This window comes from Macaca nemestrina, chromosome 14 (genome assembly GCF_043159975.1).
Source record: "Macaca nemestrina isolate mMacNem1 chromosome 14, mMacNem.hap1, whole genome shotgun sequence".
Taxonomy (NCBI): Eukaryota; Metazoa; Chordata; class Mammalia; order Primates; family Cercopithecidae; genus Macaca; species Macaca nemestrina.
Genome location: NC_092138.1, coordinates 112,685,116 through 112,958,456, shown reverse-complemented (window position 1 = coordinate 112,958,456; position 273,341 = coordinate 112,685,116). Strand labels below are relative to the sequence as shown.

Genomic DNA, 273,341 nt, shown 5'->3' with positions numbered 1-273,341 from the left:
TCTTAACCATTGCTGCACTGCCTCTCAGGCTAAATAGTGGAATTTGTGGAATATATTTTTTTTAGAGTTGAGGTGTCACTCTATTGCCCAGGCTGGAGTACAGGGCACAATCTCAGATCACTGCAGCCTCCGTCTCCTGGCCTCAAGCGATCCTCCTACCTCAGCCTCCTGAGTAGCTGGGACCATGGGTGCGTGCCACCACACCCAGCCAAATAATGGGATTTGAAAGATGAAACTGAGGTGCTGTGTGCTCTGTCATCCTAGGGAACAGACCTCGGCCCTGTCCAGTGGCCTGGCTTCCTCCCTTGGGACAGTTTCTGCTTCCTCGTCTGCAGATCAGCCCAGCCAGTGCCACCCCACTTTCCTTCCCGTTTCCCTTCCTCATTGTCCAGTGAAACTGGGAGCAGCTTCCGGGATGGATGTCATCTGGGTTTGTTCTGTCTTTGATGCCAAAGGAGGAAAGGGAAGAGTTGTTCTGCACCATCGTTGGTACCAAGATACTGGTTTGCTGAGTCCCTCTCAGAGAGGCACCGGCAGGGAGGCTGACGCCATAAAAGGGCGAACCCACAAGAGATGAGGCGAACCCACAAAGGGACCCCAAAGGCAATTTCCTGCCTCTCCAGCTAGCCCACTGCTTATTATGGGGTGTGCGCGGTTATGGTGCTGAGAGGAGACACCCTGGGACGAGGCAGTGTCACATAAAACATTGTCCAACTTGGCCTGGTGGCCTGGCCCTCGGTGAGCTCAGTAAACGGGGAGGAAATGGGTGGCTGTGGTGGTTGCCTGGGGCCCCAGCTCACCCTGCTGGAGGCAGTCCCGGACCTTCCTTTCGCCTTCCTCTCCTCCCCTTCCCGCCTCCTCCACCCTTAGCAGCCAGGGCGGGGCCTGTGCCTGGCTCAGCCAATCAAATGCTTCCTTCTGGTTTCGAATTTTGGGCAAATGGAGATCATTGAGAGTGCACCCTTAGCTTGGCTCTGGGCTGTGGTTCCAGCTGCCCCACTGGCCGTGGCTTCCACCATTCCCTGCCTCCCCGTGGATTCCAGTAGCTTCAGCTGTCCCTCCAGTTCCTCTGTTTGCTGCGTAAGACGCCAGAGCCAGTTTAGGCTGTTGCAGCCTGAGGTCCTGGCTGTCTGAAAGCAAAAGAGGCACATCGGGGGCCAGCACCCCCAGCAGGACACTGGACACACGTCTGAGGGACACACAAAGCTGCTCGAGGTAGTGAGGTCCCCATCAGGAGAAGCAAACAAGCACAGGCTGGAAGGCTCCTTGACAAGAACTACACCTTGACTTAGCGCAGATGCAACAAGCCTGTTAGAGCAAAGTGAGCTGCTGCTGCTTCCGTGTTTGTTGTTGTTACAATTGGTTACAACTATGACAATGATTCAGCCTAAATCACAGCACCCACCCAGCCCCACCTTTGGCTTCGAGGCTGAGACTGAGTGTCCCTCAGGTGGAAAAAGAAGGGTGCGTTTGTCCCTGGAAAAATCTGCATCATTTCTGTGGGACAAGCCTCCCCGTTAGTTCAGGGCTGGCTCCATCCTGAACCACCCCAGAAGGGCCCAGCTTTCAAAATGTGTGGCTGATTTTGTTTTCGAAGAGAGAGAAGGCGGGGGGCAGGAAGCACCATCCCAGATCTGCTTTCACCACCAGATAATCCTTTGTCATAAACGCCAGAACTTTCCATGAGGCTGCTGAAATGTGCTCGGCCTTCCCAGGCTGGTGTTACGGCCAGGCCGCCTCCTGCTTGCAGCTGATGAGGACAGACAGGGCACGCTGTGGCCTCTGTAAGGTTGCAGGCCCAGGCGTGTGAAGGAAAGGAAGACACAGGGGCCCCATCACCTCCAGAGAGGCCTCCTCACCCTGTTCTGGCCAGGCCTGCCCCGGATGCACCCCTTGCGGGCAGTTAGAGCAGTGATGTCCCCAAGCCACACCTGGTTTCCTCCCCAAGCTCAGCTGCTGCCAGGGGTGGTGGCAGGACCTCAGCTGGGCCCTCACCAGCCCTGGGCCTCCCTGGCAAAGTGGGCTGTAGACGCTGGGCAGGCCAGACCCTGGGCTCCTCCACCCAGGCCTGGGAGTAGTTCTCAGTTTGCTCAGTGTCCCCCAGCCCCACCTGAGATCAGGTCCTTGTCGCCTGGAGCCAGGGGATCTGTAGCTCCCCTCCCCTCCCCCTGCCCTCCCAAAGCCTACGGCAGAAGCGCCACCTGGGTTGGACCATGCCGGGGTGCCCTCTGGGTCAGACCAGGTTCCAGCTCCTCAGACAGCGGGAGACGCCTGTTCACCTCTCCTCAGTCCCCTCTCCCTCTCCACGCGCTGTCCCCTCCCTGGGAAGGCTGCTCCCCTCTGTTCCCAGCCACTCACTCCCTCGAGGCCCGCTCAGTCCTCCCTGCAGTGGCCTCCCCGCCTGGGGGCTTCACTGACCGCCTGCAGCAAACGTTGCTCAGGCTCTGTGGGTGGCACTGTGTGTTCGGCCCGGGGTCTCTGGCATGCCGGCGTCAGCCAGCGTGGGACCTGCTCAAGGTGGGCCCTCAGGCAGTGGTGCTGAACGACTGAATGAATGAATGAATTCTGGCCTAGAGGATGGGACAGGCATGGAGCTGCACATCTGTGCCCCCAGGAAAAGGCTAAGATGGGAGGGGTTCCGGAAGGCTGGGCAGAGGGATCTGCTGAGAGCAGAACCAGAGGCTGAGGAGTGGGGAAGGGTCAGGCCGGGAGAGAGGGTGAGGTGGGCGGTGCTCAGGCCACCCACGGATCCTTGGGGGAGCTTGGAACAGGGGCCATGGTTGCCCCCTCAGGATGAGCTGGGCGCCTTGGGGATGGGGGTCCACCTGACGCCCCCTGCCCCAGGTCCAGCCCCAGCAGCCTGTCATCCATACAGTGATCTCTAATGACTGAGTCTCACTTTCCGAAGAGGCTTTCTCACTGCAAGGCTCTTCTGTTCTCCCTGAAGGGACCTCTGCAGCCAGGTGTTGGCGGCGTCACCCCACACGTCACTCAGGGCAGCTCGTAGGCCAGCAGTCCACGAATTAGACAGCGACCACCAGGAACCCCATGTATGGTCCTGATGAGTCCAGAGCCAGGCACTGACCCAGGGCTGCCTCGCTCCTCCCATTCCACCTGCACAGCAGCCCTGCACGGGGCGGGACTGCCGTGAGCCCACTTCCCAGAGGAGGAAACGGAGACGCCCAGGGGCAAACTCAGGTCACACTGCTGAGAAGTGCAGGTCCCACGCCCCTCAAAGTAACACGAAGTGTTCAGAGCAGCTCAGGACAGTGATTGATCTAAGGTGAGGGTGGGGGGGTGGCAGGAGCAGAAGGGACACCCAGAGCTGAGAACAGAGCAGAGGGCTGTGTGTTTTGGGGGAGACAGCAGGAGCTGGGAACAGAGCAGAGAGGTGTGTACAGTTTGGGGGTGTCCAGGGCTTGCTTGGGAATCTTGCTCCCAGAAAAAGCTGACAGACACTCAAGATATGCAGGCTGTTGCCGGACTAACAGTCCCCAAGCCCAGGCACAGACTGGCAAGGGCACGGTCAGCCTCAGCCCAACCTCCCCTGGGCAGCCCAGGAAGGCAGGAGGGCGATGGAGACATGGAACCCAGGCCCCCACTCCCGTCCCTTCCCCAGACCCCACATGTCACGAGCATTCTGGCTCCTCATTCTCTCCAGAATCCCTTGCCTCTCTCCAGCCCTCGGTTGTAACTCCAGAGGGCTGCTGCCATGTTTCACCTGAGCACCCCTGCCCTGCCTCCCAGTGGCCCCTGGAGTCCCACTGCCACTTCCTGCCATCAGCCTGCAGCAGCCACAATGCAGACAGGGGCACCGCCCAGCCTGACCTGGTCTCCGTCCTGCCAATCCCTGCCCCTGCCCTGCTCCTGGCTATGCCCTGATGAGTGCTAGGCTGGACCTCAGATGCTCAAAGATGCCAGGCTGCTCCAGCTCCTGCTTCTCCCCAACAGGGCTCAGACCATCCAGGCCATCCCACTTTCCCACTAACTGCACAGGTGTCTGACTCAAATGCACCTTCCTCCGGGAAGCATTCCGTGTTTAGACACCTGCCCCCTATGGCCATCAGAGCCCGTACCCCACCATAGTAGAATTTCTGCCTGCTCGTCTGCACCCCCACCCCAGAACAGTGAGCACCAGGACAGGGCCTATGCCTGCCCAGCTCACTGCAGGCCCAGCTCCTCCCAAGTAAACTAACAAGGGCCTTTTTTTTGGTGGTGGGGACAGGGTCTTGCTCTGTCACCCAGGCTGGAGTGCAGTGCTGCAATCATGGCTCACTGCAGCCTTGACCTCCCGGGCTCTAGTGATCCTCCCACCCCAGCCTCCCGAGTAGCTGGGACTACAGGCATGCACCACCATGCCCGGCTAATTTTTTAAATATTTTTGTAGAGACAGGGTCTCACTATGTTGCCCAGGCTAGAGGGTCCTTCCCCCTGCAGCCCAGGGACGTGAAATGAGAGAAAGGGGGTCTGCGGGTGCCGGAGCTCGCCTGCTGCGTCCCAGGTCCTCCAAAACATCAATCCAGCTCCAGGCAGGTGCGGAGAGCCTCAGGGCATGTGCAGTGGCCCTTTGACACCGGCCGCCACTCTCGCTTCCCCAGAGTTACCTCCAAAGGGAACCTCACGCCTCATCTCAGAGCAGTTGGTGGCGCAGGCTGAGCTGGTGTGGTCACGTTGTTTTTGCAGGCGAGGTCTGAATCCAGAGACTAGGAGTCAGGGTCTTCTGTGGGGGCCAGAGCCGAGCCAGGTGCCCGAGTCTCAGCCACAGGGCCTCGCCGGGCTCCTCTCAGGAGGACGGGCACCTCGCTACCGAGGACGGGGTTAGGGCTTCCCACGTGTCGCTTCACTGAATCCTCACAGGAACCCAGTAGGGAAGACTGTGTTATTTTTTCCTTTTACTGATGGAGAAACTGACGCTTGGAGTAGATAAGAAACTTGCCCCAGATCACAAGCTAAGAAGTAGAGGAGGCGTAGGCCGGGCGCTGTGGCTCACGCCTGTAGTCCCAGCACTTTGGGAGGCCGAGGCAGGCGGGTTGCTTTAGCCCAGAAGGCCAACTGCAGTGAGCCGTGATGGCGCCACTGCACTCCAGCCTGGGCGACGGAGCGACACCCTGTCTCAAAAAAAAAAAAAAAAAAGTAGAGGAGGCGGATTCCACGCCAGGGTTGTGTGCTTCAGAGCTACGTTGCTTCTTCCTTCGGGACACATCCTGTCAGGTGGGGTCAGGAGGATACCAGGAAGGAAGAGACAAAAGGCCATAGGGAATTCAGAAGGGGGAGTGTGTGCCCTTGTCTGGACATCCAAGAGGGCTTCTTGGAGGCGGTGGCATTTGAAATGAGCCTGGAAACATAAGTAGGGTTTGACCAAGAAGAGTCAGGGTTGGGAAAATCCGTGGGAAACTAGCAGGGGGGTCCCAGAAGCCGTGGACACCCGAGGGCCCCACATGCCTGGCACACCCAGCCCCTCCCACCACCTCCCTCAGCAAAGGAGCTGGAATTCCAACACCATGCAGCTGCCGTGTGCCTGCCCAGAGGCTGGGCGTGCAGGGAGGAGAGAGGACAGGGAAGCCCCAAGTCCCTGGGCCGGAGTTAGGGAGATCACGTGAGTCTGAATCTGGGTTGCACAAACCCAAGGCCCTCTCCTGGCTCCCAGCATCACTGGCAAAGTTGTGTGGCTGTGGAGAGAGGGTCTGGAGCCCCCATTAAAGGCCCAGGACCCCGCAGGCTCCACACCCTGCAGAAGGCCTAAGGCTGAGCATCTGGGGGAGGGGGAGAGAGGAGGGCCCCCGGACAGCCTCCGAACTTTGCATCCGCTCCAAGTAAAGGAAAAACACAGCTGTTCAAGGCAGAAAGGCTCCGTTTACACTTGGAAAAGCTGAAGGTGGGGCTGCAGAGCCCTGAGCCGCAATGACTTTCGCACATCCCCCGACAGCCCGGGAGGGGCCCGCCCACATGGGAGGACGGCTTTTCAAGCCTTTCTGGGGTTTCTTCCCCACTTTCCGAGGCCGGCCTGTGACGGATGACGGGTCCGTTCAGGCCTGACGCAGCCTTTCTTCTGCTAAACTTTCCAGCTAAAAATACCTTTACTTTTAAGGACTGCCTCTCCCTCTGGAGCCTGATTTTCTCTCCAAAGCTTCCTCTGACAAGTCTTCCGGCTGCGTGGATAGAAACTTTTTAATTGATCCTGCTTTTGTGCAGGAGGAGCGAGGTGGGCGACACCTTTCATCTTCCCCCAGGCCGCTGGGCCTGCGATGGCTGAGTGGCAGGATTAGAAATCCTTAGGTGATCAAAGGCTGTGAGGAAGGCAGTAGCCAGAACGTGCTCCGGGGGCAGTGGAAGGCCCCCGCTCATGGCCTCAGAGAAAGGCAGCTCCACATCCCACGAGGGGAGCTGAGCTCTGAGCCACGATGCTCAGGGGTCCCAGGGCCTCCTGGGACCAGGCAGAGGGCCACAGGTCACCCGTGGTGTGACGAGAACTCAGCCACGTCAAAGAAGGAGAAGGGACAAAATACCCAGGGTGGGAATTAAAGTATTAGTGACCATCACACAGGAACTAAAATATTAATCAGAGTAGGGCCTCACAGGAGCCCCACGGGATTTCTCCTTTAGCCTGAAGCCGCCTTCCTGGTCATTGTCGACCGAGCCTCCTGAGAGGCACCAAATTATTGGTCCTGATTCCTCCCCATCCAGCAAGGTGGTCAGACTCTTCATATGGCAGCTCAGACCTCCAAGTGTGCTCCAAGAGACAGAAGGCAGAAGTAGGCCCAGAAATGGAGAGTGTCCCTTCCACCATATCCTATTGTTTGAAGCAGTAATAGGCCTACCCAGATTTAAAGGAAGGAGATATAGACCTCCTTGTTTCAATGGGAGAAGCTCACAGAATTGGTAACCATCTTTACCACACTTATGAAAAGTACAATCAGCAGTCAGGAAGGGCTCTGCTCCACACAGTGACTCAGAGACCCAGGCCAGGAGGGGCTCTGCTCCACACAGTGACTCAGAGACCCAGGCCATGAGGGGCTCTGCTCCACACAGTGACCCAGATACCCAGGTCAGGATGAGTTCTGATCCACACAGTGACTCAGACACACATGCCACAAGAGGCTCAACTCCATACAGTGACCCAGAGACCAAGGCCAGGAGGGGCTCAACTCCACACAGTGACTCAGAGACCCAGGCCATGAGGGGCTCTGCTCCACACAGTGACTCAGAGACCCAGGTCAGGATGGGCTGTGCTCCACACAGTGACTCAGACACCCATGCCACAAGAGGCTCAACTCCATACAGTGACCCAGAGACCCAGGCCAGGAGGAGTTCTGCTCCACACAGTGACTCAGAGACCCCGGCCAAGAAGGGCCCTGCTCCATACAGTGATTCAGAGACCTAGGCCAGGAAGGGCTCAGCTCCACATAGTGACTCAGAGACCCAGGCATATTTCACTTCCATGCACACTTCATGGCCAGAATTCAGCACATGGCTCCACTGAACTGCAAAGGAGGCTAGGAAATGCCATCCAGCTGTGTGCCTGGAGGGAAGGGAGACAGGCTTGGACAGTCCATGGGTCTCCCTCCCAAGGTTGAGGTAAGGAGTACATGAAAAGGATGCCTGACACACCACTAGCAGCCCTGAATGGCCATCCTCCCCTCCTCTATGTACCTCTGAGCATGTGGGCAGCAGGCATGGCTGGTCTGCATCACTGTGTGGTTTGCTACTGGTACCTACCAGTCCCGTAGCACCTGCAAAGGGAAACATCCCCCACATATGGGTGGCCCCAGGTGCCCATGCCATGCATCCCATGGCTCCCCTGTTGTCCACAGCTGAGGGAACAAAAAGAGGCTGGTCACTGGCCCACAAAGCTTTGCCTGTGGAGACTGGTCCAACCAGAGTCTATGCCAGCCAGAGCTGAGCTGAAAAGATGCAGAGAGCAGTCACAGTGTGGAGTGTGGGTTGGGTGGGGCTGGGGCAATCGAGAGCTCACTGCCTTCGGGAGCAGAGCTGGGAGCTGACACAGAAAGCTCTAGAGAACAGGGACAGGAAGCGGGTGGATGCAAGGGTTCTGATAAGTTGATGGAGGAGAAGCAGAGATCATAAGACTTAGCTGAGATGTGCTGGTGAAAATCTTTCTCTGGACTCTGAGAAGCCATCTTATACCACACAGGGGAAGACCAAGTCCTTTCCTCCTACCCTTCTAGGCTCTCAGCAGGGGCTCCATCACACACATACACACACACTCACACACACACACACACAGATTAACAAGAGAAAAACATACATATTGCTTTCATGTATGTTTACAGGACCTGGTGCCCTCATAAGGCAATGAACACTTAAAGCAGCAGGCAGAGTGGAATATTTAGGAATTGAACTGGACAAAGTAGTAAATTAGGAAAATGTGATAAGACAAAGGGGCTTGGGCTAAGGTAGTTTATGATGGAAAAGTAGGAAGATAAGGATCAGTTTAACCACGTGTGTTCGCACAGATCTTTCTCTGCCTCAACTCCCCATCTCTGGTGATAAGAATGTTACTTCCTCTCTGGTATAGAGAGGACATCTTCTATGCAAGGGTTTTATCTCCTACTTTTAGGAAGAAAAAGAGGTCAGAGTACTTTAGTCACACCTGCTATTTCTTTTTTTCGGTCTTCCTTCCTCTCTTCCTTCCTTCACTCCCTCCCTCCCTCCCTTCCTCCCTCCCTCCCTCCCTCCCTCCCTCCTTCCTTCCTTCCTTCCTTCCTTCCTTCCTTCCTTCCTTCCTTCCTTGTCTTAGACATCTCGCTCTGTCGCCCAGGCTGGAGTGCAGTGGTGCGATCTCAGCTCACTGCAACCTCTGTCTCCCGCGTTCAAGTGATTCTACTGCCTCAGTCTCCCGAGTAGCTGGGATTACAGGCGCACACCACCACACCCAGCTAATTTTTGTATTTTTAGTAAAGACAGGGTTTCACCATATCGGCCAGGCTAGTCTTGAACTTCTGACCTCAAGCGATCTGCCCATCTCAGCCTCCCACCCCCTGGGATTACAGGTGTGAGCCACTGCGCCTGATACACCTGCTGTTTCTTTAAGTGCCTTTAGTTCAAAATAACCCTTATGTCAAAGAGGCACATTTGAGGGTGGTGTATTCTCCCACCCTTTAGTCTCATCCTGAGCAGGAGACTCACAAGATTTCCTGGGTCCTTGTGAACCAAGAGCAACAAACAGAGTGCAGACACAGCTAGAGAGAATCATCACTCTCAATCATGGGTCGACAGACTTTCTGCAGGGAGCCCGATGGTCAGGATTTGTGGCTCTGTCAACTCTGCCCTCACGGTGCGAAAGCAACCACAGACAACAGATACACAGTGAATGGGGCTATGCGCCAATAAAATGTTACAGACACTGAAATGTTAATTACATAAAACTTTCACATTTCAAGACATAGTCTTCTTTTGATTGTTATTTTAAAATGTAAAACCCATTCTTAGCTCGTGGGCTGTACAGAAAACAGGCAGTGGGCTGGATCAGGCCCATAAGCCATGGTTCGCCAACCCTAGTCTTAGTCCAGAAGGGCCAAGGGTGCCCGGTGGTTTGGTCACTCAGCTCCTGAACCTACTTCTGGGCCTGCGGAGGCCTCTTCGTTCTGAGGCAGAGCCCGCCTTCTGCTGTCACAGCCAAACGTGGCCAGTGTGCACATGAGTCCCAGACAGCCATTGGCAGCTGCTGCCCCCGCCTCTACCAGAGGCACGTGCTGGGAACCAGGGACCGAGGGGAACCGTTCTGGGATGGGCGGTGACCCTAGGCACCAAGGCACATGACGGTGCCCCGAGGGGTGTGGTGCTGCCTGGTGGCAGAGAAGGGAGAGGTCCCCACACAGCTCGGGCCGGGCGGCGATGACATGGTGTCTTCACCGGCCACTTCCGCTGGAGCCCATTTTTCCCTCCCAGCCTCACGGGCTCCAAGCTGGGTCCTCCGGCCTCCAGAGGTTCTGGAAGTCTCAGTGTCCTTTGAATGAATTCATTTTCTGCTTAAATCAGCTGGAAACTATTTCCATGGCCTACAAATAAGAGCCCTGTCAGTTGTTGGAATTTCTCTTCGTGCTTTTCTCTAGTGAATTTCCAGGGCAGAAAAATGGGCTATAACGTTCTTCTTTTAATAAGTTGTTTTTAAAAAATTATTACATAAATAATACATGTTCACTATTTTAAAAAGCAAGAAATAAAGAATAATACAAAGAAGAAATAAAAATCTTTCATAATTACAGCACCCAGAGATAATAAGCACAATTACTATTTTGAGGCAAACCCTTTCAGAGATAGATACAGATTTTTTTATTACCAGAAAATGGGATGATATTATATGCCATCTTCTGACTGGCTCTTTTACTTGCCGGCATATCATGAGCATCTTTTAATGTCAATAAGCATACGTTTACATCTTTTTTAGGGGGTGGGGCGGGGACACAGTCTTACTCTGTCACCCAGGCTAGAGTGCGGTGGCACAATCTTGGTTCACTGCAACCTCCACCTCCTGAGTTCAAGCAATTCTCCTGCCTCAGCCTCCAGAGTAGCTGGGATTACAGGTGTCCTCCACCACGCCTGGCTAATTTTTGCATTTTTAGTAGAGATGGGGTTTCACCATGTTGGCCAGGCTGGTCTTAAACTCCTGACCTCAGGTGATCCGCCCACCTCGGCCTCCCAAAGTGCTGAGATTACAGGCGTGAGCCACCACGCCCAGCCTACATCTTTTTAAATAAATGCCTATGCTGGGCATGGTGGCTCACGCCTGTAATCCCAGCACTTTGGGAGGCCAAGTCGGGAGGATCACGAGGTCAGGAGATCAAGACCAGTCTGACTAACACGGTGAAACCCCATCTCTACTAAAAATACAAAAAAATTGGCCGGGTGTAGTGGCATGCGGCTGTAATCCCAGCTACTCAGGAGGCTGGGGCAGGAGAATCTCTTGAACCCAGGAGGCAGAGGTTGCAGTGAGCCGAGATCTCGCCACTGCACTCCAGCCTGGGAGACAGAGTGAGACTCTGTGTCAAAAAATTAAATTAAATTAAATTAAATTAAAATAAAATAAGCCTAGTACAGATCACAGGACCCCAACCCCCTGGCCACAGACCAGTACCTGTCCATGTCCTGTTAGGAACCAGGCCACACAGCTGGGGTGGGCAGCGGGCATGTGAGCGAAGCTTCGTCTGTCTTTACAGCCATTCCCCATCGCTCGCATTACTGCCTGAGCTCCACCTCCTGTCAGATCAGCGGCAGCGTTAGATTCTCATAGGAGCACAAACCCTGTTGTGAACTGCGCATGTGAGGGATCCAGGTTGCGCGCTCCTTATGAGAATCTCATGCGTGATGATCTGTCACTATCTCCCATCAGCCCCACATGGGACCGTCTAGTTGCAGGAAAACAAGCTTGGGACTCCCACCGATTCTACAGTACAGTGAGTTGTATGTTTCATTATATACTATGATGTCATAATAATAGAAATAAAGTGCACAATAAATGTAATGTACTTGGGCCGGGCACGGTGGCTCACACCTGTAATCCCAGCACTTTGGGAGGCCGGGGCGGACAGATCACAAGGTCAAGAGATCGAGACCATCCTGGCCAACATGGTAAAACCCTGTCTCTACTAAAAATACAAAAATTAGCCAGCCGTGGTGATGCACACCTGTAATCCCAGCTACTGAGGGAGGCTGAAGCAGGAGAACCACTTGAACCCAGGAGGCGGAGGTTGCAGTGAGCCGAGATCTCGCCACTGCACTCCAGCCTGGGTGACAAGAGAGAAAATCCTTCTCAAAAAAAAAAAAAAAAATGTAATGCACTTGAATCATGCTCAAACCATCCCCTGCTGCCTAGTCCATGGAAAAATTGTCTTCCACGAAACCAGTCCCTGCTGCCCAAACAGTTGGGGGCCACTGGTGTAGATGGTCCCCAGATCACTTCACCACTCCCCATTGGTGTACATAGAGGCTGTTTTCAATCTTTCATTATTGGAAATGATACTTGAAGAAATATCTGTGATGGCCCAAATTGTGTCCTCCCCAGAATTCATATGCTGGAGTCCTAACATCCAGCACCTCAGAATGTGACTATATTTGGATCATATGCTGGAGTCCTAACACCCAGCACCTCAGAATGTGACTACATTTGGAGATAGGGAGAAGCATATTCTCGGAGAAGCATATATTCGGAGAAGCATAGCCCAGGCACAGTGGCACACACCTACAGTCCTAGCACTTTGGAAGGCCGAGGTGGGAGGATCACTTGAAGAGTTTGAGGCTGCAGTGATGGCACCACTGCACTCCAGCCTGGGCAACACAGCAAGATCCTGTCTCTTAAAAAAAAAAAAATTTCTTTTGTCCAGTCTCAATGGCTCATGTCATATAATACTAATTATAATATTATATAAATATAAAATAAATATAAATATAATATTATAGGCTCATGCCTATAATCCCAGCACTTTGAGAGGCCAAAGCGGGCAGATCACTTGACACCAGGAGTTTGAGACAAGCCTGGGCAATATAGTGAAACCCCATCTCTTGACCAGCTGAAGTGACTCATGCCTGTAATCCCAGCCCCTTGGGAGGCTGAGGCGGGCAGATCACTTGAGGTCAGGAGTTCAAGATCAGCCTGGCCAACATGGTGAAGCCCCGTCTCTACTAAAAAGACAAAAAATTAGCCGGGCATGGTGGTGTGTGCCTGTAATCCCAGCTACTCTGGAAGTTGAGGCAGGATAATCACTTGAACCCAGGAGGCGGAGGTTGCAGTGAGCCGAGATCGCGCCACTGCACTCCAGCCTGGGCGACAGAGTGAGACTCCGTCTCAAAAACAAAAAAAAAAGAAACCTTGTCTCTACAAAAAAATTAAAACTTATCCAGGTGTGGTGGCATGCACCTGTGGTCCCAGCTACTTAGGAGGCTGAGGTAGGAGGATCACTTAATCCTGGGAGTTTGAGGCTGCAGTGAGCCTTGATTGTACCACTGCGCTCCAGTCTGGGTGACAGAGTGAGACCCTGTCTCAAAAAATTAATTAGATAGTAGCATATCAAGTAAAATAGGGTCATACAGGTGGAACCCAGTCCATCGGCCTGGTGTCCTTATGAGAAGAGATTACGGCTGGGCGCAGTGGGTCAAAGGCCGGGCACAGTGGCTCACGCCTGTAATCCCAGCACTTTGGGAGGCCGAAGCAGGCAGATCACCTGAGGTCAGGATTTTGAGACCAGCCTGGCCAACATGGTGAAACCCCGTCTCTACTAAAAATACAAAAATTAGCCGGTCGTGGTGGCACTTGTCTGTAATCCCAGCTACTCAGGAGGCTGAGGTAGGAGAATCTCTTGAACTTGGGAGGTGGAGGCTGCAGTGAGCTGAGATCGCACCACTGCACTCCAGCCTGGGTGACCTGTCCATGTCCAAAAAAAAAAAAAAAAAGAAAGAAGAAGAAGAAGAGATTAAGACACAGACAGCAGAGACTGAGAGACAACTAGGTAAGGACACAGCAACAAGACGACAGCCACCTGCAACCACGGAGAGTGGCCTCAGCAGAAACCACCCCACCAACACATGATCTTGGGTTTTGAGCCTCCAGAACTGTGAGAAAATAAATTTCTGTTGTTTAAGCCTCCCCGTCTGTGGTATTTTGTTATGGCGGACTAGGCCGACTAATACAAAACCCTTTTAACTTTTAACCTCTGGGGACAATTTAAATTTTTCCTTAGGCTAGAATCACAAAAATGGGATGACTGAATCAAAGGCTAGGCACTTTTTAAAAGTGGTCCCTTAAAATAATTATAGAATCACAGGAAGTTGCAAAAATAGTACAGAGGGTCCTATATACCCTTCCCCCAGTGGTGACATCTCACCTAACAGTGGCCCAGCACCGTTCCATAGGCCACAGTCCTTATTCAGCTTAGAGGTCTTCTGCATCTGGCCATAGAGTGGTTCCTCAGTCTTTGGTTTTTGGATGCTATTGCAAATGTAATTTCCTATTTTATTGCCTTTCTGTTTGTTTCTGAAATAGGAAGACTGGATTCACGGACCTTGTATCCAGCAATCTTGCTAAATTCACTTATTCTGGTAATCTGTGATTCTGTTGGATTTTCTTTTTTTTTTTTTTCCTTTTGAGATGTAGTCTGGCTCTGTCGCCTGGGCTGGAGTGCAGTGGCGAAATCTTGGCTTACTGCAATCTCCGCCTCCTGGGTTCTAGTGATTCTCCTGCCTCAGCCTCCCGAGTAGCTCAGTGGTACAGGCATGCACCACCACACCCAGCTAATTTTTGTATTTTTAGTAGAGATGGGGTTTTACCAGGCTTGTTCTGAACTCCTGACCTTAGGTGATCCACCCGCCTAGGCCTCCCGAAGTGCTGGGATTACCGGTGTGAGCTACTGCGCCCAGCCCTGGATTTTCAATGTATATAATTTTATCATCTGTGAATAATGACAACTTTCTTTCTTTCTCTTTCTTTCTTTCTTTCTTTCTTTCTTTCTTTCTTTCTTTTCTTTCTCTCTTTCTTTCTTTCTCTCTTTCTTTCTTTCTCTCTCTCTCTCTCTCTCTTCCTTCCTTCCTTCCTTTTTTATTTTTTTTCTTGCTCTATTGCCCAGGCTGGAGTGTAGTGGCATCATCTCAGCTCACTATAACCTCCGCCTGCCAGGTTCAAGCAATTCTCATGCTTCAGCCTCCCAGGTAAGTAGTACAGGCACGGACCACCACACACAGCTAATTTTCGTATTTTTAGTAGAGATGGGATTTCGCCATGTTGGCCAGGCTGGTCTCGAACTCCTGGCCTCAAGTAACCCTCCCACTTCCACCTCCTAAAGTGCTGGGATTACAAGTGTGAGCAATTGCACCTGGCCAACAGCTTTATTTTTTCTTTCCATCTTTCTACTTTTTCCCCCTTGCTGCCTTGGCCAGGAAGGACAGTAAAATGTAGAATAAAGGAAGGCAGTAGAGGGGAGTTTTCCATAATTTACCATTAAATATGATGTTTACTGTAGATTTTTAGTTAATATCATTTATCAAATTAAAGAAGTTCCCTTTTATTTCTAGTTTTCTAAGAGCTTTTTTTCATGAATGGTACTGAATTCCATCAAATGATTTTTCTGCATCGATAAAGATGATCATATGATTTTTCTCTTTTTTAATTTTTTATATAGAGACAAGATCCCACTATGTTGCACAAACTGGCCTTAAACTCCTGGCCTCAACCGATCCTCCTGCTTCAGCCTCCCAAAGTTCTGGGCTTACAGGAGTGAACCACCGCACCTAGCCAATTTTTCTTTTTATTATGTTTTTTGGTTTTTGTTTTTTATTTTTTTATTGAGACAAGGTCTCACTGTCACCCAGGCTAGAGTACAGTGGCATGAACACAGCTTACTGCAGCCTCAAACTCCTGGGTTCAAGTGATTCTCCTGCCTCAGCTTCTCAAGTAACTAGGACTATGGGTGTGCACCACCATGTCCAGCCAATTTTTTTTCTTTTTTTTTGTTTTTTAGTAGAGACGGGGTCCCACTATATTTCCCAGGCTGCTCTCAAACTCCTGGGTTCAAGCAATACTCCCACCTCGGCCTCCCAAAGTGCTGGGATTACAGGTGTGAGCCTCTGAGCCTGGCCTGTGATTGATTTTTTTTTTTTTTTTTTTTTTTTGAGATGAAGTCTCATTCTGTCACCCAGGCCAAAGTGCAGTGGTGCGATCTTGGCTCACTGCAACCTCCACCTCGCAGGTTCCAACGATTCTCCTGCCTCAGCCTCCCAAGTAGCTGGGATTACAGGCGTCTACCACCACGCCTGGCTAATTTGTTTTGTATTTTTAGCAGAGACGGGGTTTCACCATGTTGGTCAGGCTGGTCTCGAACTCCTGACCTCTAGTGATCCTCCTGCCTTGGCTCCCAAAGTGCTGGGATTACAGGCATGAGCCACTACACCGGGCCATGTGACTGATTTTTGACTGGTAAGCCAACCTTGCATTTTGAAATAAATCCCACTTGGTTGTGATATTGTTTTATTTGACTTGCTAATATTTTTTAAGGATTTTCACATCCATTTTCACGGGAACAATTGACCCATAATGTTTCTTTGTTATAATGTCTTCATCAGAATTTAGCATTAAAGTTTTGCTAGACTCATAACATGACTTAGATGGTGCTCCTGCCTTCTGTCTTCTCTGGGAGATTTGATGTAAGACTGGAATCCTTTCTTCCTTCAGTGTTTGGTGGAATTCACCAGGGAAGTCATCACCAGGGCCTGGAGTTTTCTTTGCCTGATCATTCCTAATTTGGGGCTCAATTTCTTTAGTGGATATTTTTTTTTTCTTGTGACAGCTTTGGTAAGTTGTGTTTTTAAACTACTTTGCCTATTTCCTTTAATTCTCAAATGTATCCACATAAGCTGCTCTGCTTGCTTCTTCCATTCTGTTTAAACATTAGACCTCTGTATGATTACAAGAGGTTTCTGTATGATTAGAGGTTTACGCACTGTACGCCCATATCATAGCCCTTGTCAAAGTATATCAGCATGTCCTTTGTATGTGTCTGTCTTTGTCATCTCCTCTGTCCCCCACTGAACTGTGAACTACCCACTGCCAGGCGTAGGGACCAGATGGAACTCACTGCCCAGACAGGACACATCTAGGCACTATTGAACTGAGGCCAGAGTGAATGGTTGCACTTCAGAATTTCAGGGGCATTCCCCACTGGCTGCTGACTGCTTTAATGGGCCTCAGATCACTTTGAAATGGAGCTTTCAAATGCCGTTTGCATGGAAACATCTAAGAGCTCCCCAGGTCCACCAAGCCAGAGAAAGTCATTGATAGATTAGATTGAATGAGGATTAATCAATAATTTATGCTGATGTTTTTCCTCATGCAGCAGAGAGGCCTTTTTTGATATGATTTGACAGGGTCAGGCACACATTGGTTTAATTAAACCTCATACAGAAAATTTAAAAAAAAAATGCCCACCAACCCCAGGTGATTGGTTACCGAAGATGGACTCAACCTGCAATCGATGAGGAGGGACGGAGGAGCAGACCGGGCTGTTGAGTGAAAGTCCAGATTCAGCAGATGCCTCTGCAAGGCTGCCCTGATGGGTACAGCGAATGTAAGTACACTTATTGGCATCTTCTCATAACATGGCCTTTAGGAGGCCAGCCATTCACACACAATGATGGATGGTTTTGCTGGCGGGAGCCAACGTCTGGAAGCCAACGTTGCCGAGGCCTCCCTTGGAGGAGCCGGAATGCTGAAACCGACGTCCTCGGAGCAGACATCAAAAGAAATGAAAAAAAATTAATGATCAACCTCTTCCCAGCAAAACGGAGGCAATCTTGGAATCGAGCGGAGCATCACCGTCTAGGCGAGCTTCTCGGAGGACTTTCCAAGTCTTCCACCCTCCAGGCTCTCAGTGGAATCTCCAGCCGGGGCAGCCTGGCCAAGCGCCCCCATCCCCAGATCCACCTCCTTATACCACTAGACTGTCGCAGTGCACAGGTTTCTTCTTCTTGCTCTCTGCCTGAGTGATGGGTGAATCATACGGCCCACATTCAGCCCCTTTACCGGTTCACACGCACTTACCGCCACAGTGATGACTCATCGCCATAGCAACCACATCCCCTAAGCCCCCCGTCAGGCTACGTTGCCCCGACTTGAACAGACGTTGAAACTGGGTCACAGGTGATGCTGAAGCTGGACCCAGAAGCCCTGTCTTGCCTCCCAGTTACTTGGCTTCTCTGCACCGTGCAGTCTTCCTAGGAAGGAAATTCCCCAGGCTCTACCAGTCAGGGCCACGTGTGGGCCCCAGGGCTGGCCCACCATTGTTTCCGGGCTCTTCGCTCTGGTGTAGCACCCCAACTCCATGCAGAGATTTTCCCTGCTCCAGGGACTCCTGAGAGTCGGGAATCCCACCAGGTGCCACATGAGCTTTGTCCTGTTTCTCTGGCTCTGTCCTCCCCAGATATGACAGGTCCTCCAGGACCTGGCACCACTGGCCTCTATCGCTTCTGGTACTGCTGCGTCTGCTCCCAACAGGCACTGCTGTCACTCCCACAGGGCTCGCTCCTGCCCCAGATGGGCCCGTTGAGCCCCTCGAGGGCCAGGCTGCTCTTGGGGCTGTGGCAAGGCAGGGGCACATCCCCAACTCCCATTTTACAGTGGTCTGTTAGAGAGATCTTGAAGGAATATTACCTGGACCTTGGGATCTTTCAGAGCTTCTAATGAAACTGCTCTTTCTGTTTTCACTGATCTCCTCCCTGTCCTCTGCACATGGTTATGAATCTTTGAGAAATTAGGCCTGAGGGTTAAACTCAAGACTGTCCCACCTGGGGCCACTGAGATTTGTTGCTGAGTCAGGCTGGTCACCTGGTATTTTCCTTGAGGAGCTCTGGCTCAGGGTGCCCTCATCCCACTCCACAAGTTTGCCTGACATGGCCAGAATGTCTCAGAGCCGGAAGTGCAGAAGCCCCAGGTGGAAAACAAACCATCTTCCTCCCTGCCTTGCCCATGGCAGACATTACTAATCCATCCCTGCATACTCGCCTGATGACACAGAGGAAGGGGCAAACCTTAAGCCAGCCCTTCCTGCCCATGCACATTAGAGGAAGCTACAGGTAGGCAGGGAGGGGTAAGGGGTGGAAAGGCAGGAGGTGAGCCAAATGTGTCCCTTGTCCCCTCCCAGACTTTGGCCAGAGCGCTGCCACATTGGGTAGGAAAAGAGGAAAACTAGGAGCAAGGAGGTTCTGTCCAGGTTGCATTTAGGACTCTGGTAAGAGATCGCCTCCCAGGCAGGCAGCCCCCGCCTACCTGGTGTGGCCACATGAGAGGGTACTCGGCAGCATAGTGTGGTTGGGAAGGGATGAATTTCCCCTCCGCCTGCAGCTCCTATGTGGCCTGAATGAACTGCGGGGCTCCCATGTGCCCAGGAGGTACTGACGGAGAGTCCATGGGAGCCACACACAGAGGGGAAGAGACCCTGCAGCAGAGGCTGCGGGCGGTTGTTGGAGGCCAGGGACTATGTAGAGGACACGCAAGGGACCCAGAGAGAGCTAGGGAGGGGGCCAGGCCAGCCGAAAGCCCCTGGGGCCCAGCAGGAGGGACCCCTGGGAAGGTTAGCTGCAGTGCATCCAGGAGTGCTCAGTCCCAGAGGTGCCTGGGCAGCCACACCCAGCAGACCCCTCCCCACTCCACTGCCGCCGCGGCCTCCATGTCAGTGGTTCACGCCATCACATGAGATTGAGCCCGTCAGGTTGCAACTCCAGATCCCCATTCACCACCCTGCGGTGTGCAGAGGAGTGGACGCATCTTACTTCCCTTACAGCAGTCAGAGGGGGTCGGGACCACAAAGCCTTGTGAAGGCCCCTGAAGCGCGGTTTGTCCTCCCCCTGCCCAGGCTCAGTTGCTTTTGCTGGCCCAGCATCCACCCCGCCTTCTTCCAGAAGCCGCACCTCATGCTGCCTTGGGAATCCCCTGGCACAGATGCATGTGCACTGCCTTAGAAGGACTGTCATTAGGGACACCCCCTTCCCTCCCCTGGTGGAGGGATGGACATGAGACCCGCGTCATGCTGGCTGGACCCCTGCCCTGGAATGCCGACTCCTGGGCTAGGTGATGCAGACTGAACCAGAGCTGGAGCATTGCTCCAAGCAGAGGGGCCTGGAAGAACCTGGCCCCGCTCCTGCTCCCCAGGCTGCCATGCTGCCCCACCTGCCCTTCCACCCCTGGATTCTTCACTGTGCTTTTTGTTTTTTAATTTAATTTTTGATTGTGGTAAAACAGGCGTAACCTAAAATTTCTCATTTTAGCCATCTCTAAGTGTGCAAGTCAGTGGCATTAAGCGCATTTGCATTGTGCAGCCGTCACCCATCCATCTCCAGAACTCCTTCATCTTCCCGACCGCAGCTCTGTCCCCACGAAACGCTCACTCCCCCTCCACCTCCCCCTGGCAACCTCCATTGGACTTTCTGTCTCTGTGGACCTGACTTTTCCAGGTACTTTGTAGAAATGAATCCCCCAGTATTTGCCCTTTGGTGACTGGCTGATTTCACTATAATGGCCTGTGTCAGAATCCCCTTCCTTTTTAAGGCTGAGTCCTATTCTGTTGTATGGATGGAACCCATCTCATCTACCATTCACCCAGCAATGGGCACTTGGCTGCTTCCACGTCTTAGCTATTGTGAAGAATGCTGCTGTGAACATGGGTATACGAATATCTTTTGGAATTTCTGTTTTCAGTTCTCTTGAGTGTACACCCGGAAATGGAATTGCTGGATCACATGATCATTCCTTGTTTCATTTCTGAGGAACCTCCATGCTCATTTCCACCGTGCCTGCTTCATTTTGCATTCCCGCCAATGGTGCACGAGGCTTCCCATTTCCTCAGATCCCCATCCGCCCCTGCTATTTTCTATTTTGTTTTAATACGAACCATCCTAATGGGTGTGAAGTGTTCACCTTTGCTTTTGATTAAGTGAGCCTCATTCCTTCCATAAATCCTTCTTTATCCTTCCTGAAATTAGCCAGAGTTACTTTCTGCTGCTGGCAGAATAACCCTGACTCATCCTAGAGGGGAGACTTGCTCGTGTCAGAACCACAGAAGCGTAAGGAGTCCGTCAGAGCTGGCACTCTCTTGTGCCCTCTCTTAGCACCCCGCTTGCAGCGGGACCACAGCTGTAGTCCCCTCTTGTGTGCAGGGAGGGATGGGGGAGGTGGGGGTGCTACAAACATGAGCAGAAGAGCCCCTGCTCTAAAGGAACTCAAGGCTGATTGGAAAATCAGCTGTGCCACGGAAGTAATTCAGCCCACATCTGGTGAGCACCAGGTCCTTGCCAGGCACTCGGGTTATGTGGGAGCAAATTTAGACCTAGTTCCTCCCCTCATGAAGTCTACACCATAGTCAGGGAGACTGAGACGTTTTGGGTGACCCACCCATGAGACACGACCCTCCCCGAGTTCCTTGTTATCACAGCGCTGCTCCCACATAGAAGATAAAATTGGGAAATACCTGCCTCCTCAGACTCCTTTGCATGTAGGCGTGGGCAGGTGGCCCAGTTCTATCCACTAGGACCTGAGGTCTGCTGGGGGGGCTCTGGGAAAGCTTTGCATCTCCAACAAGAAGAATTGGGGTAGCATTTTCCCCTCCTTCCTTGTAGACCTTATTATTATGTGATGTGATTCTTGGAGCTGTGGCAGCCATATTGTCACCATGAGGTGAGGCCTTGCCATTATGCTGGGGAAGTCAAAAATAGTAAAATGCTAGCGCGTTGCTATTGTTACTGAGCTGCTGAATCAAGTCTCTTTTCTTTCCTTTTTTTTTTTTTTTTTTTTTTTTAGACAGAGTCTTACTCAGTTGCCCAGGCTGGAGTGCAGTGGCACTACCTGGGATCACTGCAACCTCTGCCTCCCGGGGTTCAAGCTATTCTCCTGCCTCAGCCTCCTGAGTAACTGGGACTACAGGTGCCTACCACCATATCCAGCTGATTTTTAAATATTTTTAGTAGAGATGGGGTTTCACCATGTTGGCCAGGCTGGTCTCGAACTCCTGACCTCGGTGATCCTCCCACCTAGGACTCCCAAAGTGCTGGGATTACAGGGCCACTGTGCCTGGCCCAGATCTCTTATTATGTGAGAAAAATAAGCTCCTATTATTAAAGCCACTTTTCCCTGGATATGCTATTACAGCCTAAGGCATTCTACCTGATACAAAGAGGATGACACGAAATGAAGAATTACATACAGAAATGAATGTTCCAGCTGGGCTGTATCCGGTGAGAGTAAGACGTGCTGCATTAAATAGGGAGTCTAGATAGACCCTGTCAGGGAGACTGGGGCAGCCTCCCTGAGAAGGTGACCACCAAGCAGATGTCAGGACCAAAACCAGTGGATCTCAGACAGAGAGAAGAGCCTGTGCCAGGGGGAGCGTGGAGCCTGTAGGAGTGCACTGGAGTCACTTGGAGAGAGTCTTAACAGTTCACACCTGCTCCCACCTCACTCAAATGAGACCTGAATGTCCAAAGGTGGGGACCCAAATGTGCAGCAGGATTGAGACCTGTGAACTGGCATGCCGGTGAGGCTGACCTGGAGAGTGTGGGTGGGGAGAGATGAGGCTGGGGTGGGAGGGGCCAGCTAGAACAGAGGGGCCCAAGCACAGCTTGACAGCCTGACGCAGGAGAACGCGCACCTACCTGAGTCACGTGGACACTGATCTTGGCCCCGCCAGCCCCTCCCTGGAACCTGGGGGAAATCACTTCCCTGTCTGGGTTTCGCTTTGCCCATCTGCTAAATGGTCACCACAACCTCCTGGCCAACCCAGAGAGCTGGGCGGTGGGGACCCTGGTGCCATCAGAAGCCAGGCTGGAGTAGTTCCAGGGGGTGCTCTTTCGGGGGTCCCTGCCTCTGTCCTGGGCGGGGGTGTGGGCCCCGTCTTGCCTTGAGATGAGAAGGCCACAGCGGCCATCAGGCCTCGGCGGCCCTGTCCCTATCGTGGCTCGTGCTGCTGCGTCTCCCGCCGTAGTGGATTAGATGGTGGCCCCGAAAAGATAGGTCCACCCAGACCCTCAGAATTGTCCTTATTTGAAATAAAGGTCTTCGAGATGTCATCAAGATGAGTATCTTGAGATGCAGCCATCCTGGACTGGGCCGGGATGACAATGACAGGTGTCCTTATAACAAGAGGAGAGGATACAAAGACACAGAAGAGGCGGCCACCTGAGGGCAGAGACAGGGACAGGGTCAAAGAACAGGGAGGACAGCCCACAGGCAGCAGACGCCAGGACAGAGGCCAGCGGAGTCTCCCTCTAAGTTCCAGAAGGAGCCATCGCCCCGGGCGCCTTAACTCCAGCCCTCCAGCCGCAGAGCTGTGGGATCACCGTTCAGCAGCCCAGCTCGCACTCATTTGTCACAGCAGCTCCAGGACGCTGGTGCACAGCCAGCCCATGCATCTCAACCACCTCCAGCTCCTCCCAGAAGCCAGCAGTGCCCAGGGGCGACAGGCCGATCCCTGCGGCTCCCTGCAGCTCCCCTCTCAACCCTCGCTGCTGGGGCTGGAGGCCCGGACAGAGCAGAGCAGGACGGCCCTTCTCAGGAGCAAGGCCGCCATCCCCTCATGGCCAGATTGCCCAGCCCCAGAGTGGTGGCCTGGCCGAGGAGGGGCCGTCTCATCAGTGCTGCGGGATCTTGTGCTGTTGTGGTGGCAGAGACTGTACGGCACCCAGGGTGACCTTCCCATGACAGACGCGGCGCTGGCATCAATTATTCACGCCAAGCACCTTGGAACGCGTTCAACACACACGGGCCAGGGTTTTTTGTTGTTACCCCCATCCCGCCTTTAAAGACATTTGTCAAATCTGCGTCTGGCAGAGAAACAGAGAGACGGGGCATCTGGGAGGGACGGGGAGCAGAGCGCCCACGGGGCTCCACCAACTCGCCCGCGCCGGGCTCTCCGCGGCTGCCCCACGCAGAAAGAGCTGTCTGCCGGCCTCGGGGCCTTTGATTCCTCCCTGACAGGGCGCTGACGGATTGATCTGGAGCCATACATAATTCATGAGCCCCGGAGCAGCTGTGAATTCTGAGCAGGACTTTTTACGACACAGACGGAGCTGGGCGGGAGAGAAGGGCTCGGGGCGCGGGGCGTAATTTTCCAGACCTGGGACGGGGAGATGGGGCCTACCCCTCCTCTCTTCCTCTGCCACGCCCCTGGCTGCCGCCGCCCCCAGGAGATGCTTCTCCAGGGTGCAGAGAAGAGTTCAAGGGAGGCTCCGGGGCTGTGGGGATGGCCACGGGCACAGTCCATCATCTCAGAGACAGGAGGCTGCAGGGGCCCTGCCCCATCGGCCCCCTGGAACCCTGAGCACACCCTTCCAGATGGCCAGCCAAGAGGAGGCTGCAGCCCCTAAAGGATGCCCTCAGGCCACAGTCCTGCACACACGACTAGCTGGGTGACCTTGCGCAGGTCACTCAGTCGGCCTGAGTCACGCTCTCTCCCTGCAAAAGCACAGGGATAGCAGAACAGGTGAAGGCGCTTCCCTTCCACCTGCAACCCAGCTTTCAGGGGCACTGTTGGAGGCAATGGCCTCTTGGAATTCTGCTAGCAAGTCACACCCATCCCCCTCTTTTCCACATGGCTCCCCGGCTCCATCTCCTGGGGTGTGGTCATAGGCAGAGTCTTGGGACCTGGTTCACACTCAGACCTTGAGGCACAGACCATGACCCATACTAGACCAAGGAGCACAGAACAGAGCCACCATCGGGTAGAGAAAGCCCTTGTCAAACTCGTTTCTCAGAACCCTGGGAGGTGGTTCACAAGTCCAGCAAAACAGCAGAACCACCTAGAGTTTGCAAAGGACAGCATCTGGGCCTCCCCAGGAATTCAGATTCAGAGGTCCTGGTGCACCAGGAATCCACACAGTTCTTCTGATGTGACCCAGATGGCCGCTGCCTGGCCAGAAACAGGTACCTGGGAAGAGGCCTGGGCCTAATTCCATGATAGTTTCCAACTGGAGCGTGGCTGGAGGGGTTTCTGATAAACAATTAGGTTGTCCTTTTTTCCCCAGTGTTTCTGGTTGACGACATTGATTTTTTCTTCATAGTATTTATTGTTAATAGATTTTTTCCAAATTGCAAATTTAATACATAAATAAATGTTTTATTATTCGCCATGCTTTTCTGTATTTAAATTTTTTCAGGCCGGGTGCGGTGGCTCACGCCTGTAATCTCAGCACTTTGGGAGGCCAAGGTGGGTAGATCACTTGAGGTCAGGAGTTCAAGACCAGCCTGGCCAACATGGTGAAACCCCATCTCTACTAAAAATACAAAAACTTAGCCGGTCATGGTGGTGTGCATCTGTAATCCCAGCTACTTGGGAGGCTGAGGCAGGAGAATCGCTTCAACCCAGGAGGCAGAGGTTGCAGTAAGATGAGATCATGCCACTGTACTCCAGCCTGAGCAACAGAGCTAGACTCCATCTCAAAAAAAAAATTTTTTTTTCAACATTAAAACATAATATATATTGCATGCAAAAAAACCCATGGAAAATAGAAAAGCAGAAAGAAAACTATCTCCCAGGCTGGGCACGGTGGCTCACACCTATAATCCCAGCACTTTGAGAGGTTGAGGCAGGAGGATCATTTGAGGCCAGAAGTTCAAGACCAGCCTGGCCAACACAGCAAGACCCCCATCTCTAAAACCAAATATATAAACAAAAAGAAAACTCTCCCCTACAATCCCTCCATCCAGAGATGATGACCATGAGCACCTTGGTCTGTGTCTTCCCAGGACCATAGCGATGTGAACAAAGAAACAGCCTATTTCATCTGACTATGTTTTTATTGTGGTAAAATACATATAATATAAAAGTTACCATTTTAACCATTTTTAGGTGTATATTGTTTGCAGCCATCACCACCATCCATCTCCAGAACGCTTTCATCTTCCAAACTGAAGCGCCGTCCTATCAAGCCCTCGCTCCTCATTCCTGTCATCCCCTAGCAACCTCCATTCTGTCTCTATGGATTTGACAACTCCAGGGACCACGTAGAAGTGGAATTCTGCAGCATTTGTCTTGTGACTCTCTTATTTCACTCAGCATCATGTCCTCAAGCTTCATCCAGGTTGTAACATGCATCAGAATTTCCTTCTTTCTAAGGCTGAGATAGAGATCCTATCTATGAAATAAAATCATCTTATGGGTACAGAGTCTCTGTACCAACTGCTTTTTCACACAACATAGATTGAAAACCTTCTCCCATCAGAAACTGAGACGTGATTTCCTTCTTTCCACCACTTCTCCCACCAGGTACATTCTCCTGAAAGCAGCTCTGGCCTAGGAAGCCCAGGCCAGCCCTCTTTCCAGCTTGGGCACCTGGGACGGGGCAAGTCCCACCTTAAGCCTCACTTGACCCCTGTCCAGTGAGGGGCTCAAGCTCACTCTGAAGCCCGGAAGTGCCTGCTCTTGTGCCTGCTCAAGACATAGGCCATGTCTTGCCTACAGATACAATTCATATGAGCTTCAGAAGCTTTCATTTTGAATCAACATAAAACATCTGGAACCTTCACACTGTGTCGAGCGTCCATAACACCACCCCTGCCTCCTGTTTAGTGATTTACTAGGACTCACGGGATTTAGCATACTGTTTGTATCACAATTATGACTTATTACCGCAAAAGGACACAAAATAAAATCAGCAAAGGGAAAGGTGCATTGGGCAAAGTCTCAGGCAAGAAGGTGCCAGTTTCTAAGAGTTCCTTCCCAGGGCAGTCTCATGGGAGCGATTCCATCTGCAACGTGTTGTAGCAGCACATTCGAAGTGTCATCTACCAGGGAACCTCATTAGAGACTCAGTGTCTGGGGTTTTTATGGAGATCTGGTCACACAGCATTCTCTATCTAGCGTGGAACAAAATTCCAGACCTCCAGAGGACAAGCAGGTGTTCGGCATAAATCCCATTTTGTGTGCAAACAGTTCAGGCACAGCAAAGCACTATTAATAGTTAGAGAATAGTGGCAACTCTCTTGAGATCCAAGTTCCCAGATGCCAGTCAGAGGCTACTCTTGCAAGCAGTCCTTTTAAAGGAGAGCAGTCTCAAGCATGCTATCTTAGTTCTCTTCTGCACACACATCAAAATCCAGGATTTTAAAAGTCCAAGGCTTAAGACAAAAATACGAAACATGTTGCCACCTCTCTGGGGGAGAACAGCTGTATCTTTAAGGCAGGTGAGTAGGTCTGGGAGTCTTCATTGTTCCATTCTTGCAAATTAGCTGTAGGTTTGAGAGTAGAAAGAAGTCTAATGAAGATGTACAGCCTACGCTAAAAACTACAAAATGCCATTGAGAGAAATTAACAAAGATCTAAACAAAGAGAGGTATATACCATATTCATGGATTGGAAAACTACAATACTGTAAATGTATCGCTTTCCCCTAAATATCTAGATTCAATGCAATTTCAATCAAAATCCCAAGAGGTTTCTTTCTCATGGAAATTGACAAGCTGAGTCTAAAATTCATATAGAAAAACATTGGGTCAAGAATAGCCAAGAAGATCTTGAGAACAAAGAACACGGCTGAAAGACACTACAAGACATTGGGGAAAAAAAAGCCACAGTAATTAGGACAGTGTGGGATTGGCACAAGAATAGACAAACTGACCAATGGAACAGAGGGAATCCAGAAAGAGACCTGCCCTCCCCACAGTGTACTCAACAGGGCAACCCAGCCATAAATGGGGAAAAGAGGGTCATCTCAAAAACATATCTCACAAGGCCAAGCATAGTGGCTCACACCTGTAATTCCAGCACTTTGGGAGGCTGAGGCAGGAGGATTGCTTGAAGCCAGGGGTTTGAGGCCAGCCTGGGCAACACAGTGAGACCATCTCTAAAAAATTTAAAAATTAGCCAGATGTGGTGGTGGGCGCTTGTAGTCTCAGCTACTCTGGAGTCTGAGGCAGGAGGATTGCTTGAGTGCAGGAGGTCGAGGCTGCAGTGAGCTGTGATCATGCCACTGTACCCTAGCCTGGGCAACAGAGCAAGATCCTGTCTCTATGATAAAACAAAACAAATGTTATCTCACAAATAACAAAATATCCATTCCAGGTGGATTGTAGATCTAAATGTGAAATGCAAACCATAAAGCAGTTAGAAGAAACAGTTTTGTGATCTTGGACTTGGCAAAATGTCTTAAATAGGACACAAAACTAACCATAAAAAATAAATTGGACTATAGTAAGAATGTTTATTCATCAGAAGAACCTACTAAGAGAGTGAAAAGGTCGTCCATACAGTGTAATTAATGCAATATAAGGATTCATACTTACAACATGCCTACAAACCAATAAGAAAAAGACAGACATCCCAGGAGATAAATGGGCCTGGAGAGGCAGAGAAGCCAACAGGGTTCCCAAATGGACCAAAAAATACCCCATATAACAAGAGGCTCAGTTTCATTAGCCAACAGGGAAATGCAAATACAAGCCACAGTGCAATGTCAATACACACCCACCAGAAAAGCTAAAACAAAAAAGATAGAAAATAATAACATGAGTTGGTGAGGATGTGGAGCAGCACACCTCTCTTACACTGCTGGTGGGAGGAAAATGAGAACCACACTTAGGAAAAGAAAAGCCATGCATCAGAATGTTCGTAGCAGCACTATTTATAATTACCCAGAAGCCCAACAATAGTAGAATGGGTTGAGTGTAGTATTCTCACGCATTGGAATACTGTACGGCAAGGAAAATTAATCATCTACCTCAACGCACAGCAACATGGATGAATCTCCCGAATGTATGCTGAGAAATAGAAGCCGGACACCAAAGGGTACATGCTGTGTCCTCTCACTTATATGAAGCATGGACATAGACACGAGGAGCCTTCAGAGGTGCTGGTTCCATGGGACCAGTTTGTGAAAATCCATCCATTCATAGATACTCACTGATTCATATACTCTGGACACTTACGGGCACTTTACTATGTGTGTTATTAAAGGGAAATAGTTGTCTTTCTAAATCCTCGCAACATTTCAGACATCACATGTGTTTTGATGTCTGGTGTGTTTGCCCCACACCAACCAGTTCTTTAGTTCTTGGCAGACGTCGCCCGGGTGTCCTACATTTAACTGGATTCTGACACTAGCTGCCCAGAGTTAGTTCAGACCCCACAATCCCACAGACTGCATCCCACATCAGAGGCCAAGTTGGGGCCTCCTGTACTTTTGAACCACTGACTATAAATTGGGGGTTCCCACAACCCCCTTTCATGTTCAAAAGTTGGGGCCTCCTGTACTTTTGAACCACTGACTATAAATTGGGGGTTCCCACAACCCCCTTTCATGTTCAATAATTTGCTAGAATGGTTCATAAAACTCAGGGAAACATTCATTTACATTTACCAGTTTTTATAAAGGACACGACTCAGGATCAGCCAGTTGGAAAAGCTGCACCTGGCAAGACATGGGCAAGGAGCACAGAACTTCCATGCCCGCTCTGGGCACGGCACCCTCCCAGCATTTCCATGTGTTCACAAACACAGGTCTCCAAACTCTGGCGTCGACTGTTTTTATAGAGGTTCCATTCCATTGGTGTGAATGAGGATTGGAGATTAACTCAATCTCCAGCCCCTCTCCCTTCCTCAGAGATGAGGGTACTGAATGTTCCAGCCCTCCAACTTCAGGGTTGGTTCCTATGGCTACCAGCCCCACCCTGAAGCTACCTAGGGGCGCCCAGCCACCAGTCATCTCATTAGCATATGAAAAGACACTCATCACTCCAGAGATGCCAAGGGTCTTAGAAGCTCTTGGATCAGGAACCAGGAACAAGACCAAATATTATTAAAAATTGTTAACAAAAGATGCCCCCGTCACCTCATCACTCAGGAAATTACAAGGGTTTTAGAAGCTCTGTGCCAGGAGCCAAGAGCCAGGGCAGAGAACAAATACATATTTCCTATTATGTCCGTTATACTTAAATAAAAGTAAACACAAACATTTGGGGACAAAAAGATGGGGCGTGGCTCTGGCTTACCATACGCCACTCAGTTGACATTGTGACCTCTGACTTGGGCTATCTCCAAGACCCCTTCTCCTGGTCCCAAGAGGCCTCCAGTTGGACGTCTTTGTTCCCAGGTGTGATCTGGAATCGTGCCAACAAGCCAGTCGCCACTGTGCTGCCAGCAGATCCAGGTGCCATTGTTGTTTACCACATTATAAAGATTCTGGACCGGGCACAGTGGCTCACGCTTGTAATCCCAGCACATTGGGAGGCAGAGGTGGGTGGATCACCAAGGTCAGGAGTTGGAGACCAGCCTGGCCAAGATGGTGAAATCCTGTCTCTACTAAAAATACAAAAATTAGCCGGGCATGGTGGTGCATGCCCGTAATCCCAGCTACTCGGGAGGCTGAGGCAAGAGAATCGCTGGAATCTGGGAGGCGGAGGTTGCAGTGAGCCGAGATGGCACCCCTGCACTCCAGCCTGGGTGACAGAGCAAGACTCCATCTCAGTAAATCAATAAATAGATAAATAAGGGTTCTGACAATTCAGAAATCCAAAACCTCCTGGGGAAAGCCGGCTGTCACCCTGGCTCAGGGTCCAGTTCCAAGACCAGCAGAGGGAAGCCATTGGGGAGCCCTGCCCAGCCCATGCCCCTCCGGGGAGAGAGGGCCTCTCCAGGCTCTCTGCTGACACAGGCTGGCACTGCAGGCTCTGCACAGCAAAGCCAGGCAGCCCAACCCACCGCTGATGGGACTTTAGAAGCCAGCTGCACAAACCTCAGCTCTGCCTCTTTCTGGCTGTGTGACCCTGGCAAGTTATAGACCGTCTCTGAACCTCCACTCCCTTATCTGCAGCATGGGCCTAAGCCCCCATTGACGGGGTTGTCGTGGACATTAACTGGAATATTCACAAAGCATCACTTAGCACCGAGCCTCACACAGCCCTCGGCACACGGCACCTAGCACGCTGACTCTCATGACCATCACTCTCCTTACTCACTCTTTAGTTCGTTTCTGCTTCTAGATATCACCACTCTAGATGAGGTCTGTGAACTCACCTTTCCTCAAACCTGTGCGATAATATCCCATCTCCAACAGAAGTAGCAAACTGACTTCTGAGATGAAGTCTTGATAACCCACATGGTCAACACAGCTAAATAGTACCCAGGTGCAATGTGTTCACCATTGTTCCCTTCTTTCTGCAACTCACATGCAGTATGCGCTTACTATTGCAACAACCTGGGCTGCAACCGCGGTGAGTAGATGGGAAGCACCTCCGCAGGTTTCACAGGGGAAAATGTATTACTGCAGCTTCAAGCTACAGAATGAATCTGAGCTTGCGGTTTGGGAGCCAAAGGCAGCTGGAGCTTGCGTTTCACTTGGCTCTTAGGATGCAGTAGACTCCAAATGCCCCCCCCAAACCCTTGCCTCTGGATTCAGACCCCAGGGGAATTCTTCCAGGTTAATACAGACCAGCTCCAAAAGACATTCTCCAGAAAGGTTTACTAAAAACCCCAGCTTCCTCCCTCCAGTGGCTCAGTCTAAAACCTAGAGTGCAAAGAGGCTTGAGTACCTGGGGCATCACCAGTAATGCCCAGTGGACAGTGTCGACTCAGGTTTCCAGCGGCTGGCACAGTCACCAGGTCTCTCTGTGAATCCCCTAGATCCACAGCTCTGGGCTAAATGGGTCTGTGAGGCCCTTGGAGGGAAATAAATGGACTTCTCAACTGCTGGGGCAGGAAGGCATCAATCAGCTCAGGGCCAGTAGGGTATCATGCAGGATGGCAACGTGTAGCAGGCAGTCTGCCACTCCCCTGCCCACACCCTTGGCAGGCATTGCTAATCCATCCCTGTGCTCATTCCCACCGATCCCCAGCATGGCTTCTGAATCCTTCTTAGCCCACTGCCCCAGGCAGCAAGAGTGACTGATGGGAGTGGGTCAGGGAAATATTTAGGGTAGAAGGCGGACCAGATTTAGAATCAGGAACCTGGGCTGTAGCTCCAGATCAGCTCCTGGTTCCTCGTGATATCTCCAGCTGATTGTAGAACTCACGGCCCCCGTTTTCTGATCCGTAGAACGGGGATGAATGTAGGAGAGAGACTGGTTATTAAATTGGGCTCAAGTGCTCTCCCCTCTCAGGGGCGCAGGTAGCCTTCGACAAGCACCAGCTCCTGCTACAGCCGCGAGACCCCAGGTCATTTCCGAGCCTCTCAGCCTCCCATTCCATGACCAAACAGTGGGAACAGTAGGTGGTCTCAAAGATGCAGTGAGAACACAGGGAGGGCACGCACAGAATGCACTTAGCCTTGTCCTGGCCTGCAAGAAGTGCTCGAAAAATGCTGGGTAACGTTGCTGTTTTCTTTCTTTCTTTCTTTCTTTCTTTCTTTCTTTCTTTCTTTCTTTCTTTCTTTCCTTCCTTCCTTCCTTCCTTCCTTCCTTCCTTCCTTCCTTCCTTCCTTCCTTCCTTCCTTCCTTCCTTCCTTCCTTCCTTCCTTCTTTCTTTCTTTCTTTCTTTCTTTCTTTCTTTCTTTCTTTCTTTCTTTCAAGATGGAGTCTCACTCTGTCACTCAGGCTGCAACCTCTGCCTCCCGGGTTCAAGCAATTCTCCTGCCTCAGCTTCTTGAGTAGCTGGAAGTACAGGCATGAGCCACCACGCCCAGCTAATTTTTGTATTTTCAGTAGAGATAGGGTTTCACCATGTTGGCCAGGCTGGCCTCGAACTCTTGACCTCAAGTGATTACCCGCCTCAGCCTCCCAAAGTTCTGGGATTACAGGCGTGAGCCACCATGGCTGGCCCGCATTGCTGTTTTCTAACTGTAGCCTACTGAAGAGGCAACTCATGTCATTGATGCTGCTGAACCAGCCAAAGAGAAAGATTCAAAGCCTCTTCCCACCCTCTGCCCGCCCTTCCCTGCCCTCAGTACAGCTGACTCATGCAGAGGAAGGGCTGGTCCCTTGGCGGATGTTGACTGGGAGCTTGGGAAGCTACCCGGATGCTGCTAGGAACTTAGAACTGGACGGTTCTGAGTTCACGGTGCTGAGTGGGTCACCATGAAGGACTTGCTGTTCCATGGATGTGAACTGACCCCTTCCCCTGTGTTTCCACAGGACCCCATGGCAACCGCCTGAGGGGTGACGGGGCCCCAGAGGGCTAAAGGGTGCTCAGTGGGGGTGAAGGTAATCTCCTGGAGGAAGAGGGGTGAGCTCCACCTGGGAGGGGTCAGAGGTGTGTGACAGTGGGTACTTGGTCACCTAATTACTTTTCCCACCAGGGTGGCAGCAAACCCCATGGAAAAATGTTATGCAGGGAGGGGAGAGGAAGCCCAGAGCTTTCACAGGGAGAGCTTTCTCCCGGGCTGTGATGGAGTGTGATGGGGACACAGCCGGTGCTTTCTTGCCCAGTTCTGTCCTCAGAGTCCCACTCCGGGCTGGAGTTCTCAGCTGCCTTGGCCAAGCCCTGCTCCTCTTACTGGGGTCTGGTGGCAGGGGGTCCCTCCTCCCAGATATCAGCCCAGATGGCCCCACTGCCCCCAGTTCAGGAACCTGGGGAACCAGGCGACCCGTTCAGTCTGTGCTTGCAGGGCCTGGACCGGCTTCCCAGCGCCCTCCACCTAAGAGCACTAAGAAGCTACCTCTGGGGAAGTGCCAAGAGCACCCACAGTGAGCGGCAGGGTGGCCAGGGTCACTGCTCCTGCAGGAGGGTCCAGGAAACCCCACCCGCCCATGGCCTAGAGATGCTGCGTGTCCAAAGGCCTCCGACTCGAAGCCCTCTCCATTTCCAGCCCCGTCCCCGATGCTGTGGCCTGGGCTCCCCTGTTCTCACTGGCCAGGCCCTCGAGAGCGCCGGGCAGCCCTGAGAGGAAGCAGCTTCACTTACGAACAAACAGAGGTTCTGGGACACAGTGACCTTGCTGGGGTCCCTCGCCCTCACGGGGCCTCCCTCCCCATGCTGGAAGCCCACCCAGCCACCAACACGGCTAGCCAGTCCAAGGCCAAACATGAGGTGTGCTCTCAAAGAAATCAGGTTGTTAGGGTTCTGGAAACGTCTGCGCCTCCCCAAGCCTTGAGCTGCATTCCCTCAGCTATGCTGCTGGGGAGGAGGGTTTGGGGTTGATGAATTGGCCAAACGCACTGCCAACCCTCAGTGGTGAAAAGAAAAACAAGAGCAGGACTAGGTGTGATGTCTCACACCTGTAATCACAGCACTTTGGGAGGCCAAGGCAGGCAGATAACCTGAGGTCAGGAGTTCCAGACCAGCCTGGCTAACACTGTGAAATCCCGTCTCTACTAAAAATACAAAAACTAGCTGGGTGTGTTGGCACACATCTGTAATCCCAGCTATTCAAGAGGCTGAGGTAGGGCAATCGCTTGGACTTGGGAGGTGGAGGTTGCAGTGAGCTGAGGTCGTGCCACTGCACTCTAGCCTGGGCGACAGAGTGAGACTCCGTCTTGGAAAAAGAAAAAGAAAAAACAGCAGCAGGACCTGTGACGCCCTGAGCTCTTGCCACGGATCAGCCCTGTGCTGCAGGAAGAGCCCAGGTAATCCCCATCACACCCCTGGGAGGTGGGAATTACCATCGATTATTACCCACATGTTACAGACCAGGAAGCTCAGAGAGGTCAGGAGACCCAGCCAAGGTCACACTGCTAGGCAGTGGAGAAGCTGGGACTGAACGCCTCATCGCACGGTCTGGCTACCTCCTCCCGCCACCACATTCTTTGTCAGAGGCCAGTGACTCTTGGGCAGAGCGGCCCCAGCCTCAAAATCTCAGTGCCTGAAATATCACCATCATTGCCCAATTTCTTTGGCCGAAGGCTACTCTTTTATGAATACCGCCTCCCACTGGGGAGAACCCACTGTGTGCCTGAACTCTTCTGTGGGAAGGAGTTTGAGATCCTTTCCCAAAACTAGGGAGACGCTTCCGCTTCTACAAGGGAGGGGCACAGGTACGTCAGGGGAAAAGCAGCTGGTGTGGGGCACAGAGAAGGGAAATGGCGTTATTAAGGATTTATTTTGTGCCAGGCAATTTTATAAACATCTCGTTGCATCCAGCAGGAATTGTTATCCCCACTTTACAGATGAGGGTTGGGGAAACCAAGTCTCCAGTGCTGTGAGCCACTGGACACAGTGTGCTGGTTAACGTGCAGCTGGGTGTCTTATTGGGGGCTGACGAGGGGAAAAGGGCAGCCCTGGGGAAGCTCCAGGTCCCTCGGGAAGAGCTCAGGGTAGGTGCCAGCAGCCAGGGCACTGGGAGGGCTTGATATCCTGTGAGTACTCCGGTCCTCCTTCTTCTTCCTGAAGGCTGTCCTGGCTGTGGACGGAGAGTGGCCAGAGGGGAGCAGAGGCAGCTTCTCACAGAGGTCACCAGGCTGGAGTGGAGCCGCTGCTGCCAACCGTGCCTGCAACCCGTGGCCTGAACACCTTCCAGGTCTCCGCAGGGCCTCACCCACCCTGCCAGCTCCGGGCAGCTGCTGCTTTGGACGACTCTGGGGCAGCCAGGAAAAATTCCTCACCCGACCCCTAGCCAGAGATGAGAGGTGTCCAGGCCTCAGAACCGCTGCCCTGCCTCCCCACCACCGGCCACTAAGCACCCCCTGTGCCAGGATGTGTGCCAAGGGCTCTGTGTGCTGTGTCATCTCAGCGACTCCTCCCTCTGCCCTGTCCAAGGAACAGGTGACAACACCTGTTCGGAGAGTTAATTCAACTTTCTCAAGGTCACCGCTAAGCCAGCCAGTGGCACCAGAGTGAAAATGTGAATTCAGGCTGGGTCTGGAAACCCTCTCTAAACTGCTGAATTCCATGTCAGGGACTCTGGCCTCGTGAGAAGCAGTGACCCTTTCCATGCCAGTGTCCTGAACTTTTCGGGGTCACTCTCAGGTGAGAACAGCTTCATGGGAGCCTCTAGGAGCCAAGCCTTGTGCTGGGCTCAGGGTAAAACAGTGACAAAGGAGGACGACATGCCTGCTTCAGAGGGTCCTACAGTCAGGTGGGGCAGACAAGGCATGAATCAAGCAACCGCAGAGAGACCAGGTGGCATTCAAGGCTCAAGGCTCGCTTTGAGGGAAAGGGATGAGCATTGGTGACAACCCAATGAATGAAGCAGCGTGGACTGGCCCCGGGGTCAGGGAGGGCTAGGGTTGACATCAGATCCCCAGGGTGTCCATAGAGAGAGGCCAGCAGCTGAGGTAAGGGAGGAGAGAGCACTGGGCAGAAAGGACTGTGTGTGCAAAGGCCCTCGGTGATGGGGGCAGGGTGCGGAGGGCTTGGGGAACCAGGTCAGAGTGGCTGGAGACGGAGGCATGAGATGAGGCTATGATGGAACGTGGTGATGATGGCGGGCCTGATTCTAAAAATAGTGGAATTTATTGGCAATTGGCCAGGCGCGGTGGCTCACGCCTGTAATCTCGGCACTTTGGAGGCTGAGGCGGGTGTATCACCTGAGGTCAGGAGTTCGAGACCAGCTTGGCCAACATGGTGAAACCCCATCTCTACTAAAAAATACAAAAACATTAGCCGGGCATGGTGGCAGGAGACTGTAATCCCCGCTACTTTGGGAGGCTGAGGCAGGAGAATCGCTTGAAACAGAGACAGAGGTTGCAGTGAGCTGAGATTGTGCCACTGCACCTCAGCCTGGGCAACAGAGCAGGACTCCATCTCAAAAAAAGAAAAAAAGAAAAAGAAAAACAGAATTTATGGGCTATTGCATGTGGGGAGGGGTTGACATGATAAGCACATTAATTAATAGCTACATGTTCTGCCCGGTGCTTGCCTCGCACTAAATGGCCCCCAAATGCACGGTCCCATACCCATCTCCTTTTTTGTTTTGTTTTGTTTTAGAGATGAATATTCACTGTGTTGCCCGCCTCAGCCTCCCAAAGTGCTGGGATCACCAGTGTGAGCCACTACATCCAGCCCCCATTTGTTTTGTTGACAGCTGTTGTCTCTTTGCTACCAAAGGTCCACCTCTAACAGGAGCAGGTGCCTTCTCAAGAGCTCGTCTGCTCTGCTGCGGGCTGGCTGCAGACACCTTCATTTCTCCTTATAGCTGTAATAGTCCTGTCTGAGCAAAGTGCACACGTTTTGCAGCAACTCTTCCCATCCCCAGGGGATTTTGCTTACTCTTTGCTGAATCTGGCCTCTGGGTGGCACCTGCCCTCCTGAGCCTCACGCTGTCACCCCTCTCCGAGGAGAAGCAGATGATGGCCCAGGAAGCCTAATCCCAGCGACACACAGGCCACCCACCTTCCATCCCGCCCACACCTCCGGCAGCTCAGCTCATTCAGCCTCAGGGAATCCCGGGGACCTTGTCCTATCCATCCGGCCAGCTGTGGTGTGAACAAGGGATTGAAAGCCCGTATGTGACCAGCTCTGGTGATAAGTTCCCCCTGCCCCTGCCTGGGCACGTGTTCGTTCATTTCAGGTACAGCCAGCACTGAGTCCTCGAGGGCCTGGAGCACTGCGGGGAAGACGTCCAGGTCAAGCTGAGCTCCCCTGACGCCTGGCCAAGCACTGCGACCAAAGCAGGCCCGGAGTGCGGTGAGCTCCAGCCACGAACAGCCTGGGGAACAACGTCTTTCCTCTGTGTAGCTGGGCTCCATCTCCTTGCAGCTTCCCACCTCCTGGTCCTAATTCAAGCCATCCCGGCTCCTTGGCTGCAGGATTCCAGACTCCTTCTCAGGCACGACCCAGAAGGGCAGCCAAGAGGCCTCTGTTCCACCGAGGGAAAACAGAGCTCTCACCAAACCAGTCAAGCAGATTCCCACTGAGCTAGTTTGGGTTTTTTAATTGGCTAGAGGCCTAGAATCCAACTGGCAGGGATGGAGCAGACAGATGGGATCCTATATGAAGCTCCTGACTCATTCAACTTAGAAAGGGAAGAAAACCTTATTAGTCAGTTTCAAAGGGCTGCGACTTCGCAGGAAGCCTTCTCTGGCCCAGCCAGCTGGGACTGCCTCGCCCCCCTGGCTCGCACCGCCTGGCTCTGCCAGAGGCTGCTTGCTGTATCCTGGGCATTGCAGCAGGGTACCCTCCAACCCCATTCCTATACCGGAGAACTGCTGCTTCCTGGGTCCTGAGGTTTCCTGTGTGCCCACCAGCAAGGTGGACCAGATCAAAGGGTCTCCCATGGCCATCTTCACGGTGCCACCCTTGGCCTGAGCTCAAAGTGACCTTGCCCAGGAGGCTCCTGGTGTCACTGAACTCCACCTCCCCAGGATTTCAGCATGTGGCTGGGAACATGGACATCTGCTCAGCCCAGTGGATACAGTTTGTCTCTTATTGACCAAAGGATGCTCACCAGACCTCATCTCCTTCCCAACCGCTCTGAGAGTCCCCCACTGCCATCCGCGGGTCCATGGCTCCCCTCACTGTAGCCAGATGGAGAATCTCCCTTCAGAGTTGCTGGAGGGGTTGCCTAGGCTTGACTTCATCCATCATTGTCATCCTCTAAAAGCCCTGGCCAAGGGATCTCAGCCTACAGGGCTGAGCCAGGCACCTTCTCAAGGGGCGCTGCTCAGGGTCCCAGAGCACCTTGAGTCCAAAATCCATCAACTCACCCAACATCTCTTGCACACCTGCCATGTCCCTGACACTGTGCAGGCACCAGCAGTGGTGCTGGGATGAATGAGGCGTATTCCCTGCGATGACAGAGCTTATAATATCCTTTATATTTGTTTTCAAATAACATGCTTTCGGGAGGCCAATAAACAAACCATAATATGGCAGAGTGAAAACATCAAACGTTAGTCTTCCTTTTCCCTTTTCTTTGTGCCTACGATGTGCTGTGCACATAGATTATCTCAATTGAAGCTTTTAGCAATCCTTCTAGGATGGTTACTGTCGTCCTGTTTCAGAAAGGAGGAAAATGAGGCTCCGAGAGGTGGTGAGCTTGCAGAAGGTGACAAAGCTGCTAAGTGACTGAGCCGGATTCAAACTTGGCCCTGAAGCTTGTGTTCAAGGTGTGCCCCCGCTCCAGGCCCCGGCCATGGGCTCTGCACAGGGTGGGGTTCTGAGGACAGGGAGGGAGAATGAATGAACCCTACCCAGGAGCTCCCACATACAGCGAACCCACCCTCCTAGTAGGCGTGGCTGGGAGATTCAGCTGGCCCCGGGGCTCTGGGGTCATCCACCCGACCCCTCCCAAAGCATGTGGCATTGCTGGGTTTTGTTTTAGGAGAAAACTAGATTTTTTTTTTTTTTTTTTTTTGACTGAATCTCGCTCTCTCACCCAGGCTGGAGTGCAGTGGCCGGATCTCAGCTCACTGCAAGCTCCGCCTCCCGGGTTTACCCCATTCTCCTGCCTCAGCCTCCTGAATAGCCAGGACTACAGGCGCCCGCCACCTCGCCCAGCTAGTTTTTTGTATTTTTTAGTAGAGACGGGGTTTCTCCGTGTTAGCCAGGATGGTCTCGATCTCCTGACCTCGTGATCCGCCCGTCTTGGCCTCCCAAAGTGCTGGGATTACAGGTTTGAGCCACCGCGCTCCGCCGACCCTGTCTCTTAAAAAAAAAAAAAAAGTCTCCAAGAAAAAGGGGAAAGCTCGGGTTAAAGGAGCTTCCAGTACAAGGTGTGCGGAGGAGCTGGGAGGGTCGGGAGAAGATGGTGCAGGGTTGGGGAGGTAAGGCTGCACAACTCTCTTCTTAGAAAGCGTTGCATTCAACCTCCCCATTCAGAAGAAAGGAAAATAGTCCACTGATCCCCGCGGAAGGTCCAGGGCCCAGCCAGGCTAGAGCGCTCTAGGTGTCCCCTATTGGCTCAGGGCTGACAGCCAGACCAGGCCAGGCCAGCCCCTCCCCTCCCCGAGTTCCCATTTCCTGTTGAGCTGTTGGAGCCATTCAGGTCAGCGCAGGCTGGAGGCCAAGCAGAGGGGTCACCGCTAACTATATGCTAATGACAGGAGGGACCAATCAATCTCCCCTTAATCAGGCAATCAATGTGCACTGCAGGTGTGTCAGATCCTGGCCTGCAACTGAGGGAGGGGGAGTGGAGGGGGAGCCAGGCGCGTGGAGGGGAAGAAGGCAGGAGAGGAGCAGAGAAAGGGAAGAGAGGGCACCCAGGTCTCCACCCCCGCCCCCACCCCCAGCTAGACGCGGCCAAGCTCCCAGCCCCACCCTCTCCTCTATCCCAGAGGGAGCCGGCTGCAAATTGAAATCACTGCTCCGGGAAAGAACCAAGGGGAAAAGAGAAGGGAAAAAAAAAAAAAACATCTTTTTAATCAACGCTCAGAGCTGCAGCCGCTAATGAATTCAAGGTACTTGGGAACCCCAGGGCAAGGCTGGGTGGAAGGAAGCCAGACGGCCTCCTCCCCCACCGGCACTCTCCTCCAGGCTCCGTCTTAGAGCAGGGAGGTGGGGGAGGCAGGGAGGGGACCTATGGAAACCTTCAGACTGGAGGGACCTCCAGGTGTTCTGGTTCAACCCCTCCCTTTAGAGAAGAGCTCCTGGGCCCTGCAGGGGAAGAGTCGCCCAAGGTCAGAGCCAGGCCAGGGGCTTTTACTCTGGGCACCTCTCCCACTTCAGGCTCCTCTGCTCTCTCTCAGCTTAAGGGCTGCTCTTTAAAAAGTATAAGCTTGGCCGGGCGCGGTGGCTCAAGCCTGTAATCCCAGCACTTTGGGAGGCCGAGGCGGGCGGATCACGAGGTCAGGAGATCGAGACCATCCTGGCTAACACAATGAAACCCCGTCTCCACTAAAAATACAAAAAAATTAGCCGGGCGTGGTGGCGGCGCCTGTAGTCCCAGCTACTCGGGAGGCTGAGGCAGGAGAATGGCGGGAACCCGGGAGGCGGAGCTTGCAGTGAGCCGAGATCGCGCCACTGCACTCCAGCCTGGGCGACAGAGTGAGACTCCGCCTCAAAAAAAAAAAAAAGTATAAGCTTGTGGAATGAATGGTTTGCATAAAGAAAAAAGACCAAAAAATTTTGTTTAAAACAGGTATAAGCAGATCCCATCATCCCAGTCTCCTCTCCGAACAGCCCTCTTCTCTGCACAAGCTGGAGTTATTTTTTGCACACCTACTGTGTGCCAGGCTTCAGCTACAATAGCACACTGAATTGTCCCAGCTGCCTTCACAGGACCCAGTTGCTGTCATCATCCTCGTTTTGCAGATGAGAAAGCCCAGGCTCCAGCAGGGTTACAGAATATGCCAACAGGTTAGCCAAGTTGGGGCGGGAGTAGGGGCACACAGCCTCTGGACCTCCAAATCCTCTTCCCAAGAGCCCCACAATGGTCTGGCCAGAGGCTAGGTCTCCCTCCAGTGCTGGGAGGTGCCCTGGCTCCTCAGCCCCTCCTCACCACCCCACTGCCTTTCCCCCTTCGTGCATTCGCTTTGGCTTCAGATCTTACTTAACCGAGGAGTTCATTCACTCTCCAAGTGACAAGCCACCGGGTTATGGCAGTTGTGACTTAGTCCATGTTTGTTCCCTGGAAGCAAGTTCCTGGTGTCTCTGGGTTGAGCAGGAGATGTGTGCATGACACCCATGACACCAGCCCCTCCCTTCCTCGCAGGCCTGTCCTATCCCTCACTTAACCCTCTCAACAGATGGGGCCACGGAGACCCAGAGGGGTTCGTTGACCTGCCCAAGGTCACCCAGCAAACCAGTGGCACCACTGGTGCTGGAGCTCGCGTGATTCTGCTCCAGTCTGTGGTGGCACAGCCCCTGCGTGCCGCGGTGTCCTGCAAATCTGAGAATCCCCTCCTCTTCCACCTGTTCTTTTTGACACCTCTGGAGCTGCCAGATCGGGAGGCAAAATGAAAAGTGGGTCTGAGAAGGAACAGGATAAATAATGCTACTTCGGGAATGCACGGCCTGGGAAACACATTCCCAGAAGAGCTCATTTCAAACGTTCTGCTGTTGAGAGCTTCATGCAGTGGAAACTGCAGGCAAAAGCTGAGGTTCAAGGCCACGCCTACCAAGGGGAAAGCGTGCGTCTGGCTTGCATCTCCATGGTACCTGCCTGGCTCTTTCTGTCATGATCTGCCCATTCTCTCCCACTGCAGGTATACACGTGTGCACATGCGTGCATGCACACACACACAGCACTGCAGCCTTGGCAAGCCCCAGGAACCCAGGCTGGGGCTGACCTCAGCCGTAAACCTCCAGGTTTCAGAAGCAACCCCACTGAGGGTGGCTCAAGTCAAAGGAGGTGGGCCTTGTAAAGGTGAAACAGCTCCTGGCATAAGGGCAGGAAAGACCCCGAGTGTACCTAGGGCCTTGAGGGGATGACCAGGAAACACTAGCTGTACGTTGATCGAGATGACAGCCACTAGCCACTTTGAATTAAAACTAAGTCCAGCCAGGCGCAGTGGCTCACGCCTGTAATCCTAACACTTTGGGAGGCTGAGGCAGGCAGATCACTTGAGGTCAGAAGTTCAAGGCCAGCCTGGCCAACATGATGAAACTCCGTCTCTACTAAAAATACAAAAAATTGTCAAGCAGGTGCCTATAATCCCAGCTACCGGGGAGACTGAGGCAGGAGAATCGATTGAACCTGGGAGGCAGAGGCTGCAGTGAGCTGAGATGACGCCACTGCACTCCAGCCTAGGCAACAAATGGAGACTCCATCTCAAAAAACAAAACTGCATCCAATTTAAATTTATTTCAAGTAAATAAAGTTTACTGTCCAGTTCCTCTGTGGTACTGGTCACATTTCAAGTATTCAGTAGGCACGTGTCATAAACCAAGACCGAGCCTAAGAGAGCTCACCCCCCCGGCTGCCAGCGCAGACGTAGAACGTTCCACTGGGCAGCCTGTCTCTGGAGCCCAGAGTGTTCCTCTCTGTGGGGTGACTTCCCTCATCTAACAGCTGGATTCTTCTCCTTGCTCCTCTGGCACATGGCTTAGCACGGCCCCCAGCTGCAGGGCTGCCTTGCGCCCTCTGAGCTCACCCCCCCCCATTCCTCTTGGTCAAAATCTCAAGAGAGAAACCAGTGCAGGTGAGCACCAGGTGCAGGTAGCTGTGCCAGGTGTCAGGGCCATGCCTGGGAAGCCAAGACTGCAGGCAGGGGGGTTCCCTGGGGAGGGACATGACTCCAGGACCCAGAACATGGAGAATAAGAGTGAGAGAGAAATGGCACTGTGCATGTAAATGGCACTCTAGGGCGGGGGCCTCCCTGACTGTTGAAGATCTTGCTATTACCAGCAACTCTAGGATATAGGCACTCTTGATCACATTTCACAGATAAGAAAACAGAAGCTTGGGAAGGCAAAGTTAAGTAACTTATCTAGGATTGCACAGTCATTAATCTACAAACTCTCAAGCTCAAGTTTCCTAAAACGGTTGGTCTGAGAGCAAGGCTGCCTTTCTAGGACCACCAGGCTGGCACCAGCATGGGCTTCCCGGGGGCTTCCTGTTCCTGGCTCTGGTCTTCTTATTGCTTTGTCCTTCTATGAGGAGAGAAGGACCCCTACCACTCCATCAAAGCGACCTCACCCAGATGGCAGTTCAGGGCCACCAGGTCTGAGCGACTATGGGATGTCAGACTGGTTCCTGCATGAGCCCTGGCCTGGAGACAAGTCAGCTTCCTAGGTGTGCAAGGCACAGAGAGGGTGAAGATGAATAGGAGGCCATGTTTCTGCTCATCCCAGAGTCAGAGCTCCTTGGGCTGTGTGTATCCAGGGTGACTGCTCAAACAATCAGCTCCCAAATCTCAGTGGCTCAGCACAGTAAAAGCTTCTTTCTTGCTGTGTCCCTGTCCAGCGCACGCTCTTGGGAAGGAGGAGCCGGTACTCCACACAGTCATCCAGGGCCCCAGGCTCCTTGCCATCCTGGGTGGTGGCTCCACCATGCCCCAGGGCAGGAGTCAACAAGCTTTCTCCCTAAAGGACCAGATGGGAAATACCTTAGGCTTCGCAGGCCACTCAGTGACAATTAATGATTTCTGTCATTGTGGTGCAAAAGCAGCCATAAACAACCTAGCAATGAATAGGCAAGACTGTGTTTCAATAGAGCTTTATTTACAAATACAGGCAGAGAGCTGGATTTGGCCTGTGAACCTCAGTTTTCTGACCCCTGTCCTAGAGCCTTGGAGTTCCTCTCTGGACCCTCTGCATCTGATGAGAAGACCAGGAAAGAGAGAGCTATGGGAGATTGTGCAGGAGGTTTTGGGGGGCACAGGTCTGGAAGTGGCATACATCCCTTCCACCCACACCCCACTGTCCAGAACTCAGTGATGTGGCCTCATCTCACTGCCAAGGAAGATGGGAAATGTAGTTCTCCTTTGTGTGCATGAGGATCCGAGTGGTCACCTGCTCCCTCCTCCTACCTCTGGTCCATACAACAATCATTTCCAGATAGGAGGCCTCCCTCCTCATTCTTTGGAAGCTTTGACAGTGAGAATGCTCTCCCAGTACACTCCTGGAGCTATTCCTCTCACCCAAATATCGAGAAGCCCCATAGTGGACAAAGAATGGCTCCATCCAAGGCCTTCTAGGGGAAACCATTAGCCTCCAGCAGGTGTGATGGAACAATTGCTGGAATCAGCTGCCTTGATCTCAAGAACAACTTACCTTGTGGTCAGCTCATTCCTTCAGTGGTTATTATACTGGGGATATAACAATGAAAAAGACCTATCTGAACCTTGCCCTCATTCACCCAAAGACCTCTGTTCTTTTTAAGTTAGCTCCTGATGTTGCCCATGCTATGAACTAAGAGCTGAGCCAAGGACTTTCTGCCATTCTCCTTTATCCCCCAACAGTCCCAGGAAGAAAGTCCATGGTAGACTGTAAAAATGAAACTAACGCTTTATCCCTCCTTGTATTCACATCTTTGCCATGTGAATTTGTAGTTTCCTTCCACTTTCACTCTGGAATCCTCCAAGAGGCTTCCATTATCCAATGGGATGTTAGAAACTAATACAAGCAAAGGCCCAAAAACCATGTATGTAATGGGATTGGCTCTCATTCTTGTACCTCTGTCATTGCCAGGAGAATACACCCAGGCTAACCTGACAGAAAACGAAAGAGACATGGAGCAGAGCCAAGTCACCCAAGTCACCCCAGCCAACAGCCGGCTGACTCTCAAATGTGGGAGTGAGCCCAGCCAATGCCTACAAAGCTGTAAGACCCGTGATCCTTCTCCCCTAGCTGACTGCAGATGCATGAGGAGCAAATGCTTACTGTTGCAGGCCACCAGAATTTGGGGATGTTTGTTATGCAGCATTATCGTAGCAATAGATAACTAATACGCTCTTGTTCTCTCCCTTTTGAATATGGAAAAGCTCAGCCTGAGAGATGTTAATTAATTTGCTCAAGGTCTTAGAGTTGGCAAATGGTAGAGCCTGGATGTGCCCCTGTATCTCTCTAGCCACTGTACTCTACACTAGAGCACAAGTTGCATGAGGGCTGCTGTCCCCCAGGGTTAGTGTGTTGGAAATTTAATCCCCAATGCAACAGTGTTGAGAGGTGTGACCTCTAAGAGGTGATTAGGTCATAGGGGCTCTTCCACTATCTCTCTTGCAGGTGCCCTCCTGCCCTTCCACCTACTGTATGGGATGGCACAGCAAGAAGGCCTTCACCAGATGCAGCCCCTTGACCTTGGATTGCCCAGTCTCCAGACTATAAAAAATAAACCTCTGTTCTTTATGAACTACCCAGTCTCCAGTGTTCTGGTATATCAGCAAAAAATGGACTAAGACAAGGGCCAAAGTTTTTGTCTAAAGACTTGACAAACGCTTAACTCCACTCAACTGTGATGGTGTCTGGCATTCGGTAGGTGTCAGTATTTGCTGAGTGGGTGAAAGGATCTTGCTTTTGAGTTATAGTGACTGAGAGGCCCTTCTTACACCCAGGAAGCACATAGGACATTGACTCTCCCCTCACAACAGGGAGAAGAGGAAGCCACTGCACCAGAGATCAAAATTCTCTCCAGCAACAGGAGCCTGGAATCAAGGCAGACACCAGGGACACATTACCACTCAATCATGCCCTTTGTTCTCTAGCAGACCCAGGGGAAACAGGGGCAGAATCAAAGCACAAGGAGGGAAAGTATCTTTTAAAATCACTGGGCTTTTTGACATAATGACAGCCCCTCTGGGAAAGATGTAGGGAAGAGGGTGCAGGGTGGAGCTCAGGAGGGTTGGAGGGGAGTCTTAGAGCAGAGGGGCTGCTGCTTGGTACAGGCCAAGATGACACCAGATGAAACCAAGAAGCTGCCCAGAGGGACCTCTCTGGGGACTGTGGGGGGAAAGAAGCTTGACCAGGCCTTTCATAAAGCTTTCTTCCCACCCTTGTTCACCCCAATCTTGCAATTCCAAGAGCTCCCCAGAAAGCTCCAGCTCTGCCCAGCATTAGCATTGTGTGCTGTTCAGAGGAGTGAACATTGTCTGACTGGCTGGAGTTTTATGCACACACACACACACGCACACACACACACACATGCACGCACACACACAGATCCAGGGGAAAATTGATTTTCACTTATTTTCCCCACCGTGCACCCATGCTCCAGCAACCTTGCATTATATCATGCTCCTACCCCTGTTCCTTGTCAGCACTGATATATTTCCAATTGAAAAGGAATGCAGAAGTGTATAGGCATGCATATGCACCCCTCAGCCCCCCACACACACTCACATGTGCACGCACACACACACACACACACACACGCATACACAGAAACCCATCCTGATGGGCCAGCTTGGCTTCTTGGGCAGTCTGATGTTATCCAACCACCTGACAAAGCAAAGCAACCAGCAGGTAAGAGGTGTCTAAGATTCACTGTCTCCTGAAAATTCCAGAGCCCCAGCCCCATGTGTCCCTCCTGTCTCTCCAGGAGTCTGAGCGGTGTTCAGGACACTCCAAGGGTCTTTCTAAAAGCATAGAAGCTGGTGTCATCTATTGGCTGGGCCCCCAGGATGGGGCTGAGCCACAGAGCGCTTTCTAATTCTCTCTCTAAAAGCTTCTATCACGGACTGACTGTGCCAGTGTGTGTTTTATTTATGACTGTCTAATCCGGTACTCTTCATAACGCATGGTGCACAGCAGGCAGTGGGTGTCAATAAGTGTTTGTAGAAATTAATGTAATTTGTAAGTAATGAGAATGTTCTTAGAGGCAGAAAAAGAATGCAGTGCTCTCTGCTCTGTACTGATAAAAAAAAAAAAAAAAACAAGAATTGCTATTCCCAATTCTTCTAGCCCTGGTTCTTTGGGGGTCACAGCCCCAACAGAAGTAAACAGCCGAGCGGGGCTGGTTTCAGATGTGTGTTGCCATTATGGATCACTGCTATGAATCAGAGGGATTGCTGGTTAAGAACTAGACCCTGAGCTCAGGCAGACCTTTGCTTGAACCCTGGCTCTAGTGCATGTATGGCTTTGGGCAAGTTACCTCATCCCTCTGAGCTTCCTATTATAATGGTGGTAATCACAGGATCTGCTTTCACAGAGTTACCGTGGGTTTTCAGTGAGATAAAGCACAGGAAGTGCAGCACAGCCCCAGCACGGCCTTAGTGCTCATTCATGGTGGCGGATGCCACTGCTGCTGATGTTGATATTCATGCAGAGTTCAGGCTTGGCTCTGCTGGAAGGAGGTAAGAGAAGCAAGAACTGGATCCCCTGAGAGCTCACCACTGAGTGGGGAGAAAGAGAGCACTTATGGAGAATATCTTGAAAAGCGGCGCTTGCTAAACTTGGCTCCAAGTTCAGTAGGAGGTCAGAGGAGCAAGAAGGCAGAGTGGGCTGAAGTGATCAAGGGAGGCTTCCTGGAAGAGAAGAATCTGGAGACAGGCTCTAAAGGATGGGTCAGATGAGATGATGGAAAGTAGGAAGCACAAAAGGCCTGGAGCTGGAAGAAGCAGTGGGCAGTGGCCTGCAGAGAGCTTCCAGACAAGAGAAAGGAGGGTGGGTGCACATCACAAATTTGGAGACACAAAATTGATTTGACTTTTGCCGTAATGATGGCACTGGGGCCAGGTGCAGTGGCTCATACCTGTAATCTCAGCATCTTGAGAGGCCAAGGCAGGAGGACTGCTTGAGCCCAGGGGTTCAAGACTAGCCTGGAAAACATAAGGAGACCCCATCTCTACAAGAAAAACTTAGCTGGGCATGGTAGCCCATACCTGTGCCCCAGCTATTCAGGAGACTGAGGCAGAGGGATCACGTGAGCCTAGGAAGTTGAGGCTACAGCGAGCCGTGATCGTGCCACTGCACTCCAGCCTGAGTGAGAGCAAGAGTCTGTCAAAACAAAACAAAACAAAAATAGACGAATTAACAAATTGTGATAGTCATATATAGTTCATATAATGGAATACTACACAGCAATGAAAAAAGGACGGCATTCGAAGCGTACTGGTGGGAGAAATGCCAATAATGTGAAAACAAAAGTGCCTCCTCCAGTCTGGCAGTGATTGTCTGACCAATAACCTTTGTGCAGGCCTCACCTCTCACTCTCTGCCCCCCACCCCCCTCCACCGCTTCTTTCCTTCCTGGACTGAGGATTCCTGAAGGAGGTGGACAGGCCTCCGCTGAGCACAGGCACAGAAAGGACAGCTGCCCTCACCAGTGATGGTGCTTCAGCACCACGGACAGCGCCCCCAGGCCCTTGCCGCAACCTTAGGCTGAAAGTGCCAGTGACTACCAGGGCCCCATAAAAGCACCTGCTAACCAACCCCCAGGAGCTGGCTGCTGCTCTCCTGCCATGCCCACTCTCCAACCTCCTATGACTTTTTAAAATATCTTTTACTTCTCAAAGCTGAATTCTGTGTTCTAAGAGATCAGCTGATACACTTCTCTCATTCATGCCCGTTTGTTGAGGATCCCGTCTGTGCCAGGCACCGTGTTTATCCACTCATGGGAGTGGGATACGGAGGATCTCTCTGGTTGCCACTAAAATCCAGTGTCCCCAAAGTCTCCTGGATCCCCGGATGTCTTTGCCAGAGAAGTGACTCCAAAGAAGTGAATGTAGGCACCTGGGGAGCCAGTCAGTGGACAGCTGCACCCTCCCGGTGCCCCCGACTCACTCGTTATTGCTAAAATAACTGCTGTTGAGGGCACAGGGATGTTGCAGCAGTCACAGAAGCAGGCTGTGATGTAATGATTGCACTGAAACTGCACACCCCCCTGCAAGGCGGTGCTGTGACTATCAACACTTGACAAGACGGCCCAGAGGAAAGAGGCCACGATCCTCAAGCCACACAGCTGAGAAGTAGCAGAGCAGGACTCCCTGTGTTTCTGAGTCCAGATCCCTCACTCCTTTCTCCCCTCCCTCTCTCTAGGCTCAACCACAGAGGGTCCTATTAAATTGAATTGCCATTTACGTGGGTCAGCAAATGGCTGAATATCAGAAGTTTCATGTGCCTCCACCTAGTATGTTCTCCTCTGAGAGCATCTCTTCCCCTGCCAGGAATCTGCTTCTTCCCATGGCTTCCAGGCCACTGGGCCTAGGCAGGGGTGACCTTCTCCACCCTGGGCAGGCTGGGAAGAGCTTCTCCTCTAGGGGAACTGCCCACCTAGAGGTGGCCCCACTGACGCAGCCCAGACTGTGACCCTTGCAGAAGCTAATGAACACAGGTCATAAAGAGAAAAGCAGCTTTGTGAAATAATCCTTGCTCTGGGAGGCTGCCTGGCGAGAGCTGGCAGCTTCATCAGAATGTTTATGGAGGGGAATTAATCAGGAAACTCGGTGGAGTTGCCTGTGGTGGGGAGGACTGAGGAAGGTGGCGGAGCTTGGGAGGGAGGGTGTTCCAGCTCAGTAATCAATGGTGGAAATTATTCTGTGAATATCAATGGTCTAAACGTGGCCTTGAGGCTGGAGGGTACCAGGAAGCAAGAAAGGGCAGACTGACTGAGACCTGCACGGCCCAATAACTGCCCAGCCTCTGCAGCTTCAAAGAAGAAAGGCTGTTGCCCTTCATTCACTCACCCACTCACTGATTCTTCCCTTCATTCAGGAGCTAGGGAGGCCCTCCAATAGGCAGGAACCTGTGCTGGTTACTGGGACCAGGGCAGTAGTCACAAGACAGACATGACCCTGCCTTCCTGAACTAGATTGCAAAGACATTTAGAATCAAACTCAGAGATGCTGAGCCTTTTTATAACTTTCCGAGTTCCTCTCCCGTCTCTGACCTCTGTGCATAATCATTATCATTTATTGAGCCTTACTGAGAGCCAGGCATGGTGCCATTCTCTCAGTAAATCCTGACAATCTATGTTTGGAGTAGACATCATTATTCTGAAGTTACAAATGTGGAACAAGGCTCAGAGAAGTCAAGGAACTTGCCCAAGGTCCCTGAGTTAGCCAGTGGCCATATGGATCTCAAAACCAGGTCAGGCTGAGTGCAGAGCCCACTCTCTTAGCCACTCTGACATACAGTTTCTCAAAGGGAGTGCAACTTGTGTATGCTTTGACCCGACCCTCCAATTGCCCTGGCTTCCCCATCCTCCCCACTTCCAGCTCACAGCCCTAATGCCTGTTCCTCTTGGTTCTCCTTAATCCCTCACGCCTCTTATTCGCTTTGCGGCTGGAGGATAATTAGGCAAAATGAAACTACTTAAGGAAAACTGGAGTTCTTTGAAGACATTGAGAGGAAACCTCTGAAGGCTCAGCATGAGGGAGTGACTCCAGCCAACGACACCTTGTCCTTGGCATCTCAGGGCTCCTACCCATGCCTTCCCTATCCTGTCCTGAGAACTGGCCCTCAGTTTCAGATCCATGCTGTGGGCAGGGGACATAGTACAAGGGGACAGGAAGAGTGCTGAGGATGTGATGGTCTCCTCTGAGTCTTTTTCTTTTTTTGAGACAGAGTCTCACCCTTTCATCCAGGCTGGAGTACCCTTTCACCCAGGCTGGTGTGATATTGGCTCACTGCAACCTCCGCCTCCTGGATTCAAGCAATTCTCCTGCCTGAGCCTCCCGAGTAGCTGGGATTACAAACGCACGCCACTACGCCTGGTTAATTTTTGTATTTTAGTAGAGGTGGGGTTTCATCATGTTGACCAGGCTGATCTCAAGCTCCTGACCTCAGGTAATCCGCTCATCTCGGCTTCCCATAGTGCTGGGATTACAGGTGTGAGCCACCCACTGTGCCTGGCCTCCTCTGAGTCTTGTTCTCCCCAGTTGTAAACACAGGTGCTAAGCTGGTTGAACTGTAAGCTCCTTCTAGTTCTGGCCATGTGGGGGGCCTCCTGGCTGCTCCTCACTGTGGGACCAAAAGCTACGGCCTCAGGTGGGGTGGCCCTGGGTGTGTCCTTTCCCCCTTGCTCCCACCGGGCTTCCCAAGGGCCCAACAGTCCCATCACTCACTTGGCAGTAGTTGCAAGGCTGCTGGACACCATGGATGCAGCAGGGCCATGACCCAATCCAGTTGGGTCAGGCCTGTTGGAGGTGGGGTCTGGTGGGAGGCGACTGGATCATGAGAGCGGTTTCTAATGGTTTAGCACTATCCCCTGGCTGCTGTTCTCATGATATGAAGTTCTCAAGACATCTGGGGGTTTTAAATGAAAAAAAAAAAAAGGGTTAATTGGCTTACAGTTCTGCAGGCTATACAGGAAGCATAGCGGCATGTGCTTCTGGGGAGTCCTCAGGGAGCTTCCAATCATAGAGGAAGGTGAAGGCGGAGCAGGTGTCTCACATGGCAGAGTGGGAGTGAGAGAGAAAGGGAGGGTGCCACATTTTTAAACAAGAGATCTGGTTGTTTAAAAGTGTGTTTTGCCAGCTACGGTGACTCACACCTGTAATCCCAGCCCTTTGGGAGGCCGAGGCGGGCAGATCACTTGAGGTCAGGAGTTCGAGACCAGTCTGGCCTTGAACATGGTGAAACAAAAATTAGCCGGGTGTGGTGGCACGTGCCTGTAATCCCAGCTACTGGGGAAGCTGAGGCAGGAAAATCACTTGAACCCAGGAGGTGGAGGTTGCAGTGAGCCAAGAGTACTCTGGGCAACAGAGTAAGACTCCATTTCAAAAAAAAAATAAAAAGTGTGTTGCACCTTCCCCTTCCCCTTCTCTCTCTTCCTCTTGCTCAGGCCACCTAAATTGTGCCTACTTCCCCTTCACCTTCTGCCTTGATTGTAAGTTTCCTGAGGTCTCCCCAGCCATGCCTCCTGTACAGCCTGTGGAACTGTGAGCCAATTAAACCTCTTTTCTTTTTAAATTACAGTCTCAAGTATTTCTTAATGGCAGTGCAAGAATAGCCTAGGACAGTGACTTTATTTGGAATAAGGGTCTTTGCAGATGTCATTAAGGTAAGTCTCTGAAGATGAGATCATCCTGGATTGGAGTGGACCCTAAACCCAATGATAGTGTCCTTTTAAGAGACTAAAAAGAAAACACAGATGCATGAAGAAAAGGGTTGTGTGAAGACAGGTAGAGATTGGAGTCATACGGCCAAAAGCCAAGCAAGACTAGGGATTGCCCAAAGCCAGGAGAGGCACGAAATAGAGTCTCTCTGAGCCTCCAGAGGGACCCAACCCTGCCAACACTTTGATTTTGAACTCCTGGCCTCCAGAACTGTGAGAGAATAAACTTCCATTGTTTTAAGCAACCAGTTTGTGATCATTTGTTACAGCAGCCGCAGGAAACTAACACAATGTCCAAGGCTCTGTCCTGGTCTGGGGCATCAGAGACAGCTCCCTAGAGGAAGTGGCGTTTGATCAGAGGCCTGAAAGCTAAAGGAGGTATAGGAGTTAGCAGCAGAGAGCATTCCAGGCTGAGGAAATAGCAGGTGCAAAGACGCTGAGGCAGGAAAGAGGATCTGAAGGAAGGAAAGACCCAGACGACTGGCACACTGGAGAGGGAGGAGGTAATGCCAGATGCTTCTTGAGAGGTGGGCAGAGGAAGACCCCCTGCCCCAGAGGAGACTGGACTTTCTGCTGAAAGAACAGGATGCTGATTCCAGCTGGGAATCTGAGAGAGGTCAGCCCCATGGGACCCGAGTCTGGCTGGTCTCTGCCCTTCCCACACTTGCAACTCTGGATTAATACTAGCTGATAGACGGATGGGCTTTGTTGTGATGTGTTCGAGGAGTGCCGTTTACCCTGAGTGTGTCTGTCGTGTGCTCACTGCTTCCCAGGACTGTGTCTCACCCCTCCCTCTGTCTGCGTCCATCCTGAGTCCTTTGTCCCTTGTCAGACAACCCCCTGCAGAGTTCCTGTCCCCTCAACCCCCAATTCCTATACCCCAAGCTCGTCGTGTTAGCAGGAGACTTCCCTTCCTTTTGTCATCCTCAGACTGAATTAAAATAGCATTGCCACGGAGCCGTGTCCAAGGTACCCAAGGAATTCTGAGTCTCCGGTGACTTCATTAGCTCCAGCGCCTTGAGTCATTCGAGCCACGGTGCTTTCTTGTCCCGTCCCCTCCTCCCTGCAGAGGGGGTCTTATTAGCTGGGAAATATGAACCACTTAGTAGTTCCATTAACTGAGCGCTTCCAACACGTTTCATCTCTGCCTTTCTTCCCACGCTGCCCTCTCCCGTGTCTCTGCCTCTCTACTCATTAGCTGGAGGTGCCTCCGCTCTGACTTTCTCCCCGGCACTCCATCGCTCTACCCCTTCCCTTCCTTGTCTCTCCCATCTGTTTCAGAATCAAAGGACGTGAATGCCTTCAACCAGGACCTCCTCCTTTAGGGAATGCTTAATGCCCACGGGCTCGGCCTCCCCCACATGGTGTCAGGACCCTGCCCACCTCACCTACCCCAGGTTCCCAGAGGTCTCCAGGAGCTCCTGAAGTGGGCATCATGCATGCCCCTACAGCAGTTTCAGCCGCAGCCACCGCATGGCCCCTCACTCTGCTCCCCTCTGCTGTCCTGGCCTCTGCCCACAGTCCAGACCTGGAGTACTTCCCTCTGACCCTGGAAGAATGGCAGTGTCCCCACCAATGGGGCCACTGCCAGGAGCTGCTAGACTCCACCCTCCATTCCCTGGGGATTCCTCCATGGTCATCTGGGCCCTACAGGAGCATAGTTGGAGTGTGGCCTGCTCCAGAGGCCACCAGCTGACCCCCAGTCACCCCACCTCTTCCTACCCTCCCTCTGGGGGTCAGCAGCCATCCATGGCCACCTCACACACCCTCACGTGTTCTGGTGTCTCCTGCTCTAACCTCGTAAAAACCTCTCTTTCTGGTGGGAGCAATGGCTTACACAGGTAATCCCAGCACTTTGGGAGGCCGAGGCAGGCAGATCACTTGAGGCTGGGAGTTCAAGACCAGCCTGGGCACATGTGAGGCCTCAAATAAAAAATATTTTAAAATAGGCTGACTGTGATGGCTCACACCTGTAATCCCAGCACTTTGTGAGTCCAAAGTGGGCAGATCACCAGATGTCAGGAATTCGTGATCAGCCTGGCCAACATTTACTAAAATACAAAATGTATCTGGGCATGGTGGTGCACACCTGTAATCCCAGTTATTTAAGAGGCTGAGGCAGGAAAATCGCTTTAACACGGGAGGCAGAGGTTGCAGTTAGCCAAAATCACACCACTGCACTCCAGCCTGGGTGACAGAGCGAGACTCCATCTCAAAAAAAAAAATTTTTTTTAATAAAAAATAAAAGAGATTACCCAGGTGTGGTGGTGCGTGCCTATAATCCCAGCTACATGGGAGGCTGAGGCAGGAGGATCACTTGAGCCTGCAAGGTGGAAGCTGTAGTGAGCCATGATCACACAACTGTACTCCAGCCTGCGTAACAGAATAAGACCCTTTATCAAAAGACAAAAACCAAGAAAACTCTCTCTATCCTCCCAGTTCTCATGAGAAGGCTGCAGTGGGCATGGCTGGGATGTCACAGACCCTGCCGTGTGGGGAAGGGGCTACTGTCACAGCAACTAGCGTGGCCTGGAAGGACGCCAGTGCTCATGCAGAGAGACAGAAAACAGACCAAGACCCAGGTGGGGTCCCAGATGAAGGTGAAGGGGATGTCAGGCCGCTGTTGGTCTCAGGGGAGCCTTCCCTGTCACTCCCACTTCTGGGCTCATGACTCAAACTGGGTTGAATGGAACCAACTTTCATTGGGCGATCCTCATGCCAGGTCCTGTGCTAGGCGCTGGGCATTTGGGGGGCAAAACGTCAAGAGAGAGGTCATAAGTAAACAGTTCAAAGGAGGTAGGGGCCGGAGCCTGGGCCTGCAGCTGGACAGCCTCTGTTCTCCAAACACCAAGTGGGCCTCTGTGCTTGGAGCCTGGGGAGAGCATCAGGGCACCCTCTCCTTTCCCTCAAGGGGTTCAAGGGTGGCACAGCAGGCACAGACCCCAGGTGCCTGCCACAGTGGCACTCAGCGTGCTGGAAGGCGGGGCTGGGTTGGAGCTGGGTCGGCCTCTTGCCTCTGCATCTTACAAGTTGCATGACCTGGGTAGACTGTTCCACCTCTCAGGACCTCAGTTTTGGCATCTCTAAAATGGGGTGATAGCATGTGCCCCACCGTGTTGCAGTGAGGATGGAATGCAGCCACTCGCTCAGTGCCATGGCTCAGTGCCTGGCACGCAGTAAGCACGCAGCAAGCTCTTGGTGACAGTTACCATCACAGTGGCATTCATTGGAAGTGGGGGTAGGGGCTTGTATGCAGGCAGGAAGGAGGGGAAACTGGCTCTGACTGGAGCACCGTGAAGGAGCTGGCATTTGGGCTGGGCTCAGGAGGACCTGGAAGCTTCCATTAGGGGAAAAGCGTTTGTGCCCCAGGCCCCTGGACCTGCTGGTCAGTGCTGTGAGTCTGAGCACAGTGGCCTGTGCCCTCCACTGCTGTGCACACTCATTGAGTTCCTGGTGGGTGCTGGGAGCCAGGGCTACCAAGATGCACAAGTCCAAGGGGGACCATTCACACAGAAGCTGAGGTGGAAGGAGCCCCCGGGGCTGTGTGACGCAGCAGCCCTGCCTCGGCCTGTGCTGGCTGGACACTGGGGACACGGCAGCCAGTAGACCAGCCCCTGCAGTCATGGAGATCCAAGGCTGTGTGCTGACAGGATGGGAGACCCGTGGCCAGTGAGCCCTACAGCCACAATGCAGAACCTCCCAGGCCTGGGTCCTTTCCGGGTATCTAGTGCTCTGGGGACCCGCAGGCTCCTGCCTCTCCCTGCAGAGATCGCTGCTCGTCCTGCATTGTGGTTGGAAGGTCCCAGTGGGTCAGGGAAGTAATGAGCAAGCTTGCCCTCCCCACCGCTTAGCCCATGGCTCTGCCAGGCCAATTAAGCTGCCTGCTAATCACCTGCGCAGGGGAGAGCCCAGCCGGGGCTGGCTGCAGTAAAACGATCTCCGTGCTCCATTGCGGAGAGGGGAGCTGTCACCCCACATCCAGCTCACATTGTGCCTTCTGGGTCAGGTTTGCTTTGCAGAAACATGGTTCTGCAGCAGAACCTCTTGAGGGGCTGCAGACTGCTGCAGAGTGCAAGTATCCATTCATTCATTCAGCAAATGCTGGTTGAGAGGCTCAGGGTGTCAAGTTCCGCACATGGACAAGGGGGACACAGGCCTTGCGTGGGTCTCACTTCAGTTGGGGAGCTCTGCTCGGGGGCTGGGATTTGGAGGGGTCAGTGAGTAAATTGGAGAGGATGCTGGAAGGTGATTCTCCAGCGAGAGAAGAATGCCAGTGGACGGATCCAGAGGGAAACATGGGGCAGAAGGCACAGCGACCCTCCTGGCTTCGCATATTCAGGTGCTAGGCCCATTGTAACATGTTAACTCAAACTGGGTGGCTTAACACAACTTCCATTTCTTCACAGTTCAGAAGGCCAAAAGTCCTAGGCCAAGGCAGGGGATCACTTGAGGCCAAGAGTTCAAGACCAGCCTTGCCAACATGGCGAAAACCTGTCTCTACTAAAAATACAAAAATTAGCCGTGCATGGTGGCACGTGCCTGTAATCACAACTACTTGGGAGGCTGACACAGGAGGATTTCTTGAGCCCGAGAGGTGACAGTGAGCCAAGATCGTGCCAGTGCACTCCGGTCTGGGTGACAGCGTGAGATTCTGTCTCAAAAAAACAAAAGGCCACAAGTCTAGAATCAAGGCATTGGCAGGCAGGTTCCTCCTGGAGACACTGAGGGAGGATCTGTTCCAGCCTCTGCCCTCCGGGGGCTGGGGTGTGTCTCACCTCATGATTGCACCCCTCCCATCTCTGCCTCTGTCTCTCCCCTGCCCTCTTCCCTCCGCGTCTCTGTTTCTTCTCCTTTTTTGTCATCATGACACCAGCCGTTGGATTCAGGGACCACTTTAATCCAGTAGGTCTTCATTTTAATTTAACCAATGACTCCTGCAAAGACTGTACTTCCAAATAAGGTCATATCCACATGGGTGAGGACTTCACTGGGGGTGAGCACTTCACTGGGGGTTGGGACTTGAACTTATCTTTGGGGGACCACTGTTCAAGCCACAGCACTTTGGTTTTCTTTTTTTTTTTGAGACAGAGTCTCGCTCTGTCGCCCAGGCTGGAGTGCAGTCGCCGGATCTCAGCTCACTGCAAGCTCCACCTCCCGGGTTTACGCCATTCTCCTGCCTCAGCCTCCCGAGTAGCTGGGACTACAGGTGCCCGCCACCTCGCCCGTCTAGTTTTTTGTATTTTTTAGTAGAGACGGGGTTTCACCGGGTTAGCCAGGATGGTCTCGATCTCCTGACCTCGTGATCTGCCCGTCTTGGCCTCCCAAAGTGCTGGGATTACAGGCTTGAGCCACCGCGCCCAGCCAGCACTTTGGTTTTCTTGAGTGTGGTCTCAGCCTGAGTCTGGCTGAGACTTGGCCCTGATCCTAACTCTCCTGACTCCTCGGGGAGCCTAGAACGGTGCAGAGCTGTGGGGTCCCAGAGCAGGAAGGCGGCATCATGCAGCGGGAGGCACCAGAGAAACTGTTGGGCAGTTTCTTACACAGTTCAACCACAGAGCTCCACATCAGACCCTCCGGTCTAAATAGGGTCAGCAGTCATGGGCCTCCCTGACTCTCCCAGTAGGGACCAAGGGAAATATTGACTGCCAAAGGAGCCCAAACCCCAGGCCACGTTGGGGTCCCCCACAGAGCCTAGCCCCAGAGGAGGCATGTGGGGTGCTCCAGAGAAAACCCCCAGAGGTCAGAGTTGCTGACCTGGCTGGGCACAACAGACCCCACTTCCAGACTGCCCAGCACTCCCACCTTTCCCAAAGGCTCATTTTCCCCCCACAAAGTCTCTTTAGATGCCACACCTGCCCATGGTTTTCTCACCCCTATGCCTGGAGTGCCCTGTCTCTGGCGCCTCTCTGTTTCCTGGATAACCCCAAGTCATGCTCCAGGATTCCATTCAGCACCACCGGAATAGCTATGATCCCAAAGAGCGACATCACCAAATGTTGGCGAGGATGAGGAGCAACTGGAATTTGCATGTATTCTGCAGGAGTGTAAGATTACACGCCTTCAGTGGAGAACCGTTGGGCAGTTTCTTACACAGTTAAGCATCCGTCTACCCTACAGCCCAGCAACTCCACTCCTGGGTATTTAGTCAAGGGAAATGCACACACATGTTCACAAAAAGACTTGCTTGGGAATGATCATAGCAGCTTTGTTTGTATTGACCAGAATCTAAGAATAACTCCAAATGTTCATCTACAGACAAATGGTTAAGTCAATGTGGCATATCCTTATTATGGGATATAGTTCAGCGATAGAAAGGGACAAGCTCCTGGTTCACATCACAACATGGATGGCTCTTGAGATGTGCTCAGTGAGTAGGCATGGTTCTTTCAAATGAAATCCCAGGCCGGGCACAGTGGCTCCCACCTGTAATCCCAGCACTTTCTGAGGCCTATTGAGGATCACTTGAGGCCAGGAGTTCAAGACCAGCCTGGGCAACATAGTGAGGCTCCATCTCCACCCTCAAAAATTTTTAAAAATAGCTGAGTGTGGTAGTGTGTGCCTATTGTCCCAGCTACTCAAGAGGCTGAGGTGGGAGGATAGCTTGAGCTTGGGAGTTCGAGGTTTCAGTGAGCCAAGATTATACACCACTGCACTCCAGCCTGGGTGGCAGAGTAAGACCCTGTCAAGAAGGAAGGAAGGAAGGAAGGAAGGAAGGAAGGAAGGAAGGAAGGAAGGAAGGAAGGAAGGAAGGGAGGGAGGGAGGGAGGGAGGGAGGGAGGGAGGGAGGGAGGGAGGGAGGGAGGGAGGGAGGGAGGAAGGAAGGAGACAGACAAAAGTAATTTACGGTATTAAAAATCAGAACAGCAGAGGAGGGTATTGACTAGAAAGTGACAGAAATGGTCTATGTCTTGTTCCGGGAGGCAGTTACAGGGGTGTATACAACTTGCTGAAAAGAACACCTGTGACCTGGGCATTTTACTGTGCCTTAATCATACCTCCATTGTACATGTGTGTATCTGTATGTATGCACATGTGTGTGTGGTATGTAAAGACCCCCCCAACCCTGGCCTCACTCCTCTAGAGAGTACTTCCCACACCCACCCCCAGCTGAGTCAGGGGCTCCTCCTTCACGCTCCCCTCAGTGAGCATCTCTTCCTGCACCTGCCAGCTCGAACCCACCTGTCCAGCTGCTCGGCATGCCCAGCAGGGAACCCTTTGTGGCCACAGGTGGCTGCTGTGCCTTTTCATCGGCATGTCCCTGAGCCCAGCCTCCCTCCTGAGGCTGAGATGTTTACTGAATGGACAAATGAGGAAATGATTGCCACGTCTTTATATTTACAGCTGTAGCTGCAGCCCAGATACCTGTTTGTATCTATAAACTCCATCTCCACCTCCTATTTATGCCTATCTCTATTAAATCTACAGCGATTCATAGACAAAATGACTAACATGTCTATCACTCTCTCCGTCAGCTGTGCTGAGCTCCCGGAGGCGCTCGTGGAAGGTGTAAGCACTGGTCAGCCCACGGGTCCTTGGGGCCCCCGTGAAGTGACAGGTCAGCAGCCTCCGCCAGGCTTCCCGCCAGGCTTGCCCCCTCCTCTTTCTCACGTTTCTTCTCCCCTCCCAGTGTGTGTCTCCCTCCGACTCAGGCATTACGTAGAGTTCAGGCTCAGAAATGAGACAGTTGGGTTCGATTTCTGACTCTGCTTTGTGACCTTGGGCAAGTCACTAACCCTCTCCAGACCTCAGTTTCTTCATCTGTGAAATGGTTCATACTCATGCCTGCTTTGTTGGGGTATCAGCAGGGCCAGGGGAGGTTTTGTGTGTAAAGCACTGAGCCTGGTGCTTCAGAGGAATGGACCCATCAGACAGACCCTGCGTGGCCCCAGAGGTTTCACAAGTTAGGTGGGTCTCCCAGCACAGAGTTAGTTTATCTATCCCCACCCCACCCCCTGTGCCCGGGCAGCCTCTAGGGTTCTTCTCAGTTGCAAAGAGTATTTTCGGCTCAGACCATACAGCCCTAGGCTAATTTGAAAATGAGGCTCCTAGGGGAATCCCAAATACTAGGGCTGAGCTGTAGGGAGAGGCAGACGTTACCTTCAGAAAGCAGATTAGAGAAGGAAGCCCCCCGACAGCAGGAGAGAGCAGAAATCAGGGCTTTGAAAAGAAAATGGCCAAATGCAGACTGTGAAACCATTCTGGGCCGAGGGGGAGAACACACCGTGAATGTGGTGAGGGTCACCTCTCTTTCCCAATGATGACAACAATGCCAAGGCCTTTATCAGGGCCCTCAGTCCACGGCCTGGCCCCAGAAATACTGGTCATGTCACTTGGCACTGAGGAGGGGCAGAGAGGTGGTGCCGTCAGCCCGCAAAGCCCAGGACCCACAATTGTCTGCAAGGCTCCACCCTTTCCTGGCTGTGTGACCTCGAGTAAGGCACTAAGCATCTCTGAAGTTCATTTCCTCCTCAGGAAATGGTAAGTACAGGGCCTGCCTTGCACCCAGCACCGCGAGGATGCTGTCTCTGCGTGTGCCTAATCCCAGGTCCCTCCCCAAGTTCTGGCACAAGCAGGACCCTTGCTACAGACTGGGTAAAGAGTGAAGGACAGGCCGGGTGCGGTGGCTCAAGCCTGTAATCCCAGCACTTTGGGAGGCCGAGGCGGGCGGATCATAAGGTCAGGAGATCGAGACCACAGTGAAACCCCGTCTCTACTAAAAATACAAAAAATTAGCCGGGCGCGGTGGCGGGCGCCTGTAGTCCCAGCTACTCAGGAGGCTGAGGCAGGAGAATGGCGGGAACCCGGGAGGCGGAGCTTGCAGTGAGCCGAGATCGCGCCACTGCACTCCAGCCTGGGCAACAGCGTGAGACTCCGTCTCAAAAAAAAAAAAAGAGTGAAGGACAGTCCCAACCAGACCATCCTCTTCACTGACAAGGAGGGTGGGGAAACTGAGGCACAGAAGAGTTGCTTAGGGTGACTTTGGTCGTAAGAGAAGCACAGAGATGTAATGTTAGATTTTGGCGAGATGTTTGGGGCAAGATCTCTGCGGGGCCCTTGTTTTCACTCCCTTTTGACCCTCCAAAGCCCCCATATGTGTAGATCTCCTTACCTAAGAATGACACCAGAAATGCTGGTGTCAGAAATGAGAAACTACAGGAAAATACAAAGAAGGAAGAAAAATCACCTGAATCCCACCATCCCAAGGCACCTACTGGTGGTATTCCAGAGCACGCCTTCCCACCGTCCTTCCAGGCAACTTGTTCATGCATGGCTTTGCAGGTACAATTTTACCTACATGAGATCACACTCTGCATTGGGTTTTGGCCCAGTGTTGTTCACATGACAATGTGACTGTGTTGTGGACGTTTTGGTTTTTGTTTTTCACCAATAAAAATGCACCTCCATCTGGGCACAGTGGCTCACACCTGTAATCCCAGCACTTTGGGAGGCTGAGGTGGGTGGATCACTTGAGCCCAGGAGTTTGAGACCAGCCTGAGCAACATGACGAAACCCCATCTCTACAAAAATTTAGCTAAGCATGGTGATGTGTGCCTTTGTCCCAGCTATTCAGGAGGCTGAGGTGGGAGGAACACCTGGGCCAGGATGTTGAGGCTGCAGTGAGCCAAGATTGTGCCATTGCACTCCAGCCTGGGTGACAGAGTGAGACCTTGTCTCTAAATAAATAAATTTTTAAAAATGCACCTCCAACATCGTTTTACTGGCTATGTAAGAATCCATGGTATGGATGGATTCTGATGGAATCAATCAATCCCCAGTTAGGGTAGAGAGCTAACGATTGGTGTTTTTTTCACTGGAAACAAGTGACTGGACAGGCAGACATCCAGCTTCTCTGAACCATCCCTGGTGACAGGGGCTTGCTATTCACAAGAGAGTCACATTCCAACTGCAGGCAGCTCTAGGGTTAGGAAATCCTTCCTGAGGTCAAGGCTGAATCTGCCTCCCAAGCCCTTCCTCACACTGGTGTCAATTCTGTACTTGGTATGGCACACACTGTCTATCCCTCGGCCTCGGCCTCCTGGGCTCCACCCCAAAACCAATCCTCACACCCATCTTATTTTTTTTTGAGAGTCTCACTCTGTCACCCAGGCTGGAGTGCAGTGACACGATCACGGCTCATTGCAGCCTCGACTTCCGGGGCTCAGGCAATTCTCCCACCTTTGTCTCCCGAGCAGCTGGGACTACAGGTGCACATGCCACCACACCTGGCTGATTTTTTGTATTTTTGTTATTGTTGTCGTTGTAAAGAGACAGGATTTCACCATGTTGCCCAGACTGGTCTTGAACTCCTGGGCTCAAGTGATCCTCCCACTTTGGCCTCCCAAAGTGCTGGTATTACAGGCATGAGCCACTGCACCCATCCCGCACACCCATCTTTTTGATCTCTTGGTTGGAGAGAGAGGAGGCTTCCCCACTATCATGGGCAAGCCTCCCAGGGCCACAGTGGGGTATGAGGTTTGCAGATTTAGAAAGAAAGAGCTTTGGCTTTAGACCCAGCCAGTCCTAGGCTCAAAGTCCAGCTTTACCGTTTCCTGGCTGTGTGACCTGGGGAAGGCACTTGACCTCTCTGAGCCTCAGTTTCCTCATCTGTAAAACAGGTTTAATAACATCACCGGCCAGGCGCGGAGGCTCAAGCCTGTAATCCCAGCACTTTGGGAGGCCGAGACGGGCGAATCACGAGGTCAGGAGATCGAGACCATCCTGGTTAATACGGTGAAACCCCGTCTCTACTGAAAAGTACAAAAAACTAGCCGGGCGAGGTGGCGGGCGCCTGTAGTCCCAGCTACTTGGGAGGCTGAGGCAGGAGAATGGCGTGAACCCGGGAGGCGGAGCTTGCAGTGAGCTGAGATCTGGCCACTGCACTCCGGCCTGGGCGACAGAGCGAGACTCCGTCTCAAAAAATAAAAACAATAAAAAAAAAAAAAATAACATCACCAACCTCATGTCACAAAAATGTCAGGGAGGCTTCTTTGTAAATCACTTAGTTTAGGACAAGCTGATAGTAAAGACTTAAATGGTAGAAAATGATACTCCAGACAGCAGGGAGATGCTCTCCATGAGGATCCAGGGGACAGGCCCAGTGGGGATCTGGGGGCCTCATGGAGACAACACGTCCCAGCCCTGCCCCCTCTGCCCCCATCAAAGGCCTGTGACAAGCTCATCCCTCATGGAGGGGAGGGCTCCAGGACCAGGAGGGGCGGCTCGGCGAGGAGGGAGGGCTAAAGACTTAGAGAGAGATCAATACATTATTTAACAGCAAGAATGCAAATGAGGAAAAATTAATGAAGGTGCTGTCTCAGCCCCTGCCTCCCCATCCCCCACTGTTCTTGACTTCGCGATTGCTGACAAATTCTCGAGAAAATATCAAAACAGCCTCCGGCTGGAACCTGCCACAGTGATGCACCATTATCTATTATTGATGTAAACCTTGACAAGTTCTCTTTTTAAGGAAGACAAGCACGAGAGAGAGAGCTGCTAATCTGTGTTTAAAGGGATAGACTCTCATTTCCCCTCCCCAGGGCTGCCGGGCCACTGGAGCGCCGGCAAACTGCAGCTCCTCCGCCTGCCCTGTCATTGCTGGTAGCAGGAGGGACCCGGTCCTAAACAGAACAGGGAGGGAGACCTAGAAAGAGCAATGGGAGGCCAGGGCTGGGGGAGGGGGAGGTATTTTGTGCCTCTTGCCAGCTTTCCCTTGGATATGCCTCAGTTTCCCTCTTTGTGCTCTTTCCAAGGCCAGCTATTTTATGGCATAACCTGGGGGCAAAGTAGGAGTCATGTCCTGAAACCAGAGAGCTCTGACCCCTGCCTCAGTCATCCGAAGGGTTTTTAGGGCAGTGAAACTCTGTGTGATGCTACAGCGGTGGGTCTGTGTCATTAGACATTTGTCCAGATGCGCAGGGTGCCCAACATCCGGAGAGAACTCTGTGTAAACTACAGACACCGGGTGATAATGACGTGTCAACAGAGGCTCATCCATTGTAACTGATGTCCCACTCTGATGGAGGATGTTGATAGAGGAGAGGCTGTGCAGGTGCAGGGGTGTATGAGAAATCTCTGTACCTTTCACTCAGTTTTGTTGTGAACCTAAAACTCCTCTAAAAAATAAAGTCTGTTTTTCTAAAGCTCCTTGAGGCCTGGCACAGCAGCTCACGCCTGTAATCCTAGCACTTTGGGAAACCAAGGCAGGAGCATAACTTGAGCCCAGGAGTTCAAGACCAGCCTGGGCAACGCATGGAGATCCCCTCTCTACAAAAAAAATCCAAAAATTAGCCAGACTTGGTGGCACACACCTGTGCAGATACTCAGCAGGCTGAGGAGGCTGAGGTGGGAGGAGCACTTGAGCCCAGGAGATCAAGGCTGCAGTGCCCTATGATTGCATCACTGCACTCCAACCTGGGCAACAGAGTGAGATCCTGTCTCAAAAAACAAAACCAAACAAAACAAAACAAAAAAAATGCCCAAAAGTTCCTTCAGCTGATACACAACTTCAGCACAGTTTCAGGATACAAAGTTGATGTACAAAAATCACTAGCATTCCTATATACCAGCGACAGCCAAACCGAGAGCCAAATCAGGAAGGCAATCCCATTCACAATCCCCACAAAAAGAATAAAATACTTAGGAATACAGCTAACCCAGGGGGTAAAAGATCTCTACAATGAAATTACAAAACACTGCTCAAAGAAATCAGAGAAGACACAAACAAATGGAAAAACATCCTAGGCTCATGGATAGGAAAAAAAAAATCATTAAAATGGCCATACTGCCCAAAGCAATTTTCAGATTCAACGCTATTCCTATCAAACTACCAATGACAGTATTCACAGAACTAGTAAAAACCTACTTTACAATTCATATGGAACCAAAAAAAGAGCCTGAACAGTCAAGGAAATCCTAAGCAAAAAGAGCAAAGCTGAAGACATCACATTACCCAACTTCAAAGTATACTACAGGGCTACACTAAACAAAACAGCATGGTACCAATACAAAATCAGGCACATAGATCAGTGGAGCAGAATAGAGCCCAGAAATAAGGCTGTACACTTAGGACCATCTGATCTTTGATGAAGCTGACAAAAACAAGCAATGGGGAAAAGACTCCCTATTCAGTAAATGGTGCTTGGATAACTGAGTAGCCATACACAGAAGATTGAAACTGGACCCCTTCCTTATACCATATACAAAAATCAAATCAAGACGGAATGACAACTTAAATGTAAAACCCAAAACTATACAAACCCTGGAAGACAACCTAGGCAATACCATCCTGGACATAGGAATGGGCAAAGATTTCGGGGCAAAGACACCTAAAGCAATTGCCACAAAAGCAAAAATTGGAAAGTAGGATCTAATTAAGTTTAAGAGTTTCTGCACTGCAAAAGAAACTATCAACAGAGTAAACAGGCAAAGAGAATGGGAAAAACTATTTGCAAACTATGCATCTGACCAAGGTCTAATATCCAACATCTATAAGGAACTCAAACAAGTTTATAAGAGAAAAACAACCCCATTAAGAAGTGGGCAAAGTAAGGTCTTTGGGGAACATGGATGCTTATTGCCTCTGCCTTCCTTGGCTGCCTACATGGACACCTAAGTCTCTTCCCTTTGGGATAGATCTCATGCACAAGCTGGAGTTCCAGAGGCATTGATGTGCAGCAGGTTTCTTTAGTCAACTATGACCTTCCCACCCACAGGGAAAACTATATCCAGAATCAGTCAAAGTGGATAGTTTGGCTGTAAGGATGTGGTTATTAACATGGCAACAGAAGAAGACAAGAGGACTCTTCGAGACATCGAGACCTTCTACAACACCTCCATTGAGGAAATTCCCCTCAATGTTCCTGACCTCAACTGAGGGGCTGTCCTGTTCCCTAGCCCCAGCCAGTGTTCAATCTTGGAGGGCTGAGGAGCAGCAGGAGAGGGGAAGGAAGGGAGCCAAGGCATGGACATCTTGTCATTTTTTTTCTTTGAATAAATATCATTTTTTGAGGCAAAAGAAAAAAAAGTAGGCAAAGGACATGAATAGACACTTTCCAAAAGAAGACATACATGCAGCCAACAAGCACATGAAAAAAGGTTCAGTATCACTGATCATTAGAAAAATGCAAATCAAAACCGCTGTGAGATACCATCTCACACCGGTCAGAATGGCTATTATTAAAAAGTCAAAAAAATGACAGATGCTGGCGAGGTTGTGGAGAAAAGGGAATCTTTATACACTGTTGGTGTTAATTAGTTCAACCATTGTAGAAAACAGTGTGTCAATTCCTCAAAGAGCTAAAAACAGAACTCCCATTCAACCCAGTAATCCTACCATTGGATATATACGCAAAGGAATTTAAGTCATTCTACCATAAAGACACATGCATGCAAATGTTCATTTCAGCACTCTTCACAATAACAAAGACATGGTACCAACCTGAATGCTCATCAATGACAAACTGGATCAAGAAAATGTGGTATGTGGTCGGGCATGGTAGCTTACACCTGTAATCCCAGCACTTTGGGAGGCTGAAGCGGGCGGATCACATGAGGCCAGGAGTTTGAAACCAACCTGGCCAACATGGTGAAACCCTGTCTCTACTAAAAAAAAAAACACAAAAACTCAGCCAGACATGGTTAGCAGGCACCTGTAATCCCAGCTGCTTGGGAGACTGAGGCAGGAGAATTCCTTGAATCGGGGAGGCGGAGGCTACAGTGAGCCGAGATTGCGCCATTGCACTTCAGCCTGGGTGACAAGAGTGAAACTCTGCACCCCCTCAAAAAAAAATAAAAGAAAAAGAAAATATGGCACATACACACCATGGAATATGATGCAGTCATTAAAAAAGAACATGTCTTTTGCGGGAACATGGATGGAGCTGGAGGTTATTATCCTTAGCAAACTAAGGATAACCAAATACCACATGTTCTCACTTGTAAGTGGGAGCTAAATGATGAGAACTCATGAACACAAAGAAGGGAACAACAGACGCTGAGGTCTACTTGAGGGTAGAGGGTGGGAGGAGGGAGGGGAACAGAAAAGATAACAATTGGGTACTGGGCTTCATACCTGGTTGATTTAGCAATTTATACAACAAACCCCCGTGACATGAGTTTACCTATGTAACAAACCTTCACATGTACCCCCGAACCTAAAATAAAAGTTAAAAAAAAAAGAAGAAGAAATGCAAATAACGGCCGGGCGCGGTGGCTCACACCTGTAATCCCAGCACTTTGGGAGGCTGAGGTGGGTGGATCATGAGGTCAGGAGATCAAGACCATCCTGGGTAACACGATGAAACCCCGTCTCCACTAAAATTACAAAAAAATTAGTCGGGCATGGTGTCGGGCGCCTGTAGTCCCAGCTACTCAGGAGGCTGAGGCAGGAGAATGGGGTGAACCTGGGAGGCGGAGCTTGCAGTGAGCTGAGATGGCGCCACAGCACTCCAGCCTGAGTGACAGAGCGAGACTCTGTCTCAAAAAAAAAAGAAAAAAGAAAAGAAAAAAAGAAATGCAAATAACTAGAACACATCAGGCAAATCAAAAGAAAAAAAAAAAACCCTTGGAAGGAGGTGTTTCAAGGTTTCGAAACCCTCGCATAAAAGTTCGTGAACTTGATCCATAGGAGATCTCCCTATGAGTCATTCAGACTCATTGGAGACTCATTTCTAAGAAGCATGGGATTTCTTTTTTTTTCTCCCTGGCAGGCTGGAAGCAGTGAAGAAGGACTTTGTGGAGAGGAGACTTTGTAGACAGCACAACTTGACCAGAGCCAGCGAGACCAGAAGCAGGATAGAGGGTGTATAAGACGTGGCTGTGAGAACTGCAGCAGCAGAGCCTGCTTGGGCCATCTAGTGTGGGGCACACACCCTCACGGGACTTCTGGTTTGACGAAGGAGTCAGACGTTAAGTAAATCTAACTTGCTTAAATTTAAAGCCATTATGAAAAGTGCTTCAGAGAAATGGCATCACTGAGAAATGAGAGACCACAGATTCATTGCTGGTTTATAGCTGATGATCACTGTAGGCATAACTGAAATTTTTCAGAGCATATAACCCAGGGGTCACAAGCATGAATGCCTTTGTGGGGGTGGACAGCTCATGTAAAGGAGAGAAATAAGAGGGTGTGGTAATAGGGAGTGGTGGAGACTATGGCAAAATGGAGACCACAGACTCAGTCTAAAAATGCAGCTGTCCCTCAGCTCTAGCCACCTCTGCAATGGAAGAATTGGGCCACTGGGGTCAGATCTCATTTTTCTCAAAAAAGTGTAAATTGAAATTTAATATGAGATTTCCCAATTTTCTTTTTTCTTTTCATTTTATTTTATTTATTTATTTTTTTAGACAGGGTCTTGCTTTGTCACCCAGGCTGGAGCAACACTATCACGGCTCACTGCAGCCTTGACCTCCCAGGCGCTCAAGTGATCCTCTCACTTCAGCCTCCCAAGTAGCTGGGACTACAGGTATGCGCCACCATGCCCAGCTAATGTTTGCATTTCTCATAGAGACAGGGCTTCACCATGCTGCCCAGGCTGCCCAGGTGCTGGGATCACAGGCATGAGCCTCCATGCTCAGCTGGTACTTCCCAATTTTCAAACACTGTTAACTAATTCTTACTTTCTAAAACCATGGCACGGGCCAGACAATACCTGTCTGCAGGCTGACTGCAACCTGAGAACCACAGTTTACAACCTCTCATCTTTGCTGATGAGGAAACTGAGGCCTGGAGAAGTTTACCGATGTCTGTGATCAGCTGCCCAGCTCTGTGGCCTTTAAACAATTTAGTACATTTTCCCAGATCAAGCAAGAGGAGTTTGGGTCTGGGACGCATCATAAGAACATCAGGCCGGGCGCGGTGGCTCAAGCCTGTAATCCCAGCACTTTGGGAGGCCAAGATGGGCGGATCACGAGGTCAGGAGATCGAGACCATCCTGGCTAACACGGTGAAACCCCGTCTCTACTAAAAAATACAAAAAACTAGCCGGGCGAAGTGGCGGGCGCCTGTAGTCCCAGCTACTTGGGAGGCTGAGGCAGGAGAATGGCGTGAACCCAGGAGGCGGAGCTTGCAGTGAGCTGAGATCCGGCCACTGCACTCCAGCCTGGGCGACAGAGCATGACTCCGTCTCAAAAAAAAAAAAAAAAAAAAAAGAACATCAACCTGGGCTGGGCGCAGTGGTATACACCTGTGATCCCAGCACTTTGAGAGGCCAAGAGGGGGCCAATCACTTGAGGTCAGGAGTTCGAGACCAGTCTGGCCAACATGGCCAAACCCATCTCCACCAAAAATACAAACATTAGCCGGGCACAGTGGCAAATGCCTGTAATCCCAGCTACTCGGGAGGCTGAGGCAGGAGAATCGCTTGAACCTGGGATGGGGATGTTGCAGTCAGCTGAGATCATGCCATTGCACTCCAGCCTGGGCACCAGAGTGAGACTCCATCTCAAAAAAAAAATAAAATAAAAAATAACACCAACCAGGTATGGGTCCTCACAACACATCTGATTTATTCTCAGCCCTCTGCACACTCTGTCTCATGAGGCTTTCACAAGAGTGCAGTGGGGTAAGGATTGCTCTTCCCCTTTTATCAGCAAGGAAATGGAGGCTCAGAGGAGTCAAGCAGTTTCTCAGAGTCACACATCTGCAAAAGCAGTAGAGCCAGACTGAGGGCACCTGTGAAGCCACGGGGGTCCCATACCAGGATCCTACACTGTATCACCTCACTATAAAATGGAAACAAAGGCCAGGCACGATGGCTCATGCCTGTAATACCAACACTGTGAGAGGCCAAGATGAGAGGATCACTTGAACCTAGGAGCTCGGGACTAGCCTGGACAATGTAGCAAGACCTCATATCTAGAGAAAATTTAAAAATTAGCCAGGCATGGTGGAGCCTGCCTGTGGTCCCGGCTCCTCAGGAGGTTGAGGTGGGAGGATTGCTTGAGCCCAGGAGGGTGTGGCTGCAGTGGGTCAGGATCATGCCCCTGCACTCCTGCCTGGGCAACAGAGTGAGAAAGTAAAGAGCGAGAGGCAAATCCAAAGTTGCATAGTTGTTTTATTTGTTTCCCATTGCTGCCCTAACAAATTCCCACAAACTCGGTAGCTTAAAACAACACAAATGTGTTACAGTTCTGGAGGTCAAAAGACCTAAAGTCAAGGTATCGGCAAGGCTGCATTCCTTCTGGAACCTCTAGGGAGGAATCTGTTCCGTGCCTTCTGCTGCTTCTACAGGCTGCCTGTGTTCCTTGGCTCCTGGCCCCTTCTTCCATCTCTGAAGCCAGCAGCATAGCCTCTTCCTGTCTCTTTCTGACCTCTGCTTCTGTTATCACACCTCCTTCTCTGGCTCTGACCTTTGTGATTCCACTGGGCTCACTCAGATAATCCAGGATCATCTCCCTACCTCAAGACCCTTGATTTAATCACATCTGCAAAGTCTCTTTTGCCACGTCAGGGAACACATTCAAAGATTCCAGGGATTAGGACAGGAACATCTTGGTGGGGAGCATTGTTTTGTCTCCCACAACTGTCTTCCCTGCAAAGACTATGCTTGTCACCAGTGAGTGGAGAGGGGTGGGGAAAAGACAAATGACAGAAGGTTCCGTAAGAAAGCTCAGACTTCACTGAGAGGCTATGAGAAGCCCATGAAGGAAGGAAATCCCCCTTTCACTCCCTCGGAGCAGCTCAGGGAAATCTGGGGCAGAGGCGCTGACACCCAGTCAGGCTGACCTCATGCCAGTGTCAGGGTGAGGCCCTTGTTTTTTTCTTTTTTTTTTTTTTTTTTCCTGAGACGGAATCTGAGCTGAATGAAACCTCTGCCTCCCCTAGTCAAGCGATCCTCCTGCCTCAGACTCCCAAGTAGCTGGGATTACAGGCGTGCACTACCACACCGGGCTAATTTTTTTTTTTTTTTTTTTTTTTTTTTTTTGAGATGGAGTTTCACTCTTGTTGCCCAGGCTGGAGTGCAACGGCGCAGTCTCGGCTCACTGCAACCTCCGCCTCCCAGGTTCAAGCAGTTCTCCTGTCTCAGCCTCCCAAGTAGCTGGGATTACAGGCATGTACCACCACACCCGGCTAATGTATTTTTAGTAGAGACGGGGTTTCTCAATGTTGGTCAGGCTGGTCTCAAACTCCTGACCTCAGATTATCCGCCTGCTTTGGCCTCCCAAAGTGCTGGGATTACAGGCATGAGCCACTGAGCCCGGCCTAATTTTTGTATTTTTAGCAGAGATGGGGTTTCTCTATGTTAACTAGGCTGGTCTCGAACTCCTGACGTCAAGTGATCTACCTGCCTCAGCCTCCCAAAGTGCTGGGATTACAGGCGTGTGCCACCTTGCCTGGCCCCTTTGTCAACTTTTATCCCCTGCCAACCTAATAGGGTCACTCCCTGGGAAGGGGTGCTGGGATCTAGAACCCAGCATTCCCTGTTCCAGCAGGAATCCCTGCATGAGGTCTAGGGAGCTGACACACTGCATCTATGTCTAGCTTCATGGCACTGGAGAGCAGCAAGAACTCCAGGGGCAGCGGGCACCCAGCTGCCCCTCAAGCTGCTGAGCCTGTCAGAAGGGCACTGCACTGTTTCCTCCATTCACTCCTTCACCCAAGACACGTTGATCAGGCAACTACTCTGGGGCAGGCCCTGTGCCAGGCACTCAGATGCAGCTGGAAAAGAGGCAGATGGGGCCCATGCCCTTGTAGGACTAGTGGTTTGGCAAGAGTTAGGTGTTAAGCACATAATCATTTAATTGCAGATATGAAAAGTGTTTGGAGGACATGGCATCTTTGAGAAAAGAGAGGCCTCATATGGTGCATTCTCTTTCCTTTTTTGAGACAGGGTCTTGTTTTTTTACCCAAGTTGGAATGCAGTGGCACGAACACAGTTCACAGCAGCCTCGACCTCCAGGGTGTAAGTGATCCTCTGGCTTCAGCCCCCACAAGTAGCTGGCACCATCACACTCCACTAATTTTTGTATTTTTTGTAGAGATGAGGTTTCACCACGTTGCCCAGGCTGTTCTCAAACTTCTGGACTTAAGCAATTCTCCTGCCTTAGCCTCCCAAAATGCTAGGATTATAGGCGTGAGCCACTGTGCCCTGTCATATGGTGTATTTTCTAGATAACTGAAGGTCCTCGTTGAAGGAATGAAATATAAGGGGCTGGAAGAGGAAGAAGAGGGCGAACAGTCAAGTCTCTCTGAATTGCACCACTTATGTTCTCAGTTATCAGTTTCACGATGCAGCCTTTGACCTGATGCATTCTTGTTCTGGGCTGCGAGGTGCTTCTACTGTTTTGGGCTCTCTCTGTTTTGTGTGTGTGTTGTTGTTGTTGTTGTTTTCTTTTTTTTTTCTTTTTTTCTCTTTTTTTGAGATGGAGTATCTCTCTGTCACCCAGGCTGGAGTGCAATGGCACAATTGCAGCTCACTGCAACCACCACCTCCCAGGTTCAAGCGATTTCCCTGCCTCAGCCTCCCAAGTAGCTGGGGCTACAGGTGCACATCACCATGCCTGGTTAATTTTTGTATTTTTAGTAGAGACGGGATTTCACCATGTTGGACAGGCTGGTCTCTAACTCCTGACCTCAGTTGACTCACCCGCCTCCGCCTCCCAAAATGCTGTGATTACAGGTGTGAGCCACCGCGCCTGACCTCCCTGTTTTTTTGGTGTCACGTCTCTTTCCTCACAGTCTGACCATTGGTACCACTTCTCCCAGGGGAAGGGATTTGGCTTTTGGAGTGTCACCTGTGCTGTTCCGCTACTGCACATCCTATGACTGGTCACCAGAAGGCCAGGTGGGGAACTTGTGTGCAATCCTTCCCTGCTGGGGTGGATCAGACCTAAGCTTCACCAGGAACCCAGGCCTGGAGTCCCCGCGGGCCTGGGAGCTGTCCAGGGTCCTGCACCGCTTGAGGCCTGAGGTTCACATCCCAGCCTGCCCAATGGTGGATTGTGCGGCCCTGGGCAAGTCCCACTCTATTTCCCAGCCCCAGGTTCCCCATCTGAAAGATGGGCAGGACAGATCAGATGGTCTCCAGGGCTCCTGCTGGCTGCCTCTTAGATCCTTTATATCCCAAATGGATTGTCAAGGGTCTTGGGCTCTTTTGCTGGACTGGAAGGCTGACATTTGAAGGACAGGGGTCTGCACAAAGTACAGATCTGGGCAGAGTGGATGTCCCACAAAACTAGTGGCATAAACAGCCCACAAGCCTGCTGCAGGGAGTGAGGGCCTCGCTGACATTCTCAAATGATGCCCGTGGTAGAGCTGGCACAGACCCAGTGGCTGAGGCCCAAGGCTTCAGGCACCCCACAGGGATGTGCCATCCTGCCACTCCGTGGGGAACTGCAGGCATTCTGTCCTTGTTCAGGGCAGGGAGGGAGTTGGGGCTGGCTTGGGACACCAGGAATTGTACCTTTGCTGAACTCTTATGAGGCCCCCATGGGTGGGTGTTCTCATCTCTCAGGAGGTGGGCTGGGTGGGGCAGCTTTCTTTTTTTTTTTTTTTTTTTTTTTTTTTTTGAGACGGAGTCTCGCTCTGTCGCCCAGGCTGGAGTGCAGTGGCGATCTCAGCTCACTGCAAGCTCCGCCTCCCGGGTTCACGCCATTCTCCTGCCTCAGCCTCCCGAGCAGCTGGGACTACAGGCACCCGCCACTTCGCCCGGCTAGTTTTTTGTATTTTTTAGTAGAGACGGGGTTTCACCATGTTAGCCAGGATGGTCTCGATCTCCTGACCTCGTGATCCGCCCATCTCTGCCTCCCAAAGTGCTGGGATTACAGGCTTGAGCCACCGTGGGGCAGCTTTCAGACTTGCACTTGGGAATCTGTCATCCCTGGGTTCAAGTTCCACTCTCTCTCTTGCTAACCAGAGATTATGCCTTGGGAAAGTGGCATAGCCTCCTGTAGCCTCCACTTTCTCAACTGCACAAAGGGGTACCCACTTCATGGGCTCATTGTGGTGCTCACAGATAATAGGACCCAGTGAAGTGCATACCATGCAGTAAGTATCCAACACATAAGTGGTGGGTGTTAAAATTATTCAACTGATAAGTTAGTCTACTGGTTTCAAGGCTGGTCTTGGGGAAGTCCCTTCTGAGAAGCAGGGAAGGGGCAGTGGTCCTAATGGTCTCTCAAGTCCATTTCAAGCTCTGTGACCTACATGAGCTGTTGCCCTCCTGTCACTCCTCCTTCTAGCCCTAGGCTGTGGCTTTCCAGAAGACCAGGGTCACTTTGCCTCTGGTTGCCCAGCAAACGGTAAGTTCTCTGTCAGGACGGAACAGCCAAGTGAGCAGAGTTTCTCAATGGGGCAGAGCTGCATTGGGCACAGGTGTGCAATCTGAGGCATGTGGGAAGGTGGCAAGGACAGGTGGTGCCACCCACACAGAGGGAGGAGGTGGCAGGGAGGCACTCACAGCCCCAAAAATAGAAGTCATCCTTCCCCCCAGGTCAGAGGTCATCCCTTCCTCAAGGTCAGGCATGGGACCAAACTTTCAGATGAGCCGGGAAAGCTCTCTGGATGGAAGAGCTTATGGAGAGTTTAAATTAAACAGCCTGGTGTTGCTTTTGAAAAAAAAAAAAAAAAAACTCCTCTCTCTGCTTTGATTCCCTTTGAAAGGTGTTTGGTTCAACACAGAGGAGGAGAAGGTTAGAGGAAACAGAAGCGGGGAAGGGGGACTCACAGATGGGCTGTGACGTGACACGCATGGGCAAGAGGCCTGGGCCCCGAAGTCTGCGGTGCCGGTGACCTGGCCTTGCCTCAGGTGGATTTTGCCTCCTAAAAGATAGCCGCGTTCAAACAGGGCTGAGACCTCCCAGCCCATCCCAGGATCTGGCAGGCCAGCCTTCCTTCTCCTGGCTGCCGTTCTGTCTGTCCTCTCTCCCCAGGAGAAGCTGGGGTGGTTGCAGTGACACAGCAAACAGCCTGGGCCCCAGGCAAGGAGCTCGGGGGAGCCAGCTCTCTGCTGCTGGGAGTCTCCTGAGACCTCACAAACTGCCCCAGCTTCCCTCAGGCTCGGCCAGAGTGCTGGCTCAGCAAGGCTGGGCTCGCAGCAAGGCTGGTGAGCCCTGAGCTGTTGGACAGGGTACAGCTGCCAGCTTCCAGCCACTGCCCGACTCCTTTTCCAGTGCCCCTTCCGCATCTGCCACCCCAGCTGCCCTGGGGCCCCCCAAACCCTGGGGGAGGCAGCTTCACCCCTCTGTGTCTCAGGGCATCTGTGAAATGAGGGCTTTCATGAAGCTGCAGGGGAGGGAGTGGGGCCCTGGGGTTCCACAGAGGAGGCTGTGCAGGCAGAGAGCCAGAGCCCTTGAGCAGGGGGACTTTGTAAGTTACCAGAGTGTCCTCCATTACCCAGGAGCAAGAGGCAGCCAGGCCTCTGGACAGAGCAGAATCTGAGGCCTAGACATCAAACCCCTAGCCTCCTGGTTTCTTGCTGAACCCCCCTTGGAGGGGTCGCCCCATTCCTCTCTGTATTCTCCAAACCACGGAAAGAAGAATGACCACTCACCAACCCCCGTTGGACCTACAGACCCTTCCTGGCCCCGCCTGCAAGTACCTGGGAGAGTAAATGGATTGGTCCTCCTTAGTCATGTGCTCACCTCGTCCAATCAGCTATGGGCACAGTCTGAACTCTTAGCTGAGAACCCCCACCCTCCGAGTTAGGGGAGGGGCATTCCCAGTGCCCTTCATCCTGAGCAGGACGTCACTCCCACAGGTGTCCCAATAAGGGCCTATGGCCGTGGTCTGGGAGTCAGGAAGAACTGAGTGGGAGAGGGTGGGTGGACTGGCCCAGTTCAGCACCTTGGACAGGTCACTCCAGTTTCTGATGTAGCGAAGGGACTCATAGCCCCCACCAGGCTGCCCTGCCTCACAGTGAGGCTGCCGAGGGGGCACCAAACAGCCACGCGTGGGACTCAAATCCTCAGACACTTAGCCTTCATCCAGGGCTCCCTCCACTACATCAACGCCCCGGGAGCAGGCTCTTCTCCCAGGCTATCCAAGGAGGAACCGACGCGGGCGTTCACATATGAAGGCGTTCTAAAATGTACGTTTTATTATCATTCAGGTATGATGAGGCTAATAGATCAAGGGACTGCCATTAGAAAGAAGGTTTATTGGCCAGGGGCGGGGGCTCAAGCCTTTAATCCCAGCACTTTGGGAGGCCGAGGTGGGCCAATCACGAGGTCAGGAGATTGAGATCGTCCTGGCTAACACGGTGAAACCCCGTCTCTACTAAAAATACAAAAAAAAAAAAAAAAATTAGTCGGGCGCGGGGGCGGGCGCCTGTAGTCCCAGCTACTCAGGAGGCTGAGGCAGGAGAATTCCTTGAACCCAGGAGGCGGAGCTTGCAGTGAGCCGAGATCGCACCACTGCACTCCAGCCTTGGCAACAGAGCGAGACTCCATCTCAACAACAACAAAAAGAAGGTTTGTTATACCCACAGATCCCGAGAGGAGGGGCTCACCACACCACATAGGGCCACAGAGGGAAACACCAAGGTCGGGCAGGAGGCAGAGGCAGCCAGGGGAAAGTGGCCAAGAGCCTTTATTGTGGTTCCCATGGGAATGAACAGGGGTGAACAGGGTTGGGGTCGGCTCACTTGAATAATTTCAGATTCTCTGGGGCATATGGGCCATCCCTAGTTGTCTGGTACCTGGCCCTGGGGTGACTGGGGCAGGTAGGCAGTGGCCCAGAGTGTCAGAGTGAGGAAAAGGGGACATTTGGGGTGTAATCACCAGACTGCATAGTTTTCATACGAAAGGCGTGCTCCTAGGTGAGCCTTTTACTATCCCTAGGACTTGGCCCTGCTGGGGGGGGCAGTCCCTCCAGAGTCAGCAAGGCCCCAAGATGTCAAAGCAACGAAAATGCAGAACATAAAAGGCAGGATTCATACAGAGGGTGGATGTCTGGGCCCAAACTCCTGGGCAGTGACTGACCCCTCAGAGGAAGGGCAGTCCCCCAAGGAAGGGTACTGGCATGGCGATGAGTCAGCCCCAGGACCCACTCTGTCCCCCCCGATAGGCTCTCCTCCAACTCTCCACCTGCAGAGAGCCTCCAGCCATGCCTCGTCTTCCTCATCAGAGAGACCTGGTCCAGCCAGTGCTGGGCGGGGCTCTGACCCCGGCCCACATGTCGGGGGCAGCTTCTGACTCCATCTAGCCTGACCGTGGACAGCTGGCGTGGGCCCAGAAGTCAGATTTGAATTTGAGAACAGGCTCTGTTTCACATTGGGGGACCTCAGGGGAATTACCTAATCTCTTCAGACCCCAGAAAGAGCATTTTATTCAATCTCTTCATTTTTCTCCTCTTTTGAAGCCCAGAGAGATGGAGACGTGCCCAAGGCTGTAGAGTTAATTTGTACTCAGTGTACAGAGAGCCGGTTTCTGATTCCAGGGCCCCATGTCAGCTCCACCAGCCTAACCATTTTACCATCCGCCTTTGCCACTCCCCTCGCCAGCGCCACTGGGCCCTGGCAACAGAGCAGGAGTGAGCAGAACTTTCCATGTCCCCTCATCCTGGCTTCCCAGCCACGGCTGGCTTCGGAGCCGGTTTTTATGACTTTGGAATATTGATTGTATTCCCTGCTGGCATGGCTGTTTGTTGGTCAGGCTTTTGTTTGGAAGAGTCCTCTTGCAGGCAGCCTGGGGTCACCTTCACATCCCGCCGGCTGTACTGGAGGATCTCCTGGCCACGGAGAAAGGCAGGAAGAAAGGAAGAAAGGCAGGTCCCTGGGGACACCCCAATCGATGGGGGTTATTCTTCCAGTGCAGCAACAGCTCTGCTTCCAGGCAGAGGTGGGGAGGGCCTCCAAGTGCCTTTGTGCTGCTGTGGTTCTGCTGGCCAGAAAAGAAGAGCTGGACCCGACAGAGGGCCAGAAGCCATTGCAGAGTTGAACTGCAACTTAGGCGGAGCTCAAGGATGCCACAGGAGCTTCACCACAAGCCAAGCGGGAGGAACAGAACAGGCGTGGGCCAGGGGTCTGCAGGCTGGGCATGCCGGCCTCGTGGCTGCACATCTGCTGCACAGTGCCTCAGGAGGAAGCCAGGGCCTGCCACAGTGCCAAGTGGAGACTGTAAGCTCTAGAGCCAAGCGCACCTTTGTTAAATCCTCAGGCAGTCTACTCCACCTCATGGTCTCAGTTATCATATCCATAAAATGGGAATAATAAAAGTACTTCCTCACAGGCAGACAGGAAGAAGCAATGAGATGATGAGTGTATCTGACTCACTGGAAGGGCCCACTGATCCATCATCAGTGAGTCCTTTTTTCTTTTCTTTTCTTTTTTCTTTTTTTTTTTTTTTTTTTTTTGAGATAGGGTCTTGCTCTGTCTCGCAAGCTGGAGTGCAGTGGTGCGATCTTGGCTCACTGCAACCTCCGCCTCCCAGGTTCAAGCGATTCTCCTACCTCAGCCTCCCAAGTAGCTGGGACTACAGACAGGCACCACCACATCTGGTTAATTTTTGTATTTTTTGGTAGAGACAGGGTTTCACCATGTTGTCCAGGCTGGTCTCAAACTCCTAACCTCAAGTGATCCACCCGCCTTGGCCTCCCAAAGTGCTGGGATTACAGGCCAGGCGTGAGCCATGCCCAACAAGTGATTACTCTTAAAGTGACACCTCCAGCCTTGTTTCCTGTTACTCTCTCACTTGCACTCTACATTCTAGCCACCCTGAACTTTCCTCTGCTTCTGGAAGCTTCCATGCTGTCTCACTCCTCCAGGCTTGTGCATGTGCTATGGAATACTCGCCCAGCTCCTCTTTCCCCAGCTAAGTCTTACCCAGCTTCTAGGTCTCAATCTCAGTGTCACCTCCTCCAGGAAGCACTCCCGGGTTAAGCACTCTTGCTGCATGCCCTGCAGCACCTGTGCTTTCTGCATCCCAGCAGCCCTCACAGGGCATTCTCCATTTAACTACCTGTCCCTTCCACTGGGATATGGGCTCCCTGGGGGTGGGGCCCACATCTGTCTTGTACACCCCTATACATCTGGCATCCAGTGCCTGAATGAATGAAGTTGCACATCATAAACGAGTTAGCTTACCAAGGGAGGAGGCTCCATTCCAGGCGTTAGGGGTTGTTATTATGAAGTAGGGGCTTGTAGGTGATGAAATAATGAGACTAAAAGTCTCCAGTGCCTGAGAGGGGGCGATGATGACTTGCTTGCTTGGAGTTTTGAGGGGAGGTGAGATATTCCCTGGGAAATATGGTCTTTCCCACGAGGCTCAAGAGGTTGTGTTGAGCATGGAGAAGATCACGCTTTTGAGCCTGGCAAACCAGATTCAAATTCTGACTCACTCACTTCCTCCTCCAAGCCTCATGGGCTCCCCTTTGATTAAAAAAAAAAAAAATGCATACCGCAGATGACTTTTAAGAGAATTAAATGTGATGTTCCGGTACCTAGCACGGGGTCTGGCACAGAGCAGGTGATCAATTTTTTAAAAGCAACAGATGTTAATTTTTTAAAAGACACTACAAATCAAAAACATGCCTTACATCTTCTCCCTGTTTCGGTCAATCTCCCACATGCAGTTCATAATTCCTTCCCCATGACATTATCCTCAAAATAATGTTTTCAATTTACAATTGATTGGATTTTTTTCCCCCTGAGACAGACATCTTCAAGTTTCGGTCTAAAGGATACAATCAACAAAATTAACACTTAAATCTAGAACAATCTAAATCTGGTGAGTGATCACAGGGGTTTAAGGTAATAGGAAGATATTTAGACCTTCCAGGCTTTGCAGAGGGCATTGCATTTTGTAGCATTCTTCTGGGCTAACGGGGACGGGAAAACTGCCTTGCCACCAACCTCGAAGCCAGAGTCTCAACAAGGAAAAGGGTGCTGTTAGTGATCACACCGAGATGACAGCCATAAAGATAGTCCTGGCTAAAGGGGGCCCTCCTGGCAGCCAGTCTCAACCCATCTTCCAGACCAGCTAGCCAAAAAGCTCACACAGTCGGTGACTCTGTCCATTTCGTTCACAGCCTAGAATGGTGCCTGGGTCCACAGTTGGTGCTTCATAAACATTTGTTGAAGAAGTGAATGAGCCAGAGTTGGAATGCAAGATGAAACATTTTGCCAGTCCTGCTACAAGCAGTGGTGAGTTTTTCTTTAAAGTCATCATCACCTCTAATAAGCTCTATATTTCTTCTCTTTGAGTTTGTTTAACGTGTGCCTTTAAACATATTTATGGAAATGGGTGTTTTAAAAAGTTCTTCTTATTCTTGTTCTTCTAGCCAAAATGGTAGTAACAGTAAGAACAGTTAAGGCATTTGTGGTATCTGAACGACTTACCTAATTCCCCTGGCACTTTGGGAAACCTCCACCCCCTGCCCAGGATGCCCTGAGGCTGCTCCCTCTTCCCTATGAAGTGCTTCTCATCATTCAAAATATGAAACAGGCTCACGCCTTTAATCCCAGCAGTTTGGGAGGCCGAGGCAGGCAGATCACTTGAGGTTAGGAGTTCGAGACCAGTCTGGCCAACATGATGAAACCCTGTCCCCACTTAAAAAAAAAAAATACAAAAAATAGCCAGATGTGGTAGTGTGCATCTGTAGTCCCAGCAACTCTGGAGGCTGAAGCACGAGAATCATTTGAACCCGTGAGGCAGAGGTTGCAATGAGCTGTGATCATGCCACTGTACTCCAACCTGGATGACAGCATGAGACTCTGTCAAGAAAAGAAAGAAAGAGAGAGAGAGAGATAGAGAGAGATGGAAAGAAAGAAAGAAAGAAAGAAAGAAAGAAAGAAAGAAAGAAAGAAAGAAAGAAAGAAAGAAAGAAAGAAAGAAAGAAAGAAAGAAAGAAAGAAAGAAAGAAAGAAAAGTAAGAAAGAAGGAAAGAAGGAGAGAGAGAGAGAAAGAAAGAAGCTATGGATAGAAAATGAATCTCCAATCTCTATCTCCAGTTCTGACCTCCCCAGAAGACCCCACTTCTCCTGTCCATGTGGCTTCTCTGGGTTTCCTTCCATTCTTGAATGAGCCCCATGGCTCCCACCTCGAGGCCTTCCCTCCTGCCGTTCCCTTTCAGGCAATGCTCCGCCTCTTCCCCATCTGAGAAAGATGGAGCCTCCCACCAGCCCTCTCCAATGCTGGGAGCCCTCTCCCTTCATAGGGAGCACTGCCCCATGGGTGATACGTTCATTGACTTGTATTCCTAACAGCTTTTTTGAGGCGTGATTGACATCACATGTTTAAAGTGCACTATTTGATACTTTGGGACATATGTATACACCCGTCAAACCATCACTAGGGTTAAGAGAGTGAATATGCCTGTTAGGCAGTGAAATGAGATCTTCTGAACATTTTTTTTGTTGAAGTCCTGACCCCCAGTACCTCAGAATATGAGTGTATTTAGAGACAAGTTCTTTACAGAGGTAATTAATTTAAAATCAGGTAATTGGGTGGGCCCTAGTCCGATGTTAACTGGTATCCTCATAAGAAGAGAAGATTTGTCTGGGCGTGGTGGCTCACGTCTGTGATTCCAGCACTCTGGGAGGCCGAGATGGGTGGATCACCTGAGGTCAGGAGATCGAGACCATCCTGGCCAACATGGTGAAACCCCGCCTCTACTAAAAATACAAAAAAATTAGCCGGGCATGATGGCAGGTGCCTGTAATCCCAGCTACTTGGGCGGATGAGGCAGTAGAATCACGTGAACCCAGAAGGCAGAGGTTGCAGTGAGCCGAGATCGCACCACTGCACTCCCGCCTGGGCAACAAGAGAGAAAATCCATCTCAAAATAAATAAATAAATAAGTAAAAATTAAAAATAAGAAGAGAAGATTTGGATGCAGACATACGGAGGGAAGACCAGGGGAAGACGGTTGTCTACCAGCTGGGACAGGCCTGGACATATCCTTCCCTCACGACCCTCGAAAGGAACCCATCCTGCCGACGTCTCGGACTTCTGGCCTCCAGAACCGTGAGAAGACCAATTTGTGTTGTTTGAGACCCCTAGTCTGTGGTCCATTGTTATGGCAGACCTGGCAAACTAATACAATAGCTATTATTCCCCCCAGATTTCCTCATGCCCTGTGGTACCCTGGAGATACTAACCTCTAGCCCCCAATGTCCCCAAGCAAGCACGGAGCCACTTTTCATCACTGTAGTTTAGTTCGCATTTACCAGAATTTTACGTAATGAAATTCTCCAGGCCGGGTGCGGTGGCTCATGCCTGTAATCCCAGCACTGTGGGAGGCTGAGGCTGGTAGATCACGAGTTCAGAAGATCGAGACCATCCTGGCTAACACGGTGAAACCCCATCTTTACTAAAAATAAAAAAAATAAAAATAAATTAGCCGGACGTGGTGGCAGGTGCCTGTAGTCCCAGCTACTCGGGAGGCTGAGACAGGAGAACCGCTTGAACCCAAGAGGCAGAAGTTGCAGTGGGCTGAGATCACACGACTGCACTCCAGTCTGGGCAACAAAGTGAGACTCCGTCTCAAAAAAAATAAAAATAAAAAAATTCTCCAATATGTACTATTTTTTTTTCTTTGCTCAGCTCACTGCACCCTCTGCCTCCTGGGTTCAAGCAATTCTTCTGCTTCAGCCTCCGGAGTAGCTGGGATTACAGGTGCCCGCCACCACGCCCAGCTAATTTTTATACTTTTAGTGGAGACAGGGTTTCACCATGTTGGCCACGGTTGGGCAGGCTGGTCTCGACCTCCTAACGTCAGGTGATCTGTCCTCGTTCCAAAGTGCTGGGATTGCAGACGTGAGCCACCACACCCTGTCTACTCTTTTTTTTTTTTTTTTTTTTTGGTCTGGCTTCTTTCACTGAACATAACATCATCATTATTCTGAGATTCCTCCATGTTGTGTGTACCTGTAGTTCAGTCCTTTTTTTTTTTTTTTTTTTTTGCTAACCGCTCTGCTAGGAAATGAATAAACCACAGGTTTTTTTAATTGGGCATAGCCAAAAGCTGGGAAAAAAAATCCCCAAATATTCATCAACAGAGATAAATGGATATTTACTTGCATATAATCTTTCTCTCCTGCCTGCAATGGACACTCCATGAAAGAAGGGACTTTGCCTACAGCTGTATCCACGCATTCGGAGCCTGTGCCTGGCATGTAGTAGGCACTCAATAACATTAGCTGGATTATTTGATGCCCCTGCTGTGGAGAAGACCTGCCCTAAGCCTGAAGCTGGACGGATCTCTTTCTCTCTGGCACACAGCCACAGTTGGCACACCTGTGACGGCTCCATCTCCTTCTCAGGCCTTCACCACCTCTGCCATGGTTTGTCTTATTCTCCCCCTGCCCACCATTGTTCCCTCTCCCCCACATCCCTTGGGGGTCAATCCCTGTGCTGGACACAGGATTTATCCCTTGGGGTAATTGCCTGGCAGTTCCTGCCCGAGAGGACTGATCGCTACACCCATGCTCTGCCCCTGTGGCTGCTCAGCGAGCCTCAGCACACACTCTCGTTTATTCAGCAAACTCTCACAGGACATCTGTGCGGACAGAGAGCTGGATGTTGAGGATACCATGACACAGACAGACACGGAACTCACAGTCCAGCCAGGGAGGCCAAAATTAAATGAACCCGATGTAATCACGGCCGGTCGCTGTGGCTCTCGCCTGTAATCCCAGCACTTTGGGAGGCCAAGGTGGGTGGATCACCTGAGGTCAGAAGTTTGAGACCACCCTGGCCAACATGGTGAAACCCCATCTCTACTAAAAATACAAAAATTAGCTGGGCGTGGTGGCAGGTGTCTATAGTCCCAGCTACTCAGGAGGCTGAGGCAGAATCACTTGAACCTGAGAGGGGGAGGTTGCAGTGAGCTGAGATCACACCACTGCACTCCAGCCTGGGTGATAGAGTGAGACTCTGTCTAAAAAAAAAAAAAAAAAAAAAATGTAATCACCCACTTGGATCAAGGGTACTGAAAAAGGGAATTAATGCTGGGACCTGGTTTCCTCTGGGGAATCTCTGAGGGATCCTGATCCTGCCAAGCAGAGACAGGGCTTGAAGAGGAGCTGAAATGTGGGGACTCCACATGTGCAAGGCTGGGGGCAGGAGGTCGGTCCAGCAGGGGCTGAAGGAGGGCTGTGTGGCCAGAGCATGGGAAGCAAAGATGGAGACACCCAGGAGGAGGGGGGCTAGGCACAGCCTTGGGGATCAGGGCAAGGATACAGATTTTATTCTAAACTCCCTTCTCTCATCGTTCATGCTGCATTTCATGGCAGCACCCAAAGCTGAAGCTGATGTTGCTCTGGTGACACAACGTGTTTCTGTGCACTGGGAGCAGGAGTGATAAGTGATGCTTAGTTTTCTTATCCCCTGCCCCTCCCCGATGCTTGTAACACTATGAGGTCCGTGTTAAGCAGATAAGGAACATTCCTGGATTGATTGATTGATTGACTAGCTGATACTGATTGATCATCTTATTCTTATGCAGCAGAAGGGGATACGTCATCCTGAAGGACACTGAGTCCTCTGGAAGATGTGGACATCTCCACCAGTGTTGTGTAGAAAGCGTTAGGCTCTCCTTCAGAGCAGGGCTACAGATTAGGATGGAAGGTAGTTTATTGAAAGGCAAAGTAGTGTTTCTTGCTGTACTACTTGATTCCCCAGCAGAATAGGTGCTATTAAAAATGCTTTCAGATATGCTAGCATCAAAATTCACCCTATTTCCAAAACACCTTGAAAACTGCATAAAACGTGGAGTTTATTAAAATAGAGTGGATTTATCTCTACATTCAAAAGAAAAGGCTGGAAGCAGAGACCAGAAGATGATGATGAAAAAGCATGTTTTTGTACATGATGCTCTTTTTCCTTCTTGTCACGGGAACAGCTCTTTTCTGTCTCACTTGTTAATAACGAATTCACTCCTCCCAGACCCGGGTGACCCACTCCCAGAATACCACATGGTCTCCTAGTTGCCATCTTCTTTGAGAAATGCCACAGATCTTGTCCAGGGAAGGATCAGACAGATAATGGTAAAGAGTAGTCGCATGGAAAACTCCAGAGGGAAAAGCTAGAAAGCTGATCCAGAGAGGAAACGGAGAGGGAAGGACGGGCACGAGTGAGGCCACGGAAACAGAGCTAAGCAGGGTAGAACGGAGACTTAACAGAAAACCTAGGAATGCCAAAACTGGGATCGGAATGGCGAGTGCCTAAAACTTGAGAAAGATAATCTTTTAGATAGAAGAAGAGAAGGAAGAGAAGGAGAGAGGAGGAGAAGGTAGGAGGAGAAGGAGGAAGAGGAGGGGAAAAAGGAGGAGGAGGACAAGGAGTAGGAGGAAGTCTGGACCCAGTAGGGTAAAAGTAAATTGAACTTACCAGCCAAAAATACAAATAGGTTCAAGAAAGTTTTCATAAAATATTTAGAACTAGGAAGGGCCTCAGGAATTATCTAGTATGCTGGTTTTAAACATTTTTTGGTTAATTTTAGCATCAGAGCCAGGCACGGTGGCTCATGCCTGTGGTCCCAGCTACTTGGGAAGCTAAGGTGGGAGGAATGCTTGGGCCCAGGAGCTCGAGACTACAGTGAGGTGTGATCGCACCACTGCACTCCAGCCTGGGCAACAGAGTGAGATCCTGTCTCAAAAAACTAATTAATTAATTAATTAATTAATTAAAAATTAAAAAAAAATGTTACCATCAGGACTGTTTTCTTCAAAGGAAAATTGCAGGCTGGGCACAGTGGCTCACACTTGTGATCCCAACACTTTGGGAGGCCAAGGCGGGCAGATCACTTGAGGTCGGTAGTTCAAGACCAGCCTGGCCAACATGGTGACATTCTGTCTCAATTAAAAATACAAAAGGAATTAGCCGGGCACGGTGGCATGCACCTGTAGTCCCAGCTACTTGGGAGGCTGAGGCAGGAGAATCACTTGAATTGGGGAGGCAGAGGTCGAATGAACCAAGATGGAGCCACTGCCCTCCAGCTTGGGCGACAGAGCAAGACTCCGTCTCAAAATAAAAATAAAATAAAATAAAATAAAATTGTAAAGCCTGTAAGAGCTACTCTAGCAGGCATGCCTGGGTTGGTGGGGTGGAAAGGGCTCAACATTCATGGGACTCCCCCCACCTTCACTGCCCTTCTTACCCCCCAACATCTGAGCACTCCAGGAAGCAATGAGTGCAAAACATTGATTTATTTCCTTTCCCTCCCTCCCTTCCTCCCTCCCTCCTTTCTTTCTTTCTTTCCTTCTTTCTTCCTTCCTTTCCTCCCTCCCTCCTTCCCTCCCTCCCTCCCTCCCTCCCTCCTTCCTTCCTTCCTTCCTTCCTTCCTTCCTTCCTCTCTCTCTCTCTCTCTCTCTCTCTTTCTTCTTTCTTTCTTTTTGAGACAGAGTTTCACTTTTGTTGTCCAGGCTGGAGTGCAATGGCACGATCTCGGCTCACTACAACCTCCGCCTCCCAGGTTCAAGTGACTCTCCTGTCTCAGCCTCCTGAGTAGCTGGAATTACAGATGTGCACACCTGGCTAATTTTTGCATTTTTAGTAGAGATGGGGTTTCGTCATATTGGTCAGGCTGGTCTCGAACTCCTGACCTCAGGTGATCCGCCCAGTTCGGCCCCCCAAAGTGCTGGGATTACAGGCGTGAGCCACAGAGCCTGGCCTCAAAGCACTGACCCTCACACTACAGAGGAAGCAGCAGAGGCTGAGGGAAGGGAAGGGAGCCCTAGGCCGGCCAACTCCATGCTCACTTCTCCGAGGGAGATGACAGCCACATATCTGCATGTGCCTCAGGCCTTACCAATGGCCACTGACTCTTGCCCAGCGACTCTGACCAGGTGCTCTGGCCAGACGGTGTGGGGTGGAGTCAGGGAGCCCCAGCCTGGCTTCTGCAGCTTGGACAGGCTGGCTTGCCCCTCTGCCCTCTGTCTGCCCATCTGTCCAGTGGGGATAATCACAGTGTCCTCTGGGGTGGGCTGTGATCTGAAGATAGGAGAGAAAGACACAGCCAGGAGGGCAGGACAGCTGGGGACATGCTCGGGGTGGAGAGGGCACCGATGCTGAAGCTCACCCATCCCACCTGCTTTCACATCTTCAGAAGGTGGCTGTGAGGATTAAATAAGTGAAGGCTTTGGAAGCACCAGCCCAGCGTCTGGCACGAAGTAAGCGCTCAATAGACCATAGTTGTTGTTGTTATTATTATTATTATTATTATCATCATCATCATTATTATTATTTTATTATTTTGAGAAGGGATCTTGCTCTGTTGCCCAGGCTGGAGTGCAGTGGCATGATCATGGCTCACTGCAGCCTTGACCTCCTGGGCTCAAGGGATCCTCCAACCTCTGTCTGGTTGAGTAGCTGGGATTACAGGCCTGAGCCACCACACCTGGCCGATTTTTGTATTTTTTGAGGAGATGGGGTCTGGTCATGTTGCCCAGGCTGGTCTCAAACTCCTGGCTTCAGGTGACCCTCCCACCTCGGTCTCCCAAAGTGCTGGAATTGCAGGCGTGGGCCAGGATGCCTGGCCACCGTTATTATTTTATTATTTATTTTTATTTTAGCTTTTAGCTCTGCAATGTTTTCAGCAATGACCGTCATCATTATTCTAACACTGTTATCGGTACTGAGCCTCGGGATAGGACACCAGTGGGGTGGGGCATTATCATTAGGTGTTGCCATTTTACAGGTGCAGAAACTGAGGCACTGAGAGGCCGAATCATTTTTCCCAACGTCCCAGAGCTCGTGAGTGAGAGAAGCCAAGCGGCCTTTGGATTTCCTCCTCCGGGCTCAGCAGGGTGTGAGGCGAGGGGAACGTGGGCTCCCCACCATCCAGTTCACAGCGAAGTCCGCCGCTGGTTCTCAGGTCCTCCCGGGTGGCTCCTGGGTGGCGCCGGGCGGGGCTGTCTTCTGTGGGGCTGTGCCGCCCTCTGGTGGCTGCACGGCAGGACTGGTGGCTGCACATGCTGGCCCGCCAGAGGGCCGCGCGCCCTTGGCCGCCACTGTTCCATCCTAGCCCGTCCTCACCCTGGAGCTGCGGACACCCCACGTCGTCCACACGATGGCCCCCGCCCCGCCTGGAACAGATGGCAGCCACTGCCGGGGCAGCCTACAGGCCTCGCCAGGCGCCAGGGCCAGGGCGAAACCAGTGCCACCCTCCCAGTGGCTGGGTCGGGGGGCAACGCTGAATCCCCACTTACGTGTCTTGGACCAAGCGTGCAAGCGTGTGTGTGAGTGCGTGTGTGTGCGTGCGTGTCAAGATCATGTGAAGGCATCATAAATAGGTGAGAAAGAAAACAGCAAGGCAGGATTCCAGTGCAAACTGCGTACCCTGCCACCTGCAAATTCAATGCCATACATACTGAGGGGGGATTTAGGGAAGTGTTGGGACTCTTTCCTGGTGTATGTTTTGCAGCTACCAACATCATCACGGCACATTTTTAAAGCCAAGGAAACACACAGGAGTGTAAATTGGTAAGACGACGACTCGGGAAATGTTTGGCTGCTGAAGTGAAATATACATATGCCCTGAGAGCCAGCAGCTCCATGCCTGGGTGTGCACACGGAAATCTGGACACACACACGCACGCACGCACGCACTTAAAAAAGACAGGCACAGGTTGTTGTATTAGTAATGACCCTAACCTGGAAACAACCCAAATGCTCATCAATAGTAGAATGGGGCCGGGCGCGGTGGCTCACGCCTGTAATCCCAACACTTTGGGAGGCCGAGTCGGGCGGATCACGAGGTCAGGAGATCGAGACCATCCTGGCTAACACGGTGAAACCCCGTCTCTACTAAAATACAAATAAAAATTAGCCGGGCGTGGTGGCGGGCGCCTGTAGCCCCAGCTACTGGGGAGGCGGAGGCAGGAGAATGGCGTGAACCCGAGAGGTGGAGCTTGCAGTGAGCCGAGATTGTGCCACTGCACTCCAGCCTGGGCAACACAGCCAGACTCCGTCTCAAAAAAAAAAAAAAAATAGTAGAATGGGACAGACATAGTGGCTCATGCATGTAATCCCAGCCCTTCGGAAGGCCTAGGCAGGAGGATCACTTGAGCCCAGGAGATGGATGCTGTACTGAACCAAGATCACACCACTGCTCTCCCGTCTGGATGACAGAGAAAGACCCTGTCTCCAAAAAAAAAAAAAAAAAGACAAAAAAAAAAAGAACAACAGCAATAGCATAAGCAGATGTCAGACATAATGTGGAGCAAAAAGATGCTAGATGCAAACTTCCCACTTACATGAAGTTCAAAGCCAGGTCTAAGGGCCAGATGTGGTGGCTTGCATCTGTCATCCCAGAATTTTGGGAGGCCGAAGCGGGCAGATCACTTGAGGTTGGGAGTTCAAGACCATCCTGGCTAACACTGTGAAACTGTGTCTCTACTAAAAATACAAAAAAATTAGCCGGCCATGGTGGTGTGTGCCTGTAGTCCCCACTACTCAGGAGGCTGAGGCAGGAGAATGGTGTGAACTGGGAGGCGGAGCTTGCAGTGAGCCAAGATTGCACTACTGCACTCCAGCCTGGGTGACAGAGCAAGACTCTGTCTCAAAAAAAAAAAATTAGCTGGGTGTGGTGCTGGGCACCTGTAACCCTAGTTACTCAGGAGACTGCAGCAGGAGAATCACTTGAACCTGGGAGGCGGAGGTTGCAGTGAACTGGGATCACACCACTGCACTCCAGCCTGGGCAACAGAGTGAGACTCCGTCTCAAAAAAAAAAAAAAAAAAAAAAAAAAAGGCCTAAGGTGTCTATGGTGATACACATCAGAATAAAGATTACCTCCAGCAGGGTGAGGCCTTCTGACTGGAAGCAGTATAAGGGTGCCTTGGTGGGTGGGGGAGGGGGATACTGGGAAGGTTCTAGATTTTGTTCTGGATGGTGTTTTATCTAGGGGTAAAATCTCACCAAGCTATACATGTAAGACTATCCTGCTTTATTTTATGTCTGCTAATCTTAAAAATGGCCAGGCATGGTAGCTCATGCCTGTAATGCCAGCACTTTGGGAGGCCAAGGTGGGAGGATCATTTTAGACCAGGAGTTTGAGACCAGTCTGGACAACATAGTGAGACTCCGTTTCTACAACATTAAAACAAACAAACAAAAAATTAGCCGGGCATGGTGGCAGGCGCCTGTAGTCCCAGGTATTTGAGAGGTTGAAGCAGGAGGATCACTTGAGTCCAGGACCTTGAGGCTGCCGTGAGCTATAATTGTGCCACTTCACTCAAGCCTGGGTGAAAGAACAAGACCTCATATCTCAAAAAAAAAAAAAAATCAGGCCAGGCACAGTGGCTCATGCCTGTAATCCCAGCACTTTGGGAGGCTGAGGCAGGTGGATCACAAGGTCAGGAGCTCAAGACCAGCCTGGCCAACATGGTGAAATACCGTCTCTACTAAAAATACAAAAATTAGCCGGGCACAGTGGCGTGAGCCTGTAATCCCAGCTACTCGGGAGGCTGAGGCCAGAGAATCGCCTGAACCCAGGAGGCAGAGGTTGCAGTGAGTTGAGCTCACACCATTGCACTCCAGCCTGGGCAGCAGAGCAAGACTCTGTCTCAAAAAAAAAAAAAAAATCAAAGAAAAACTTTAAAAACAATCTAGAAATAAAAGAAAAACCCAGAGACAATGAAGGAAGGGGAGGGGTGCCGGGCTGATTGCTGGCGGCAGCTCTGAGCAGAGGGGACTTAGGGCTGTGATCAGGTGGATTTAGGATTGCTGTAGGGTCTCACTGAGATAATGCTGGTGAAGTACAGGCACAGAGAAGTCCCAGGCATACTGGCTTCTGATCATTATTTTCAAAACCCCAGAGGGTCCTCCTAGACATCTTCCTTTTATGAAATATACTTAATTTCCTAGTTCAAAGCTACAGAATAGGATGGTCGCTTCCCCCTCCTCCCTTCTTTTTCCTTGTCTGTATTTTTGCATTTTTCTACAATAAATGTGTTATAACTTTTGTGATATGAAAAAAAGCAATAAGAGCTATTTTAATTAAAGGGAAAAAGCTGTGTGTGCAGAGTCTGATTTGTGGAGTTTGCAGAAAGGCAGTCTCTAAGAGCATTAAGGTTATTTGAGTCGGGGAAAGAGTTGGGGGTTTGGAGCCTTTTGGCCAAAACTGCCTCTGCCTGCTTCTCCTGTCTAGGATGTAGCAGCCTTTTTATTGATACAAATGCAAGAGCAGCTGTCTCCACGAATCATCAGATTGTGCCCTCCCTTAATTGCTTACTCAACTAAGTGCTTTGCAGACTTTCCCTTCTCAGCTTTGTAGCAAGTTAGAAGACAGGTACAACTATCAATTTCATTTAGAAGAGGAAGTAACTGAAGCATGACGTGGTGCACGCCACACAGCTAGTAAATGTCTGGCTTATAGTGGCTTTGGTGACAGTGGCTTAGATGGCTGACCGTGGGTGGCAGTCAGAAGTTCCACTGTCCAGTCCTGACCCTTCTCTTGCCTGGATGTTCTGCAGACCCCCACCTCTACCTGGCTCATCCTTCCTAGAAGCTATAGTAGAAGCATATATCCCTGTCTTACAAGGTCAATAACCATTATTATCCCCATGTTACACTCAAAAGCGTGTTTAAATAACTTGCCCCAAACCCCCTAACCCGTGACAGTGCAGCAAGTTACAACCAGAGCTTTCTGGCCCAGAACATAGCTCCCACCATGGAGCTCATGCTCCGTCTGGCATTGACTGTTCCATTTTTTGTTGTTGTTTTTCTAAGCTGGGCATGTTAGACTGTGAAAATCAAGTTTTTTCCTCCCTAGGAAATAAGAGGTTACAGAGTTTATTTTTCAGAGCAGTGGAAGTGAGGATAGAAAGGATTTCAAGAAGGCTTCTTTTAGGTGAAGATTAAAGGAAGTGTTATAGCAAAACTAGGCATGGTTGATCTTTTAAAGTCTACAGCGTTGTCCTTTCATTGTTTAAAAAAAAAAAAAGTCTATGCAATGAATTGATGTATTTGCCTTTTAGAAATTTGGTAAATAAGGAAGCTATGTCTTTGTTTCCCATTCTGACTCCCTGGTTTGTGTGTAATACCACAGATAAAGGTTTCTCCAGGATTTTTATTGGTGGCACCCTTTCTTAATTTAAAGTATGGATTAGTGGGGAAGAAAAGTATTAACAGCTTGTTAGAGTCAGAAGATAAACCGCTCAGGCAAAGTGTAAATTGATATACACTTTGTAGAGGACAATATGGCCACATGTATCAACATTTCAACATTTCACACATACGTATTTCTCCACCCAGAAATATCACTTCTAGCAAAGATATATACAAGGATGCTCATAATAACATAGTTTGTAATGGTGAAAATTAGGAACAACCTAAACATCTAACAATATGGAATTGATCCAATAAAATATGGCACAGTCACCCAGAGAAATACAGCACAGCTTTTAGAAGCAAGGATGGCCGGGAGCGGTGGCTCAAGCCTGTAATCCCAGCACTTTGGGAGGCCGAGACGGGCGGATCACGAGGTCAGGAGATCGAGACCATCCTGGCTAACACGGTGAAACCCCGTCTCTACTAAAAATACAAAAAAAAAAAACTAGCCGGGCGAGGTGGCGGGCGTCTGTAGTCCCAGCTACTTGGGAGGCTGAGGCAGGAGAATGGCGTGAACCTGGAAGGTGGAGCTTGCAGTGAGCTGAGATCCGGCCACTGCACTCCAGCCTGGGTGACAGAGCAAGACTCTGTCTCAAAAAAAAAAAAAAAAAAAAAAAAAGTTTTACCTTGAGATAATTGTAGATTCACACGCAACTATAAGAAATAATACAGAGAGGACGGGCGCGGTGGCTCACGCCTGTAATCCCAGCACTTTGGGAGGCCGAGGCGGGTGGATTACGAGGTCAGGAGTTTGAGGCCAGTCAGACCAAGATGGTGAAACCCCGTCTCTACTAAAAATACAAAAATTAGCCAGGCACAGTGGCAGGTGCCTGTAATCCCAGCTACTCGGGAGGCTGAGGCAGGAGAATCGCTTGAACCAGGGAGGCAGAGCTTGCAGTGAGCCAAGAATGTGCCACTGCACTCTAGCCTGGGCGACAGAGCAAGACTCCATCTCAAAAAAAAAAAAAAAAAAAGAAATAATACAGAGAGATCTCTGGTACTCTTTCCCCAGTGATAACAGCTTGCAAAACAATAGAAAGCTACCTCAACCCTGGTATTAACATTGATACAGTCAAGATCCAAAACATTCGATTACCATAAGTATCCTCCCTGGTTTCCTTTTCTAGCCACCCCACTTCTCTCCCACTCCCGCCCCCTCTTCAGCTGCTGGCAACCACTAATCTGTTTCCCATTTCTACAATTTTGTCATTTCAAGAATTATATATAAATGGAAAAATACAATATATTACCTTTACGGGATGACTCTTTTCACTCAGCATAAATCTCTGAAGATTCATCAGATTGTTTCATGTATCAATAGATCATACTTCATTCCTTTTTATTGCTTTTTTTTTTTTTTTTTTTTTTTTGAGACAGGATCTCACTCTGTCACCCAGGCTGGAGTGCAGTGGCAAGATCTCGGCTCACTGTAACCTCCACCTCCTGGGCTCAGGTGATCTTCCCACCTCAGCCTCCTGAGAGCTGGGACTCCAGGTGCATGCCAACACACCTGGCTACTTTTTTTCTTTTTTCTTTTTTTTTTTTAGTAGAGATAGGATTTTGCCATGTTGTCCAGGCTGGTCTTGAACTCTCCTGGGCTCAAGTGATCCACCTGCCTTGGCCTCCAGAGTGCTGGGATTACACTCATGAGCCACTTTATTGCATTCTTTTTGCATCATTGTCAACAAATTAGCTGGGCATACCTGCAGCGCTCCCTTTCCGGGTTCTCTGTTCATGTGAATGTACTATCTATCAAAAATTAATTTAAAAACTATATTGATGATATACAGCTATGCTTATTAATATGAAAAAATGCCAGCATATTGAGTAGAAAAAATATTACAAGAGGGTTATTTGGTATATTCTAATTTTTGTAAAACTTTTTTTTTTTTTGAGATGCAGTCTCTGTTATCTAGGCTGGAGTGCAGTGGCGCGATCTCGGCTCACTAGAACCCCCACCTCCTGGGTTCAAGCAATCCTCCTTCCTCAGCCACTCAAGTAGCTGGGATTACAGGTGTGTGCCATCACACCTGGCTAATTTTGTTTTTTGTATTTTTAGTAGAGACGGGGTTTCGCCATGTTGGCCAGGCTGGTCTCAAACTCCTGACCTCAGGTGATCCGCCCTCCTCGGGTTCCCAAAGTGCTGGGATTACAGGCATGAGCCACTGCGCCTGGCCAAAACTTTTTCTTCTTTTTTTAAAGAATGTGCTTTTGTGCATATACATGGGGTCCACTCATAGCAAAGAACTTGGAATAGCATTTTACAAACTGCACTCCCAGGGATTCCCCTGGAAAATTCTGAGGGGCTCACTGATTTGAACACAGCAGAACTCTGAGCCTTTACTTTACTGATGTGTGATGCTCAATGAGAAGAATGCAGCTCTTCCCGGGATCTTTTGACTAAGGGATCCCCCCACGTCTTCCCCTTAAGGAGCATTTCTCAGGGCTGGTGTTCCAGGGAGCATATTCTGGGAAGCTGGTCAGAAAGGCTCTCTGCCAAAATGTTAACAGTGGTTATCACACAACTGTGGGATTCGGAGTGGTTTTTACTTTCTCCTTCTAAGTTTTTCTGTTAACTGGAAAAAGTCTATAACAATATTATTCAATTAAAAAAAAATAAAAAAATAAAAAAGGCCAGGTGCGATGGCCCATGCTCGTAATCCCAGCACTTTGGGAGGCCAAGCAGGGTGGATGGCTTGAATCCAGGAGTTCGACACCAGCCTGGACAACATGGTGAAAACTTATGTCTACAAAAATTACAAAAATTAGCCAGGCGTGGTGACATGCACCTGTAGACAGGAGGATCCCTTGAGCCCTGGAGTTCGAGTCCAGCCTGGGCAATATAGCAAGACCCCATCTCTAAAAAACAAACAAAGAACTAACACAGTAACACGTGTTTCTGTGACAAGTTGAGGGTGGTGGCGGGGGCCACAAGGTGCCAATGGCTTAGGAGCAGGAAAGGAAACCTGGGAAAGAATCTCCAGGAGGAAGGGAGAAGCAGAAAATACACAGCACCTGTAGTTCATTCCCAGGACGGGGAACGAGGAAGTGGGGAACCGGAAGCCACGCAGGGCTCCACAGCGCCACCAGGTGACAGCAAAGGCTGACATCCGCAGCACTCAGTAAGCCCTCACTGTACTGCCAGGGAAGGCAGCAGGACCCCCGGGGAGGAAGAGCGGGTCCTAATGCCACGTACATCGGGGCTGGCGGGTGGGGAAGAGGGGATGTGAAGTCACCTGTAACGCTGGTGGTGGTTACATCCTGGAGACTTTGAAGAGTCGATTTTTTATTAAGTCAGCGTGTAGAAGAGACCCTTGCTAGTTAGATCATGGCTCATTGCAGCCCCAACTTCCTGGGCTCAGATGATCCTCCCACCATAGCTTCCCGCGTAGCTGGGATGACAGGCGCATGCCACCACACCTGGCTGGTTTTTTGTATTTTTAGTAGAGAAGGGGTTTTGCCATGTTGCCCAGGCTGGTCTCGAACTCCTGGGCTCAAGCAATCCCCCTCGCCTTGGCCTCCCAAAGTGCTGGGATTACAGGCGTGAGCCACTGTGCCCAGCCCACTCTTTTGTGAATTTCTCATTTATTTATTTATACCCTCCTTGTTCTGGAAGAAGAAAAACAATTAAGCATGTCTCACAAGTGCTCATAAAAATAAGACAAGAGAGTATAAAATTAAAAGCAGTTGGCAGAATAGAGGAGAACAAGGCTGGGTGCCAACCGGAGCCAGCAACCAGGCGTCTTCTCGGCCCCTCCTCGATATCCAGGTGAGCTGAGCCAGAGGCCTTGTTGTTCTGGAATTCCCAGTGGTGGGGGCAGGGGGAGGAACAAAGCAGGAACTGGAGTCAGCAGGCAGCCCTCCCCCCCCCCCCCCCCCACCGCCAGGTGCATCCAGAACAGGCTCTCACAAGCATGGAGTGAATGCATATTTAACACTGAAAAGTCCAGACGGCCCCAGGTTTCCATTGATGGCTCTCAGGCTGAGGAATCGCTGTTGAGACAGAGCTGAGATTTCCCAGCATTGAGATTTGTACAATTTAAAGGACCAGGGTTCTTGGGGGAGGACATCTTGCAGAGGTAAAAAGCCAGTCCTCGGCCGGGCGCGGTGGCTCACACCCGTTATCCCAGCACTTTGGGAGGCCGAGGTGGGAGGATCATGAGGTCAGGAGTTTGAGACCAGCCTGACCAACATGGTGAAACCCCATCCCTACTAAAAATACAAAATATTAGCCAGGTGTGGTGGCGGTTGCCTGTAATCCCACCTACTTGGGAGGCTGAGGCAGGAGAATCACTTGAACCTGGGAAGCGGAGGTTGCAGTGAGCCAAGATCATGCCACTGAACTCCAGCCTGGGCGACAGTATGAGACTCCATCTCAAAAAACAAAACAAAACAAAACAAAACAAAACAAAAGCCAGTCCTCAGAAGTCGGCTTTCCCTCACATCCATTAGGATGGCTATTATAAAACAGCAGAAAATAGGCTGCCTGCGGTGGTTCACGCCTGTAATCCCAGCACTTCGGGAGGCTGAGGTGGCTAGATCACTGGAGGTCAGGAGTTTGAGACCAGTCTGGCCAACATGGTGAAACTTTATGTCTACTAAAAATGCAAAAATTAGCTGGACATGGTGGCACGTGCCTGTAGTCCCAGCTACTCAGGAGTCTGAAGCAGGAGAATCGTTTGAACCCAGGAGGCTAAGGTTGCAGTGAGCCAAGATCATGCCACTGCACTCCAGCCTGGGCAACAGAGCAAGATTCTGTCTCAAAACAAAAACAAAAACAAAAATGCAGAAAATAAAGTGTTGATGAGGATGTGGAGAAAATGAAATCCCGATGCACTGTTGATGGAAATGTAAATTGGTGCAGCCGCTGAGAAAACAGTACTGTGGTTTCTCAAATAATTAAAAATAAAATAATCTGCCAGATGTGGTGGCTCATACCTGTAATCTCATCACTTTGGGAGGCCAAGGTGGAAGGATCACCTGAGCCCAAGAGGCTGAGACCCAGCCTGGGCAACATACTCCAGCCTGGGCAACATAGTGAAATTTTTTTTTTTTTTTTTTTTTTGAGACGGAGTCTCGCTCTGTCGCCCAGCCCAGGCTGGAGTGCAGTGGCGCGATCTCGGCTCACTGCAAGCTCCGCCTCCCGGGTTCACGCCATTCTCCTGCCTCAGCCTCCCGAGTAGCTGGGACTACAGGCGCCCACAACCGTGCCCGGCTAATTTTTTGTAATTTTTAGTAGAGACGGGGTTTCACCGTGGTCTCGATCTCCTGACCTTGTGATCCGCCCGCCTCGGCCTCCCAAAGTGCTGGGATTACAGGCGTGAGCCACCACGCCCGGCCTACCATAGTGAAATTTTAAAATTTAAAACATTTTAAAGTTAGCTGGGTGTGGTGGCACGTGCCTATACTCAGTCCTAGCTACTCAGGAGGCTGAGACAGGAGGATCACTTGAGCCTAGGAGGTTGAGGTTACAGTGAGCCAGGATCACTCTACTGCATTCTAGCCTGAGCAACAGAGTGAGACCCCTGCCTCAATACATTAATTAATTAAAGTCAGGCACAGTGGCTCACACCTGTAATCCCAGCACTTTGGGAGGCTGAGGTGCGTGGACCACCTGAGGTCAGGAGTTCAAGACCAGACTGACCAACACGGCAAAACCTCATCTCCAGTACATACAAAAAATTAGCCAGGCGTGGTGGTGCCTGTAATCCCAGCTACTTGGGAGGCTGAGGCAGGCAAATCACTTGAACCCAGTAGGCGGAGGTTGCAGTGAGCTGAGATCGTGCCACTGCACTCCAGTCTGGGCAACAAGAGTGAAACTCCGTCTCAAAAAACAAATTAATTAATTAATTAAAAATTAATTATCATATGATCATATGATCCAGTAATTCTACTTCGGTGTATATACCCAAAATAATTGAAAGTAAAGTCTCAAAGAGATATTTATATACCCGTATTCATAACAGCATTATTTATAGTAGCCAAAAGCCAAGTGTCCATAGATGGACAAATGGATAAACAAAATGTGGTCCATTCATCCCTACAAAGGAATACTATTCAGCCTTGAAAAGGGAGTGACATTGTGACCCATGGTGCAATACAGAACCTTGAGGATGTGTGTTGAGTGAAATAAGCCAGTCACAAAAGGACAAATACTGGATGATTCCACTGATATGAGGTGCTAGAATAGTCAAATTGGTAGACACAGGATATAGAATGTCAGTTGCCAGGAGCTGGGGAAGGGTAAAATGGGGAGTCAGTGTTTCATGGAGAAAGAGTTGCAGTTTAAGATGATGAAAACAGTCTGGAGATGGATGGTGGTGATGGTTGCATAACAATGTGAATGTACTTAATGCCACTGGAATGCACACTTAAAAATGGCTAAGATAGCTGGGCCTAGTGGCACGTGCCTGTAATCCCAGCTATTCTGGAGGCTGAGCCAGGAGGATCACTTGAGCCCAGGAGTTTGAGGCTGCAGTGAGCCACGATCACACCGCTGGGTGACAGAGGGAGACCCTGCCTCTTCAAAAAACCAAAGGGTCAAGATAGTAAATTGTAGGTTATGTGTATTTTATCACAATGTAAATTTTTTTTTTTTTTTTTTTTTTTGAGACGGAGTCTCGCTGTGTCTCCCAGGCTGGAGTGCAATGGCGTGATCTCGGCTCACTGCAAGCTCCGCCTCCCGGGTTCACGCCATTCTCCCGCCTCAGCCTCCCAAGTAGCTGAGACTACTGGCGCCCGCCACCACGCCCGGCTAGTTTTTTTATATTTTTAGTAGAGACGGGGTTTCACCATGTTAGCCAGGATAGTCTCGATCTCCTGACCTCGTGATCCACCCGCCTCGGCCTCCCAAAGTGCTGGGATTACAGGCTTGAGCCACCGCGCCCGGCCTAAATTTTTTATTATTAAAAAAAGTAGTTGATTTTCAAAAGGATGCCTCAGTCAGGTGCAGTGGCTCACACCTGTAATCCCAGCACTTTGGGAGGCCGAAGTGGGCAGATCACAAGGTCAAGAGATCGAGACCATCCTGGCTAACACGGTGAAACCCCGTCTCTACTAAAAATACAAAAAATTAGCTGGGTATGGTGGCGGGTGCCTGTAGTCCCAGCTACTCGGGAGGCTGAGGCAGGAGAATGGCGTGAACCTGGTAGGCAGAGGTTGCAGTGAGCTGAGAAAACGCCACTGCACTCCAGCCTGGGCGACAGAGCAAGACTCTGTCTCAAGAAAAAAAAAAAAGGACGCCTCATGCTGAGAACTGTGGGCCTAGCAGCTGTCACAGTGGGTGTGAGTGGGAGGGGAAGCTTGGGCTTCCAGGGATACTAGACCCCTGAAACAAGAAGACACCATTTTGTTTTGTTTTGTTTTGTTTGTTTTGTTTTTGAGACAGTGTCTTGCTCTGTCACCAGGCTGGAGTGCAGTGGCGTGATCAGCGCTTACTGCAGCCTTGACCTTCTGTGCTCACGTGACCTGCCTGCCTCAGCTCCCCGAGTAGCTAGGACCACAGGTATGTGCCACTACACTTAGCTAATTTTTAAACTTTGTTATAGGACGAGATCTCTCCATGTTGCCCAGGTTGGTCTCAAACTCCTGGGCTGAAATGACCCTCCCACTTCAGCCTCCCAAAGTGCTGGGATTACATGGTGAGCCACACCACCCAGCCGGAAGTCACCTGTACGCTAGCAAGCGCCTTGTCTCTCAGCTTCCTAAAAAGACTCAAGATCTTCCTGATCCAAATAGCTCCTGCCTCCAATAAACAAAGAGTGGAGTATTTACGGATTCCCTCAACATGTATTCATTCAGCACCTACTATGTACCAGGTCCTGTGCACAAATGTGCATAAGATGGACACTGTCCTTATGTAACTTATGCTATGCTGGGGGAGATGCTCAACCCAAGAAATTCTAGGCCAGGCTCAGTGGCTCACGCCTGTAATCCCAGCACTTTGGGAAGCCGAGACAGGTGGGTCACCTGAGGTCAGGAGTTCGAGACACGCCTGGCCAACATGGTGAAACCCCGCTTCTACTAAAAATACAAAAATTAGCCGGGCGTGGTGACGCACACCTGTGGTCCCAGCTACCCAAAAGCCTGAAGCAGTAGAACTGCTTGAACCAGGGAGGTGGAGGTTGCAGCGAGCCAAGGTCGCACCACTGCACTCCAGCCTGGGCGACAGAGCGAGACGCTGTCTCAAAAAAAGAAAAGAAAAGAAATTCTAAAATTGACATATGACCAAAAAATGACACACCTGGATGATTCCATTATGTCACATTCTAAAAGATGCAAACTCATCTCCAGTGACGGAAAACACCGCTGTGGTTGTCTAGGGCTGGTGGTGCAAGAAGGTTTAGGGACCTAGGGGCATGAGGAGACCTTTGGAGGAATGAAAATGTTCTGCATCTTGACTGACAGCAGTGATTTCATGGGTGTAGACATCCGTCAAAACGCAACACGTTGTATACTTTCAATGGATGCCGTTTATAGGGCATGAATTAGACTCTGCTTGATAAAAAATTGTTTTGGTTGAGTGATGAGCTAAAGTGATAGGTTTCTCGTTCTTTCTTTTTTCCTCCAATGCTGCTCCTTCCGCATAAAGTGATAGGTTTCTCACAGGTTACCTTTTATTTTTATTTATTTTTTTTTTTTTTGAGACGGAGTCTCGCTCTGTCGCCCAGGCTGGAGTGCAGTGGCGCGATCTCGGCTCACTGCAAGCTCCGCCTCCCGGGTTCACGCCATTCTCCTGCCTCAGCCTCCCGAGTAGCTGGGACTACAGGCGCCCACAACCGCGCCCGGCTAATTTTTTGTATTTTTAGTAGAGACGGGGTTTCACCGTGGTCTCGATCTCCTGACCTTGTGATCCGCCCGCCTCGGCCTCCCAAAGTGCTGAGATTACAGGCGTGAGCCACCGCGCCCGGCCAACAGGTTACCTTTAAAGTGAGCCCTACAGGAGGGACCATCTAGACAATGATGGAAGATGGGAAGGCGGTGGGGGTGGGCCCAGCACAGAGAGCTCCACTGGTTAAGCATGACCAGGAGGAAGAGCATGAGCCTCGTGGGGTTGGTGGGAGAGAGGGGACTGAAGACCACCACGGGATTGGGCTCTGTGCTGTGAAGATGGGGAGTATCTGAAAGCTTTTTTTTTTCCCCCCCGAGACGGACTCTCTGTTGCCCAGGCTGGAGTGCAGTGGCGTGAGCTCGGCTCACTGCAAGCTCCGCCTCCCGGGTTCAGGCCATTCTCCTGCCTCAGCCTCCTGAGTAGCTGGGACTACAGGCGCACGCCACCACACCTGGCTAATTTTTTTGTATTTTTAGTAGAGACGGGGTTTCACCATGTTAGCCAGGATGGTCTCGATCTCCTGACCTCGTGATCCACCCGCCTCGGCCTCCCAAAGTGCTGCGATTACAGGCTTAAGCCACCACGCCCGGCCTCTGAAAGCTTCCCCCCCACCCCCGAGACGGACTCTCTGTCACCCAGGCTGGAGTGTAGTGGCGAGATCTCGGCTCATTACAATCTCTGCCTCCCGAGTTCAAGCAATTCTCTTGCCTCAGCCTTCCGAGTAGCTGGGATTACAGGCGTATGCCACCACACCAGGCTAATTTTTTTATTTTTAGTAGAGATGTGATTTCACCGTGTTGGTCAGGCTGGTCTTGAACTCCTGACCTTGTGATCCACCCACCTCGGCCTCCCAAAGTGTCAGGATTACAGGTGGGAGCCGCCATGCCCCGCCCTGAAGGCATTTGAACCTGGAGAGTAATTCCACTGTCGGTTTAGCATGAAGACCCCTCTGGTCACAAAGTGGAGAAGAAATTGTGAGAAGGCAAGAAGGGAGGTGGAGCCACATTAGGAGTGACTCAGGCAGAAGATCACAATGCCCGACAAGCAAGGAGAGTGGAGGTGGAGCTGGAGGGCAGACCAAGGGCTGGAGGCCTTGGTGACTGAGCCAATTCCAAGCCCAGACTTCTGAATTGAGCAACCTGTGGAAGGAGGTGACATTTCCTAAGAGGAAACCCCAGAGGGGAACCCCTCCCGGGTTTGAACGATTCTTGTGCCTCAGACTCCCAAGTAGCTGGGACTACAGGCATGAGACAGCACACATGGCTGATTTCTGTATTAAATATTTTTAGTAGAGATGGAGTTTTGTCATGTTGGTTAAGCTGGTCTCGAACTCCTGACCTGAAGTGATCTGCCTGCCTTGGCCTCCCAAAGTGCTGGGACTACAGGAGTAAGTCACCACCCCCAGCCCCAAAAAAACTTTTAAAAAAATTAACTGGGTACAGTGGCACAGACCTGTGGTCATAGCTACTCCAGAGGCTGAGATGGGAGGATCGCTTGGGTCCAGGAGTTTAATATGAGTATCCATCAAGAAGAGAATGAGAGGCTGGGTGCAGTGGCTCATGCCTGTAATCCCAGCATGGGGATTGGGAGGCCGAGCCAGGCAGATCACTTGAGGTCAGGAGTTTGAGACCAGCCTGGCCAACATGGTGAAACCCCGTCTCTACTAAAAATACAAAAATTAGCTAGGCATGGTGATGTGCACCTGTAATCCCAACTACTGGGGAGGCTGAGGCAGGAGAATCACTTGAACCTGGAAGGCAGAGGTTTCAGTGAGCTGAGATTGCACCACTGCACTCCAGCCTGGGCAATACAGTGAGACTTAGTTTCAAAAAAAAATAAAAATAAAAAGCAGAGAATGCTTAAATACATTTTTATACATTCATACACTTGAATGACTTAAAATATCCAACAGATATATACGTACTAGCATAAAAGATGTTCAATATATTAATAAACAATGAAAAATGCAAGTTGTAGATTGCATTGGACAGGATAGGTGAACTGCTATAGCAAATCCAGTAAAACTATATTTCTTTCGGATGTCACAGCCCAAAGCAGGTCCATTGGGAGGGGGCGGCTCTACTCCAGACAGTCATTCAGGGACACAGGCTCCTTCTGTCTCCACACATCATCAAAGCCAAAAGAGAAAGGAAAATGTCAACCACCAGGTTTATTCCCGCGTTTGCCCCCTTTGTTCAGTCCCCCTAGGTGGGACTGGAGAAATTTATGGGTGGGGCACGGAAGTGGCAATCATTATTTTACCCTCATCTATTGTTCAGAGCACCTGGCCACACCTAACTGGGAGACAAGTCCAGCTGTGTGCCCCAAAAATAGGTTTGGTGAGCATTTAGCCAGCCTCTGTCTCACTAACTGATGTGTACCATTTAAACCCATTCATACAAAACACCGTAAATGTGTTCATGGGGCTGGGCACAGCGGCTCACACCTGTAATCCCAGCACTTTGGAAGGTTGAGGAAAGAAGATCACCTTGAGCCCAGGAGTTTGAGACCAGTCTAGGTAACACAGTGGGACCCCGTCTCTACAAAAAATTTAAGAATCAGCCGGGCATGGGGTGGCGCACACCTGTAGTCCCAGCTACTCAAGAGGCTGAAGTGGGAGGATCGCTTGAGCCTAGAAGGTCAAGGCTGCGGTGAGCCAAGATCACACCACTGCATTCCAGCCTGGGAGACAGAGCAAGACCCTGTCTCAAAGGAAACAAAAAAAGCATACATGGATATATTTTTAATAGAGAAAAATCTGGAAGGAGTACATTAAACTGTTAACTCTCATGAGTCAAAGTGGGACTCCCAGTTTTTGTTTTATATATGTGTTTGCTTTTATTTTTTAAATAATAAGCACATATTTCCTGTGAGATTTAACAATTTAAAGAACTGTAAAATGATAGTACATTGCTCTTTAGATGCTAAGCAAATGGAGTTTAGAACTCTAGATGTTCACTAGGGGGCAGAAGAGATGTGTGTGTGTACTTGCGTTCGCTGTTTGCTGATCACTGTTTACCAGGTTACTGGCACAATTGCATCATTCATCAGGTCATCTGTAAGGTTTGCAAACTTGTTTAAGGAAATGACAGCGCCCAGGTCTCTCATACTAGCAGACATCAGCTGTGGGCCCAATAATCTCATATTTTCACCAATTTTTGATTACTGTGGTAAAATACACATTACATAAAATTTGCCATCTGAGTCTTTTTTTTTTTTTTTTTTTTGGTAGAGATAGGATCCCACTATATTGCCCAGGCTGGTCTCGAACTCCTGGGCTCAAAAGATTCTCTTGCCTCAGCCTCCTAAGTAGCTGGGACTACAGGTGTGCCATGCCCAGGTTAGCTTAGCCTTTTTTGAGTGCAGTGGTATGAGCTTGGCTCACTGCAACCTCTGCCTCCTGAGTTCAAGCAATTATTCTGCCTCAGCCTCTGAGTAGCTGGGACTACAGGCACGCACCACCATGCCCAGCTAATTTTTGTATTTTTAGTAGAGACGGGGTTTCACCACGTTGGCCGGGATGGTCTCGATCTCCTGACCTCATGATCCGCCCACCTCGGCCTCCCAAAGTGCTGGGATTACAGGCATGAGCCACCGCACCCAGCCCACATTAGTCATTTTTAAGTGTATAGTTCTGTAGTATTAAGTGCACTCGTGTTGTGCAATCATCACCACCGTCCATCTCTAGAACTCTTTGTATCTTGTAAAATTGAAAGTCTGTACCTATTAACCAGTCACTCACCATACTCCCATACCCCCAGCCTTGAACAACTACCATATTACTTTCTGTCTCTATGAATTTCATTATTCCATTTTAACCTGATCCTCGAGGCTGTGTGGTTGCCTTATGGGTCATTATAAAAAAATGTGTCTGTTTCATACCAGCCTTTGAGTACACAGAGATCTAAGAGGTCTTCTAACTGGCCTGAATCCCTACTTGTGAGAAAAAAGGCCAAAACTACCGTGAAGCTTATCTGCTGCCTGTTCTGCTGGAGTCAGCCTGAAAGATCCCACATTTAGATAGTAGAGCAATGACCCAGACATCTCTCCTGGCCTTTCTAAGGATCTCTGTGGACATCTCTTCAATTTCATGGGCATGGACACCAGAACAGGATTCAGCTGTTTGGAGGCCCAGGGCATGGGGGAATGTGGGAGCCTCATATTCTCCGTAATAAATAATGAGCAAAATCTCCATAAAAGCATAGCATCGTCTGGGCATGGTGGCTCACGCCTGTAATCCCAGCACTCTGGAAGGCCGAGGTGGATGGACCACCTGGGGTTCCAGACCAGCCTGGCCAACATGGTGAAACCCCATCTCTACTAAAAATACAAATTAGCCAGGCATGGTGACGCGCACCTGTAATCTCGGCTACTTGGGAGGCTGAGGCAGGACAATCACTTGAACCTGGGAGGCGGAGCTTGCAGTGAGTCAAGATTGTACCATTGCACTCCAGCCTGGGCGACAGAGTGAGACTTTGTCTCAAACAAACAAACAAATAAACAACCCAAAAAAATGACGTCACTGATCCCATTTAAAGTCACTGAAACATTTGCCTTCTCTATTTGGACTTGCCTGAGGCTCCAAATTGAAAGGAATACCTGCACACTCAGACAGCACGGTAGGCACCCACAGCTGGAACATTCCTTATAGCTGGTTCCTGGAAGAGTCCGTTGAGACTTGAAATCTCTGCCCCCAAACACCCCTGAGGCTCTTGGAGACCAGTATGTAGGTCTTATTTATCTTTGTTTTTCTCATAAGGCCCAGTACACTAAAGACATACAATCGATGTGGATTGAATTGAATTGAACCCAAGATCAAGCATATATGTAAAACACTGTGGGGAAGAGGTATAAAGAGAAGTTTGAGTTAGGGAATTTGTAGCACGGTGGTTAAAACACGAGCTCTGAGTGGGCTGACCTGTGTGAGTTCCAGCCACACCGCTTACTAGAAATGTATCTTCGTGTCTCCCACTAAGCCACGTGGAGTTAAGATGAGCCATAGAAGGCCGGGCACGGTGGCTCAAGCCTGTAATCCCAGCACTTTGGGAGGCCGAGATGGGCGGATCACGAGGTCAGGAGATCGAGACCATCCTGGCTAACATGGTGAAACTCCGTCTCTACTAAAAAATACGAAAAACTAGCCGGGCGAGGTGGCAGGCGCCTGTGGTCCCAGCTACTCGGGAGGCTGAGGCAGGAGAATGGCGTAAACCCAGGAGGCGGAGCTTGCAGTGAGCCGAGATCGCGCCACTGCACTCCAGCCTGGGCGACAGAGCGAGACTCCGTCTCAAAAAAAAAAAAAAGATGAGCCATAGAGGATGTAGGTGTATGCCCACGCTAAGCCCTCCTTTGCTGAGAACTGGACCCACGAGTGTAGACTCTAGCAGTTGTGTTTGTACTGTGTAACCGTGTTGGGAGCCCGATTCTGTCACTGTTCGGGACGCCACTATGTAACCCGCACAGACCTAAGGGGACTGAACTAAGGGGGCAAACGCGGGAATAAAACACAAGAGACAAAAGAGCATATTTGGAAGAAGGGGTCAGGGGACACCTTGCCTCTAGTGGACAAGGACTCTGAGCTTTACACAGCTCCCCGTATTTATTAGGCAAAAGAGGTAGTGAGAAGGGGGGTGGAAGAAGGGGTCAGCTGCTCAGTCCAGAGTAGGCTTGTAAGACTGCATTCCTCAAACAACCGGCTCTAGATGTCACAGTAGATAACCTTGGCTCCAGGGAGTGATGGCATCCAGCAAACCTTCTGTTGGTAAGAACCGTCTGATGAGTTTGCTCACATCCTGCATGCATGATAAACACTTTCCTGTTTGATCGTATAGCCTCCAGTGGAATGCTGAGTTGGTCACGTCCCTCAGGTCTTCGGTTCCCTGAATAACTCCACCCACCTGGCCAGACCCAATTGGGCCAGGGATGGACCACTGACCCCAGCCGGGCCAATCAGCTCATCTCTCTTGGAACCTGGGGTTGTATTGAGCATCCTTAGCGAGTCTGGTCTCATGGCTGAGCTGGGGAAGGAAGCAGCCTCAGGGTGTGTGGGAAAGTGATTGTTGTGTGCAGTTCAGTTTCTGGCAGGTGTTGAACTTCCTGCCCTTTGGTTCTACCTTTGAGACAATCATTTTTTTTTCCCCAATACATTCCCCTTTGCCAACAATAAGTAGGTATCTACAACCCGTGACCAAACAAACACTCTCTTATCTAGACCCTGCCCTCCCGGGCTTCGTGTAAGGATTGAGGCAGTGACTGAGCAGGGCCCAGCCACAGGCAGCCCTCAGGAAGTGTCAGCCCTCATTGCCATGACTCGTGTTAGTAATGGTTTCACCTCCTCCTCTGATCTACAGTGGTGATGTAATGAAGCAATACTCTCTGTCCACAGGGAACGGATAGTGGTGTCTGGGAATTCAGGCAGGTGCATGCCAACAGATCCCACCAATCCAAGCTGAGGTGGGCCCCTGGCCACCAGCCTCACTCTGGCTGTTTTCTACCCTAGTCTCGTGGAATTCCTGTTGTCTGAATAGCTGAGTGTTGTCTGCAAACGCAAGAAGAGGATGTGGCGCTTTTGCAAGGGGCCCCATCTAAAATAGTCTCCATGAGCAGGCTCTGGGCCACCTAACTATTTCTTCCATCTTCCACTGTGGCATCTGGAGAGCTGCTAAGGTAGAGTGGTCACCTGGCTCACCCCATCCTTCCCTGGGATGTTGGACGAAGGCCTGACAACACCCATCCAAGCACTGACTTGAGCCCCTTCCCTCTGCTGGAGTTGGTGCTGCTGCAGTACAAGAGCCTGGCATGATCCCTTGTATTAATAGGGCTTTATTTTCTGTTATCTTACAATTTATTTTGTTTTCAGACATAGGTCTCACTCTATTGCCTAGGCTGGAGTGCAGTAGCTATTCATTGGTGTGATCATAGCACCCTACAGGCTTGAACTCCTAGGCTCAAGTGATTCTCTTGCTTCAGTTTCCTAAGTTGCTAGGCTGTTCCACAGCCTCTGCTCCCAAGCTTTCTTACAATTGGCACAATTCCTAGGCTGGCCAAATCACATATTCTACCCCATTCCTGCAGTCATTGGCTTGGGGATAGACGTGTGACTCAAACTGAGCTAATTAGAGTCTGCCATGGGGCTCTCTTTGACACAATGAGGAAAGAGATCCTCTGTGTCCATTGCGGTTATTAAGCAGGCAGGTGACAGGCCCAGGACTGCTGGTGCCCAGCTTCACCCTTTGCTGCCTTGTAGAGAGAGATGGCCTGAGAAGGGAACCAACACAGAGGACCAATGGCCTTGTTCCAGAGCCTGGGGTTAGCTGTGTTTGGACCTAGCTGTATACCTGATTTACTAATTATGATCTTCAAAAAATGCCCTTCATGCTCTAAGCAGGCAGAGCTAGGTTTCTGACAGTGAAATCAAGTTTCCTAACCAGTACTGGAGGATGACCCTGTTGGGGTGTGTCAGGGAGGGATTCTCTATAGACATGACAGTGAAACCGAGAAGCGAAAGATGACGGGAACCAGCCAGGTGGAGAGGAGGGGAGAGAACATTCTAGACAGCAGGAGCAGCTCATGAGAAGGCTCCAAGCCAGCAAGAACAGGGCTGTGGGAATCCGTTTGCTTTATTACCTTGTGTGTGTTCTACTATAGTTATAAACATACTTGATGAATAGCCTTTATTAAATAAGTTCTGTGACTCTGATTTACCATAATGTCCATTTGCTAAGTACTTTGTTGTTTGCGAATCTCTTGTCATTGGATATGTCATAATTTATTAAATATATTTGACTGTGTTCTCACAAACCCCTGACTGCACCTAGTAGTCCTGCAGTCTAATTTTCTACTTTTCACCCAGGATTTTGGATTTTAAATATTGGCTTTTCTCAGCTCAGAAGCCTAGAAGGGTTGGGGACAGCATTGAGAGTGTTTTGGAGTTGGGCCTGGGGCCAGGGACCAGTTTTGTCTGGTGATGCATCTGCCAAGAGGGCTGAACAGAGCCACCCCGGCTCAGAGCATCCATTCATCAGCTAGAAGAGGGAAATGAATGTGTCAATCTTTGGCTTTGCCTTTGACCCCTAGAGGACTGCAACTGATGAAATGATGATGGGAAATTTGGCTGCCATCTATGACCAGCTCCTTTTTTTTTTTTTTTTTTTTTTTTAAGACGGAGTCTTGCTCTGTCACTCAGGCTGGAGTGCAGTGGCATGATCTCGGCTCCCTACAACCTCTGCCTCCCAAGTTCAAGTGATTCTCCTGCCTCAGCCTCCTGGGTAGCTGGGATTACCAGCGCGCACCACCACGCCTGACTAATTTTTGTATTTTTAGTAGAGACGGGGTTTCACCACGTTGGCCAGGCTGGTCTCGAACTCCTGAACTCAAGTGATCCATCCGCCTTGGCCTCCCAAAGTGCTGGGATTACAGGTGTGAGCCACTGCGCCCGGCCTGATCAGCTCTTGGTTGTGGAATGGGTGACCCTTTAGACTGTCCAGGGGAGATGGGAGTAAGAATCTCTCACAGCATTAACAGTTTTTTCCTCCTCCCTGCACCTCCCCCAAATCCTGTCCCCATCACCAGGCTATTTAATTTACTTATTTTTGGGGAAATAGGAGGAAAACCTAGCCCAGGTGGTGTGTGCTACTTCTTTGTATTCCATCTTGGACCAACGATAGCAAGCAGGTAGCAAATTTCCCCACACTGGAACATCACTTGTGTTACTCATTTGTTGTTATTTACTACTTGTATTATAGGATTTAACTTTGACTTCCCAGCTAAGTTGTGAACTCTTTGGAGAGAAGCACCAATTGTGCCCATTTTTATAGGGCCCACAGCACCCGAAATTGTACTTAGCCTTAGCAGATCCTTTGATTCTTAAATGACTTTTCTTTTTTTTCTTTCTTTCTTTTTGTTTTTTTAAGCCAGGGTCTTCCTCTGTCACAGTGCGATGATGACTCCCTGCAACCTCTGCCTCCAGGGCTCAAGTGATTCTCCCACATCAGCCTCTCAAGTAACTGGGACTACAGGCAGGTGCCACCGCGCTTGGCTAATTTTTGTATTTTTAGTAGAGACGGGGTTTCACTCATTGCCCAGGCTAGTCTTGAACTCCTGGGCTCAAGCCATCCACCCACCTCAGCCTCCCAAAGTGCTGGGATTACAGGCATGAGCCACCTTGCCCAGCCACGACTTTTTTTTTTTGAGACGGAGTCTCGCTCTGACACCGCCAGGCTGGAGGGCAGTGGCATGATCTTGGCTCACTGCAACCTCTGTGTCCTGGGTTCAAGCGATTCTCCTGCCTCAGCCTCCCAAGTAGCTGGGACTACAGGTGCGTGCCACCATGCCCACCTAATTTTTGTATTTTTAGTAGAGATGGGGTTTTGCCATGTTGGCCAGGATGGTCTTGATCTCCTGACCTCGTGATCCACCTGCCTCGGCCTCCCAAAGTGCTGGGATTACAGGCGTGAGCCATCGTGCCCGGCCACGACTTTTAATGAACTCATTTCCACACTAGAAAAAGTTCCACAGCTGAGTCCCAGGGAGCCCATCTGGGTGTCAAATAAGCAGGGCAGGCAGGGTGTGCTGTGTCCCTGAGGGAGTTGGGCCCAGGTCAGCATGGGGGCTCTAGGTCTCAGGGAACATTTAGGCCTGAGTGGGGCCGACCCCAGCCCTGGACAGGTGGCTGTCGCTGACAGGGTGGCTGAATCCCATGTGAGGGGCTGGGGTGAGGAATGAATCCTCCGCCTTGGCATGGACCTTGGGCCAGCAGAGGGCTTTCATGCCAGAGTGGAGTCATTCCCTGGCCTGGAGCCTCTGGGCTGGCAGGAGGTCCTATGAGGCCACTCCCAGGCCCTGGTGTGGGGTCTCCCGTTAAGAAGGGGGTGCAGGCAGGGCGCGGTGGCTCACACCTATATGTAATTCCAGCACTTTGGGAGGCCGAGGTGGGTGGATCACGAGGTCAGGAGATTGAGACCAGCCTGGCCAACATGGTAAAATCCCGTTTCTACTAAAAGTACAAAAATTAGCTGGGCATGGTGGCATGTGCCTGTAATCCCAGCTACTCGGGAGGCTGAGGCAGGAGAATCGCTTGAACCCGGGAGGCAGAGGTTGCAGTGAGCCAAGATCGCGCCACTGCACTCCAGCCTGGCGAGAGAACGAGACTCGGTCTCAAAAACAAAAAACAAACAAACAAAAAGGAGTGCTGCGTCTCTGGTTTGGGGGTGTCAGGACAGGCTCCCAACCAGCAGAGCTTGTTGGGTCCTGGTGAGAGTGAGTTCCAGGCCCTGGCGTGGAGTCTCTGGCCCACAGGGGATGCTGGGTCTGGGATGATGCTAGGGTTGGGTGGGTGTCAGTTCCACGCCCTGAGGCGGAAAATCTGACCCAGGAGAGGTCTCTGTGTCTCTGGTGAGGGGGCAGGCCAGGCTCTGGGCAACCGAGGACCTTGGGTTGGAGCTGTCAGTCCCAGGTCTGGACCTGGTGACTCTAGTCCCACAGCAGAGGAATGCGGAGTCCCAGGTGGGGTCGGCCCCAGGCCCGAGGCCTCAGGCCCCGGCGTGGGGACTCCGGCTCGGCAGGGGGCGCTGCGTCTCGCGCGTCGCAGCAGGAGGCTCGGGCGGCTCCGGGCCCACAGGGGGCGCTGTGGCGGTGCGGCGGGCGCCCGGCAGGTGGCGCTGTGGCCGTGGCCGCGGCCGAGGCCCGGCAGGCGGGCGGGCGGCGGCGCTGCGCTGCGGCCGGCTCGCGGGCCGGGGGAGCAGCGGCGGGCGTGCGAGAGGCGGAGCGGCGGCGGCGGCGGCGGCGGCGGGCGCGGCGGGAGCGGCTGGGCCCGGGCGGGCTGGAGCGCGGTCGCCGAGCGGAGGGCCGCGGCCGCGCGGAGCCCGCCATGCCGGCGCGGGTCTGAGGCGTGGCGAGCCAGGGCCGAGGCAAGCGGCGGGCGCGCCGCCCCTGTCGCCCCGCGGCGGCCCGGCCCGGGCCCGATGAGCGGCGGCCTCGGCCTCCGGCGCAGCCCGGAAATGTCCGGCAAGATCGAGAAAGCAGGTGAGGCGCGGGCGCGGGGCGGCTCCCTCCGGCCGGGCCCGGCCCGGCGGTTCCGCCGCTACCCGGGCCGAGCGCGGGTCCCCCGGGATGCGCGGCCCTGCGTGCGCCGGGGCGGGGTGAAGCCACCGAGGCCTCGTCAGGACGCCTGGCAGACTCTCCTCCAGGCCCATTCCCTGCCGGGCGCGGGGGGAAGCGGCCGTTGCGGGGACGCCGGGGGCCGGGCCGGGCGTGGCCCCTGCAACCTGGGGCCGGGCGCGCGAGCCGCTCCGCGGTCCCCGGGAACTTCCGAAAATGGCTCGAGCCCCAGGCAGGGGAAGAACAGCCCGGGCCGCGTGTTGCTGCGGCTGCAACTCTCCGTGCCCGGCCTGGGCTCGGCGCTCGGAAGGTGAACTGAGCTGAGCTGTAAAATGTGTCATTTCTAACGAGCCTTGAGTTTAAATTTAACCAGACGCGTCCACTTCAGTTGCTTCAAAGGAAGCAGGCTGGATGAGTGGAGGCATTTTGAGGATACAGTCAAGTTTCCCCTCCCCACCCCGATCAAGCCCAGCCCTGCAAGGAGGGCAGGTGGGGGGCCGGTGGGTTGATGTAGATGATAAATCTTCATGCAGACCTCGTCTCTTTGTGTGTTCCTAGAAATCTAGGGGAGTTACCTTTCCAGTCCCTGGGTTTGCCTGTCCTGGAAATAGAGTCTCGAAAGATTCAATGACTGTCGCGCATATGGGGCCCCAGGCTTCATTAGCCTGCGGCACCTTGCAGGGCAAATGCGAATCCATGGGTCTAAGGTGAAGTGGGCGGGTGTTCCTGGGCTCCTGTACTGGGAGCGTGTCCTGTGGTCATAAGCCAAGTACCAGGTTAGCTTGGCGTCTGAATTAGGGAAAGCAGATTTTTAGGGAGCTGCAAAGGAGGTCTGTGGCTTTGATTTTGGAAGTTGCTTGTGTTTCCTGGGTTGAATCTGGGATACTCTTGTGGGGTGAACCCCTGCAGCGGACCCACAAGGCAATATGACTTTTGCAGGCTGTGGTTGAAGCACAGAAGGACATTTTTGTAGGCTTTCTTGAGGGTTTACTATATATCTAACTCTTAGCACCTAAAAGGCATTGCTTCTTTAATTTTTGAAGCTAGTCTGTGAGAAAGAATATGGTCCCAGTTTTACAGGCTCAGAGAGGTTCAGTGAGTTCCGGCTGTCCAGCCAGCAAGAGGGCAGCAGGCGCCTAGGGTATTCATTCTCGGCCCTCTGACCAGAAGTTGGGGTGCTTTTATGAGGGACAGGGCGCTTGGATTCAGGTGCCATTTCTTGAGTATTTTTCTCACTGAATTTGAGCCCCCACAGCCTTGCCCAGTGACCATGAGTCGCCATCCTGTACACCTGCTGCTCCAGAAATAACTTGGGTTCATCTGTGCAGCATTTCTCAGGAACTTCTCGTATAGTGTCTGTCAGAATGGTACTGCTGGGAAACGTGGAAACGTGGATTCTTTATTTTAGAAAGAACATTCACTGGGTTCTTTGATTATAAGAATATTCTGTGTTCATTGTCAAAACTTGGAAATCACAGAAAAGTAAAATGAACCACATTGAAAATCATCTGTCACCCAGGTACAGTGGCTCAAGCCTGTAGTCCCTGCATTTTGGGAGGCCAAGGCAGGAGGATCGCTGGAGCCCAGGAGTTTGAAACAAGCCTGGGCAAAATGGTGAGACCTCATTGCTAAAGGAATGGAAAAATTTAAAGGAAAAAATTACCTGTCATCCCATGAGATGCTTTCCACAGCCCAAACCACTGGGAATGAAATGACTCTTCAAGTTCTCTGCTACTGGGAGAAAGACCTGAGGCCAGTTCATTTCAGCATAGGTCGTCCTTGGGCCTTTTCTGGGCACCGCCTTCTGCTAGGGAGTTGTAGATGCAAGTGCCTGTTCCCACAGAAGCTTGTCTGACCTAGCACAGTTCCTAAGCTACCCAGGCTGCCAGACCGAGTGACCGTGCTGCTGCGGGCACGGTGAGAGAGGGCCTTCATCAGTGTGGGAATGAGGAAGACTTTGGAGGGGACAGTGTTTGTGCTAGACTCTGAAGAGAGGGCTGAGATATACCTGGTGGAGACAGGGAGAAAGAGGAGAGGGGGGAAGGAGTGACTAGGAGCTGCGGAAGGTGCGGGAGGAAGATGCGTTTTGTGAGAAGCAGAAAAAGTAAGACAGTTCTGAGATTGGCAAGACCAGGGTCAGGACCTCGCCTGCAGATTGGGGATCACAGACGTGGAGCTGGCTGGAGGTGCAGCCTCCTTGCAGAAGGTCTTTTGCTGTGGTTCATAGGAGTCGTAGCAAAAGATTACAACAACTGCCAAGGAAGACTGGGGTGCTCCTGGAGTGAGGATGACCTTTCCTGGTGGCCTCTGCTGGTCATTCTCAGTGAACTGCCCTTTGCATTTCAATGAGATTTTGTTAGGTTTCTGTTGGAGATTTTTTAATGGACTCCCCACTAGTCAATCTCCAGAGGAGTATTTGATTCAGAGGGGAGGCCCTTAGGTGGAGTGGCAGCAGAGCCTGACACCTGGCAAACAATTGTGACTGGAGTTTTGCTGTTTTCTGTTATCTCAAAGCAACAGAAATGTTGCTTAGATATGTTCATAATCTCTTCTCCCTGAAAGTAGAAGGACCACTGTTTTTAGTTCTCAGTGCTTAAGGCATCCAAGGTTTTTTGGGTGAACGGGAAACTCTTTCACATCCCATATAGTGTGCAGCTCTAGCCTGTTCCTCATCCCGCCCCCTTGCCTTGCCTGATACCTCTGTGCTGTGCAGGACGACTCTTAACCCCTGGGGGAGATCTTTTGAGTCATTGCTGCTCTTTGGAACATTTTCTTCCTCATGCAGCAGTTCCTGGCTGGGGCAGGGCCTTGAGGGGTTCATCCATACCTATGTATATCCTCAGAAGACACACCAGGTCGTAGGCCTCATGTCTGGGGGTCCCAAGTGCCATGGAGAATCAAGACAGTCTGGGCCAGAGGGTGGCACAGGGACAACTTGCTGGGCTGGTGGGAGCCTGTCAAGTGAGACCTAGTGGAGAAGGGTTGAATTTGGAGGGCCAGGAAGAAGCTAGGGTGCAGGGGAGGCTTTTCTAAACTCCACAGTGCTTCCAGAGATGACGAGAAGGTGGGGAGTAGAAGAGAGATGGACAGATTAGGGCGCTCCCAGGGTGAGCTTGTGGGCAGGTCTGCAGCGGAGAAGAGGCTCTTCCCTAGGAGCTCAGAGGGACTCGTTCTGGAAGACTGATGGGAGATGTATGCAACTGTGTAGAGGCTGCTTTGGAGAACAAATGAACATGGTTCTGGTTGTGCAAGCAGTTACTGTGGTTCTGTTTGCTCACGTGTCTTCCAATAGAGACACTGAGCGAGGAGAGTTGATACCCTCACGTTTCTGGAGCTTGAGCGCCGACTGGCAGCCACGGGCTGGATTCAGTCCACAGGTATGCTGGGTTGGATCTGTGTGTGTTCTTGAGGAAAAAGCAGAAGAATCGATGGTCAGTATTGAAAAATCAGGAAGTCACTCAACAATCTCAAAAGCCAGGTTCCTGATTCCCTTGAGAAATGAGAATCTCTGGTAACCCTGAGACCTTGTTCCTGACTACAAGGCAGCTGTGGGTGGGTGTCAGGTGGCGGCCACTCCCACGGAGCCCCTCACCACTCCCACAGCCAGCCACACCTCCGACGGCCCACTTGGACTTTTGACATTTGCGTTTGCATCCCCTCCCCGGAGAAATGATTCACGTTTGTTTGTTTTTATCTGGACTTTGAAACCTTTGCCCCATCCCTTCATTGACTCATGACTCCATCCTTCATTCATCAGGGATCGAGCACCGGCCCCATCAGGCTCCGTACAAGGCTCTGGGGACTCAGTGGTGAACTCAGCAGATGTTGCGCTGCCTGCCCTGAATACAGGCATCCTCTGTGTGTCACAGGGTGGGCAGGAAGGTGGCAAGGGATCAGACTTGTAGTGGGGAGGGATAGTCAGGAGACTCCTGTGTTCCTGTGACAAAATGGGACTTAAGGTGAGAGGTAGAGGATGGGTCCAATTAGCTGAGCACAGGCTGTGGGGTAGAGGACCAGTCTCCTGGGGTGGGAGCAGACCGAGGCCCCCTTAGCTGGAGGGAAGAAGGTCCCTGGACTGCATGCGTCAGTTTCAGTCACTCATTCCTTTCTTCCTTCCTTCAGTAGCTTCACTTGTCACCTACCTCACAGAGCAACCTCCTAAGGGCCTGGAGTTGTTCTAGTTCTTGGAACACAGCAAAGATCCCGGCCTCCTGGGCCATACCTTCTACCTGAGCTGGCCATAAGTTAAGCAATTTGGTATATATATTTTTATAGTCCCTTTCCTTCCTCTCTGTGCTCCCAGTGAACCACAGGCTGGCTGGGAGTTTCATCATTTACTGGACCCTCCTGCCAGAACCGTAGCTCCCGTCACCTTGGAGCAGTTCACTGGGCCTGGTAAAGTGGCCGCAGGCTTGCCCAGCACGCTGCCTGAGGACAGAATAAATACGGTGTCTCATGCTCAATGTGCTATGGTTTCAAATGTGTGAAGATGCTTTTATTGTGAATCAAAAAGAAATTTACAATGACTGCATTCGTGGTCACTTTTTTGTCATGATGTATTTTCTCGGAGCAGATACTAAGAATACAAGTCCTATCATGTGGGGCTGCACATTTTTGTGGCCTGAGAAAGAGGTCCTCTTAGATTGGCAGTCACTGTATTTCGATCAATTTTAAACTCTTCAAATTTGCACTTCCTTTTTCCCCCATAGTTAGGAATTTTTGTGGTCAAAGTGTACTCAGTCAAGCAATGCGACATTTTGATGGCACCTACTCCGCTTTCTTTCGCTCACCTTTTTAACACTTACGGAGTGCCTCCTCGTTGGCAAACACCAAGTGATGCCTCGTGGCAGGGAACCAGCAGGAACCTGTCCCTGGAGGCCACAGTCCAGGGGTAGAACCAGAACGATCTTGAACATTTCTGCCATTTCCTATGGTTTTCAGAATGCACTTATAGACTACCTCATTTTATTTCATCCTCACAACAGCCCAGGGGGTGAGAGCAGGGCTGAGTACCCCTCTTTTACTCCTGAGGGCAGCTAAGGCCCAGGGAAGTTTGGTTTCTTGCCCAAGGTCATGCCCTAGAGAAGTGAAATAGGGAAGCAGCCCCCTTTCTTGCCTTTGCAGAGCACTTGTTAGCGCCTCCCTGGTTGCTGGGGAGACAGTAGCTTTCTGTCTTAATTCTTCTTCAGGCTTCTCAATCTCTTTTCTGATGTTTGAAAAAAAAGATCTACCGGTGAATTTAAGGGAGGGCCACTACAGTCTTTAGGCTGCGTCTGATACTCATGATACTAGTCACATTAACAATGCTGTAGAGAGATAAGAAATAACACTAACACCAGCTAAATGTGTTTTTAGAAAAAATCAACCACAGCAACCCCAAATGTTTCCTGGTCTCTAGAGCAGCTGTTGGCAGAGGCGGTTTGAATGGGATTCCTTGTAGCCAAGAGACCTTGTAGGAGGTCTGTAGAGATGAGTCATGTGTGAGCTTGCAGAAAAATATCTCCCAAAGTAGCCCGGATCAGAGATTGCCTTGAGTGCCAGGCTGGGTCTTACCTCAGGCCAGCTGAGCGTGTTCCCTGTGGCCAGGATAAGATCACGCTCTGGAAAGAGGACAGGCCTGACAACCCGCCGCCTGCCCCACCCCGCGGCCGCCTCGCCGCCGGGACAGGTGTTCCTCTGAGCCGTCACCCGTCTTGCCCCAAAGGCTGTTTTATGAGTAAATAAATAAAACCCACCGTTTGTGAATTATTAAGGGATCTGTCATCCAGCAGGCCAGTCATCTTAGTTTCTGGTCATCTGTTTGAGAACGTCTGAGTTGTGTCCTTGGGTGATTCGTACCCTTTCCTGGGGCTTATTTTCCTCATCAGTGCCAGGAAGGAGTGGGACTCAAAAGGAATGCTCCTCTGTTTGTGTTTTTAAGCTGCAGCCTGCCCCCCCCCCCGACTTTTTTTTTTTTTTAATTTTGAGTTCTGGAATACATGTGCTGAACGTGCAGGTTTGTTACAGAGGTATACATGTGCCATGGTGGTTTGCTGCACCCATCAACCCATCATCTAGGTTTTAAGCCCCGCATGCGTGACTGCAGGCCCTTTTTTATACATAAGAAGACCATTAGGTAACCACTAATGGGGAAGCCTCTTTGAATGCCGTCCTTCCTGCTTAGCCGTGGCCGAGGCTCCTCCTTGGACCCTCCGCCCTAAACACAATGTGAAAACCCACTTCCTGCATGTTCTTACAGCCTCCCCTACCAAAATCAACTTCCTCTGGGCTCTTCGTGCCTTCTCTTCCTCTAACAGGTACTAAATTCCATGGAAATGCCCCAGATCAGTGCTTGAGTAGAATGATGTTTAACTCATTCAAAATCAAAGCCCCAGTTTCCTTTCTGCAAGTTAAAAATCAACAAGTGAAACGTTAAAGAGATCATTAGCTGCGTGAGGGAGTGTGCCTGTCTACCGCTGTGGTGCCATCACGGGGCCTCGAACGCAATGGGTGCTCAATAAATAGTTACTAAAAGAATGAGTGGATTTCGTTAATGTTATCATAGAATGAATTTCAGTTTCTGGTTCCAAGTCTCAAATTATCTTTAGATGTAGCTTATTCTGGTTTTAAATAGCCAATAAGGATGTTTCTTGGTACATTAATAGGACCAATATCTGATGAGTGGTGTGCAATTAGTTGGGGGTTCTGTGTTAACCATACACCTTGGTCAGTGTTTTCCTGTAGTCCTCTGAACATTAATGATGAAGTTAGGATCAAATTCCCAGAACACTGTTGGGAGAATGCCAGGACACCGTGAAGGCTGAGCCGCCACTCGGCTCTGACGCTGCATCTGTCAGTCAGTGCATGTTCTTTGAGCTTCCACTTGTAGTGACTGCCTGGTTCTTTGGGATACTCAGGAGCAAAGCACTTGTAGGCAATGCTCTTTCTGCCTTGTATTTACAAACCAAGGCCTGTGCCAGCTCTGCTCAGCCTGACACCCATAGTGAGCACCATCCCAGGAATCCCTGTCCCTACATGTTATTTATTTATTTTTTTTCAGTTGGCCTTTCAACGTGATTTAGGACTAGCTTTCTGCAGCATTACTGTCTTTTGCCAGGATAACTGTGTGGTGTGTGCTGTCTAGGGCTGGGGTGCAGGCTGTTGGTGTGCCTCTGGCTCCGCCTTCCTTCTTTGTCAAGGGGCATGGACAGTCTTTCTTGCTACTTCCCCTTCTTCCGTGAGGTACAGGGGAGAGGCTCACCTGAGTGTATTAGAACTCTGCTGTCTGCTGGTCACAATTCCTCTTTGTCCCACTTTCTTCTTCCATTAGTAGTTTGAAAGACAGGTGGCAGTTCTCTGAACCCACGTCCCACCCACCCTGCCATCTGGACTGCTGCTTCCTGGAACACCATGACTCCTGTCACAGCTTAGACCTCTGTCCCCATCAGTCCCTTAGCAGCAGGCTTTCTCTTTGCTTTTCACTGGCTTGCCGGAACCACATAGTGACTTTACTGCATATTAAGTTTTGTGATCAGGCAATTCTGCAGTGCTTTTAAAGCATAGAAATGGAGCACTGAGCACAGGATGCTGTGTGGGTTTGCCCAGGGCTGGGTTCAGAGGGCCGGATTTCAGGCATTTGCTCTATAGCTTTTTAAAATTTGTGCCATTGGTGTGGACCTGGCAGATGCGATTCCCAGCCACACACTGTATTGTTAAAAACGGAGCAGGAGTGTGACGCTGGCAGTAATTGAGAGAAGGAAGGACACGGAATGAGAAGAGAGGACAGCTGACAGCCAGTGGAATGTGACCGTGTTAAATAGCCACTTAGCTGACCCCAAATGAGCAAACAAACAAAACCCCTGGTTGGAAACAGTGGTTGTGTTTATTTGCTGGTTATCATGTGCTCCCATCCTCCTTCAAGTGATGGTTCTGAATAAATAGATGGATGATTGTTCGTGAGTCATGGAATTGGCTACTCTCAACCCCTCCTTTCAATAATAAATACAAATAATAGTAGTAGCTGATGTTCATTAGGCACTTACCACGTGCTGTGCCAGGCTCGCTTCTGTGTGTTTTACACTTGTGGTTGCATTTAATCCTTTCAATAGGAGAAAGGTACTGTTAACTGTTCTCATTCTGCAGAGGAGGAAACTAAGACACGGAGCTTAGTCTTTGAGATCTGAAAGAGTTAAAATTTACACATAGTCATATACTGAGTTGGGGCAAAGTTAGGACTAAAGCCCATCAGACTATTCCCCATGCATCTGTATTTTCATTGATTCTGATATTATTCTCTTGGCTTTGTGACGTGGGTGAAAATGAGCCTTCGCGTTTCCAGGGACCCCTCTGCCACAGAGGCAGCTGCTGCGCTAACAGGATACCCCATCATCCTGAGGGTTCCTTTGAAAGACAGCTCTCCTCCTGGCTGTCCTGCTGCAGCTCACAGGGGACTGCGGAAGCCTTGCTTCTGGCTGGGTGACGGTGGGCAAATTGCTTCATCTCTCTGAGCCTCAGCTGCCTTTGTTGTAATTTGGTAGGGTAGATAAACCCACCCCAGAGCCCTTTCTAATGCTGGTTCTTCTTCTTCTTCTTCTTTTTTTTTTTTTTTTTTTTGAGATGGAGTCTCTCTCTGCTGTCACCCAGGCTGGAGGGCAATGGGGTGATCTCGGCTCACTGCAACCTCCCCTTCCCAGGTTCAAGCAATTCTCCTGCCTCAGCCTCCCAAGTAGCTGGGATTTGAGGCACCCGCCACCATGCCCGGCTAATTTTTGTATTTTTAATAGAGATGAGGTTTCACCATGTTGGTCAGGCTGGTCTCTCTGGCCAGGCTGGTCTCGAACTCCTGACCTCATGATCCGCCTACCTCAGCCTCCCAAAGTGCTGGGATTACAGGCATGAGCCACCGCGCCCGGCCCTAAGGCTGGTTCTTTGTGAGTCTCGACTGCAGTATGTGGACTTACTGAGGGTTGTTTTGTTGATGGTTTTTAATGGTAGTAAATGTTGGACAGCACTTAACTAATCATCAAAATAGGTTTTGAAACATTTTGTACAGATTAGTTTCTTTGTTGTTTTGGGCTTTGTTAATTTTGTTAGTTTGTTTGTTTGTTTGTTTCTTTTTTTCTTTTTTTGAAACGGAGTCTTGCTCTGTCGCCCAGGCTGGAGTGCAGTGGCGCAATCTTGGCTCACTGCAAGCTCAGCCTCCCGGGTTCATGCCATTCTCCTGCCTCAGCCTCCTGAGTAGCTGGGACTATAGGCACCTGTCACCACGCCTGGCTAATTTTTTTGTGTTTTTAGTAGAGACCGGGTTTCACCGTGTTAGCCAGGATGGGCTCGATCTCCTGACCTCATGATCCGCCCGCCTCGGCCTCCCAAAGTGCTGGGATTACAAGCGTGAGCCACCGCGCCCGGCCAATTTGTTTCTTATCGTAAGGTATTGGAGTTGCACAAGAATTTTTCCCGGATGAGGACGATGGCAGCTCACATTTATTATTTCGTGTGTTCCAGGAATGATCCTAGGAGCTTTACCTTCAGATATGTGTGTGATTTAATTAATTCTGTCCTTATAAAGAGTCAGCAATGGCAGGTATTGTGCCAATTTGACAGTTGAGGAAAGGGAGGCAGCAAGAGGGAAGTGACTTGCCAGGGTTGGGTTGTGTATTGCTGAGAACTGGAGTTTCAGTTCTCTCCCCTTCCTGGGGTCTAGGACTGACTTGACGGCACCACCACTGCCTTGGGTTAGAATGTACTCTGGGGTTCCCCCGGGGCTTTCCAGCTCTCTGTAGGACTGTTAAGGTGGCACCACATCTGCCTACAGATTTATGAAGAAGCCCCTGGTTTCTCCATTATTGAAGTGGCTTAAAAAGTACATTTGCTGAAAATATTGCATGAGAATCTGCTTTGGAGAAACCTCTCACAGATGGCACAACAGTGGGAAGTGGCCCTTATGAGTTAAAGTAGTTCCGTCCATCCGCCCACCCAACGCTGGCTGTCACTGAGTGTCGAGCAGCCTGCCAGGGAGGAGAGGGTACTGAGAAGGCTGAGGCGTCAGTGCCCTTGGGGAACTGACAATCAGCCACCACCTGTGTTGTGCACAGGAGACTTTTGATGTTAACTCTCACACCCTCAACCATGTTACAGGCAGCATGAGCCTGAGCTGAGAGTTGGGAGACCTGCCTCATGGCCCCTGGGTCTGCACCGAGGTACCGGATCAGTGCCCTTCCCCAACCCTGTCTCTCCATCTGTGCGGTGAGCCGGTGCAGAGCAGTGACTTGAGAGCATGTGCTTCAGGTCCTCCAGCTATGGCTTTAGATACCAGCCCTCCTGTGTCATTGTTGTGGGATCTTGGGCATGTCACTCTGTCTTGTCAAAGCCTCAGTTACTTATCTGTAAAATGGAGAAAATCCTAACAGTACCTGCCTTATGGCATGGAGGGAGAATGAAATGAGATGATGTGCGTAAAGCGTTTAATCAGAGTCTGGACACATGAGAAGTGCTCGATAAACCTTAGCGTTTGTTCTTACGTCAGGTGGCCTTCTACTCTAAAGTGACCATTTCTTTAACAATGGTAATCTGGTAACTAAAATTCAAACCTCAGTACTCACAGAGAAGGGGAGGTCCCTGGCTGTTGAGGTATTTCCTTTTAGGCTGGTTTGTTCTTTCTCTTTCTCTCTCTAAGAAAGCTGAAGTCCAGGGAGGAGGTTTCTCCAATTAAGTAATAAACTTTTGAAGTGATCACTTGAAGTGATCACTCATAGGACGAGTAGAGGACAGTTCATTTCAGCTACACGTGTCCCAGTGCATGCAGGCAGAGCATGAGGCCCTGATTTTCATTTGAGTCTCTCTGGAAGGAATGGGCCTGTGCTTGCAGGCTGTGGTATATGTCAGAGCCACAGCGGGGCTGATACACCAACAGGTATATTTTTTGCCCTGTCTCAAGAGACACCTCCCCAGTTTCTCCTTGCGGAGTGACTCTCGGGGATTAATTAAATTGTCTTCGTTCAGCTCTGGAGGTGAAATGATCACAGAGTGTTGCGTTTGTGACAGTTAAAAACCACAAGACATTCAAGGTCCTCGTGTACCAAGTAACGTACAAATTGCATTGAGCACTGCAAGAAGGGGGATTTCGTACCCTTTGTTTTTCTTTCTTAATTAATTTTCACAGTAAAGATAAATTCAGAAATGCTGTTGTGGTGTTCTGAGTCTTCCTTAACCCCTGCTCCACGGGGAATTTCGGGTACGTGAAAGTAAATGTGTGTAGTCTCCTTGCAAATTTGTCCATGCAGCTAGCATGAAGCACAGTGCTATTTGCAGAGAGACCAAAGCCCAGTCAACCCTTTTCACTTTCTGTAATCATTTCGTCCTGGAGCTACAGAACCTCTCAATTAGCATAACCACACTAATTTGTGCTTCTGCCTCAGCTTGTCAAGAGTGCCTTCCAAATATTAATTCTCTGAGCTCATCAGAAAACCAAAGGCACAGATCAAAAGCATGCTTTTCTGCATGATCTGTCCTTGTTTTTTTCTGTTCACGAGGAGCTTTCTCTATTAATTACCCTAAATATGCAAGGTTATAGAATGAAGCTTTTATATTTGACAAGTAAGAATTGGGCTAGGGACCTGGATTACTGAGACTCGGGCTAGGGACTGCCCTTGCTACAGGGGTGCCGAGTTCCCTGGCCTCAGCTTGGCAGGAGAAATGCATGTACTGCTGAGGAAATTCTGTAGGCTAAAGTCATGGGGAGCAGGTGAGTCACAATCGCCAGAAATGTTTGGACCTGTGACATCTTTGGGCGATGAAGAGGGAACCAGCTTGGCACTGCCACAGACACACCGTGTCCTCTGGGGCAAGCCAGGATTCCCTCCTGGGCCTCTGAACCCCACTCTATAATTTGAGGGCCTTGAACTGGAACAGAGGTTCCTGAGCTTTTTAAGATCATAGGTCTCCCAAGAGTCTGATGGAAGCTCTGTGGACCTTGTCCCCAGGGAGAAAGATTCATTATGTGTGGACATGTTTCTGCCAAGCTGTAAATTCCCACTACTATATGACAAATGAGAATTTGCAAATACCCAGGGTCTTGGAAAGATCAAATAGAATTTTTGTTATCTGAAACAATCAGGACTTAGTTCAGTCAGATCTGAGTCCGAGTGACAGTAATTATGCCTTCCCGGAATTTGGTAAGGATTCTGTGAAATGGGGCTTGTAAGCTGCTGGGTGTAATGCCTGCACAGATAAAAGGGGGAACCTCTCCCTTATGAGTGAGGTTTTAAAAAAATTGATGTATAGTAAAATTGATGTTGTGGGGATATACAGTTGTATTTGTTGTTTTTCATTTGTGGTGGGGTCACAGTGTCACCCAGGCTAGAGCGCGGTGGTGCAATCATGGCTCACTGAAGCCTCAACCTCCTGAGCTCAAGGAATCTTCCACTTCAGCTTCTTGAGTAGCTGGGACTACAGGTGTATACCACCACACCCTTTTCATTTTAAAAATTTATTTTTGTAGAGACAGGGTCTCCCTATGTTTGCCAGGCTAGTGGGGTATAAAGTTTTGTGCGTTTTAACACGTGTAGATTTGCGTAACCACTACCACATTCAGAATACAGGCCAGTTCCATCGCCCTGGGGAGAAAAGCCTTCTTGCCGCCCCTTTGCAGTCATACCCTTCTCCCACCCTGGCAGCGTGGATCTGCCTGCTTGCTTTCTTTTTTTTCTTGAGACACAGTCTCGCTCTGTCCCCCAGACTGGAGTGCAGTGGTGCCACCTCGGCTCACTGCAACCTCTGCCTCCTGGGCTCAAGCGATTCTCCTGCTTCAGCCTCCTGAGGGGCTGGAATTATAGGCATCCACCACCACGTCCTGCTAATTTTTGTATTTTTAGTAGAGACGGGTTTCACCATGTTGGCCAGGCTGGTCTCTAATGCATGGCCTCAAGTGATCTGCCCGCCTCAGCCTCCCAAAGTGCTGGGATTACAGATGTGAGCCACCATGCCCAGCCAGCATTGATCTGTTTTTTATCTATACCTATAGATTTACATTTTCCAGGATACCATGTAAATACAACCATAGAGTGTGTGATCGGCCTTTTACTCTGTACTGACTTTGAGACTCATCAGATTGTCCTTTTTATCCCTGGTTCATTCCTGTTTATTGCTGAATAGTATTCTGTTGCATTGACATAATAACTGCTTATCTGCATGAGAATTTGACCTTGGCTAACTATCTGTCCATTTGCTAGAAATAGACAAAGATGGCACAGGACCAACAAAAAACAACCCAATTTTTAAATGGGCAAAAGACTTGAATAGGCATTTCTCCAAAGGAGATATACAAATGGCTAATAAACATGTCAAAATATGCTCAACACCACTGATCATTAGGGAAGTGCAAATCAAAACTACAGACAGAGCTGGGTACAGTGGTGCATGCTTGTAGTCCCAGCTACTCGGAAGGCTGAGGTAGGAGGATTGCTTTAGACCGCAAGGTCAAGACTGCAGTGAGCTCTGATCGCACTGCTGCACTCTGGCCTGAGTGATAGAGTGAAACCCCGAGAAAGAAAATTAGCCAGGCATGGTGGTGCAAGCCTGTAGTCCCAGCTACTTGGGAGGCTGAAGCAGGAGGATTGCTTAAGCCCAGGAGTTCTGGGCTGTAGTGCACCGTGCCTGCCGGGTGTCTGTACTAAGTTCAACATCAATATGATGACCTCTGAGACTACCATGTTGCTTAACGAGGGGTGAACTGGCACAGGGTAGAAGTGGAGCAGGTCAAAACTCCTGTGCTGATCAGCAGTGAGATCTCACCTGTGAACAGCCACTGCACTACAGCCTGCACAGAATAGTGAGACCCCCGTCTCATTCATTCATACATGCATATATACATACATACATACTTAAGTACATACCTACCTACCGCAGGGAGATACAACCTCACACCCATGAGGATGGCTGTTTTCAAAAACACAGAAAATAGAGCTTGCAGATAGCTGAACAGGTGGCACACCCGGGGAGGGCGTGGAAGCTCCGTGCCCCTTCTCGCAGGCCCTGCCCAGTGCAACTCTTCATCTGTGTCCTTTGTAATATCCTTTTTGATAAATGGGTAAGCACAAGGCAGATGGAATTAACAGACTGTGGCTGCTGTTTTTAAACAGGGTTTGCCAGTATCTTTGTGTCTTTTCGGGGGACGGGCCCTCTTTCTGCAACAAGGGAGAGCAGAATCGCAAGATCTTTAGGAGGGACCTTGACATTTCCTGTGGCAGATTTCAGTATTGCTGGTCAGAACTCATTTCATCCATCAGGGTTGCCATAGGCTTTCTCTCTAAGTTCCTTAATCATCTTTAGCCTTCCTTGGATTTACCAGGCCGTGGATGCTGAAAGTAACAATCCTGGTGTTTTAGGAGAGGAGTGGACTTTTTTCCCATGAACCCTATGGGAAGTCTGCTGCTTCATATGTGCATATGGCCTTCCTGAAAGCATGTCTGAAAATTGAATATCAAACCTGTATCTTAACAATACACTGTCAGCCGGACACGCACACAGTCCGATGAGTTACCTGAGTAAGGACGAAGATCTACAGCTTTGGCATGGCCACTCACCTCTGTCTTCTCTCAGCAGTAGTATTTTATGAAACCTGTGTTTTTCACTCGTATCAACTATTCCATTTTCTCATTTTCACTACTTTTTATAAAATATTAATGGCAAAATATAATAAAGCAGTCAAACTCTTTCCACAGCAACAATCACTGCCACCACAGCAAAAACACCCCACGGAAAATAAGTGTTGTAGAAGATGTGGGGAAATCTGAACACTTGTGCGCTGTTGGCAGGACTGTAAAATGGTGCAGCCATTGTGGAAAACAGTATGGCAGCTCGCCAGAAAACTAAAAATAGAATTACCACGTGATCCAGCAAAGTATATACATACCTATGGGTGTGTACACAAAAGAAGGGAAAGCAGGGACTTGAGGAGACGTTTGTGCACTGTCTCTGTAGCAGCATCGTTCACAACAGCCAAAAGATGGAAGCGACCCAGGTGTCCGTCCGTTGATGAGTGAATGGATAAAGAAACGTGGGCTGTTCAACGGGCGCAGTGGCTCACGCCTGTAATCCCAGCACTTTGGGAGGCCGAGGCAGGCGAATCACAAGGTCAGGAGGTCGAGACCATCCTGGCTAACACGGTGAAACCCCATCTCCACTAAAAATACAAAAAAATTAGCCGGGCGTGGTGGTGGGCGCCTATAGTCCCAGCTGCTCGGAAGGCTGTGGCAAAAGAATAGTGTCAACCTGGGAAGTGGAGCTTGCAGTGAGCCGAGATCACGCCACCGCACTCAAGCCTGGGCGACAGAGCAAGACTCCGTCTCTAAAAAAAAGAAAGGTGGGATGTTCATGCGTGGAATATTATTCAGCCTTAAAAAGGAAGGACTTTCTGACATATGTTCCAATGTGGATGAACCTTGAGGACATTATGCTAAGTAAAATAAGCTAGTCACAAAAAGACAAATACCACATGATTCCACTAGACCGTGAGGTGCCTACACTAGACAAAATTATAGCAACCGAAGGGTGCTGAGGTGGCTGCCAGGGCCTGGATGGAGGGAGGAATGGAGACTATTTCAGTTTCGTAAGGTAGAAAGGTTCTGGAGATGGCTGCTGGTGGTGGTGGCACGTTATGAATGTTACTTATTACCACTGAAGCATACACTTTAAAATGATTAAGATGGCAAATGTTATATGTACTTTACCACAGTTTTTTCAATGTTTGTATAATTACATAATTTAATTTTAAGTATCTTTTAAAATTATTTATTTATTTATTTGAGACAGCATCTTGCTCTGTCACCCAGGCTGAAGTGCGATGGTGTGATCTCGGCTCACTGCAGCCTCTGTCTCCCGGAGTCAAGTGATTCTCCTGCCTCAGCCTCCTGAGTAGCTGGAGCTATAGGCGTGTACCACCACACCTGGCTAATTTTTGTTTTTTTAGTAGAGATGGGGTTTCACTATGTTGGCCAGGCTGGTATCAAACTCCTGACATCAAGTGATCTGCCAGCCTCAGCCTCCCAAAGTGCTGGGACTACAGGTGTGAGCCACCATGCCTGCCCCCCGCCCTGTTTTTTTTTTTTTAAATAGAGAGTTTTGCTCTGTTATCCAGGCTGGAGTGCAGTGGTGTGATCATGGCTCACTGCAGCCTCAAACTCCTGGGCTCAAGGAATCCTCCCGCCTCAGCCTCCCAAAGTGCTGGGACTACAGGTGTGAGCCACCATGCCTGCCCCCCGCCCTGTTTTTTTTTTTTTAAATAGAGAGTTTTGCTCTGTTATCCAGGCTGGAGTGCAGTGGTGTGATCATGGCTCACTGCAGCCTCAAACTCCTGGGCTCAAGGAATCCTCCCGCCTCAGCCTCCCAAAGTATTGGGATTACAGGTGGGAGCCACCTTGCCCAGCCCATGAAGCTTTTAATCCAGGGCAGATCCCGCACCTCTGGATGGGGACCCAGTCATCTTGGACCTGGGCCTTTCAGTGGTGCTGGGCTCCTGCTGTCCCCTGGCAAGCTCCCATTCCCATCAGGGGCCGATGGAAGTCCCTGGGAGCCTAAATGTCTAGTTGAGCTCCAGCCCCTGGTGGTGATGCAGCTTGGCGCGTAGTTAGTGCTTGGCTCACGTCGGCTGTTAATAAAGACTCTCAGGCTCTGCAGTGGCTTCCCTCCGAGGGCTCTGCCTGGATCCATCAGCGGCACTTACTCTCTCCGAGTTGACAACACAGATGGCACTTACTCCAGAGCTGTTTGGCAGGATTCCAGGCTCTCGCCGCATTCTTGAGAAGGTATCACTGGCTTGGGGGAGGGGAAAAGAGAGGACGATGTAGGCAAAAGCAAGATCAAGGCCCTCTCCAAGAATTTTCCAGCCTGGCAGGCCCTGTTAGGTGGCACGGTACCGCTGTGTGAGTGGGAGCGCCACCTGGAGTTGGCCACGATACGGTCTCTTTTCCTACGAGTATCGTTAACATGTATCTCTACGAATCTGGGTGATAACCAATTACCTTGGGGTTTTTTTGACACTAAGACACCAACACATGTAAGACATGTAAGGTGTTATCGATTTAATGTTTCTCAGGAAACAAAGGAGAAAATACATTAGCAGGTGGATTATAAAACGCACCTTGATTTCAAAAGTGAAGCTGTGAAAAACTACAGTATCCAAGGGAGATTGATTTTGGGATGCCTGGTGGATACCAAAATCCACAGATGCTCAAATCCCTGATACAAAATGGCATAGTACTTGCAGATAACCTATGCACATCCTCCCGTATACTTTAAATTATCTCTAGATTACTTACAATACCTAATACAGTGGAAATGCTATGTAAATAGGTGCTGTACCGTCTTACTTAGGGAATATTGACAAGAAAAAAGTCTGTATGTGTTTCAGTTACAGACACAGCCATCCATTTTTTTTTTCCTGAGTATTTTCAATCCTCCGTTGGTTGAATCCACAGATGCAGAACCCATGGCTGCAGAGGGCCAACTGTATATGACTTAGAACAGGGAGATACAGTATAAGCCACTGACCCATCTTCAAGCGGATTTCTTCGATGCCTGTTCCATACAGTCGGTGGCAATAGATGCCTGGAACGCTGATAAAGAGGAAGTCAGGTCTCCTGCCCTCATGAGCTTGCTGTGACTGGGTCCAAGTGCACCCCTCCAAATAAGACTTCGCCTTTGACTGAAGGGTTGGACTCTGGATTTTTGCTTGTCAGTGCACCTCTATTCTAGCCTCTCAGTTAGATATCTGGACACCGGAGGAAAACTACTCTGAGGATCACCGTGCTGACAGAGCGCGTGACAGATGGCGTGATGATCACACTTCCCGGCTTCCGCCTGCTGTCCTGGCATCGTTATTAACGGAGCCCTCCCTCCCCCCTTCGAAGTGTCCTGGTTTGGATGAGAAAACACTGAGGGAGTAATCATTGACATCTATCGCGTTCCACAGATTCGCCCTGGAGAGGGTCTGGGTTTGCAGTGAGGGAACTGCTTCAGGTCCACAGCCTGTTCTAACACAGGTCAAACCCATAGAGTCTGCAGGAGGGTCGGTGGGATTGGCTGGGGCTCCGTTCTCCCATGGGCATCTGCTACTTGGCATGTTCCAGTCACTCCCAGAAGCATCAAAATCTGGGATGGTTTGATTCAAGAAACATAAACATGTACATCCAACAACCAGAGCACGTTATCTTAAGGTGAAAATCAGATCAACCAAATCTCAAATTGTTATTCTTTGGAATGGGGGAGAAGGATAGTAGTATTTTTGTCAATTTAAGTTTTATAGAGAAAGTTGGAAAAATAATTATATAGGGACACTAATCTTGGTTAACTTGGACAGAGTTGTTTTTTTTTTTTTTTTTTTTTCTGTTGCTATGGAAAAGGTACAGGCATAGGATTTTTCTAAGAAGTTTCATTTTTTGGGCAAGTGATATACTGCATAGTTGGTGGGAGGGGGTTAAAGGAAACAGCCAGAAAGCAGGTAGGAAGCTTGATGTTTGTGACAAATTGGTAACTTGCAGCCTGTGATGTTGGCAGGTGTTGCTCACACGGTCATCTGGGGCCGGGTGGTCACTGTCCTGAGGACCTGCTGGGTACCCAGAATGCTGCCTGCCTGTTCGGTGGCTCTCAAACATTAGCACCTGGAGGTTTCTGGGCTCCGGCGCCTGGTTTCTGATTCAGTAGGTCTGTGGTTAGGCTGAGAATGGGCATCTCTAGCAAGTTCCCTGGTGACACTGCTGGTGGAGGTGGGGGGGTATCTTTGGAACCACCGCTCAAAGTCTGGAGAGGAATTGGAAGGGTCATAGGGACTTACCTATAAGATAAAAGGTTGCCCTTATAATAGTAATAATAATGATGATGATGGCATAACAAAGAATTTCTGTGCATTAATGCCAGGACCTGTGCTACATGTATTTAATCCTCCCAAAAGGACTGGAAGGAGGTCACAGTGGCCTCATTTTACAGATGAGAAAACTGAGGCCCAAGGCTGGGCGCGGTGGCTCATGCCTGTAATCCCAGCACTTTGGGAGGCCAAGGCAGGCAGATCACCTGAGGTCAGGAGTTTGAGACCAGCCTGGCCAACATGGTGAAACCCTGTCTCTACTAAAAATACAAAAATTAGCTGGGTGTGGTGGCCCATGCCTGTAGTCCCAGCTAATTGGGAGGCTGAAGCAGGAGAATTGCTTGAACTCGGAAGGGGGAGGTTGCAGTGAGCTGAGATCATGCTGCTGTGCTTCAGCCTGGGTGACAGAGTGAGACTCGTGTCTCAAAAAAAAAAAAAAAAAAAAGAAGAAGAAGAAGAAAAGAAGAAAACATAGCTACATGGGCAATAGTCAGATGGGCTATTCCCCTAACTTTGCCCCAACTCAGTATATGACTATGTACAAATCCTAACTCTTTCAGATTTCAAAGAAGAGCTCTGTGTCTTAGTTTCCTCCTCTGTGGAATGAGAACAGTAACGGTATCTTTCTCTTATTGTGAAGATTTAATGCAACCACAAGTGTAAAATACACAGAAAGGAGCCTGGTACTGCACGGGCTAAGTGCCCTAGAGAACATCAGCTACTACTATCTCTCCAGGCGACAGAGCGAGACTCCGTCTCTAAACAAAACAAAACAAACAAACTAACAAAAAAAAACAACAAAAAAGGCCCTGAAGGGTTTCTGTGACTTGTCCAGCTGGGTTGAAGAGCTAGGTTGGGAGAGCTGGGTTGAAGCTGCTGCCCAGTATTGAAACAAACCCTTATAAAATGGAGAAGTAGCTTAGTCATAGCCCCAGAAAGACATCACAGACTGAAGACTTTTCTAGTAGTATAAGTACGCGTGGACAAGAAAATGGTGACCCTTCTGCTTCCGGTTCATGCTTCTTGTCGGCAGTATTGCGAGGGAAAAACAACAGTGATCTAATGGGCCCTGACAAGAGATGGCCAGAAGCAAGCAGTTGAGAAGAAAACTCTTTGGTGAGTCTCACTCTGAATGTATATTGTGCCTTGGGATATTAGCTGGTTAATTTGGATGACATATTAGTCACGATAAGCAAGACATTTACAAGCTAAGCATCTAGAATGTGAAGACAAAACTAAAATTTTGCCAGGTACCGTGGCATGTGTCTGTACTTCCAGCTACTCTGGTGGCTGAGGTGGGAGGATCACTTGAACCCAGGAGTTCAAGTCCAGCCTAGGCAACCCGGTGAGACCCTGTATCAAAAAAAAAAAAAAAGAAAAAGAAACCCACAACCTGTTTAAAATTTAAATTATATCTGAAGTCACGCAGTACACACATGAGTAATTTTACAGCATCAGGTGTATGTGCTCTGTAAAGGGTTTCATCTCAGCCCTCTTTTTGGGGCTCTTCTGTCTCCTGAATTCTCCATTTGGGAACTGGCAGTCTAGTCTCGTGACACTAAGCCAGCTAGTTAAACAGTGGTCCTTCTCAAACGCATGTTTCCAGCCCCTCTGTAGGACATTATGTGCCTGAACCAGAGCTCTGGTTCTTCCCTTCACTCTCTGCCTGGTGACTGCTCTCGGGTTCCCCCATCACAGTAAATAATGCCATTTTTGACCCAGTTGTTCAGGCTCAAATCTTGGTTTAGATGAGAAAACAATGAGTGTCCTTGCCTCCTCTCTCCCGGTACAAATCCAGTCCCTCAGTAAGCCCTGCGATTTACTCCAATAAATCCTGACTGGTCCCTCTTAGCACCTCCTCTGCTGACCCCTTACTCCAGGCCACTGCCATTTCTCCCTGGACTGCCCCATGCCTTCCTAACTGGCGTCTTGGTTTCTACTCCCGACTCAGAGCCATTCATTCTGCATTCCACAGCCAGAGTGTGAACTGGATCACATGGATCCTGTTTATGATTTCCCGGGACTTCCCCACACATGTGAAGAGATCCAAGGTCCTCGACGTGGCCTGAGCGCGCCGTGGACTCTGGCCCTTGACTCACTCCCCGACACCCCTCTCCCCGTCGCTGTGTCCCAGCCACACTGGCTTTTGTGCTCTTCCTCCAGGTGTTCCTTTCTCTCAGAGCCTTGGCACTTGCCGTTCTCTTACTGGAAAGTTCATTCCCCAGATATTGTAGGGCACCTGCTGAGAAGCCACGGACAAGAGCCGCGATTTAAAGGCTGCTGGCGCCACCATTTTCCGATCATGTGACCTTGGGAAAATTTGCTCACCCACTTCCTTTTAAAAATCAATTTCTCATTGATAAGATGGATCCTGCGGTAGGGTTGTGGTGAGTTCCTGCTGGGGAGTACTGGATCGGAAGCACTGGGGAGATATGAGTTCCTCTTCCTGCGTCCTTTGCTCCCTAGCTCCCTCACATCTTTGTTCAGATGCCACCCAGTGAGGATAGCCCTAACCACTGGGCCCACAATAGCAGACAGGGCGCCCATCACTTTCTGTCCCTCCCTTACCCCTGCTTTTTTCCCCCCCTTTAAATGTAGCTTTTTTTTGAGACAGTCTCACTCTGTTGCCCAGGCTGGAGTACAGTGGTACAGTCTTGGCTCACTGCAACCTCCTGGGTTCAAGCGATTCTCCTGCCTCAGCCTCCCCAGTAGCTGGGATTACAAGCATGCACTAGCATGCCCGGCTAATATCTTGTGTTTTTAATAGAGATAGGGACTATGTTGCCAAGACTGGTCTTGAACTCCTGAGCTCAGGCAGTCTGTCCGCCTTGGCCTCCCAGAGTGCTGGGATTACAGGCGTGAGCCATCGCGCCTGGCCTATTTGCTGCTTTTTTATGATTTTTTCCCTATTTGGGAGGTAAGCTCCCTGTCAGCTACTGTTTCTCCAAAGCCCAGAATGGTACCTGGCACATAACTGATGCTCACTAATGTTTGTTGGATGGATAGTGAGTACCCATTGGGTATGGACTCCAGATCTCTTAAAGGAGACAGGGGTGCATTTTACAAGCTTGAGGAGCACAGCCAGAGTGCAGACTGTGACTGTGTTCACATTCGCGCAGCTCAGTGCAGGGGGCCATCAGCAGTGAGTGGCTGGGTCAAGTTTATCTGGAGGCGGGGAGGTGTAAAGGGCAGAGGCCTCTGCAACTGCCAGAGCCTGGAGCCTGAGGTCAGCAAGCTGGCCGGGAGAGGGGCTGGAGTCTTCCCCAGCGCGGGCATTGCCTCTTCCGGTACTGCCATGGTCCAAGTGAAGCAGAGGCTGTGGGACTCTCAACACTGGTCTTTGAGAGTCCACTGGATGTTGGCTGTGAGGTGTCCTTTGACTCGCTGGAGAGGAGGGACATGAACTACAGCGCAGGCAGGCAGGTGCAGGGCTGTGCCCAGTGTCCAGTCTTCATGTGAAGAAGTGGGAGATGAAGGTGGGAAGGTAATTTGGGGCCAGACTCCAAAAGGCCTTGAATGCCAATCCATGTACTTAGGGCTTCTACTTTTAGTATTACAGGAAGCATCAAGGGGTTTTTATTTTTTATTTTATTTTTTTTGAAACAGGGTCTGCCTCTGTCACCCAGGCTGGAGTGCAGTGGCGCAATCTTGGCTCACTGCAACCTCTGCCTCCCAGGCTCAAGCTGTTCTCTCACCTCAGCCCCCCGGGTAGCTAGGACTACAAACACACGTACCACCATGCTTAACTAATTATGTTTTTCCTTTTTCTGTAGAGATGGGGTTTTGCCATGTTGCCCAGGCAGGTCTCAAACTCCTGGGCTCAAGTGATCTACTCACTTCTGCCTCCCAAAGTGCTGGGATTATAGGCGTGAGCCACAGTGCCTGGCCACATCAGGGATTTAAGAAGCATTCTCGGCCGGGCGCGGTGGCTCAAGCCTGTAATCCCAGCACTTTGGGAGGCCGAGACGGGCGGATCACGAGGTCAGGAGATCAAGACCATCCTGGCTAACACGGTGAAACCCCATCTCTACTAAAAAATACAAAAAAAAACTAGCCGGGCGAGGTGGCGGGCGCCTGTAGTCCCAGCTACTCGGGAGGCTGAGGCAGGAGAATGGCGTAAACCCGGGAGGCGGAGCTTGCAGTGAGCTGAGATCCGGCCACTGCACTCCAGCCTGGGCGACAGAGCCAGACTCCCTCTCAAAAAAAAAAAAAAAAAAAAAAAAAGCATTCTCTGTACATATTTAGACTTTCCTCCCAGTCTTCTACATTTCTCCCTTTCCCGTACTGAGGGCTACGTTTAGTTCCTGGCCAAGTCCTGACTTTGTAAAGAACAACAAGTAAAACAGCTTCTTCAGAACGCTGGATGCTGAGCCCTGATTGCCCTTCAGTGAACCAACCTCATCCATGAAGGTCCTTGAAAAGCCAGAAGGTATCTCATTGGGGGATCCTTGAAATCTGAAGCAGGGGACAGATTCTGAGCCCCTGTATTTTGTAGATTAGGTTAGCGCAAGAAAGATGGGCTGGTGACTTGCAGTTCATTTCTGTATAGTGTCCTTCTAGGCCTGCCTGGATGGAGAAACAAAGCAGCCTCGTGTGGGGTCCAGCAGCAGTGGTGAGTGGGATGGGAGCCAGCGTATGTAGTTGTTGACACATCCCCTGTAGAAGTGGGGCGGTGGGCTAGCTGTGGGAGAGCACTGCACTGGGAGTTGGTGACTTAGGGCCTCTAGCCTCCTGTGAAAGGTCTTTTTTCTCTGGACCTCAGTTTCTCCATTTTATTGTAATGAGCTGGGCTAGCTCAGTAGTTCTTAACCTCTTTTTTTTTTTTTTTTGAGACAGAGTCTCACTCTGTCACCAGGCTGGAGTGCAATGGCGTGATCTCGGCTCACTGCAACCTCCGCCTCCCGAGTTCAAGTGATTCTCCTGCCTCAGTCTCCCAAGTAGCTTGGGAGTACAGATGCTCACCACCATGCTCAGCTAATTTTTGTATTTTTGGTAGAGACGGGGTTTCACCATCTTGGCCAGGATAGTCTCTCTCTCCTGACCTCGTGATCCGCCTGCCTCCGCCTCCCAGAGTGCTGGGATTGTAAGTAAAGGCGTGAGCCACCCTGCTGAGCCATTCTTTTTTTTTTTTTTTTTGAGACGGAGTCTCGCTCTATCGCCCAGGCTGGAGTGCAGTGGCACGATGGATGTCGGCTCACTGCAAACTCCACCTCCCGGGTTCACGCCATTCTCCTGGCTCAATTTTTTGTATTTTTAGTACAGACGGGGTTTCACCGTGTTAGCCAGGATGGTCTCGATCTCCTGATCTTCTGATCCGCCCGCCTTGGCCTCCCAAAGTGCTGGGATTACAGGCGTGAGCCACCGCGCCCGGCCGCTGAGCCATTCTTAACCTCTTAAAACTCCTTAAGACTTTGGTGAAAGCCATAGACCTCTCTTCCCAGAAAAATGAACACATGTGGTTTGCCAACACCTTAGGAACCCCCAAAGCCCATGAGACAAAGCCTTGGATCTGTAAGACCCTGTCCCATCTGACCCCCAACCTTCCCCTGGGCACGTACCTCCAGCTACACAGTGCTTTCATACACGCTGCCCCTTTGCCTGGTCCAGCTCTGCTCATCCTTCAGGTCTCACCCTTCCCTGACTTCCAGATTAGATTAGGTCGCCCTGCTAGACATGCGCCCCCCGCCCTGAATTTGGCACTGATCACCGGGATAAGTAAGTGATTCTTCGTGCATGTTATCCGACCCTCCCCGGGCCCCGTGTTGGTATTTGTTGAGTAAATCTCTGAGCCCCTCCAGCTATGACATTCTGAGACTGATCTATGGGTTTGCAGGTGTGTCATAAGAGAGTCCCTGAGCTTGTATTTCCTATGACATTCGACACGTGGTGGCCTTTGCTTTCGATGATTTCCTCCAGGCCTGGACAGGAAAGTTACTTCAAAGCAGTCTAGGCCAGACTCAGTGGCTCATGCCAGTGGCTAATCCCAGCACTTTGGGAGGCTGAGGCTAGAGGATCACTTGAGGCCATGAGTTTGAGACCAGCCTGGCAACCAAGCAAGATGCTATCTCTACAAAAAATAATTTTAATAATTAGCCAGGCATGGTGGCAAGTGCGTATAGTCCCAGCTAGTCAGGAGGCTGAGACAGGAGGATTGCTTGAGCCCAGCAGTTGGATGCTGCAGTGAGCTGTGATTGCACCACTGCATTCCAACCTGGATGACAGAGGGAGAGTCTGTCTCAAAAAAAAAAAAAAAAAAAAAAGAGGCAGAGTCTAAGAACCCAGAAGACAGAAGAGTGGCTCCCAGACTTTCTGCCTCAGTGCTCTGCTGGGCCTGACCTCCAGGCTGGTCATCGCCTTTGTTTATATTCTGGGCTGAGCTGGAACTCGCACTTGGAACATTCCCACAGTGCTTGACGCTTCCTCGTATTGTTGTATTTTTCTCCAGGAGGGAAGTGACCAACATCAGACTTTCCTCCCAGCAGACAAATTCCATACACAAAGCTTTGTGTCAGCTATCGGGTACCCGCCTGAGAGCCCAGCCTCTGTTTCTTTGGTTCTGGGTGGGTGAATGTGCACATTACAGGGATCCACGGGCCCTTCCCTTCTGAGCCATTTCTATCTTTAAAAAAAAAAAAAATCTCCTTCAAGAAGTGAGCACCGCCTTGCAGGATCCTGACTCAGAGTTTGTCTGGAGCCAACAGCGTCTTGCGTGTAGGGACAGGCGCTCCTTAAAATGTTCCTACTTCAGTGGCCACAATATTACCCCTCCGACTTATGTCATGTTCCACAATCAAAGTATCATTCCTCCTGGAGTCCAGCTACTCGGGAGGCTGAGGCAGGAGGATCACTTCTTGGAGTTCAAGGCCAGCTGGGCAATGTAGGGAGACCCTGTCTCTTAAAAAAAAAAAAATTATTCCTGAGGTACAGATGTTTGTAAGATAAATTTAATTTTTATTGTACTAAGATAATGAATTATTTACTAGAATATTGCAGTGGATCTTACTCTGATATGGGGGAGAAAATCCCTAGTGAGGGTAAATAATTTTTTTTCAATGTATTGTATCTAAAGCTTGGAGATTTATAGGTAATAATAATAAAAACAGTGACAGTAGCTATTCTCATTTAGTGTCTGCTGTGTACCCACAAATTTGAAACATCTTTATTTTATTTTGGGTTTTTAGAGATGGGGTCTCGCTCTGTGGCCCAGACTGGAGTGCAGTGGTGTGATCACAATCACTGCAGTCTTGACCTCTTGGGCTCAAATGATTCTCCTGTCTTAACCTCCCACCTCAGCCTCCCAATCTAAATTCTTATTTAACCTTTAAACTACCCATGAAGTAGATAACATAGTTGTACATGTGAACGTATGTGAAAATACAGGGTGTGGAGAGGTTTAGTTTCTATCCCAAAGTTGCTCAGCTAGGAAGTGCCCACAGAGATTCAAACCAGGCCAGCTGGCCTTCAAAGCCAGTTCCTTCACACTGTCCTCCTGCCTCCTCCTGTCATGAGGGAATGGGTAGCAGAGGTTTTCCTAGCCAAAGATAAAGATCTGGGGGCTGGATCTGGCCCTCCAACTAAATGCCTAGCCTTAATCCCTGCCCCTCTCTGAAGAATCTGTGAAATGGGGGAGGGGCTCGCTGGAGCAGATGATCTTGTGGATCTCCTTGGGTTTTACGGAGATTTGGGGCTTTGGAGTAGTCATCCCTGAAGGAGTGACCTTGATAACACACGGCCAAGTCGGGTCTGATTGAAGGCAGTTCGTACCGTTACAGCGTTCTCGGCGTATTTGTGCAAGGCTTGGAAACTTGTCACAGTGGCTGTGCAGTCCGCCCTCTGCTTCCCATTTGTGAAGAAGCAAAAAAGGTTTGTGTTGTCTCCCTGAAATGTGCCCTGGAGGTGGGTCGCTTGCCCATCTTGGATTGCAGGCATATTGGTCTTTGGGGGTGGCTCTGTGTTTGTTTGTTTGTTTGTTTGTTTGTTTGTTTCCTCGCTCGCTTAGTCTGGGACACTGCAGAGGGGATGACTGTAAAAGACGCTTTCTGAGCTGGGGATTAGAGAGGAATTCTTAAGATCAGGTTATTCTGTTGCCGTTCCCCTCCCTCTCCCCCTGAGCAGTTCACATTGGACTTACCTTGGGGGAGCCATGATTGAGAAGTGGTTGGACCACAGGGTCCTCATTTCAAAGCCCTTCTCTCAGGGAAATGTCCAGTTCATTCTAAAGGTTCATCAGTAAATTAGTTGTTTGGAACCTAGGATGCGTTTTTTCATGGAAACAACATTACGAATGTGTTGGCCCCCAGCTAAGAAATGACGGAGCGCACACCTGAGCCCAGGTTCTGTGACTGTGACCCATTATTCTCTGTGTGCACAGAGGCCTCGAGGAGCTGCCGCAGACACGGCTCCTGACTTCAGGGGCTTTGCACTCCTGAGAGGGAAGCAACTCCAGGGCTGGGAGTGGCCTGAGCTAAGGAGTGGGGAAGTGGAGGAAACAGGCCCCAGCCACCCACACCCTCCGACTCTTGCTAGGAGAGGAGAGTTTATCTTATGGATTAGAAACTCTGGTTAACGCATTCCAGGGGGAGAGGACAATCAGTGTGTGTATGTTGGGGATAATTCTCATTGGTTTATTCCGTCACCTCTCCACCTATTTATTCAACAGAGAGCTATTAAGCACCTACTGTGTGCCAGGTATTCTGCTGTGCAACTGGTTTCATTGGACCCCTCTAGCGTGGTGGGGGTTCCCTGTGCTTTCTTCCAGTTTGTGGCTGCAGTTTAATCTGGGGAGGAGCTTGCGGCTCTGTGAGGGAAACGGGGAGCCTCTGCACGCATGCTCTTTCCTGCCGCCTCATTGGAGAGGGTGCGACAGACACATACTGTTTGCTTTGCCAAGTTTGGAATCTCAGGCCGTGATTTTGCAAAAATGACCTCTGTATTGGTAGATCAAAATATGAGGCCTTAAGATTTTGTAGAGATTTGGATTTTGGTTTCGTCTGTTTTGCATAAATTGGAAAGATGATTTCCCCCTCCTTTAGAAAGGAAAGGCCTGGTATAACAGTGACCCACTGCGCCCAGAAACTTAACAGGGTGTTAAGTGCCTCTTAAACTTAGTCTCTCTGGCTCTGTGGGTCTTTTATGGAATGTTGTCTCAAATTGTACTCCAGTTCTATACTTACTCCCATTTTTTACCATCCAACTCTGTAAAATAAATTTACTTTGGTGCTTTTGGCTAAATTGACCGAAGCCAGACATCTGCCACCTAAGCTAATATATTTTCAGTCTACAATTATAAAAGTGATGAAGGACTGGACATGGTGCTCACGTCTGTAATCCCAGCACTTTGGGAGGCCGAGGTGGATGGATCACTTGAGATCAGGAGTTTGAGACCAACCTGGCCAACATGACGAACCCCCATCTCGACTAAAAATTCAAAAATTAGCTGGGCATGGTGGTGCACACCTGTAATCCAGCTATTCAGGAGCCTGAGGCAAGAGAATCACTTGAGCTCAGGAAGCAGAGGTTGCAGGGAGCTGAGATTGCGCCACTGCACTCCTGCCTGGGTTGCAGAGCAAGACTCTGTCTCAAAAAATAAATAAAATAAAATAAAATAAGCAGAGTACAGTGGCTCACACCTGTAATCCCAGGACTATGGGAGGCTGAGGCAGGAGTTTTACTTGAGGCCAGGAGTTTGAGACCAGCCTGAGCAACATAGGGAGACCCTGTCTCTACAAAAAGTTTTAAAAATTAGCCAGGCGAGGTGGCATGCACCTGTAGTCCTAGCTTCTTGGGAGGCTGAGGCAGGAGGATTGCTTGGGCCCGGGAGGTTGAGGTTGCAGTGAGCCATGATTGCACCACTACACTCTAGCCTGGGTGACACAGCAAGACCCTGTTCCCGCCCTCACCCCAAAACAAAGATAAATATTCACCAAGGACTTCCTGAGTGTCAGGCAGCATGCTAGGTACTTCACAAATGTTCTCTTGTATTTGATTCTTATTACAGCTGAGGAGGTGGGACTGGAATTATGCCCAGTTAACAGATAAGGAAACTGAGGCTACTGTGCTCAATTGGCAAAGCCAAGGGGCAGAGCTAGGATTTGCACCCAGGCTGGAGTACAATGGCATGATCCCGGCTTGCTGCAACCTCCCCCTCCCAGATTCAAGTGATTCTCCTGCCTCAGCCTCCCAAGTCACTGGGATTACAGTTTTGTGCCATCACACCCGGCTAATTTTTGTATTGTTAGTAGAGACAGGGTTTCACCATGTTGGCCAGTCTGGTTTTGAACTCCTGGCCTCAAGTAATCCACCCACTTCAGCCTCCCAAAGTGCTGGGATTACAGGCGTGAGCCACTTCGCCCAGCTCAGAGCCTGCATTCTTACCCATATCATGCTGTGGGGATTCTTTAGGAGTTTTATAACTTCAAACTCTGGGACTTAAATAAATGAAATCTTTTCATCCACCTCGACATTGTCTTCCTTTTTACCAAGAATATATGATTGATTTCATTCCCTTCTTTTCTTCCAGAAAACCCATTGTTCAGAATTTAGATAGTGTAGCACTTTCTCCAGCAAAATTTTTCCCAAAGTGCAGTGGAAGTTTGGAACGTGAGGTTATAAATTCTTAGCTGTGTTTGTCCCCAAGGTGTTTTCTTCTTTGGAGACTGAGGTGTAGCAGTGTTTTTTGGTGTCTTGTTTTGTTTTGTGTTTCCCTTGGAAACACAGCATTAGTGAAATCAGCTTGTTCTCTCTGACAGTACTTGTTACGTGGTACACACTGGTCTGAGCGTGGGACTCTGAAATAGAAGGCGTGGCATAAGGGTCTGTGTGAAAATGTTTCTCCTGGCATGCCCCAGAATGTTTCGTTTATGACTTTCAGCTTTTTTGATCACCTGATTCCCCATTTCTCCTGTGGGGAAAAGTGGTATTAAAAGTATTTGGACATAAAATTCATCTTTCCAGCCACTGCTGTGCTGATGAGTAATAAAGTGTCAAAAGGATGCCGAGGAAAGAGCTTCTTAATATAGACCATGCTTGAGACACACCGGTAGGGCGATAACAAGCCCTTTCTTCTGATTTCCTCCCTGGGGCCAAAGGGATTTTGAAAGGCAGAAGGCAAAGACTGTTCAGAATGAGATTCCTCAAGCTTCCCTTGTGAGGCTGCCTGGGCTCTGCTGCTGGGTGGTTTGGGATGTCCAAGAGATGATCCCCTTTCAGCCAGTGACTCGGTCCTCAGTTGCTGTTCCAGAAAAACGCCGGGGCTGGGAAGGGCCCTGCGTCCTCTGGCTTTAAAATGGGCAATGCTATTGAAAAACAGAAGCCGTTGAAACGAAGTCATCTGTACCCCTGGAAACAAGGTAAGAAAGCCCTGGGCTTCCTTTCCAGGAAGAAGCAAGAAGGCAGTTTTCTCTGAGAGACTGGCCCGGCACCAGAGCTGAAGTGCCTGGGGAATCACTTTCTAGAGCAGAAAGGACTGGTAATCCAACATGGTTTCAAGAAAATTCACAATTCTCCTGAGGAATAAGATGATTCCTCTCTCAATATGAGGACTTGGTTTGGCTGAGGGTTTAGGTTCAACTTGAGATGTTTCATTCAGTGCAGTATGTGTCTGTTGAAAATTTTTACTTTTTTTGAGACAGAGCCTCGCTCTGTCACTCAGGCTGGAGTGCAGTGGCACGATCTCGGCTCACTGCAACTTCCGCCTCCCAGGTTCAAGCAATTCTCTGCCTCAGCCTCCTGAGTAGCTGGGATTACAGGCACCCGCCACCGCGCCCGGCTAATTTTTGTATTTTTAGTAGAAATGGGGTTTCACCATCTTGGCCAGGCTGGTCTTGAACTCCTGACCTCATGACCCACCTGCCTCTGCCTCCCAGAGTGCTGGGATCCCAAGTGTGAGCCAACGCACATGGCCGAAAATTTTTACTTTTTTAGAAACATTCTAAGTCAGCCAGGTGCAGGGGCTTACGCCTGTAATCCCGGCACTTTGGGAGGCTAAGGTGGGCAGATCACTTGAGGTCAGGAGTTCGAGTCCAGCCTGGCCAACATGGTGAAACCCCGCCTCTACTAATAATACAAAAATTAGCCAGGCGTGGTGGCAGGCACCTGTATTCCCAGCTACAGGCTGAGACAGGAGAATCGCTTGAACCCAGAATGTGGAGGTTGCAGTAGCCGAGATTGCACCTCTGCACTCCAGCCTGAGTAACAGAGTGAAACTGTCTCAAAAAAAAAAAAGAAAGAAAGAGATATTCCAAGTCAAAGCTTTGATATCTAGTAGTTTGAGGCTTTTGTGATATTTTTGGTTTAGAGAATGTTATTAACAGCTTTTAAATATATAGCACTTCCAAAAATTCCAAAGTACTTTCAAGGTACTTTCTGTAAAATCTTAACATTTATCCATCCTGGACACCCAGGAAGTGGGACAGCAGCCTCTCCTGACACCTGCTCTGTCTTTCTAGGGCTTGGGGTCATGTCAGCTTGAGAAGGAGGAAGTTGGCAGGGCCACAGAGCAGTGCAGTGGTACATTTGGAACTCAAGGACCTTTGATAGTGTCTCAGTGCAGGGCAGTCTTCTGATGCACTCAGTGGCCTTTTTTCATAGTTACTGACCCAGGAGGCCGGCTGGCTGGCAGGCATGCCAGAGATGACATATGCGAGAGTTCACCAGGTCTTGGTCTCCTCTTGCCGGAAGAAGTTGTGGTAGCATTTGATCAGTAGCAAGACAGTTTGTTCACAGCTGCATATATGGGTGTGTTTATGAAAAGAAAAAGAAATAACTGGAAGAAAATGCATGGAAATGTTAAGAGCAGTTGCTGTTTGTCAAATGATAGATCTTTTTCTCTTAAAAAGCAAGTAGGTGGGATGCTAATTTACTGTCAGGTTCCAGCCCTTCTGACTTTCCATGAGTCATTCTTTTGTCTAACATGTTACTTTGGAAAGGGTACTCCTTAGCAGTCCTTCATTGGATCCTGGTTTGAACAAAACAGCTATTAAAGACATTGGGGGACAGTTTGGGAAATTTGAATATGAACTCCATGGTGGATTATAATGAGGAACTGTTGTTCATGTGATTATGTGTGATACGGTGCTGAGTCATGTAGGAGTATGTGCTTTTTTGAATAGTCATGCTGAAGTATTTAGGGGTGAAGAGTTATGCTGTCTATAATTTACTGTCTAAAATCATAATCACTCTGTAATTTTCCCTGTGTACACGTTAATACATTTGTATGCCTTTTCTCCAATTAAAAACAATACTGTAATCCCAGCACTTTGGGAGGCCGAGGCAGGCGGATCACTTGAGCTCAGGAGTTCGAAACCAAGACCAGCCTGGGCAACATGGCAAAACCCCATCTTTTTTTTTTTTTTTTTTTTTTTTGAGACTGAGTCTGGCTCTGTCGCCCAGGCTGGAGTGCAGTGGCCGGATCTCAGCTCACTGCAAGCTCCGCCTCCCGGGTTTACGCCATTCTCCTGCCTCAGCCTCCGGAGTAGCTGGGACCACAGGCGCCCGCCACCTCGCCCGGCTAGTTTTTTGTATTTTTTAGTAGAGACGGGGTTTCACCGTGTTAGCCAGGATGGTCTCGATCTCCTGACCTTGTGATCCGCCCGTCTCAGCCTCGGCAAAACCCCATCTCTACCAAAAATACAAAAAATTAACCAGGCATGGTGGTGTGCGCATGTAGTCCCAGCTACTCGGGAGGCTGAGATGGGAGGATTGCTTGAACCTAGGAGGCAGAGGTTGCAGTGAGTCAAGATTGCACCATTGCACTCCAGCCTGGGTGACAAAGCAAAACCCCCGTTTCAAAAAAAACAAGAATCCCAGGGCACCACCATGACCCTGATCTGCAGCCCACATTCAACGTGGTTGTGAAATCTTGGTGGATGAATGATGGCCCCAGGTTCCAGGGCAAGTAGCACTGTCTGTGTCTAGTTTAGGGACAGGCGAATGGGAATCCCGGGCATATCATTATGTGGATTTGCTACAGGCAGTTGGGACAGCCCAGACGGCCCCTGATTTCTGCCCCGGTGCCCCTGTGTTAGGTGCTCCGGAGAATAAGACTTTAACCAGAGCCAAAGATGATCATGATTAGGAAGGGCAGGCCCAGAGTGCATTCCAAAGGCAAATTTAAAGGAAACTTTTATCTGCCATTTAGATAGTTTACGTGTGTTTCCATGTCATACACCTGGGGAGTTGAAAAGCCACAGGGGCAGAACACCAGTGTGAAAAACATGAATCTCACAGCCTCCACCTGCATTTTATGCTGGCTAGAGAAGCTTCTCTAGTGATTTGAGACAGTGTGGGACACATACCCGATGAGGGGACCACTATACTGTCCGACTTATGGTTCTGGTTTTTATTTTTTGATAGCTCTCAGGACCAACCCCACACATAAGAAAATGTTTTTTACAATAATGGATGCTCTTTGGGGTTGAGAAATCTGACTCATGTGTATTACCATAGTGAGTTCCAGCAGGCCCCAAACAGAAAAAAATAAGATGGGAAGTGGCACGAGGCAGTGGCTCAAGTGTGATCCTGAGAGTTCCAGCCAGAGTTCTGGCCCAGCCGGCTCTCCGACCTTGAACAGATGCATTTTCTAATGCCAAATGCCCTGGCTTTTCTTGTCTGCAGTGGCCTGTTCCAAGCGACTGCATCTTATTGTGTTATTTAATTTACATCCGTGGGGTTTTTTTTTTTTTTTTAATTGATCTGTTTACCACTTGATTGTAAACCACCTGAGGGCAGGCAGTTGCAGGGTTCGTTGTTTTGTCCTCGGCACTTGCACGGTGCCTGGCACATGTGCCCTCTGTGAGTGCTGCCTGGCTGTAGTTTCGCTGCTGGTATAAAGAAGGGTAGGCGTATGCAGGGCATGGTGGTTCCTGGTGCACAGTGCACAGTGGACATGCAATAAATAATAGTTACCCGTGCCGGCAGGTGTATTTGGGACTTGGAAGGTGGCAGGTGGTTATTTGGGACCTGGAAATGTTCATTCTTAGCCTTTCATTGCCCAAAGTAGAAACGTTGGAGAATGAAAATAGGTACACCTTCCTCTATCCCACAGCAATTCTGAGTTTACAAACAGTAAATGTATTGATGATTGTTCAGTTGCAAATATTGCTTCACAAAAGCCCCTCTTAAAGAGTCAACATTTAGTTGTTGATTCATACAGCTGGAGGAAACTTTGAAATTTAGAGCTAAATTGAACTTCTCTGAAATAGGCTTATAATCCTGCCCTCCCAGAGATAGGCAGGCACCCTGCCTGACTGGCTCCTTTCCTTCTTTCCTTTCCTTTTATTCCTTCCTTTCCTCTCTTTTTTTTTTTCTCTCTTTCGAAATAATTTGAAGAGTTGCTTACAGTGTTCATTTTGGCTCTTGGGAGTACAGCACTGACAGAAGTTTCCTTGGGAATTAAAAATTGCAGCAGTAATTGCAAATTGAATTGTTATCTCCTTCAAAAATCCCAGCAGCTCCAGGCCATACCAGCCTGGTAAATGGAAATGTTAATGATTTGCATGTTTGTACACAGTGTGGGTGTGAGCGAATGAAATTAACACCCTTAGTAGCAGAGCTGAGTATAAAAAGCTTCAGCCCACAGGCCTTGGTGGATTGTGGGGTTTGCTGTGCTGGAAGCAGATTGGCAGGCCCAGGTGGGGCTGGGGGTGGCAGGGGGTGAGTTAAGGATTTGCCTCAGTTCTGAATGCGAGTGGTTGCTCTGCCATAGGGGCAAATTTAGAAATGTTTGCATTCCAGCCAGCAAAGGTGTTTAGACTCGCCTCTGCGCACTACATGGCAAAGTAGCATCTGGTGCAACTGGATGCCCGTGTGCCAGCTAATTAATATTGATCCGGAATGCACAAGGGCTGGGTGCTGCAATTACCACCAGCTCAGTGCGTTCTAGCTTATAAGTAAGGCAAGACAAATCACTTCACATTTCCAGGCCTGTTTCCTGATCTCTAAACGAGATTAATAATAATGCATACTTTGAAGGACTACTGTGAGCACTAATGAGATAATTCACATAAAGGGGTTATAGCCCTTAGCATACAGTGAGCATTTAATGAATAATAGTGATTCTTGTTATGCATTGCATAGTAGAGAGAACCTTGGATTTACCAGATCCATGGACATGGATTATCTGCCTGGCTTCATCCCAGTCCCAGTGGCTGTATGAGTTTGGGTAATTCTCCACTTGTTTCCGTCTCTCAGCTTAACGTATCACATGCCTGCTGGTCTTGAAGGACCCCTTGCAGGCTGTGCATCAGTGGCCATCAGCATTGGTCACACTGCCTTTCAGATCTGCTAGCTCCTGGAGCATTTAGTACCTGCTTAGACAGCCTGGGTTTGTGTGAGCTGAGAGATCACAGGAGAGCTTTTTATGGTGTTGAATTTCTTTGAAAATTTCTTTAGAACTCTGGAGCCCGGGTGCCAGGGTGGAGTCTTTGTTCTCCCACTTTCTAATTGGCTGACCTTCAGCAAGTTACTTAATTTCTGGGCCTCAATTTCCTCATCTGCAAGTAGTGCTCACTTCCTAGGGAGATGTAAGGATGAAGGAGTCTGTCCATGCAAAGTGCTTAGGATGGTGCCTGGCTTGCAGTCAGTATCCAGTCAGTGTTTATTGTTGTTATTACTTTTAGGTCACATACAGCGAAGTTACATTTGATTTTGGTTGAAATGATGTTACATTATTAAAGAAAAACATTGGAGCCAACGGACACAATGCAAACAAGAAAATGCATGTTGAGTGTCTAAGCCTAAAAGACATAAAAGACCGGGCATGATGGCTCACACCTATAATTCCCGCACTTTGGAAGACTGAGGTGGGAGGATCGCTTGAGCTCAGGAGTTCAAGACCAGCCTGGACAACATAGTGAGACCCTGTCTGCAAAAAATTTTTAAAAATAAAATTAAATTAACTGGGCGTGGTGGCACACATTCAGTGGCATGATCATGACTCACTACAGCCTCTGCCTCCTGGACTTAGGTGATCCTCCCTGCATGTCAGCCTGGGTGAGCTGAGACCCTGTCTTAAAATGAATGAATGACCTAAAACATAGTAAGGCGGCAAAAGTGTTAGTTGGTGCCATTATTCTTTTTCAGAGTGGCTGCACACGATGCATATTATTCATAGAGTTGTCAACATGTGCAAATATTTTTGCTTTTTTTCTTTTAATTTTATGCTGCTATGTGGTCATAATATCTACTATGACTGTGACATTCCATCATGTTACTGTTCCATAACTTATGAAATCATTCACCCGCTGTTGAATATTGAAATTATTTCCACTTTTTACAGGTCAGGCAGCAGTAAGTAGCTTCATTAATATAGTTTTGTGATTCTGTTGGATCATGTCCTTAGCATAAGTTCCCAGTGTAAAGTTCCCAAGCCAGGAACATAGAAATAGCTTTAAGGATCTTGCCTTGTTGTTTTCCAAAAGTGATGCATTTTCATGAGTGATGTATAAATTTACCAGTTACTCACAAGCACATCAGCACTGAATATTATTTTGAAATCATTCCTCTTGTAAAACGTAAACTACACTTACAAACGCCATTTTGATGAATTATCTGATGGCATGGGACTCAGAGAAAGGGTATGGGAAGTTCAAAAGCTATTATCAGTGTTAAGAATCCATTTCGTTAGAAAATTCTAATTTCCCACAGTCATTCGCTTAGGGCTTGACTCAATCTCATTCAAGTGCTGAGTTTCATAGAAAAGAGACATGAGGCCTTATTTAAGCATACCCAATTACCATCACAACTTTTTGTCTTCTGCCTCCCAGAGAGCAGTGATTATTAAATACTTAGTTTCTTCACATGAAAGAGACAGAGCGAGCCCAGAAGTGTTATTAACATTGTTAATGTAATGCTTACTGTTAGGCAGTGTGACTAATGACCCAACAATCCCTCTTCCCTGCTTCTGTAGAGGGCTAACCATTTCCCCAAGTGCATATGTATGACAAGAGCATCAATTTCGTTGTTAGGAAAATAGATACATTAAACAGCTTGCTGGGAGGGCGGTTTGAATCAACTAGTGCAGAGCGTCAGGGTGTTGGAGTGAATATAATGGACAAGGCCATTGGTTCATCAGTGAGCTTAGAAGCCGTATTGGGATGTAGTCATAAACTGGTTCGGGGTAGGAGAAAAAGGTAAACAAAAGATTATTTAACATGACTTTGGAGTCACAGACATCTTGAACTAGAAGAGAAGAGTAAAAATCTCAAATTATTCCCTAATTTTGCCAATGAAGAAATGGAGGCTTCTAGAAGTGAAGTAACTTGTCTGAAGCCCTGCAGCTAATGTGTGGCTTTGTGTCTCCTAAGTTAGGATAGCAATGTAACAGTGATATAATAATGCATGTAATAATATAAAACCATACAACATACTGTATATGTTATGATTTCATATTTACATGTTACAGAATATTCAATACATTGTATATGCAATCCCTTATGTATTGTATCATATATAATATGTGATACAATAATATATGTAACAATGATACAATAATAACATATTGGGATACAGTGTTACAATAATGCCTGTGGCTTCCTCTTTGCCAGGCGTGGCACTGAAAGGTCTGTGTATATTAGGAGCTTCCATTTGGGAGCAGTTGATAGGTAACTAAAGTGTCCCAGAAATGGGTTTTTTCTTAAGTGAAAGATCAGATGTTGGAAATGGAAACCCTAAGTGTGACAGAATTTTTCTCATGAGAAGTATGGGTGTAGTTTTGGGTGTGGGTAAGAAAAGGGAAGGAAACTTCATTCTGTAATCAGATACCTCCAAATTTAGAATAATATCTATCGTAGCCATTGGCTTTCGGATATGCTTTACCCTGGGAACATGCGTAAAATACATTTCCGTGTTTGGCTATTTCTTTCCCAGCTGTGTAGAGGGTGTCACCATTATTTTAGATAATAGCCATGGCCAGTGGCCACTTTATCTCTAATCACTTTTCCAATCACTTTTCGCTGATTGCTTCTAAGGCATTTCATTTCAGATGTTACTTTTTGCTGAAATACCTGGGTGGCTGTTTCAGGGGCCTCATGGACTACCAAGGAGTTTGCCCCCAGGGGTTGGTGAACTTCTAAAAGCGCCAAGTCGTGAATATTTTACGCTTTGCAGGCCCAAGAAGCAAAATTAAGACTATTATACAGATACCCATAAAACCGTTTAAAGTGAAATCATTTAAAAATATGAAAACCATTCTTCACTTGCAGGCTACAAACAAGCAGCCTGCACAGACAGGTCCGGGTGAACTTGGGCTGTGGGTAGGAGTTCGCCAATCCCTGACCTGCAGTGTGGCTTTGGTTCGGGTGTTCTCTGCAGTCATTCTTACTCTGGAATCCAGAAGCAGGTCACTCATCAGTTTAAAAAGGTCAAAGAATCTTGTGACTTGGGGGCCAGAGGACGACTGAACCATGACCCCCCCAGCTGCCTCCTGTTTGACTGGGGTCGTTCAGCGAGCCTTCTGGCTTCTCCAGCACACACACATTCAGGTCTCCATCTATGCAAATGGAGACCTCTTTCTCCTTCTCACCACTGTAAGGAGAAATAGACAGTGGAAGTTTTGTAGAACCTCGTGATTAACTATAGAGGCTTTCAGCATTTTTCCTTTACCATTAAATGGGACACTGTACTAAAAAAAATTCTATTGTTTCTATGTTTGTTCATTTATTGATTGGATGTTCATTCATCCAACAAATGTTTATTGAACAGGTCCTATGTCACCACTGTTCCAGGCACCGGGGGTACCTAATGAGGAACATAAGACATCTCTGCCCTCTGGAGTTTTTAGTTGACATATGAACAAGTATAGTATGTAGGCTTTTGGATGACAGGTATCATATAGAGGAGCTAGGGAAGGGGACAGGATGCCGGGGGGAAGAGGGTTGTTAGTTTTACGCGTGATGGAAAGGGAGAGTGATCAGAAATAAGGAGCAGAAGCCTATACGTTGCAGATGTCTGGGCAGGCGTGCTCCGGAAAAGGAAGAAGTGGCACGGAAGTCCTGAGCCGGGAGTGTGTGACTAGGGCGGCAGCTGGAGACCCATGGCAGATGAGGCCAGGCCTTGAGATGACTGTAAGGACTTGGAAGGGAGAGCCAGTGGGATTTGCTGAGGGGTTGAGTACGGGGTGCAAGAGAGAAAGAGGAGTCTAGGACGACCCCAGTGGTTTTGGCCTGAGCATCAGAAGGTTGACGTTCGAAGCAGGAGTGCTCCAGTGGCACAGATTGTGGGGGACGATTGGGGCTGTGTGGGTACAGAGTGAGTTTGAGGTGCCTGTCAGAGATCAAGGAGGTGGCCATTAGGCCATTAAAATCTGGAATATAAAGATCTGGAGTTCAGAAAAGAAGTGTAGGCTTTTTTGAGAGTTGTTGACATAGAGATGGTGTTTAAAGCTATGAGACTGGGTGAGATTACCAGCAAGTAAGTCAGAGAAGAGCAGGGGCCATAGCCTGAGCCCCAGAGCACCCCAGCATTAGGAGGTGGAGGAGATGAGGGAGCACCAGCAGAAACCTCGAAAGACCTTGCAGGAAGGTAGGGGGAAAGCAGTAGACTGGTGTTCAGAAGCCAGCTGCAGAAAGTGTTCCTGAGGAGGAGGCTGAGCAGGGGCTGCGGTGACACATGGTGCTGACTGTGTCAAGTCACGTGAGGGCCAAGACTTGGCCTTGGCATTCAGTAACATAGTGGTCACTGGAGACCTCGACAAGAAGTGTCGGCCAGGCGCAGTGGCTCAAGCCTGTAATCCCAGCACTTTGGGAGGCCGAGGCAGGCGAATCACCTGAGGTCGGGAGTTTGAGACCAGCTTGACCAACATGGAGAAACCCCATCTTTACTAAAAATACAAAATTAGCCAGGCGTGGTGGCACATGCCTGTAATCCCAGCTACTCGGGAGGCTGAGGCAGGAGACTCGCTTGAACCTGAGAGGCAGAGGTTGCAGTGAGCCAAGATCATGCCATTGCACTCCAGCCTGGGCAACAAGAGCGAAACTCCGCCTCAAAAAAAAAAAAGTGTCAGTGGAGTGTTCAATATGAAAGTGTCAAAGAACAAGCAGAGGCCTTTCCAAAAGCATGGGCCTTTCTTGGAGTTTTGCTGAAAGTGGGAGTGAAGACACAAGGTGGTGGTTGTTAAGGGTATTGGGGTCAAGGGAAAGTTTTTTTTTATAAAGGGTGAAATAATGGCAAGGTTGCATGCTGATGGGAATGACCTGGTAGAGATGGAAACATCGCTCAAGACCAGGAGAATTGCCGGACAGAAGTCCTGATTATCAGCTGTGGCGCATTGAGTATTACTCCAGTCATTGCTGACAAATCACCCCGGTATTTAGGGAGCTTAAAGAACAACTGGGCACCTAGTTTACACTTCTGCAGCTGGCAGTTCAGGCTGGGCTGCTGGGCTCCTGGTCTTGCCTAGGGTCCCTCAGATGTCTACAATCAGCAGCTGGGAGGGCTTATCCCTGGGCCCCTCCCCTGATGGGGTTGCTCACCTCACAGGCGGGGTTGGGGGCTGAGGCCCCAGGTCAGAAGCCGCACAGTCACCTCCACTTCTTTTCATTGGCTAAAGCAGGCCACAGGCCAGCCCAGATTCAAGGGGAAGGGAGAGAGAGACCTACCCCCTCCCTCTACCCGTCCTTCTAACAGGAGAGTGCAGTCATCTTGCCAAGCTGTGGGTATAAGGAGCAGGGAATCGTTTGGCCATTACTGCAGACAATCTGTCACAGTTGTCTGTGAGCTAAGCATGTTGCTTCCGATCGTCACAAAAGTTCTTTGGGGTAGGTAGTATGATTTGGATTTTACAGATGAGAAAACCAGGTCACCAAGTGTCTAGTAACTTGTTCAAGATCATGCAGCTAGTAAGTGGCAGAATGGGGACCTAAACTGGTCTCTGATGTCAAAGCTCCTTTCTTCCCTGTTCTCCCTTCCTGCAAGTGTCTGTTTACAAGGGCAGACCAGAGGGCCCCTCCTCCCTTTGCTTGTCAGGCGTGGGAAGAGTATTTTTGTGGATGATGATTATCTCATCATCAGGGTGGACTGAGGGAAGTGGTCATCTTGCTGTGGCTTGCGTGTTTACTGTGCGGGGATTGGACAACTCTATTTATGAGAATCCCATTGAGGTCACAGTGGTGTGTTACTGACAGAGATTCATGTCTCTGCTCTCAGCTGGTCCCTCAGTGCTCTTTGACAGTCTTTGCCCTTGTCCTTGGTCAGCTGACTCTCCTGTCCAGATAGTCACACATGTTCCCCTTCACGCCCCACTTTGTTCCAGGCCTCTGACTTCCTCTGTCTGCGTTTACCCTGGCCCCTCTCTTTCTGTCCCTGACACAGGTACACTCAACCTCTAGTCCAGGCTCCCTCTGCCCAGGTCCTCTTCCCTCCAGAACTTGTCATAATCAACTGTCTTTTCAACTAAGTGGACTTCAAGCTTTCCAAGAGCAGAATCCAAAACGTGGGAAAATTTGAATTAACATCAGGGAACTTTGGCTCTGCCACTGGTTGTATAGTCTTGAGCAGGTCCTGTACTCTCAGGTTCACGAATCTGGGAAGAGTGGGCACCTTGAGCCGTCTCCAAGGCCATTCAGGGAGAGCAAGATCTCTTTGTGTCTGCCTCGGAAACCCTTGGCCTAGAGCTCAGTTCTGTTGCAGCGGCTGCAGTGTGTCCTAGGTGTATACCTGACAGCCCTGCATTTTGCTGCAAGAGCTGCAGCCTTCTGTCTGCCCTCTCCTAGTTCAAGTGTCAAAACCTTGTTGGCCCCAGAGCTAGAGCAGCTGCCAGCCACTTCGCTCATTTGGGAAAGCAGGAGGTAGGTCCTGTGCTCAGTCCACAATCCCAGCAAAGACCTCAGTGAAAATGTTTTCCAACTGTCTTTGGATAGAGGGAGCAGAGCAGTGAGTAATTAGGTTCAATCACCCATTTCAAGTCTCTGTGACCTTGCTTATATAGGAAGTCCGGAACTGGGCCCTTCTTGGAGTCCCTGGGTTGAGATCCGAGCCAGCTGAGTGTGAGGGAGGGAGGGAGCAAGAAGGGATGAAGGAGAAGCCTGAGCCAGCGGAGGGCTGCTGTCTCTGCTGCGCTTTCAGCAAACTGATCTCAGGCATGACATTCAGGATGCAGAGTTGCTCCTTACTTTTTTATGTAGCTTGCTACGAGAAAATAGTCCTGCTACTTATGTATCAGTGTAATCTTGGGGAAATTACTTCATTTCTGTCAGCCTCAATTTACTCATCTGTAAAATGAAGGCACCTGCCTCAGCGTATGAGGCGTGAATGCAAGAATACTTGACAATACTTGGCATAGAGTTAGCCCTCGATAAATTTCAGCTGTCATTGTTATAGCGCCTTCACATTTTGTTGTGTTTATATTGTAAATCATTGGTTAAAGATATTTTTATTGTCATGAGAGCTCCATACTTTCAAGATGCATCCTTGTAGTATTTCTTATCCATTTAGTCATTGATTCACTGAGTTTGTATTTATCAGACACCTTATGGACAAGGAACCCTTGATTATTATCTTTCTGTTCAGGTTATGATAAGCTGTTAATTTCTTAGCACTTGCCGCTATAATATTCAGAGCTACAGTTCGCTGAGCACCTGTTTCAATAGAGTTGCTCACTTGGGAGATAGATTCTAAAGTCAGAGCATAAAGAGAACATGGCACAGAGGAAGAATTAGCCTTGAAAGATCCCTTAAGTCATCTGTAAAGTATGGTGTACATCGGAGATCATCAGACTTTTTCTATAAAGACCATATAGTAAATATTTATTTATTTATTTATTTATTTTTTTTTTTTTTTTTGAGACGGAGTCTCGCTCTGTCGCCCAGGCTGGAGTGCAGTGGCCGGATCTCAGCTCACTGCAAGCTCCGCCTCCCGGGTTCACGCCATTCTCCGGCCTCAGCCTCCCGAGTAGCTGGGACTACAGGCGCCCGCCACCTCGCCCGGCTAGTTTTTTGTATTTTTTAGGAGAGACGGGGTTTCACCGTGTTAGCCAGGATGGTCTCGATCTCCTGACCTCGTGATCCGCCCGTCTCGGCCTCCCAAAGTGCTGGGATTACAGGCTTGAGCCACCGCGCCCGGCCCATATAGTAAATATTTTAAGCTTTGCAGGCCACATGTGGTCTCTGTCACATATGCTTCTTTATTTTCCTTTTTAAAGCCCTTTAAGATGTAAAAACCTTTTGTTAGCTCTGAGCCCTTAAAAAATAGGCCTTTGTCTACATGAACAGACTGTGTGGTATGTCTTCTCTAGGATGGTCCAGGGGTCCCTGCCTCCTGGTATTCACACTCAGGTGTCATCCCCTCCCTCTCTGCATCAGGGCTGGTCTTGTGACCAGTAGAATACAGCAGAAGTCATACAAGATGCTGTAGCTTCCGCCAGCCTGTCTCTCTTGGATCCTCTGCCCTGGGGGAGACCAGCTGTCCTGGTGGTGAGGCGAGGCCACAGGTGAGGGTCTGTGGCTCCAGCTAGCAGCCCACAGGGAAGGGAAGCAGCTCTTCCAGCGCCAGTCAGGCCTCAGGTGACTGCAGCTTCGCGAGACATCTTCCTGAGCCAGAGCTATCCAGCTTGCGTCAGCCACTCTGCCTTTCAGTTCATTATAAAATCCGCAGCGGGGAACAGGGTGCAGTGAGGAGTTCTAAAGAATGCCTGCTTGCCTGCAGAGTTACTTTGATTTTTTATTTAAGTGTCTGCTGGTTACACTTGTCCACAGATCTGTTTATGGAGAAGATGAGATGGGAACACGTCATTCATGGGTGTTCTCATTCTCATGCATCTCTGGGAGTTTCCATCATTCCAGCCAGAGAGAGAACATTTCCCATCCAGCAGGTGGCTGCATGTAGACATGTAAGTTAAGTTTCCTGAGGGAGTGATGCACCTCTTCTGGGTGAGCCAGACATTGAGGTACGCCACTCAGTCCTGGCAGCAGCCCCCACTAAGGTCAGGATTGGCGGCTAAACATCTAACTTGATCCAACTCGCTCCTGATGCCCCCGCCTCCACTGATACCCAGTGTGGCCTCTGCTGTAACACGGCAGTGTGCTTGCGATCTGGGGAGAGCTTTTGCTTCCACACTGAATAGCTTCAGATGGCTTTGCTCTTTTTCGGTTATGCTGAGAGGCCCTTCTACACTAAATGGCTCATCCGTGGGTAGCTACCATTGACCTCTATCGTGTGGCCTGCTTTGGGAAGACAAGCTGGGTCAATTGGTTCTGCCTCAGGAATTTGAAACTGGACATGGAGAGGCATTCTAATCATTGGCGGGGATTTGAGCTAAAGAATCTACAGAATTGGAACCAGGCAGCCCCTGTGTGCTTCCAAATTATGAGAGAGTAGTAACTCAGAAGCAGCACGTTCATGCATTTATCTGGTGAACATTGATAAGACACGTTCCAGGCCTTGTTTTAGCCACTTGGGTTACAGATCTCCTAATGAAACCTATATTCCTAGTAGGGGAAAATACACGATAGACAATCAACATTATCCATTAGTGAGCTGCATGTAAAGAAAGTGTGAAGGTGATGAGTGCTGTAGAAAGGAGGATAAGGGGGCATCCGGAATTCCAGGGATCATGGGGTCAGGTTGCAGAGCTAAAGAGGGTGTCCGGGGTGGCCTCATTGAAAGGTGAGATCTGCATCAAGTCTTGAGAAGGTGAGGGAGTTGGCCAAGCAGATAACTGGGGCACAGGCATGCCAGGCAGGGGGGGACCTGGTAGGTATTGAAGGAACAGCACGAGACTAGTGTGACTGGAGCAGAGTGAGCGAGAGCATGCCAGCCTTGGGGGTCATTGCAAGATTACATTTCTGTTTCATTTTAACTCAACAAACCTGTGAGCACCTACTCTGTGTCAAGTAGTATTTGGCATAAAGCTTTTCAGACCTGGGTTCCCCATCTGAACCACACAATACAGAACTCTGTGACTATTCAGCTCTTCAGCTCTTCCAGGAGTGTGACACAGCTGATGAAATTCATTCAGTACATCCAGTGCATGCCCTAGGGTATTAGGCCTCCTTCTCTGCTGGAACCCTGACTGAAAAAGGCAGAGTTCCTCCCCCAGCCCCTGCCCTGTAATTACAGACTAGTAAATACTATGAAAGATCAGAACTAGGATCTGAAGGGTAAGTCAGAGTTAACTAGGTGAAATGTGAGGTGGGCCCTCGGGGAGGGAGAGGATACTGTCTAGGTGAGAAAACAGTGGGCAGAGACCTGAGGCAGAGGTTGGGAGAGGCGGTGAGATGGATTTTGTAGGGCCTGTCAAAGCCTTGAGTTTAAGAGCACTTAAACTCAAGCTCAAGCTAAATAGCCATTAAGTGTTTGGGGGGAGAGAGCGAGAGAGAGAGTGTGGTGTGTGTGAGAGAGAGAGAGTGTGTGTGTGTGTGAGAGAGAGAGAGAGAGAGAGAGAGAGAGAAACTGATTGAGAGGATACAAGATTTGTGCTTTGAAAAATTGATGAGATTGCCCTGGCTGCAGTGGGAGAAAGCCTCGGAAGGGCAAGAATGGAATTCTTAGGCTGTCTTGTATTTGCAGGCAGACGACGGCAGCTTGGATAAGGGTGGTGGCAGTGGGACAGATTCCCTGGATATAATGGAAACTCCAAGAGGACTTGGGAATGGATAGGATCTGGGATTTGAAAAGGTATTGTCAAAAGACAACATTACAACAAATGTAAAGGCCTGAATTGGCTCGTACTTGTGATTCCAGAATTGGGCAACGCTTGAATAGAATTGAGTGTTCTGATGGGCCAAGCAGAGGAGGTTGCTTTTATAGAAAGAAAAGAACTGAGGAAAGCAGAAACAGAAAATAAAAAGCAGGTTGGTTGTTTCAGAGTTACTTTTCTTATAAAGGTTAAAGCAGAGGGAACTTTCTTATCATCCAGCTACAACTGACCTGTTTGGGGATTTGGCTATTCTCTCTCTTGATTTCTCGGAAGGTCAGATAAAAATCTTATTTCGGCTTAGTGGTATGGAACTTCAGCGTGAGTGCCGCCATTCTGGTTTGGTCTGTTGGGCTTATTGCAGGAGCTCAGTTCAAACCAGTGACCTCCTATAAATTTAATTTAACAATTTCTCCCTTTTTGTCACGCTCTCACCTAGGAGACAGTGTGACCAAAACTTAGGGCATCAGCACTACTCCGTCATCATTATTTTAGGGTTTGAATCTTTTTTTTTTTTTTTTTTTTTTTTTGAGACGGAGTCTCGCTCTGTCACCCAGGCTGGAATGCAGTGGCGCGATCTGGGCTCACTGCAAGCTCCGCCTCCCAGGGTCACGCCATTCTCCTGCCTCAGCCTCCCGAGTAGCTGGGACTACAGGTGCCCGCCACCTCGCCCGCCTAATTTTTTGTATTTTTAGTAGAGACGGGGTTTCACCGTGGTCTTGATCTCCTGACCTTGTGATCCGCCCGCCTCGGCCTCCCAAAGTGCTGGGATTACAGGCGTGAGCCACCGCGCCCGGCCCTAGGGTTTGAATCTTAACACGTCATTCATGGGTATCCCTATTATCATGCATTTCTTGGAGTTTCCATCATTCCAGCCAGAGAGAGAACATTTACCATTTAGCAGATGCTGCATATGCACATTTAAGACTTTTTTGAGAGGATACAGTGCACCAGGGAGACTACTGTTGTGGCTAATGACTATGAGGATGATAATACCAAGAGTCTGGAGTATGCCCCTTAGCCAGGGTCCCCATGAACCAAACCAGCTGAAATCATTTAGATCAAATAATGAGCCAAATGGGGAATCTACCTGTTTTAGCCAAGCAGCTTATTTGTTCGGTTTATCCATGTGCAACAAGAAGCATTAGCAACTGTGCAGATTATTTCCTGTTCGGCTAGAAGGTAACATTTCTGTTGCCTACCATCCCATGACTAGGTTTGGCATGACAGATCCATTTTTTTCATCAAGTCTCTGTAGAAGCTACTGATTGTGCAATTCCAGTGATATAGCATTATCCTGCCAAGTGAAAAAGGTAGGCATAAGCAAGGAAAAATCAAGAGGAGTCAGAGTCTCATTATGATAAAGCATCTTGTTCTGATGTCTTGGGAAAAGCTGTCCACAGCATGAAGTTGTCAGCTTCTTGTCCTGGTTTGCAGTTTGACTGTCTGTGAGTGTAACATCTGGTGTTTAGGTGAACTCTCTGTGGCCCACATATCAGGTATGAGACCTGTCCCTCGAAATATACATGGAGTTGTCAAGCTCCAGCTTGTAGGGCTTCTGGGACAGAGCAGTTCTTGTTTGTATTTGGAGAGTTGTAGCCAAATGTTTCCAAATAGGAAAGTAGAAGAATTCCGGATCCAGTTCAGTCCACAAATAGTAAAAACTCAAAAACAACGAACAGAGCTACAGTCTAATAACAGGTGTACTATAGTTTTTCTTCTGAAACATAGTTTTTTCCCTACAGTCACCCTCATTTCTACTAAAGATAATCAAAGCAAGGTGAATTTTTTTTTGCAAAATAAGCTTAGTCTTGTCAAATTTGACCTGATTATTTACACAACTATAGTAACGCTAGTGATTGATCACAAAGTTTGCTTTGCTGGAACTTTGGATAAGAAATCTCAGATTGAACCTTTAAAGGACCCTCAAAGCTAGGAAGCCAAACTGATATTTCCAACTATATTCTGTTATGAGAGCAGATGCATATTGAACTTAATGGAAATAACGATAGCGCAAAGATAAGAAGAGTCACAGATAATTGCCGAATTCTGGAGAGATTAGGTAGGGAGAAAACATAAATATTTCATTTTCGTTCATAAAAGTATAACTTTACCAAATTGCTGAAAGCTAATATAAGGAAAAAGGTGTTTTTTTTTTTTTTTTAATGTAAGAAATAAAATGCCGGCAATGTGTCAAATTAAAAACCATAAAACCCACAATTATTATTTATCATTTTATTCCATTTCATGTAATTAATTTTTGTTCTGCTTGATCTTGGTCAGTAGTTTCACGAGCCCATCAGTTTCTTTGTCAGAGTTATGGAAACGTTTACCCAGTCCAATGGTATGATCTTAAAGTTATCAGAGATCTCTTTCCGTGAATCTCCTTGAAAACACAACATTTTAGGGTTATAGTTGCTTGCAAAAAGCATTGAGAAAAGCATCAGAATAAAGCAATTAACTGTGGATAACAAGACTTAAAGCGACCATGATTAGAGATCTGATGAGGGTTCATTATAATAATTCAGTCGACAAGGAAATTTGGCTGTTCCTGTGGCATACAACAAGTTATCATGATAACCAAAATTATGACTGACAACGTATCAGATGATCAGACAAGCCTAATTGGAGTAATGTCTCTCTTTTTCAAGGTGAGAGACTCATCCTTTGATGTTTTCTGGGGGCCCAACTGAGAAACCTCAAAAGTGAATTTGAGGTCAGAGAGACTTAATCTAAAATTGATTTTGGGAAGTTTGTCAAAAATATCCACAGGTTTAAAACAATTAAAATAGTATCACAGGTCATTGTGGAAATAATAGTTGTTCATTTAACCAGTGATAATTAAAAGACTTCAGGAGGCAAATAAAGTAAGTTACATAGTTGTCAGCAAAAACTTACCTCCTTTAATATTGAGAAGACTCACGTTTCTTAAGTAATCAAAGACCTGATAAAAGAAAACACAAAGCACAAAAAATTGTCTTGATAAAATACAAAATCTTTATTTCCTAGGCCAATTATCTAGAAGGAAAGAAAAACCTTTCACCATTTCTTATTAAGAGTAAATCGATACTCCAAGAAAGCATTGAGAAAAGCATCAGAATAAAGCAATTAACTGTAGATAACAAGACTTAAAATGATCGTGATTATCTCGTGTTAACAGAGAGAACCAAATTCTATTTTTTATTTTATTTATTTTTCTGAGACAGAGTCTCGCTTTGTCACCTAGGCTGGAGTGCAATGGCACAATCTCGGCTAACTGTAGCCTCCACCTCCCAGGGTCCCACCTCTGCCTTCTGAGTATCTGGGACGACAGGTGTACGCCACCACGCCTGACTAATTTTGTATACTCTTTTTGGTTAGAGATGAGGTTCTGCCATGTTGCCCAGGCTGGGCTCCAAATCCTAGGCTATGGCGATCTGCCCTCCTTGGCCTCCCAAAGTGCTAGGATTACAGACGTTAGCCACCGTGCCTGGCCCATCAGTGTACTTTTGATATTAATGCTCAATTTTTAGAAAAAAAAGTTTTAGAAAAAATTGGATGTTATAAATAATTTCCTTTTAATTTTAGCTTGAGCAAACATAAAATTCCTTTCACAAACCTTTTACCATTTCCTAATCGATTCCATTTGTCTTCTAATGTTCCTCTTTCTCATTTTGGAAGAACCATCACTCTACTGTAAAAAGAAAAAATTACTTTCTTTTTCCCTTAACAAAGTCTCATACTTTATAACTTCCTATTTAAAACGTCTCTTATTTTAAACGTCTCTTATTACCCTCACATACAGAGTTATTTCCTTCTAGTTTTAATGGTCATCTATTAATTAGACTTTTTAACTCTTGGTAACCTTAATTTCTAGTGAAAACTAGGGAGTGAGCAGTTTTAAACTGTTTTATATCAGCATTTTGTACATGAGCACCATTTCTTAATGTTTAGGAACATGTGCCCTAATAATACAGTTTTTTCATGTTTATTAACAGACTCACAAGGCCTACATATACTTAATTTATGCCATATAAAAACAAGATGCTGCCGGGCACGGTGGCTCACTCACGCCTGTAATCCCAGCACTTTGGGAGGCCGAGACGGGCGGATCACGAGGTCAGGAGTTCGAGACCATCCTGGCTAACGTGGTGAAACCCTGTCTCTACTAAAAAATACAAAAAAAGTTAGCCGGGCGAGGTGGCTGGCGCCTGTAGTCCCAGCCACTCGGGAGGCTGAGGCAGGAGAATGGCGTGAACCCGGGAGGCGGAGCTTGCAGTGAACTGAGATCCGGCCACCGCACTCCAGCCTGGGCGACAGGCGAGACTCCGTCTCAAAAAAAAAAAAAAAAAACCAAGATGCCAAAATACATATACTTTACATTTATATTCAGATATTCATGTTTCAGTATTTTAACTTATTTAGAAACAACTCAGATGTTTCATAACTATTACTTAATTTAACATAACTCGACTTTTAAGATTTCAAGTTACTGGCTGGACACGGTGGCTCACGCCTATAATCCTAGCACTTTGAGAGGCCAAGGCGGACGGATTGCCTCAGCTCAGGAGTTGGAGACCAGCTTGGGCAACACAGTGAAACCCTATCCCTACTAAAATACAAAAAATTAGCCAGGCATGGTGGTGCGCACCTGTAGTCCCAGCTACTCGGGAGACTGAGTCAGGAGAATCGCTTGAACCTAGGAGGCAGAGGTTGCAGTGAGCCGAGGTCACAGCACTGCACTCCAGCCCAGGCAACAGAGCAAGACTGTGTCTCCAAAAAAAGAAAAGAAAAGAAAAAAAAGATTTTCAAGTTACTGAAAAGGATTTTTGAAACTATGATTTAATTCATCTATAAACCTTTATCTCCTTTACATTGACCTAATTTAGTCATTCTTAATATATATGCTTAAAATGCTTCTTAAAACTAGTCAGTGAAGGAGTTCAGGAAATGCCATTCCGGAATATGTCGCATTAGTATATTGATCGCTTCCAGCTGCACGTACTTGAAATATAACAAATGCAGGGAGAGGCATTCTCTGAACTCGTACCTGCCCAAAGACAGATTCTCAGAAGCACTCAGCTGTCATCATCCCTCCTCTGCCCCATCATCTTACGTTATTTTATTTTTGTTGACAAACAAGACAGGTATAAAAAAATCACAGAATCAAAGAAACAGAAGTTAAACATGATTTTTATATCAAACCATTAATCTTTCCATTTTCTGTTCCATCACCCTAAGCAGTTGTTAGCTAGGCAACCCTAAATGTGTCCTTCCAAAAAGATGACTCTTGGATGAAATGAGTTTAAAAACTGACATCTCAGAGGCATAACATTAAACACCATTATTTGTCAAAACAAAGAAAGGGGTAAAGGGGGAAGCCCAGTTAAGACACAGTGGTCCAAGGTGAGGCTTATTATGTGTTTTTTGTTTTTTGTTTTTATTTTTATTTTGAGACTTAGTTTCGTTTCTATGGCCTAGGCTGGAGTGCAGCCTCCACCTCCCAGGTTCAAGTGATTCTTCTGCCTCAGCTTCCCGAGTAGCTGGGATTACACCACACCTGGCTAATTTTTTGTATTTTTGGTAGAGACAGAATTTTGCCATGTTGGCCAGGCTGGTCTCAAACTCCTGGCTTCAAATGATCTGCCCACCTTGGCCTCCCAAAGTGTTGGAATTAGAGGCGTGAGCCACCACGCCCGGCCACAGACTTGTTATTTAGATTTGAGTCTTGCCTTCTTCATTGTAATAGTCTAGTGATTCAGGGTGCAGACAGGCAGAGCCCTTAAAAAATGGAGATTTCCTTTATAGATGTAAATTTCTTACAGAGTTTCAGAGTAGCCAGCTGAATGCCGGAAATGTAGGCCGCTATACATTTTATTTGGCAGTATAAAGTGAGTCAAGGATGCCACCAGGTTTCTGGCTTATGTTAATGGGTAGTTAACATCCACTGAGAGAAGAAACACGGGACACTTGTTGACACTGGTTTATGTATAAACAGTGAATTGTGGTTCTTTTAGGGCTTTTTCCATTTTCATTCACCACCAGAGTTTAAACCATTAACTGGAGGTGTTCACAGACTTGGAATCATTGACTTCAGTTCTTCCCAAAGTTCTTAGCTTGTGAGATTTGGGGGCTTTTAAAGGGAGTGACCTGGGGGGACAATTCTCCACCTTGAGAGAGGTCTCCCTTTCGTCTGGCACGGCGTCTCCAGCGCATCTCCTCTAAGCACCTCTGCCCAGGCAGGTAACTGTGCACGAACTAACCTTGGAAAGGTCAAGAGACCTGGCTGTGGCTCATTTTTCTTTCTTTTCTTGGGTACTTGGGCTCCTAATGCAAATGCTTCTCATTCAGAGGTTCCAGGGAGCCTCCATCCATGAGCGACTCCCATGATTTATGGAAGAACTGCTCTGCTGTGTATGTTCACGTGGGTAACACGCTGGTTCCACACAGCCTGCAGTGTTTTGTTATTAAACTCTTGGGACCCATGTGATGGTGGAGTATCAAGATTGACAGGTTAATTTCCCATTTATATAGAAAAGTGTATGAAAATTGATTTTTTTAAGGCATGGAGGTGGAGGATCCTGGGATATGTGGCATGGAGGGAGAGAAGATTAAGCATTTAGTGTTTGTCAGCTACATTTAAACTTGTCCTCCTTAGCACCAACCTAGGAACTGCTCTGAGTTCTAAAGGAATCACAGGAGGCTGGCTGTACAAGTGGCTGCATTGCCTCCATGCATTTCCTTTGCTTCTTCCCATTAAAAGCCAAGGACCACCTTACTCTTAAGGCATTTTAAAAAATGAAATCTGAGGAAAACATGCTCAGTTGAGAACAGACTTTTGGGGAGGAGTGAATGGGAATTCTATGCAAGGCCGGGTATGGTGGCTCACGCCTGTAATCCCAGCACTTTGGGAGGCCGAGGCAGGCAGATCACTTGAGGCCAGGAGTTTGAGACCAACCTGGCCAAGATGGTGAAACCCCACCTCTACTAAAAATACAAAAAAAAATTAGCCAGTGGTGGTGGCACACGCTTGTAGTCCCAGCTATTTGGGAGACTGAGGCAGGAGATTTGCTTGAACCTGGAAAGTGGAGGTTGCAGTGAGCTGAGATCATGCCACTGCATTCAAGCCTGGGGGACAGGGCAAGGCTCTATCTCAAAAAAAAAAAAAAAAAAAAAGGAAAAAGAAAGAAACTGTATGCAAGTTACTTGATTGGCCACTCAGAAAGCTTACTGATTGATTATGAATTGAGTCTGTTGTCCAGGCTTGCATTCTCAAATTTTCCAGTATTGTCAAGAAGCCAGAGGCTGGTATTGATTTAACATAACATTTGACTTAACAGATCCTATTGGTAATTTTATTTTATTATCTTTGCATGGTTTTGAACCTCAACACCTCAGCAGTCAACTTATTTTATATGTTCCATTTCATCAGAACTCCATCATAGTTCAGCTAAATCATGAGAGTATGATGATGTAGTTACATTTAAGTACTCTGAATGTAAAACACTGGGGCTGAGAAAACATACACTAAAATCCAGTTTCTTCATCAGCAGATGTTAATGAGGACTATCTAAGTCTCTGGTATTGTGCTAGGCACTGAGCAAAATAGGGGCTTTGCCTGCCTTTTCTAGGAGGCATCCTCTCACTGCTGGGTGGAAAACAAAGGCAGTAGATGTAACCTACAGTACAGAGAGGTGAATGCTGTGCAGAAAGCTGTGGCCTCATTACCCAGTCTAGGAGGTCAAGGAAGGTCTGTGGGAGAAAATAATTATTCAAACAGGAGGGAGCCCAGCATCTTGTGGACGGCCCGGATGGTGACTGTGTTGATTTCAGGCTGATTGGACAGCTCCTTGTATGGCTGCCCAGTTGTGTCATGGAGCTGCATTCCGTACAGTCGGGGGTTGGGTCTGAAAAGTCCACGCAGCACCAGTTGCCCATAGTCATAATCAAACAGAGAATCCTTGTCGGAGACCCACAAAGCCGGTTGTCTTCAGCGTTGGAACAGAATGCTGTTTCTGAAAAGCGGGGATGGCAAATGGGCCAAATCCAGTTGGCTGTTTTGTAAATAAAGTTTTGTTGGAACGCAGCCATACCCATTTAGTTACATATCGTTGGTGCTGCTTTCTCGCCAAAATGGCAGTTGAATATTTGCAGCAGATTGTATGGCCCACGAAGTCCAGTGCCTTGTATGTTGCCCTTCAAGGAAAGTTTGCTGCCCTCTGCTTTGTAGCAAACGAAGGAATTTGTTTTATATTTGGGCACTATGTTGTAAAAAGAAAATCGTTGCCTTTCAACACCAGAATCGTAGCAGCGAGGTGAGATGTTCACACCCCAGAACATAGGAAGGAACTGAGGACGCCGCCACCTCACCTCTCCATCTGATGCTCATCTGGGATCATATGTGCTCTGACTAAATCAGAGAGTGATTTGCCTAAAATGTGTTTCCTTCCTCCTTTCCCTGCCCTCTCTGTCTGTCTCTCTGTTTGTCCAAATGCACGTAGCTAAATTCGCCTGAGGTTTCTCCATACTCCATTGTATGCCCCTCCTCCTCCTTCAATTGCAGTAGACAGGCTGATGAGAAAAGAGCAGAACCAGGTTTAATAATGTGGATGAGGCACTTCTGCCAATGGAAAGCTAAAATGATGTCTAGTGATTCAGTAGCAAAAAGTGGTAAGAGAATGAGTTGTCACTGTGACACACAGTTAAGCATATTGAACCCCAATATAACTGTAACTCCCTACACTGGATTCACATTGGAACTGACTGTGCAGTCTCAAGAAGACACGCCCTTATAAATGAGCACTGTTAATCAGAATTTGGGGATGGGAGTTAGTTTTAGTTGCATTTAGTTATAAATGTGGTTTGATTTTATTGTTGTAAAGGAGCTGGATGCATATGGCAGACAGACTTTAAGGTGACCCCTAAGATTCTTGCCTCCTGGAGTTGACGCCATTGTCTCCCCTGGAGTTGGATGTGGCCTGTGACTTGCTTCCCACTTCTAACTCTTCTTGCCAGCTGACTCCCTCTGGGGCCGTTCTTCCTGGCTCGCTTTGAGGAAGAGGCCCCTGTGGCAGGGAGCTGAAGGTGGCCTCCTGCCTACATCCAGCAAGCAGGGGACCTTAGTCCTACAGCTGCAAGGAAGTCAGTTCTTATGCCCACACCCCGAGTGGGCAGCTTGAATGAAGACCCTTCCCTGGCAGAGTCCCCGCTGTGCAGTACCCTCATTGCAGCCTTGCAGGGACCCAGCTAAACTGTGCATGAACCCGGACCCCTGACCCACAGAAGCTAGGAGAGGATAAATGTGTATTGGAAGCCACTGAGTTTGTGTGCTTCGTTATGCAGTGATACGAAACATTTCAGGACTTACACAAGTTGTTACTGGTACTTATTGAGTGTTAAAAAATCTGAGCCAAGTCAGATCACTTTAGGATGGGAACATCTGAATCACAGCCTTGGTGAGCTTCTAATCCACTGTTCCCTTTTTGTTCCCATCAGGCAAAGCCAAAAATGGCTCCTGAGGTCCTTTTTGTAGCACTGACAGGTTTCCTTGGTCATAGTGGAAGAGGGGGCATTCCACATCATTTGGCCCAGTGTTCTTTTACAGAAAGACACATGGAGGACAGGGGCTGGCCCCTTGGGCTTGTCTTCCCTGAAGTCAGCTGCAGCTTCCAAGGAGGTAGCATCTTGAGACATTTATAATCTATCCTTTATACAGCTGCTTGTGCCCCCCCCCCCCCACCCCGCTTGTCAATAATGAGTTCCCCGCTGGGATTTCCTCGTGTGAGTTTCCAGCACCCTAGGGCCATATTTGTCCCAGGATTCTCCTCATCATTTTCCCCAACCCCCAGTCATTGCTGCCTCTTAGCCTTTGCTTCTCCGGGCTGAGGAATTCCTGCATTTTTTATCTGTCCTGCTTCTGCTGGCCTGTTTTGTCTAGCTACTGCGCTTCTAAACCGTATCCAGTTTCACTCATAAAAAGAAAGCAGGGGGAGATGGTCAAACCAAACCCTCCAGCCTCCCCTGTGCAGTCCTGGCTCCCATTTGATTGTTGGTTCTCTGAAGAGAGGTGCTCTGAGGAGGAAGAGGGCTTCCTGTGCCCCCGGCGCCCCCCATCATGGAGGCTGGCCTCCTGGTGTGTTGTTTGATTGGGTGTCCTTTTGCACCCCTGAGGTCCTGCTAGTACCTGCAGTACTCACAGTCCCTGTAGGCACGGGTGTGTGTCATCCCTTGGTCATCAGCACTTAACTGCTCTGAGCTGCCAACATTGGGCCTCAGAGCTCAGTGTTGACGTGACCACCATCTCACTTCTGCCATAAATAGATGGGGAAGAACATATTTCTGTTAAGTTCTTGAGGGTACTGTATTAAGTTAGAGCTTCTGAAAACAGCACACTGGCTTATACCAGTGGTTTAGATTCTCTGAGAAATGTGTATTGATATAAAGTTATCGGACTATTGATTTTTTTATAGAGTGTAAATATTAAATCGTTATTTGAAGAACATCCTAGATCTTGTAAAAGCAAAGTTGAAGACCAGATTCCAAGTTACTTTACGTTCTTCTTGAAATTCCTTCTAGAATGTGCTAGGAAAAGTCTCTCTTCTGTTGAGTTTACTTATTTTCTTTTAATGGACAAAACCCATCTTATTTACCTTTTTACCTTTGCCCCTAGGAAACCTAGAGCCAAATGAATACAACTCAGTTGCAGTAAATCTTGAGTTCTAAGCTTCTGACACTGTTTGCTTTTAAAGTGTCTCATTTGCTGCTTGCTTAGTGTTGCCTAAATAAATACCTACCATTAGAGGAGGAATTGCTTTGTAACTTTGCACATTAGCTCTGTGGTTTGCGTTGACCTCGAGTCTAAGCAGAAACAGCTGTGAGTATGTTATATTAATTATTAGGTGAGTTGTTTTAACTAGTGCAGACAGGAGCTTGTTGACCTGTGCTCTGGGTAAGAACTCTGATTTCTGCTTCTACTCAAAAGGGTCAAATCCCATGATATAGTTTTGACTTAAGAGAATTTGGTCCTGGCCTGGAGTGAATCTTTGTGGGGTTGATGCAGACCAAGACTCTTGTTAACACTGAGCTCTGCAGCAGCTGGCCGCTTGTTTGTCTTCTGAGCCTGTTTCATTTGCCTTCCCTGGTCTGCTTGAGCAGAGGAGAGAGGAAGAAAAGCTGTCGGCAGATGTTTTTAGCAAGACCCTTAAGCATAAGGGAGGAAGCTAATTTTAGTCCTGTTTTTCATATTGTGGTGGTTTGGTTGCGTCCTTCCTCTTAGGGTAGAGCATTTTAACTTTTGTTTTTGCTTTTGCATTTCCTGTGTGTATGTCCTGAAGCAAAATGGACTGCTAAAAATGTCACTTGGTGTTTGTTATTTTGTGCCTAGAATAACATTCAAGACCCGTGAGCACTGTGAGTCACGAAAATAGTTTTAGGAGAAAGGAATGTTGTCTGTGTTACTCTTTTCTATATTTCCTTCTAGAAGTTTTCCAGGTGATTTTCTGTGCTTATGTTAATTGGACATCCATACTCTCTTTCTTTCATCTACAGCAATACAGTAACATTGTATTTGTTAGCACATTGCATCTCTACTTGCATGCAGAGCTCTTTAATTTTAAAAGTACAATAAGTTTTGGGAGAAGATCATGGCTGAAGAGGCAAGTTGCTGGAAAATACAGTTGTGCTGCTCACTCAGTGAACAACCAGCCAGCAAGCTGCGTGCACGTTCATTGTGATGAGAGCTTAAACACAAAGCAGACATGAGTGTGTTCCCCTGGTGTCCCCAGTTCCTAGCACATAGTAGAAACTTTGTAAATGTTTGTTGGGTGAATGAAGTCAGTAGCACTACAGGTAGGAGACCGTAAGGAAGGATGGTTTCTAAAACAATAAAAAGGGACATCAGCTAGGCCAGTGGTCTTCCAACCTGGTGTGTATCAGAATCACCTGGAGAGCTTGTTAAAACAGATTGCTGGGCCTACCCCCAGAGTGTCGGCTTCTGTAGGTGTGGCCTGGGGCCCAAGAATTTGCATTTCTAAGAAGTCTCTTGGTGAGAACCGCTGACTAGGCTAATAGCTGTGGGTGAGAAAAGAGGCTTGGAGAAATTGTGTTTTGCCTAATTAACAAAACCCATTAGTGGCTGAACCAACACAGAAGGCTAGGTTTGTCCTCTCACTTCCTAACTTGAGGACAGAGAAATGTATTCTGATGTCCCTAACTGGCAGTCTGCTGTGGTAGTGACCACATGCCCCAGTTTCTTTCTTGGGATTTCATCCCAGCCTGACAACCTTGGGACAGAACAAGAGGATGGGAGGTGTCCTTCCAGGCACGTGTTAGCTGCATCAGCCACTCTTCGTGGCATCTGCTGCCCATCAAAGGAAGTGGTTGGGCTTGGAGCCAAGTTAAGTTTTCTCATCATTTGGCAGTTGTGTCCCCAGATTTTCTTGCCCATCTTGGAGATCTTAGCACAGCTGGGGTGCTTGGGGTTCAGCTGCCTTGAAGGGGAGTCAGTCCCCCACACAGGTGATTCCCGTATACCATGGCGGGCACTGAGATTGGGGTGAGGGAAGCACATTTGAGGAACCCTTCACTTCCTCACAGCCCTTGCCCCTTTCCTCAGGGTGTGCTGGGAAGAACCCCCAGCGGCTGCCCATGCCCACCTCAGAAGCTGTTCAGTTGGGGCAGAAGGAGGTTATTGTGGCTGCCTCCTGTCCACGGTTTTCTTTTACATCCCTTCCATTGCACTGTTGGTGCCCACCTCCCCCTTCTAAGAGACATGGCCACTGGCTCCACTTAAGGAAGGCACTTTATTGTCGTGATTAAGACTGTGAGGCCAGCCTATAATCCCAGCATTTTGGGAGGCCAAGGTGGAAGGATCCCTTGAGCTCAGGAGTTCGAGGCTATAGTGAGCTGCAGCCATGCCATTGCACTCCAGCCTGGGCCACAGAGTGAGATTAAAAAAAAAAAAAAAAAAAAAGACTGAATTTGTTGTCAAACTGAGCAGTCCGAGTTCAGGCTGTTTCCCAATCATGCTGTGACTTTGCACCTAGTTCTTTTCTCTGAGCTTTAGTTTCTTCATCTGCAAAATGGCAATTAATGTCTGCCTGTCAGGGCTGGCATATAGTAAGTTCTCAGTAAGTTACAGGCTATCTTTTGAGGAGCAAGAGGTAGACTAGGTCCTGCCTAACCCTTGCCTTAAATTCCTCTTCTCTGCCTTCATTCCTCAGGGGCTTTCCTGATACGGGGGCAGGATAATAGTGTGTGCTTACTTTGGATTTTGCCTTGTGGCAATTTGCTGTAAGACAAGGTTGGGGGAATTCATTTTTATCTAAACATCAGGACCACCAGTACATAGGTAATTCATCTCTTAGTGGAAGGTGGCTTGTGGGTGTTTGGCTTCTCAGCCTGTTGGGGACCATTTTTAGATTTCTGAAATAATCCTTTCTCATGGCTGGTGAAGAAAAACATCGTGAACCCTGTGGACGGCGTGTCCCAGCACCCGCAGGAGGCTGCCAGGCTCCCTACTCCCGCAGAGCCCTCCTCTGCAGCCTCGCCCAGCCCCTGGCTCTTGCCCTCTCTGAGTCAGGTCCCCCGTTCAGCTGACCCTGCTGGGCTGGGGCCTTCCAGACGTGCTCATCCCCACCAGAAATACCGTGCAAATCCAGCCAAGTGCAGCAAATCTCACCAGTTTCTGCTTAAGCCACTTTCCTCCTGGTGGTAAGCATAGTTGCCACCACCCCCCCACCACCCTCTGTGGAAAGGGCTGTGACGCTTGCCTTCTCTCCGTTCTCTCCCTCCCAGCTGCTCCTCCACAACCCCCCAGCGTCCCTGCACGTCCCAGGAGTCTGCTTCCGGGGAACCGGACCAAGGTTGAAGCATTCACCTTGTGGGGGAGGCCATCCGCACCCCTCTCTCCAGACTTGGTTAGGGGTCTTTGGCCTCACTTGTGTAGCACTTGTCCCCTGACCACAGTAGCGATGCTTCAGGTCTGCCCTCCCTGCGCCTCCACAGGGCTTCTTGTTCTCTGAGGAGTAGGGGACAGGACAGAGGCTTTTCCTCAGCAGGCAGCCAGCTCAGATTGGCATCCCTTCTAGAGATCCCTCTTCAGATTGGGATGGTGGGAAGGCCGTCTGACCTGGAGCAGGTGGGCTGTGCCAGGGAGGCCATCACCAGACTGGACTCTACCCCGCGGTTCCCACCCCCACATGCCTACCAGGCCCAAGCAGTCAGAGCTCCAGGCCTAGCTGCCCAAAACGATGCAGGGGAACAGTTTTCTCGTGAGCCGAGTGTGGAGACCTAGATTTCCTTGCACCTGAGGGAGAGGGACCACAGTCGTGGCTTCTCACGCCTTGGGGAACTGGACCAGGGCCCGTTCATAACACAGAGGTCTGAGCTCCTTTTCAAGTCAGGCTGATTGCTTTGGGTAAGAGGGCAGAATTTTAAAGCAAAATCGTGCTCTGCAAGCCGCCTATTTCAGCATTTTCAGACTGCTCTTTACGTAGTTGTTTCATTGCCCTCAGAAAGGAATGTTGAAAGCGGCAAGCCCCGTTTGAAGCACCCCGGATTTTAACCAAGTTTCAGGACACATAGTTCTGTGCTAATATTTTTGTTTTGATGAAAAATTTAAAAACACTGCTCTCAACCCCCACCACAAAGAATACGAAAATATTATTATAAAGAAACTAGATATATCCCAATCCCTGCTCTCCAGTGGTGCTTCAATTTGTAAAGCAAAAGTTAGAACCAAAAATACTTTAAATGTGCATAACTCTCTGCCCCCATAATTCTGCTTTTTACAGAGTTTAGAGACCCATTTATAGATTCAGTCCACGGATGGTCATGCATTTGTGAACATGTCTGCTAGCTCTCCGAGTTCCATATTTTTGTTATCAAGGGACCCGTAGATCTGAGGACATGGCGACTGGCAGACACCAGCTGCAGAATGGAACCGTCTTTTAGGAAACAGAGGCCATGATGAGTACACGACGGGCCCCGTGTACCTGGCGGAAAATGAAGGGCCTGTTTTTCTTCATGGTCACTTGGTGGCTCTTGGCAATTTCTGACTCAACACCATTGGACTTTCTGTTGGCCCCTCCTTTCCTCTCTGTTGGCCGGGGGAGGGGCTTTTGTAGCCCTGCACAGATGGAGTTGATAGGAATGTCCAGCTTTCTGTCCATCTGCAGAGGACCTGTGCTTTGGGTCACAAGGTCCTCAGCAAATTCCTTTCCCTTCTCATTGATTTACAATTGATTCCAATTGGTTTACCTGTTTAGAAAATTCTAAGTTCATCTTAAATGTAAAAGATGGTTATCATCTTAGAATGTGTTCAAAGAACTTTAAAGATACTGCTTTCCACTGAGGACACAGTTCATCTACAGGGCAGGGTCAGCAGTGGAGTTGGGACCCCAACCTCTAGCTTTTGGGCCTGCTCCTAGCAGGCCAAGTGGCATGGTGGCTTTTCACCCAGCCCTGATTTGAGCCCCTCTCTCTTAGGAGTTCTGATTTGAAAATCACTGTATCTACTCTGTATTCCTATGAGAGAGACAAAAAGATTTGTTCAGATTTGCTTTCTTCTGATTGCAAATAGGAACATGTATGGTTTTTTTTTTGGGTGCACTTTTTCAGAAGATGCCAGGTCATTCTGACGCACCTCCCTCCTCTCCTGAGAATCACTGACTTAGAGCAGTTATTTGAGGGCAAAAAGCACGTATTTTCCCAGCACAAAGTAGGTGCTAAACAAAGTCTACAGCCAAATATAAACAAGCAAGCCCTGAAGCAGAAGGAAGAGCAGGGCTCAGTGGTGGCTTTGGCCCCCTGGTTCTTATGTCTGTCACTCCACACACGCAGTAGGGCTTAGGAGACTGGCTGACTGGTGCTCTGAGCCTTTTACCAGAAGAGCCTGATTCAGCTAAATTTCTTTGGTAGGGGTGATGGCTTAGTTGGAATTTGGTGGCCGGAACTGGTGGTCACCCCCTCTTCCCCTACACGGGCCTTTTCCAGGTTCAACATTTACAGACTTGTTTCCCAACCAGGAGGGGCTTATCCTGAGGAATGTTCTGATCTGAGATGAGATTAGAACTTCCCCTGCTGTCGAAGTCAAAGGGTCCCATCTGCCTGTCACTTCCCATGTGGCTCTGCTGGGCTTGCCATCAGCCCCTCCCTGTCTTTGGCCCAAGATGTGGAAAATCTTAATAGCTCAACCAGTTCCCTCAGACCTTTGTCTTCTGAAACAGTGCTTCTCACACTCCAGCGCTGCAGGGCCACCGGGGGGACTTGTTGAAGCCCAGTGTCCTGGTCCCTTCCCAGGGACCCCAGGGAATCTGATGGCCCAGAGACCCCAGTTCATCATATTCATTAGATTTGGGCCAGGGCTAAAGAGCTGGCATCCGGACCCCCTCCCATGTGACGCTGATGCCGTCATCTGATGCCCAGCCCCTTCTCTTCTCAGCTGAACGAAGGATGAAGACACAGTGTTGCCTTAGATTGATTCATTGAAATCGCAAGTAGTGAAAAAGTAAGATAGAATTTAAATCTTTAGATTTTTGATGTATTTTGTGTACTTGGTTGTAATATAAAATACGTTTCTTACCAGGTCAGAAAGGTTATTAGCCTCTGCCTTAGCTGCTACTCCTTCTCTGAAATGCCCACCTGTGCCTTTGCACCTGTTCCAGGCTTAGTTCCAGGATCAGGAGGGGAAGCCAACCAGTGTCTTGGCAACTTTTGGCTAAGGGCTAGGTTTGCGGTCTTGACCACCGTACATGACCCCTAACCTACAGCAGCACCTGTTGGCCCAGTGAGGGGGTTTCTGCACCCCACACTCCAGGGAGAAGGGTCTTCAAGTGTTTCAAGTTGGTTGTGATTGAAGTAAGTTTCATGAAACGATATTAGCCTTAATACATGCATGGCCTCCGAGATTTTCTGTTTCATGTTTTCATCTATGACATTGATTTTGGGAAGCGCTAAATGGGTTGTGCATAGTAAGCATCAGCATTGGGAGTAATCCACAAATCCACCCCTCAAGTGGCCAGGACCAGTTCCCACAACTCTCCAGGGCACCTGTTCTCCCCCAGCTCAACTGCCCTGCACTTACCACAGCCAGATCCTGCGCCATCTGCCAGTCTCAGTTCTAGGGCCTCCGTTCATGAACTTTTCCTGAATCTCTCACAAAGTGACCCCATATGTCCCCAGCATTTGACTCACCCCACAGTGTGCCATAGCCCTGGGTTGGTGGCTTGACTTCCTTGTCAGCTTATAGACCACCTGAGTGCAGAGCCTGCATTCCTGTGCCCCCGGAACCCCGCTTTGTCGGGCTGGTTGGAGGCACTCAGCCACATTGCAACCCCAGTCTTGCGGGCAGGCCCGGAACTGGGACTTGGTTTTTAACTTTCTTTCAACAGGAAGGTGTGTGCTGATTCCAGCAACTGACTTGGAAAAAACAGATCTCTGCTTTGCCTGCCTCTCCGCCGTGTGGCCCATGCCTCCTCCCTGGCGGGCTGAGATGTAGGCCTTCAGACAGACGGCAGGAGGCTGCCTCCTGTGGAGGATTTGGGCCTTTAAAATAGAACTTCAACTCCAGGAGACTTACAGGCTACAGCTGCTGAGGGAGAGCAATGAAAAATGAGATTCCTTCTTGAAAAACGATCAGTTTCCTCCTCTGAGGATTCTAGAATAAAGCAACTGAGTTTTTGAAGTTGGGTTGCCCCTGGTTTTTCCTAAGGGCACTCCCCAAATGGTGTGGGGTTTAGAGAGTGTTAAATGAGAGAGGTAATTTGGAGGGAGTTAGAGGAATGCTGTTTGACTGAGTCCAAGATCCAGGGAAGAGGGATGGCTGTCTTTTAAAAACACTTGGTTGGGGAGCCTTTTTAATCAGTCTGGCGAGGCCGTTTTGTAACTGATACAGACTGCTAAGGCATAAAGGCAGTGAGAAAGGGAGGACTTTCTGATTTAGGAAGGTCCCCTCCCCGCTTTCTAGACAAATGTTGGCAATTCCAGGCATCACTGAAATATATGTTCTTCCCCAACCCATTATTTTTGGGGTTGTTTAAAAGTAGTGTCTTGGTTGCACCCATAATCCCACCTCCCAAGTCGAGAGAGCCAGTGTATAACTTTGGCGTCTTCCTTGAGGCCGGGAGACTGTCCCGAGGGTTTGCGCTGAGAGTAGTTTTAGCCGAGGTGCTAGCACAGCCAGGAGGCCTTTGATGTGTGCCTGCTGTGAGCGAGCCATCTTGGTCCTGGGCTTTTCCAGAAGGGTGTAATTCACTTTTACAAGCAGTCCTGGCTTCAGAAAGTCTTTTCTTCTACTCCTACGGTGACTTACTCCCCTGGTGACCAAGATTGTGAACACACTTAATAAACAGCTGATTTGCTAGTCTTTGGCTTCAAAAGGGAGAAGAGGAATCTACACCAAGGTCGTGGCATCTGCGTTGGAAGCCAGGGTGGGGACAGGATGGTGGTGATCCTAGCCGAGCCCAGCGTCCCACGCTGAGTGGGCGCTGACTTAAGTGGAACACTGACCCAGAGGAAATGAAAAAAGTCTTCCAGGGACGAGAGCAGATGTGAGCCCTCTTTCCTCTGAACTTGGCTTCTGCTTTGTTTGAACCATCCTTAGGGTACTTACTGACTCCTCTCTCTACTAAATTAGGAGACCGTGTGGCTGGTGTGTGAAGCAGAACTGATTCAAATCCAGGGTCTGTCACTTACTCCTCAGCCTCACTCTCCCTGTCTGTGGCGTGAAGACAGTGGTACCTGTATTGGAGGGTCACTTCGAGGCTTCAGTGAGATGAGGCCTGTTCAGTGCCTGCAGGGGTGCTGGCTGCTCGCTGCACAAGAAGTGGTCCTAGTCATTGCTGTGTGGCCATTGTCATCGCCACCAGCTCCACGTGGGCAGGGCCTTGTGTTGCTCAGCACCTGATACAACTCCCTATACATAGTGGGGGCCAATATATTTGACTGGAAATGAAGTGGATTGAATTTTAGGCTCTAAACCGATGAAATTCTGGCGGTGCCTAAACCAGCAGGACCTCCAACTTTCCCAGAACCTCAGGAGCCCTCAGGAGCCTCCCATAGGGGTTAGGCTAGTAACTCCGGAGTAAGAGTCAGCTGGTATCAGTAGCACCGTGGTGTGCTCTTCCATCGCGGCTGTCTGTACACTTGGGTGTCATGTCAGAATGGTTGCGTGAGGAGGAGAAAGGGCTGAGGGAGGTGAGTTGACACTTTCTCCGCCAGTTTGGAGGAAGGAGCCTGGACTGCCCTTGTTCGGGGGCAAGGGGCCTGGGTGGTAAACTGGGCCTCCTCCTGACCCTGGCACCTTGCGAGTGCTCAGCATGTAAACGTTTACATAGTGAAGGGGTGGTTGAGTGAGAATGCCGGGCCGTGCCTGACCTGCACTATCCAGTGCAGTCTGCTTCCCTAAGGTGACAGGGAAGGACTTTTCAGGTGACTCCTGTCCCTTCACTGTCTTCTTTCTCTGCCCATGAGCTCCTTCTGCAGTGTCCCAGGCTGCTAGGGATTGTGGCTGCCAGCTCCTTCCCCTGTTGTCTGGGAGATAAATACATAAGTATGTGCTCATTGACAAACGAAAATGCTGTTTTTCCTCTGGAGGCCCAGAGGGTGGCCTGACAAACTGTGAGTTCTCAGAGTCTCTGAGCAGGGCTAGTGCAGCAGAGGTGGGGGCCGTCGCTGCCACCTCCTGCCCGCAGGCCCATGGGGCTCCATCACCATGACCCAGCCCCAGCTAGACAGGCCTTCCTGCCCCCAGACTGGTTGCTTTGCTGGTGGCACTGCGCTGGAGAGCAGGAGGCTGCAGCCCCGGCCGAGTACTGTTGGAGTGCTGAGATGGCATGCTGCCTCCACCTGCCCCTCCTAGGCTGGCAGCCGTCCCAGCAGGCAGGTTTCTCTGAGCCACGGAGACTGCCCCAAACTACTCCACCTAAAAGACGGAGACCGGGGGAGGGCTCTGTCTCCAGGTGATGAGATGCGCCCTGGCCTCTGCTCTGTGGTTTACTCAGAATAAACTGCTATTTTACCATCACCCTTTTTTTCGTTTTGCCTCTGAAAATAAAGCTGAGAAATGACTAATTCACATCTCAGGAAGCCTATGAAGTCTGTGGTTTTAATCTGTAGGTCAATGCCTAACAGTAATGGAAAAGAAACGCTTCCTTGGGAGTAGGCCACCGTGGGGACAGGCCACCTTGAGTGGTTCAGGACACCTGCTAGGGCTGCAGTCACCTTGTCTGTGAAAATGGGAGGGGAGGGAAGGTTTAAACTTAACCCCGTGACTTTGGCCAAGGTCCATGACTCCCGTGTGACTCAGTCTCCTCATCTGTTTAGTGGTAATAAGAATACCTCCCCTCTGATGTTAGCATGAGGACCAGGCATATACCAAGAGCTCCCCACATATTAGAACCCCCACTCCTGGCTTCTAAGGGGATTTCTAAAATTGTAAGTTTTTAAAAAATCTAAATTTTAGCATCTAATTAAAAAATTTCTGAGGGGGAAGTTTAAAAACAGCCACTGCTGATTTAACCACTTGATGGGGCTCCAGGAGGGAAGCCGCTCTGAGTCTCAGAGGCTTCCCTTCCATCCCCTCGAGCTGCGTCTGTGGTTTGTAAGGGGAGTGAGCCTGGTAATTCTCTTCACGTCTCTGGCAGGTCGGGGAGGGGCTCCCAGGACATCATCTCCATGCTTTGTTCACACGGAAAAGTTTACCTGACAGGGGCTGTGGGTTCTGTTTAAATCCTAGGAGATGCTTAAGTTATTGGAATTTTTCTCTATTTTTAAAGCCAGTTGTGTTAAGAAATAACAGCTGTCCACTAAAGATGGTGGCATTTATCCCAAAAAGGAGTATATCTTTGAACCGTCCGGTGGCCACAGATGACATTTATGAATGTTAACTAAGTGCCAGGACTGGGCTAAGTGACTGTGTGTGCAGTACTGTATGACATCCTCCCAGTGGCCCAGTGAGGTAAAGATCACTACTCCCATTTCACAGCAGAGAAAAGCAAGCCCCAGGGAGGCCAACTGACTCAGCATCACACAAGATGAGGCCCCTTTCCTTCCATCTGAGACGTGGGTGGAGTGGGACTACGTGGATAGGCTGCCCTAGCCCACGTGCAGAGATGAGTGCCGCTCCTGTTTGCCCCGTATCATAGCCATAGGACGTGGCGGTAGTTCCCCCTTGAATGACCATGGTCCTTGCCTTCAGAAAAAATCAGTCTGCATTGTTGCGAAGCTATGATCGTAGGGATTTCTTCTCTTGAAACAATAGAAGACTGCCTCTTTTTCCATGCATTCCATCTCCAGGCCTTGTACAGTGACATTTCTTGATGCCATCACCCAGCAACCTCTGTTTCGCTGTACCAGGTACCGTGGAGGAGGAAATGGGGCAGTACCTCCGTGTAGGAAGAGGGTGTGGGAGGGCTCCATAGCCTGGGACTCCAGTGCTGCCCTGAGCCCTGCCCAAGGCGAGCAGGAAGCCGCCAGTGACTCGGTCTCCTCATCTGTTGAGTGGTAATAAGAATGCCTTGGCCAGGCGCAGTGTCTCACACCTGTAATCCCAGCACTTTGGGGAGGCTGAGGCGGGCAGATCACTGGAGGTCAGGAGTTTGGTACCAGCCTGACCAACATAGTGAAACCCCGTCTCTACTAAAGATACAAAAATTAGCCAGGTGTGGTGGCGGGCACCTGTAGTCCCAGCTACTAGGGAGGCTGAGGCAGGAGAATCACTTTTTTTTTTTTTTTTTTTGAGACGGAGTCTTGCTCTGTCACCCAGGCTGGAGTGCAGTGGCCGGATCTCAGCTCACTGCAAGCTCCGCCTCCCGGGTTTACGCCATTCTCCTGCCTCAGCCTCCCGAGTAGCTGGGACTACAGGCGCCCGCCACCTCGCCCGGCTAGTTTTTTTGTATTTTTTAGTAGAGACGGGGTTTCACCGTGTTAGCCGGGATGGTCTCTCGATCTCCTGACCTCGTGATCCGCCCGTCTCGGCCTCCCAAAGTGCTGGGATTACAGGCTTGAGCCACCGCGCCCGGCCGGCAGGAGAATCACTTGAACCCGGGAGGCGGAGGTTGCAGTGAGCCGAGTTCGTGCCACTGCACTCCACCTGGGTGACAGAGCGAGACTCTGTCTCAAAAAAAAGAATGCCTTGAAGGCGAACAGGAAGCGCCACCTTCAAGACCTCAGCACACCACCCTGAAGCAGGCAGATCCCACCAGGCCAAGGCTCTTTGCTTCATGTCCCAGCCGTCCCCATCACAGGAGGTGAGGGCCCAGGCTGTGCGTCTAGTTCAGCAGCACTGGAAATGTGGCCAGTGCCATCTGAGATGTGCTGAAGTGTAAAATCCACACCAGATTAATATGAAAGAAAAAGAAGGTAAATAGCTCATTAATCGTTTTTATATTACATGTTGTAATAATACTTTAGATAAATTGGGTTAATTAAAAAATATTTTTAAGGCCGGGCACAGTGGCTCACGCCTGTAATCTCAGCACTTTGGGAGGCTGAGGCAGGCAGGTAACTTGAGGTCAGGAGTTCGAGACCAGCCTAGCCAACATGGTGAATCCCTGCCTCTACTAAAAATTCAAAAATTAGGCAGGACGTGGGGATGCACACCTGTAATCCCTGCTACTTGGGAGACTGAGGCAGGAGAATCACTTGAACCCAAGAAGTGGAGGTTTCAGTGAGCTGAGGTCTTGCTGCCACACTCCAGCCTGAAGGACAGAGTAACCGAGACTCTGTCTCAAAAAAAAAAAAAAAAAAGTAAATTACATATGTGGTTCACATTATGTTTCTATTGGATAGTGCTGGCCCAGAGAGTCCATTATGCTTTAGAACCTAGAGGAAGAGGGTGAACAGTATAATCTTTCTTGTCTATTCCCTGGAGGTAGCTTGAACAACAGATAGTAGTAACCCAGGCTGAAGCATCCCACCAAAGAAAGTTCCTGATCGAGTTGTCTCTGACTCGTGTGCTAGAACTACTTAGAGAATTACGTTAAAAATCCTTATAAACCATCCTTTCTACATCTCTGATCTGATATTACCCTCTGGCGTAGATTGAATGTCATAGCTGTTAGTTGTTATAGGGTTCATTCATTGATTCTTTTATCTGTGTGTTTGCTAACAAGCACTTATTTATTTTCATGGTGTGCCAGTTATTGGGCTAAGTGCCAGATTCCAAAATGAATGAGATTTGATTCTCTCATTGGGGTCTCAAAGGACTAGTTAAGTAGAACCCTTCTCTCTCCCCTGAATTCTGAAAGCTGGAAAAGAAGACAGTAAGGTAGATAGACGGGGACCCAAATATCACCTTGATTCCTAAAGCCTTGCTTGAAGGATGCAGCTTGTTCTAAGAGCCCAGTGAGCTTCCCAGTATTGAGTGCCAGGATTAGACCAACATTACCCAGCCACTCATAGTGGCTTTGCACTTGTCAGGCCTCCCCATCTGGGGGACATCAAACAGCTTACCATGGAGGGCTTACTCTCAGAGGTGGGGAGGGGGTTGGTTGGGTGCAAATCACACAGGGCCTCTCTAAGGGAGAGGAGACGCCATCAGAGGGTTTCAAACAGAAGGGTGACATAGCCAGACTTAGCTCTTATAAGGACTACTCTGATTGCAGAGTTGAGAATGGGGAGGGCAAGGAGCAGGGGACAGTTAGAAAGCCATCGCAGTCATCCAGGTGAGGAATAAAGATGGCACTGGCCAGGCTGACCGTGGTGCAGGTGGTGAGAAGTGGTGGATTCTGAATGTACCATTAGGGTAGAACTCACAGGATTTGCCAAAGGATTGCAGGATGGACTCAAGCAAAAGAGAAGAATCAAGGATTTTAAGCTGAGCTGCTGGAAGGGTGAAATGTCCTGTTTACCAAGATGTGGTCAAAGCAGGTTTGGGAGGAAGCTTCAGAGATGCAGCTTTAGACTTGTGTTTGAGCCACCTGTCAGATGTCCAAGGGAATCACCAAGAGCTTGTGTTGTGTAAAGAGACCACCCAACAATGAAGTAACCTGGCCCTCTTCTCTATCTGCACATGTCCCTGAGGGCCTCCACTGGCCTCCTAGCTTCCTATACTGTGTATATGCCAGCAGCTCCCAAATATATACCCCTAGCCTTCATCGAGCACCTTCACTCCTCTTGAACTGCCTAATTCAGGCTCCTGTGGATGTCTAATATGGTATTTGTAGGAAGAGGAAATAAGGATGGATATACTACTTATTTCTGTGTAAATGAGGGATAAACCAGAAGTTACGTAGTTTTTTAACTTTTGAACTCTATAAATGTTTTACAAATTCAAAAAAAATCCTGAAATTGAATATCAGTAAAAACAAACCTAACTGTATATTAAATGATAATGTAACCCACACAGAAAAAAGAATTAGAGTATCTTTTTGAACACAGTACTTGCTGTATGCCCGTCACAGGATATATTCTAAGGACTAAAAGAATTGCTAAGAAATCTTGAACTTTTACCTTTAGTGGTTGTTGATAATGATATTGCTGTAGCAATTCTGAAGAAATTGTGTGTTTATTGTAGGATAAAGCAGATGAGTAGATTGATGATGTTAGAAACCAGGGTTCTCACTGTCATGGAAGGGGGCTGCAAATATGGAATCAAGGAAGGAGGAAGAACCCAGTGGTGTTGGCTTGCAATAAGAAATAACAGTATTAACTTCTAATTTAAAAAAATATATATGTATACACACACACTCATGTTTAATTATATGTATTTACATTAAATATATGTATGTATTTCTCTCCTAGCTGTGTCCACTGAAAGGACATAGAACAGTGACATCCCAGTGGCAATGAGCACATCTGATGCCCAGATCTTGGTTTCTAAATACCACTCCCCACCAAAAGGAGCTAGGGCACATTAAAGAAGGGGCAGATTCCACGCTGATTTCCTTGAGAAATGGGGTAGGGAAGGTACAAGGTGATTCTGGAGCTTCTTTTGCATCAAAAACCAAAGAAGTGTTCAAAGATTGATGGAGCCTCCTCAGTAACACTGGAGATGGGTTAAAAGGGCTCCCTCTGGCCAAGTTTGGAAGTTTGAACATCAAAGGGCATGATTATAATGGATTCTAACGTACTGAATAATAAATGAACATCCAAGTCCATAGTGATACCAAAAAAAGTGAGGGGTGGGGGTCTGTTACTTATAAAGGAATGCCAGCCAATAAATGCCGAGGAATAATTAAAAATCACCGATGTGTAACCACTAGTAAAATAAAGATTCACATAAGGAACATCAGTGGATGCCAAACTATTTCAGTGAAAATTTGTTAGGGAACAAGATGCTTAAAATCTCAAATCGCAGTACAGATTACTTATTAGTTACAAAAGAGAAACTATGTCATTGCAGTGGAGAAATTTGGCAGATACCACCTTGACCAAGTGATCGAACTTAGCGTTATCAGTAACTGATATAATACAGTAGAAAGCACATACCACCCAGGAACTATGTTTACCGAACATGTATTACCTGAATCTCATGACAGGGAACAGGCAGGTCCAACCTACAGGGGACCTCCTCCAAGACAACCAGCAGGCACTTTTCAAAATATGTCAACGTCCAAAAGCCAGTCCCCTCCCTCCTGCCTCCAGACTAGATAAGGGAAATTGGAGAGACGTGACAGCCAGATGCAATGTGTGCTCCTTAATTGGGTCTTGGATTGGGGGAAAAAAAAAAAAAAGCTACAGAGAACATAATTAGAGAAATTTGCTTATGGAGCAAATATTAATGTCAGTGTTAAATATCTTGGGTATGATAATGTTATTATGTTATTTATGTAGGAGAATGTCCTTGTTCCTAGGAGAGGGACAGCTGGTAGTATTTAGAGATGTGTTATAACGTGTGCAACTTTAAGTTGCTTTGATGAAAGATAAATTTGCATGTGTGTATCTGTGAGAGAATGAAAAGGGAGGGAAAGCGAGCATGACAGAATGTTAACAGTTGGTGAATCTAGGTGAAGGGTGTGTGGACGTTTGCTTCATAATATTCTTTCAGCACATCAATAGGTTTGATTTTTTTTTTTCCCCAAAATACGACGTTGGAACTAGGCATCGAGGCTCACACCTATAATCTCAGCACTTATGGGAGGCAGAGGCAAGAGGATCACTTGAGCCCAGGAGCTCGAGACCAGCCTAGACAACATAGACCCCGTCTCTACAGAACGAACAAAATTTAGCCAGGTGTGGTAGCTCACGCCTGTAATCCTAGCACTTTGGGAGGCCGAGACAGGCAGATCACTTGAGGTCAGGAGTTCGAGACCAGGTTTGCCGAAATGGTGAAACCCTGTCTCTACTAAAAATACAAAAAAATTAGCCAGGCATGGTGGTGCATGCTTGTAATCCCAGCTACTCAGGAGGCTGAGGCAGGAGAATCACTTGAACCAGGAAGGCAGTGAGCTTAGATCATGCCACTGCACTCCAGCCTTGGTAACAGAGTGAGACTCCATGTAAAAAAAAAAAAAAAAAAAAAAAATTAGCCAGGCATAGTGGCACATGTCTGTAGTCCCAGCTCCTCAGGAGGATCACATGAGCCCCAGAGGTCATAGCTACAGTGAGCTGGGATCATACCACTGTACTCCAGTCTGGGCAACAGAGGAAGACCCTATCTCAAAAAAAAAAAAAAACAATGTTGGGGGAAAATAAAGGATAAGAGGAAGGGAACTGTAGACAGCATATAGGCAAGTCTTTCAAGTGGTTTTGCTATTTAGAGAAACAAATGTGGGAGTAGCTGGAGGAGAAGGTGGGCTTAAGGACTTGGGTTTTTAAGATGGGGGAGATCTACCATGCGTATGTGCATACGTGAAGTGACCACAGCAGAAGGAAACCTAGTGGTGGGGAGAGGAGAGAATGGCTGGTGCAGTGTGTGAGCAGGCCTGGTGGGTGGGGCCCCACTGCTGATGTAAGGCACAGATGAGATGCCTAAAAAGTCATTGAATGAGTTTTGGTTTTAATTCTTAGGCTAACCTCATGAAATAGATACTATTATTAAAAATATATTGATTCAATCTTGGTTAAACATAGAAAATTATAGGATTCAATTGTACTTACATTAAGTTCCTAGAATTTTTCACACAATAAGGGAGAAGAGATTGGAAAATGTTTATTTACTGGTGATTTAAGATCCTCAGAATGTATACATTTATGTAGGTGTTATCTTTTGTTATTTTTTAAAAGATGAAACAAAAATTTCCTGAGATATTCACAGGCTCTTCCTGAGATCGTAAATTCAGAGTTCTTAGGGAAGATATTCATGGGTAAATACATTTGTTTGTTTTAGGGAATGGAATTTCCTTAACTTGTAAATGAACTTTGCAATTGTTAATCTGACCCATATAAAAATCATGTGGGGCCGGGCGCAGTGGCTCACGCCTGTAATCCCAGCACTCTGGGAGGCTGAGGCAGGTGGATCACGAGGTCAGGAGATTGAGACCATCCTGGCTAACACGGTGAAACCCCGTCTCAACTAAAAATACAAAAAAAAAATTTAGCCGGGTGTGGTGGCGGGCGCCTGTAGTCCCAGCTACTCAGGAGGCTGAGGCAGGAGAATGGCATGAACCCCGGGGGATAGAGTCTGCAGTGAGCCGAGATCACGCCACTGCTCTCCAGCCTGGGCGACAGAGCGAGACTCTGTCTAAAAAAAAAAAAAAAGAAAAAAAAAATCATGTGGGCTGTTTTTCAGAAGAATCTTAGACCTTTGTATCTAGTTTATTTCACCTTTTTATTGGAAAATAAAATACAACTATACATCAGAAAGTATATACACATACCTTATGCAGATAACTTGCAGGATTTTCACAAGTTGAACACACTGGTACAACCAACCCCCAGATCAAGAAACAGGCCGTAACCGTCACCTCAGGAACCCACTGCCTCATGTCACCTGCCAGTTAACCACCCCCACTCCCCGAGCATAACCACTATCTTGAATCCCCAAATAATAGATTAATTTTGTCTGTTTTTGTGTTTATATAAATGGAATCGTATAAAATGTACTCTTTTGAATCTGGCTTCTCACTACACTCATGAGAACCGCCCCCGTCACGGGTGTAGATTGCATGGTATTCCACTGTGCGAACGTGCCACAGTTCACCCGTCCTGCTGTGGACAGGCATTCGCCGAGTGCTGCTGTGATATTCAGGTACGTGTCTGATGGTGAACTCACATAGGCATTCTTTGGAGTGGAGTTATTGGGCTGGAGAGGAAGTGGGTGGCTGTCAGTCAGCAGGGTAGAGAGTCCCCCTTCTCTTCATCCTCACCGACAGTGTTCCCTGTTTTTTCTTTTTATCCATTCAGGCATGTTTGTGGTGGTAGCTCTGTGGTTTTGATGTACTGCTTCCTGATAACAAATGTCATTGAGCCCCGTGTTGTATGTTTATTGGCCGTTTGAATATTGCCTTTTGTGAGGTGTCCAATTCTGAATCTCTTTGTAGTGCTTACTAGTTAACGCAAGTAAAATGAAAAGGGTGACTCTGTCAGATCTTAACCCAAATCCAAGGTGAAGCCTGGTTTCCTGCATAGGCAGCAAGGCCCCAGGGCTCAGAATCCCTCCTCACCCCTTCTGCCGCCATCCAGGGCCCCACTCTGGGGCAGGCAGTGCTGGCCGCATTCAGCTCAGTGCCGGGCAGTTTGACCGTATCGCATCCAGCTTCCCATGCCCGTCCTCTGTGACCGAACCACTCCATCCCTGGGATGCTGTCTCACCACACAAGGGCGCAGACAGGCCAGCATGAGGGTGTTCATCAACGCAGCATTGTTTGAAGAGAGAAGTCAGAATCTATTCAGTCAGGGCCCTGACTGCATAAATACACTGTGGTCGCCGTCCAGCAGAGCATCATGCAGCCATTAACTGCTCTCACATGGGAAAATGCCCACAATGGCTTGTTGTTTAAAAAAAAAAAATGAAAAAGAGTTCTGCTGTATGTGGAGTTATGAGAAATTTTTACCTTCTACGTTATATATTTTACAGTGCTTGGCTTTTTATAATGAGATTGTTTGAAAATTTTTTTAAAAGATAGGCTTAGTATTCCCATTAGCAGTGTCATAGTTATCCAGTAGACTTCCTGAACAATTGGGTAGTAGGAATGGATTTTCATGACAAAAGAGTCTTTGGAATTGCAAAACTTCAAATACTGTTTTCCCTCTGTTTTAACAGGAATAGTTCTATATTAAGTAAGACAGAGGATCTTTCGATGTGAAAGTTGTTAGAAAAATATAACTCCAGGCAGGGCGCAGTGCCTCATGCCTGTACTCCCAGCACTTTGGGAGGCCGAGGCGGGCAGATCACGAAGTCAGGAGATTGAGACCATCCTGACTAACACGGTGAAACCCCATCTCCACTAAAAATACAAAAAATTAGCTGGGCGTGGTGATGGGCGCCTGTAGTCCCAGCTACTTGGGAGGCTGAGGCAGGAGAATGGGGCGAACCCAGGAGGTGGAGCTTGCAGTGATCCGAGACCCGGCCACTGCACTCCAGCCTGGGCAACAAAGCGAGACTCCGTATTAAAAAAAAAAAAAAAAAGAAAGAAAGAAAAATATAATTCTAGGTTGGTTTTGGCTCGACTAGACTGGGGTTATTTTTAGCTTTTGCCTTTTTAAGTGTTGGCAGAGACCTGACAAGGTTATCACATGACAATAATAGCTGCCATGTAGTAAGTATTTCTATATATCAGGTCCTTGGCTACATGCTTTACACACAGGTCACATTTAATCCGCACAATTACCTGAGGAGGAGGAGCTAGGTCTGTGGCTATGGCTTTCCTCTGGATGAGGAACCGGAGTCTTGGGTGAAAAGTTTGCCCAGGTTAATGGCCAAGCTCAAGTGAAAACAAAGACACACAGGCCTGGCGTGATGGCTCATGCCTGTAGTCCCAGCACTTTGGGAGGCTGAGACAGGAGGATCCCTTGAGCCCAGGAGTTCGAGACCAAGCTAGGCAACATGGCGAAACCCTGTCTCTACTGAAAATACAAAAATTAGCCAGTCTCATAACCTGGTCTCAAGATAAAATAAATAAATTAATAATTAAAAAAAAAAAAAGCCACAGACTTCAGCTGTGCTGCCTGCCATGCCCACAGCCCTCTGTCTCCATCTTTACCTTGCAGTGCACAAAATCCTAGACAAGTGAAAAGACTGTTAAAAAATCTGAAATCCTCATCTTTAAAAAAGCCCTTCCTAATGTCCTCAATCACGCCTCCATTGCGTTTGTCCTTTTTATGCATTTGGAAAAGGGAATGTGGATTAAGTAAGTGATCTCTAAATCCTTCCCAGTGCTCTACTTCTGAGCCCAGTAGAAGACAGGGAATGAGGAATTCACAGTCACAGCATTTCTCAAGATTGGCTGCCTCAAAGTTGTCCACCTTGCCCTTGACTTTGTGATGTTTAGAGACTCCCCGCCATCCCTGGTGAGAGATTAAGCTGAGACAGAAACCACTGCTAAGTTGGGATCCCAGCTGCTGCTACAAGTGACACAGAAAGAAGGCCAGTTGATAGCCACATTTGTCAGCAACAGGCAGAGACGATTGTTAAGCCTGGCCGCACGGCAAGTTAAAAATTTAACAATGAAATATTGGCATATTGGCATCTGGCAGACCACTTTGGAAGACATTGGGTTGGGCTTTGGTGTCTTTTTATTCTGCTTGGGTTTCTGTTGAGACATGATCCTCTCCTCCAGCCCATCCTCTTTCTCTCTCGATGGAGAAGGACTTTCATCCGACAGCCAGATCTGTGGCCCGCGATGGTTGCCCAGGAAAGTGGCTGCTGTTGTTAACATCACAGTCATTTATACAGAAATTGGTTGTGAGCTCATATAAGCCACCCTTCCTCTTGAGGGAATGACTAGCAGATTAGTCATTGGGAGTCTCTGACCTCAGGGTAAATGTCACATGGAGGCTAAATGTCTGAGGCTTTCTGTTCTTACATTCAGGTGAATTTCAAGTTCCTCTCACAGATTGGATAGATCACAATAAAATAAACCAGCATGTGGCATTTCCAGGTGAAGGAGGACTTTCGTGTCCTTTCTTAGACATGGCCATGTGGGAAAGTGTGCATGTCTGGCAACCCCAGGTGTCGGGAGGAATATGGAGCAACTAGGACTCTCCTAACCTTGCTGGTGGGACTGTAACGTGGGAGAGCCACTTGGGAGAATCGTTTTGCAATATCTGTAAGAATCAATGTGACATATGCCCTACAGTCCAGCCATTCTGCTGTTAGAGGCCTCTTGGCATGTGTTCCAGGAGACAAGTGTGAGCAGCATTGTTTGTGAAAGCAAAAATGCTGGAAGCAACCCAGTGTCCACTGACAGGAGAGCAGATAGATGAAGCTGGGCTTATGGAATCTACAGAATTTCTCAGCATTGAAAACGAAAGCACTGACACACCCCAGCATGCCTGAGTGTGAGGCCTGCTGTTGCGGAAAAAGCAAGAGCATGAGAATCTTTACAATATGCCATCACTTCTGTAAAGTTCACAGACTTATAAGTTAAAGTGTGTGTGTCGATATAAACTATCTGGAAAAGTAAGGGATGATACGTCTGGAAGTTAGAGTCGGGCTGCCCGTAGGGAAGAGGCGTGGCTGCAGAGGAGCGCGTGGCGGCACCAGTGGAATCCATTTGCTTCTCGAGCTGCACTATCCAGTGTGCCAGTCACCAGCCCCAGGGGCTGTTTAAATTACACAGTTAACTCACAGTTCAGTGCCTCAGCCACAGCAGCCACAAGCAGGCCTCAGTAGCCACTAGTGCCTGTCGTGTTAGACAGTTCAGGTACCGGCTGCCTCCATCGCTACAGAAGGTTCTGTTTGATAGGCCAGATGGTGGGTGCCTGGATTTGGTTCATTCTGTATAACTTGTATGTATATATTTGTATAAAATCTTTAAATTTTTTGTTTTAACTTCAGTTCTAGCAAATTACTAAAAAGAGGCATATACAAAATCGACAGTGTAACTTCCTAAGTGTGAAAAGCGGGGAAATAGCAAGAGAGTGGTCAGTGGCACTGCCTGAGATGTAGCAGTCATGTGGGAACACTCCCTTCACGTCGCCCTCCATCCCAGATGATTGACATGCATGAGACAGGGGCAGGGAGAGTGCCTGTCTGTCTGTCCGTCCATCTGTCTGGAGCCGTTGGCAAGATTGCCCTTGCAGCAGTGTTCATGCGAGGGCACCTGTCGTTTCCTCCCCACCCTGCTGTTGCAAGGCATTATAGTACCTCCTCAGCACTCAAAGGCATAGTGTGAATGACCTTGAAAATCACCTGAAGCCTATGCTGCAAACCCAAGGTTTCAAGAAGAATGTGACAAGCATACTGTCCTAGTTAGTGCTGTCCTCGATTTCCAGCGTTGAGAAGGTTGGTTGTCATTTGAAAGAATCTCTCCTCTCTGCCTGATTTATGACTTCTTGTGCTAGAGCTGACTCTTCCGAGGCAGATACCCTGAAGAGGGAGATTTATTGGTAGGCATTGCACTATCTTTAGGTGCTGACATGGTTTCCCAGCTGTGCCCAAAGCAGACGAGAATTGTGAGTGCAATAATAGCCCTCCTGAGTTCTGTCAACAGCTCATGGGCAGAGGTGCACTGGGTTGGTCCCTGCCCTTGCTGGAACCTGAGAGGGTTTTTGGTGATCGAACGCCACACCTCACTTGTCAACCCCAGTTCCGCCCTGGTCATGATGGCGTAGTTGTGAATCTTGCCACCTCCTCAGCCCCGTGCCTGCCTGAACAGCAACTCAGGGCAGTAGACGGTGGAGAAAGCGGAAGTTGGCTCACCCAGCCTGAAGATCTTTGACCACCAGAGAACCCATGCATCCTGCCCAGACTTCTCCATTTGTGTCTGTTTTCCCTGCTTTCAGTCTTACTTAACAGGGTAGAAGTGGCATGGATTAGGAAACTGCTCTGACAGCCCATCTGACTTGGAAACTTGCCTGGTGAGGGAAGAGGCTGTGTCTTTTAGGGACGCCGTGGGGCCGTCCTCAGAAGACATGGGGTAGGGACAGCAATAGGATCCATATGCAGGGAGGCAGGTTAAACCAAAGAGGGAAATAGACTAATAGGCTAAAGGCCAGATTGAGACTTCTGGTTCAGTGCCAAAGGAAGAGAAGAGTGGGCATTTATAAGGTCCTCATTTACTTAGGATAGTGAGTTAAATGTTCAGTGTTGCCGATTAACTGGATGAAGATCTGGAAACATTTGGGAAATAAGAATTCAGAATCGATCGACCTTGCTATGCATCCACGCTCCTCGTGTTGAGCAGGTGCCATGTGTCAGGCATTTTGTGAAATACCTTATTGCATTATTCACAGTAAATATCTCATTTAATCTACATCACATCACATCACATCAGCCATCTCAAGAAATATGATGTTATCTTACTCATTTTCCAGACAAAAAAGGGAAAGATTTAGAGATGATATCTAAGTATTTTAATGCAAGCATTCTGACTCCAGTGCATACCCCCCTTTAAAAGAGATGGGTTCTTGCTATGTTGCCCAGGCTAGCGTCCAGTGGCTGTTCATAGGCACGATGATAGCATACTACAGTGCTAAAATCCTGGACTCAAGCAATCCTCCTGCCTCAGCCTCCCACGTAGCTGGGACTGCCGGCATGTACCAACAGGCCCGGCTAACAGTGCACACCCTCTTAAGCATCACATGAAGGATTAGACTGTTCACATCCATGTTGAAGTATAAAGAAGGAATTACAAACTGTAAATGGGATCCACCCTGCTTGGGTGAGAGAGAGAGAAGAGGCAGGACACAGGGGAGCGGGACAAGTGGCACCATCCCAGTTCACTTGAATGCCAGGGATGACTGCTAACATATGAGGGCTGGTGTTGAGAGCCTCCTGACCCTGTTGAGCTGTTCCAGGTGAGCTAGCCAGGTGCAGCAGCTTCCTGTTGACTTGTGTTCCCATCTGGGGACTAAGAAGGGCTTTCTGCAGCTCTGGCCAGCACACAGCTGTGAAGCTGTTTGGTTTGACCACATGTGAATGCGGGTCAGGCCGTGGCTTTTCTTTTGGTCCAGAGCACCATGTGTGCCTAGGTAATTTGCAAAGTGTAGATAGTTTATCTGATCCTGCCTGGCCACCTGGAAGGTCTTTAACAAAGGAATTGAACTTCGGCCTTGTTAAGTCACGTGCAGCAATAGTAGACACCGTGAGAGCTGTGTAGTGCAAGGTGCTGTGCTGTTTATTCAGAGGGTTGTTTTGTTTTGTTTGGTTGTACTAAATTGCTGGAAAAACTTGACAGAGGGAGTTCTTTTTATTTTTAAAACTACAGGTATTTATTTTTCCATTGCGTAGCACAGGGTTTTCTTCCTTAATTTTCAGCCAATTTCAAGTATTTTCTGCTGTTACTAAAGAAGCAATCTTCTTCCTGGGATATTTTTGTTGTTGGTTGATTTCTTCATTTGTTGAATGTGTGTTTACTGATTATCTTCTGTGGACCAACTACCGTGTCAGCGCTGGGAAAACAGGCATGAACAAGACAGGTGCAGTCCTCAGGGAACTTGTCCCCTGAGCCTTAATTTTTTTTGAGGCAGGGTCTCGCTCTGTTGCCCAGGCTGGAGTGCAGTGCTCACTGTAGCCTCTAACTCCTGGGCTCAAGCAGTCCTCCCACCTCAGCCTCCTGAGTAGCTGGGACTACACGTGTGCACCACCATGCCCAGCTAATATTTTGTAGGTGCACCACCATGCCCAGCTAATAGGTAGACAAAGTCTCACTCTATTGCCTAGGCTCCAACTCCTGGGCTCAAGTGATCCTCCCGCCCCAGCCTCCCAAAGTGCTGGAATTACAGGCATGAACCACCGCGCCCATCCAAACTTGCATTCTTGTGAGGAGGCAGGTGTAAATAAATCAATTAATAAGATGTTTTCAGACACTGGAACAGGTTGTAATAATGCTGAGATGAAGGAAGACTGCCAGTGGGCTTTTTAAAAAAAATAGCTTTATTGATATTTAATTCACATATCATACAATTCATTCAAAAAGGGTACAGTTCTTTTTTTTTTTTTTTCCTTGTAATTCACTGGGCCTACAACCATCACCAGATTCTAATTTTAGAATACTTTTGTACACCAGGAGAAAAAACTCCATACTGATCACAGCAGCCCTCTCCATCTCTCGGCCCCATCCAGTCTTAGGCAACCACCAGTCTACTTTCTGTCTCTATGGATTTGCCTATTCTGGACATTTCAAATGAATGGAACCATACAATACATGGTCTTCTGTGGCTGACTGCTTTAGCTTAGATAATGTTTTCAAGGTTCAACTGTGTTGTAGCTGATCAGTACTTAATTTCTTTTTATTGCCAAATAATATTCCATTGTATGGAATATAATAATTTTATTTAGTCATTCACAAACATGTGGACATTTGAGTTTTTCCCATCTTTGGCTATTATGAATAATGTTGCTGTGAACTTTCCTTTGACTTACCTGTACAAGTCACATGGATTTAGGCTTTCATTTCTCTCGCAAATGTGCCCAGGAGTGGAATTTCTGGGTCACATGTCAACTCTGTGATCTTGTGAGAAACTGCCTGACATTTTCCAAAGCAGGGAAACCATGTTACATTCCTGCCAGCAATGTGTGGGGCTTTCAGTTCTCCAGTCCTCACCAACACTTGATACTGTCTTTTTTATTAGACTTAGTGTGCATGAAGCGTTACGTTTCCTTAATGGCTAATTATGTTGACTGTCTTTCCATGTGCTTATTGCCAATTTGTATATCTTCTTTGGAGAATGTCTGCTCCAATTCTTTGCCCATTTTACATTGGGTTATATGCCTTTTATTCTAGAGCTGTAAGAATTTTTTAATGTTTTCTGTATACAGGTCCCTTATCAGGTATAGCTGGCCCTCCATACCCATGGGTTCTGCAGCCTCTGATTCAACCATTTTCATGGTTCAAAAATATGCAGGGAAAAACAGTAAAAATAACAGTACAATAATGCAAATTTTAAAATAAAGTGTAACTATTTACATAACATTTATATTGTATTAGGTATCATAAGTAATCTAGAGATGATTTGAAGCATGTGGAGGATGTGTGTGCGTCATACACAAATATTCCGCTGTTTTATATAAGGGACTTGAGCATCGTGGATTTTGATCCCTGAAGGGGATCCTGGAACCAAGCCCCTGATGATGCTAAGGTTCATATGATTTTCAAATAGAGTCATGCTCTGCATAACGACATTTCAGTTAGTGATAGACCACATATAAGGCAGACCACATTATAATCTTGTGGTCCCATAAGATTATCATAGAGCTGAAAAATTCCTGTCACCTCGCCTGATGTAGCCATCGTAACATCCAACACAGTGCATTACTCACGTGTTTATGGTGATGCTGGTGTAAATGCATAGCGCATATGGTTATGTACAGCACATAGTACTTGATAATGATAATAAATGACTATGTTACTGGTTTATGGATTTGCTGTACTTTTTATCATTATTTGAGAGTATGCTTCTGCTTACTAAAAACAAAATATTAACTGTAAAACAGCCTCGGGCAGATCCTTCGGGAGGTGTTATAAAAGAAGGCATTGTTACCATAGGAGATGACAGCTTCATGCATGTTATCACTCTGAAGACCTTCCAGTGGGACAAGATGGGGAGGTGGAAGATAGTGATACTGATGATCCTGCCCCTGTAGACCTAGGCTGATTAATGTGTGTCTGTCTTTGTCTTTAGTGAAGAGTTTTAAAAGTAAAAAAAATAATAATTTTTTAAATAGAAAAAAGCTTAAAGAATAAGGATATAAAGAAAGAAAATATTTTTGCCAACCTGGGCAACATAGTGAGACTTCATCACTATAAAACGTTTAAAAATGAGCCAGGCATTGCAGCACTTGCCTATCGTCCTAGCCACTCGAGAGGCTGAGGCAGGAAGATGTCTGAGTCCAGGAATTCCAGGCTGCAGTGAGCCGTGATCACATCACTGCACTCCAGTCGTAGCAAAAGAGTGAGACCCCATCTCAAAAAAACAAAAGAAGAATACTTTGTACAGCTGTACTATGTTTATATTTTAAGCTATTACAAAAGAATAAAAATTTTTTAATTAAAAGTTTATAAAGTAAAGTTACAGTAAGCTAAGGTTAACTTATTGACGAAAGAACATTTTAAAAATAAATTTAGGTTAAATGTGCCACGGTTATAAAGTTTATCCTGGTGTACAGGAGTGTCCTAGACCTTCACATTTACTCCCTGATTCACTCAGAGCAATTTCTAGGCCTGCAGCCTACATTCATGATAGTGCCCTTCACAGGTGGAATTTTTAATCTCTTATACCATTTACAGTACCTTTCCTACATTTAGATATGGTTGGATACACAAATACCATTGTATTGCAGTTGCCTGCGGTACTCAGTACAGTACCGTGCTGTACAGGTGTGTGGTCTCGGAGCAATGGGTATTACTCCATATAGCCTAGGTGTGCAGTAGGCTATCCCATCAAGGTTCATTTGAATACACTCTATGACATTTGCACAACGAAGTCGCCTAATGGTGCATTTCTCAGAACTCATTCCTGTCCTTGAGCAATACATGACTGTATTTTCTTTCATCCTGTGGGTTTGTTCACTTTCTTAGTAGTAGTATTTGCAGTCCAATTTTCTATGTTTTAATTTTGTTGCTTGTGCTTTTGGTTTTGTATCTAAGAAAATATGGTCAAATTCAAGGTCACAAAAACTCCTGTTTTTTTCCTGAGAGGTTTACAGTTGTAACTCTTACATTTAGGTCTGATCCAGTTCAATGTCAGATAGGAGTGGCGAGAACAGATGTCCTAGTCTTAATTCCTGATCTTTGGGGCAAGTCCTTCAGTCTTTCACCATGGCCCAGAGGGTTTTGAACACCTTACTTCTTGTTCAGCCACTGCTGCCAACTCCAGAGCCTTGCACCTGTCACTTGTTGCAGTTTCCTAAAGAGTGAAGAGGTGGATTCGAAAGGGCCTTCCTTTCCAGTTCCCACCTCCTACACATCTGTGATTTGACTGGGTGTTCTTTCTTCTTAGCCAGTTCCCTAGGATGGTAGTTAGATCATCACACAAACTCTCTATGGACACTTGGGAATACTTGCAAGTTCTTTTTCCATATTTATTTGGACTGCCTTTGATTTCCACAATTCCTTGGTGAAAACTGCAAAAATTGAAGCATGTAAGCAGAAATGTTTTGTAGTGGATCCATACGTCCTTTCCTTTGAAACTCTCAACAGCCAAGAAAAAAGATGGGTTTGGGGACATTGCTCATTTCCACAAAAGGTCAATGAACCGTCGCTTCTTCCCACTCCCATCTAACAGTCAGTACCCTCTTTGTTTTCAGACTCTCAGCGTTCTCATCTCTCTTCCTTCACCATGAAGCTGATGGACAAATTCCACTCACCCAAAATCAAGAGAACGCCATCAAAGAAGGGAAAACCAGCTGAGGTGTCCGTAAAGATTCCAGAGAAACCTGTGAACAAAGTAAGCTGACTCTAGGTGTTTCTCCTGGCCTCACCTGCTTCAAGCAGTATGAGTTTGTGCGATTTGTATGTTCCCTCCCTGGGGATTCAGCTTTCAGTGATTCATACCTACTTTGTAGCATTCCATGGGCGGGACCTTTGGTGTCCTTATAAAATAAGAACCATTAGGATGGTGAGTGTTTGCCATGTTAGCCAAGCTCAGTTGGCTAGGACAGTTCTCCTTTTCCAGCTGTGTCATCCTCTGGGCATTTAAAACAGCTCAGCACATCATGTCCACACCCCAGGCTGCTGCCTCCCTGCCCTGCAGTTCCCTTCGTTGCCTTGGTGCACACTCAAACACAGGGAACTTTGTGATGTCCAGAACATCCATCATTCGGCTTTAGGGCCTGTGCTCTGAAACATGCAAACCCCTTGAGACCCAGCCAAAGATGTCCTCAAGAGTTAGTGGCCTCAGCAGGGCCAGTCAAGCCAGATATGTTGAAACAGCTATTGACTTTCATCAACCCCTCCCTTCAGCCTCAAACAGCCATTTCAAGCTCTGTAGGAATCCAGGTTTCCTCTCTTCCAGGAGGCAACAGACAGATTTCTACCAGAGGGCTACCCTCTCCCCTTGGATCTGGAGCAGCAGGCAGTAGAATTTATGTCCACCAGTGCTGTGGCTTCCAGGTCTCAAAGGCAGAAGGTCAGTGTAACATTAAGAACAATTGGGTTTGCCTTGCCTTCTACTGCAGAATCCTGGTCCATGGTTTTGGGGATGGAAAAAAAATCTATTGCACTATTATTATGTTCAACTGGGTGGTGACTGTGGGCTGAATTGTTCAGGAAAGAGTCCAAGGGACCTTGGATGAAAGTGAGAGTTTATGCAAGGTCCCATGATCTTTGGAGAGAGCTTTGTGGCAGAAGCTCAGGGATTCTTTCTGGGGTTGGTTTGGGTGTGCTGCTTGGGTCCAACGGGTTCCGGGGGATGTGGGCGAGTCTCATCTCTCAAGACCAGCTGTGCCTTGAATTGCTAAGATGATCTGAATAGTTTAGAAGGGAAGAGGCTTCTGAAGCCTTCGAGTGCTTTCTTAGCCATCTCACAAGGCTGGTGGAGTGCAGTGAGACCGCCGCATGACCAAGTGCTCTCAGAGCCACAGACACCTGTGTCCCTAACATTTATGGAGCCTTTTCTTGGCCCAGTGCTGAGTGCTTTACATGTGTCCTCTTACTTATCTTCATAGCAACCCTGATGTATGGAAACTTATTTTGCCAAAAAGGAAACTGGATCTATAGAAATATTAAGCATTTAGCCAAAGTTACACAGCAAAATGTTGGCGAAGTCAAGATTTAAATGCAGGCTGTCTGACGTCAGAGTCTGAATTCTCGAGATGCTACATTTCCTCTTTATGAAAGACAGAATTTTTAATATCTCGTGAATTTAAATATTAATCCTGACTCTACATAAAAATAAAACTAGGCTGGGCACACTGGTTCACACCTGTAATTCCAGCACTTTGGGAGGCTGAGGCAGGTGGATCACTTGAGGTCACGAGTTCAAGACCAGCCTGGCCAACATGACGAAACTCCCTCTCTACTAAAAATACAAAAAATATATATATATATATATATATAAGCGAAGCATAGTGGCAGGCGCCTGTAATCCCAGCTACTTGGGAGGCTGAGGCAGGAGAATCATTTGAACCGGGGCGGCTGAGGTTGCAGTGAGCCGAGATCATGGCACTGCTCTTCAGCCTGGGTAACAGAGTGAGACTCTGTCTCCAAAAAATAAATAAATAAAATAAAACTAAACTGAGTAATGTAAAATAAAACAAACCTTGTAGACAGATATTATTAATCCTTTAGTGCTTATCCAAAGTATAATTTCTATGAAGCAGAACTACAGTCATAGCCATCAGTTTAATGCAGCTGGTGCAAGCTAGCCTGTTATTTAAATACATAATTCTTGAATTTTGCAATTCATCTATTTTTTGGTTTTTATGTTGACCAGCAGAATATCTTAAAATTTTAGTTAAAAGTGGAGGAAAATAAAGGTTTTAAATCTAATAGTCTTTTGTTGAAAAATAGTTTTTCTTGCCCCCTCTTTTAACAAAAGGTGGCTGACAAGCAAGAGGGAAACAGTCAGTGTTTGCCAGATTGATCTAAATTCTAGATTGAAGAATAATACAGTAGATTTGGTCTGTGCCACAGTTATTTTTTATTACAACCTGTTTAGTAACCTCTTGTAGCCGAGTTAGTATTAACTACAAGCGGAGTGTAATTGTCATCCAACACTAGTCCAGGCAGTCAGAGTAAAATGATTCACTTACTAACAACGTTATTCTGCTAGTGAACTCTGATATGAAACTGTTCAGCCACTCAATTCCTGGAATTTCCCCGCTTTTTGTTGTTGTTGTTTTTGTTGTTTTTTGTTTGTTTGTTTTGAGACAAGAGTCTCTGTCACCCAGGCTGGAGTGCAGTGGAGCAATCTTGGCTCACTGCAGTCTCTGCCTCCCAGGCTCAAGCAGTTCTCCCACCTCAGCCTCCCGTGTAGCTGGGACTACAGGCGTCCTCTACCACTCCTGGCTAATTTTTGTATTTTTAGTAGAGACGGGGTTTTGCCATGTTGGCCAGGCTGGTCTCAAACTCCTGACCTCAAGTGATCTGCCCACCTCATCCTCTCAAAGTGCTGGGATTACAGGCATGAGCCACTGCACCCGGCTGGGATTTTCCCCTTTGTTCATTTTTCCAAGAGAGATCATGGAGAAAAATTCAGTGCTAAAGTATATCCCTCATTTAGTGGGGTGCCTGTAAACCCCAAGAGACATTTGGCAACGTCTGGAGACATTTTTGGTTGTTGCCATAGGAAGGCAAAGCAGATGTTATTGGCTTCTAGTGGGTAGGGGTTGGGAAGCTGCTAAACAACCTACAATACACCAGACAGGACAGCCCCCACATACAACAAAGAATTCTTTGCCCCAGAATGTCAGTAGTGCCAAGAGAAATCTGTTCTGTAGCAAGGAGCTATAGGTGCAATCTTCACCCAAGAAGGAATGTTATCCCCTTTTTCGTCATTGCCCATTAGGAAGGGCTGGATGACTGTGCTCTGTCCCAAGCCACCTGCATGGGACAAGTAAATGCAAACCTATTGCTTTGTGGAGGCCCATGGACAGAACCAGAAGCGTTGAGAAACCTACCAGAGTATGTGGACTTAGAGGATTATGTCCAAGAAACCTTGCAGTGGGTCTGTCATCTGCTGCCCTCGTTGAGTATTCATTAGCTCTCTTACCGCTTAGGGAGCGATTACATACATTTTTATTTTACTTCAGGTCGTATACATGGCTTTCCCTGCTCAGATACGAGGGAAATGGAAGTGCAGGGAGATGAAAGTACATTTTCAGATTCGCTGCCACTTCTCAAGGGCTCCTCCTTGCCCCAGCCCTGTCCTGGGTGGTTTCAGACACGCTGTCTTATTTACTCCTCACCATAATTGTGTGGGGAAGCTTTTATTATTCCCACTGCGCAGACAGTGTTGGCCCCGGTGCACATTTTCTTCATCAAAATCTGTTTTTCTCACTATATTCTGTTGTCTTCCCAGACTGATTCCATATTAGCAGTCTCTTGCATCTTCTTAGTGAATTTTAAAATTCAAAGTACATTGTGATGAACTTCTAAACTTTTTTGCAACCTTTTAACAAGTCTGGCAGTAAGCTGCAGTGCTAAAGTAGTAGAGGAAGTTTAGCCACATACTGGGAGTCCAAAGGTATAATTACAATGAGCAGTGATCAGGGGGTCCTGGGAGGTGTGAGTGCCCCATCTCTGAGGGCATTTGGACAGAAGTTGGATCCCAGGGCTCTTGGGTGAATTCCTGAAAGCCCTTCCCCTTCAGCTCTTCAGATCTTATGATGAAATAGAAGCAGGGAGCTGCTGCTGCCGGACAGTCTGGTGGCAGGTGGTGATTTGGTGCTCTCATTGTAACCAATGTCTGTGTTAGCCATGTCTTCTTCCTAGGCCTCACTGTCCTGGGCTAATGGAGAAGAATGATGTTGCTTTGCCATTTTTTTAAAAAATCCTACAATTCTAGTTTTTTGTTATACTGATTGTGACTTGCCCTCCCCTCACTCCCCAGCTTAACCCACATTTTCCGGGTACACTGTCCTATAGTGTGGAAATGAGGCTTGCGTTGCTGTGGAGAGGGGAGGCACCAGGGCTGCAGATGGGACAAGGAGTGACAGGGCAAGATGGGGTGTCCCGGATGCAGCACAGCTGTGGGGAGAGAAGTATCTGGAGAGGAGGGCCAGTGTTCCTCACCCTCTTCCCTGCCGTCTCCTGTGATGGCACATGGCTGTGGAGCCACAGCCTGGGCGTCAGGAATGAATATGACCCACGGGGCCGGAAAGGCAATGGGGTTTTCTGTCCACCTCTGCCATCTGGGTCTTAGTTTACTCGTTTATTAAATGAGATCTTTAGACCAGGGGATCTCAAGTCAACCTTTTAACTTCAGCACATTTCTGATCTAGTCTTTCTTCTCCTCTCCATCTCTCCAGACTCTGAACTCAGACAGACCAAGTTCAAATTCCGTATCTGTCACTACAGCTGTGTGGCCTTGGGCAAGTTGCTTAACCTCCCCCACAACCCACCAAACCTCAGTTTCCCCACCTGTGAAATAATAGTATCCACTTCACAGGGTGGTTGTAACCTTCAAGCAAAATAGCCTATATAAAATCCATAGCACAGTGGGTGCCTCCATGTCCCCGATGAATGGCAGCTACGATCTGGCCTGTTTCTTCCCTTTCAGATGTTCCCATCCTAGGCCCTGTTTCTCTGCTTTATTACTGGCAGGTATATGGTCTCTGGTGTTGGTATAGTGCCTGTTAAATGTTGTGAACCACTTCCATATGCATTCTCATTCAGTCCACCACAGTCACCTCTTTAGTTACACGGGGCAGATGTTATTCTCCCCATTTTGTGCATGACAAGCCCGAAGCCCAGTAGTTGGCCTTGTCTCTAAGCCATCCCCAGACACGGACAGCCTGATTTAGTTTCCAGGCTTATGTGGACCAATGATGGCAACCCATCCCTCACAGCAGGAGGGGTGCACAGGTGAACGCACCTGCCTTCAGGTTATGCAACGAGGCACCTTCAGCAAAGCCAAGGCATGGAGTCCCCAGTCCAAACCAGTGCTGGATGTGGGTGTGTAGCTGTGAACTCTCACTGCCAGCTGCATTCGCAAGGAGCCCCAGCTTGACAGCTGAAAGGCTGGAGAATGCACAACACTCAGAGGCCATTAATTCTGGGAATGGAATCTGAGTTCTCGGAGGCAGCCTGGCTGTACTACATTACATTGTTGGCTCCTTTAGGAGGAGCCCAGGGCAGCCTGACCCTTTTTTTTTTTTTTTTTTTTTTTAAATGAAGTCTCGCTCTGCCACCCAGGCTGGAGTGCAGTGGCCAGATCTCAGCTCACTGCAAGCTCTGCCTCTGGGTTTACGCCATTCTCCTGCCTCAGCATCCCAAGTAGCTGGGACTACAGGCGCCTGCCACGTCACCCGGCTAGTTTTTTGTATTTTTTAGTAGAGACGGGGTTTCACCGTGTTAGCCAGGATGATCTCAATCTCCTGACCTCGTGATCCACCCGTCTCGGCCTCCCAAAGTGCTGGGATTACAGGCGTGAGCCACCGCACCCGGCCAAGCAGCCTGACTCTCAAACGGCTGATTTGATCTCTCCGCAATGGCAGAAAAACTCTCTGCTCTGAAATGCGTTGCCGCTTTCGAGTGCCTCCCATCTTCAGATTAGCCACTTTCTCCCCAGCAAACCTGATGACACATTTTCTTAAAATGTTTCGTGTTCCTCACCAAATTTCATCATTGGTGGTCTCTAACACTTTCTGATGTGCTAAGGTGGCAGTGTTACTGTCATAGTCCTCTTCTTGCCTGGCTGACCGTGGCTTTAGGCACATCTGAGGTCTGTCGGCACTGCGACTGCTTCACACTCAGGTTCCTCCCTGCCCCAGGCAGATGACATGAAGCAGAGAGCTCTGGTCCACAAGGTGGAAAAGCAAGCGCCCAGCCTCTTGGAAACAGACCATAAACAAATCTGTCAGGTAGTGAAAAGAGAAGAATAAAGCCAGGGTGCAGGACCCAGGGATGGGGATGAGGAGGGGGCACTTCCGCCACCAGCGGAGAATTGTGTCTTCCGGTCTGTGGGACACCTTCTGGGAAAGACTGGATGGAAGAAATGACCCGGTCTTTTGCACATTGTCTGACTAAAAGTAGCCATGTATAGATTTTTCTTTTGACGTTCCCGTGAAATAAAAGCCTCCACTATTGAACTGTTTTATATTTTAAATGATATTCTGCACCTTTTTTTAAACTTTGTTTTATTTTTTTAATTGAGACGGTGTCTCACCATGTTGCCCAGGCTGGTCTTGACTCCTGGGCTGAAGTGATCTGCCCGCCTTGGCCTCCCAAAGTGCTGGGATTATAGGTGTGAGCCACCTCACCTGGCCAGTCTGCACTATTTTAGAAGAAAAGAGCTAGTGTTCAGAATCATAAGCACTTTTTATTAATTTCTACCATTTGTTTGTATATTTATATTGTTTAAATCATCTTTTTCTAGAAATTATCTTGTTGCCCTCAGTTGTTTTTATTTACATCCTCTAGACTTCTGGGATCCTGCAGGTGGCTGTTTGCCTCATACACGCCCCTCTTAATTTGCACTAGACATGTAATTGACTACTTGAGTACACTGTCCATTTTTGGATTTATCCATTCTGTAGACTACTATTTTTTTTTTTTTAAAGGACAACCTCCCAAACCAGAACAGGTTCAGAGACTCCATTTCTGTAGATTACTGTCAGCCTCCTTCCCCTGCCAGCCAGCTGAGACCTGGATCATTGACGTCTGGGCAAGTAGAGGGGAAGTTGGAGAGAAGAACGAAAGGGGTGTGTAGACCCACCAACTGGATCCAAGGCCCCCCATGATCAGGGAGAAAAGCTTGGGGTTGTGGCTTAAGCACTGGAAAGCGCGGGGCTCTGTATTTTCTCTTTCTCTCAGGAGCAGAGGGAGCATGAATGCTGCTGGCGCCCACTGCATGAGTAGTCATTGAATCTTGAGAAGCAGTGTCATCTGCTCTGGCTTCTCTGCCTTCTCTCCCCAGACTTCCTGCCCCTTCTAGCTCTGGGAGCTTCCAGGACCTTTAGGAATAGCATATCATTTCCTTGAGTGGGGGCTTCAGTGGGGTGAACAATCTGGGAACCTAGTGAGGAGTCCTCAGGGAATGGGTTTCAGCCCCTCATGCCCCGGACTGGTCTTACACAATCCCTCAGATCTTTGAAACAAAAGCCTGGAGTTTCTTGATGTGATTTACAGGATATGGGCCTTGACTGTTGCTTCTCCAAGTCATCAGCAAATTAGTCCTCACTCTACTTAATGGGGTTAGTGGTGGTCTGTCAGTGTGGCTGATGAGGACAGACAGGAGGAGAAGTGGTTTTCAAGACCTCAGGGTCTGGAAAGGGAATTCAGAAATTTCTGAATGAGCTTTCTTGGTCCAAGCCCCCTTCTTCCTTCAGCTCTACCCTCTGTCTCCTGATTACAGTCCTTAGAAAAATGACCTGGCTTGGTTTCTGTAGCAAGAGCCTTTCCATTCCTATCGATCTCAAGCTGGTTTAAAGAAAATGTTCCTTTATTTTTTTTTCAAAATAGCTCCCTTTAATCTCTCTCCTCCTCCTTATGCTGAACGTCTCCTTTCAGAACCTGAGCTGGCTGGAGGAGAAAGAGAAGGAAGTGGTCAGTGCCCTGCGCTACTTTAAGACCATTGTGGACAAAATGGCAATTGATAAGAAGGTACTGGAGATGCTTCCAGGGTCAGCCAGCAAGGTGCTGGAGGCCATCTTACCCCTGGTGCAGAACGATCCTCGAATTCAGCACAGGTGAGTGGCTCTGAAGTCCTTGGCTGTGTCAGAACAATGGAAGCCTTAGAGGCCTCTTGGTTTGGTGGCACTGGAAACTCAAGGTTCCTAGGAACAGTCAGGAAAAGGACTCCATCACCCGGCATCCTTCCCCTGGCCCATCCCCCCACAACTGTCCCTTGATGCCATCTCAGAGTTGAGGTCACTATTACTCCTGAAGCCCGGGACACATCTCTGCCATCCCTAGGGATGTGGTCACAGTGTAAGTTTGTGGTCATTTCTTTGCCTTAGCTCATGGGCAGTAGTCACATTGGTTTGGATACATTTCTCCTGAAGCCCTCAATCACCTAACATGTCCACTCAGTCCTATCAGTGTCCAGCTGCTTAGATGATTAGGCCAAGAGAGGCAGGTAGGGAAGCCCCTGTTAGAGCATGGGCCGCGCAGCACTTAACTGTGTCAAGCCAGGACACCTCCCAGACTTGGAGCCTGGATTCACTGCGGGTGGGGGGAGCCTGTTTTGAATGAAACTTTTTGAGTTTCATTATCTGTCAGCTGGAAGCTACTGTTTCCAGTCATCACCCGAGGCCCGGACTGAAGAGCACCAGCAGGGCCTCCACCTGCATGAGGCTCTTCGCAGGCTTCACTGTCAGGGGCTGGACTGCAGGCTCACAAGCTAAGAGTTTTCTAGTACCTTAGACCTTGGGGGTTACACAGCAGCCTGGAGGCTGCACGGGGAGGCGAAGAAGCACAAGCTGGGAGAGAGAGAAGGGACCCTGTGGACCAGTGCCGTTACTGGGGTTATTGGGTCCAGGGCGGGCCTTATCCCAACAGGCCTCCTGCAGTGAGCTTTAATTGGTGGGTTTAAAGCAAGCAGGCATGCATTCAGGAGGCGCAGCCTGTGACTAGGAGGTGGTTACTTTAAGTTCTCAGACAAATGGTCTGTTTAAAGGAGCAGTAGGTAAGCCAGGAGCCAGCCTGCTGGCGGGCAGAGATGCTTATAAGTTTCTATCTGGCCACCGGCTAGAGCCAGTCAGGTGGGATGTAGTATTAGGAACCTTGTCAAGGGTTCGTTTGCCCTACTTCTGGTATGAGAAAGCTAAACATATTTTAAAACAGATGCTGAGGCAACGTAAAATTACAAGCACTCCGTGCAGGGGACATGGAGCCAGCCTTTGCCCCAGGAAGTTTTTTTTTTTTTTTTTTTTTTTTTTGAGACGGAGTCTCGCTCTGTCGCCCAGGCTGGAGTGCAGTGGCGCAATCTCGGCTCACTGCAAGCTCCGCCCCCAGGAAGCTTTTGTTGGGTAATACTTTCATTGCTGGAGTGCATTTTCCTCTTACAGGTTAGTTAGCAGCTTGTCCTGTATTTATTGTTAAATGTGAAAAGAAAAGCAGTACCAAATGTAATCTGAAATGAAAGCCCAGCAGGAGCTTTTTCTTAAGAGGCTGGCGCATTTTTTGTTTTTCTTCCATGGTACCTGTTCAGGATAAATGCTTCTCTGTCACAGTTCCCCAAGATGGCTTAGTGTTCATTTAGCCCCGTGAGGCTGAGCTTTTATGAACTGCTTTCAGAACTTGGCAATGAAGTTCATAGTTTTCTTCTTCTGGGGGATAAAGCAAATAGTGTCTTTATTTACAAGAAACTCCCTGCCCTGGGGCTTCCACCCTGGACTTTCAGCTGACCCGTGGAGATTGTGGTCTTCTGGCCAGAAGCTCGCTGGCACTGGTTGGTGACGGGGAGGAAGCAGGACATGCTTGTCTTCACTCTGTCTTTCCCAGAGTCAATCCAGCTTCAGCTCGTAGAAGGGTTCGGTGCTGGGCTCCTGGAAGTGAATGGCGACATCATGCCACAGTCAGATGTATGGATGCCCTTTTAGAACATGTTCTTGTGGACCTAGTCTCATGTGGTAGTCTCTGCCTTGGAAGAGTTAAAGCCTAGTTGAAACAAATCAGCTCCCTCGGTTCTATGATACAGCCGTTGTTTTATGGCACAGAGAGGAAGCTCTGTTGGAGTTTGAAGAAAGGAGAGCTACACGGGTGTTGGATTTGATCTGATGAAACCTCGACTGGGTAGTTCTCGGAGCCCCACCTGAGGGAAAGCAGCAGTTGGATTAGCAGTGGGGGCAGGAGAACAAGAGCAAAGGAACTGAGGCCACTGGGCCTGGTGTGTCCCAGGGAGGGGAGGGCAGCGACTCGGGCAGTCATGGGCAGAGGGTGTCCGTCCTAGGGCGTGGACGAGAGGGGAACAGTGGGAAGAGGGGAGTGATCGCTTCACCCTGCGCCCTCAGGCGCTAAGCCTCTTTGGGAGAGTCCGGGATAGTGTCCCCTGGACCCTCACACCCAGAGTGTGGTGCTGCTAGGAGTCTTGCTTCCTGGATCCAGGGCACTGCTTGGAGGTCATTTGCATACTCTGGGTAAGAATCGATCAAGTCACATGGTAATGGCTGGGGGTATTTTTTGTCTGTTGAGGCGTGGCTCTGAATTGACCTTGAATGTCTATAACCATTTCTTAGAGGAGAAAATGGGAAGTGCCTGGGTGTGGCTGTAAGGACCCATGAAATACAGTTTGTTTTCTGGTAGTCCTCTGACTAATCCCATTGAAGGGGTTTTCCTTCTGAAATTCTTCCAGGCTAGTGGAGGTGGTTTTTGGTCTCCCGCAGTGATTGGAAATACCTCCTCAGATGCTCCTTTTAGATGCTTTGCATTATCTCTTTCCTCCCTAAGGGCAGTTTGCGAGCTGGAAGGTCCTTTCCCGTTTCTTCTGCGAGGCGGGTCCTTGCAAGCAGGCCCTTTGCCGCCCTCACTTCAGTTCCTGGGACGGTGATAAGCTGGCCTCCAACAAGCAGCTGGCTCTTAGCATGAGCTGTGAATGGAGGATTCCCGAGTGAGGCACCCGGAGGCCCATGTGAGAGCAACAGTTACACTCGTCACACGCAGAGGGCTTTGCTCCATGGTGGAAATGAGCCAGCAGCTGGGCCTCAGATGGCATTTTTATAGTCCTCAACTCTCCTTCCTTTCTTATGTCTTAGCCCCTTGACACAGGAATCTTCTGCTTCCAAGCTAATGACAGGAAGGCTGGACATTTCCAGCACCTGCAGGGAAACATTAGCATCCAATGCAGGCAGAAAGGAAGTAGTGCATAAAAGTGTTTCCCCCTCTTTCACCTCACTGTTACTAGCAGTGTAACAGTGAGATGCTTTCTCCAGTGGAATCCTCCTGCAGCACCTCGGGAAGGCCACAGGCTTCTGTCAAGAGGCCTCACCTGGCCTTGCCAGGAAGCAGAGCGAGGTCCAGCCCAGCCGTTAGAAGCACATTCCCCTGCAGGATGAGATCAGCTCTGGTCCAAAACCCCAGGAGAGACTGCAGGGTCTTTGTTTTCCCCTCTCCATCCTCTTTCCTAAGAGAGTAGTTCCAACAACAAATACTTTCCATCCATATCATCTTCTAAAGTAGCCCAATCCTGGCTTTCTCGGGGCTCCTTTGGGAATTTTGTTTGTTTGTTTCTAATGGACTTGATAAGTTTGCTTTCATTCTTTTCAAAAGAAAAAGAAAGTTTGCTTTCCACCCTTTTCTTCTGTTGGAACATGCAGAGTGGAACGCCTGGCTAAATGGAAACTTTAGATCCCTTGCAATAATTGTTTCCTCCTTACCTGATTCTGAAGAGCTTCTCATTAAAGCACTATTTGGTTCACATTTTTGTTTTAAATGGCTTTGGTTTTAGAACCTATTTAAATCATATCTTACAATATTATATATTTTCCTCAAAGTTACATCTTTGGCTCCTAAATGTCTGCATCATTTTGGTGGTTGTTTTTTTTTTGGACTAGAGGTTTCAGCACATAAATTTTCTATATTGTTGCTCTTCCTCTGTTACAATTGTTTGAAATGGAAAAATAATTCCACAATTCCTAGGGAAATTAGTTATTTAAAAATATATGAAAGATGTAAACACCTCCATTCGGCTGCTACTCTACAATCACTGAGGCACTCAGGGCTTCTGTTCATGGGCGCTGGCATCGCAGTATAACTGGTAGCGTGGTGCGACACACACAGACACACACACACACATACACACACACTCACCTACATTCCCACCTTCACATCCCCACCACCATCTCACAGGCCCCCTCGCCCCGATTTACTATTCTCAAAATAGTCTTCATTCGTGTGCTTCTGACGTCTGTCTCATGGTTATAGTGCAGAGGATGATGAAGCTGGCCCCCTGACGGAGGAGTTCTAATAAACCGCAGACCTGTTTTGAGCTCATGACTGTTAAAATCCCGCAAACCTGTCGGCTCCTTGTGGCACATCTAAAATAGATTTTATTCTAATTGCTGATAGTCAGTATACACTCCCTGGACCTGGTCTAGTGATTAGCAGCTAGAAGGAGGGGGAGATGGGGCACTCCTCGAGACATGTGATCAGAATCTTGTAGAAGGATGTGAAGTTCGAAAAAGCATCTTAACTATCATGGTGGAATTTTTGTAATGTTCCATTTTGGAAATGAAAAAATTTTGAAACACAGATTAGAATATAAAGCTCCACAAAATCTTTGTTGGATGTAAGGAAAAGGGCTCATGGGAGAAGTTTGCTTATTCGAAGGCGGTGTGGATTTTGCACAAAGAAAGATGGAGAAACACACCTCGTCACCAAGAAGCTGGCTCTGTGCTAAGTGATGGTCATGCTTTAGGTTTTCTTTTTTTTCCATTTTTCTCTTCCCTGTAGCTCAGCCCTCTCTTCCTGCTATAGCCGAGTGTACCAAAGTCTCGCCAACCTCATTCGCTGGTCTGACCAAGTGATGCTGGAAGGTGTGAACTCAGAAGACAAGGAGATGGTGACGACTGTGAAGGGGGTCATCAAGGCCGTGCTGGATGGAGTGAAGGTACCGGTGCAGGTTCCAGACCGTCCCGGTCAGGGACTTAAGAGCAACCTGCCTGCTGATGCTTGTCACATAAGATCTTGCTCCCAACCTTCAAACATTAGAATGTCTTTCTGCGTCTCTGGTGTTGGTGCGCTGTATCCCATAACTACTTACTTCTCTCAGGACTGGTGCAAATGGCTCCTATGGAAAAGCTGCCCAGAGCAGTCAGCCCTTACTGAGCATTGCATTAAATCTTCAGTGAGCCTTCGTAGCATCGTGCTGGCTGAGCATGCTTACCAGCTAGACAAAATACAATGGAGATCGTTTTCACAATGACTTTAAGCAAAGCTCCCAGCATGTCATGTCAGCGCTACCTTTTCATATTCTGGGAACTTCTAGGATTCTTGGTAGAAAAGCAGGAGCGAGTTGAGTAAGAAATGGAACTTTCTATATTTACTTGATGTCCATGATGTGGTCTGTGTATTTGCTATCCAGAGAAGTCAGAAACGGCGTAAGAAATTATGAATCCTAGTTAAGATGGGAAGCAAAGGCCATAGAGGGTCTGGAATTGGGGTCAGGGGGACAAATCCTAATAGAGAAAATAAGTCCTAGTGGATGGGGAGCAAGACAGAATGTTGGACATGAACCAGGTAAGGGCCTTTGGGTCAGGGCCAGGGCTGCAGGCAGCAGGACAGTGGAAACCCCGCTATTGTGTGAGGCCATATAATGTAGTAGAAAGGGGGCCAGCCTTAGCACCTGGATAGATTTGAATCCCAAGTTTATCACTGGCTAGTCTGTGAACTTGAATAATTTACTCAACTGCTCTGCACCTTAAGTAACTCATTTATAAAATTGGGATAATAATAGCATCGTGCATTGCAGGGTTATAGGAAAAATTACACTAGTCAATACACATAATGCTTCTAGAACAGCACCTGGCACATATGGAGCAGTCAGGCCTTAGCTGCTATTTATTATTAATTATGTGGTGCTAGATGCATGCTTTGTAAACAGATCTCTTGGCTTGAAAAAACCTGCATCCCTCTCTTTTCTGGACCCCTCAGTCCACAATTATAGCTGAGGTATTTACCCCAGGTCAAAACAATTCCTTCCCACTCAACCAGGCTAACAAATTCCTGAAAGCTGTCTCCTTGGCTTAACATTCCCCAGCAGCTCTGGAGAGTAGAATAAGGACCCCCAAAGGGCTTAAATTACAGAGAGAGGCTGAGAAAGCATTGCTCAGCATTGAAAATTGCTCCAGAATGAAATGTGTGTTTGCCAGGACATCTGGGTGGCCCTCCACCCCCAGCAGCATTTAAGGGGAGGTGATGTGTCTGCTGGGGTCATGGAGTTCATGTAAAGGGGGCTTGCCTAGATGACATCAGTATTTTCCTCTGAATTCCCCCATGTTCTCCTTTTTTTTTTTTCTTTGAGATGGAGTCTCGCTCTGTCACGCAGGCTGGAGTGCAGTGGTGCAATCTTGGCTCACTGCAACCTCTGCCTCCCAGGTTCAAGTGATTCTCCTGCCTCAGCCTCCCGAGATGCTGGGATTACAGGTATGAACCACCACACCCAGCTAATTTTGTATTTTTAGTAGAGATGGGGTTTCACTATGTTGGCCAGGCTGGTCTCGAACTCCTGACCTCAGGTGATCCGCCCACCTCGGCCTCCCAAAGTGTTGGGATTACAGGCGTGAGCCACCGTGCCCAGCCTGCCCGTGTTCCCTTCATTCCAAAAAGTTACTAGTGTCTGCTTAGGGTAGCAAGACTCAAGGATGTAGCCCAGGGTGGCTGTTGTGATCAGACCCGACGGCCCTTTCCAGGATTTGGAGGACAGGCACGTACGTTATCCTGTCTGGTCCCCACAGTGGCACATTGGGTTCAGCAGGGCAGAGTGGGACATGGCCTGGGGCTTTATCAGCAGTCCCGAGTCACTCTGGCTCACCCATCCCTGCTGTTCCTGTCCAGGCTTCTGAAAATGCTATTATTGAAAATTGTTATTTTTCAGGTAACATTATTAAGGTTTCCTCCTATCAAATTGATTCTGATGAGATGTTCACAAGTTAGAGTAGCCAAAACGGAGGAGAGTGAGTTTCCACTCATAAAGCTTTGTGACAGTCCCAAGTACATTTCCTCTGTGGAGTCATTACAGCACCACTTCGTTAGTTGAAAGGCATGTCTGAAAGAAAAATTTCCTTGATTTTTCAAAGTGACTGGGACAAAAAAACAAGAGAGAGAAACCTATAGATTATGAACCTGTCAATGTCGGAGCAAATAACTTTTCCACAATTGCTTTAAAAACAGTTCAGCCAGAACAAAGATTCTCTAGGTGAGAAGCTTTACAAATTCAGTTTTGTTTCATTTATTCAAGAAGCATTTAGTGAGAACTTTCTGTGTGCCAGGCAGTGAGAGAGAATGGGAATATGAGCAAAGCTGGCCCAGACCCTGCCCTATGGCACTTAAAGTCTAAGGAGGACAGGACCATAAACACAAAGGCACACCCATGTGATATAGCGCTGCCAAGGGAGATGGCACAGGGTGCGATGAAAGGGTATGATGACCTTCGTTTCTCAGGGTGATCAGAGACGCTTCCCCGAGGAAGAGACAGGCCAGCATCTGGAGGATGGACAGGAGCTGCCTGTGGCTGGGAGCTTTTCGTGCTGGAGTCATTACAGGCAGTGAGAGTGATCGAGACACTATGATGTTGGCATTTGTTGTTATTGTCTAATAGTAATAATATCTAACATTTATTGGGTGCTTTTTGTACATTATCCTCACTTTATACTCATGACAACCCTCCATAGTAGGCATGAATGGCTGCCCCTTACCCCTTTCACAGGTGTGGAGACTCAGGCCCAGGTGGAGCAGTAGAGTCAGTGGCAAGGGCATGATTTCCACCCCAACCCGCTGCCCCCTCCCCGGCTCCTGGGCACCATGTCATCCGAGCTACCTCCCACGGGAGGACGGGATTCTCTGCACTCCCACCCACAAGCCAGCTGTGACTTCCAACGTCTCTCGCCGACCCTTCAGGCCTGGGACACCGTACAAGCCCATGCCCTGGTAGCGTGAGAGAGCCTCCTGCAGCTGGGAGGGGCCGGAGCTGTGCAGAGGGGAAACGCTGTCGACAGCCCACTGGAGGGGGGGCTGGACGCTGCTTTACACTGACTCACCATCGTTTACGTAACCCATTCAGTTGTTCAAGGGAGTCTTTCCCCTTTTTTTTGAATGACTGAACATGTGTTATAAAACAGGATTACTTTGGTTTTGTCCCTGAATGGGTAGTAGCATTTATCATTTAAGCCTCCACATAAATGCCACTTGTTCAAGCTGTATAACCTTGGGCAAGTTACTTCCCTGAGTTTCAAGTAGGTTTTAAAATATTTGCCCTGAAGATTTGAGGAGAGATTCAGTAAGATAAAGTATATAAAGTACCTGGTAAGAACTAGGTTAACCAGGAGGCAGTGGGGAAACAGTGTTGCTTGGAGAAGTGTTCATTTCTAATGGCTCACGGTGACCATTTTTGACGGTGATGATGGCTCTCTTCCAGGTAGTCTTATAATCTCAGGTAAGAGATAGACCCCTGTCACCTCGTTAGGTTCTGGGGCTGCTTTTCCACCGGGAGCCTGTAGCTCAGAGGTGGTTATGCCTCTTGAAGGATGGAAATCTGAGGAATTTAAAGACCCTCAATGTTTTTCTCTGAAAACCACACCCAGTCTAGCACCTGGATGTTGGGGGGCTGAGCCACTCAAGGTCAAAGAGATATCCCAGCATGACCTTTTGAAATCAGTACCCCACCTCTTTCCAACTTGACCAGTTAATTTCCTCTCTTACTTGAGCACCAGAGCTGTATTTTGATTTGTCAAAGGTCATTTAAGCCCTTCCTTCTCTGTGATTATTTTCTTTCTTTCTTTCTTTCTTTCTTTTTTTTTTTTTTGAGACGGAGTCTCACTCTTGTTGCCCAGGCGTGATCTCAGCTCGCTGCAACCTCCACCTCTAGGGTTCAAGTGATTCTCCTGCCTCAGCAGGAGATTACAGTAGCTGGGATTACAGGCACCCACCACCACACCCGGCTAATTTTTTTATCTTTAGTAGAGACAAGGTTTCACCATGTTGGCCAGGCTGAACTCCTGACCTCCAGTGATCCGCTCGCCTAGGCCCCCCAAAGTGCTGGGATGACAGGCGTGAGCCACTGCGCCAGGCCTATAATCATTTTCAATATGAATAAAATGAACATGGCAGTAAAGTATTACATATTTGGAGAGCTACTTTTCCAAATACCGTTTTTGACTTTTGAAAACTGATTTTCAGTGACCAGCCGGGAGTTTCCAGTCACTGTTGTAGACATAGACTCTAGAGTAGTCTCTTACAGTCTTTTTTTTTTTTCCCCCCAAGACAGTCTCACTCTGTCACCCAGACTAGAGTGCAACAATGGCACAATCTGTGCTCACTGCAACTTCTACCTTCTGGATTCAAGTGATCCTCCATTCTCAGCCTCCTGAGTAGCTGGGACCACAGGTGCATACCACCACGTCCAACTAATTTTTTTTTTTTTTTTTTTTTTTTGGTAAAGACAGGGTTTTACCATGTTGCCCAGGCTGGTTTTGAACTCCTGGGCTCGAGTGATTCACTTATCTTGGCCTGCCAAAGTGCTAGGATCACAGGCATGAGCAACCACGCCTGGCCTTTTTATTAGTCTTTTTTTTTTTTTTTTCTTTGAGACGGAGTCTCGCTCTGTTGACCAGGCTGGAGTGCAGTGGCGCGATCTCGGCTCACTGCAAACTCTGCCTTCCGGGTTCACACCATTCTCCTGCCTCAGCCTCCCGAGTAGCTGGGACTACAGGCGCCCACCACCGCGCCCGGCTAATTTTTTGTATTTTTAGTAGAGGCGGGGTTTCACCGTGCTCTCGATCTCCTGACCTACACGTGATCCACCCACCTCAGCCTCCCAAAGTGCTGGGATTACAGGAGTGAGCCACCGCGCCTGGTCTTTCAGTCTTTTCTAACTTGTGCCTCAGGACAATTAAAAAGTCTGACATCTGGCCGGGCGCGGTGGCTCAAGCCTGTAATCCCAGCTCTTTGGGAGGCCGAGACAGGCGGATCACAAGGTCAGGAGATCGAGACCATCCTGGCTAACCCGGTGAAACCCCGTCTCTACTAAAAAATACAAAAAACTAGCTGGGCGAGGTGGCGGGCGCCTGTAATCCCAGCTACTCGGGAGGCTGAGGCAGGAGAATGGCGTGAACCGGGAGGCGGAGCTTGCAGTGAGCTGAGATCCGGCCACTGCACTCCAGCCTGGGCGACAGAGCGAGACTCCGTCTCAAAAAAAAAAAAAAAAAAAAAAAAAAAAAAAAGTCTGACATCCCTCTCAAAAACAATTCTACCTTTAGTAGGAGGTATTGGGCTCATGCCAAGTTGTAAATGGTCAGCTTTCAATGAGATTAGGGTGTTAGCACAGTAGCTAGATATGTGCACATTTTAGGGTTTCTCTTCTGTGATAGTTAAGGCAAGTCAAGACTAAAGACCTTCTGTCTAGGCAGGGAGATAGGTGGTAAATTTAAAAAGCAGCCCGCCCCCTTTTATACTCTTTTCAAGCGTAGGCCATGCGAGCTAGTGTAGGGAGCGTGATTGGGATCGTGACATCATCTTTGAATTCGGGCGCCTGCCTGCACATGTGTGCCTGTCATTCCAGGATTCTTTTGCCATCGTTCATTAGTTGAGTTTACAGCTGCCTCTCCAGAAAGATGACGATCTAATTATAATTGCTCATGAATCAATGAAGAGTCGGGAATGTTTTCCTGTATCAACAGATGCAAACAACACAGACTTCTTTCTGTTCCTTTCGCCCTGCTTGTAAAGAAGAGTGAATCTGAAAGTGGGGTGTCCAGGGCACTGTGTTCTGGCACTCTTTAACTCCCTTTAAGGCCGTGATGCTCTTCTTTGGGGCCTGGCGTTGTGCTTTTAGGAAGAGCTGCGTCTCCCACCGTCCCCCCTCCTCCAGGCGATAGGGTGCAGGGGAGCTGCCTCTGTCCTAATTGCTCTCTTCCCTGATTGTATAGTCTCTCATCCTCTATCTTGTCCTGTTTGTAATCAATCACCAGCTAGATGACTGCTCCTTAAATATTAACTTCTAAATTATGCTGACATCTAACTATTAAGGTTCTCCTTTCTTGCTATTACTTGGCTCTTAGAGATTTTACTTCTCCACAGTTCTTCAAGAATAGACATCTGAATGGGATAACAACTGTCACAGAGTAGGGTAACACTGAACCTGTGTCTGTGGATATGCCTGGCTGGGCATGGTGGCTCACACCTGTAATCCCAACACTTTGGGAGGCCAAAGCAGGAGGATCACTTGAGCCCAAGAGTTTGATAGATGCATTTAGTTTTGGGGGGGGTTGCTTGTTTAGTTATTATTTCAGAAGTAATATATGTTCATTTCAGAAAATTTAGAAAATAGAAAAAGAACAAAATAAAGGGGTGTTTCATAGCCATATTTTTTGTATTACATATATTCTTGATTTGGCTTTGTTTACAAAACGTGCAATATATACCAGCATATCACCTAGAACTATTTTTCCACTTAATGTATTACAGCATCTTTCCATGATACAGTGCATATTCTTGTTGTGACTTTGTTTTTAATAACAATGTAATGGTTGGCCCATTGTCTGGTTCTATCATGACTTATGTAATCAGTACATATTATCAAATATTTAATTGTGGGATATTGAACTATTCAAAATTATCACATTAATGATACATAATCTTATGTATACTCTGTGATGACCATCTTTTGTGGTTTGATTTTTGCACACATTCATGACATTTTTCTTGGGCAAGATTCTTTTTTTAAGAGATAGAGTCTTAATCTCTCACCTAGGCTGGAGTGTGATTACAGTTCACTGCAGCCTTGAACCCCTGGGCTCAAGCCATCCTTCTGCCTCAGCCTCCCAAAGTGCTAGGATTATAGGCATGAGCCACTGCACCTGGTGCAAAATTCTCATAATGCAAATGTTTAAGGCTTTTGATATATACTGATAAGTCATCCCTCTGAAGAGGCTGTCTGAAGCGCTGCTCCCACCTACTATATCTGGAAGTTTCTATTTTGTTGCCATCCAAAGTGATGAATGTCTTATGATTATTGACCATTGGTATCTGTGACTTTCTTGTTTGATATTTTTTTTGGCGTGTTCACCTTCTAGTTTTTGTGTTTTCGAAAGAACCCTTGCACTGGGAAGGATGGTAACTGACTCTGACTTATTTGCAGCATACACTGCCATTTTGGTGTGTGGTGTTTTTGAGTCGAGAGGCTTGGCAGCCACTGGTTCAGGGTCTCTGGTTACTGTGTTGCCCACTGGCATCCGCTGCCACCTCCTCTATAACTTGGAAACAGCTTCCTGCTGAAACACGTAGGCCCTGGCCAGATGTCCATCGACAGGAAGGCGGGGGGAGTTGTGATGCATCCACTCGTGGGAACACTGCCGGCAACTAGCAGCAGGCGCCTCGCACACACGAAGCACAGCCATTGACGCTGAGCTTGGGGGACAGAGCAGGCAAAGATGTGTGGACAGGAAGTGGATTGGTGGCTGCCAGGGGCTGGGGGTCGAGGGGAATGTGGAGTTTCCTTTTGGGGTGATGAGAAGTCCTAAAATTGATTGTGCTAATGGTCACACAACTCTGTGAACAGACTAAAAACCACTGAATCGTACACTTTAAATGGGTGAATTTGATGGCATATGAATTATATATCCATAAAGCTGTTTTTAAAAAGAAAATGGACACAAAAGTATATATATGATATGGTTGCATTTATATAAAGTTCTAGGACAGGCAAAAGCAATCTATGATAATGGAAGTTAAAAAACGGTTGGGGCGGGGCAGATTGGCTGGAAATGTTCTTTGTGTTTTTAGTGGCACTTACTTGGGTATATGCAGTTGTCAAAACTCATCAAACTGGGAGAAAATGCATTCTAATCTTTTTTAAAAAACCACATGGGCCCTTAGGTCTTCCCTTTTTTTTCTTTTGCTATGATTTGAAAAAGGCTATTTTTCTTTTCTTTTTTCTCAGTTAATGGTTCTAAAGTGATTTCTTTGCTGGGTTATCTCCCCTTAACTCCTTCTCCATTGACAAGGACCCCAACCAGCCGCCACCCACCCCCACCAGCTAGCTGCTCCACCACACCTGTGGCCAGCTCGCCTTGGGAAGCCACCCAGTGCCACACGATCTAGTGACTTTAGAGAACTAGAAACAGAGTAATTCCCCAACAAACTGACTGGGAATCTGTTCTGCCGGGTATTGTAATTTGTGTGATAAACAATCATTTTGAGACTCTGGGGTTTGCCATTTCCCCTTCCAAGAGGAAGTGCCTTTACGCATTTGAAACTTCTTGACATGCCATGAAGGTATTTTTGGAGGACCGGGGACATTTGGGAAGTCATGCAGATTACCTAAGGCAAGTGATTCTTGCGTTTATGGCGCATGGAGAATCTGTAGGCACAGAAATGAGACTCAGCAGCAGAGGACAGACAGCACCTGCCTGCCTTCTTGTGGAAACTCAGTGGTGACGGGAGCTTTGCTCATTGCCTTTTTCTTGTGGGGTAGGAGCTGGTCAGGCTCACCGTCGAGAAGCAGGGACGTCCATCTCCGACGAGCCCCGTGAAGCCCAGTTCCCCTGCTGGCAAGCCTGATGGGTAGGTGCTGACTAACCCTCCTGTCGCAGGGGTCACACTCAGTGGCAAAGTCTCTACATTTGACAAGGATAGGGCCTGGGGGGTGGGCAGCATGAAGGTGGGCTGCTGGAGGCCCATATTGCTTTTTCAGTGGTTAGCATTGTGTGTATATTTCACACAGGCTTGAAGTATTGCCCATCTCAAGTTTACTCTTCAGCGTGACTGTTTCCAAGGATCATGTGTGAGCGCATCCAGTGACACATACCAGTGCTTTTCCTGGGCAACTTCGTTTCATAATTACAAAGAACTTTTAAGGGCTTGGGTTTGGGGACTTTGACTTGAGCGCACTCTTGCTTGATCCAGAGTAAACTGAGGATGACATCGATGGTTGTAAGGGTTTATATTCATCTCTACTCTAAGCTCCTGGTAAAAATATAAAACATAAATTTGGAGCTTTTGTTCTGTTTTTGAGACAGAGTCTCTGTTGCTTAGGCTGGGATGCGGTGGTACGATCTGGGCTCATTGCAACCTCCTCTCAGGTTAGAGCGATTCTCTTGCCTCAGCCTTTCAAGTAGCTGGGACTACAGGTGCACGCCACCACGCCCGGCTAATTTTTGTATTTTTAGTAGAGACAGGGTTTCACCATGTTGGCCAAGCTGGTCTCAAACTCCTAACCTCAAGTGATCCGCCACCTTGGCCTCCCGAAGTGCTGGGATTATAGGTGTGAGCCACTGTGCCCGGCCTGGAGCATTTTAGAGAGCCCTTAGATCATCTTCAGATAAGGAAACTGAGGTGCAAAGTTGGGGGCACAGCCAAGCTCCAGTAGCTCCTTAGCAACCAAACCAGAACCCCAGAGCTCTGTATCCAGGGAGCCTGCTCCTCAGCCCCACCTCACCCACCATGTTCTACCCAGTCACATCCTCACCCTCTCAGGGCCTGTATGTGCTCGTCCCGTCTTTGACCTTCTGTAACCCCAAGTTCTTCCCAATTCTGCAGCCCAGCAGAGCTCCCCCTGACAGACCGCGAGGTAGAAATCCTAAACAAGACGACCGGGATGTCACAGTCAACGGAGCTCCTCCCAGACGCCACAGATGAAGAGGTCGCGCCCCCCAAGCCCCCTCTGCCTGGCATTCGGGTGGTTGATAATAGGTAATTACCTTCCTGTTTGTCCAGTGCCTCCCATGGCAGAATGAGCAAGAAAGGGAGGAAGGCAGGGCTCGGGCCCTTTCCCCTCAGTGCTGGGGGCTTGGCCCCCCTTGGGAGGCTGACTCTGGGGCTGTCCCCCCCGCCGCCCAGCCCTCCCTGGCCACCCTGAGCTCTCCTGAAGGCCTCCTTGTGCCCTCAGCCCAGGGAGACCTGGTATGATTTATTATGAAAGAAAAAGAAAGGGTTGTTCTTTTTCGTTCATTTGGTATTTACAGGTTTTATTTTGGCGGAGGGGAGTAGGCAGCAGTTGAAGTGTGAACACTGGGTGTGGAGAGTCTAGTAATGAAAGAGCCCCACATCCTGTACCCCAATATCACGCTGAAGAGCTTTGGTGAGTGTGGTTTGGTCTGCCTGGACGTTTCGGTCTGTTTCAGTCCTCCACCAGCATTGCCACCCAAGAAAAGACAGTCGGCACCGTCCCCTACCCGAGTGGCTGTGGTGGCCCCCATGAGCCGAGCCACCAGTGGCTCCAGTTTGCCTGTTGGAATCAATAGGCAGGTAATGCAGCTCGTGTTCGCTTCTTGGGAAGGCAGGGAGGGGGGTCGGGATTTGCTCCTGAAGCTGAAACCCATGGTCTTCAGTCGCTGGTGTTTTGTCACATCGAGGGGTGTGAGACCTTGTGCCCATGCCTCTCATTCCAGGACATGATCCAAATTCCCATATGGGGATAAGGGTCAGGGCAGGGAGGCCAGAGCCAAAGGGCGTCTCCTGGGGATAGGTGAGCCCAGCCCCAGAGCCCTCCCTGGTCACACCCCCCACCAACTCCAGATGGCTGCTTCTCTGCTGTATGTGTCCTTCAATTGCTGACGTCAGAGGTGGTTTTTGAGTTTGCCTGGCAGTATTTCCTTCTCTAAGTAAATGCACCGGTTGCCTCACCCCTGGTCTCTGCCACCGTTTCTCAGAAGTGACTTGGCTTTGTTTTTCTTTTTCCGTTTAAGGATTTTGACGTTGACTGTTATGCACAGAGGCGACTGTCAGGAGGCAGCCACTCATATGGTGGAGAGTCGCCCCGCCTTTCCCCCTGCAGCAGCATAGGCAAGCTCAGCAAGTCAGACGAGCAGCTGTCCTCTCTGGACAGGGACAGTGGGCAGTGCTCCCGGAACACAAGCTGTGAAACACTAGGTGAGCCGCCAGCATCCTCCTGTTCCATCCTGTCTTGGTGGCTTCTCTGGGGCCATACAGTCCTGGGTGGGAGTCCCAGGTCATGCGATCATTGACTACGTGACTTTGGCCCACTTGTTTAAAATCTGAGCCTCAGCTTCCTCATCTGCAAAATAAGGATAACAGTATCTGCCTCCCTAGGAAGTTGAGCATGTAAATGAAATCACAACGTAAAACCACAGCCTAGATATTCAAGCGGTAACTGTTGTTAGTTCATCTGTCAGTGGGTAATTTGACTCTCTTTACCAAAATTAAGAGCCATTTGTGTTGAGAGCTTTAAATGAAGGGGTGGGGGTCCTGACAACACTTGACAGAGGCTGAAGGGGAAAGAGCCGCACGAGCCAGCCTTCTCCTTAGTCAGCGCTGAATGTGTGCTGTGCGGGCCCCTCCCGTCTGCCGGGCAGGGGGCTTAGAGAGCAGGAAGCTGTTTGTATCCTGTGAACTAGATATTTTCACTTCTGAGAATGTATCCTAGGAGCATAATCAGCGATTAATAGCAAGATTTCATTGGTAGGAAATCAGGTGAATGATGGTACATTCATTTGCTGGAATAATCTGTAGCTATTAAAAATTGCTCATAATATATTGATAACTGGAAAAAGTACAGGGCCATTTACATATTTTCATAGTATTCTCAATTGTTTTTTGAGACAGAGCCTCACTCTGTCCCCCAGGCTGGAGTACAGTGAGACTATCTGGGCTTACTGCAACCTCCGCCTCCCAGGTTCAAGTGATTCTCCTGCCTCAGCCTCCCGAGTGGCTGGGACTACAGGTGTGCACCACCACGTCCGGGTAATTTTTTTGTATTTTTAGTAGAGGCGGGGTTTCACCGTGTTGGCCAGGCTGGTCTTGAACTCCTGACCTCAGGTGATCCTCCCGCCTCAGCCTCCCAAAGTGCTGGGATTACAGGCATGGGCCACCGTGCCCAGCCAATTTTTGTATTTTTAGTAGAGAAAATGGTTTCATCACATTGGCCAGGCTGGTCTTGAACTCCTGGCCTCAAGTGAGCAGCCCACTTCAGCCTCAATAAGTGCTGGGATTACATTCGTGAGCCACTGCGCCCAGCCAATTTTTGTATTTTTAGTAGAGACAGGGTTTCACTACATTGGCCAGGCTGGCCTTGAACTCCTGACCTGAAGTGATCGGCCTGCCTCAGCCTTGCAAAGTGCTGGAATTACAGGCGTGAGCCACCACGCAGCCCTCAGTTGGGCTTTTTCAAAAAGGAATCCTAGAAGCAAAAGAGGCATTTAAGGAAATACATCAAAATGTAAATAGAAAATACAGTTAGATTACGGGGTTGTGGGTGATTTTTATTTTCTTGATGTAATTTGCCACGGTTTCTGTGATGGTTGTGTATTTTTCTTTTTTTTTAAGTAAGAAATGTAAAAAATAAGAAAAGTATAGCAAACAGCCATATTCCCATCTGGTTTGCTTTTATAATCAGGGAGAAGAATGAAGAATATAACATGTAAATATAAACGAAACCCTGGAGACATGTCTTTGTCACACACCCATGAGCAAGCCGGCAAGAGGTGGGCAGCGGGGGCTGGCTGCTCCTGCAGGGCCTCTGGCTAACGGGTCTTTTTTTTCCCTGTTGTAACTGCAGACCACTATGATCCCGACTATGAATTCCTCCAGCAAGACCTCTCTAACGCAGACCAGATACCTCAGCAGACGGCCTGGAACCTTAGCCCGTTGCCAGAGTCTTTGGGGGAGTCTGGGTCTCCATTTGTTGGCCATCCTTTCCAGCTGCCTCTTGGCAGCCATCCCCAGCCAGACGGACCTCTGGCCCCAGGGCAGCAGACAGATACGCCGCCTGCTCTCCCCGAGAAGAAGCGCAGGAGTGCAGCCTCCCAGACGGCGGACAGCTCTGGCTGCAGGGTGTCCTACGAGCGGCATCCCTCGCAGTACGACAACATCTCTGGGGAGGACCTGCAGAGCACGGCCCCAATCCAGTCCGTCCCCTATGCACCCTTTGCTGCTATTCTCCCCTTTCAGCATGGAGGTTCCTCAGCCCCTGTCGAATTTGTGGGTGATTTTACTGCTCCTGAATCAACGGGTGACCCAGAAAAACCACCTCCTCTACCAGAGAAGAAAAACAAACACAGTAAGCTTTTGTTGCACTGTTGTCAGGAAGTGCATTTTATAACCTGAAATGGCAGTATGTTTTCTTTCAGCATTAGACCAGAAGCAAATCAGTGGCCTCATTATTTCATAAAAGATAGGCCAGCCAGGTATGTCGACACTTCTGGAGCCAGGTTTTCTCATTACAGGTGATCGTTTTTAAAGCCTGATCAGCTGATCTCTCCTTTACAGTTTCCGTACAGTCTCAGGCCAATTCTCCACGTAGCCCGAGGGCTTCTCCTCTTTAGATGGCAGCAGTTGACCTTCTGGCCTGATCACAGTGACAGAGGGGAATAAGTGTCCTGGCATGCAGGACAGCATTGCAGCAACATCTGCATAGAGCGAGGTGGATATGTGAATTTCAGCAGAACTTACCTAGTGTCCACAGAGTGATTGTCTAAGGATCCTGTCTAGAGCACGCTGTCTCTGTTCATGCTCCCAGAATGACGTGGGAGCTGAGGTTGCCCAGCAGGAGTAATTGAGGACACTTCTTGGACCAAACATTTTAATATATGATGTTACTGGAGCCCAGGGGTGGAGCTGAAGTTTTGTATTTTCCAACTGTAAATCTGCCATAAAAGTAATAAGGAGAGTTCTCCTGGAAATTCTGTTTTCTCCTAGCTCCCCTAACTGCCCCACACTTCTGGGAGTTGCCTGGCCCCCTCTGTCCCCGCCCTCTCCCCGCTTCACTAGCATAGTTCTGCTTCGATTTTCTTGGCAGCGCAGCTGTCACCGTTTCAATGTGTGTGGTCACGTTAGCCCCACAGCCCCAGGCTTCCCTGGCCTCAGTTGACATATCCAACAGAGAACTTCTGTGAACTAGAAATGGAATCTCTACTCCAAATTCCCAAATGAGAGCATCTGAGCCCAGCTTAGAACTGGGCCCCATTCTCAAAGAAGGGAAGACCTGGCTTGGTTCAGTCCAGCAAGGATCGCCCTGAGGGCCGGCTGCGTGGTCTCCAGAAGGCTGCGGCTGAGATGGTGTCATGTATCCCCAGCTCCTCGGTGGGTGTTGCCCAGCTTGTGTGATGGCCTCAGCAGTGGTCCCCCAGCTAGAGGGAGGGCTGGCTCTGTGGGACTAACGATGTCATCCCCATCTGTCGTGTATATTCGCTCATCAGAAACCAGGGCTTCCGCAGAGGGGTGTGCAATGGCAATGCCAGAAGCATTTCCTTCTCTTCCCCTCCCTCTGCATGGACAAGTGTTTAAAGAGCTGTTGGCCTCCCCCTTCACCTCTGTTATCTTGGGCTACATGCCACTCAGGCTCACCCCCTTTCCTTCCCTAGGGGAGGGGTCCTCTGAGCTCAGACACTGGGCAGGATGGCATCCTTACAAACTGCAGCAGACGCCAGAGAGCCTTACCCTTCCAGCTCCTAGAACAAGTGTGGGCGGCGGTCCTCATGCAGGGTCTGTAGAGGGGAGAAGGAAAGGGAGGGGTAGCCAGTGTTTCCTTTCAAACAGTCTCAAGTGGCTGAAAATCCCCAGTAATTTAGGCCACCATTTTGAGGCTTTAACCCATTCATCAGTGTCTCCAGCACTGGAGCCTGCAAACCTCTAAGAAACTCCTGAGCTGCAGCCATGGCGTGCCCTGAGCTAAAGCTTCACACGCCCTGTCGAAGGTCATCGTGACAGCCACCTGCAAGGCAGGCCCTATTAGCTCCAATTTCATAGGTAGAGAAACTGGAGCTTAAAAGAACTGAGTATTGCCCAAGATCAACAAGCAAGTGGGGCACGGATCTGGGACTGAGAGCCTGACCTGAGTTGTACAAGCCTGTTACACTTCCTCCCGAGCCAAGGAGGAATTCAGCCCTCCTTCCTTGAGATCCCATCCAGTTTTCAGTGTTGACCCCTATGCAGGGGGTGGTCTTCTCCATACTCTGTGAAAGAACCCCAAACTTAGGTGCCCTGAGCCTCAGTCCTAGTCCCCAGTCTGCTCTTCACTCCCCGAGGGGACCCTCAGGTGACCTTGTGGAAAATGCCTCAAAATTGCTTTCAGGGAAAGAAGGAAAGAATCATCACCCTGGCCGCGTGGCTGACACTGGCCTGAGTTCACGCACGCTCAGTCCCAGTGTCACGACGTATCCTCATCATTTGGGATGCACTGATACCATGAGGGTCCCCAGCCCCTCTTGCCAGGGGCAACCCCATGAGTCCCTTGCACCAGACGAGCCTTGTGATCACTGTCCGGCACCTGAAATCCCCACAGTCCCAGGCCCTGAGCACTGGCGGCTGAGCCTTCCCAGCAATGCTGGCTGCCTGGCCTCTGGGCTGCCACTGGGCTGCTTTTGAAATGGACTGGGTCCTCCTCATTTCTAGAAGGCTGGGAATGTCACTGCTATTCCCTATGCTTGGCTAGCAGGTCTCTACAAGGGCTTCATCATCAAGAGTTCAGAAAGACCTCCTGAAGAGATCACAGTTTCACAGAAAAGTCAGGCAGAGGTGGTTGTGTTTAGTCTTTTTCTTTTTTCCATAGTTCACTGCAGCCTTGAACTCGGTTCAAGGGATCCTCCCACCTCAGCCTCTTGAATAGCTGGGACCATAGGCACATACCACCATTGCTAAGTTTTATCTTTTCTTTTTTCTTTTTAGAGATGGGAGTCTCACTGTGTTGCCCAGGCTGGTGTCGAACTAGCCTCAAGTGACCCTCCTGCCTCAGCCTCCCAAAGCACTGGGATTATAGGCATGAGCCACTGTGCCCGGCCACGTTTAGTCTTTTTAGGGAGCAGTTTGTGGGTGCTTGGGATCACCTTCCTAAGCTTGCCCCTTCCTCTGGAGCCTGGTGACGATGGTTGCACAGCATTAAAGAGGAAGTGTGGGGCTAGGCGCAGTGGCTCACACCTGTAATCCCATCACTTTGGGAGACCGAGCCAGGTGGATCACCTGAGGTCAGGAGTTTGAGACCAGCCAGACCAACATGGCACAACCCTATCGCTACTGAAAATACAAAAATTAGCTGGACGTCGTGGTCCATGCCTGTAATCCCAGCTACTCGGGAGACTGAGGCAGGAGGATCACTTGAACCCACGAGGTGGAGGTTGCAGTGAGCCGAGATCACACCATTACACTCCAGCCTGGGCGACAAGAGCGAAACTCAGTCTCGAAAAAAAAAAAGGAAGTGTAAGACAAGCTCGGCCGGGCGCGGTGGCTCAAGCCTGTAATCCCAGCACTTTGGGAGGCCGAGACGGGCGGATCATGAGGTCAGGAGATCGAGACCATTCTGGCTAACACAGTGAAACCCCGTCTCTACTAAAAATACAAAAACTTAGCCGGGCGAGGTGGCAGGCGCCTGTAGTCCCAGCTACTCGGGAGGCTGAGGCAGGAGAATGGCGTAAACCCGGGAGGCGGAGCTTGCAGTGAGCTGAGAACCGGCCACTGCACTCCAGCCTGGGTGACAGAGCAAGACTCCGTCTCAAAAAAAAAAAAAAAAAAAGACAAGCTCAAGGGGCTGCGAGCTGCCCTTTCAGTAGCAGCAGCTGACCTCAGGGGGGAACCGTCTCTTCCTGTGCATCTTTTCCAACCAAGTTCTGCTCTGTGCTTGTTGGAGCTAGTAAGAAATTCTTACATAATCTTTTAAATAAAGAAGGTGACTTTGAACCCCTTCCTTCAGTGACACTCCTGGAGAGAGAGCATTTCCTCTATACCTGGACCCCCAGAGCGGCTCAGGGAAGAAATAAACTCCCTACCTCTGTGACTGTCTTCCTCAGCTCAGTGTCTGGCCTTCCTTGATTTGTTGACTAGTTGAGGTTTGCAGAAAAGCCTCTGGCTTTGTGCTTATTTGAGGATACAAAATTTAGCACTGCAGAGCCACCACTTTTTCTTGGTATCTGAAGCTCAGCTCCACCTGGCAGGTGCTCGTGGCACTTGTGACGTGCCCCGAGGGGAAAGTGCCTGCTCAGGAGGTGGCTGAGACTTGCCATCCCTTGAGTCCCTCGCTTGAGTCCTGAGTTCGCATTAGGGTTCCCCATCGGTGTTGCGCGTCTGCCGGTCTGGACGTGTCTCCTCCATTAGCGCATCAAACAGGGTGTGATTTCACTGCCCGAAAAGGCCTCTGCGCTCCGCCTGTTCGTCCCTCCCTGAGGTGCTTTCGGTGGAAAGCCCCCTAGCTGCTGTGGGAAGAATGCGGGGAGGGGTTCCCTGACGTGGCAGCCCCCAGCCTTGCTGCAGCTCTGTCCCTCCGTTTCACAGTGCTGGCCTACATGCAGCTGCTGGAGGACTACTCGGAGCCACAGCCCTCCATGTTCTACCAGACGCCGCAGAACGAGCACATCTACCAGCAGAAGAACAAGCTCCTCATGGAGGTATACGGCTTCAGCGACTCCTTCAGTGGGGTGGACTCCGTGCAGGAGCTGGCCCCGCCGCCCGCCCTACCCCCCAAGCAGCGGCAGCTGGTGAGTGACACCCTCCCTTGTGACTAGAACTTCTGATTCTAGCAGGTCTCTAGGAACCAGAACGAGCTTCCTTCCTGCCGTGGCAGGGCCCCAGTTTTGGGTGTGGAAGGCACCATCTCCCACACAGATGCTTTTACTTCCTCCTGAGATGCTCACCAGCAGCCCAGTGCCCGCTCCACCACCTCCCCACCCTGGGGTGCAGGGACCTTTCTTTTCCACAGCAGGCCCACGCAGCAGGGACAGGCTTGTACTCAGGGTGTTTGCTCTCTCTGCTGACAGTCTCTTGTATTTTTTTTCTGTCTTCTTTGGCTTCAACATAGACCTCCCAGAAGGGAGGGACTCAGTCAAAGCACAGGACATGGTCTGTGCATGGCCATCTGTGGACTTGATTGGCATAATGGTCCTAACTGTGTAGAGTGACTTACAACCCAGCCTTGGCCGGGGAGGGCCCAAGGGAAACAAGCGCCATTGAAGCGGAGGATGGCTTTAAACAGAGCCACTCTGTTTCAGACATAGCACCTTCCTCTTCTAGAAAACACTCCTGTGCTGAGGACTCCCGTGCACGTAAGGAAGCACGGGTCAGCACAGAAGGCAGGCTGTTCCACCGTGGGCACCCCATGAGGCTCCGGAACTGCCCAGGCACTGGGCAGGTAGGCAGATGGGAGGTGCCTGTGGCATCCCTCCAAACTTTCTCCCTTTGCTGCCAGTTAATGAACATGGAGGGCCCTAGTCGGGTTTGAGGATCTGAGCCTCTTGTCCAGCCATGCTCCCCAGGAAGAGGAAGCTCCCCAACAGGGAGCTCCAGGCTTGTTCAGAGCTGCCTGGGTTGCTGTGCTCGTGTGCTGGCCAGTCTGGTGGCTTCTACCAGGAGGCGACTAGTGTGCCCTGGGCCATCTTTTATCCATTGCGAGAGGACATGAAGGGCCGTCTGATTCTTCTGGGAGGCAGCTGCAGACTGGAGGACAAATATCCCTGGATTACTCCATATAATCACCTGGGGCTCAGCCCAGTCCCAGGAGTCCCTGAGCTTCCTATACTCAGTGGGCTCTGGCTGACCAAGCAAGCTGTTTTGTTTCCACTGAGAAACCACACTCAGCCCCTTCAGAGAAGGCCGTGTCCAGTAGAGGAAAGGCCAAGCCTGGAGTTGAGAGTCCTGAATTCCAACCCTGCCACTCGTTAGCCGTGTCACATGTGCCATTTTCAGGGTCTCAGATCCTCACCTGCCCTGCCCATCCCACAGGCACAATTGAGAATATGAGTCTCAATTGCTTTGAAGATGTTTCAAAAAGGGTCCCACCATGGAAACATAAATGCCTCATTTAGAGACCCCTTGCTTAAAATGTTTGGTTAGAACCATTGCCGAGACCCAGGAGTGGTGGTGGCACATGCCTATAGTCCCAGCTACTTGGGAGGCTGAGGTGGAGGATCACTTGATCCCAGAAGTTCAAGACCAGCCTGGACAACATAGTGAGACCCTGTCTCAAAAAAAAACAGCCATTGCTGAGCCAGATTTATTGAAAATATTTTTGGCCCATTGGGCATCTTCTCCACACTGTGGAGTCCACAGGCTTCTGAATATTTGGGGAGACACCCCTAGTGAGTGAGTGGAATCAGAACCTGTTCCACCATGCCTGCGGGGCAGTGGTGAACTCAGCCCCTGGAGGCCTGTTAGGAACATCTGTGTTGAACACGTCCCCAGGTAAGCACCGGGGGTCTCATCTGGCTCTACATGGTCCCTGCCACAGCTCCTGGCATCCCCATTATAAGTAAATTGACGCTGACAGAGCCAGCGAACCTTAATCCAAGCCCACAGCTAGAAACAGAAGACCTGGGAGCCAGGCCCAATCCTAACGACAACCCAGGCGTACCACGTGACAAGTCCTGCCAGCTGCTGGTCGCACCCTCTCAAATGCAGATGCAGGAAGCGTTATCCACACTTCACAGACAAAAATGGTGCTCATTACATACGCCTGTTGGCCCACGTACAGTGTGATAAGCAAGATTCCAGGTGCTTCACACATATCATCCCATTTCATCCTCCCAACAGCCCTGTACAGGAGGTGCCAGGGTTCTCCCCATTTTACAGACAGAAAACCTGAGGCACAGAGACCTTTAAGTAGTGCCCAAGGCCAAACCCGTGAGAAATGGCAGGATCCAGACTCAAACCCAGGCAGCCGGAGCCCCATCTGAGTTTTGAAGACGTGTTAATGACACATGGATCCACTCCCCACAGAGGAGGAGCTCCAAGCCCGGAGTCAGCCCAGGTCTGTGTGGCTCCAGCCACCTCGTCCTCCTTCCACCCAACCTGCTTCCAGTGGACACAAATTTTAGGATCTAGAGTAAGGAAGTGAAGGAGGGTGCCCTTTCCTGCAGATAGCCTTCGGCAGCTGGTTTTAGTCCCTGAACTGGGCCTAGAAGCCATCCCTCTCCAGAATGTCTCCAAGAGGATGTGGAGAGCGACCTCCATGGCCTTTCCCTGCATGGACCTGACTGTTCTCTGCTTCTCTCCCTCCTTCCCTGCCTTCTCTCTCCTCCCCTCTGTCCAGCAGGCCTCCTGTGCTGCTTCTTCCTTCTCCTCTGTCTCCTACTGTGTCCAGCAAACTAAAGTGGCCTTCACCCCCAAGGACGGCAGTGCCGCTCAGGGCCTCAGTGTGTCCGTCTCTAACTCCTTTCTCAGCCGGCACGGCAGCTTGCCTGTGCCCTCGGTGAGTTGCTCCCTGCTGTTCTTTACTTGGAAACACGTGAACAGGGCCATTCCTTGGTAGCGTGTGCCTCAGCTATGTGTTCTGCCCATCATGGCCCCTGCCCTTCTGCGGGTCCCTACACATAGATGGGAAGGTTATGAATGGTTGGTTCTCTGGGGCCTTAAAGACCGTGAGGCGTCCAGGTGAGGCAAGGGTAGGCATGGGAAATGCGAGTGGCCAGTCTGGCATAAACTGACAAACACATTTTGACCTTTTTATCCCAATCTCCCTTTGGGACTTGGATCAGCCCTCTGTGTTCCAGGATTAAAAAGGAATATAACCAGGTGTGGTGGCACTCACATGTAGTCCCCACTCCTCAGGAGGCTGAGGCAGGAGAATCGCCTGAACCCCGGAGTTCAAATCCAGCCTGGGCAACGTAGTGAAACCCTGTCTCAAAATAAATAAAACAGATGAGATGGATGGGTAGATGGGTGGTACTGTTCCTCACATAGAAAGCCAGGTTGAGGAGAGCAGGCTTCACCAGCGCGTGATGGTTTGATTAAGGGCTGTATTAGTTTGCTTTTGCTACATAACAAACCACCCAAAACTTCATGGCTTAAAATAATAGTGACCATTTGTCACTGCTTAGGACACAGAGTAGCAGGATGGTTGTGCTACTCTGGCCCAGACTTGGCCAGTTTTGGCTGAACTCACTGACATCCGTGGGACCTGAGCTGGGACAATGGGGCTGATTTGGCTGTGACCCATGTAGTCTGTCACCTCCATCAGGCTGGCCTGGGCTTGTTCACATGACAGCTGGCGGGCTTCCAAAAAAAACAAATGGAAGCGTGCAAGGCCCCTTAGGGCCTAAGCTCAGAAGTGCTGTGATGCCTGTTCCATTGCATTTGCTCAGTTAAATTACAAGGCCAGCCCAGATTCAGGGAGCACAGAAGTTGCTTCTGCCTCTTTATGGTGGTTGCTGCTAAGTCATGTTGCACGGGCTGTGGGTCCAGGAAGGGAATGGGCTGCAGCCATTTGTGTAAACAGTTTACTGCTTTAAGCCTAGGGGCTGACACTGAAGAGGGGGTCTTTCACTGGCATCTGTGCATGTCCAGGAACCGAAATGGCCACATTCTCCCTTTCATCTGTTAAAATGAAACTTAGCACAGGGGAAAGAACTCTAGAACAATTTCGCTTCAGCGTCTTTCCTTTGGGACTGGATTTTCCTTGCCTCGTATTTTGTAATTGTGAGGAGTAAGTAAAATTATATGAAGCGGCTAGGTACGTAAGCTTAGAAAGCTTATTACTGTTCTTGCTCTCATTGTCTTAGTAATAAGAGTTCTGGATTCTCGTCTTGTTCTGCTTCTAACTTTACACATGAGAGCTAACCTGTTTGGCCTTTATCCCCCCTCTATAAATGATGAGTTTGGACCGCGCGATTTTTTGTTTTTTTGTTTTTTGTTTTTGGTTTTTTTTGAGACGGAGTCTCGCTCTGTTGCCCAGGCTGGAGTGCAGTGGCACGATCTCGGCTCACTGCAAGCTCCGCCTTCCGGGTTTACACCATTCTCCTACCTCAGCCTCCCGAGTAGCTGGGACTACAGGCGCCCACCACCACGCCTAGCTAATTTTTTGTATTTTCAGTAGAGACGGGGTTTCACCGTGTTAGCCAGGATGGTCTCGATCTCCTGACCTCGTGATCTACCCGCCTTGGCCTCCCAAAGTGCTGGGATTACAGGCATTGAGCCACCATGCCCGGCCGGACGGGGTGATTTTTAAAGACTTATCCAAACTCAGGTTCCCAGTTTGGTTTTGTCTGGTTTCCATCTGTGCCCAGGGTGGGCAGTCCAATGCCTAGTGACTTCCAGTGGCCAGGACTAAGACGGTCCTGCCTGTCGTGAGGACCTTGGAGTGCATTCTCCCACTGGATACTGAGGCCTCACTCCTTAGAGCCCCCAGCAGCCCTACTCATGCTGGGAAGACAGGCTCTCCTCACCCTGCTCTGGCCACACAGAAGCCCATGGTTTCCTCAGAGGCACCTCTGGCAAGCTCCTTTCACAAATCTTGCGAAACTTGGCCTGTAGACAATCCAAGCTCTTGACCGAGCTAGGTTTTTGTTTTTGTTTTCTTTCCCCTTAGAGTTTCTACAATATCCCTTTTGAGCAGTTAGGGTTAGAGGACTATGAATGAACTGGACTGTTTGCTACAAAATTAAATTTGAGGGCATTTTAATTAAGTTTGGTTATGAGTACGTCATAGTTTTTATCCCTGGGACACACAAGAGCCTTAAGACATCTTGTGTCTAAAACACTGCATTCTTAGCAACAAGTCCACCAAGGACCCCGAGGGAAGGACCTTATAAGATGCCTTATGTCATTAAAACGAGAATACCTCAGGAACCATTAGTAATGGCCACGTTTGGAACGTTCAACATCCAGTACACTGAAACCTCAGAAAAGTGATTTAGTACAGTGCCAGCATGTTCTTCATATATCCGTTGGTTAAATTCTAAGATGAACCCCAGACATAGGGCTTTGGATTACTATCAGAGCGCCTTTTATGCCTGAATTTCTTCGTTCATTGCTCCTGGGCCTGTGTCATTTGTCCAGCATGAAACTCTGAAGGGGTGTCCCTTGGAAACACAGCAGTTGTCAAATCTGAAGACACCTCACATGGTTCTTGACACAGTGGACGATTACTTCTACTAAAAGATTCTAACCATTGAGGCCGGGCGCGGTGGATCACGAGGTCAGGAGATCGAGACTATCCTGGCTAACATGGTGAAACCCCGTCTCTACTAAAAATACAAAAAACTAGCCGGGCGAGGTGGTGGGCGCCTGTAGTCTCAGCTACTTGGGAGGCTGAGGCGGGAGAATGGCATGAACCCGGGAGGTGGAGCTTGCAGTGAGCCGAGATCACGCCACTGCACTCCAGCCTGGGAGACACAGCGAGACTCCGTCTCAAAAAAAAAAAAAAAGATTCTAACCATTGAAAACCTCTTGCCAAGGGAATTTGTAGGGCACTAAACCTGTGTGGAACAATTTAAATTGAAGTGGATACTGAGAAGTATTCTCATTCACTCCTCCCCTGATCCTAGGGATGGGTTTAATTCAGCAAGCTCAGGACATCAGCTTTTCCGGGCCAGGTTGCAAAAGACATCCAGTTGAGGAAGATGGCCCCAGCCAAAGCAGGGCTGCAGGTTAGCAGGCAGAGGAAGATAGGCACGAAGCCTGCTGCAGAACCAAAAACATCTGCACACATTTTAATTAATTTTGGGTCTGAGTACATCATGGTTTTTTGTTTTTTGTTTTTGTTTTGTTTTTGAGATGGAGTCTTGCTCTGTTGCCCAGACTGGAGTTCAGTAGCATGATCTCGACTGACTGCAACCTCTGCCTCCCGGGTTCAAGCAATTCTCCTGCCTCAGCCTCCAGGGTAGCTGGGATTACAGCCGCCCGCCACCACGCCCGGCTAATTTTTTGTATTTTTAGTAGAGACAGGGTTTCACCATGTTGGCCAGGCTGGTCTCAAACTCCTGACCTCAGGTGATCTGCCCGCTTCGGCCTCCCAAAGTGCTGGGATTACAGGCGTGAGCCACCGCACCCGGCCACATCATGGTTTTTATCCCTGGAGTATATGGGAGTCTTAAGACATCTTTTATGTAAAATACAAGTTCACACCATGTTAAGGCATGTGTGAGGAATGACATGAGAGTTGTAGGCATAGAAACTTTGTGGGTGGTGGAGCAAGGACAGGGTCGTGGGGGCTGGGGGTGGAGCTTGAGCTGTGGCTTGAAGGACAGTTGGGATTTTTTAGGAGCTAAAGGGCAGGAAAAGCAAGTCAAAGATGTTCCAAGCAGAAGGACCTGCCAGAGGCATGGAGGCCAGGAAGCCCAGTGTCCATTCGGGAAGGTCATCTCAAATGTAAGCACTTAGAATAAGGTCATGAGGGCAACGATGACAGCCAGCTTTCCCGTCTCCCCAGAACCTCCACTCCAGGAAAAGCCAGTCCTCCCCACCCGCAGGCTCTGCCGGGCCTGGACTCGACTGTTTGCTGGGCTTCTCTCTCACCAGCACCGCCTAGGAGTTGGTCCCAGGGGGTCCCTCCTACCATCCCCTGCACAGGCTTCAGTCCTGTGTGCTTGGCCCTTCATTCACCAGAGGTGTTAGCTCCTGGTCCATAGACTCGCCTCTTGCCTGACTTAGGCCGTAACCCCAGGAGACTTGAACACAGACAGAACTCCAAACCCTGACACGTGGTCTCGGGGGCATTCGGACCAGCTTGGTAAAAGAAAGGTGTTGAGAAGAATGTATGCATGACCGTGAGGCAGGAAAGGTATAGAGAGGTGGGTGCAGCCTCTGTGATCCTGATTGGGCCAGGCCCCGCCTCTGCCTGTTCTGTGGGGGCGTGGCTCCGTGTCTGAGTGACAGCCTCACCATCCCTCCCAGAAGTAGCAGTGCTGCCCGTGTTTTCTCTCTTGACTGCTCTCCAGGTTCTTGCTCCCTGGGCTGCCTGCTGTATTCCCATGGTGGCCCTGCCTGGTGGCTGCCCATCTGCTTTCTCTGCCCTACTCCTTCCCACCTTCCACAGTAGACTCCCATGGCCCTCTCCTCTGCATGTCCCTTCTCTGGCTTGCATTTTCTCTGCTTCTGCACATCTCGAAAGTTGTAGATTTGGTTCCTATTCACGGTGCCCTTGACCCAGATATTATGCACAATCTCTCAGTAACCATTAGGGCTGCCTGTGCCCTGCCGGTGCTGCAGGGTTGGCATTGGAAAAAATACCTTCCTCCAGCCAGGAGCGGTGGCTCACGCCTGTAATCCCAGCACTTTGGGAGGCCAAGGCGGGCAGATCATGAGGTCAGGAGATTGAAACCATCCTGGCTAACACAGTGAAACCCCGTCTCTACTGAAAATACAAAACAATTAGCCGGGCTGTGGTGGTGGGCGCCTGTAGTCCCAGCTACTCGGGAGGCTGAGGCCGGAGAATGGCGTAAACCCGGGAGGCGGAGCTTGCAGTGAGCAGAGATCGCACCACTGGACTCCAGCCTGGGTGACAGAGCGAGACTCCGTCTCAAAAAAAAAAAAAAGAAGGAAAAAAAAAAAGAAAAAACACCTTCCTCCGTACCCCACACTACTTTCTTGTACGTTCTTTCTTTGCTAACTGAAAGTTATGGGTATTTACTGTCACTAAAAGATCTATTTGGGTGCTAGAAATCTGTTGAAATATTTCTTTACCATCTTGGCTTCCAGAATGAATCTGGATAATTAAAACTGCTAGCAGACCCAAGTTGTGAGTAGAAGTTATATTGAAATGCCTGTAATAACTGTCGTCTGTTTAAAAAAAAAAAAAAAAAAAAAACTTCAGGCAAGGAGAGTTAAGTGTGTATCATCTTGAGGACTTTAATTTTTTAAAAAGGGTCTGCAGAGCAGCTGGCATCTCATTCTGGGTAAAACAGTCGTTTTCTGAGATGGGCCCAGGTTTCTGTGCATCAGCACATGTGCTCTCAGCAGAAAGCTTGAGCTTCATGCAGACCCTCGGTCCCCATGCGAGTGTCCCCTCACTGGGAAATGCCAGGCCCAGCTCCTCGGGACCCAGGGTAGGTTCCTTCACTCTGCCCATGCGTCTGCCTCTCCCTTGCTCACTGTTTCTCTCGCTCCCCACCCCCAACCTCCTGGCCACAAACCGTCCCCAAGGATGAGCCATCACAGAGACCGTGGGCACGCTGACGGGCCTAAAGGCCAAACAGGAAAGGGGAGAGATAGAGAGAGAAGGAGAGGAGGAGGAAAACGGAATGGCCCACTGGAGGGAAGTGGAAGACAGTCCCATGGGGCTCTTGGCACCTGATGGAAACTTTGTTGGAAACAATACGTTTCTGCCATCCTGACCTTTGTCTCTCGTTCCTCCCTGATGCCATCTTGTCTTACTGGCTTTCTGTCCTGGTCAGAGCTAGATCACATTGAGAGAGAAAGAGCAGGGAGCATCTGTGGGCAGAACCCGGTAGCCAAGGGTGGGAGAGGGATTTCTCAAGGCAGCCCCTCCCTGGACGGGGTGGGGGTGTTGGTGCGCAGGCTGGTCGGACCCTCCCTTTGCACGGTCTGCATGGAGTGCTCCTCTTTTGGGGAAAGGACTGTGCCGCTGTCTCCATGTTGCGAAGCCTCCTTGAGGCCTCTGCCTCCCACTGGTACATGTTCCTCCTTGGCCTGGCGCAGCTCAGGTAGTACATAGGTGCTTCAGGTTATTTCACACCATTGACTCCTAGACTCTCCTCCATTCTTGGAGGTTTAACAGCACAATATAGTCTACAAGTCTATGCCCTTAAGGGTGTTGTCTAGCAGTCCGTGCCCTTAGGGGTGTAGTCTACCAGTCTGTGCCCTTAGGGGTGTAGTGTACCAGTGTGTGCCCTTAGGGGTGTAGTCTACCGGTGCATACCCTTAGGGGTAGCATCTACCAATCTGTGCCATTAGGGGTAGAGTCTACAAGTTCATCCCCTTTGAGGCAGTTCATCCCCTTTGAGGCAGAATCTACAAGTCCAAGGTTGAGTCTCTGCGGATCTCCAGCTGTTTGCATGCAGGCTTCTCTCCTCACCAGACCCCGGGCTCCCTGAGGTCAGAAATTAGTCCCCATGCCTGGCACATAGCAGACAGGCAGGCAGTGCCCATTCACTCTTGTCCCGCCCCTCTTCTCCCTGTCCCACCATGTCCTACTGATACTGCACAGGGCATTAGCCTTGAGCACGTCCACTTCTCTCCAGCCTGTGACCACTCGCTTCCTCCCCACTCCCGTGTCTCACCTGGTTGCACTGCAGCTCCTGACTGGCATTCCTGCTTCTGCAGTCAGAGGCCCTCCCTGCTTCTCAAGCCTGCAGCTAGACTAAAATGTCACCACATCCCTGCAGAACCAGGGCCAGCTTCCCTGGCTCTTAGGAGGCCCTCACACTGTTTCTCCCCACTCTACCATGAGCCTGTCCCCTGCACACCTCCACTGCCTTCCCTTCATCCCTTCCCCACATACAAGTTTCTCCTTCCTGCTCAACCCCGTCTTCTTCCCCACCGTGTTTTCTCCTCACTTGCTGTATGAACCTGAGCACACCGCCCCGCCCCAATGCCCTGGGCCCCCCTTTCCTCATCTGTGCAATGGGAGCACGAGGTTTTTATAAGGATGAAAAGCACACATGATGTAGTACGAGACGCACAACCAGCATTTCATGGAAAGGGAAGTATTAGCATCAGATCTTTCACCACATGGGGGAGGCTGCTGCTTTCCTGTGTAATGCTCCGGTTCGTCTTCTCAGGATTGCATGTCCCCTGAGGAGGGGGCATGAGCTGTGAACTGGCAGCTTCGGTGCAGCCTAGCCTCTAGCTCCCGTGTAACAGATGGATTGATCCCAGGCTCTGGCCAAGAATCCATTTTCTTCTTCATTTTCCTTCCCTACTGACCTGAGGGTCTTGCTGTTCTGTCTGGGTCGAGAGTTTCCCAGGTAGTTCCTGTCTGCAGAGCCCTTGAAACACAGTTTGGCTCCTGCAGTGCGTTCCCCCTGTGCTTTTCCACTCTTCCTGATAGACCCAGTGCTACTCTGAAGTGTGAAGACTGGATTAGATCCTACTCAGCTTGACCTGGTCTTGTGGAAGGAGGTACATGCAGACCAGAGCCCCCTCCAGGTCGCTGCGACCCTCAGGGGGTATTGCAGAGCCACCTCTGGAGAAATGTCCAGCTCTGGAGGAGACGGCGTTACCTCCTGAGCCCAGGAGCGAGCCTGCCTTGCCTTACTGTGGGCAGTAGGGAGTGTGCCCATCTCGAGAGCAGGACTGGTCACAGCCCTGACAGCAGGAGCAGAGCTGAGAATGCCTTGTGTTGGGGGCTTTCAAAAGCAACTAGTCTGATGCAGCTGTTTCCGCCCCCTGGTTCTAGACTTCAAGAATCTTTGTTGTTTACAGCCTGGCATTTTGGCTGGTCGGTGCCCCTGGACCAGCTTCAGGCGCAGTAGTGTCACTGTAGCACCTGGCCGTGGTTGTACTTCTGACTCCATCTGTGACAGGCAAACTGTCAGGTGGGAGTTCAGTCAGGGTGCTGGGAAAAATTGCAGAGGAGAAATTTTAAGATAAAGTTATAGGAAATAGACACAAACCTTCTTGGAAGGCCGGTACCAAAAGCACCCCCATTCCTTGTAAAGGTCGTGTGCTCACACGCACCCTGAGGGCCAGTTCCACGTCCGGTGCCTCTTGCCTTTACTTCCACATCGGGCTGCCATCCCCCTATCGAGGGCCTTCCTTACTACTCTGTGATCGAGGTTCACTGCAGTTCTAGAGATGGAGAAGCCAGGAGAGAGAAGCTGAGCCATTTGTTCCGAGTTAAGCTAGAGCCGTGATTGGAATCCAGATCCCCATCATGAAAAATGCAGTGTTAGGTTAACATTTTTGAACTGCTTAATTTGCCAAATAAATTTTGAGACCTCGTAAGGCTCGGTCAAAAGAGAAGTGCGGAGGCTGGACGTCGAGAGGCGTGTATTTGTCCTTCATGTTCTGACATGTTACAAAGTGTAGCTACAGGCTCTAAATAGAGTTCTAAGAATAAGTATAAATTAGAGCCCCGTCAGGCTGTTGAAATGCAAACTGAGTAAAAATAGTTGTCAGACTTCTAGAACTGAATTTGAATCATTTTTCAATCTGTATTAAATCTTTCTATAAAGGGTTGATGCTATTCAGATCAACACTTAGTGAATTCCAGAGCATCCTAGAATGTATTGGAGGTTTTGCAAGAGTGTAATTTGCCATGAAACCATTGGCCAAAACGTAGTATTTTCAAGGGAGATACTGTGATTCCAGTTGTAAAAATATGTCACATGAGAAGGAACTTAATAAGGAACTTTTACATTCACCCATCTTCTCCCAAGCAACACATTTTTGTTCTTTTACATCCTTTTTTTCTTAGGATATTCAAGTGGTTTTTAAAAATAAGCTCCACTAAGAAGTTTATTTGAAAAGGGAGAAGATATTTTTTGGACCCAACATAATGCTAATGTTACCCTTCTTTGAGGAGAAGAATGACTGCCTCCTTACCAGGATCAAAGACAAAACGGTCTGTGGCAGATTTCAGTTCAGGTGCTTGTGGCATTGGCCTCAGAACCTACCACTTGGCTTTGGAACTCATCTTTTGACATTATGTAAAGTGTAGTTATTGTTACAAATTAACACAAGAGCATCAAAGAAGAGGAGTTGCTCCTGGGCCTAAGGTAGACCCTACCAAAAAGTAAGGTAGACCCTTCTGTAAACCAGTAGTTAATTGGGACTGTAAAGAAAGAGAAGACAAAGCCAGAAGTCTCCCTAAGAGTTTGCCAAATGGAGTTACAAGGAATGTTGCCAAGCACCTTTCCTGGGGCAGGAGGGTGTCCTGGGAGTGGGTCATACCCCATCTCTATAAGAATCAAATCAGATAAGCTTTTCTCCCCAGGCGATCATGTGGGCCTCATCAGCAGTTAAAAGCTCAACTTCTTCCAGAATAGATAAATTAGGGCCCACACTGTGAGGCTCACAGTCCCTAGTTGAAGGACATATGTGCTCTGAGCCCACCGCCAGTGCTGAGCTGTAGCTCCCATTGATTCTACTCTGGGGAAGGAAGCCCAGACCACACTAGAAAAGCAGCTTCCCCTGAATGTGTTTTCTCACAAATGAGGAATAAAAATTTAAACCCGAAAACCAGCTGTCCAATAGCTTATCTATTTTGCTAAGTGGCATCCAAAAACTCTGAAGTCATAAGCCTTGCTTGAGCCAAGATTATGCAGTAATGACCAATTTCTGGCAACTTCTCTTCCCAAACACTTCACCGTGCCAGTGAATCCATCCATTTACATGACCACATTTCCCTGTAACTGGTGGAGCTGACAGTTCTCCAGGGCTTGGAGCTCAAGTCACTGTGGAGCAACTGTTCTGATCAAGGTCCCTCGGCCTGTGTCCCTAACCCTCAGCTGCTGATGAGTAGACAGCCTCCTCTGGCACACGGTCTTTCTGATCAGCAGAGGAATTAAGTGGAGTGGCTGTTATATTGAGGATTCAGAATTGTTCCTTTAAATATCTGCTTTCCTGCTGGGCACAATGGCTCATGCCTATAATCGCAGCACTTTGGGAGGCTGAGGTGGGAGGATCACTTGAGCCCAGGAGTTCGAGACCAGCCTGAGCAACACAGCAAGACCCCATCTCTACAAAATCCAAAAAATTAATTGTACCTGGTGACACATGCCTATAGTCCACCCTTTTTGAGAGGCTAACGCAGGAGAATCAATTGAGCCCAGGAGGTCGAGGCGACAGTGAGCCATGACCGTACCACTGCACTCCAGCCTGGGTGACAGAGCGAGACCCTGTCTCAAAAAAAGAGAGGAAGAAAAAGATCTTTCCTACTTTCTTGCTAAGGCAACACAGGACCCACCCCTAGTCCTTTTTCCATGCCAGGACTATAATAGAGAGAAGGTGTCACTGAAAACTGGTGCCTTTTCTAAGTATTTTACTTGTGAGAAAAACAAAACTGCTGCCTGGCCAGCTTCAGGCAGCTTTGCCTTTTAATGAATTGGCCACACGCTCGCATATGAGGTCATCGGCCTCCAGCATCGTTTTGACTCCCTTTCAGGGTTGTGTTTCCAAAGGAGCTGGTTGCTGATTCCACCTTTTCCCTGCCTGTCCTGCCGCACTCTGGCCAGTGCACCCCTCTCTGCATCCTGGCTTATGGATCAAGTCTCAGCTCACTGGGCTTTGCATGCCTGGCGTCATAAAGCACTCAGCTAAGGAACTCTCTGCAGAGTTGGTGAGGCTGTACCCTGCAGAACTATGGGATCGCATGGTTAGGGTCTGTCTCATGTCCGGGATACACCCAGTATTTCAGAAAACACGAACTGATTGTGATATCAGCCATCCCCACACCACCTCTTACCAGCTGTGTTATTAGGCACGTGGTCTCCCCTCCCAGCCTCAGTATTTTCATCAGTTATAAGAACCGTAAGGCACTGTGTGTAGGTTAATTGAGATGATTCATGCAACGCCTCATCTGCCCAGCAGGAAGATGCAGTAGGAGTAGTTGTTCTCTTCCTCGTGAGGCAATCCCTGCTGTGTTTCGACTGACTGTGTGACCAGGGCTGACGTTGGGGGCCAGACACCCCCTCTCCTAACTGGCACCCCTAGATCTTCTGCAGAAGTTTGCAAGTCTCAGACAGGCAGCCCTTCCCGTTCTAAAATCCTCAGCCCAAACAGTCTTATTCTGGCTATAAATAAAAGTTCCTGCTACACAGAGAGCAGCAGCTCGTCAGAAGCAAAGCCGGGCACGAGCCAGATCCTAAAATAAACCCCCGGCTGTGGTGAGGCGGCGTTTCTGTGGAACGGCCCTCCCTGCCTTTCTCCCTGCCCCTGTGGGTAAGTGTGATCATAAGGGGCTGGAAGTATTGCTCTGGAGAATCGGTAGAGATGGGGGCCTGTTGAAAATGGTGTGACCATGAGCCCCGATGCAGCTGCTGGCATCTGCAGAGCCCAAGGGGCACAGCAAGGGCTTCATGGGTGATCAGAAGGCTTTCCCTGTGTCTGCCTGCCCCGTGAAGGTACCTTTCCAGTTTGGCTCTTGTCCCAGCATGACTGCATAGCTTGAATACCAGAGTGTGAGCTCACAGCTGCAGAGGGAGGGCCAGGGCAGGCCAGGCCAGGCCCCTTTGTCCAAGAGAGGCCAACTCTCCTTCCTTTCTCCTTGGTAGCTGCCCCCTCCTTGGCAGTCCACACCCCTGGTTGTTTCCCTGAGCCTCCCTCCCCAGTGTCTGGACCTGAACCCATGCAGTGGGTGAAGTTTGTCTCTTACCCATCCACGCTCAAAACTGAGCCGCTGCTGTGAGTCAGGCAATATTCTAGGCACCTTAATTAATAATACGGTGCCTAGACTATGTATTAGGTGCCTACTAAAATACGTATCAGCAAATACGTATTAGGTCCCTACTGAATGCCCCAGTGCTGTTATTTCGAGCAGTTCCTGGGATTGTTTGGAGGGCAGGAGAAGACAGCTGCTGCTGGCCGAGAGGTCGCCCACACCAGCAGCACGCGGAGGACCTGCATGTAGCGCTCTGCGTCTCACGGAACGTCCGCAGAAACCTTGTGGGAGAGGGGCTGCTTTCATCCCTGTTTTAAAGATGAACAGCTTCAGCTAAGGCTCGATAAGTTCAGTCACTTCTACTAGGGCACACAGGCAGAGATGCCACGAGGGGCAACTGGAGACCGTGCAGTCAGCAGCTGCCCTGTGCCCTCTCCCGGAAGAGGCACCACGCTGTGGGAGTCTGCCCCTCACCTCGTTGAATTAAAACCCGCTAAACACACCGTGTGGTTGGTTAGGAAGACACTTCTCCAACTTAGTACATTTTGTGATGACACAAAAGCCATTTGTGTGTGTGTAAATCAGGTGCTAGTTATTGCAGGGCACGTGTAAGCACAGAGTGACTTTACATGGCGCCAATGAGGCTGTGTCAAGACTCCAGAAGGAGCTGGCCTGGAGCATGACTCTTAAACTAGGCGGCAGCAAGACAAGGTGAGCGGGAAGTGTTTAGCAAATCTCGTGGCAGTGTCTGGGTGTTGGGAACGAACATCTGGCCGATCTGAGAATTTGGGCTCCTGCAAAAGATTGAGCCACTCCCTGAAACAGTCATGCAAGGGTTTCCTGAAGGCGGCACGCCGTCCCACCGCTCAGCCAGTGCATCCCGCTCGCTGTCTTCTCTGTGGACCTTCCCAGCCAGCAAGGGAGCCTTGCCGTGTGCAAGCGTCCTCCAGAGATGCGATGGAAAACCCAGAAAGCCAAGCCCTTCACCCCGCTGCCATCCCAGGAAGGCCCAGAGTGAGCTCCCAGGCCTGCAGCGCCATCCTGGGTAATTGCTGTGAAACACTGAAGTGTTGCGTGGAGCCTGCTGTGAGGGCTTAGGTGAGGGCGGCAAGCCAGGGTGTACCAAGTAGGGTGTCTGCCCCCCCGAGCTTCTCCTGAAAGAAGGATATGAAGGGAACTTCACTTGTACAGGTACTTGAGCGTTCAGTGCTGGTCGCGTGCATGACACTTCCACTGATTCATTTGACCATGGCCGAGGGTTGGCCTTGAGTTTGTGGGTTAGATGGGGAAAGCAGATGTGTAAGTGGTAGTGAGTTCTTAGGGCAGATGTCATGGATCTGCTGTGAGATCTAGCAGCAACTGGAGCTCACAGGAGTGCAAGGAGGGAGGAGCTTGAAACTCCGGTCAGTGCAGCCAGGAAGGGGCCACAGCTGTACACACAGGTGGAACTGAGAGGGTTGCGTTGTCCCTCGAGTTATAGTAGCTCTTTGTACACGTTAAAGGGTAGCTTTGCCAAACTGCTTAAGGGCCAGCCATGGTGGCTGATCCCTGTAATGCCAGCACATTGGGAGGCTGAGGCGGGCAGATCACTTGAGCTCAGGAGTTCAAGACCAGCCTGGGCAACATAGAAAGACCTCATTTCTACAAAAAAATCAAAAAGTGAGCCAGGCGTGGTGGCATGCACCTGTGGTCCCAACTACTCAGGAGCCTGAGGCAAGAGGATTGCTTAAGCCCAGGAGGTCGAGGCTGCAGTGAGCCTGGGTGACAGAGTGAGACCCTGTCTCAAAAGTGAAAACAAAAAACGACTTAAGGATGAGTGGCTTTGACCTCTTGTTAGTTTAAAACTTCATTTGTCCTCCTCTTCTTCCTCTTTTCCGTGGGTTCTGAAAATCCCCAACCACAGCCAACACAGAGAATGTGTCAGTGGGTGGCACGCACATTTGTGTTGGGCTTGACTTTCCTCACGTCCCAGCCTCTGTAGTGGGCCAACCAGTGAGCCCAGCAAGGTCTTTGTTTTGTTTAATTTTGTGACTCGTTCATTCACCCATATCTGCAAGGACTTTGGACGTGGCCACCCCCACAGCGCTCTCCACGCTCCCCATGGTGGTAGCAGCATGGTGGCAGGCCTTTGTAGGACACGGTGACATCACATCATTAGGTTCTCTCCACGTGGAGGCTGCTGACCAGTGGTCCTAGAACGCCTCTGTCCCTTCTTCAGCAGCAGAGCCCCAGCCTGGGGTGCTCACTGGACCCCAGAAGCCATGGGATTTGCTGTCACTTCTCAGCACAGTGTCAGACCTTCCTGTCTGATGAGCATCTGGGGGAGTATAGCCTTGTGGCTACAAGGTGCCATCAAAGGTGTAAGATCACATTTGTTTTTATTTGAGATAGGGCCTTGCTTTGTCACCCAGGCTGGAGTACAGTGACTCTATCTTGCCTTACTGCAACCTCTGCCTCCTGGGCTCAAGTGATCCTCCCATCTCAGCCTTCAGAGCAGCTGGAACTACAGGCACTCACCAGCACCCCCAGCTCATTTTTGTGTGTTTTGTAGAGATGGGGTTTTGCCATGTTGCCCAGGCTGGTCTCAAACTCCTGGGCTCAAGCGATCCACTCACCTCAGCCTCCCAAAGTGCTGAGACTGCAGGTGTGAGCCACCATGCCCAGCCTACTTCGTTTGTTTAAAAAAAAAAAAAAAAAAAAAAGGCGGGGGGGAAGAAAGAAAAGAAAAAAAGAAAGAAAATGAGTTAGGAAGAGAAATGGACTCAGACATCGTTAGCATTTCCATAGTGCAGCTTGCCAGCCACGCTTAGGGTTTGAGCCCTTCCTTTCCAAAAGCATTCAAGGTAGATTTCAGTGTTTAAAAGTTGCAGTGTTTGATGCTTAAGGAATAAAACCTGAGAGATTCGTCCAGAAATTCAAAATGAGTAATTACAACGACATTGAATTTAGCCGTGAGGTTCCTGAGCAGGCAAGACAGCGATGGACCACACAGGTTTTATTTTCTGTCCCAGCGGAGCATGTGGCCATTTAGACAGCCCTGAGGACAGCGCTGTTCACTCTCCAGCCTCAGGGCCCTTCTCAAGGGAGGAGGTGCTGGGCGTGGGTATCACAGTGGCCTGAGGACTGGGGGTTGCTTGGCGTGATTGGTGGCCCCTGTTAGAGTTACTATGAACGGCCTGTCACTGCGCAGCTACTGCCAATCTAATTACTTTTTCTCTTTTCTGTTTTCTTCCCGTATTCTCGTTTTTGTTTGTTCTCCACCTGGATTCTGTAGTATAAGTCTGTGTTTAGGTCCTACTCCCAGGATTTCGTGCCTCACCACCAAGCTTCCGTTCCGCCTTTCCTTCCGCCTACCTCCTCTTCCTCTCCACATTTCCCACCTGCCCACCAGGCTCAGAGCTCTGACTTAGCCGTGCCAGCCATGGCCGGTCCACCTCCCAGCACCGTGGACGGGCCTCTCTCGGCTTCTCAGGAGAGCAGCTTTCATGGGAATACTGTCTGCCTTCCTTCCGAAACCTCTTTCACTGACTCGGTGAGAACTCAGCGCGCACACATACACACACACACACACGCACACATACCCCTGCACGTGGGGCTGCACGGTTTTTTAAAAAGCGGTTTCACGGTTCCTGAAAGACACTTCACTAGCAGTCGGGGTGCCAGCGCGCACCTGCTGGCAGCATTGCTGAGCCGACCGCTACTGAGGGTCACGAGGTGCAATGGTAGCCCATCTGTTTCCAGAGCAGAATTGACTCTTCTATACAAAGTTCTGTCAAACTAGGAATCTGATTTTCCACAAATAGATTAGTGGCCATTTAGAGATGAAGTTATCAGACGTATAAGATACAAAATGCTACTAGCTTTCCATTTAGTTGTCTGTTTTTAGGGAAAGGGTGTCACACACCCCTTTGCAAGTGTGGAGGTGACAGATTCAGGGCAAGTGTCTGTTTGGTTGCCTGTGGTGCCGATGACAGAAGCCTATTAAAGTGCCTGTAGCGCCTCGTCCAACTCAGAAACGCTGCCTTGCCGATTGGAGCAGAGAAGTACATGGGGCAGAGGAAGTGCAGGCAGCGGACCCCACTCCCCAGTGTGTGGGATTGTCTTGATGTGTTGCTTCTTTCCCTGCATAATCGTTTCCCGCCACACTGGGGACCCCTGCCGTCTCCACTACAGTGGGGCCGTCTCTCCAGGATGATTTAGCCCAGGACACCATTGGAGAAGCAGCTGCAGGAGACTTGAGTCCTCTCTAGCGCAAAGGCAAGAGGTGGCAAAAGCAGCTTTGCTCTCTGCACCTGGGGAGAGCAGAGTGCAGGCCGTGGCGTCCCCTGGCCAGCTGTGAGGGCGGGTTGGAGGGCCTGGCCCATGTATCTTTCCTCTCGTCCTGTCTCCCCCAGAGTGAAAACGCCAGTGAGGAAGCTGGTGAGGGTGAATATGTCAGTCTGTATTCCTCTGGCCAGAGCAGCGAGGAGCTGGCTCCCTCTCGAGGAGTAAGTAACCTCGGGCGGCCTCCTGCATGTGGCCTGGCCTGGCAGGGCTTGGGCCCTGCCCTCCCGAGGCCGCTTCCCCCGCACCTGCTTCTGTTGGGCTGAGCCCCCTCCTGGTCACCAGCAGACTGGGCTCCTGCAGGCTGCTGGGAGCCAGCTCGGCCCTTGGGAGAGGACATGGCTTCCAGGTGGAGGTCTGCCCTTTGCTCCTGCTTCAATGCGTGTGGCACTCCTCAGAGCCTGGCCAGATGGGTCTTCTAGAAATCTCTGGGAGCAGCATGGCACGGGCCCCGGCTGTGTATCCGGTGCTCTCTGTGGGGTTCCTTCCTCCCTCATCTTCTGGTGTTAGCTTCATCTTCTGTCCCTCATGCAGAGGGAGGGACTCTTCTCCCCATAGGGCCTTTCAGACCTTCATCTCCCTCCTCCCCAGCATGTCCCATTGCTCCAACACTAACTGCTTCCGAGGAAGTGGGTGAGTCTGGCCCATAGCCCCTGCCGTGGCTATGCACACCCCCTCCTGAGGGAGGCGCAAGGTACCCGACGTCAGCACCCTCGTGACGCTGCTGTCCCAGCTCCCGACCGTCGAGGTACGACAGTTCTATTGAGCAATCCACTTTCCAAGTTCTGCTTTGCCAAACATGAGCAAGTTCAAAAGCTTCAGAAATTGCTCTCCCCACGAGCCCAGGTGGGACAAGTTCCTTGAAGGGAGGCCCATGAGGAGTGGAAGACTCCCAGTGATCCACCCCAGGGCAGGGCCCCGCCCATGAAGAGCTTGGTCACACCCGTTAAGGTGGTTCTCTCAGCACCTTACAGATTCAGAGGCACACAGAGAGCCAGCCCTGTTTCAGACATTAGCAAGCTGTAGAACACTGAAGAGCGTTCACTCTAGTAGGATTTGACCCACTGTCCGTGGGGGCTGTCTCCTCTGCTGACCTGTGCCTCTGGCACCCCCTGGCTCAGCCTCCCCATGGTGAAGTCCATGCGCAGGGAGAGGCCAGCTTTGCACAGCTCTCTCCCTCCACGGTGACGCTTCCAGGGCCCACTGGCTCCTTGCCTCGAAGCACTATTTCTGTATTTGTCCTGCCCCAGTTCTCCATCAGGCCTCAGCAGCGGACCAGGGATGTTGGAGGGCCATGTTGTCACTGAGTAGGGCCAGCCCAGGGACCCAGGAGGAAGTGAGTCTGCCGGAGGAAGAGGGGACTGGCACCCCAGGGCCTGAGCAGCTGGCCCTTTGGGGACTGAACCCTGTTGAGCACTGCAGACCGGAGGACTTCTTTAACTTTAAATCGGCAGAGTGTGGTTCACAACAGCAGAGCCCAGTGGTTAAGGGCACAGGCTTTGCAGGTAGATAGCCCTGGGTTCAAATCCAAGCTCTGCTGTTTATGAGCTGTGTGGTCTTGGGCAGGGTCCTTGACTTCTGACCTCTGTTTCTGTGCATGGAGTGGGGACGATGGTGTTAGCTCACTAACGAAGTCAGATGAGGAGAAGCAGACAGAGCCTTGAGCCCAGCGCCTGGCTGTGCTCAGGGGGAGCGGCTATGACAGTCTTCTTTGAGGAGGTGGTTGAGGTGGCTTTGCCTAGATTGGCAGCTTACCGATGTTACAAATAGTGGCACCTTTCACTTTCTCCAAAGCCCAAGATGCTAGTCTCCAGGGCTGGTGTTTCCTGTGATTAACGGCATTCATCGTTAATTTGTTCACATCTCAGATTGCTCCATAGGAACTTGCACTCCACGGCCACTTGCAGGCAGGAATGCTGGGAAGACAGAGCAGCCCCGCAGTGGGCCCCTGTCCAGAACTCAGCACCCACTCCTCTTTCCAGGAACCACCGACTGGGAAAGACGGACATCCCAGAGATCCCTCAGCAGTCAGCAACGTCCCTGGGAAGGACAGCAGAGACGGCAGTGAGAGGTAGGAAGTGGACCCAGAGGAGCTGGGTCCCCCAAGAGCAGCATACCCACTCATGAGGCCTGCCTGAGCGGCCCCTCCCAGCTGGCCCCTAGGCCTGAGGGTGTCTCAAGTTGAAACTCTTCCTTCTTTCCTTGTTTCCTTTTTTTGTTTTTTAGATACAGAGTATTGATCTGTCACCCAGGCTGGAGTGCAGTGGCACAATCGCAGCTCACTATAACTTTTAACTCCTGGGCTCAAGCGATCCTCCCACCTCAGCCTCCCAGGTAGCTGCGACTACAGGCATGCAGCACCTCACCCAGCTGATTGTTTCAGTTTTTTGTAGAGACGAGGTCTCGCTATGTTGCCTAGGCTGGTCACCAACTCCTGGCTTCAAGCGATCTTCCCACATCAGCCTCCCAAAGTGCTGGGCTTACAGGCATGAGCCACTGTACCTGGCCCTCTTCCTTTTTTTCTGATTCTCAAATAATACAAGCTCAGGGTAGAAACTGTTGAAAAGCATAGAAAACTGCACGAAAGCAAGAAAAATCACTAATTACCCCACCCTGCAAAGGCCTTCACTTGTAGTTTGCCATTACTTCTTAATTGTTTGCATCTATATTATCTACCTTACAAATTACCCACAATAGCCTTGTCTTGTCTTTTTCAAATCCCAGGCCAACCTTCCTTGGTCTTGGCCTCTTTCATGTTGACAGGGAGTGTAAAAGACACCCCTCCACCTACAAACTTGTTTTCAGGGACATTTCTAGACATATGTGGGCATGTTGTGTTGCTAACAAAAATGTCTTGTATATCTTAATTTTTTACAGCCAAGATCAGGAGCTGTTCATTGCATTTAGTCACTATAGCTCTTTAATGTCTTACAACATTTTTTTGGTTTTGTTTTGTTTTGAGACGGAGTCTCACTCTGTCACCCAGGCTGGAGTGCAGTGGTGCCATCTCAGCTCACTGCAACTTCTGCCTCCCGGGTTCAAGCGATTCTCCTGCCTCAGCCTCCTGAGTAGCTGGGACTACAGGCATGTGCCACCACGCCCAGCTTATTTATTTATTTATTTATTTATTTATTTTGGTATTTTAAATAGAGAGGGGGTTTCACCATGTTAGCCAGGATGATCTCGATCTCCTGACCTCGTGATCCGCCTGCCTCAGCCTCCCAAAGTGCTGGGATTACAGGCGTGAGCCACCGCACCCGGCCACATTTTTCAATATTAGCACAAAGCAAACCTGACCGAGTATAGAAATATGTAGTGAATTTCCCCAGTATGCACTTGTGAAATATGATGTGTGGGGTCTGCAAATGGGCACTCCCACTGCAACTTCACATTGACTTCCCCTTCACTGTGAAATGTTCCATGTGTTCAAGCTTTTCCTCCCTCCTTAGGTCAAGCTTTAGCGATCTCTGGGGTCTTTGGTGACCTTAGAGCAAGGGAGTGCCCGCTTGTCATTATCAGGGCTCAGGGCTCAGGTTGAAGAGGCAGTTAATAGCAAAAGAAAAAGAAATGAGAAAGCATTGCATAGGAACCTGTTGAAGAGGGCCACCTGCCCAGCCTGCCTCCTGGCCACTCTTATGCTCTCTGATTTGTCTGTCTGACTTGTCTGCCCAGACTGAGGTTTCCCCAGGTGTGAAGCCAGGAATGGTGTGGTTTCTAGGTTAATATCTGGGGCAGAGTGTGTGGGCTAAGCAAATGCAGCTCGTGGGTGTGCCACCAGCTTCACCAGATCCCAAAGTATCATCTTCAGAGTTCCAGATGGTTCTCGTGAAAGAGAAGGATGAACACTTTGACTGCTCAGAAATAATTGTGGGATGTTGTCCCTCCATCAAGGCCAAACCACAGGCTAAACATTGACGAGACATGGAGCAGGGTTCTTGTCAAGGCTGGGCAGGGCCCACTCTGACCCATCCATATTCTTTTACTGAAGGCACTTTTTTTTTTTTTTTTTTGAGACACAATCTCGCTCTGTCACCCAGGTGGAGTGCAGGTGCGATCTCGGCTCACTGCAGCCTCCACCTCCTGGGTTCAAGTGATTCTCCTGCCTCAGCCTCCAAGTAGCTGGGTTACAGGTGAGCACCACCACACCCAGCTAGTTTTTCTATTTTTAGAAACAGGGTTTAGAGACAGGGTTTCACCAAGTTGGCCAGGCTGGTCTCGAACTCCTGACTTCAAGTGATCCACACCACCTCCCAAAGTGCTGGAATTACAGGCGTGAGCCATCATCACGCCTGGCATAAAGACACATATTTTTACATCTCAGATACCTGGGGATAAACTGCGACCTATGACCACAAGACTGGCCAGTATAAAACAGAGGAACGTGGAAGAAAATGCCAGGGGAAAGCCGGGTATATCTGCAGGCCCAGCTTCCACTCTCCCCAGAACAGCCTAAGCTGGGAGACTCATCTTGGACACTCCCGGCCGTCCCACCTTCCCCTTTGTGGGGAATGTTCTCTCCCATCCTTCCGCTGGCAACTTGGGCTCAGTGCTGCAAGCCTCGGCTCACCCATCCCATTCCAGAAGCCTCCCGACCTTTAGACGAGCCCAGACCCCCTGCTTGTGCTTGTGGAACCCTTCTGGGCTTCTCCGTTCTCTGTGCTACCGTGACCACTTGTTTTAAATTCTGTCTCAAAAAAAAAAAAAAAAAAGACTGGGCACGGTGGCTCATGCCTGTGATCCTAACACTTTGAGAGGCCAAAGCGGGAGTATCACATGAGTCAGGAGATCAAGACCAGCTGAGCAACATAGTGAGACCTCATCCCTACAGTGAACAAAATTATCCAGGTATGGTGGTGGGGGCTTATACCTGTAGTCCTCGCTACTTGGGAGACTAAGATGGGAGGATGGCTTGAGCCCAGGAGGTCAGGGCTGCAGTGAGCCAAGATCGCGCCACTGCACTCTAGCCTGGGCTACAGAGGGAGACCCTGTCTCAAAAAAACAAATGAACAGCTGGGCCCGGTGGCTCACACCTGTAATCCCAGCACTTTGGGAGGCCAAAGTGGGAGGATCACGAGGTCAGGAGTTCGAGACCAGCCTGACCAACATGGTGAAACCCTGTCTCTACTAAAAATACAAAAATTAGCGGCCGGGCGCGGTGGCTTACGCCTGTAATCCCAGCACTTTGGGAGGCTGAGGCGGGCAGATCATGAAGTCAGGAGATCAAGACCATCCTGGTCAACACAGTGAAACCCCATCTTTACTAAAAAAGAATACAAAAAGATTAGCCAGGCGTAGTCCGGGAATCTATAGTCCCAGCTACTCGGGAGGCTGAGGCAGGAGAATGGCGTGAACCCGGGAGGCAGAGCTTGCAGTGAGCCAAGATTGCGCCACTGCACTCCAGCCTGGGTGACAGAACAAGACTCTGTCTCAAAAAAAAAAAATTAGCAGGACGTGGTGACATGTGCCTGGAGGAGACTCAGAAGGCTGAGGCAGGAGAATCACTTGAACCCGGGAGGTGGAGGTTGTGGTGAGCCAAGATTGTGCCACTGCAGTCCAGCCTGGGCAACAGAGCGAGACTCCGTCTCAAAAACAAACAAACAAACAAAAAAACAAATAAATAAATTCTGTCTCCTGCTAGACTGAACCCTCAGGGACAAGAGGTTATGTCTGCTTGATTCACAGCTCTTTCTTAGTGCCAAGCAAAGGGTCCCGTGGCGAGTTGGTCCTTGGAGAAGATGGGGAGCAGCCTCAGCAGCAACGCGGCTTTCTCTCCCATTCTGCTTGCCCCTTTGCTCCTCCTCTCCCTAAATGCTGACTGTGCAATGGGCCTTGGCAGAGAGTGGCTGAGACCATCGCTCAAACAGCTTAATGGACCCTTTTTATTTTCCCAGCGGAATCACTTCCGTGGACCGATGGGACATCCGGAGGCAGCAGGGAATGTCCTGTGGCCACACAGCCAGTCAGTAGCAAAGCTGAGGATCCAGTCCATAGCGATGTAGCTGCCATCGGAGCAGGCGTGTTCTGGGAGCAGTTTTGAGCCGTGCACGCCGGCACTGCCTTGGCCTCCAGGCATCAGGAGCTGGGCTGGTTTGACACTTGCAACACAAACCACTTCTCCCCTCAGGGCCCCAAAGTCACCAGATGCTCTGGAGTCGGCTCAGTCGGAGGAGGAAGTGGACGAGCTGTCCCTCATCGACCACAACGAAATTATGTCCAGGCTGACGCTCAAGCAGGAGGTGAGGACTTCCCAGGCCGGGGTTTTGCAGCCTGGCCCCACCGAGAGCAGGTGGGGCTGAGGAGACTGTGATCTTGTCATAAGCAGAACAACCCCAGGAGGCTTAGAGACCAACTCTTTCAATGCCGCTGGGGAGCCTCTGGGCTGTGGGCTCTGGAGGGATAGACACCAGGAGAAGTGCGCCGTCTCCTGATGCTTCGAGAAAGTGATCTTACACAGGTCAAGTTCTGCAGCCTCTGTAGCAAAAGATGCCACAACTCCCGAGGGTGCGGAGATGAAATCCATATAAATGCTCTGCAGACAGAACCTGTGTGTGGTCGGCCCTCACTAATGGGAAACTTTTTCTGTTGTTGAAAATATAGCCCTACTGTAGCTTCAGCCTGGGAGACACCAGCTGGGTGTCTCCCTGGGAGGCCAAGGCAGGGGGATGGATTGAGTCCAGGAGTTCAAGACCAGCCTGGGCAACATAGCAAGACCCATCTCTTAAAAAAAAAAGAAAAGAAAATTCAGGCCTGGACACTGTGGATTCCCTGGTCCTGTGCCTTGCCTGCAGCACCTCGTTGGTGAAAACAGGGCCCAAACCTGTGACAGTGGAGAGGAAGCTGGACCGAGAGTGCCCTGCCTCTCCCTCCTGGCGTGCAGTGCTGGAAGTGCAAAGGAACAGCTTCATAAAGCAGCCTTGGCCCGCACGAGGAGGCAACTATTTTGGAGCTTCGATTTGATGACACATAGACAAAAGGGCAGATACCGTCCTTTGCACACTCCTAGGCAAGAATGCGCTGGCTCTGGCCATGGCAGGGAGCAGCCCAGGAAGGTGTCTGTGCCTTGGACTGTCACACGCAGGCAGGGCTGGTGGGGGTACTCGCACAGCTGGGCTTCTCTGCAGAGAGAAGTGTCATTTCATGATCCTTGCCATAAATGTCTTCCTTAAAATCAGGTCAAAGGCATAACTCCCACTCCCAGAGGTAAACCCAAGACAATCTCAGGCCTCTGGAGTCAGGAGGTAAAATACCAAAGCCCAAAAATAAAAAGGTGGACGAGTCTCGGAGTGCGTGCCACAGCTGAGAGGGCTGGTTCTGTCCCCTCCAGCGTTACAGAGCAAGGAGCATTGAGGGGCAGGGGCAGAAACAGGCCTGGGGGTTTGTCCTGAACCTCCGTCCCTGGCCCTAGTCACAGCTCTTTTTGGCTGTATGCTGGGTGACCTCTGTTTGGCCGCATGGAAGCAAGACTTGCTGCTTAACAGGCAGGTGTGGTGTGCAGCATCAGATGTCATTGAATATCTCTCTAATGCTTTGCTCTCCTCTAATGAAGGGCCCCATGGAAGAACCTGTGTCAATGCAAGTAACTTCTACCTCCACCTGGGGAGATGGATTTAGATTTAGGGCAGCTTGCTGCAGTTTTGGGGAACATGAACATGCTTGGAAATAGTCCCCCTGCCTCCACAGGCATCCTGGGCTGCACTGGGAACTGTCTTGCCCCCGGGGGGATCCTACTTCACCTCTGACTTGTGGTTTGGTGAGCAGAGAAGGATGGATGGTGCTGTGTCCCCTGGCCCAAGTTGTGTGCTCAAAACAGTGACATGTCCTGGTGCCTTGGTGCCGGGGCAGCTCCCAGGCCATCCAGCTCCCAGACTCAGTCCAGTTTGTGGCTGTCACCAAGCACAAGGCGAGTCTGGAGGGCACCCCTGGCATTGCAGTGCAGTCACACTGCTCCTGGGCCGAGGCGCACAGGAGAGGGGACTTGGGGTCCCTGCGTTGCATTTTCTTTGTCACCTCATTCCTGCCTATTTCTTCCTAAACTGACTCTCTGAAGGGCGTACTCTGCCTCATACCTTCCTTGGCTGTTTTCATTACAGGGTGATGACGGGCCGGATGTCCGCGGAGGATCTGGGGACATCTTATTGGTCCATGCTACTGAGACTGACAGGAAAGGTAGGGTGCCCTCTCTGCAGCGGCCTTTGTGTCAGCAAGCTCACTAGATTGGGGCTGATCCCGCCCCAGGTGCCACTCGGCCTCCCATCACTATCCTGTCCCCTTCTGGCAGCCAGCCCTGAGCAGGTCTGATGAGCAGTCCTGGGGCACCTGAGTCAGAGCAGGGAGAGCCCACCTTGGGAGACAAGTAGATCATGTTCAACTCCAGGCATGTGTGGCGTCTGTCCTCCACTGGTACAAGGTAATGACTGCAGGGCCTCCAGGGTCCTTGAGGGGCTCAGCGCATAGCAGGTGCACCACAGACAGCGCCTTGAATGGTGGCGTGTCACCCAGTAGTACCACACTTAAGATAACATGCAGGTACCTTTTGATCCCTTTCCTGACTGCTGAGTCACTCTGTTATTCCAGACCATTAGACCAGACTTCACTCACATACTCCACGAGGACATTCTTGAAAGTTTGTTCCATCCAGGAACCTTCGATTCTGTAGCAGCGGCCTCAGTTTCACAGCACACAGCTGCCCCACCCCACCACGCATTCAGTGTGCTGATTGAGAGGGCTGGAAAAGCAGGGACCATCCCCTAATCCCTAAAATGCCCTGTTGGGGGGACTCTGCTAGCAAAAGAGCTGTCATTCCCAGTCATGTTCTGGAAAGGAGGTGCCAGTGACCTGGTGGGGTGCGGCCGCAGCCCCCTTCACTGCCTACCCTCAAGGGGCCAGCACCACCCGGCCAGCCCACCTCTCCACACGCTGCTTTGCTTTTTACATTGAAAAAAATGATTTAAAAGATGATGTCAGAGCAATGGTAAAGTAAACTGTGGAGGGAATGAAAACGCCCCCACCTTGAAATCCTAGCCCAGCCTGTTTCATTTCTTTTTTTTTTTCTTTTTTTTTTTTTTTTTTTTTGAGACAGAGTCTTGCTCTGTTGCCCAGGCTGGAGCGCAGTGGCGCATCTCGGCTCACTGCAAGCTCCGCCTCCCGGGTTCACACCATTCTCCTGTCTCAGCCTCCCGCTGTTTCATTTCTGTAAAGGACTCTGTCCCTGTGTTTCCTCAACACGTTTCCCAAAACATGTGACCTAGAATGACTCGGGGAATTTCTGAATTATGGAAGTAGTACTAAAAAATATTTACGTTGCAGAAAATTAGAGAAAAAGAAGAGATGGCTCCCGCAAACTCACCGCAGCCACTGTTCCGCCCTCCCCTTCACTGTTCCCTCACCCTTTGTTTGTTCTGACCAGGGCAGGGCCCAGACCTGGCGATGCTGCATCCTAGCCCCAGCTGTGCCATGACAGGCTCGGAGGGCCCCTGGGCAGTCCCCAGACTCCACTTGTTGAAGGGGTGAACGGTGCCCATTGTTATGCGGATTACGTGAGGGAGTGTGAAACCTGCCCCCCACGTCAGTGGTCAGTGGTGCAGGGGGCGTGATCAGCACCATCCTGAGCGCAGCCCTCACTTGGCTTCTCTGCAGTGAATCCCCTCCCTGCCTGACACAGTGGGGCTCCATCCTCAGCCAGGCACAGGAGTGACTTTCATTGCCTTTTTGTCCACAGTGAGGGGCTGAAATGGGAGCTGGCTTCAGACCTCGGCTCCAAAGGGTGAACTCCACTGTCCTGTTGGGTACAGCCAGCTGTGGCCAAGGCTGGAGGGGGCCCCGAGACAGGACAGCCAAGAGGCTTCTGGCTTTTGCTAGCTGGACCTGCTGAGAGGAGGCTCTGTGCCGGTGGGAGCTTTGCCTGATGTTATTAGCAGGAGGGTTGGAGGCTCCCCAGAACCAAGGTTGTACCTAGGAAAGTATTACTGAGGCAGAAGCCATGGCTCCACTGGGAGGGTGAAGCACCTTGTGGCAGGTAACAAAGCAAGCTCCTTGGGCAGGTGCTTCCTGCAAGCCATAGACTGCACCAGCAGCACGAGCGGCTGGGAGCCCCATGGCTCAGCTGTGGACCCCAGCCTGCCGAGCAGCACTTGGCAGGGAGAGGCCACGTGGGGGTGCTTTGTGGTTGTGCGGCTCTGCTCTCAGGTGTCAGGACCTGCGTGGGAGAAGGTCAGGTCAGCCTTGGCCTCAGGCCTCAGCTTAGATCCTGTCTGTCCCTTGGCAACTGTGTGCCAGGCCTGTCACTTAGCCCCAGAGCTTCCAATTCCTTGGGAGGAAAATGAAGGACGGTTTTGGGGCCTTTTAGGGCTGTCACGAAGACCAGGTGAGCTAGGGTGCACAGAGTGCTCAGGGCCACACCGAGAGTCCTGTGATCACTAGAGGAGTGGCACGGCACTGCCCGTCCCAGAAGCCAGGTGCTGTCCCATCTGCCGTAATCCAGGGCACAGCAGAGGAGGGAGGGCTCTGAAATTGGGCAGACATGGGCGCAGACCCGGTGTCGTGGTGTGGCCTCGTGCCTGGGCTCCTCCTCCCTCGGTGGGGTAACAGGCCTCTCTGTCCTTGTGGGATTGCTCTGGGCACTGAAGGATGTGGCGTATGTTCAGAGCGTGGCCCAGTGCTCACCAGCGAGTCCCACGAAGTCGCCATGGCTACTGGCAATGATGCACCGGCAAAGGCCAGTTGACTTGGGCCCATTCTTCTAGAAGCAGGTGTGGGTCTATGCTGGCCATCTCTGCTTCCTTCCTGAAGCACTCTTTGAACACAAATCCAAGCTTGACAGTGAACTTGGTGGGTGTGGGGGCCCAGGAATCAGCCCGAGCACGGCGCACGTGGGTCCTGCTGTGGTTCCCAGCCCGGAGCCTCCCTCACCTGCCGGCCCCACCCCATGCAGCCTCCAGTGTAAGAGCAGGCATGGGTTTTCCTCTCTTGTTTGATGCAGGAGGGGATGGAGCAAGGGTGGGGGCAGGAGCCAAGCCAGCACGGCTCAGCTGGAGACATTGGTTCCTCAAGGTTCCTCTACCCAGCAGCTCGGCAATGAGTGAGAAGGTGGGAGCAGGTGGTCTGTGCCCAGAGCACAAGATTTAAGCCGTGCATGTGTGCGCCCAGCCTCACAGTGAGGAGCACGGCTGCGGAGCCTCCTTGGGTCTCACACCTCAGCAGCCATGGGGGATGGCTGCAGGGAGTGAGTGTGGCCACCTGTTGGCTCAGGCAGTGTCCTACGTTTTAAAATTCCACTTTTTTCTGTAATACTAGAGACAGCACAGTTGAGAAGGTGTCACCACAGCAAATAAATAAGGCTGTTGTAATTCTGGGAAGTCTGGGAGTCCCTGGCTGGTACCAGCCTCCTCTTAGAGGAGGCAGGCGTGGAGAAGTGAAGGGTGGAGCTGCCAGCCCACATCTGCCCAGTGGCTGGCACCACGCCCCTCCTCGGTACCCGGCCCAGGCTGTGCCTCTTCAGCCTATCCCTTAGGACTCAAAACGTGAAATTTCCCCAGATTTTTGGGTTGGACCCTACCATCTAAAAGTACTGGCTGGGCACAGTGGCTCACACCTATAATCCCAGCACTTTGGGGAGGCCACTTGAGGCCAGGAGTTTGAGACTAGACTGGCCAACATGGTGAAACCTTGCCGCTACTAAAAATACAAAAATTGCCAGGTGTGGTGGTGCGTGCCTGTGGTCCCAGGTACTCGGGAAGCTTGAGGCAGGAGAATCACTTGAACCCAGGAGGCAGAGGTTGCAGTGAACCAAGATCGCACCACTGCACTCCAGCCTGGGCGGTAGAGTGAGACCCTGTCTCAAAAATAACAATAATAATAATAATAATAATTTAAAAATAAAAGTACTGCCTAAGATTTCGTTTCAGGATCCTGCTGACAAGTTTGAATTATTTCCTTTGTGCCCATGATGGCTAAGACCCTCTGAAGCATTAGACTCAGACAGGCAGAGCCTCTCAGAGTCTAATCCAGAGCTGGCTCCTACCTGGAACAGGCGTGCCTCCGGGTTTTGATGCCTAGGGCAGGCATCACTCATCAGCCTAAGTGCCCTCTTCCACTGGGACCAGAGCTGGCCTCAGCTCCCACAGCACGGTTCTCCAGGCAGCACCATCATCAGTAGAAAGTGCCCATGAGAGAAAACCCATTCCTGTTTTCCCTCTCTGATCTGCCATTTCCTTTGAGAGATGGACAGAGAGGACGTGTGACTTCTCTGGGACATGCAGGCGGAGGCACCAGAGGGGGTTCCCAGGCCCTTGGCTCCCTCGCCCGTCCCACTCCCCCATGCCGTCTCCCCTGCCTCTCTCAGAGCAAGGACTCAAATCCACCGCAGCTCCCACCCTCAGCCCTCTGCACCCTGACAAGCAGCTTGTGTTGCTTTTCCCTCTAGATTTGGTGTTGTACTGCGAGGCCTTCCTGACCACCTACAGGACCTTCATCTCCCCAGAGGAGCTCATCAAGAAGCTGCAGTACAGATATCCTTTCCCGCCTGACCCACGGCCCCTGCGCCATGGGCATTTCAGAGAGAGAGGAGCCCTCTTGCCCCTCGGCCCTCGTGGGGGAAGCTGAGCAGCATGTTGGGTGGCAGTGTGATTGAAGTGGGGACACAGGAGCCCCACGGACCGAGGTTCCCACCTCTACCCTCCTGCATTCGAGCTTTGAGCTCGGGCAAGCTCCTCATCTCTTAAAGGGTCGAGTGAAATGATGTGAAGAGGCTGGAACGCAGTCTGGGAATGTGTGCCTGGTGGCAGTTGTGATCATTGGATGATTCTAAAGAAGAATTAGACATGCCGCGGACTGGGAGGGAGCGAGTGTGCCGGTCCTGCAGACGCCCCTGCAGAGACCCCCATGGTCGGCTCTGGCAGCTTCTCAGAGCTGAGCCCCAGGACATTGGGCACAATGGACACCAAGACCCAAATAGAAAGCTCAGGGGTCAGCACAGTCACCTCCCCCGCAGCGGACTCTGCGACTGCCACATCCACAACTGGAATGGGCTCCTGTCCCCAGATCTACCTCACGGGCCCACCCTCAGTAAATGTCACCCTCTGCAGTAGTGGCTGAGAAGGACCCCAGGGGCTTGGAAGGACCCACTTGTGTGACCCGTTGCTTCTTCAAGTCCGAACCTGCCCACCCTACGAGGCTGACCTGCAGCTGCTGCTCCAGGAGGGCAGGCTGGGTCGGCTGCTCCTCAGCCACCTCTTAGCACATAGCCCACGGCTGCCATCTGCTGGGCAGCCGCCACCACCTGGGGTAGGAAGTCCTGAGTCCACCAGCGCCCTCACCCCTTCCTGTATGCCCTGAGCCTTCACTGCTCCACTCGGGGTCTCCTGCAGACCTCCTGGCCTCCCGTTCTCCCCTCGTGGTGACCTTTAGAATTCCGAATCTATCAAGACACACGTGGACATCTTCCACTGGCGGAGTCTCGGGTCCCTGGCAAGTTCTGTCACTCAGAGCGCCTGTTCACAGGCCTGGCTCAGTGAATGGCTGTCACTCACACGTGTCGAGGGCTTGCTGGTCAGGCGAGATGTGCTTTACATGTGTGCTTTCACCTAGCTCTATGACCATTTTTTAATACGTGTGTGTGGGTGTGTGTAAAATTACTGTATTATACATGGGGCCACTGCTCTATAATTTCCTATTGTGTAATTGAGGAAACCGAGGCTCAGAGACATGAAGGACCTGACCCATGTGGCTGCTTGGTGGGAAAGCAGCCACACGCCACTTGCCCCCCTGCCGCCAGCGCCCAGGCTCTCCGCCTCTGCCTGGCTCAGCCATCATGGAAATGGTGCAGCATCAAGGTCTAGGCCTGATTGGCTGGCGACCCCTGTGCTATGGACCAAGCCATCGTCCCTGCTACGTTGCTCTGTCCTGAGCCCCATGACTTGGAAGGTCCAGGATCGCTAGAGAGAGAGCAGGAGGGTATCGGAGAGGTCTGGAGAGTTGATGGCAAGCACAACAGCCGGGCAGGAAACCCTGACCGCAAAGCAGAGCCCAACCTCAGGGCATGAGCCAGAGCTGGTCGGGTGCTAGAAGGGCTGCCCTGGAGACAGGGAGCCAATTTGGAGCGTGCTGCAGCTCTGGGAAGAGAGACCCGGCCCAGTGTCACGGAGGCGAGAGCTCCCCTGCAGAGCCCAGGGAGGCAGCCTCAGGATGGAAACTCACAGAAAGACTGGAAGGAGACAGTTCTGGCCTACATGCTTGCCCAGCGACCTGGGGTTTTAAGGGTGTTTGGTTTAGGCCCACCGTTCTCTACCTAAGGTTCAGCAAGGCACTCTCTACAGGTCTGTAGTCTCACGGGCACCTCAGGGTGAACCCGACAGAAAGGCAGGCCTGGACAGTGCAGCAGAGATGGCATGGCAGGCAGGAGAGGACAGCAGCCGGGGGCATCCCTGGGGTCAGATGCCTGTGCTCAAATCCTGGCTTTGCAGTTGTTGCTCTGCGCTAGTCCCATGCCCTCGTTTCTGGATGCCAGTGCTTTACACGCAGGGAGACGGGCACATTGTGAGCGCTCAGCAAGTAGTCCCCAGGAGTCAGTCCTCCACTCCCACCACCCCCGGCCGGCCACGTGGCTATTTCTTTAACCCATGCTCCACGTACGAGAAATTCTCTCCCTTCGCTGACACATTCAAGAAGCGCGTCAGCAAGAACACGTTCTTCGTACTGGTGCGTGTGGTGGATGAGCTTTGGTGAGTGCTTCACCCTTGGGGTCCTAGGGGGCCAATGGGGAGGCAAAGGCTCCAATCCACCTGCTTCTCCTGCCCATCGGCTCTGGGCAGAGCTGGCTCTTGCCTGCATTATCTTGGTCCTTTGAGAGAATGGCCTGTCCCCAGCAGGCCAGGGTGAGGTGGGTGAGGTTCTCTCCTGGACCCTCAGGAGAGAACCCGCCACACCCACCTGCTCCCATGGGTATCTTAGGTCCAGTCTCCAGCAGGCCATGCTCTCAGCCACCAGCCATGGTGGAGGCTGGAATGGGAGAGGCTGCCTCTCCCTCACTCCTCAGTGTTTCCATGGCTGGCCATCTGACGGCATGGCACTTGCCATATCGGTTCCGCTGACAAATCTCCATCAGGCGGACTGTCTTCCTCCTGCTGGGGGAGATGACCGTGGTCAGTGGCTGTGCGGCTGGGAAATGGCCACGCGTGGACAGCTCTCAGCAGGGCAAGTTGGGGAGCATCCCTCAGGCATCTAGTCTGAGAGGTCAGGAAGTCTTGGTGTCTCATCGCCCAATGGGAGCAGCAGCTCCCCAGGGCGGGATTTGTGTGGGACTTGTCCCTGCAGACCAGGCCCCAGCAGAGTCCCTGGCGCTTGTCCAGTGCCAACAGATGGCTGTTGCGTGTATGGCAGGTGCTATGACCATCCCAACACCTCCAAGAACACAGGCAGCCATCCCAGGCTCTCGTCTCCTGCTCTCTTCCCATGAGAAGTTTCCCAGCCAGCTCTGTGCCAGTCATGGCCCCGTGCCCTTTGTGTATCCCAAGGCAAAGCCAGAGTCTGCCTGGGCCTTGTGTTCCTGCTCCTCACCTTGTGCTCTTTGGTCCTTCAGCCTGGTGGAATTGACAGAAGAGATCCTGAAGCTGCTGATGGAACTGGTCTTCCGCCTGGTGTGCAACGGGGAGCTGAGCCTGGCCCGCGTGCTCCGGAAGAACATCCTGGACAAGGTGGACCAGAAGAAGCTGCTCAGGTGTGCCACCTCTGGCCAGCCCCTGGCGGCCCGGGGGGTAGCAGCCAGGTGAGGAGCCCACCTCTCCAGCCCCGCCTCTTCCCCAGGAGCTGTGCCTTTCTCAGTTTACCCTCCCTCCCTGCCAGCCCCACAGCCCCAGCCTGATTCTGCGCAGGCCCTTTGATGAGGTGCCTCAGGAACAGCCCCGTGGGTCCCTGGGGGCTGGGCCTCTTCTCCAGGAGACATATTGGGTGGTGATCCCCTTGTGACTAGGAAGTGGGCAGCAGGGCATGGGGCTTCAGAGGACAGGGCAGGAGTGCACACACCCTGGGCTTGGGTCAGTTCTGGGTTGTCCCAGCATGAACCTGGCAGTGGTTGATGCTAGCCCGGCCCTCTGGGCTACCCTGGCCATCCCTAAGAATCTGCATAAAGAGGCTGGGCACGGTGGCTCAAGCCTGTAATCCCAGCACTTTGGGAGGCCAAGACGGGTGGATCACGAGGTCAGGAGATCGAGACCATCCTGGCTAACATGGTGAAATCCCGACTCTACTAAAAAATACAAAAAATTAGCCAGGCGTAGTGGAGGGTGCCTGTAGTCCCAGCTACCCGGGAGGCTGAGGCAGGAGAATGGCGTAAACCCGGGAGGCGGAGCTTGCAGTGAGCTGAGATCCGGCCACTGCAGTCCAACCTGGGCGACAAAGCGAGTCTCTGTCTCAAAAAAAAAAGAATCTGCGTAAAGATTCCTGTCTGTGGCCTGCCCCCTCCACACCGACGGTGAGTGCCATTTGCAGCTATAGATGTCTGTTGAGTAGTGGGCTCCTTCCGGTGAGTGCATAGCCTTCGTTTCTTTGGCACCGTCTCTGTTCTTGCTGGCCACCTGGAAGCGGGCTCCAGCCATGAGTGAGCCTTCTTGGCATCTCAGTTGTCCATGAGCTCACGAGGGAAACTCAGGCTCCTGATTCCAGAAGCTGCTGGACACACTCAGCAGAAGCAGGAGAGAAAGGCAGACAGTGTTGTCCCAGAGAGGCAGGAGGCCCATAGGGCCCCAGGGAGCCTTTTGGGGCTTCCCCGCCACGTATCCTCCACGCTCCTGCTGGGCAGAGAGGCTCTCCTGCTCCGACACTGCAGCCCGGGCCTGCTTACCTCTCCCCACCGCCCTCCCCACCCCTGACGGCTCTTCTCACACCTCTGTCTTCCAGGCCGGGGACCTTGCACGACTTTCACAGCCATGAGATCGCAGAGCAGCTAACTCTGCTGGATGCTGAGCTCTTCTATAAAATAGAGGTACAGGCTGCTCCTGCCATGGGGAGCCACACTGGTTGTCCCTGAATGAAAGAAACCCCATCACGGGAAAGCCGGGGGCTCCACCTCCATCTGCCTTCTTTCCTTTTGCAGATTCCTGAGGTTTTGCTTTGGGCAAAAGAGCAGAATGAGGAAAAGAGCCCCAACTTGACCCAGTTCACAGAGCACTTCAACAACATGTCCTACTGGTGAGGGGCCCAGCGCCAAGCCCTGTTGCTCTGGATGGTGGCACGTCTGGGTGGGCTCTGCGTTTTCCTTTGCAGGGAGCTCGAATGGTAGGAGAAGGAGCTACCTCTTTCATTCCTCTAAGCTCCCGGGGGCCCCGCAAGCATTGACCACGAATGGTAGACAGAGGACGGGGCAGGCAGAGGACAAGGGCAGGGACAGGACGGGGCTTGCTGGAAGTGGCCACCTGGTCGAGGAGGCTCAGCGGGGAAGAGTGCCAGGGTCGAGGAGCAATGTCTGCCATAGGTGGTGTTGGGAAGGGCGTCGAGTTTGCCCTCCTGCCCTGTCACTGCCAGGTGATCTCAGGCTGACGCTCACACAGACTCTGCCTGACAAAACAGTTAGCACAGGAGTGGGCTCTATAACAATAATGTTTGTATTTAGTCTTTAATTGCGTGTGTGTGTGTGTGTTTGAGACGGAGTCTCGCTCTGTTGCCCAGGCTGGAGTGCAGTGGCGTGATCTCAGCTCACTGCACGCTCCGCCTCCCGGGTTTACACCATTCTCCTGCCTCAGTCTCCCGAGTAGCTGGGACTACAGGCGCCCGCCATCTCGCCCAGCTAGTTTTTTGTATTGTTTAGTAGAGACGGCGTTTCACCGTGTTAACCAGGATGGTCTTGATCTCTTGACCTTGTGATCTGCCCGTCTCGGCCTCCCAAAGTGCTGGGATTACATGTGTGAGCCACTGCGCCCGGCCTAGTCTTTAATTCTTAAAGCAAAATGAATCCCAGTAGTGTGTTTATAAAGCAGAGCTCTTGTCTCTTCAAGAGGCGACAAAGCCCCCACAGCAGCTCAGTATCAGGCAGGGCCCCGCCCAGAGCCCAGCAGCTGTGCGCCCCCCCGCACTTCCCACTGCTGTGCCAGCCCCACTGCCCACTGCTGCCTCCAGGAGAATGTCTGAGGTGTTTTAAAGGCCCCGAGATCATCTCCCCTTTTCCTGCCATCCTCCCCACAGAAGCTCTCTGTCCTGGGGAAAGCATGTTTAGCCATGGCAGTCCAGTGTAGGGTTTTGCCCAACAGGATGTGGTTTCTAAGGCAGACGGAAGCTGCACACAAGGCCCCAAGCCTGGCTTCTGACAGCAGCCTCTGGCTGGGTGCAGGAAGCTTGGGAGCACACTCCAAAGGGCCTGGCTGCACAGAGGTGCAAGCGCAGTGGCTCACACCTATAATCCCAGGACTTTGGGAGGCCAAGGCAGGAGGATCACTTGAGCGTAGGAGTTTGAGACCAGCCTGGACAACATAGAGAGACCCCCATCTCTACAAAAAATTAAAATTAGCCAGGTGCAGTGGTACATACCTATAGTCCCAGCTACTCCGGAAGCTGGGGCAGGAGGATCAGTTGAACCCAGGAGTTCAAGACTACAGTGAGATATACTCACAGCACTGGGTGACAGATCAAGACCTGTCTCTTTAAAAAAAAAAAAAAAAAAAAAAGCAGCAGTGCAAAGTGTGGCACCTCCTCTAAGTGACCCTGGTAGTGGCCCCTGTGAACCACAGGAAACTGAGGCTAGCAGGACACCCCTGCTGCGTTTATCCCACAGATGAGACTGGCCTGTGGCTTTGGTCTCGGCTTTGGTTGCTACTAAGGTTCTCAGAAGTTCCTTCCCTCGTGGCTGCCAAAAGTGACTTCTTACGTCACATGCTAGCAGGTCTCCCCGAGCCAGTCCTGCGCCGCACAAGGAACTTGCCCAGCCCCCCGGTACTCGGGGTCCATGCTTGCCAGGAAAGGCTCTGCTTTGATCCTTCCATGCTCCACCTGCAGATTCGAAGCCCCCTTTGGGCCTTTACCAGATTTCCTTATGGTCACCAGATTTATTGTCACCAGATTTCCTTGTGGTGTCTTCCCTCTGTCCCAGGATGCTGTGAGCTCCTGGAGAGCAGAAAGTAGGCTATGCCTGGGGCAGGCTGCACGTACTCAGTATGGGTGGGCTGGTGACCACTGGCATGGGGGTCGTACAGGTCCTGTCTCCACCAGGACCCCTGGGGCCTACAGGGACCAGTCAGCTCAGTTGTTTCTTTTTCCCTTGGTCCATGCAGGGTCCGGTCCATAATCATGTTACAGGAAAAGGCCCAGGACAGGGAACGGCTGCTCTTAAAGTTCATCAAGATCATGAAGGTAATGGTGGCCAAGTCCTCCCCAGGCCCCCACCATCAGTCCCTGCCTGGGGAGCCCGGGACCCGCCTGCCCTCCAGCCTCACGGCGCCGCCCCTCTCTCCGCAGCACTTGCGGAAGCTGAATAACTTCAACTCCTACTTGGCCATCCTCTCTGCCCTGGACTCAGCGCCCATCCGCAGGCTGGAGTGGCAGAAGCAGACCTCAGAGGTGAGCGGCCTTGGGGCGTGGGTGGGAGGATGCCTGGTAAAGGGGGCCATGCAGCCCTCAGACAACCAGCTGTGGCAGAAAGTGCTCCCACTGAAGCAAAGGCTGGGCCTAGGCCCCTGCTCTGCCACCGACATGCTGTGTGGCCAGGACAGCTGCCCTCCCACCTTCCTGTCTCTGATCGCCAGTCTTCAGGCCCCAGGGAGCTTCAAGGTTGGTTCCGGGGTGGTCACGTCCTGGTGTTCTGCTGCCACCCAGCAGGCCCATCCCTGGGTTCCCATCTCCCCTGCCCTTCCTCAGCCCGTTCTTCTGAAGGGTCTGCTTCAGGCCGGGCGCTGCGGTAGGTGCTGGGGACGCACTGTGAACAGCCCAGCATGATGTTGGGTGGGTTTCTGCTGGATAAGCGCTAAAAGAAGAAGGGTGGGCAGGTGGGCCAGCCCAGAGGAAGTGTCACTCATGCTACCACCTGTAGAGGAGGAGGAGTTTCCTGGGAAGGGAAGAGAATCAAAGGGGACAAAGGAGTGCACAACCAGGAGCAGGTGGGGATTGGCACCTCCAGGGACAGGAGGAGGCCAGGGGACCACATCCTCGGAGAAGGGGACCAGCTCTAGGTCATGAGAGCCTCAGGAGCCTGGTGAGGAGTTGGGCCTTTATCCTGTGTAGGGAAATATTGCAAATGGGGGCAAAACCCATAGCTTTGAGTGTCAGCCAGGCCACCCAGGGATCATGTCAGGGATCCAAGTGTGACCAGACCACCCAGAGGTCATGTCAGGGACCCAAGGGTCAGCCACGCCACCCAGGGGTCATATCAGAGACCCGGGTGTCAGCCAGGCCACCCAGGGTCGTCTTGTTCAAGCCCATGTTCAGGGATGGTTGTAAGCTAGTGTATGGGGAGAGGTGGGAAATTCACACGGCCTCTCTGCAAGAGGGCTCCTGAGGAGGCAGCGCTGCAGGGAGAGGCACCTAACAGGAGAAGAGGCAGGAGAGGGGCCTTCTGAGTGGGGCAGGGCTGGCTGACTCTCCTAGGCGGGAGCCCCCCGCCCCTGCAGGAGAGAAGCCTCCCAGCCCTGAGGAGGGCGAGGTCACATGCTGTCTCTAGTTGGTCCTCCCTGAGTGCAGGGCAGAGCAAAGGCAGCTCCGAGCCAGGAGTGACGCCACTCAGTGTGTGCCTGGGAAGCTCCTCTGGCTGGCAGGAGCCCATCTTCCGGGACGTCGTACACACGTAGGCGCTGGCTGCCCAGGCACAATGAGTGCCTCGGGGTGTTTCTCCACAGAACGGCCTGAAGTCCCCCTGTGACCAGGGGTTGGTCTGACACTCGTTGAAAAGGACAGAATCCCTGCTGGCCAGGGCCAGCACCCACACCTGGCTGGATGTTTGCACGTGGTGGGACCTGTGGAGGTGGGCAGAGGGTGGTTGACCCTCCAGTTAGTGAGGAGGACCAGGGCTCTGTCCCAGCACTGCCCCAGCACTCGCTCACACCTGTCCTGTCCTGTCCTGTTCTTCCTGTCCTGCCAGGGCCTGGCCGAGTACTGCACGCTGATTGACAGCTCATCCTCCTTCCGAGCCTACCGGGCCGCCCTCTCGGAGGTAGAACCGCCGTGCATCCCGTACCTGTGAGTAGCAGCCCCTCCAGGCCCCCAGCCCCGCCTGGGTTTGCCTCCATTGCTCTGGGGAAGATCTCTCAGGCTCCGGCAGAGAAATCCTAATTTAGGGGTTTCTAACAGAGACATTTGTACTTCGGTTTTACTTAAGGTTCTTGTAATACATAATGTACAATACATATATATAATATAATACGTAATGCTTCTTATAATACAGTTTAAACAGAACAGAAGGGCTCAGGTGAAGAACACAGGTTCTCCTTCCCCAGCCCCCAGCCGCACTCTTGTTTCCTTCCGTAGCCTGCCCATGAGCACGTGCAGCCATGCTTGTGACAGATGTATGGCTCCTGTCCCCACACACGGCATCACACAGTATTCCAGTGTCCTCACACGTGGCTGCGCATTAGAACAACCTGAGGATGCACAGCCACCCAGGAACCTTGAGAGCCTTGGTGTAAAGAAGTTCAGAAAGTGCTTCCTGAGTGTGGACCATGGGTGGGAGGAAATATGTTTCATAGAAAAGGGACATAGCGGAATAACCAAAGCCAAACAAGTGTCTGTTGCAGGAGTTACGAGAGCCTTTAGTGTGCCATAGACACTGAGAATCTCCAAGAGACCAAAACTCAGCAGCATCCCAAGGCTGAGTGTTCAATGGCACATCCTATAGGGTTCCTGTAGGGCAGCCCTCAAGGCCTCAACTCAGAGATACAAATCCCCAGGCTTTCTGCTCTGAGCGCTAACAGTCTTTCCCACCATGGCTCCACAGCTGCTCGCTCAAGCTGAGTTCTCCCTGAGTGGAGGAGCCGCCCCTGTCTCTCTCATCCGGCCTTAAGTCCTCTGCAGTCAGAAGCACCTATTAACTTACTACACTTTGTTTGTTTGTTTGTTTGTGATGGAGTCTCACTCTGTCACCCAGGCTGCAATGCAGTGGCATGATCTTGGCTCACTGCAACCTCTGCCTCCTGAGTTCAAGCAATTCTCCCACCTCAGCCTCCTGAGTAGTAGCTGGGATTACAGGCGTGCGCAACCATGCCCAGCTAATTTTTTTTTTTTTTTTTTTTTTGTATTTTTTTAGTAGAGACAGGGTTTCACCGTGTTGGCCGGGCTAGTCTCGAACTCTTGACCTCAGGTGATCCACCTGCCTTGGCCTCCCAAAGTGCTGGGATTACAGGTGTGAGTCATCGCACCCGGCCTGTTTCTTTATTTGTTTAATAAAGACGGAGTCTCTGTCACCCAGGCTGGAGTGCAGTGGTGCAATCATAGCTCACTGCAACCTTTAACTCCTGGGCTCAAGGAGTCCTCCCGCATCAGTCTCCTTAGTAGCTGGGATTACAGGCACACACCACCATGCCCAGCTAATTTTTGTATTTTTTGTAGGGACGAGGTCTTGCTCTGTTGCCCATGCTGGTTTCAAACTCTTTTTTTATTTTTTTTATTTTATTTATTTATTTTTTTTTGAGACAGAGTTACATTCTTGTTACCCAGGCTGGAGTGCAGTGGCGCAATCTTGGCTCACTGCAACCTCCGCCTCCCAGGTTCAAGTGATTCCCCCGCCTCAGCCTCCCAAGTAGCTGGGATTACAGGCGTGCACCACCACGCCCAGCTACTTTTTGTATTTTTAGTAGAGACAGGGTTTCACCATGTTGGCCAGGTTGAGCTCAAACTCCTGACCTCAGGTGATCCTCCTACCTCGGCCTCCCAAAGTGCTGGGATTACAGGTGTGAGCCGCCACACCCAGCCTAGCCATTTTCAGACTCTTGAGCTCAATCTTTCTGCCTCAGCCTCCTGTAGAACTGGGATTACAGGTATGAGCCATCCCACCCAGCCCACCACACCTGTTAATAAAAGGAGATCTCCGCCCCTGCCCCCTGGTTTGGGTTTTGGTTTTTTTGGGTTTTTTTTTTTTTTTTTTTCTGCTCATTTGTTTAATGTTACTTTAGCAGCCATGGCAGCCACGTCACCCTCAGGCTTCTCATCAGCTGTACTGGCTTCCGAGGGCCCCAGCAGGTGCTTGTGGAGCCAGAGGCCAGAGGCTGAGGAGGGAGTTTGTTCTGGGAAAGACAGACACCCCAGACTGGCTCTTTGGTTTGCTCTGGGGTTTGGAAGCAGCAAGGGCTAGAGTCATGTGTCAGGCGCTAGGACTCGCAGTGAGCAGCTGCCAAACCAGCCCCTCCCTGTAGCAGTAACAGGCTTCCTAACCCATCCTCCCAGGGGGCTGATCCTGCAGGACCTGACCTTCGTTCACCTGGGAAACCCAGACTACATCGATGGGAAAGTGAACTTCTCCAAGCGGTGGCAGCAGTTCAACATCCTCGACAGCATGCGGTGCTTCCAGCAAGCGTGAGTGCCGCTGGCCCGGGGGGCTGGGCAGAGCTGAGCCCTGGGCCACACCCAAGGAGAGACAGCCCGGGATGCCGAGGGGAGGGGGAGCCACAGAGGACCCAGGGACCCGCCCCCTGCTGAGCAGGGATATAGTCCAGGCCCTTCAGTCTCTGCCAGGATGACTTGAGAGCATGCCCACCAGGCTCCATGCCAGGCCTGGCCCTGGGCCTGGACCCCGTGACGGCACAGCTCATCCTCCCATTTTACACACCAGAAGCTGGTGCCCACCTTGCTGTGAGAAGCGCCTGACAAACCCTGGCCTGCCTGACTCGGAGGCACCAGAGCTCCCCCAGGGCGGGCCCTGACATGCATTGTTGGGGGCAGTGGGGTCACCTGGGGCCCCTTCCCTTTGAGCAGCCCAGCCTCAGGGCCCTGTTTGTGCTCCATATGCTGGTACTGTCTTTGAGTGCTGGTATCCCCCCTTTGTCACGTTGGTTAATGGCAGCCCCTGCAGCATCCGTCTCCTGCGAGGTTGTGGGGATGGTCCCCACGGCACCGTCCAGGAGGGTGGCGCCATCGGGCCATCCAGCCCACACAGGTGCTCACTGACTGCTCCCCATCCCCTGCACCAGGCACTATGACATCCGGAGGAACGACGACATTATAAACTTCTTCAATGACTTCAGTGACCACCTGGCTGAGGAGGCCCTATGGGAACTCTCTCTGAAAATTAAACCCAGGAACATAACAAGGAGAAAAACAGACCGGGAAGAGAAGACCTAGGAGCAGCCGCCGGGATCGAGGAGAATGCTCGAGGGGCGCGGAGGGCAGCTCCCAGACCGGAGAGGACCTTGGACCTGTTAGGCGGGTGGCAGGAGTCCCGGCCTCGGAGCCACGAGGCTGGCCAGGCCTCAGCGGGGCCGGGCGGGAGCTGGAGTCTGCCTGCCGCTTCCTGCCTCCCTCCTCTGTGGGAGCAGACCCGTGGGCCTCTGCAGCCAGCAGGCAGGTCTTGTTGCCAATTTGCAAACCGGTGGTTTTCTGGTTTGGTTTTGTTTTCTGCTTTTACTTCCATCTCTCCCCTCTTGCCCTTCCACCCACTCCCCTCCAGGGAGAGAGCAGCAGAGACCTCATCAGCAGACCAAGGAAGTGGCGGGTGCTGCCCCTCCCTGAGCTCCAGGGTCCCTGAATCTTCTGAAATGGAAAATGAGTGGAGGCCTTCTGGGGTGGGTTGTCCTCCAGGGGCCCTGGAATGGGGGCGAGCAGCTGGGTGGGCAGAACGCAGAGTAGACTGGGAGGAGGTCCTTTCACTTCTCGCTTCCGCTTCTGTTGCATGGAGGATGGTGTGAGCTTTGCAGCAGGCCCGGAAAGGTACGCAGGTGACCCCTTAGCAGCTGGTGCTCTGCACCGCGGTACTGGCGCCATCAGGGCCTCCCTTGCCCACTGAGAGCAGCAGCAGTGTCTGTCATCCTGTCGCCCCTTACCCCCCACCCCAGGCCACTGGGCCCCTCCCACACCACCCGGGGAGCTGAGCAGAGGAGGCTGGAGTAAGGGAGGACTTGATCATCCAAGAAGTACTTTTTATTGCTGGGAGTCTTCTGAACCTCACCAAACTGAGGCCAGAGCTGAGCTCCTGGGGGAGTTAGTTCAGAGGGGAGAGGCCAGCACCTCCCTCCTCCATCGCTCGCTGTGTGCCTTAAACTCCATCTCCTGTCCCTCCCCATCCCCTGGCTTTCCCTCCCTCCTCGCCCCATCCTGGGCCGGCCAGCAGGGCTCCTCCTCTGGCTCTTCAGACCTTTCAGCCAGTGCTGTCAGTGCCCCTGGGAGGGAAGGGCATCCCTGAGGCACCCGAATGGGCCCTCGGGGTGCAGGGAGGCAGAGGCCTGGCCGCGGAGGAGCCTCCTAAGGTAGCAGCTGCAGCAGGTGCGCCCTCTCCCTACTCTCGCCACACTAGAGCGGCTTGCAGAGCAGATGCTCTTTCCCTCCTCCTCGTCAAAACCGTTCTCGCTGCTGAGCTTGACAATCTGGGCAAGGCTTGTGGGGCGCTTGGCAAACAGAACCTGCCCTGTGCCGCCCGGCTCTGTGGCCTCCAGCATGAGCCTGCAGGCAGGGCACTGCGGGAACCCAGTCGTGCTGCCCCAGCCCATGCCTCCGGGTCTGCTGTGCATGAATGAGTGCTCATTTGTCCCAGGTTTAGGACAGCAGGGTCAAGTGGACAGCAGGTTCAAGTGAACAGCAGGGTCTAACTATGCTTAGCCCAGTTCAAACAGAACAAAGGCAAAACGTAGAAAGCAACATCTGTTGATCATTCGGGTTTTTTTTTAAAACAACCATGTCACTTTGAGTCCTTCGTGGGTTTTTGAACAGCATTTATCAAGAAGAAAATGTGGGTTTTTTCCCCTCTCCCATGTTTTGTTTGTCCTGTAAATAGAGGGAGGAAAGCCGTGCAGTGGCAGGCGGGACCCCCTCTGGCGGCGGGACCCCCTCTGGCGGTGGTCCTGCAGGGCCAGCCGGGACCTGTCACTTTATTATTTAAGGAGTGTGTGTGTAGAGTCGCTGGCTTATTAACAGTATTGTGTGTGGGTTGGGTTTTTAGTTTGTTCCTTCTTTTTGAAGTCCCTTCATTTCAATCCTTGCCTCTCTCTCCCCTTCCCTTGCCCAGCTCTGTTGAATGCTGCTGTGCGCGTGTGAGGGCCTCTCTGCACACAGGGCTCTTGGGTTTGTGCGAACTGAAATTCTCCCTGTATTTGTGAGACTCGTAGGAGTCCCCCTCTGGAGCACAGGCAATGCCAGTGCCATGCTGCAGCCTCAGAAACCAGGCCTCTCCCCCCAGCAGCAGGTGGAACCGTGTCTGTGGTCGGGTGCTGTCCACAGCTCTGTCTGCCTTGTTCTTGGGCTTGAGCCAGGTGGAGGTGGGGTCTCTTCACCTTCCCTGAATTCAGAACAGACCCTGTGCCTGGCCCCAGTGTGCCCAAGCAACTCCCCAGGCCCTTGTTGGGAGCCCTTGGTGGTCTGAGCAGCGGGGCCCAGGCAGCACATGAGCAGTGCCCGGGGCTCCCTGCGTGAGGACGGCAAGGTGCGATGTATGTCTCATTTATTGATGGCAGGCGTGCCCCTGCGCCCCCTGCTCCTGGCCCTGGTTATTGCTGAGCTCTGTGCTCAGTGCTGCGGCCTGGCCATGGCTCGTCTGTTCCTTCTGGGGGGCCGGGCAGGTTGTGGGAATCAGTCTTCACAAACAGACAGGAGCCAGGCAGAGGACTCGTTCCTTGCAGAGGTCAGGCCTCACTTGCAGGTGTCGGGGTTGGCAAGGAGGGGCAGGCACACACCATGTCTGACCTAAACCCAATTCTGGGGAGCGTCTCCCGCTCCAGCCCCACGACCTCCACAGGGTTACATTGTAATATATATGCCCCAGCTAACCTGTCTGATGGTGGCATCTTCCTGCAGACATTTCAAACATGTAACTTTTATATGAAAAAAAATAAACACAGACGAAAGCTGCCGAATGTCATGTCCACGCCCAGCTGCGTGTGTGCAGTTACGGTGACAGCCCAGCCTGCTCCGGGCTGGCCTCGCCACCTCTTTTCTGAGACCCCTGTAGCAGGCAGGGCTTCTGGGAGGCTGAGGGTCATTCAGCTGCATTCCCAGGCCCACTCGCTGCCGTTGGGGTAGTTGTGGCTGAGTGGAATGGATGTCGCCAGAACTTTCCCTCCTAAGCCTTGTGCCCTAGAAGCAGTCAACTGGGCAAAGAATTGCTCGTTCCCTGGAGGTCGGTTCATGCAAAAGAGTCCCCCACCCCAGTGTCCTGGTGAAAAGGGCGTCCTCGGGTGGGATTCGGGAGTGCAGGCTCTAGAACTGCTCCTCAGGGCCCGGAAGCACTCTTTATGGTGTGCCTTTTGCGGGGTGTCCTCTGCCACCCAGGAGGCCGCGGCAGAGGCTCGGGCCCAGCCCCAGCAAGGAACAGCAAAGCCTCTGCACTTACAGGAGTCGGAGTGAGGAGGCCCTGGAGATTCCAGTCCCTTCTCTGCCCTGAGGTGTGCTGTGTCCCCTCCATGCAGAGTTAGGCACAGGGCCCAATGGTTCTGGGAGACCATTCACCATCTCCCTATCTTCCTTATCCTCCCAGAGCCACCCCCATGCCATGGCCCACCTGTGCCCCAGGGTTTCCACACTAGCACCTGAGACCAAGCACCCCGGCATAGCCACCCAGGGATGGCGGGAGTCAGGGCCAGCCCTCATATTCACCCTGGTTCCCAGTCCCCAGCTTTCAGCCCCACAGCGGCCCCTGGGGAAGCCGAGGATCTCTGCATCTCTCTGTACTTGGTCGTGCAGAGGTCGGACCTGGTGAGGAGGAAGCATCTCCCCTCATGCCCCCTCAAAGGCAGCAGCTTAAGTCTGTCCCTTTAAAGGGAGAGGCCAAGTATTCCCGGAGCGATCACAAGATCTGATAGAAGGGACCCCGCATCAGGCAGGCATCCACCGTCCCCTCAGCTGTTGGCAGTGCCCGTGTGCCAGGCACCACCCCGGAGGATGAAAGCCCAGGTTCTCTGTTTTGTTCATTGCAATCCTCTGGCACATTGCTCAGCCACTCCAGCCACTCGTGCCTCAGGCTCCTCCTTATCTGCTTTTGTCCAGTTTGACCAATGAGCTTGCAGAGGCCCAAGAGAGACCAGTTCACTCCTTAGTCCTCCACTCCCATCTCCCTCCCCTGCCAGGAACCTGGTCGGGCCCCAACAACCCCAGTGAGCAGTAGGTGACATGCCAGGTATGGACCTCAGGCCTCAGCCTTCCCACCAGCGCGGCGGGGCAGCAGCTGCTGTGACCCACCCTGGTCTTTGGTGACCGGCAGACCGCGAGATTCAGCGAGACCGCGAGATTCAGCGAGACCGCGAGATTCAGCAAAGGAGCCGCCATGGTCACGGAGGAAACACCTTGGCTTCCGCCCCACCCGCAGAGTGTCCCCGCCCAGGGCCTGAGAGTGTGCGTGCTTAGCCAGTAACCCAGGAGGCTCCGATGCCTGCTCCAGCCAAGAACTGCAGTCCCACCGAAGGTATCTGAGCCGAGGGCCCCAAGCCTCCCACCTGCTCTGACCTTGCGGTCCACAAGCTGGGTCCCGCCCCCAGCAGTGCAAGGCTGGAGAATGAGGTATGATGGCTGACTGCTCACTGTCCCCCTGTGGGATGAGAGGCAGGCCCCAACATTCATTCAAACCATTTTTTTTTTTCATTCATTCACTAGGAGTGCATTATTTAGGAAGCAGTCAAGATGTGGCTCGGGCCATCTGAGTCCCTCATTGGCTGCCAGCAGTCTGGG

At 49.9% G+C, this 273,341-nt stretch overlaps 1 protein-coding gene and 1 long non-coding RNA gene across 16 annotated transcripts; one reads left to right on the top strand and one right to left on the bottom strand.

Moving 5' to 3' along the window:
* The first annotated feature begins 111,354 nt into the window (after positions 1-111,354).
* LOC105464055 (Rap guanine nucleotide exchange factor 1) lies at positions 111,355-271,534 on the top strand. 15 transcript variants are annotated; one of them, XM_071078477.1, is made up of 27 exons: positions 111,355-111,498; positions 195,307-195,446; positions 196,014-196,127; positions 203,171-203,349; positions 208,052-208,208; positions 216,789-216,877; positions 217,853-218,005; positions 218,437-218,560; positions 219,001-219,184; positions 220,830-221,330; positions 225,533-225,735; positions 228,285-228,440; positions 243,523-243,780; positions 244,643-244,735; positions 246,554-246,642; positions 250,696-250,807; positions 252,662-252,737; positions 256,993-257,080; positions 259,199-259,288; positions 260,146-260,331; positions 261,462-261,546; positions 261,658-261,752; positions 263,825-263,903; positions 264,009-264,110; positions 265,624-265,721; positions 267,921-268,049; positions 268,664-271,534. In XM_071078477.1, exons 1-27 carry the CDS (start codon positions 111,438-111,440, stop codon positions 268,812-268,814), a joined length of 3,792 nt encoding a protein of 1,263 aa, XP_070934578.1. In that variant the 5' UTR covers positions 111,355-111,437; the 3' UTR covers positions 268,815-271,534. The 15 variants fall into 15 exon arrangements, with proteins under 15 accessions (XP_070934578.1, XP_070934576.1, XP_070934584.1 ...); XM_071078475.1 differs by having other exon boundaries at positions 228,282-228,440; XM_071078478.1 differs by lacking the exon at positions 111,355-111,498 and adding an exon at positions 130,872-131,527 and having other exon boundaries at positions 228,282-228,440.
* On the bottom strand, positions 221,366-225,537 carry LOC139358233 (uncharacterized). Its single transcript, XR_011612896.1, has 3 exons — positions 225,031-225,537; positions 222,710-222,756; positions 221,366-221,916 (listed from the first exon to the last, which is right to left on the bottom strand). It is a non-coding gene; the product is annotated as an uncharacterized lncRNA (long non-coding RNA).
* Positions 271,535-273,341: the final 1,807 nt, after the last annotated feature.

Bases quoted from the DNA above. Each gene is read 5' to 3' on its own strand.
- LOC105464055 (XM_071078474.1), top strand. From the start codon at position 141,696: ATGGGCAATGCTATTGAAAAACAGAAGCCGTTGAAACGAAGTCATCTG. The intron at 216,878-217,852 runs GTAGGTGCTGAC...CCAATTCTGCAG, and splicing joins CCTGCTGGCAAGCCTGATGG to CCCAGCAGAGCTCCCCCTGA. The intron at 228,441-243,522 runs GTGAGTTGCTCC...TGGATTCTGTAG, and splicing joins GCAGCTTGCCTGTGCCCTCG to TATAAGTCTGTGTTTAGGTC.